Source organism: Xyrauchen texanus, chromosome 30 (genome assembly GCF_025860055.1).
Source record: "Xyrauchen texanus isolate HMW12.3.18 chromosome 30, RBS_HiC_50CHRs, whole genome shotgun sequence".
In the NCBI taxonomy this organism is placed as follows: domain Eukaryota; kingdom Metazoa; phylum Chordata; class Actinopteri; order Cypriniformes; family Catostomidae; genus Xyrauchen; species Xyrauchen texanus.
The window spans coordinates 18,396,811-18,622,838 of record NC_068305.1 but is presented as its reverse complement, the minus strand read 5'-3'; the positions used below and the strand labels follow the sequence as shown (position 1 = coordinate 18,622,838).

Below are 226,028 nucleotides of genomic sequence, written 5' to 3'. Positions count from 1 at the left end.
AAATAAAAATGATCTCACGTACAACAAATTAAGATTTTTAGAATATCTCAGATAACCCCTAAAAACAAAACATAAGAAGAATGATGACGTGAAAGTGGAGATTTATGGTAAAATGACTTAAATATAGGCTAGATATGTTTCTTACACATACATATCACATTGCTTCTGAACACATGGATTAAACTACACTGGAGTCATGTGAATTACTTATATGCTGCTTTTATGTCCTTTTTGGAGCTTCAAAGTTCCGGTCATCTTTTACTTGCACTGGATGGACCTAAAGAGCTAATAGACTATTTTTCTAAAAATCTTTGATTGTGTTCCCATGGTTCACACTCAAATGTTTATATTCCCTTAATTCAGTATAACCTTATAGCCTTATAACTTTTCATATTTGTAAAGTGCGCGAAATGGCACCATCTGTTGCATGTCACTATCTCCATGGCACCGGGCATCGCGCTCGAGATTCCTGTGCCAGTCAATTTTTAATATTAGAGCACGCAAGTGCGCAGGCGCATTCTTCCAGTAGAGCACTGATCCTGCATAACTGCGAGTGCTCCGTGGTACAAAGGACCCATACCAGTCAGGCACGGCGCAGCGTTACCATGATCTTCTCCATCCCACCGATAGATACCCAACCCGCCTGTTTCACTTTAACGACCAGCTTCCACCAAGTCCTCAAGCCTGACAGACGCTGCCCGACCGCAGAATGCACGGGGGAAAAAGAGGACTGGTGGCACCACAGAACACTTTTTTGGAAAACATTGTCCGTCGCTCAAGTGGTAAGATGATCTCTTTCTGTAGATTGCAGTACCCGATAAAGCAAATCGAAAGTGCGTATCGAATGATGAAACGTTTAAATGCGTAAATTCGCTCTCGGTTTCTTCTCTACTTATGTTTGAGTATAAATGGTCACGAGTTTGTTTTTAACTTTTTAAGTGCAAGTCAGAATTGTAGATATTGGTGTAAGATTAAACGTGATAGCATTTACCTCCAGAAAAGAGGAAATGACGGTGTTCATTGTCTTTAGGATGAAAAACGTAGGCTATTTAAACAAACGTGCCAAATATGATGGAATCTTTTTCCAATAATAATAATAGTTCATCACTGTTTATATTGCGAAATCACTTCTCAAAAATTCCCAAAGATTTTATTGCTGCTCAATCCCAATATCTAAGAACTGCAGAAGAATTTATAGGTACAAAATATGTGACATTTACAACCTACACTCAGGATGCATCGCACATGAGGAAACATTATTTGTCAAACTGACAGTTGATGTTCTATGTAAACTTATGGCTATTCAACGTCCAATAAACAACCACACCAGCTTAGTTGTGTTTAATTTTCAATAGTGGTAGGCCTACAATATTTTTATAGACAATTATAGCTTTGTAATAATTTTTTAACAGTCTATATTTTCAGTGTTCGTTCAGATTGGTTAATCGATGTTATCATTTAGTTAGTTATGCAGTTCAATTAATTAAACATGCATTATTATTATTATTATTATTATTATTATTGTCATTATTATTATTCAATTATGGTCACTTTGGAGAATGAGTACATGGCGACTGATATTGTCTCTAATTCAAATGGCCACATAGGGTCTTCAGCATCATCATGGATTAAATTACATGTTAATTTCTCCGATTTCTTTAATCATAAATAAAATAAAATACAAATAATAATAATACAAATAATATATATATATTTATATCATTAAACGTGGACATGAAGATAAACCAATGATGATGAATCTGCTAGGGGTTTGGGGTTTGTGGTTTGTTAAACAGGACCTCACCAGCAGAGGTCACACATGAGTACTGAAACTATTTATTCATTTTTACTTTTGCTCTCTCTCTCTCTCTCTCTCTCTCTCTCTCTCTCTCTCTCTCTCTCTCACACACACACTTCATGCATAAGGTTAAGCTTTATTAAGGTTTTTGTGTCTGGTATTTGAAACTAGAGAGTTCTATCTGAGCGATGTGTATGTGTGCTCTTTCTGGCGGTGGTCCTCTCTACTCATAAAACCATGCCATGACATTTGCCATGGGCAGCCCTCTGACCTCTTTGTGTCTCCTGATTTCCCACAAAACTCTTTGAAACTGAAAGAAATCTGATGAGTTCATATAGCTTTTGAAGGGAAAGGGATGCTGATCTCACCACACTATTTGTTTCAAATCCTAATAAAAGTAAATGTATTTTCAAGATGCTAATTTTTGTTTTTCACAAGCTGCTCTGTGATTGTGGTGATTCATATTCTAGTGCAAAATAAAAAAATATGCAAATACTTTTGCAAATAATGTATTTTTTTAAAGGCATACTTACCCTAAAATGAAAACTGTCATTATTTACTCACCCTTAGGTAGAATGTTGCACTTCGTCACCTTTCACATTCATTGTAACAGAATATTCCTTTGTGTTCCACGGAACACATCATATGGATTTGGAACAATGTAACCGTACGTTCACACCAGAGGCGGCGAGAGCGTCAAATCGACCGGAAGTCATTCATTTTCAATGACAGCCAGTGTCTCTTGGCGGCGAGAAGCGGCGAGTCGTGGGCGGCGTGGGCGTCAGATGGAAGTTGAAGTGCAGTCAACATTATGGTAATGAGCTGTGACGCGGTTCGGCGGCAACCTATTGGAATATAGAAGTGCTCCGCTCTAGCAAAGTCTAGAGAACACAACCGTGTAAACTTTGGTTCCCATCAAACATTCGTTCCGAAGATAAAATGGAGGAGAAACTAATTATTGCCGTGGCGGGTTTCCCAGTAATATATGATATGTCCCTGTTTGCTTACAGGGATATAAAACAACCAAGACCACAGTTATTATTACAAATGTATTTTATTTGTATAACAAACAACTATAATTTTAATTACGTTCTGCCATCGATCGATTTCTTATTTTCACATTTTAAAGAGTTCATGAGGATATACGCTACTTGTGATAGGTCGGCAAAAAGTAAATGGTCGACATGTCTGGATGTTTAAATTGCGGCCCCTTTAAATACAGTTCACAAAACAAAGCATTCTGAACAACCATTGCCGCCTATTTCAACTACGTCAGAGCGTCCACGAGCGTCCTTGAGCGTCGAAGGCAGGGCAGCCAGAGCGAATTGTGACGCTCTCGCCGCTTCTGGTGTGAACGTACAGTAAGGGTGAGTAAATGATGGCAGATTTTTCATTTCATATGAACTATCTCTTTAACAAGGTGGCAAACCTCTGGTTCCATTTTAGAGCAGATGATGATCTATTATCCAATTCTTGCAGCTATAAGAAGCCATTGGATGAAGCTGAAAGACATTCAGTATTTTTTTTTTGTAGTCAATTGGCAAATGGATGAAGTGAACACTGTGTGACTTTTGGAATAAATGCAGAGAGATTGAGTGGCAGTCATGGCAGTGAGGAAGAGGAGCTCAGTGTAGCTAGATTGTACTCACTGTGTCTGCAGAGGTAGTTGAGGTCTAAAAGTTGAGTTTTATTGTCTGTTTATGAAGTTGAATCTTGTATCTGAAGGATACAATGGGCCATGGAAAGATGAGACATAATTTGATGAATACCAAACCAGCTCTTTCATCAATTTAATAAGAAACCAGAACTAAGTTTTCCCCAGGATTTTAGAAGTGTTTGGCTCAATAGTTCAACAGGGCTATAAACACTAAAAACTATGTTGTGAATTATGTAATAGACAGAAATGATCCAATCTCTGAGCAGAATTCTGTTCAATTATCATTTATATATTTGGGGTGTAATGGTTCAAATTTCTCAAGGTTCTGTTTGAATCACGGTTTTAGGGTCATGTTTCAGTACGGTATTTTTTATGTTCAGAAAAAAAGAAATCCAAAGTAAAAATATTCTACAAACACTTCAAGAGATTTGCCCTCACTTCAAATCACCATGGTTTTACTATAGTAACCATAGTTTAAACATTGCATTTGTAGTAAAATCATAGTAACCCTTACAATACTATAGTAAACCATGGTTAATTTTTGTTAGTGTCCTTAACTTAAAAAACAAAAAAAACAAAAAAATATATATATTTGTTTTTTTTTCTTCTTCTAATTACTAACTTAACATTTAACTTTACCTGCATTTATGCTACATGCATCAACACAAAGTGCACCTCATACTCAACTCAACATATATTCAACATTTGGAAGCTGTATACCACTATAGAAGGAAAAACCTGGCTGTTAAAATGGATGCTAGAATGGATGTCCTAACACAACACAAGTGTTTTAATCATACGCGGAAATCCCACATCTTCATCAATGGAGTATGGCAACATAACTTTGGCAGTGAACACTCCAAGTGCTGTAGTTATTGTTATTTGTCTGTCCGAATTAGCACTGAGTTCCTTAAAGACTGAAGGGAGTTTGTCTGTTTGCAGTTTCGGGCTCACCTGCAGCTCTGTGCGCACCACATGATATATATTCCCAGGTGATGTATTAATCACTAATCATCAATATGTATTACCAGTATACATGCACTCCTCGAGCAATGTCTGCAAACAGTGCCTGTTTTGTGAATGTTTTATGATAATCGCTGTTGTGATTGACTGCAAAAAGAAAATGTTGAGAGACTTGAATGACACAGGGATTTCTTGTGCTTTTTCTTTCTTGTGGCTTGTTTTCTCAGCTTGCCATTTTCAACTTTACACTAACACATGCAGAATTGTGATGTCATCAACTGATTTATCATACTTACAATTAATAGGACAGCTTCTCTCTGTAGAAAGTTGACCCACATGAAACAGGCAGAGTGTGTCTACAGAGCCATAAAGGTGCATTAGCGGAGGTTAAAACTGAGCATGTCTATTTGTTGCTTTATTTTCTTTGCCAAACTGTATGATCCAGATGCGTCATTAAACTTGAGATGAACCGCGGTGCATATGCTTACCGAATCGTGGGTGGCGAACCATATGGTTTGTTTGTTTACTGAGAACCATTACACCCATAGTGTACAGTATATATATATATATATATATATATATATATATATATATATATATATATATATAGTTGAAGTCAGATGTTTACGTACACCTTAGCCAAATACATTAAACAAAAGTTTTCACAATTCCTGACATTTAATCGTAGAGAACATTCCCTTACTTAGGTCAGTTAGGTTCACTACTTTATTTTAAGAGTGTGAAATGTCAGAATAATAGTCGAGAGAATTATTTATTTTAGCTTTTATTTCTTTCATCACATTCCCAGTGGGTCAGAAGTTTACATACACTTTGTTAGTATTTGGTAGCATTGCCTTAAAATTGTTTAACTTGAGTCAAACCTTTTGGGTAGCCTTCCACAAGCTTCTCACAATAAGTTGCTGGAATTTTGTCCCATTCCTCCAGACAGAACTGGTGTAACTGAGTCAGGTTTGTAGGCCTCCTTGCTCGCACATGCTTTTTTCAGTTCTGCCCACAAATTTTCTATCTGTCACGGTCCTGTCACTCTGTCAGTCTGGATTGTGGTCTGACAGGGCCGTGGCATTATCTTCCCATGTCTGTCTTGTGTTTCGCTGTCCATCTTTGTGTGAGCACATATTTTTGGTTGTATTCCCTGCTGTGCGCCCTTCGGTCTGTCTTGTTTCATGTAGGGAGCATGGTGTCTGGATCCTGTCTTCCTGTCTGGTTTGGTTTCGGCCTGTGTCGGGATCCAGACACGCATGCTCCATGTCTGTCTGTTATTGACGTGGATGCGTTGCGCTGATGTCATCTTGGCAGCATGCACTTGTGTCAATAGTTTATGTATGTTTCTCACGAACACGGGTGCGCGTCGCAGTGCGAGCTGTCACGTTGCGCTGAGGTTCGGCCACGTCTGAGATTTCGGGTTTGTGTGTGGTCAAACTTTCGCACAGGTGTCCTGTCTTGTTTTTGTCTTGCATGGCGTTTGCCTCGAGATGTATGCTCAGGTTTCATTTAGTGTAAGAATGCGTGGCATTGCTTTGTTTGGCGTTGCTATGCATTCTCTTTACTTGTTGATCGGTTGGCATGGGCGTATATTGCCTTATTGTCTTGGCGATGTGCACTTATGCCATTTGGGTGTTTTTGTTGTCTTGTAAGAGCATGTGGCTTAGTTTTATTTCTGTATCGCCACGTGTCTCTCTGTCTTACATCATACCCTGCCTCCTTGTTTGTCCATTATTAATTTATTAGTCACATCTGCCCTGTCTTGTTAACCTGTCGATTTCTCTCTCTAATTTAGTCTCCTCGTGTTTGCTGTCCAGTGCCAGTTTGTCTTGTTTCCAGATTGTATGTTCCAGTCGGTCTTGTTTGTTGGTCTCATTCATGTCGGTCCTGTTTATCAGCCCTGTTGGGTCCGGTTGGTCCTGATTCCCTGTTACATTCTGGTCCAGCTCTGAATTATTTGTTTTAACCTATAGGGTTTGTTTATGCTTGTGGGATTTTTGTATTTAAAGAAATTCCTTGTGCTTGGGACCTGAGCCTCTGACGTTCTCTGCAAATTGTGATGGCCGCTCCAATACCTTGACTTTGTTTTCCTTAAGCCATTTTGCCACAACTTTGGAGGTATTCTTGAGGTCACTGTCCATTTTTAAGACCCATTTGCGACCTAGCTTTAACTACCTGTCTGATGTCTTGAGATGTTCCTTCAATATATCCACATAATTTCCTTCCTCTTGCAGCAAAGCACCCCCAAAACATGATACTGCCACCCCATGCTTCACGGTTGGGATGGTGTTCTTTGGATTTTGGCCTCACCCTTTTTACTCCAAACATAAAGATTTTGGCCAAACAGTTACATTTTTGTGTCATCAGACAAGAGGACATTTCTCTAAATAGTAAGATCTTTGTCCCCATGTGCACTTGTAAACTGTTGTCTGGCTTTTTTATGATGGTTTTGGAGCAGTGGCTTATTCCTTGATGAGCAGCCTTTAGGTTATGATGATAAATTACTTGTTTTACTGTGGATATAGATTAGAGGTCGACCGATTAATCGGCCGATTTTTTTCATTTTTTACATAATTGGCATCGGCCAATATCCACGCATATCAAGCCGATTATTAGGCAGGCGCATCTGTGGGCAGCCTAGTGTTGTTGTGGAACACGTGTTCGACGCACGCTGCCCCGAGAGTCATTTTCCAGCAGAGTGAGCTGACCTCATCCAGTGCCTAAGGAAGGAGCTAAGTTCCTTGGAGAAAACAGTAAGGGTAAAATTTTTATAACTTCTTTAGATTTAATTAAAAACTTTTGATATGTTACTGCCAACTTCAAGAAGAAAACGTGACAAACGCGATAGTTGACATGACGTTCGGCTACTTTGGATATTGATAGCGTAGTTGAATATATTAAAGCTGCATTTGGATCTCAACCTTCGTGTCTCGGAGCAGTTCGTAACACCTGCTTTGTTTATTTAATATATTTGTTATATATTATAATAAACCAAAAAAATAATTTAACTATTTATACAATATGTTTTTACATTATACATTTTTAATTTTAAGTGTACAAATGCAGATTGGTCAAGTGTTCAATAAATGTATTTGTTGAGAAACGTTGTCTATCTTAAGTAATTATTTGTGTTACATTTTATCTTTCAAATAAAAGGTTCAAATAAGAGGTTAAAAACAAGCACATATCGGCCAGATATCGGCCAAAATAAATCGGCAGCATTAATCGGCCATCGGCCGACCCGGATTTCAAAAGATCGGCATCGGCATCGGCCTGAAAAAACCAATATCGGCCGACCTCTAATATAGATACATGCTTCCTCCAGCATCTTCACAAGGTCCTTTGATGTTGTTCTGGGATTGTTTTGCAATTTTTTGCACCAAACTAAATTATCTCTAGGAGACAGAATGTGTCTCCTTCCTGAGCAGTAGGATGGCTGTGTGGTCCCATAGTGTTTATTCTTGGATACTATTGTTTGTACAGATGAACGAGGTTCCTTCAGGCATTTGGAAATTGCTCCCAAGGATGAAAGAGACATGTGGAAGTCTTGGTTGATTTCTTTTGATTTTCCCATGATGTCAAGCAAAGAGGCACTGAGTTTGAATGTAGGCCTTAAAATACATCCACAGGTACACCTCTAGGTAATTGACAAAAGGCTTGACATCATTTTATGGAATTTTCCAAGCTGTTTAAAGGCACAGTTAACTTCTGACCCACTGGAATTGTGATATAATCAATTAAAAATTAAACAATCTGTCTGTAAACAATTGTTGGAAAAATCACTCTTGTCATGCACAAAGTAGAAGTCCTAAACAACTTGCCAAAACCATAGTTTGCTAATACGAAATCTGTGAGAGAGTGGTTAAATAATTAGCCTAAGTGCATGGAAACTTCTGACTTCAATACCTATATCAAGGGTCTTCAACAGGGGGTCCGATACCCTCAGGGGGTCTGTGGTGGTACCACAGGTGTTTCACGAATTATTGTTTGATCCACCATTGGCACTTGCAATAATCACTCAGACGGGAGCGATAGCTAGACATAAGTTTTTGCATTTTAATCCATCGACATGTTGAAGTTCCTCACACCTGCATGACAAATCTCCCTCTTTCTTTTTAATCCTTGCTCATATTCGTGCATCCTGTTGCATTTAGTTATGAACTGATTGGAATGCTAGACACTATTAAAGTGTGATGAAACTGAGCTAGTCAGCAGAAGGACAAACCATTCATGTGCCCATGCTCATCACGAGCCGCTCAAAGCGCGACACGCATCAGTTTAAGCTGCGCTGCAGTAGAGGGTCCCGTAAGTAAATGTGTCTGCTTTGCGTTGGTCGCACTTTGCCGTTGAGCACATTACAGCCTACATTTTCTTTTATTAATAGTTGCGTTTTGCTCTCAGACCATTAGCCTATTGCCTGATGTAAATAAATAGTTACCACTGAGATTATCAAGATTGCATACACTTAACTTTCCACAAACACAAGATTGTTACTCTCAAATCAGTAAGTAAAGGTACACAGTTTTCCTCAATGCAAAGGTTTACTCTTAATGTCTGTCTGTCTGTCTGTCTGTCTGTCTGTCTGTCTGTCTGTCTATCTATCTATCTATCTATCTATCTATCTATGTTCAATATAAAAATCATAAAGTATGTACATACAATAATATGGCAGCCTACCATACACATTTTATAGATATAAAATGCAACACTCAATTATATACAATATGTAACAGGGATCCCTGCTCCGTCTCTCTACCCACAAGGGGTCCTTGGTGCAATATATATGAGAAAAATAAAAATTTTGAGAAAAAAAAAAATTGATAAACTCACCGGAGTCATGACACATACAAAGCATGTCAACCCCCAAGTTAATGAAGCCCTTTATGGGAACAGCTGTCAAAATTATGTAACTGTGTTTGTAAGGCTTTGTGTATGTTTGTTGTAAATGTCTTCTCTATTATCCCTTTGTTCGGGAACAGATCAATTTGTTTAAGTTTTGCCAGCTTACTTAAGGTAATAGGGACACACAGTTGGGGGTAAACAGTCAACTTTTTTAAGGCTTTTTACCTTTATCATTTTTGCAATAGCATAAAAGCAGTGCATATTTTCCTCCAGTTGTCTTATGCAAGCAAAACAACAGTAGGGAGTTTTAATGTGTTGGTGCAGAAGTTCATTTTAGTCAGATAGACTTTTGGCTAATTGATGACAACGGGGTTTTCAATAGCTGGGGAAATTAAATCACTTCAAAAGTACTTTTTGGCATTGAATACAGCTATGATGAATTGTAGATATACATTTGAATAGATGTGGCAGCATTGTTACAGTTATAATGAATTTTCTAATTAGATTTAATTTTGTTAGTAGTAGGTGACTTCTCTCTTCTACCTCCTTGGAACTGCTCATTTGCATTTGGGGCTTATGCAATGTACCACAGCTTGTCTGAGCATGATTGCCCTCGGCCATCCTCATCATGCTCTTTTGTAACGCTTGTCACAAGGTGTACATACACACTACACTATAAAAGAGAAAGAGACAGACATAGATGTGAGCATACACACAAAAGAGATGCTAAAATAATCATACAGATAATAAGAGATTTAAGGTGGGCTGGTTTGAGTATTTGTGTAACTGTTGATCTCCTGGGATTTTCATGCACAACAGTCTCTAGAATTTAATCTGAATGGTTCTAAAAACAAAAAAACATACAATGAGCGGCAGTTCTGTGGACAGACATTCCTTGTTCAAGAGAGGTCAACAGAGAATGGCCAGACTGGTTCAAATTGTCAAAGTCTACGGTAACTCCGATAACCCACCTGTACAATTGTGGTGAGAAGAATAGCATCTCAAAATGCTATTCTGAGATACGGGTTGGTGCTCTTTTGGAGGGGGACCTACACAAAATTAGGCATGTGGTTTTAATGTTGTGGCTGATTGGTGTAAATTAAGCCGGTTTTATAAAATGACTCCCAACATATGGCAAGAAGGTAACTGGTCCCACTGGTCAGATGATTTTTATAAAATACATGTGATATCATTCTTAATTGTTTTTTAATCATCTACTAAACCAAATTGTCCACGTATTTATGTATTTTCACAATTAAGTTAATATAATGACATAAATAATGACTGACAAATCATTAAAACAGAATCCCAGTGAAATCGACTTATCTGAAATAAAAAACGTATTTGAATTACGTACCAAATTAGGCCTTTAAATCCATATTTAGACACCCATGTATTTTATTACAACTTTTTTATAAGAAAAACAAATCACCCAATTTTTGGGTTTCCCCACTGTAACACGCACAAGAAGAGATAGTCACAATGTCGGGTAAACCTGCTTTATTGGCAGAATGGCAAAAGTACAAAGGGGCAAATCCAGAGAAGCGTAGTCAAGGGGAGCGTAAGGTCGAAGCCGGGAGATCAGAATATAACAAACAAACAAACACTGGAGTAGAAGAAACGGGGGAAAGCTAGCGAAACACTAGAGCTGGCAAAGCGAAGGGGTAAACTAAACAATAACCAACAACTGTGGGGAGAAAGGGCAGGCTATAAATAGAGGAATATAACAGTGCAGGTGAAACTAATATTCAGGTGATTGGGAGCGAGTGTGAGAGCTAGAGGGGGCGGGGTGAACTTGGGGATTAGCGTTCGTTACAGTACTTCCCCCTCTGCTACGGACGGCTCCGGACGGCCACGCTCGGTTACGAGGAGCGCGACCTCTGGGAAGTGGTGCGGGACGATCGGGATGCTGGCGATGGTAATCAAGCTTGAGAGCTTGGTCCAAGACATCCCTCGACCGTACCCACGACTGTTCCTCAGGTCCGTAGCCCTCCCAGTCTACCGGGTACTGCAACTCGCCACCCCGACGTCTGGAGTCTAACAAGGCCCGGACAGTATATGCGGGCTGACCCCCGACATCGAGTGGTGGAGGGGGTGTCTGGGATGCAGTGGGCGGGAACATGGGGCTGTAAAATACGGGCTTAAGAAGGGAAACATGAAACACAGGACAGATTTTGTAGCGGGGTGGCAAAAGTAATTTGTATGTGACAGGATTAATTCTTTGGACAATCTTAAAAGGGCCGACGTACTTAGGGCTCAGCTTCTTGGACGGGAGATGAAGACGGATGTCTCGGGTCGACAACCACACTCGCTGGCCCGGATGGAATAGAGGAGTGGGTCGGCGTCGGCGGTCAGCCTTGGATTTCTGGGTCTGAGTGGTGCGTCGCAGACGGTCATGGGTGGCTCTCCAGACCTGGGTGCACCCCTTGGCCCAGGCATCCACCGCCGGAACATCACTGGGATGAGCCTCCCAAGGAAAAAGGGGTGGCTGATAACCCAGGACGCATTGGAATGGGGTGAGGCGGGTGGAAGAGCTGACCAGGCTATTTTGGGCATATTCGGCCCAAGGAAGGTAGGTGTGCCAGTTACCCTGGTTCTGGGCACAGTAGGCTCTTAGGTATTTACCTATTTCCTGGTTGAGGCGCTCAGTCTGACCATTGGTTTGGGGGTGGTATCCCGAGGAGAAGTTGAGCTGGATGCTCAGTCTGTCGCTGAAGGCTCACCAGAATCGAGACGTGAATTGTGTCCCTCTATCGGACGTAATCTCCTCGGGGATGCCAAAGTTCCAGAAGACATGGTTGATTACGAGGTCGGCTAGTTGGGTCGCGTTGGGTAGTCCCGGTAGGGGAATCAAGCGGCACATCTTAGAGAACCTGTCTATCACCACCAGGATCTCCGTCTGACCGTCGGAAGGAGGCAAGTCGGTGATGAAGTCCATGGCGATGTGGGACCATGGCCGATCAGGTATGGGCAACGGTTGGAGGAGACCAGCGGGGAGGTGACGGGGAGTTTTGGACTGGGCACAGTCTGGACAGGAAAGGACATAGTCGTGGACGTCATCCTTGAGTGAGGGCCACCAAAACTTCTTGGTGAGCAGTTCGGTGGAACGGGTGATACCTGGATGGCGGAACAAAGGGAAGTATGGACCCACTGCATAAGCTGAGGGCGAATGACGGTAGGTACATACATCTTGTTGGGGGGTGGAGAGGATAGTCTCGGGCTCCGAAGGGTTCGAGCCGTAGCTGAAGAGTCGAGAGAGAGCATCCGCCTTGGTGTTTTTGGAGCCTGGGCGAAAGGTTACGGAAAAGTTCAAATGAGTGAAAAACATGGCCCACCTGGCTTGTCTGGGGTTTAACCTCTTGGCCGAACGAATGTACTCCAGGTTCTTGTGGTCTGTGAAGACAACGAAAGGGAACTTAGAACCCTCCAACCAATGACGCCACTCCTCAAGGGCAAGTTTAATGGCTAGCAACTCTCTATTCCCGACATCATAGTTTTGCTCGGGGGAGGACAGTTTATGGGAGTAGAAGGCACAAGGGTACAGCTTGGCGGGGGTACCATGTGGCTGTGAGAGTACCGTTCCCACCCCCACCTCCGAGGCGTCCACCTCCACCACGAACGGGAGAGGTGGTCGGGCTGCTGGAGAACAGGGGAAGTGGTAAACGCGTCCTTAAGAGCCTGGAAGGCCTGTTGTGCAGGAGTGTTCCAAGTGAGGGACTTCGGGTTACCTCGTGTCAGAGTCGTGAGGGGTGCGGCGATTTTACCGAAGTTTCGGATGAAGCGCCGATAATAGTTGGCGAAACCCAGAAACCGTTGGCGCTCCTTCAGCGTCCTAGGTTCGGGCCAGGACAGGACTGCGGCAACCTTGTCGGTCTTCATCTTCATCGTTCCTGCAGACAAGACATAGCCCAGAAAGGAGACGGAGGAATGATGAAAGGCGCACTTCTCTGCCTTAACGAACAATTGGTGCTCCCTGAGTCTCTGTAACACCCTTGAGACGTGGTTGTGTGTTCAGAGAGTGAGGAGGAGTAAATTAAAAGATCGTCTATGTAGACGATGAGGAATTGGTCCAGCACGTCTCGGAAGATCTTGTTCATAAACGACTGAAACACTGAAGGGGAGTTAGCGAGGCCGTACGGCATCACCAAGTATTTGTAGTGCCCCCTGGTGGTGATGAACGCAGTTTTCCACTCGTCCCCCTTGCGAATGCGCACGAGGTTGTATGCGCTCCTGAGGTCAAGTTTAGTGAAAATCTTGGCCTTGCTGACTTGCTCAAGGGCCGGCTGGATGAGAGGCAAGGGGTAGGCGAACTTGACCGTTACCTTGTTCAAGGCATGGTAATCGATGCATGGACGAAGTCCGCCATCATTCTTGTCCACGAAGAAGAAGCCAGATGCGACTGGGGAGATGGATGGTCGAATTATGCCGAGACTGAGCGCCTCGTCGATGTAGTCCTCCATGGCCTTGGTTTCAGGCAGCGTTAAGGGGTATACTCTGCTCTTAGGGAGCGGGGACCCCGGGAGGAGGTCGATGGCGCAGTCCACACTACGATGTGTAGGGAGGTTAACCTGGGTCGTTTCGAATACATCAGCATAAGAAGAATACTCCGAGGGAATGGAGACCGGAGATCTCACCTCGGGGCTCTCTACGGAGGTTGAGAAGACAGGAAGGGAGATACAGTGGGACAGACAATGGTCAGTCCAACGCAACAGCTCCCCCGTACGCCAGGAGATATGGGGGTCGTGAAGCGATAACCAGGGGTGACCCAGAACTACTGGGTCCCTGGGTGACTGAACAATAAAAAATGTAATATGTTCCTTGTGGAACAAGCCTACTTGGAGGGACAATGGCATGGTTCTGAAGGAAATGAACCCCGACCCGAGGGGTGCCCCATCCAAAGAATTAACCTTGAGAGGTGGCACGACCGGACTGAGTGGGATACCAAGTCTTTGGACCAAGCCATCGTCCAAAAAATTCCCCGCTGCCCCGGAATCAACTAGGGCTGGGGTAGAAAAGGAGACATCATTAAAATTCAAAACCACAGGGAGGCAGACTTGTTTCTGGGTAATGCTCAGAATGACGGACGTTCTAACCTGGCTTCTGGAGAGAGAAGGCTGAGGACAGGCCGGGCATGAGGCAATGCGATGACCCGGTTTGCTACAGTACAGACAGAGGCTCTGTGTTAAACGTCTAGTGTGCTCTGCAGGGGTTAATGGAGCTGCATGGGTTCCGGATTAGAAGAGCTTTCAAGAGGTGGGGGGTGAGATGAGTTGACACCCACTGTACGCTCTGAGATGACCGAAGAGCTTCGATAAGCGCGATCGCAAAGGAGATTATCAACGGTAATGGAGAGTTGAATATACTCCTCCAGCGACAGTGATTCTCCTCTACAGGCGAGCTCCATCTGCAGTTGGCTACTCAAACCCAGACGGTAGACTGTTAGAAGAGCGGGGTCGCTCCACCCGCTACCCGCGGCAAGGGTGCGGAAATCAAGTGCATAATCGGCGGTAGTGCGTGACCCCTGTTTGAGAAACACGAGGCGGCTGCCCACATCTCTACCAGCTGCAGGGTGATCAAACACCACGGCAATCTGGTGACAGAATTGGTCGTAAGACGCAAGCAGTGGGCTATCGGCCGTCCATAACGCGGTGGCCCATTGCCGTGCTTTGCCAGTGAAAAGTGAGATCAAATAGTGAATTCTCTCACTGTCATAGCGTAAAAGGGGGTGATACATCATGTAAACACTGCACTGCATTAAAAACCCTTGGCAAGCATCTGAAGAGCCATCAAACCTCTCGGGGGGTTGAAAACTCACGCCGCTCGGGAACACGTTGGGAGCATCAACGGGTTCAGGGACAGACACAGGTGGTTAAACTGATCAGAAAGCGCACGTACCGTCTGTAGTATCTCCTGTATCTGCTGCCCCTGGGTTGTGAGCACTTGGTCATGTCTCCCAACCGTAGATCCTTGGGCAGAAATCGCCGCACAAATCCGTTCTAGTGAGCCGTGGAGGTTTTCCACCGAATCCATTGTGACTAATTATTGTGTGGTTGGTTATTATGTAACACGCACAAGAAGAGATAGTTACAATGTCGGGTAAACCTGCTTTATGGCAGAATGGCAAAAGTACAAAGGGGCAAATCCAGAGAAGCATAGTCAAGGGGAGCGTAAGGTCGAAGCCGGGAGATCAGAATATAACAAACAAACAAACAAACAAACACTGGAGTAGAAGAAACGGGGGAAAGCTAGCGAAACACTAGAGCTGGCAAAGCGAAGGGGTAAACTAAACAATAACCAACAACTGTGTGGAGAAAGGGCAGGGTATAAATAGAGGAATATAACAGTGCAGGTGAAACTAATATTCAGGTTATTGGGAGCGAGTGTGAGAGCTAGAGGGGGCAGGGTGAACTTGGGGATTAGCATTTGTTACACCCACCTCTGAAATCCCAATTTAACCCCTGGCTACAACAGCTGTGTTTTTTATTAACTTTCACTGAAATCGTGACTTAAATGGCTGATAATGACTTTATAAACACTTATTTTTCTCTCTGTTACTCAGACACTACTATTTATGATATCGAAATTCTTTTACTCTAACACATCTTATTTCAGACTAACCTACATATATACACTTATTCCAACACATATAGCTTGTACGGCAGCTCACCTGATGGAGTGTTGGATCAAGTCCAGCCATGAACTCAAGCTGCCACGTGACATAACAGAGTCATAGAAGTGGCACAAAATGAGGTGGTTCTTCAGAAAGTGTGCTTTTTCATTTCGCTTCTGCATTTTAAAACACTATTGGTTAGGTTTAGGCAATGGGGCGGTAAGGATGTTTTTTTTTTATGTTTATGTCTCATATTTTAAAACACTAATGGTTAGATTTAGGCATTGCTAAGTTAAGAATGTCTTTTTTAACTTCTCATATACAGTATATTTTAAAACACTAATGGTTAGATTTAGGCATTGCTAAGTTAAGAATGTCTTTTTTAACTTCTCATATACAGTATATTTTAAAACACTAATGGTTAGATTTAGGCATTCCTAAGATAAAATATCTTTTTTAACTTCTCATATACAGTATATTTTAAAACACTAATGGTTAGATTTATGCATTGAATTGGTAAGGATGTCCTTTAAAAATTTCTCATTTATATTTAAAAAAACCTATTGGCTAGGTTCAGGCAAAAGTTTTAGGTTAGGGAGGTATCATTTAAATTTTTTAAATCTAAAATTCACCTTAAAATCATGTCTGAATATAAAAATATCTTTGCTATAGCTTTCAATTCTGATCCATGCTCACATGGAATTAGAATATGGAATGCTAATAGTGCCGATGGCTTCCCCTAAATTTTTACAAGAAATATGGCAATGATGAGTTAATATACAGTAGACAGTATGTAAAAATAATCTATACAAATTACATATTTCTTTTTGTACATTTCAATAGTTTAGCGAATAAAATTGCAAAACATCACTCACTGCGCTGTTCATTTAAAAGAGTGCAATCGTAGAGGTCTGCACGGGCCTTAAAATTAAACCCGAATCTGACCCGTACCCGAAACCTTTTGGCCCGACCGTAACCATCCCGAATGATATGCCAGATTTTAAGCCTGAATCTGACCCAAACCCGAAATCTCTTACTATCTAATTTCTTCTCCCAGCAAGTACTGTTGCAACAGGCAGTATTTTATGTAAGCATATAGGCAACATTCGTAACAGTACTGAAACAGTAAACATACACAGTTTTAACAAGGCACAGCAGCCGCTTAGTACATTAGAGCAGAAGGGGAAAAAAGCATTGCCTTATTGTTTATGCGCTGAAACTTCACCTGGTGCAGAACAATTTGGAATAAAATGTAACAATGCAACAGTCCCCTCTATGCAGCCTGAACTTGTTCAGATTGTTGAATCTTTGTGACAGTTGTGCTGCAAATAATCTAGGCACAACGCAAAGAATAAATCAGAGCACAGGTGTCTCAACATGCATTTTGAAAATGTTAAGTTCTTTTTAACTTGACATGGTGCTTAAATTGTTCCGGTCCTACATGAAGTCCTACTTGAAAAATTGACCCGAACCCGGCCCGAAACCCGTCGGGTTCTCGAGTCCCATCGAGCACGGGTCGGGTTGCAGACCTCTATGCAATCTGCTTTTTTCTACATAAATATGTCACAAGACAATGGACACATGTCCCATAAAGCCTAAAATAAGTCCCATAAAGAAGCCTATGTCATATAGGCTACCAGCTCCATTCGAGTCAGTGGCGCAAAAGATCAATGTTCATAGGTTAAGAGGCTCTAAACACATCATTTTGTGTCCCGCCCAAATGCTGTGCTTCTCTGGAAGTCTATGGGAGCTTCCTTAGCTCTAAAATTAGATCTGTGTAGATCAGCATCTGATTGCCTTTTGGAAATTAGGCTTTCAATAAATACATTTTTGTCCCACCTAGAAGCCCGGCTTCTCTTTAAAGCTCTATAATATGCAGGACTTCGCAACAAAGAGCAAAATAAAAAAAATAAAACATAAATATATATATATATATATATATATATATATATATATTTGTTTTACATTGATGGACAACATATGAAATGTAAACACCCCACTGTCTAGTGCACACTGTTTGGAGGCTCAGAAATACTCACTGAAGGCAGCAACGTTGCAGATACCAAAAATCATAGTCTCTGTCCCCCACTTTTGAAAAGCACCAGCAACCACTGATGCTAACCTTTTTAAGTTAAGGTAACAGGACAGTTCTCAGAGGTGTCCCAGTGCTGCTCACCATTATTTAAGACATACTGTCCTTTATGCTCAAAAAACTGCTACATGTTGGTAAGGCAGTGATTGATACTGTTGACTGTAGGGTTGTCCAGCTCTATTGCCCAGAGCTTGTTCCTCTCACCTTGTACCAACTTATTCAGGCAAGATTGTGTAACAGCATTTAATCAAAATAAAAAGGCACATTTTGAAGCTGGGGCAAACCTTATCAGTTTCAATCAATGGACAAATGTGTTTTTATTAAAGGTTACATGATAGCCCACAGGAAATATTTTACTTTGTCAGACCCTGTCAGAACCTTTGCTGTTGGAATTCCAAAGTGTAAGCTTGTGATTGAATTGGCAGCTATATTTGAAGCCGTTTGCTTAAGGCAGGACATGCGGCCGGAAATTGGAGGTGGTTATTTCCAAATGCACATGCTCTGGACAACTCTCCTCTTGCTGAAAGTAATGGAGTCAAATGCTGACACGCACAAAGTGTCACACTGTAATTGAATAGAGAATTATAGAGATATAAAGAAAGACAGCAAGAGGCAGTGAAGCTGGAGAAAAGGTCACAAATTGTCTGACAGTAGAGAGTATTATGCACAGGGGTTTTATAATCAATGCCATTTATAAATCCAAAGATGGATTTGGTCAAATCTTAAAGTTTTGAATCTGAATAATTACTTTCTATCTGACTTGTTAGGTCACCAGACCTGTAAAGCACTGGCATTGCTGTTTTTTTCTCTTCTGTTTGCATTTGTATGTTGTGTTAATGTGTTTTTATTGTACAGTGTCCGGTCCACTTTTTTGTTTTTTAAGGCAAATTACATTATTGGCATAACAATATCAACAAGTTGAATTTCAGCATTTCTTAGTATTTGGGATTCTGTATGATCCATGTTATCCAACATGATTTGAGAAAATTACAAAAGAGGGCCTTAAAAGAATAGTTAACCTAAAAATGACAATTTTCTCATTATTTACTTATACTCATACCATCACAGACGTGTATGGCTTTCTTTTTTTTTCTTTCTTCAACAGAAAACAAATACTTTAGAAGAATACCTCAGCTCTGTAGGTCCATTCAAAGTGAATGGTGGCCAGAACTTTGAAGGTCTTATAAGCACATAAAGGCTAATAAAGTAATCCATAATGTAATCCATTCAACTTCAGTAGTTAAACCCTTGTCTTCAGAAGTGATTTGATAGGTGTATGTGAGAAACAATATTTATAAATTTTTTAATAAAAATCTCCACTTTCACCTTCTTTTGTTTTTTTGACGATTCACATTTGTCGTGGTCTGTGCTGGTCAGAAGTGGAGATTTATAGTAAAAAATTCTGATCTGTTTCTCACCCACACCCATCATATTGCTTCAGAAGATATGGATTTAACCACTGGAGATTACTTCAATGCTGCCTTTATGTGCTTTTTGGAGCTTCAAAATTCAGGCCACCATTCACTTGCATTGAAAGGACCTACAAAGCTGAGATGTTGTTTTAAAAATCTTAATTTGTGCTCTGCAGAAGAAAGAAAGTCATACACATCTGGGTTGGCATATCTGAGTAAATGATGAGAGAATTTTCATCTTTGGGTGAACTATTCCTTTAACTGCTTCAATGGTAGCAAGGAAATCTGACATTTTGTTTATAAAGTAGTTTACAAGTTCAATGTCACAGATGTACTTATTTGATTCTAATTATCTTTACATCACAACATTTCTTTGTTTTACTGCTTCTAAATCATAAAACTTGCTTATATCCAGGTTTAAAGGGTTTGAACCCCACTGTATGAGTTCCAATGAAAGTGTGTGTTTGTGTTGGAATCAGAGTATGTGTATATGTAAATGTAAACGTGTGTCCATGTGTCTGTGTGCATAAAAGATGTATTTTCCAGTAAACACTGCTGTGCAATTGTGGAGAGCTGCCTAGCAGCTGTCTTGACAGACATCGTCAAGTCTTTCATCCCTGTCAATATGCCTTGTATTCACCATTTACATGATTAGCTTTGGCAGCATCCCATCATACACATAAAGCGCTGACTGACTGCCTTAGACTTCACGTGGAGCTGAAAGTGTTATGTGTGTGTTACAACCACCAGGGATATTTAAAGTCTGCATTAGCTGACATGAGCTGCTCTTTAAAGCAAGGCTAATTCAAGGAAGACACAGGTATAAACATGAGAATTAAAGGGATAGTTCACATTTAAACCAGGATGACTCTCTTTCTTTGGTGGAACACAAAAGGAGATGTTGGGCAGAGTGGATGCTCTTTTTACTTTGAGGTGGATCAGTACTGCCTGTGTCTTGCATTGCTTTATCTTATTGTGCTCTTAATAGCAAAGCTTTCTTTCATAGCTTACAGTGATCGCACTCCTTTGCAAAGGCTTAAAACTGTATTGCCATTGTGCTATGGAAGGGACCATGCTTAATGGGCCAGCTCTACTTGTCAGAATTCCTATTCCACATTAGTTGTTAATGCTTGACTTCTTGGCAGAGGCTTTATTAGTTTGAATGTACTCTCTTGTCTGAGGATGCAAAAGATTATCAGTGACAGAACATTATACGATTGTCATATCACTGAGCCCTGATCTGCAAACAGGGTCTAGGTCGCTTGCATCCTCAGGGAGAACTTCTTTGCAATTGGCCCCTGATCCGACGGCAGGGTATATGGCGTGGAGACCACTGTCCTTGAGACCTTGAGTCCTCAAGGGGACAGAACTTCAGTTTATCCCATCAGCTTCTTCTTTCAGCTTGTCCTGTAGAGGCAAATTGAAAGATGAGGATTGGAGAGAATGGAGACTATTCAGTAAAAGATAGAAGCAGCCACCTTTTTAATGGCTGTGTCAGATGCCACCTCTCTCTCTCTCTCTCTCTCTCTCTCTCTCTCTCTCTCTCTGTAGTTCTGCAGCAATATGAAAGCCACATGGCGGTGTGTGTGTGTGTGTGTGTGCGCGCAAAGATTATTCTATTTGTGGGTGTCTGTATGTGTGTAAGGATTTTTATTCCCACACTCACAGATATTTCTGTTACGAATTGTGCCCTAATTTGTTTTCTGTGCTGTAATGTTCTCTTTGTCTGACTATTTTTATATCTGTTTTGGGAGCCTGAAGTCAGCTGGCCTCACTGAAAACACTTAAAAAACTAGAGAGAGTGAATTAATGCCTCTTTAATGCAGTCTCACAGGAACAGTGGTCCTTAACCCCTACATCATTTCAATTATATTGATGTTAAGACTGCATTTCAATTAAATTTGTCAAATTATAAAATTAATTGATTAAGGCACTTTAGACAAATCTAAAGAGTCTAAAATAATACTAGAAACTCTGGAAAAGTTGTGATTTCATCAATGTGTCAGGGAAAGAGTTTCAGCCTCAGGTGATTGTTAAACTTAATGTTACATGTGTTGTTTTATTTTGTATTTATTTTATATGATGGTTTCAAGTTTGGCAAATTCATAAATGAATGATGCTTTAAATGTGTGTGTATTTGTCTGAAATTGTGTGCAATTCTAAACTTGAACCAGGGCCAAACACAGAATGAGATATTACATTTCATGTAAATGTTCTTTGTGAATATATTTATTTTATTTGATCATACACAGAAAAACTTAACTTTTTTCAAATTATCATTTGAAGCCCCCAAAACTTGTGTAATTAAGTTCACTTAACTTAGAGTTCATATAGACTGAACTTAACTATTTAAGTTTATGGAACTACTGTAGATGCAAGTAGACTTAACTCAGATTTGCCATTTAAATGTTGTTATACATTTAATGGCTCAAATAAAGAAGATTATTCTGATTATAGGTCACTAATTAAATAAAATTAATTCTCCACTGAAATTCATATATACCTGTACATATATATCTGACATCACACGAAACAACTATTTGCCCATAAGTCCCCTTTGACCAAGAAAACCTAATTAAATAATTGAAGTGTAAGGGATTATGGAATAATCTTATTATTATATTATGGGAATTCAACATAGCCTCAATTTGGTTGAGAATTTTGTCTGAATTATTAACACTTAAAAAGATAAATAAGTTCAAGGAACATAGATAATTGAGTCATAAGCCATTTCCCTATCTGTCACTCACTTGACATTTTGTCAATGAAGTTACACTCGGATGAGTGCGGTGGCTTGTCTCAGGGCAAGTTCGACCTCTTGTTCAGGGCCGGTGAAGGTGATGAGCTTTCGAGGGCGGCATCGGAGAGTGGGCTCGTCCAGTCGGATGTGGAAGCCTCGGCTGGGCTGCCCCATTGGGTACGGTCAGCCAGTCTCAGGCCAAAATGATGGACATACTTTCCCGGGCGGCCACAAGTGTCGGGCTAGAGTGGAACCCTCCGCTCTCTCCTGAAACCTTGCGGCTCGATGATTGGTTCCTGGGCACACGGCGCCACTCACAGCCATGCCCCACACTAGTTCCTTTCTTCATTGAAGTGCATGAGGAGCTGACATGGTCGTTGGTGGCACCTTTTACTGCCCGGTCCTTATCTTTCAGCTCCCCCGCCCTCACTACCCTCGATGGTGGGGTGGCCAAGGGCTACTCGGCGATGCTCCCAGTGGATAAAGTGCTCATGGTGCACCCATGCCCGCAGAGCACCGCCACAATGGGCACGCATCTGCCGGCTCCTGGATGGGCCCATGGCTACATTGGCACATCAACTGCCTCGCATTGTTGGCAATACTGCTCACCCTGCGGAGGTTCCGGCCCTTGATCCAGGGCAAGCATGTGTTGGCTCGGACAAACAACATGACGACGGTGGCATACAGCAACCTTCAAGGTAGTTTACGCTCCCATCGTATGTCACATCTCGCCCACCGTCTCCTCCTCTGGAGTCAGCAGCACCTCAAGTCGCTGCGAGCCACTCACATCCTGGGCGACATCAAAACTACAGCGGACACGCTCTCACGACAGGTTACCCACAAGGGAGAGTGGAGATTCTACCCTCAGGTGGTCTAGCTGATTTGGAGTCGATTCGGGCAGGCACAGGTAGACCTGTTCGCCTCGCCAGAATCCTCCCACTGTCCGCTTTGGTATGCCCTGACCGAGTCACCCCTCAGTATAGACACGCTGACACACAGCTGGCCCCCTGGACTGCGCAAATATGCTTTCCCCCAGTGAGCCTACTTGCACAGACCCTGTGCAAGGTCAGGGAGTACGAGGAGCAGGTCATCCTTGTAGCACCCTAATGGCCCACCCAGACTTGGTTCTCGGATCTCACGCTCCTCGTGTTAGCCCCCCCTGGCAAATTCCCCTGAAGCACCTCTCTAACAGAGATTTGCAGAGACGGGCTGGGCTACACCCAACACATTTGCGAGGTTCTACAATCACTGGGTTGAGCCGGTTTCATCCCACGTCTTAGCAGGAATGAACAGGTAAGTCTGTGACAGTTGGCCGGGTGTATCGCTTGCACATAGCACCTTTCACCTCCACTGAGCTGAAGACGTGCACTGTTGAATCCCAGTAGTGTTCACAAGATGTGTTCCCTGGAGGACTTCCTCCTAACCCTGTGGCAGACGAGTTTGAGGAGAAACTCGCTGTTGGCTCAGTACATGTGTTAACTAAGCCCTGTGCTGGGGAAAGTGCTCCGCATGTACTGGTTCTCCATAGGTAACCCCATGCAACGTATATCTTCCGCTAAATTTTTTCCCTGTTGGTAAACTGCGTTTTCCTTGGGCAGAGGCCCCTTTGCCCTAGTCACCATGTTTGTAGAAACTCCTCCCCCAATGGGTATTACCTACCATGGGACTTCTCCACATGACATACTTCCGACTAGAAAGAGTCGGCAAGACCATGTGACGTATTTCCACTCGAGACCCCCCCCCCCCCCTCTTGGGATGGTGTGGTCTCCGTGGTGTCTACCCCTTGGGAGTGACACTCCCCCAACGTGGACACTGGTGGTCCCAGTCGGTTGACAAAATTTCACTCTTTTTGGGGAGAAAAATAAAAAAGAGGGAAAAGGCATGACTGGGCTAGCCTGCCCCTATTCTTTTTTTGGACAGTCGACTTGTCCCCAAGGGCCGTTCAACGCTCATTACAGCGTTGGGGAAGGTTACGTGTTGGCATGGTGCACTTGCTACGAGGCACACACTAGCCTGCCCGTCTCGCACCGCCAGTTCACATAACACAGTTCAGCTAGTTGTGGCAGTTTTGTAGGGGATCCCCAGTGTCACTTCATCAACACAATATTGAGTGAGTGAAATATAGGGAATGTCCTGGTTACTTCCATAACCTCCATTCCCTGATAAAGGGAAAGAGGCGTTGTGTCCCTTCTGCCACAATGCTGGACTACCCGCTGAAATGACCGGGACCTTCTCTCTCGGCTCCTCAGCACAAAACCTGAATGAGCGGTTCGCATGCCAGCTCCTTTTATACCCGTATGTTCGGGGGAGTGGCTTGCAAATATCACTCGCCAATTCCCGTTGGCCTTTTATCAAAGATCAGTGGTGTCTAGGGCTCCCAAGTGTGACCCCTAGTGTCACTTCATGGACACAACGTCTTGTTCCCCCATCAAGGAACGGAGGTTACGGAAGTAACCAGGACGTTTTCCTGTAATGATTACAGTTCATAATGTAGTGCCTTAGCATACAGGGAGTGAAGTTTATCTAATAGTGATGACATTACCACATTGTCTCGTCTGAAGCAGTTGAATCTTAATTGTGCACATTTCATCTGTCCTCATGCTTTCTCTTTTGTCTGTGTGCAGAGACAAGTTTCTTGTTGGGGAATGCACAGATCGTGGAGTGGCCTATAGTTTACAGTAATGACGGATTCTGCAAGCTCTCTGGATACCACAGGGCAGAGGTCATGCAGAAGAGCAGCACCTGCAGGTAACAGCTTCTCCCATCTGTCTGTTTTTAACCTGCCCTTAATCTGTAATCAAATACAGACTTCATTACATGTGAAGTAACGTGATCCCAATACACATTTGAGGCTTTTCAAGATGTGCAAGATGCAAAAATGCATTAGTTCTAATTATAAATAAATTGTGTACTAATTGTGTTTTAATATTATTTTGAAAGCAAAAAATGCCCCATCAATCTTTTCCGAAGGCCCTGTTAAATTGGCCCAGCACATGTGTTTTGCATGCTGATGTGCTGGTGCCCCTTAACTAGATTAACCAACGAGACATCAACCAGTTTAATAGGAAATTCATGCTGGTATAAACTGATCTTTTAAGCGAATGGAAATATACTCTGATCGCTGCACCTATCAAACTGGTGCAGTGCAGGGAATTTGATCACAATTATTTTAATTATTTATTTTTTCAGGTGTGTTCTGACGAGTATCCCTGACCATCTAATCCTACTAGTTTTGGTGGAGTTCTAGAGACAGATGTTTCCGCAATTAGCAATGCATCTGAAGGTAGCTTATGTCAATGCAGTTGTGTGAAAGCAGCGTAGAATCTACCTGAATTATGTATCCCTTGCTATCCATTCAGAGAGCGAATTTCTCACTCTCCCCTCTCCCCAGAGCCATCACTGAACACCTTGTTAGCACTAAATATGCTCAGCAAGTTGCCAATCATGGAAGCAGAAATAGAAATATCAACTACAGTGATTTTGCTCTGCCTACATACAGGGATATGTATTTGCCTACAGCCTGTGTTATGACTCCAGACTGACTCAGGATTCTGGGGGAATTTTGGATGTAGAATTGGCACAGGCTTTTGTCAGCTAAAGCAATAAGAGCTGAAGATTTGATTCCGTACACCTCTGAGCAGCTTACAAAAACCTTATGCACCACAATTACCTCTGTATGTTTGGGTTTATCGAACCTGAAGTGATAAGAAGATCCAAAACAAATAAAACTGCTAAGAGGAAACTTTCAGATTCCATGCTGTGCTGAAGGGGGTGCAACATTGCCCAGTCCTGATATTAGTAATTTCCTAAAATTCCAGAATCCACAGGTAAAGAATTTTCCTCATGTGTCCACATGAGGATGTGAAGGACAACAGATGCCAATAGAGAGTGAGCTGAGCAAGAACAAGAAAAGATAAAGACAGATAGATAGATAAAAGAAGAAAATAAAGAGAGAGGTGAGTGAGACAGTCAAAGATAGAGAATGGGAGGAAAGGGGGTGCCTGTAATTTTACCTCGTGTTCTCGCTGAACTGTTGCAAACTGTCCTCAGCCTAAAATATCCCTTCTGCGGAATGAAAAAAAAGAAGATATTTTTAGCAAAATAGCTTGCAGATCTGATTATTGTCATGGGAAATGGAGCATTTCAGATTTACCATCTTTTAAAAGAATACTTATGCTTCAATTTTAAGCAACTAAATTTGATGCAAATCTGAGAGTTTGCCACAGCATGAGGCATGAGCACAGAAACACAAGGCTTGTGTAACAGTCTGATGCACATTGCATTAGAGAAAACCTCAAAATAAGAAAATGATCCAATAAACTATATAAAGGAAGGTACTGACCTGGAAGAACTTCACTTTTCAGAAAACAACAATTGCAACAAAAATAATTTAGATGAAAAATTCATAATGATGAATAATGCATTGAATGATGAATAATTTATCAGCCAGGCCAATTAATCGGTCAATATTTTGCCATTTAGAGATTATCAGCATCAATAACCGAGCAGTCTTGGCTAATTATCAGAAGCTTTAACTCTCTTTTGTGTCAATTCCAAAACCTATAGCTTTGTCAATGTGTAGCACTTTTTCTGTTCATATAATGACAGCTATTTTTGTGCATGTCTCACTTGTGTATTATATAGTATATTGGCATTACATCAGCAACTGGACACTCTGCTTTCTAAATATTGGCATTGGCCATTAAAAAGCCCATATTTGTCAGCCTTTACAATATATTTTTGTGGTAACACTTAACAATAAGGTTCCATTTGTTAACATTAGTTAACAGGAACTAACAATGAACAATACTTACTAAGCATTTATTTACCTTAGTTAATGTTAATTTCATCATCTACTAATACATTTTTTAAATCAAAAGTTGTTAACATTAGATAATGCACTATGAACTAACATGAACTAACAATGAACAATTATATTTGTATTAACTAACATAAACAAAGATTAATAAATGCTGCAAAAAATATATTGTTAATTGTTAGTTTATGATACCTAATGCATTAAATAAATTTAATGGATGGAACCTTATTGTAAATTGTTACAATGTTTGTATATTTTCTTGTATTGAAGACCATGAATATAATCACTATATCCACCAGATTGCCTTCTCCATGTAACTATTGCTTAAAATTTCCTTAAAATTTTAACACGATATCTTCTCTTCCTATTAAATAACAGTAAGTGTAGAACTTGTTGGAAGTTTGGCTCTATTTGGCTCTATTTCTACTGTTTGTCTAGCCTCCACTTTCTGCTGAAGTTAAATAGAGCATCTGCAGTAACTGACTGTCATCAGCCACTCCCCCCAGCACACACACACTATCTGAATTAATTGACAGTGAAAGACAAGCTAGAGTTTGCTGGGGTGATGTGTATGCCATACAGGTGTGCACGCTCACCTAACTCTCTTTTTTGCTCTCTTTGTTTGTCTCACTCCTTTTCCCACCTACTTCTCCCCCTCTCACAACATTTTTTTTAATTTTGTCTCTCTGTCCCCCTGGCAGTTTCATGTATGGAGAGCTGACAGACAAGAAGACAATAGACAAAGTCAGACAGACCTTTGATAACTATGAATCCAATTGCTTTGAAGTGCTGCTCTATAAGAAGAACAGTGAGTATTCACAGCAATCCAGGTTCTTTGCCGTGCCTGTTGCATCTACAGAAAGAGTGCAGGGATGCAGTTGTGCTCAACGTAAGAATCTGAAGAAAGAATAACCACTATAAAAATGCTGGTGTTTGAGAAAGTTCACTTTTCTCCATACCCAGTATAACCAGTGTGTTTTATTTAAACAATATCCCACAAGCAAGAGTGTTGTTCTGAATATCAGCATGATGATTCAGCCGCAGGTATTCAGACCAGCAGTACCATTACAAGTGTGATATTGTTTTCATGCAACTGTTCAACAAACAAGTAAATCATTCTGTATTATATAAATTACTAAAAAAATTGGCCAGTTGGTTTGTGCATCTCATTTCAACTATCAAAAATAGTTCCAACAGAAGCCAAAAGAAGAGTAATTTTGAACCAGTGATTGTTCATAAACAAATCTATGAATCGGTTAATGAAATAAAAATGAAGGATGAATCAAAATCCCCCAACACTATTTGGAAATCCACAACCAAACAAGTGTCCCAGTGCTTTTATATTAAATATCAGCACTCTTGGAATGCCACTTGCACCAAGTGAACAAGGGCAAGTGCTTCCTCTCAGCTCATGGATTTTACTCATATAGGTACTATAAAGATCAATATCCCCATGATGCCTCCATAAGATAAAGCTGTCAGGTTAAGCTCATAGTGACCCATTAGGCACACTGCTACACAGTATATTTCTTATACTGGTGAACTGTGGACTTTGGTCTCAATTATCTTCCTATTTACCTTGTCTTTCTAAATTTCTGTCTTGTCTGTCCTTCTCCTGTAATCGCTATTCTCCACCATAATCTCATCATCATTTATTCTCTTCTCTACGTTCCCCCCTTTGTTCACTTGACTTTAACCTGTCTGTCCCTTTCTCTTTCCTTCTCTATTGCCTTAATTTTCCTCCATGTCTTTTATCTCACTGCTCCTTAATTCACTTCCTTTTACGAACCACTTTTCACACTATACCTTCCTTTCAATGCCACCCTCTCTCCCCTCTCTCATTGCGTTCCTCTGGTGCTGTCAGGAACCGCTGTGTGGCTCTACATGCAAGTGGCCCCCATCAGGAATGAGAATGATAAGGTGGTCCTGTTCCTCTGCACTTTTAAGGATATCACTGTCTTCAAGCAGCCCATTGAAGATGAGACCACCAGAGGTAAGAACACTCTCATAACCTCATCTTGAGTGGATTTATTAGCTTTTGTATGGCAGAAATTGCATAAGCACACAAAAGAACATAGATATGATAGTGTATCATGGTTTGGTTTTACATGGCTGTGACATAACTAAAAACCTATTTGCATAAATATATATTTTTTTATGAATCCATTGATACACAGTATATTTCAATAGGAAACACGTCAGTACAGGAAGAAAACTGCAAAACATCTAGTGATTTTGAGGGATCTTTAAATGAAAAAGCTGCACCGATCAATAATAAGATTTTATTAGATCTTGCAAATATAGTGCACAGTTGTTCTCTTTGAATCTCTTTTAAATCCTCCCTTCGTAATTATCAATTGGTTTTTTTTCTACACAAAATGAAAAGACCATTACAAAGTCAATTGGCTGCTTTTTAACTTAGCATGTTTGTGTGAGCTCAGGATGTGTGAGCACAAGAGCACAAGGCAATATAATGAGACCGACAAGCTGTCACTTCATATTCTAAAGTGCTGTATATGTACTGTACTGAAGTGAGCTGTGGAGCATTCCGTGTATATCTGTGAATTTATGATTGATGGGTATTGTCATTTAATCTCTCTCAACTTTTTTTTAACTGGTGGAGATTTTTTTTGTTGGCTTGTGCCACTGCTAAACTGAAGAACTTGTCCTTTGCTATTGATCCTGGCCAAACCAACAAAAACATTTCTTAAAATATTTCCTAAGTTTAAGCCATAACCCAAAACCTAAATAAATATGGAATGAGTAACCATATTTGTTCACTAATTTTTCCTTTCTTAAAATAAAGTGTTGGATAGGTGGTTAGCTAAAATTTGATGGCTGTATTGTGTCAGTTTAAAATTATGTTTTTAGATTGTTTAGTCTCTATAGGAATAAAAAGTCAGATATTTTACATACAAATTATTATGAGTTGTCTTGTGGCAATGTTGGATCGAATTAGCTTTAATGACCAAATTAGACCAGCAACCAGCTACCATGTTGTCTGGCTTAAGATGGATTTTCCAACAGGTCTCACCCTCCAATGGACCAGTAATTTCACGGTCCGGTCATCTTGTCAGGTTTAGGTTCTTCCTGATGGTACCGTGGCAGTATCGGCCTGCCTTTTGTGTTTTGTGTTCGTGTTTTGTGGGGGGGCATGGTTCTGGTGGTGGGTTATCACTGTGCGCAATTTGCTGCCGTTTGCCCTCTGGTGATCTGGTGATGTCACGACAGCATTCCAGGTTGTGTGTGTGCCTGTGGAGGACTGTGGCATCATCGTACCTTGTCTGTTTTGTTAAAACATTTTTATGTTTTGCCCTTATGTGTTTCAGGTGTCATTGGCATGCTGAATCAGTGTGTCCATGGTAACCCTGATTGTTTCCATGGGAACGCTGATCATTACAACCTTCAGCTGTGAGCGACACCTGCCCCATGTTTGTTTCTCTTATGTAAACCCCTGCGTGTGTCATATCTGATGTTAGATCATTGTGACTGTTACTGTAGTGTTAGACACTGTCTAGGTGAAGGTATTGTCTGCTGACATTTATTAACTGTGCTCTTTGTGTAGTTGGAGCGGGCTCATGTGTTGTTTGCTGAACTGTCTCTAGAGGTGAGGTTTCCCTCTAGATCACCCTCCTCTGTGATTATTTGCCCAGTTTTCCTGTTGAGGAGGATTCCTCACTTCTGCTCGAGTGTCAGGGGAAACCGATCACCTGGGCTTGACTTTGTTTATAAAATAAATCTTTCTGTTGAATAACAAATCCAATTGAACTATTCCCGCTTTTGGGTCCTGTCTCTCTCACACTGTGACAGGTATGAGCCTGCAGTCTCATACCACCTCTGATGTCATGTCTTTCCTTCAGTGAATGATTGGGTTGCATGTTTACATGTTGTTTATAGGCTTATTTAAAACCAGAGGTGTTAAAACATTGATAATGATCCTTAATCCTCTTTAATAAATGATACCCTTATGAAAACGTCCCATGGATTTACTGTAGTAATATTTTATTAACCATGACTAGAAAACCACGACTGTAACCAAGGTTTTGATACAATTAACCATGGTTTTGCTCCATCATTACTGTAGTATTCATATTGTAACTTGGTTTTAGTAATAGTAGCCATGTAATAATATCTATGGTTAATTGTAGTTTAATATGTTGCTTATACTTACTAATTTTTAAAAGGTAAACAAAGAGGCCTAATAATTTTCTGCTTAAGCATATAAATATATAAAAAATGTAAGTAATAATTTAATCTACTTCAATTTATCCAAAGAATTAATAAAAAAAAAATTTCTTAGAGGTATTGGTATTAAAAGTACTTGGTATTGGATCGAAAAGAAAATAAGTGGTATCGCCCATCCCTAGTTAAGAGTTAATCCTTTGGCAATGATGTGCTTGTGCAGAAAATATGAACTGCTGAACACCACCATAGAACCACAAACTTAATTTGAACATCTATCAGATATTTAGATCACCTATAGTGATTATGTTGTAAATCAAGGACTATTTGCCCTTATTAAAATGTTAATCTATGCTGCTCCTGACACTTGTGATGCACAAATAAATACTGAATTAACATCACAATCAGATTATTCATTGCCTGGCACATGGCTTGAACTTGTTGTTAGGTAAATATGAGATCTGTAGTTCTAAAGGAGCATTTGTTAAATGTCACATACCAGGAGTGTCTTAAAGATTGCTTAATGAATAGCTCATGTTCATCAACGAATGAGCAAGTAATGTTGTTGTACCATGATATAGGGAACACCGGCATCAGGGGTTTTAAACATCAGCTGTATTTGCAATAAGTGACACGGTTCCCTCTATACTTTCTTAAAAAATATTCTTTAATAATTATTTGCAGCACCTTACATATGTTCAACAATGTTCTTGAGTTAGCTATATACTGTATGTTTTTTTTGTTAAAGATAAAAATGTTATTGATATACATTTTAATTAAGATCAGTGTATCAGTTCTTTAAAGCACAAAGTCCCTCCAAAATGATGATTTCTTTATAAATACCCATATATATATATACATACTAACTGGCAGCCAAAAGTTTGGTATAATGTACAGATTTCAGAAGGATATTGGCGCTTTAATTTACCAAAGCGCCATTCAACTGATCACAAAGTATAGTCAGGACATTACTGATGTAAAAAACAGCACCATCACTATTTGAAAAAAGTAATTTTTTATCAAATCTAGACAGGCCCCATTTCCAGCAGCCATCACTCCAACACCTTGTCCTCAAGTAATTATGCTAAATCATGGGTACTTGGCGATGCCCGCAAAACGCTGGCACCCTGCGGAACTGTCCGAGACTCCCATCCAGGGCCTGTAGGTTTACGTCGTCACTGGTGTAGGGCTCACATTTTAGGAGCGGGTTTGGTTATTTGCAATAATGAATAATTATCATAGATAATCATTAATTATTAAAATCAATAGAACATTGATTTGAATCAATGTTAGCTTTTTTAATCCTTTAAATCAACAATCATCAAATTTAACAGAATATGAATTATTATCAAAGATAATAATTAATTATTAAAATTAATAGAATATTAACTAGGATTAATGTAGAAGGGGCACCACCCTGGAATCAGGGACTAATAACCAGACCGTATAACAATCTCAATGTTAGATTGTTCTCTTAGGAAAATTGATGTCCGTAGATCATCAAGATTAAAAAGGGAACAACGAAGGGGTGACTTTGAGCACTGACATCCCCTGCCAGCCTTTGACATATGTGTATGCAAAATAAACCAAAATACTTCTCTTTTAATTATAGCAAAGTTTATTGAAAATATAATATCAATTAATAATCAATACAATGCAGTCAATAAACTTCCATCATTCAACGACAAACTAAACAGTGAGATGATTAGATATAGTAACCAAAATAAGCCTACAACATATGAGAGGACGGTATGTGTGTGTGAGAGGAGTGACGCGCACAAAATGGCGGACGTGACTCTCATGGAGTGTACGTCACGCGAGATTTCCGGCCAGAGAGTATGGCCGCGAATGTGGGCGGAGTGAAGCCGGTTAATGGCGTCTGCCCGTGTGCAGCGTGTCTTTCGCTTGTACGTCGTGTGTGTGTGTGTGTGTGTGTGTGTGTGTGTGTGGTTAGTACGCCACAGAGAGAGAGAGAAAGTGGCGGCGCCGAAGCCGGTTTCGCGATCGTGGGAGAGAAGGCAACTGTTATGGATAAACAGTTTGCCGGTCTCATCCGCGATGGTGTAAAAACACAACAGTCCAACACAGAAAACTATCTTTTGTGATAACAGTTTGTTACATCAATAGCTTGACTATTATTAGCAACAAATGAGCGGACTCCACGGTCCGTAAACTGTACAAACAATAAACTTGATCCACAAGAATAACACACCTAAATATCCTATCTCTGCCCAGACGTTAACCTCTTACTTGAATCACTTGAGGGCGCATGTAGAACGTGTGTTCATCCGTCGTTCGACTCCTTGTTCCTTGAAGCTTGAGTACTGACGGGAGACCGTTATCTCGCTCTGTCGGTGGGCGGCTGCTGATTCTCGACGGCTGGCTGAGAAATCAGCGACATTAACTTGACTGAAGAGGAAAGGGGATCCTTCTTTCTTCACTTCTGCAGGCAAACGGATGAAGGTGCGGATTGCTCTGCGGTTTTCTTCAGATCCGTTAAAGTGTTCGGTGGAACACAATGTAATCTCAACTCGTCCAGCGAGATGGAGATTGTATTGCCGCAGTTTCAAGTTGCACGTTACTTCCTTTTGCAACGAGGCAACACCTGGCAGTGAGGACTGCGTCTGTGCACGGCGGGCGAAGTCACTGGAAGCGAGGTACAGAACGACTTTCGTGGTATTTCTATTCCTGTTGACATCATAGTTGAGGTGCGTTCTTTTGAGTGCCTTATCCAATAGGAGTTGAGAGTTCGATCCTTTGGAAATTCACAGAGTTGTAAAGTGAGCAAGGCTTCTTGGGAGCTGTAGTCTGTTTTGTACTCCCTTTGTTTGATTTTGGCGCGGTTTTTATCAGTAAGATATATGACTTTGTTTTTGTGGGCCTCAGTCAGGCTTTACGACTGTGTTAGGCCTGCCTTTGTCTTGTATCTGAATACATGAGGCCCTACACTGGCAACTAAGGCTTACAGTGGCACTGGACAGGCCACCTCCGGCCTTACACTCCATGGCTCTCTTGCAGGTGCACAAAGCCAAGGCTCCACGAAGGTCACTCTCGTGCAGGTGATGTCCACCTTGGCGGTCCAGGAGTGCCACCTAGGGCTCAACTTGGTCGAGATGAGGGAGGCTGACCAGGTATGATTCCTTGATGCCCACATCTCCCAGGTTTTCTATTCGGTGACACTGTCAAGGACTTTGCCCAGCAGTTCTCAGTGGTTAAGAAGCAGACAGAGGCTATTCAGCATATCCTGCCCTGGTGCGGGTCAAGTTACTGCACTCCGTCTGCTCGTCGCCAGGGGCATCCCCCTGTGGCAACAACACCAGCTCCATCACAGCCCAGGCCAGTGGTCCGGTCCTGGCGTGGAGACACTCGCAGGAAGCAGACACCCCCATCTCACAGCCCACCTCCAAGAACCCCAGGAAGGCTTATAGGTGCCCCTGAGATGGGCGACCCAGGTACGTGGAGACCCGCAGGCCTGGAGGTGGTAAAAAGATCACTCCATCCCCCGGTTAAGGGCTGGGAGGAGAATCTTTTGTTGCCTTTTCTTTTAATTTCACCGCATGCCCGAGGGGCTGCAGTACCCACGTTCTCAGAAAAAAAAAATGGTTTCCTCACTCCTTGGGTCACACACCTGGTGTTTACGTCCATCGTTGTCATGATTGCCGGACACCGCACATTTAGGCAGGCACTGTGCGGTGGAGGTGGTCCCCCCGCCCCTGCGCGGCCAGCTGTGGTAAAAACACACCCACGCCGGGTGGTTGTGATGGATTACAAGGACGGTTATCCTCCTCCCCCATCGCAGACTGGTCCTATGCTGGATATCCAGAGCCAGACAAGTACTTTGATGTCTCCTAACTCAGCATTGCCACAAGCTTGGGGCTTGAGCCCCCTCAAAGTTGCGGCTCCACCCTGTCGTGAGGCCCCACGTGCCGGTACGTCCGACATGATTGTTTCCTTGGTCCCCCTCGCTTTGGAGGCATTGCTTGCGCTCCCCAACCCTTCATGATGGCTGACCAGGACCTTCCGACTCGGCTATGTGATCCAGTTTGCCAGGCATCCGTCCATGTTCAGCGTTTTACCTCAGTGAAGGGCGAGAACGCTACTCTTCTGCGAAAGGATGTGATAGAACCTGTCCTCCAGCTGAGATGAAGAAGGGGTTCTACAGCCCGTACTTTATCATACCCAAGAAAGGCAGTGGGCCGCGGCCAATCTTGGACCTGCGAGTACTGAACCGGGCCTTGCACAGACTACCGTTCAAGATGCTGATGCTGAAATGCAGAAATGTTAGCGAGTGTCTGACATCAAAATTGGTTCACAGCAGTAGACCTGAAGGACGCATACTTCCACATCTCGGTTTTACCTTGGCACAGGCCCTTTCTGCGGTTCGCCTTCGAGGGCCGGGCACACTAGTACAAGGTCCTCCCTTTCGGTCTGTCCCTGTCGCCTTGCCTCTTCACAGAAGTCACAGAGGCAGCCCTTGCCCCCCTAAGGGAAGTGAGCATCTGCATCCTCAACTGTCTTAACGACTGGTGGGCTCTTGCTCACTCTTGAGACTTGTTGTGTGCGTACAGGGACCTGGTGCTCAGGCACCTCAGCCAGTTGAGGCCTCTCGGCAGATGCGCGGTCACAACAGGTTACACTCAGGGGAGGGTCAATTCAGTCAAGTGCAGGTAGGCCTGTTCGCTTCCCAGGTATCCTCCCACTGCCCGCTCTGCTTCGTCCTGAACGAGGCTCCTCTCGGCACAGATGCACAAGCACACAGCTGGCCCCGGGGGCTGCGCAAGTATGCATCCCCCCAGTGAACCTACTTGCACAGACCCTATGCAGTGCTCCACATGCACTGGTTGTCTGTTTGTAACCCCGTGTGATGCATCTTCTGTGAGACCGTTTCCCCGTTAGTAAACCCGCGTCTTCCTTGAGCAGAGTTCCCCTCTACCACAGGTCCCTGTATTTGTAGAGCTTCATCCCCTCTGGATAGGACCTACCACGGGGACTTCTCCACATGCGACATTGCCAAAAAGACTCGGTAAGACCATGTGATGTATTTCCACACAATTGCCTCCCCTTTGGACAGGATGTGATCTCCACGGTGTCTTCCCCTTGTTAATAGCCCCCCCCCACCGACGTGGACACTTCACCAGCTGAACTATTTCCATTCTTTTTTGGGGAAAAAAGAAGAGAAGAGGCCATGGCTGGGGCGGCCTGTCCCCATTTTGGGCAGTCGACATGTCCCCAAGGTCCATTCGTCGATTTAGGAGCATTGGAGGAGGTTATGTGATGGTCAAGCAACAGTTTGGCCATCTCGCACCGCCAGTTCACGTAACAGTTCAGTTAGTTGTGGCGTTTTGTATAGGGACCCTAGTGTCACTGCATCGACACAACGTTGAGTGAGTGACAGATAGGGAACGTCCTGGTTACTTTCAGAGCCTCCGTTCCCTGATGGAGGGAACGAGACGTTGTATCCCTCCTGCCACAACACTGAACTACCTGCTGAATTGGACGGTACCTTGTTTAGGCTCCTCAGAACAAAACCTGAATCAGTGGATGCGAGACAGCTCCTTTTATACCCATATGTCCAGGGGAGTAGCATGGAAATTCCACTCGCCAATTCCCATTGGCCTTTTGTCAAATATCAGAGGTGTTTGGGGCTCCCAAGTGCGACCCCTAGTGTCACTACATTGACAACATCAGGGAATGGAGGTTTGAAAGTAACCAGGACGATTCTCCAAACATTATTACAGCAACCCGGCACAGATATCTATCCCAAATGGATCTACAAACTGCCCAGATTGAATACAATTTTCATAGAAAAATATCAAGATGATAAGAATTAGAATAGAATATATTCAGATATACATTATGTTGATGTTTTATTCTCATATATCATGGAGATGAGCATTCATTACTTCCACACTGAAATTTCATGAAATGCAACTGGCTGTCAAACACATACTGAGCTACACAGAACACATATGTATAGCAACACATGTATTTTCTCAGGCACATTTGAGTCTAAATAGATGCACAAATAACATAATTTAGGTAGTACACCCACAATGACAATAGTCAAAAAATACAAGTCAAGTTATTTTTATTTATCATTTGCCCAAAAGTAGTTGAGTTTGGTGGGGTTGGTAATTGCCCAAAAGTATTTGAGCCAGGTGCCCCATTTCACGGCCGGCCCAATGGGAAAAGTCCTAGTTCTCCCTGTGGCTGACCCTGTATGGAGCTCATCCAGCTGCTTTGCATGTGACTGTTTAACTCCCTCTGGGGAGTGAAGAGAGCTAAAGGCAGATGTGTATGTGTGTGTCCATGTGTGTTTTATGTTCATTGGTCTCAAAGGACAAAGGAATCCCATTAGAATAACATAATGAAATATGCAAAGCATCTGCATAGTAATAATAATAATAATAAAACATCAGGTGCCAATGCTTCCAGCTCTGTGTGTACTTTGATATTTTCGAGCATGTTTTGGTCCCCAGCGTTTAAATTATGTGTGAAAACTCTTAAACCGTAGGTGAGTATGTGTCCTCTCTCTGTGGTGTTTTCATTCCTTTGACCTATCAATATCATTAAGTGTGGCTTACCCAGAGGGCCACAAACTTCAAATAAAAGCAAATAGAGATGTAAAAAGAAGATTAATGTGGGCACCATGGCAACAATGAAACCCTTGGAAGTCCTTCCTGATGTTTCTGTATCGCTATGTTCAGACTGGAGGCAAATCTGATTCTTTCTCAAATCAGATCTTTTCAGGCAGACTGTCCACACTATTAATTGCAAGTGATCAAATCAGATTTGCGCGTTCAGACATAACCAAACTATCTGCATGGGCTGCTTTGGTAATGACATAGGCATGCACATGTGACGATGCTTTCAAAACAGATGTGGGAAAAATGGAGGTGCATCATCTCGCTCCAAATAAGCACCCTGTCCAGTCGCGGTGCAGAACTCCTCCATCTCACCAAAAAAACTCAGAGACAGAAGAGACTGGTAAATATTGTGATGTTCTGTGCTGCATTCATTTTTTGACATCATCGTTGTGTGTCCCTTTAAGAGTGATGCAAAAGAACATTTTAAATCCGAATTGAGCAGCCAGAGCATCCCGACTGAGACGCATCTTAAAAAATCATATTTCAATCGCATTTTAAACCACCTCCCGATATGGTTTGAATCAGATTTGGGAAAGTATTTGGGAAAATCTGATTTCATGTGGTGTTTTGCTGCCCAGACTATCAAAAACTCATCTGAATGCAATCTGGATATGCAAAAAATCTTATTTTTAGTGGCAATCTGAACAAGATCTAAGAATACCTGAAAATGATACCCAATCAAGCAAGCATATTGTGGGGGCGATGGCATGGCCGAGCGTTTGTCTGGGGAGAGAGGAAGCGGTAAGGGTTTTCACCTGAGATGAATTGCTGCTAATTGTTATTTCTATGTTCACAGTGAGAGGCGGGGAGATAAAATGCTGCCCAAAACTCCAGAGAGAGAGAGATAGAACCCAGCTGACAATTATATGCTGCCATGGTGTCATCGCCATTAGAGGAAGTCTTCAGGTCCCTTGCTAGCTTCCTCCAGGCCCAACACCAGGCCACTGTGGACCTACGCGTGGATTAGAAGCAACGTTTTAAGGTAATCCTTTGGGCTCAGGAAGAGGACTGGCGGGTGCTGCAGAGCTTAGTAACACAGGAGGTGGCCGGCGCCGCCCATACCCCGGCAACAGAGAACCCTCACATGCTGCTCACGAATATGGGACCTCAAGATGAACCGGAGGCCTATCTCGAGCTCTTTGAGCACACGGCTAAAGCCCTGAGATGGCCGCAGGAACAATGGGTGGTACATGTTCTGCCGCTGCTGACAGGGGAAGCCCAGATCGTGGCTCAACAACTTCCGGTCACCGACTTACTAGACTACGGGTGGTTGAAAAAGTCTATCCTGCAACTGGTTGGCCGCAGCCCAGAAGAACACCACCAGCGTTTCTGCTCCTTGACACTGAGTGAGGTCGGCCACCCATTTGCCTTTGCTCAGCAGTTCCGTGACACCTACCGGCGGTGGGTGCTGGCCAAGGAAGACAGCAACGGCAATGACTTCATCAGTTTAGATGACCATCTGATGGTGTATGCGGGGGCCGCCTTCCCCCCTGTTGTCTCTCCCCCTCCTTCCTTCCACCCTGTTCTATTTCCCCAGAAAGCTCCGTGGTCATGGGTGGTTCCCTGTTCTAACATACCCCGTCTCTCCCCTCTCTTCCTCTCAGGTGAAGGAGTCTGCTGCCACAAGTGTGGGCGGTGTCATCCTCCACCACTCATAGGGAATTCCCAGTAGAGAATTTCCCTCTAAAGCTGTTGCGAGACAAAGCCCTGAAACACACGTTTGAGCAAGTGATAGTGATTGATGGTCAGCGTCTTCAGCCAGATGACGTACTCACATATTTTTCAATCATAAAAGATTGGATGTATAGAGTGACACAGGACACTCACACAGAGGAAAATACAACCCAGTTGTTAGTACCAATGACCTGTCAGGAAATGGTATTCCAGGTGGCTCATTATAATCCGATGAGAAGTCACTTGTGACAGGGGAAAAAACTAAGTCGTCTAATGGCCTATTTCTATTGGCCGGGCATTCACAGGTATTCAATACGTTCTTGACCTGAGAGCAAAACTCCACACACTGGGCGTCTGTCACAGGAGAATTTTCTACAAGCAGAAGAGTGTGGGAGCGTGGGCTATAGGAGTTTGCACTGGGAGATAAAGTACTTCTATTCCTTCTCACATCGATCTCGAAATTATTAGCAAATTGGCAAGAGCCCTTTGAGGTCACACGGTGAGTTAGGAAGTCGATTATGAGGTAGCGCTTACGGATAGGGGCAGGGCACATCAGGTTTACCACCTCAACCTACTAAAACCATGGAGAGAGGTGGTCCCCGTATCCTTGGTGATGGTAGTTCCAGAGAGGGAGGAGCTCGGTCCGGAGGTGAGTCTAAAAGCCAATCAGTTTAACCCGATCCCTTGCGGAGACCACCTCTTGCCATCACAATGTACGGAGGTTGCCAGATTGCTAAATAATTTCTCTGATGTGTTCTCGCCTCTGCACTAATCTCATGTAACACCACAGTGAGACAACCCTCGGGATAGTCATACATAGTCGGACGTACTGGTTACCCGAATACAAAAAAACAAGCAATACTTGAAGAATTAAAGGCCATGCTCGATATGGGGATAATAGAAGAATCCCACAGCGATTGGGCCAGCGAAGGCTTGGTCTGTTTCTGTGTGGATTAAAGGAAAGTCAACTCGTTGTTGAAATTTGATGCGTATTCAATGCCTCATATTGATGAACTGCTTGATCGGTTGGGCATGGCTCGCTTTTATTTGACACGGGATTTAACAAAGGGATATTGGCAGATCCCCTTATCTCACGATGTCCTGTGAGAAAATGGCCTTCTCCACACCGTTTCGGTTTCACCAATTTGTGACCCTTCCGTTTGGTTTGTTTGGGGCCCAGGGTACGGTTCAGCGTGTTATGGACAGAATCCTCAGACAGCGAATGCCGCTGCTTATTTGGATGATATCGTTATTTACAGTAATGATTGGCAGTGGCACATGCAGCATCTGAGGCCAGTTCTGAGGTCGCTGCGGCGAGCTGGGCTTACAGCAAATCTAAAGTAGTACACGACTGGGCAGGAGGAGGTATGGTATCTGGGGTTCCACTTGGGTCATGGGCAAGTGCAGCCCCAAATTGATAAAATATCAACCCAAGACCAAAAAGGAGGTGAGACAGTTCCTGGGGCTGGCTGGCTATTATCGAAGGTATGCGCCTAATTATTCGTCTGTCATCAGCCCGCTGACTGATCTCACTAAAAAGGGAGCTCCAGACCCAGTCCAGTGGATGAAGCCGTGCCAACAGGCTTTCACACAGGTAAAAGCTGCACTTTGTGGCGGGCTGCCTCTACATTCCCCTAACTTTTCTCTCCCTTTTGTTTTTCAGACGGACTCATCGGACAGGGGGCTGGGTGCTCTAATGTACCAGGTGGTGGAGGGGGAGGAGCACCCGGTGCTGTACATTAGTAGGAAGACTAAGTACAGCACCTCAGAGAAGGAGTGCTTGGCCATCAAGTGGGTGGTCCTCACTCTCCGCTACTATTTTCTGGTATGAGCATTCCCCCTCCAGTGGCTCCACTGCATGAAGGATGCCAATGCCCAGATCACTCATTGGTATCTGGCACTCCAGCCATTTAAGTTTGAGGTGGTCCACAGGCCAGGGGCACAGATGGCTGTTGCGGACTTCCTCTCTATAAAGGGGAGGAGGGGTGGACTGGCAAAGCTGTTCCCCTGAACTTTGTCGGGTGGTGGGGGTATGTGGGGGCAAGGGCATGGGCGAGCGTTTGTCTGGGGAGTGAGGAAGCGGTAAGGGTTTCCCCCTGAGATGAAGTCAAAGTCAAAGTCATGTCAAGTGGTTTTTATTGTTGTTCAACCATATACAGTTAGTACAGTACACAGTGAAACAAGACAACGTTCCTCCAGGACAATGGTGCTACATAAAACAACATAGGACAAACACAGAACCACATGTGACTACACAGACTAAATAACATACCTATATAAAGTGCACGTGCAAACTTGTGCAAAAAGTATGGGACAGTACAATAAATTATTAAAATGAACAAGACAATAGGCACAGGGAGAGACAGTGCAGCGCCGACCAGTACACAGTAGTGCAAAAAGATGACAGTTTCTAAAAATGCCAAATGTAAACATAACATACTATAAGATGAGTGTTCTATGCACATAGCAGTTATTGAGGTAGCAGCCAGGTATAAAGTGACAATAATTAAAGTGCAACTCAGGACACGTGTGTGTGTGTGTCAGTCCAGTCTCTGAGTATTGAGGAGTCTGATGGCTTGGGGGATGAAGCTGTTACACAGTCTGGCCGTGAGGGCCCGAATGCTTCGGTACCTATTGCCAGACGGCGGGAGGGTGAAGAGTGTGTGTGAGGGGTGTGTGGGGATGCTGGTTGCTTTGCGGATGCAGTGTTTTTTGTAAATGTCTTTGACAGAGGGAAGAGAGACCCCAATGATCTTCTCAGCTGTCGTCACTATACTCTGCAGGGCTTTGCGGTCCGAAACGGTGCAAGTCCCAAACCAGGCAGTGATGCAGCTGCTCAGGATGCTCTCAATAGTCCCTCTATAGAATGTAGTGAGGATGGGGGGTGGGAGATGTGCTTTCCTCAGCCTTCGAAGAAAGTAGAGACGCTGCTGGGCTTTCTTGGCAATAGAGCTGGTGTTGAGTGACCAGGTGAGGTTCTCCACCAGGTGAACACCAAGGAATTTGGTGCTGTTGACAATCTCCACAGAGGAGCCGTTGATGTTCAGTGGAGAGCGGTCACTCTGTGCTCTCCTAAAGTCAACAACCATCTCTTTTGTTTTGTCCACATTCAGAGACAGGTTGTTGGCTCTTCACCAGTCCGTTAGACCCTGCACCTCCTCTCTGTATGCTGACTCGTCGTTCTTGCTGATGAGACCCACCACGGTCGTGTCATCGGCGAACTTAATGATGTGGTATGAGCTGTGCATTGCTGCACAGTCGTGAGTCAGCAGAGTGAACAGCAGTGGACTGAGCACACAGCCCTGGGGGGCCCCAGTCCTCAGTGTGGTGGTGGTGGAGATGCTGTTCCCGATCCGGACTGACTGAGGTCTCCCAGTCAGGAAGTCCAGGATCCAGTTGCAGAGGGAGGTGTCCAGGCCCAGTAGGTTCAGCTTTCCAATCAGGTGCTGAGGAATTATTGTGTTGAATGCTGAGCTGAAGTCTATGAACAGCATTCAAACCTATGAGTCCTTTTTATCAGGGTGGGTGAGGGCCAGATGGAGGGTGGTGGCGATGGCGTCATCTGTTGAATGGTTTGGACGATACGTGAATTGTGATTTCTATGTTCACAGTGCAAGGCAGGGAGATAAAAGGCTGCCCAAAACCCCAGAGAGGGAGAGAGAACCCAGCTGACAAGCTGTGTGTGTGTTGGCCGCTGTCGGCTGTTTTGAAAGCTTTACCATCACGCTTGAGGCAGATGTGTTTAATTTATAAAATAAAATTAATATACTTGAGATTGAATTGCCATTTCCCCCTTCCTCCTTTCATTGAACCATTACACATATACTACTTGATTTATCACCTTTGCATCTACACCAATGTAAATTGAGAGCTAGCAAGCAGAAGTCCCAAAGGGAAAATGTTTAGCAATCAAAGGCCCTCAACAGGAAAAAGGGAAGTGTGTTTATGCTCTGTCACATAAAGTGCTATAGGTCATCAAGTACTAAAACAACGCAGATAGAGTGTGCAAATAAACAACGCTATAAGCAGATGCAATTAATTCTTAGTTACTTCCTCCCTTAGGGGCCAGAACTAAATGCAGCAAAACCATTTACATGCATTTAAAAAAATGCTGTGCTGATGCACACGACACTGAAAAAACAGCAAGACGCAGAGCAAGATAAAAGACACCCATCTAGCGCATGTTTAGATCATGCAGGGGGTCAAAAATCTAGTTTGGTGTAAACAGACCCTGTCTTCTGTGCTTTTATAAACTGCTGCTGTCTGTTCTTACATCTGTGCAGGCATTGTGGTCTTGCAGAGCTAGTTTAGTTCTCCATTGCCAGATGTGGTGCATTTGGGCTAACAAATAACTTACATGTGATAGGATTGTGGCTGTTATGGCCAAACAGAGACTCCTCTGGGGCTTTGCCTTGTGGCTTCTTGTGGGAGGGCTAAATCTGGAAGAAGCCTCAGGGGTCGTGTGCAGTGATGCGACTTTCTGCCCTTAGAGAACCAGATGGCCTGAACCATCCATTGTTTTTCTCCTTGTCTTCCCTCTGTCTATAACACAGATCTTTTTTTCTTCCCTTCTTCTCTATCTGTCTCTTTAATTAGTAAATATTTTAATCAGGTTTATTACATTAAATGACAATTAATTATCAAAATTAAGCATGTATTAGTATTTGCTGACAAAAAGGCGGCATTGCTTCTGGGGGTGTTGCTTCAGCGGCTGTGTTGAGGGGGAGCTCAAAGCATTTACCTTGCTCTGCGAAACCGGCATAGGGAGGGTTAGCGACTGAGGAGGAGGGCCTATTGGGCCGTTCTCGAGACTCGTCACAACCGGCGGGCCGTAGGTGTGGCGCGGCCGTGTGCACAAAGGCGGGGAGGGAGGTGAACAGCAGTAGTATTCAGATCACTGATAGTACAACCTCTCGGCTCCGAAGAGAAAATCTGACTGGAATCGCATTCCAGCTCCATTTATACCCGTATGTCCAGGGGAGTGGCATGCCAATGTGGAATTGGTGAATTCCACTCACCAATGCTCATTAGCCTTTTCTCAAAGAATGGGAGCAACTCCTAGTGTCACTACATCGACACATCGTTGAGTGAGTGACAGAAGAGGAACTAAAATGAATAAATGCTGTAAAAAATACTGTATAATGTTAATTACTTGTTCATGATACCTAATGCATTACCTAATGTTAACAAATGGAACCTTATTGTAAAGTGTTACCAAACACACTTACACTTACTGTACACACTAAATTAAAAGCTTACATTGACAAACCTAATCAAAATCTGTCCTAGCTTTTTTCTACATATTTGCTCTTCATTCTAAAAATCATGGCATTTTATTTCAGATAAACAATAAATTCTTAAAAATAGCCAGTTTGTCCTTTCTGACATAGAGCTGTCCTCCTCTGAAAGGGCTCGAACAGACCAGCATGCTATTTTCATACACCCTACCAATAAATGCACACGGCTGATTTCCCCTCCTTATCCCTTCACTGAGTTAATTGTTCATGTGGAAAGACTTCTCTCTGTCCCTGATGTAATGAGGGAGACTGGTCACAGGAGACCCAGTGTGCTCAGACTTACTCTGGTCCATTATTGTTGGGCTTGAACATTCATGAGATGTGACTTAAATGGGGGAGCTGCAATGTTATTCATGTTTTACTTCTTTTCCCACTCTTTAAAAACGCTGCCTGTCATGACAGCAAAAAGGAGTGTGTTTGTGATTTAGAGAACATGCACTTGTTTTTAAAACGAGGAAACAGAGCCTGCACTTCAGTCAGTACATTTACATGCACTTTAAAATTTAGATTTCAGTCGGACTACAACAATAATCTTATAGTCTTTTTAAAATGTCACGTAAACACTTTAGTGTGACTGAAATCGCACCAATCAGATTTTTGCTAAATCGATCAAATAGACCTAGATAATGAGTTTTTTAAGCTTGGCTTCATCCAGCATGAATGTTAATTGAACCTCAATTGGCCTCGGCATTGGGCTCATGTCACGTGTCATAGACGAACACTCTTTAATGTAGAAAGACTACAATTATTTGGCAAAAAGTTAAACCAAGCAGGCTACTTTAAACAGATCTGCCTATGATGAAAGCACCTCAAACAGATCTATTACATGGCAAAAACAAAATATGAAAGGCAAAGGTGAAAACAATCTGGTAATATATCCACCCACAGAGATTTTGGAGGAGCTTCACTTCCTCAGCTGATGTCCTTTCTTCAAATATTTATTAGATCAGCTCGACTACGTGAAATCCCCTTGTAGCTCGATTATAACATGAGTTTTGCTGATCGGCACATCAGCTTTCTATAGTTGCTCAATTAAGATGTTTGCAAAGATCAGAATTTATCATATGTATGATTCTACCGGCACTGCTGACTTTGGGACATTGAGTTTAAAAGCAAAATTTCCTACCAGTTAAAGATTCACGAGGAAGCAATGACATCAAACGAGACTCCCAGCTGGACGCAGCTTCCCTTCCCTTCATGTTTCCACCATGTCATAATTATTTTTATTTTAAAGTCATAAAGACACATTATGCCTTAATGAAGAGCCCCAAAGTCCATGACAGTATCTGTTTTAAAAAGGAAAGTGAAAAGACTGGACGTGCAACACGTTGATGGCGCAAACCGTGGAAGAGGGGAGGTAGGCACACTTATATACTTCCCTTATATTCTGAGGGAATACTTGTTGGAATGTGATGAATGCCTTTGCAACCAATTTTTTGAGATACGTTTTGGAAGGAAGAAATGGAAAGAAAAGCTTGTGCAATTGAGGGTATAAGAGTTCATTCAATTTTGAATGGCTTCAGCAGACAAGGCTTTTGTACGTGCCTCAGTAGGAATCAGCATGGTCCGTTTCTTTTCAGGCTTCCGAGCACAATACCAGCAGCACTGCTAGTTGGGTGAAGAAGTGTTTATGTAAGATGAAGAGTTGCTGTAGAAAGGTAGAGAGGGTACAAAAGTGCGGTTAGTTGTTGATGCACCTTTTTGTTGCTTCTCCATATGTCAGGATGGACCAAGTTTGCCAGGCTGACCAGGGCATTAACCAATAACCGGGGTACACTGCAACAAATCACGCCTATGAACAAGACTGAGGTCAGCCACAAGCATTCACGACTGGCAGAGGTGAGTGTCACACATTGCTTTATAATGTTTTTATACTGAGAACATCCCTGCTGAAAAGACCAGCATTGCTAGCCACCTGCTTACGTTTTTGATGCTGATCCTCCAGCATGGGATGCTGGTGTACTGGTGTCTGCACAAGTATTTTAATTTTAATAAGCTTAATCAGAAAGACCATGCTGGTCAAGGTTTTGCTGATGAAAAGCATGGCCATGCTGGTCCACTAACTAAAACAGCAACAAACCAACACTAACCTGCATAAACCAGCATAGACCATCATGAAAATTGCATACTGGTTAAGCCGGTAGTGTTTTTTTTTTTTTTTAGCAGTTTGATATTTTCTAGCATCTAATGCTACCCCTGAAACTAACCCTCACAGAAAAGTTTATTCATTGTTTAGAGAGGAATTGGATTCTTCAGCTGTTTTCCCTGTTGATTGGTTGAACGTATGGGATTTCAGGTTTTATTATCCTCGCAGGGACATTTGGGCCCCACAATGTATGCACCTCACCTATACACGTGCATGCGCGTTTAAAAACGTTTGCTGTCTGAATCTCTTTTTTCTCAGTCCTTTAAAGCAGAAATTGTTAAGTCTGACTACATTCTCAGATAAATCATAGTTTAATCATCTTACCAATTACTGCTGATGTCAGCTTTATGTCTGTAAATGTCTTTGGTGTATTATTTCTCATAGTGCCCTCACAACATGAATGGCCTCTTCATTCTTGACATATATTGCTTACAGTGCATGATTTTGGCAGGGAAAAAGACAATTTTAGATCAGTATAAAATTCACTATTCCACAGCAGTGCTGAGTTGTAACAGATTGCTCGTAATCTAGATTTAATAATCAGATTACAAAAATCAAGTACTTGTAATTATATTAAATATCGTTTTAAAATACTCATATCAGATTACAGTTATTTTTAATGCATTACATTATAACATATTAATCAAGCAAAGGCAGTGTTCATAATTTATTGATCCCTCTTTCCTTCTAAATCAGCCTACAGCTGATATATGTTTGGTAAGTCTTCGAGTGTTTTCGAATGGAGGGGAGGGGTTGGGGCATGTGGAATTGCACGCACAGACCTGATACTAGCCACCAGCCATAATTACACTTAAGATTGAGCGGTAATCCACACATACATGCTGATCCAGTTGCATTAGTGCAGTAAAGTTAGTTTTAGTTTTGGGAATTGCTTTAGTTTCCGGCTTCAAAAATTTAAATTAATGCACTTGTGCTTTTGTTAGAACATTTGAGACTTTTCTTTTCTTTTTTTTTTAAAAATAAAAAAATTAAAAATAAAATTTTGATTAAAATATAACTGGTAAGATCTGTTACCACACATGGATGGCTTTGTAATGCCTAATTGCTGGAATAAGAACATTTAATGTGTCTTTTTTTATTTGACTTCAACAGACAACTAGTGAGTAAGACACACAAACACAAAATCATGTCAGTTCTCATATTTTGATCCATTAAGTATGTTTTCTTTAATGCATTTAGGCAACATTATGTCAAAATGGTACATGTTTATACTACTCAAATGCTTGTAATATCAAATAAACAAGAATTAGGTCTGAAGTAATCCAAAAGTAATCCAAAAGCAATCATATTAGAACATTAAACATGTAATCCAATAGATTGCGTTACTGACTATAATTTTAGTCATGTAATTTTTAATCAGAACCAGATTACAATTCAGAAATAATCTACCCAACACTGTTCACCAGTAAAATTCATTCAGCATGATCTGTTATTGTAAAACTACTTAAATCCCCTTGTTAAGCAGTTAAGAAACCTGGTCGAGAGATTAGGGTTACTCTGACTGGGTCTATAACAAACACAGAAGTACCCAAAACACACTGTAAATGCAACAACATAATGTTATGAAATGCAAAGGAATTCAGAATGCTTCATTTGCATACTTGTTCTATCAGAAAGACTCGAGATTATTGGAATAATTAGAAGGAAAAGATACGTATATATAATTTGGCATAAGCCCCGTCCTGCGGTTCAGCGCATCGGTGCTGCTTGAACCATCAGATCCTGCCGGAGGCGATGATGGCTGGGGGGGGGTGGAGCTTACCCCTGCCCAGGACGGGACCTAAACTTGTGGACATAGGATGGGATTGGGAGTGAAAACATGGAAGTATGCGACCAATGAGAGGCACCTGGCAGGCATATAAAGCTTAGGCTGTTTTGTGATTGGATGTGATGTCTGATGAATGAATCCCGAGATCTTCCTGCTAGAACTACACTTATATTTCTAGCACATTCCTAGTACCTATGTTTGTATCTCCATCTCTTTCTGTCTTCATCTCCATTCTTTTTTCTATATTCATTCATTGTCCTCTGTTTTCTAGGCTCTTCAGTTGGGCTCTGACATCCTTCCTCAATACAAGCAAGAGGCTCCCAAAACTCCGCCTCACATTATCCTGCACTACTGCACCTTTAAGACCACTTGGGACTGGGTCATTCTCATCCTCACCTTCTACACGGCCATCATGGTGCCCTACAATGTCTCCTTTAAGACTAAACAGAACAACCTGGTGTGGTTGGTGCTGGACAGCGTGGTGGATGTCATCTTCTTAGTGGATATTGTGTTGAACTTTCATACTACCTTTGTGGGACCTGGAGGAGAGGTCATATCAGACCCAAAGCTCATACGCATGAACTACTTGAAGACCTGGTTTGTCATAGACCTACTGTCTTGCCTGCCCTATGACATCATCAATGCCTTTGAAAATGTGGATGAGGTAAGCACAATGTTTAAGTGAAAGATAGAAAATAAAAAGTGACAAAGGGCCATGCCTGGCAACAGCACCAATCAGTTGAATCGTCAGTTGATCAAACAAATGAACGTGCAGTTAGTAAGTGGTCATCCTAATATGGCTAGTGCCCATTAACTTGTCTGAAAATTGGCTAGACAAACTACAGTATATCCTCTGATTCAACCTGTTTGGAGAGGTCTTTCTCACATTTTATATGCAAATAATTTAATCATCCTGTCAGCATAGAATCTTTTATTTGGGTGGCTCTGTTGTCATAATGAATGAAATTATTACTTCAGTGTCTTGGAAGGACGATTTAACTACAAAAGACCTCGAAACAATAAATTGTGTTCATTATATCTTCTATTCAAGTTATAGCTGAGCAAAACTCTTTTGGGTGACAATTGGTTTACAATCAATTTGATCAGATGTTACATACATATCTGATTGTTCCCCTTCTGTCGCTCTCTCCACGTTGTGTCGGAGAAGCGACACTAGGGGTCTCTCTTGAGCGCCGATATTCACCTCTGACCTATTGAAAAGTGCCAATGGGAGTTGGCAGTCAGTATTTGCATACCCCGCCCCCGGACATACGGGTATTTAAGCGGGGCAAATACGGAAGTTTAGTCCGAAAATTTCTTCGGAACCGATGGTCTGTCTGCAGTTTACTGCGAGTTACACACCACTCAAACGTTCCTGTTTTCCTCTGACGATCTGCATGCTGTTGGATCTTGACGGCGCACAACAGCGGCTTTCTCCTTCTCATTGCACGGCGTGCATTGTTGCCCCTGAGCGCTTCAACAGCGCAGACACATACACACACACACTGTGTATTAAAAGAGTTTTTACTAAAAGAGTAATTTCCTCTAAAAGAGCAAACACAGCGGCGTTGAACGTCCTTTTAAGGACGCGTCTTTTTCAAGATGCCTTTCCGCCCCTGTGTCGTTCCTGGATGCGGTAGAGTGCTCTCCGCTTCAGACGGCCACAGGTGTGTTTGGGCCGTGATCACACCGAGGCGGCGTTTGTGGATGGTTCATGTTCTCACTGCGAGAACATGACAATGACCACGTTGCGGTCGCGGCTTGCTTTCAACAGAAAGCAAGCCACCCCAGCTGCACCCCGCATTGCTCCTTCTTCCCACAGGATTGAGGACGGTGCGGTTGGCGCTGGGGGCGATTTGGGGGGCGGCAGCGGGTGCAGTTTCGCCGGGTAACCCCCCTCGAACCTCCCGTTCCCCGACACGCTCGCTGGTCTCCGTCCACGCTCGCAGCGATAGCAGCTCGCCTCACGGCCTGGCTGTCTATCCTCCCGAGTCGGAAGCAGATGAGCTCGCCGCTGAATCGGAGAGTGCGGTGTCTGATGCCGAGGACTCCCCTGGACTGCTGCCTTCGGGCCAGCAGGCCCAGGCTGAGGCCGACGCTCAGATGTCCGACATGCTTGCCCAGGCCGCCTTGAGCGTGGGGTTGGATTGGAACCCTCCATCCTCCCCACAGCCTTCTCGGTTGGAGGATTGGTTCCTGGGGGCAGCGCGCCATTCGCGGCCTCGCATCCCCCCGGTCCCTTTCTTCCCGGAGGTGCATGATGAGCTGACGTCTACGTGGAGAGCCCCGCTCTCCGCTCGTCTAGGTGCCACCCACTAGGACCTGATCCTGATGTGCTGCAGGAACTGCGCGTCAGCGACCGACCTCGCCCTGAGAGCGACCAAGGCCACAGCGCAGGCACTCGGACAGACGATGGCCACCCTAGTGGTCCAGGAACGCCATCTTTGGCTCAACCTGGTCGAGATGCGTGAGGCTGACAAGAACCGCTTCCTGGACGCACCTGTCTCCCAGATTGGCCTTTTCGGTGACACCGTCGAGGACTTCGCCCAACAGTTCTCTGCGGTGAAGAAGCAGACAGAGGCCATTTCGCACATCATGCCCCGCCGCAGACCTGCCGCTACGGGCCCTGCCCCGTCTGCCCGCCGAGGGCGTCCCCCTGCGAGGAAACCAGCTCCTGCTCCGCCTCAACCCGGGCCTAGCTCTCAGCCCCAGCGTCGAGCACTCCGCAGGCAGCGCACGCTCCCTGTCTCACGAACCCCCTCCAGGACCCGGAAGGCTCCCAAGCATTCCTGAGACAGCCGACCCAGAGCCGAAGACGTTAGCTCCGGAGGTGGTAAGACCGCTCCATCCCCCGGTGGAGGGCCGGGAGGAGAATCCTTTGTTTTTTCATTTGCCACACCCCTGACGGGGCTGTGGTACCCACATTCTCAATAAAAGAGCTATTTCCTTTGCCTCTGGGTCACCTGGCCCGCAAATGCCGTTTTCACGGCAATGTACTTTCAGATCACAACAGTCCCGGTACACCGGACGCGGCGATCCCGCCTTCCGCCTGCCCACGACTGTCCCCCGGCCGGCCGGTTCAGACGAGTCCAGAGGATGCCAACATCAGACCTCCTCCTCAGTCAAGAACCCGCCCCCTGCCGGGCGCGCGGAGCAAGGTAAGTGCTTTGAGTCTATTCTCAGCACCTCAGCCTCAGGCCGCAATGAAGCCGCCTGACGCGGCCTTACCTATTCCGCCCCGCTGCGAGGCCCTGCCGGGTACGTCCAAAATACTCGTCCCTTTGGTGCCCCTAGTGCAGAGCTGGGAAGCGTGGCTTTCGCTTCCCAACGCATCACGCTGGCTGCACCGGACCATTCGACTCAGTTACGCAATTCAGTTTGCCCGGCTCCCACCCCTCTTCGGGGGCGTCCGCTTTACCGCAGTACACGGAAATTGCGACCCTCTTAGCCAAGGGCGCAGTAGAGCCCGTCCCTCCAACCGAAATGAGGAAGGGTTTCTACAGCCCTTACTTCATTGTACCCAAGAAAGGCGGCGGCTTACGACCAATCCTGGACTTGCGAGTTTTCAATCGGGCCTTGTTAAAACTCCCGTTAAAAATGCTCACGCAGAGAAATATTCTGGCTGGCGTTCAGCATCTAGATTGGTTCGAAGCGGTAGACCTGAAGGACGCGTACTTCCACGTCTCAGTTCTGCCATGACACCGACCCTTCTTACGGTTCGCGTTCCACAGCCAGGCGTTTCAGTACAAAGTCCTCCCCTTCGGCCTGTCTCTGTCCCCTCGCATCATCACGAAAGTCGCAGAGGCGGCCCTTGCCCCGCTACGAGTAGCCGGCATCCGCATTCTCAACTACCTCGACGACTGGCTCATCCTAGCACACTCTCGAGAGTTACTATGCACACACAGAGACTAGGTGCTCCGGCACCTCAGCCGCTTGGGGCTTCAGGTCAACTGGGAAAAGAGCAAGCTCACTCCGGTTCAGAGCATCTCTTTTCTCGGGTTGGAGTTAGACTCAGTCTCAATGACAGCACGCCTCACGAGCGAGCGTGCTCAGTCGGTGCTGGACTGCCTCGCTTCCTTCAAGCCAGGCACAGTGGTCCCTTTAAAACTTTTCCAGAGGCTCCTGGGGCATATGGCGTCCTCCGTGGCGGTCGCGCCGTTGGGGTTGATGCATATGAGACCACTCCAGCACTGGCTCCAGACTCGAGTCCCGAGACAAGCATGGCACCACGGCACGCATCGGGTAAGGATCACCCCCGCCTGCCTCAAAACACTCCGACCCTGGACAGACCTCTGCTTTCTACGGGCAGGAGTGCCCCTGCAGCAGGTGTCCCGACGCGTTCTGGTCACAACCGACGCCTCCCGGTCCGGGTGGGGTGCCGTGTGCAGCGGGCACGCAGCAGCTGTTTGCCATTGGAAAGGGGCCCTGCTGCGTTGGCACATCAATTGCCTGGAGTTGTTGACCATCCTTCTTGCTCTCAGGAAGTTCCTCCCGTTAGTTCGGGACAAACATGTCCTCGTGAGATCGGACAGCACCATGGTGGTGGCGTACATAAATCGCCAAGGTGGCGTACGCTCCCGCCACATGTCACAACTCGCCCGCCGTCTCCTCCTATGGAGCCAGCAGCGACTCAAGTCGCTGCGTGCCACTCACATCCCCGGCAAGCTCAACGTCGTAGCGGACGCGCTATCACGACAACGCCTGCCCGGCGGGGAGTGGAGGCTTCACCCACAGTCGGTCCAGCTGATTTGGGAACGGTTTGGCAAGGCCCAGGTAGACCTGTTCGCTGCCCAGGAAACCTCCCACTGCCCGCTCTGGTACACCCTAACAGAGGCTCCCTCGGACAGACGCGCTGGCACACAGCTGGCCCTCGGGCTGCGCAAGCACGCATTTCCCCAGTGAGCCTTCTTGCACCGGTGCTGTGCAAGGTCAGGGAGGACGAGGAGCAAGTCACGTTGGTGACCCCCTACTGGCCCACTCGGACTTGGTTCTCGGAACTCAGGCTCCTCGCGACAGCTTCTCCCTGGCAGATTCCCCTGAGAAAGGACCTCCTCTCTCAGGGACGGGCACGCTCTGGCACCCGCGCCCAGACCTCTGGAACCTCCACGCCTGGTCCCTGGACGGACGCTGAAGAGCTAGCCGGCTTACCGGCGACCGCTATGAATACAATCAACCAAGCCAGAGCCCCTCTACCAGGCACCTTTACGCCCTAAAGTGGCGCTTTGTTCGCAGATTGGTGTTCTTCCCGAGCCGAAGACCCGCAGAGATGCGCGATTAGGGTCAGTGCTTCTGTTCCTACAGGAGAGGCTGAACAGGAGGCTGTCCCCGCCCACCCTCAAGGTGTATGTTGCCGCTATCGCCGCCCACCACGATCCTGTAGACGGCAAGTCTTTGGGTAAGCACCGACCTGATCCTCAGGTTCCTGAGAGGCTCGGAGGTTGAATCCCTCCCGGCCAGGCCTAGTTCCCTCCTGGGATCTCTCGGTAGTCTTGGCAGGACTCCAGAGACCTCCCTTCGAGCCGCTCGAATCAGTTGGACTCAGGGCCCTCTCTCTTAAGACGGCCCTGCTGATCGCGCCGCCTCCATCAAGAGGGTCAGGGACCTGCAAGCGTTCTCTGTCAGCTGACACTTGCCTGGAGTTCGGTCCGGCAGATACGCCTGTGATCCTAAGACCGCGACCAGGCTATGTGCCCAAGGTTCCTACCACACCATTCCGAGATCAGGTAGTGAACCTGCAAGCCTGCCCCGGAGGAGGCAGACCCAGCCCTTTCGTTGTTGTGCCCAGTGCGCCCCTAAGCATTTACCTGGACCGCACACAGAGCACCAGACGCTCTGAGCAGCTCTTTATCTGCTTTGGGGGACGGCAGAAAGGGAATGCCGTCTCCAAACAGAGGCTCGCCCACTGGGTTGTCGACGCCATCACACTGGCTTATCACACCCAACTCACTCAACAAGGGGTGTTGCGTCCTCGTGGGCACTGGCCAAGGGCACCTCCCTAGCAGACATCTGTAGAGCCGCGGGTTGGGCAACACCCAACACCTTCGCGAGGTTTTACAACCTCCGCGTTGAGTCGGTTGCATCTCGTGTTTTGTCAGGTCCGAGCCCATAGAACTCGGTAAAACGTAGACCGACCGGCCGGGTGGATGGCTTGCGCCCAGCGCCCTTTTCCTGACGTCAAGGTAAAGTAGTGCGCCTTCTTTCCAGGGCGCCCCACTCCGAGTCGGGCCCCTGGTCGATTCCTCCCCAGCCCTCCGGGTCCGCGGTTCAGCGGAGGAACTCGCCGACCCAGCCACTGCGGGTACCCTGATGGCTACCCTGTACTGGTATAGGTGCTCCACAGGTAAGGCCTCCTGCTCGGACTCCCCTGTGTGTAATTCCACGGTTCTGTCCCCTTACGAAGGACCCCGTGTCTCCCTTAGGCAGTTACAGCTGCCTCGGTCGCCGTGCTGTAGCAACTCCCCTTTCGAGGCTGGCTCTACCACCGCGACCATACTTTCCACACGAGCCCTAAGACGGCCGTGTGACGTGTCTACCACTTTTCCTCCCCAAGAAAAAAGGGCAGGTGTGGTCTCCGCGAGGGTCTGGGTAAGACCCCTTCCCTATATGCGTGTAAGGGCCCGGCCGTGATTGCTCTATGCGAGAAACATAGAGAGAAAAGAGGCCCAGCCAGGCTGGCCCGTTCCCATGTTGGCAAACATTGCCTTGTTCCCCTCCCTGGGTAACTAGAAGGACTCCGATGTTCTTATGGGGCATTGGGGAAGGGTACGTGCAGCTAGGTACAGACCATGCGCGGCACTGGATGAAATCCCTGCCCGCCTCTGTATCGGCGGTTCACGTACATGGTTCAGCACATGGCAAGATTGGAATGGGTCCCCTAGTGTCGCTTCTCCGACACAACGTGGAGAAAGCGACAGAAGGGGAACATTTGGTTACGTATGTAACCTCCGTTCCCCGAGGGAGGGAATGACACGTTGTGTCTTTCCTCCGCCATGTCACTGAACCGAGCCACTGTTGTGGCCGGACCATTCCGGCTCCTCAGAAAAATCCTGACTAAACTTCCGTGATTTGCCCCGCTTAAATACCCGTATGTCCGGGGCGGGTATGCAAATACTGACTGCCAACTCCCATTGGCCCTTTTCAATAGGTCAGAGGTGAATATCGGCGCTCAAGAGAGACCCCTAGTGTCGCTTCTCCGACACAACGTGTCGTTCCCTCCCTCGGGGAACGGAGGTTACATACGTAACCAAACGTTCCCAGATGACCCCCCCCCCCAATGAAATGGCATGAAAAAATAAACCTTTATCTTTTTTGCTTTTATTACCACTGATCTAATGTTTATGGAGTATTCCAATAAAAATATCCTCTGCTCAGCTCTTGAATTAGAATTGATCCTCCTTAATATTACCAAAGTTGGTGATTATTCATCTATGGATCTTGTTTGTGGTAATTACTTTTGCACAGGATTTCTCCAGCATATATTTCAATCTCTTACTGAAAGGACATAAATGCTGCTTGTGTGCATGTTTTTGTGTGTCAGTACCACTTTAATTTTCTATCTGAAAAGGAGTGTAATTTAACAAGACCCTCTGCCATTTCTATATCAGCTCTGCTTGCTGAAACTCTACTGATGTGAAAACTATATCCATTATTGTCATCTCTTTCCATATCAGTGGCTGCTTACAGCACTGGGTATTAGCTTAAACGATTTCAACACAGCCAGACAGTTCAATGATAAGTGGGCTGGTTGAATCTGAGAGCCTGTGTAGATTTGTTTTTGGACTGGTTCTCTCATCTGAAAAATGGTCCAGTGATATTAGTTGTGTTTGTTTTTAATGGCTGGCAACACTGAGAGCTGATGTGGTATATTGATACCACAGTTGGCAGCATTTGGAAAATGAGTAGATGTTCCTTTTACTCTAGCTGTGGTGGCTCAAAAATTAAATGCTTGGAGGAAAAGTGGTCTTGAATCTAAATATAGTATATTATTCAACTTGAGGCAATAGTACAACTAATAAGGAAATCAGAATGAGAAGTGCTAATCCCTAAAAACTTTTGATAGCCACAGACTGTCTTATAATTGTTGTGGCTCTGGACATTCAAAATAAAATACAAATTCCATGTAAGGAAAAGCCACCTTATACTGGCTTGCTTGACCATCACCGTTTTAATTCCTGTGTTGACTTTTTTCCTATTGACACAGGAAGTAGGGGCAAGGTGAAAGGCTTGTCCCCTTTTTCTTAAAGAAATGTAGGCTTTAGTTTACGTCACAGACATGAAAATGATTTGCTACTTGCTATCGCTAGTCAGAGGCTGGTGGTTTAAGGGGAAGGGACATTATTCTCATTCTAGAGAGCAAATGACTGGACGAAATTAGTATGTGCAGTATGAGTCACACACTGTAACTTTTAAATGTGTGTATATATGCTAAAAGCTTATTTGCTCAACTTTAAGGAGAACATTAGCATATATATGGCCTCAAACTAACAAGCATGGACTAAAAGCCACAAAACTCCATCTTGATTTAATTGGGACTCTATGCTTCTTAAAAAGTATAAATCCACATATGAATCTATGATATATTTATTCAATAATAATAATATAAAAAAACCTTTTCGGGTTCCTACCAGTGCCCATCAATTTACAGTCACCCTGACAACAGTAATTATCTCCCATTGTTGCAGTGTTGTAGGGGTATATTAGGCTTTGCATCACTGGAACAAAATAAAGCCCCAAAACTGCATTACGCTAGATCTTAAAAAGGAGTTTATTCTCTGATGCATCTAGAACTATGCAAGCACAGCTGTTTTAGTCCTGATGTCCTTAAAATGTGGTCAAAAAACAAGTGCTGCAGTCTGCATGTAAAGACTGAGTTCATCTGGGTTAAGTTTCAGATACTTGATATTGTAGTTAAAAGAGATGAGAGATGAAGAAACATGTTTGTGGGTTTGTTTTATCTACCATTCCTTGTGCTTGACTATAATTTCAGGAAAACAGTAGGTGACTGATAATTCTAAAAACAGTAGGTGACTGTTTTTAGTAAAAATGTAAAACTGTCTATCCATGTGGTATGAAGAAAGCCAGGAGAGAGCAACATCAGTTAAACCAACATCCGAGAGTTGGAAGTGAAGTAATTCATGGCAAACAGTAACAAAAGCAGAACTAAGATCAAGTAATAGAAGAATGGAGAGAGAACCATATTCACCAGTGAGTAGTAGGTCATTGACAACCCTTACAAGGGCGGTTTCAGTACTGTGAAGTGGGCGAAAGCCAGACTGAAAGGGGTCAAAAAGATAATTTTGAACAAGGAAAGATTGTAACTGGGAGGCAACAACACTTTCCAGTTTTTGGAAATGAATGGTAAGTTTCTAGATAGGGTGGAAATGATGAAGAACAGTAGGGTTCAAGTTAGGTTTTTTAAGTACTGGAGTTACTGCCGCAGTTTTAAGTGGTAAAGGGAGAGAAGCTGAAGCTAGAGATCTGTTTATGAAATGTGAGATAGGTGCAGAGATGACAGAATGAAAGAGTTTGAGGAGGGATGTGGGAGCAGGATCAGGTCGGTAAGATGAAGAATTGGACTTCAGTATTATGTCTGATAGAGGGTTTTGTAGGAGTAAAAACTAGACAAATATTGACAAGAGTGGTCTGGCAAAAAACTCAAATCTAAAGCCTCATCTATAATGCAATGGCGGACAGCATTCAACTTTTACTGGAAATAATTCAAGAAAGAAAAACAAAGCTTATCAGATACATGTACATTCATAGCATGCACTGCTATTTTAGCTTTCAGAGTGGCTTGCAATGTATAAGCATTAAACACGAACTCCATCTCAGAATTAGCTGCTCATAGTTCAGTTTGCTTGTAACACCGATTGAGAATGGCACCGGAGGAGTATTTGACCAGATTTTAAATGAAAAAAATTATTAAAGTACTGTGAATTAGCCTACAAACAAAAACACAGAAGTCTTTCTGAAATATTTAGTTTTTTATATTTCATTTTACAAGCTTTTATCTAGCCTAATTGTGTGTGTGTGTGTGTGTGTGTGTGTGTGTGTGTGTGTGTGTGTGTGTATTTTATAAATAAATAATGTGTAGTTAGAGGTTTGTTTCTTTACACATAAAGAGAACACCCAATCACTTCCACACTGTAATGAATATGATGTTATGTGTGAAATCTAATTTTGATAGGTCTGTTGAAATAACTCTTATTTTTAAGTTGTGTGTTTCCTGTTCCTGTTTCCTTTCTATTTTGCACAGGTGTGTCTCGATAGTTAATTAGTTCTTTGTATATATAGGAGGGCGTGGCCGGGCCGTGATGATGCACGACTTGTGCTGAATCAGCTGATCAGCGGGAGAGCAACTTAAAGGGGAGCCGGAGGCACCAGTTAGAGAGAGAGAGAGAGATGCATGTGGCTGTGTTGTCTGTCTGTCTGTCTGTCTGTCTGTCTGTCTGTCTGTCTGTCTGTCTGTCTGATGTTGAATTTCTTATTAAACTTGTTTAATGTTCAGCCTGTTCCTGGCTCCTCCTTGCCCATCCATATACTGTTACAGATAGGTTTTTCAAAGAACTCTTGTTTTAAGTGTGTGTGTGTGGAATTATTTGATGTCTTTATTGTTTGGCTTATTTTGCTTAGTTCTTGTTTTGCTCAGTTCTCATTAATTTTGCCCTTTATGGTTTTTGGTTTTCATTGAAATTAATAAATGTTCTGCATTTGGGTTCTAAAATCCTACTTGCCAGACCCTCGTCACACACAGAAGTATAGCTATTTTAAGAAAAACAGGCAACATCACTGGTATCATATCAGCTGATACCCAGAGTTCAGGTATTGAAATTGGATTGGGAGGAAAAAGAAAAAAACTGTGAATTGGTGTGCGAGAGAGCAGTGGACTATCTCATCTGACTGTTGTAATAACAGTCACTATACGACTGTGACGCAAAATTTGTGACTCTGCCAGAACTTCGTCGAAGGCTAAAGTTCATCCCAAAGGCTACTAATAGGCTGTCTGGTAGCATGTCATACTAAATGTTGTAAGATTGCCGATTTTGTCCTACGATGACAGAAATCCTTTAGAATTCCCGAAATTTGTCTCAGACAGCAAAACTGTAGCCAAAATCGTACAGAGTACATCGGGCTTAACCCGTGGTTCTGTTTGATTCTTGAGTTCAGAATAAACATTCAAAAAAGCAAGTTAATCCTGTTGTCTGCCTCCTGCATGAATGCTTACACCAGTAAACAGTAGTAAACACTACAGTATATACATACTTGTGTGTACATGTTTGTATGCATATATTGTATATTTATCAGCAGAGAGAGTTTTTGTAAAGCTGATGGCCTCTCTTCAACACCTGTTGTTGGCCCTCAGGGAATACGGTTTCTCTCCTGAACCTGACACTAACCACAACCTCAGTGGGACAATTGTTGAGGTGTTAAGGCGAATGTGCAATGTGCCAGATCTGCAATGAGCCATGTAATCCATAAAGGCTATTTATTTTTTAAAAGATAGCAAATATAAAAAAGCACTGCAAATATTCTGTTAAATACATTGTAAACCAAAAGCAAAAGAGTTTAAATTATTGTCACTGATGTGAATTTTTTTTAAGTCTGCACATGTTAAAAGGCTACAAAGTATGTTTGTAAAGGGATTAATGGAAAGGAGGAGGCGAGAACCGGCTTGACAATATAAATTATAGTTTAATATAAAACTTAACCAAAAAGACAAACACACAAAGGTGTCGGACTGTCCGTAAATCTCTCTCTCTCTCTCTCTCTCCCGCACTGCAGCTTTCAGTCGGCCTGTATCCCTCTCTGATGCTTGATTAGCCTGATTAGGGGCCGGGTGTTGCGGAATAACGACCCAGCCCCGACCCGCCTTCTGCCCTGCCACATTCCTCCCAAGTTCTCTCAGGCCGGCAGGTCTTCACCATCTACCTGGATGAGGGAGGGGACAAGGGGAGGGAAACCAAAAAAATGTGGCACCTACATGCTGTAACAGCGATCGTGCCAAATTAACAAAACATTTTAATAAAAAAAGAGAGAAAGGCCAACAAGGAGCTGAAGTGGGAGAGAGAGGAGGTAGAGAGAGAAAAAAAATCCCCGCCCCGCCCTCCACCTTGCCACAATGTTATAAATATTTAAAGACATTTTAAAGGCAGTTGGTAAGAGTGCAGCTGTCTGTCATTGGATTAAAATGCAGTTGTCAGATTCTGTCCAAGGGACTTGAGACTGTTCTGTTTTTGACTGCCCTATGGGCAGCCTACCTAGTCTCCTGACTTTTCTGGACTTGTGTTGTAACTACCTAGTCTTTTTCTGTACATTTTATAGGTGATGTGTATTTTTGAACGTTTAAATTTTTTCTCCTATCTCAGTCTAATATGCAAAGACATTTGGTTGATTCTCCTGAAAAGTCTAAACATTGTTGGCTGTTTCTTTGAGCATCCTGAGTAGCTCCATATGTTCAAGACCTCAATCAATGGTGTGAGTTTGGGGCGGGACTATTTCTTTCCTCAGACCAATGGAAGACAGGGAATGTATTAAGAAAGTCAATATTTTTGCGATTTCTGTTTGTGATGCTAGCAAGAAATTCACACTTCACCTTTAAATAGTTGGATGTACACCAAACTGAAAATTATGTCAAGAAAAAAGTTATACAATTTTGTAACAATTTGAAATTGTGGAAAGATAACAGAATACATTTTTTGGGTGAACAAATTTTTTTTTTAAAGGGTGCATATTAAGACAAAGAAAATGTAAATTGTTGCTATGGGACATTTAAATGTTTTTAAATTAGCATCTTGTTTTGACGTGTCCTGCCTGCATAGATTATGTTTTGTTGATACTAATTTCTTCATTGACATGTTCAGTGTACTGCTGTCCTGATCTAATAACTGTAAATGGGTTTCTTGAATCCTAATGTCCAGCTCGGTGATTATTACATACAAATGCAGTTTGCCATGATATTTTGATTTGAAACATATGCCTCTGTCTTTTTGACATAGGATCCCATTGTAGACCCTTCTGCTGTGGGACACTTGCCAGCTGCAGCCCACTCTTCGCGAAATGCCACGCGTGCAGAGGACTCAGTGTTGCCTGTAAGTTTGCTCTCTTTCTAACTGCCTCTCTCTGCCCTCTTTTCTTTTGTTGTTTATAGCTCCTTGGCCCCAATTTCTCATTTGTACAACAGCAGTAACATCTTCCCAATTTTGTGTTGAGCAAAAAACATAAGTGGCTCTCTAATTTATGCTAATGTTGCTTTGAATGCTGCACCCCTTAGTGTGTTTGTTTATCTGAAGATTTTAGATGTGAGTCAATTCAAATTAGACAGCACAAGCTTCATTCCCCTTGTCTTGACACAGGCCCACATTGCATGTTTCATGAATAGCCATTCAAATTTTGCTTTCATTATCCCTTGATACAACTCTGGGGTCATCACATCTAACTTGAGTTATGAGCACACATAACCTTCTAATGTTCACATCTAATAGTAAGGGAAATTGATTAATTTCACAGCTATTCATCTGTTTAGCTCAGGTTCACCTCACAGAAAACAATAAAAAACTTTATGGTTCGCTAAATGCTAAATAAGCACAGATGCAAATTAGATAGAAACCCCTAAAATGATAAATTACTTGGCAAAGTATCCGTTAGGAGCGGCACTGCCTGGAGAATTGACTGTGTTTGCAAAATTAGCATTGCTTCATTGCTAGCGCAATAAAAGCCTCAGGTTTTCATGCAATACTGCAGAATAAACACATCTATTTTTACCCTCCTTCCTCCTTGTCAGTGTCTAGGGAAAATTGCTCCTTTCAGGAACATAAAGCATGTTTGAGAAATTAGCCTTTTGATTACATGACAGCTGGAACAAAAAGCGGAAATCCTCAGCAGGAAAATGCTTATTAAACCTATAAGGTACACACTATTTATAAACAGTTTTGGGCTGACAGTCTGCCTCCAAAGCTGTTGTGGATGTAACAATTAGGTGTACTTACTTCTCATCCTCTCATTTTCACTGTGCCTTCCATAAAGTGTGTGCACAGAACATGTCATTCCATTTTGTCATCAATATTACCTCAAGTTGTCTTCTAGAGGCTCAGAAAGTATGTATTATTTGGCTATGAAAGATTTGGAACAAATCACTTTAAAATGAAATTTTATAACTAATACAAAAATGAAATGGGAGCCCAGAAGAAAGAATAATAGAAATGTTACGGCCATCATTCGCATTTAATCAAAAGTAAATAATAATATAAAAAATTGTGGTGCTCATGGTGCGAGATGCTAAAAAACAGCCAAAGACAATGGTCTAACGCATGTGAATATGGACCAGAAATGTAAAAATACTGTAAACGAAATGCAAGTATGTGTTCTGTGTGAATGTCAGTTAAGTCTTGAGAAACACTATTTCAGAATGGGTTGCTGTGAAATGTAGGGCAGTGATAGGCTTATGTTTACAGTGATTACGCTTATAATTTAAATAAACAATGTATTGACATATTTTGTAGTGTCTATTTAATGCTTTGCTGGTCTGCAGCTATAATGTATTATCTTGGAATTACCTTAATTTTGCGGCTTTTCTCAGCGAATATATCAAATGGGCGTGGTCCCAACACGGTTTGCGGTCTCTGTTAATTGTGTGCGTCTGGAGCTTATCAAGTGTAACATTAAGATACAACAACATATACACTTTCCATTTCTTGAAATGTCTATGTTAATGTATCACACCATTCACATGTGATTCTCATGTTTTCATTTATAGACTAAACCTGACATGGAATAAGATAATATAAATGTTATTATATGTTTATATGTATAAAATTATATATAATAGTATATTTAAAATATTATTATTTATTGTATGTGGGTTAATAATTTAAGCAGCAAAGACACATATTGCATGTCTAGTGGTAGTTTTTATTTTTATATATCACATTTCTTAGGCTTAAACATGTGAGGATGTGTATTCATCAACCTGTTACATGTCAGACATGATCATTAAATCTCATTGAAACTTGCTTTGCCGATAAATCTGAAAAGAACCCACATAATTTCTTCACTGTAAACCATAGATATTCCTTTATAATTACTTTTATTAACATTAACAGACATTATTACTAGGGATGGGCATTCATCGATCATTTTGTATTCTAATATTTAAGCTCATAAAAATGATTTCTCAAATATTCTATGATTTAAATGAAGGTAATTAATGAGAAAGGACATTGTAAAATGATTTATTTAGTCATAAAGATTGCGTCACCATTAAAAAAAATTATATCCAATTATCTAGCTTCTAATTACATCCAAAACAAGCTTATATCATGTCCTATGTTTTTTTGTTGAAAACATTTAAACAAGTAATGCATGAAAACCAAAAAGTATAGAATAAAAGCATTTAAGCTTACGCAAAGTGAAGAAAAAGAAACCGCTAATAGTGTAGACTGACACAATTAATGTACAGGACGATATAAACACTCTGCATATAATAGTTATGTTTATATTGTATCTCATGTTTTTGTTGATAAAAACAAGCATATCCACGTATTCTGTAAACTATACTCATTTATACACACCAGTTTAAATGATGGAATGTCCCTCAGCTAGCAAAGTCTTTCTCGGATGCCATGTTTGTTGTTTACAGAATTGTCACGGGGATTCGGTTTTTACAGGGATGCTGCTTTCTGATGAGCTGCACATATATGGGAGTAAAGAGTACACCGCTTATCCAGCATACATATACATTTAAACAGGAGCCCAGCTTTCTCACAGTAAGCCACATTCGGCAATAATCTGCTTTTTGGTGTCCATCTAAACATACTGACAGAACGGTTTGCTCAACAAATGTGATCCACACTCAACAGCGCCACCCAGTGCATTCTGTTATAACTGCCTGTTTTAGTTTGTGTGTTCAGGATTGAACATGCATCTCACTGTATATCTGGCCGGTAAAGCAAAACTTTGCGATATTCGAATAGTATTTTAATTTCTTTTTATTCTTATTGCAAAATGAATACAGGAGCATTCGACTATTCATGGACATCCCTAATTATTACATTCTATTAAGCTTAAAATATTATTAAAACTGCAGTTCTGCCTATTTCCACCATTGAAATCTGCTGCTCAAAAAAACCCAGAAGCGCAGTTTCCTGCAGTGTGATATCAGAATAATTTATTCGATAAATATTTTCAGGTCCTTCTGTGGCGAAGGCTGGCATACTGGGCTAACAGGTGCAATACTATGGCAAAAGTGTTCGCATGTTAGCGTTAGCATTAGCCCATGTAAACATTACAAATTACGCACAATCTATGCAAATATCTTACTTTCAATCCTTGGTGAGTTGTTATAACTGCTTTTACTCTTTTCATGTGGATTCCATTCATAGAATGAAGCAGAAAGCATAATATTTCTAGAATATGCAGCCTGAGTCCAGTACCAGATCCAGAACTGTTCAATAAACCTATAAAAATACCAGAGATCGCTTGGAAAATATTGACAAACCATACATTTTTGTAGTCATCTATATATTCAATCTTTCATCAGACTAAATATAATTTTTTCGCTTTCCATAGAGTTTATACATTTAGATCCGAATGAGGAAGTCATTGTTCATGTGGTCTGTGATGTGATACACTTTTTTCTTCATGTCCATATTTCGATCATTTCCACTGACGCGGCTTCTGGCTTCGTGGTTGAATGGATAGCATGCTATATTTAACAGACAACCAAGGATTTCAACATTATAAGAGACATGTATCATATTGTATGCAGTAAATGTAAACATATATAAACAAAGTGATGGAGCAACTGCCATCAGTACAGTTATCATCAACAGTTTAACAAGATTGCCTTTTTAACATTAATTTGAGTTTTTAAATTTATACTTTTGATTTGCTTTTTGTTTGGTTCTTTGTGACTTTGTTGAATCTCAAACAATTATGTTATTATGCACAAATATGCTAAGAGTCTAACTAAACTGTGCAAATATTTAACTGTTTCGTTTTGCTTTAAGTGTACTGTGTAAGTTTACCTTTGCTTAAATTCAAATGTCTTGCTTTGGTCAACATTCTGGAAGTGTTTTGTTAACTCTCAAAACTATAATTAGTAAAGACTAAAATGTATAAAAGTGAAATAGAAATGTGATTACAAAATAAAAACTAAACTAATCCTGACAAAATCATAAATTAAACTAACATTTATTATTAACTGAAATGTATAGTAAATTTGATACAGATACAAATACAGATAATGGCTTCGCTGCACATCCCTATTGACCAGCAGTGTTTAAGCTTTTGTTTAAAGAAAGACTGTGCATGTGTGTTGGCATAGCTGAATGAAAGCTTCTTCTCTTTAATGATATGCTTGACAATATACTGTACATCATACATTAATTATCTTCTTATACTTTAAAGAATTGTCCCTGTAAATAATAACCTTAGACTCTACTTCGATGTGCAGTGTACAGGTTTTATTATCAGCTGCCTGTCCCCTCCTCCTCATCTGACATGAAAGGTGTTAGATCAAAGTAGCTATAGGCTGAGAGAGCAGTTCTGTGGAACTATGACACCCATCGACCTGGAATTATTCATGTTGCAGTAGAAGAACATGGAAGATCTTACCTCGAAATCTTCACCTGAAAATTTCACTAAGCCATTCAAGTGCATCTTATGAATTATATATACAGTTTAATACAGTATATATATATATATATATATATATATATATATATATATATATATATACAATATACATTTCAACAGAAGTTACAATCTCAATAACAAGGGGGAAATAAAACATCAATCTGTAATAGACAGATAATGTGCTGAGAAAAGATGTGTTTTAAGCTGAGATTTAAAGATAGAAATAGACGAGATGTCACAGAGCGTTCTGAGATAGAGAGTTCCACAGTATAGGAGCAACTACACTGAAGGATCACCCACCAAAAGTGGATAAACAAAATCGATGGATAGACCACAATTTGGAATCAGAAGAATGAAGAATGCGTGCTGGTGTGTGTGGATGTAGCAGATCACATATGTAATGAGGTGCCAGATCATTGAGAGCTTTGTATATCAGGAGAAGAATTTTAAACTTAATGCAGCGTGAGACAGGCAGCCAGTGAAGACTAAACAAGATGGGATTAATGTGTGCAGAACGCTTGCCGTTAGTTAGAACTGTAGCCGCAGAGTTTTGGATGTAGTATTGTAATTTGGCAATAGTTTTAGCTGGTAGGCCAGTAAAGAGGCAGTTACAGTAGTCGAGATGTGATGAAATGAAAGCATGAACTTTTGATTCTGCATCCTTCAAAATGAGAATGGGGCGAAATCATGCAATGTGACGTAGATGGAAGAAAGCCGTTTTAGCGATGGTTCTGATGTGGGCTTCAAAAGTAAGAGATGGATCGAAAGTGATTCCCAGATTCTTAATGGTTTTAGAGGGTTTGGTCAGATTTCTATCAATATTGACACAAATGTAAATATTTCTTATAAGTGTTTCTTGCCCAGAAATCATGATCTCAGTTTTGTCAGCATTGAATTTGTGGAAATTACTGTTTACCCAGTTTTCTACATCATTGATACAGGCAGTTAATGAGCTGATGGCATGTGTTTTATCAAAACGTGCAGATGAATAAATCTGGGTGTCATCAGCATAACTGTGATGATCATGATGTCATGATGATGGATGATCTGACTTTGTGGGAGAACGTAAATTATGAACAGTAGTGGACCCAGTACAGAACCCTGGGGGATACCCTGAGTGAGAGGAGCAGTAGTGGATTTGTTTTTCTTAATCAAGATTAAAAATTGTTTGATAGTGAAATAGGATGAAAACCAGGATAGAGCAGTGCCAGTAATACCAATATCTGAAAGTCGGGAAAGGAGTGTTTTGTGGTAAACAGTGTCAAAAGCAGAGCTCAGGTCAAGCAAGATCAGAATACTGAGAAATCCAGAGTCAGCAGAGAGGAGGAGATCATTAATAACCTTCAAGAGAGCAGTTTCAGTGCTGTCGAATATGGGCGAAAGCCAGATTGGAAAGGGTCATAGAGATTATTAGCTGCAAGATGTGAATGTAACTGGAAGGCTACAACTTTTTCGAGACGTTTTGATATAAAAGGCAGTTTAGAAATAGGATGATAGTTGCAGAGGGAAGATGGTTCTAAGTTGGGACCTTTAACAGCGGCAATTTTAAGATCAGTTGGAACAATGGCAAATGCAAGATTTGTGCTTATCATATGTGAAAAAGGCGCCGAAATTACTGACTCACAGTGTTTAAGAAGGGAGGTTGGGGCAGTGTCCAACTGACAGGATGATTAGCTAGAATGTAAAATTAGATCACTGACTGATGATGGGCTAGTGGGAGTGAAGGAGGAGAAAGGGTGGATAGGTTGTTCAGACAGACATTCATGCAGAGAATCTTCAGAAATGTTTGACGTGAATGTTTGGTTAATGGAAACAATTTTTTTTGAAAGAAGTGAAAGAAGGATGATGTTTATGCTAGTATATGCTATTACTCTCTCTGATGATAGACTCTTTTTTTCTTCACCAGGGTCTAAGCAGCCTCTTCAGCTCACTGAAAGTGGTGCGATTGCTCCGTCTGGGTCGAGTGGCACGCAAACTGGACCATTATCTGGAATACGGTGCTGCTGTATTAGTTTTACTGGTGTGTGTCTTTGGCCTGGTGGCGCATTGGCTGGCCTGCATCTGGTACAGCATTGGTGATTGTGAGGTCATCGATGAGGCCACCAACAGCATCAAGACAGACAGCTGGCTTTATCAATTAGCTATCAGCATTGGCACACCATACCGGTACAATGCTAGTGGCTCTGGCCAGTGGGAAGGTGGTCCCAGAAAGTACACGCTTTACATATCTTCTCTCTATTTCACCATGACAAGTCTCACCACAATTGGATTTGGAAACATTGCTCCAACTACCGACGGGGAGAAGATATTCTCTGTGGCCATGATGATGGTGGGCTGTAAGTATCATTCATTAAGTAATTTCCCTGCTTCATGAACGCTCTATCTAGACTAGTGGTTTGCAATGAGGGGGCTGGGGCCCACAAGGGGGCCTCAGCAACTTTCTGAGAGGACTTTTAATAATTTACAGTAAGTTTAATTAAAATAATTGATTGAACATACCACATAAACTCACTAAATACTATTCATCAAGACTGCTTGGATCTCAGACAGTCGCTTTTGCAAAAATGTGTCCAATGCAACGCATGTTGAAGAAAACAGCGTTATTGGTTGCCAACATATGTTGCGTTTGGGATGCAGGTCCCCAAAATGAGATGTGCTCGTGTCCCAATAAGGCTTCTTACGTAGCTTAACTAGCTACTTCAGCAAGACCAGCAATATCAGCAAAGTTTTGCTAGTGAGCATGGCTATGTTGGTCGACCAATTAGACCAGCACCAAACCAGCATAAACCAGCTAAGCAGGTCTTTTAAACAGGGAATACATTCCAAAAAACATTAGAATAGTGCTAATTGCATTCTGACCAATCAAGACATGTCAGGAAAGTGCTATTCAAGAGCATTGCAGACACATTTATAGGTATCATATAACATTATATAATTTTATATATTTCAATTTTCTGCCCTAGCAGGCTTTACATCTGTAATAGAATTTGCATTATGTCCCAACAAGACCTCTGATGCATCTTTGAAAACATTTCCTGAGATATATCCTCTCTTTCTGAACTGCTACATTCAATCAATAATGAATAAGCATGCACAGGCTTTAAACCTTCTCATACAGTAACACCACTCTTTGCTCTTGGTTGCCTAATCACTTGCTGTTACATCATAGTACCTTCTCCAAAGATCCTTAAGTACTAGGATGAGCTGTTACTGGAAGCATTTGGTTAAACTGTAAACAGAGTGACCCAGGAGGCTGACAAACAGTTGTGTTAGTCAGAATGGAAGGATGGCACAGCTGATTCCATAACACAGGAGTTCATGAAAGACATATTGCGGAGCACTGTTGACAAATTAATTAGCAGTTAGATTACAATACTTCCTGCTATCCCAGTTTAATGTGACTATTAGAAGGGGCAGTTCAGACCAAATACGTTCATGTGCAAAAAAGAAATTACACACTTAATCTTTAAATTATTAATTGGAAATCTGGCAGCACTCAAGATTGTTTACACATTATATAATTTTGAGGCTGACTCTAGAGCACTTGCTGACTTCAGAACAGTTAGGTTATAGAGGATGGCAGCACTGAAAGTTTCCTGATGTGTAGTGGTGCAGCATTTGCTGTTGGTTTGCCGCTTGGTTGGTTTAAGCATACTGCTTTCTGTACACAAAAATGACATCAGATGGGGGGTAGACCTTGTTTTGTTTTCGTGGATACATTACACAGTGCTACGGCATGTTGGATTGTGTCATGTTCTATTGTAGCTACATTAGCCAAATCCAGCTATTACTAAATAATGATGACGTGTGCTTAGATATATTGCACTAATAAACCATAATAATTGCATTAGAAAGACTAGCTGATTAATGCAGAGTTGAATTGCCTGTTCACACTGTGCCATAACATACTGTAGGTATATATCTGTGTTAATCCTGCATCTATGCAAGCATACTGTACTTTTTGTGGGGTGCTGGTGAATCAAGGTTTAATGCATGATATGCATGGGACTGGATTTAGATTAGATCTGGGGAAATATTATTAGGATAATCACCATGTTAAAGCCAGCTGTACTCAGAAGTGGGTACAGTACAGTAGCCACAAACTGTACTCAAATAAAAGTCTGATTACTTAAAAACATTATTACTCAAGAAGAAGTAAAAGTACTAACATTAATAATTACTTGAGTAAGAGCAAGAAAGTATCCAAATAAAGAGTACTCAAGTAGTGAGTAACTTGTTACTTTCACAAATGACATTATATAGGTTAACTCCCCTATATTCCATTACATAATACATTTACATGTATTACAGAATTATTATTATTATTAATGGTAATTTTGTCATCGTTCACTATCATGTTTTTCCAAACCCTTATGAATTTCTTTCTTCCATGCAACGCAATAAGGAGATATTAGACAGAATGTTTGCCTGTGTCACTATTTACTTTTAGTGAATGTTTTTTTCTCTATATATTTTGAAAGTGAATGGTGAACGAGAATGTCAGTCTGTAACCATCTGTCTAACATAATTTGTGTTCCACAGAATACAGGTCACATGGGTTTGGAACAACACGAGAGTAGAGAAATTATGACAGAATATTAAATTATGGCTGAGCTATCACTTTAAAGGGAAAGTTCAACCAAAAATCTAAATTTACTCATCATTTACTCACCCTCATGCCATCCCAGATATGTATAATGTCCTTTCTTCTGCAGAACACAAATTCAGATTTATTTGAAGAATTTTTCAGCTCTGTAGGTCAGTAGAATGCAAGTGAATAGGTGCCAAAATTTTGATGCTCCAAAAAGCACATAAAGTCAGGATTCAAGTTAGCTATAAGACTCCAGTAGTTAAATCCATACCCAGGGTTGTGAGGCTTACTTTTTAAATGTATTCCACTACAGATTACAGAAAACATGCTGTAAAATGTAATTTGTAATGTATTCCATTAGATTTCTCAAGGTCAGTAACGTATCCTAAATACTTTGGATTACTTCTTCAGCACTGCTAGTTTTTTCACTTGTTTTGACTATAAAAACTCTGCCAGTACAGTAAGATAAAATACACATGTTAAAAATACATCTGAAAAACCTAAATATATAATGCAGTGTTGTTTCTAAAACAAGATAAATCAAATGTATCTTTTTTCGAATTGAAGGATTTTTAGATATTTTTACAGGAAAACAATACAAAAATGATCAAGAATACTACTTTTGCCCTAATATCAAAGGTCTTACTAGAAAAAAGAAATTATGATCCAACGTGAATTTTCATGATAAAAAAACATGATCGTGCCTGGTAACTTGTGCATGTAAAATGGCTAGAAATAGCATTTTATTTTAGCGTAAAGCTGACAATTTACACAAGGTTTATTTTTGTTTCTTCAGCTCCATATTTACATTCATACGAGCAGAGTATGAGCAGAGAAGAAAGTTTGAAGTAACTCATCTTAAGAAATTGGTTCACCGTTATTCAAATGTACTTTGGATTGCATAATTTATATATATAAATGTTTTTCATCTGAAAGGACTAAATATTAAATGAAACAAATGACAGTAAAATGCAAAGTAATCTCTTCAGTAATCAAAATACTTTTTGAATGTAACTGTATTCTAATTACCAATTATTTAAATTGTAACTGTAGGGGAATACAGTTACTTACATTTTGTATTTTAAATACTTAATCCTGTTACATTTATTTAGTTACTCCCCAACCCTGTCATTATCTTCAGATGTGAGATGATAGGTGTGGGTGAAAAACAGATCAATATTTGTCATTTTTTGCTAGACGAATCAGGAGTGGTGGTGGTGTAGTGGGCTAAAGCACATAACTGTTAATCAGAAGGTTGCTGGTTCGATCCCCACAATCACCACCATTGTGTCCTTGAGCAAGGCACTTAACTCCAGGTTGCTCCGGGGGATTGTCTCTGTAATAAGTGCACTGTAAGTCGCTTTGGATAAAAGCATCTGCCAAATGCATAAATGTAAATGTAATGTAAATGAATCACCAAAAACACAAGAAGAAGAATGTGAAAGTGATCTGTTTCTCATCCACACCTCTCACAATGCTTCTGAAGATATTGATTTAACCACTGGAGTCTTATGGATTACGTTTATGCTGATTTATGTGATAAAATTTTTTTTGCTTTAATATATTGCCAACCATTCATTTTGTATGGACTAAAAGAGTTGAGAAATTCTTCTAAAAAGCTTAATTTAAGTTAAGAAGAAATAAAGTCATTCACATCTGGCATGAGGGTCAGTAAATTATGAGAAAACTAGCATTTTTGGGTGAACTATTCCTTTAAATGCTCTTGTCAGATCTGGATTAATTTGTCAATAAGAAGAGAGGTTTGGAAATATTTAAACTCTGGTCCTGGAACACTCGCTGTGTCTGAAACCACCCCCATCCATTATATAGTGCATTATTTCGGGTGTCCCTATCCCTTCAATGGGCTCTTGTCAGATCTGGATGAATTTGTCAATAAGAAGAGAGGTTTGGAAACCTTTCTAGTAATTATTACAGTGAAAACATGAAAATGTCACACAGGGACAATATATATAAAGCTGAAATATAAACCAAAGCAAGATCATGCTTTATTAATAATACATGCTTTTTTTCATAGCTTTTATTTCTTATTCCTGTATAATTACAGTTTTCAGTTTTGAAATAATTTATATCATTAGTTCTGTACAGCAGAACCACCGCTCTCTAAATGCAGAGTATGCAGCCTGCATAGAGCACCAACCCTGATATAGTGCACTATTTCGGGTGTTCGCCATTTTGTAGGATTGTCTGAATTCTGAGTGAGCCAATCTTTCCCTACTTATATTCACTCATTCTTACCCACAATGCACTCTAATTTCAAGTGTGCATTTGATGTACACTCAACAATGGTTAATTGTCCATAATCCACCACTGGGAAGACGTACGTAGCTGAGAGCGGGAGCACGTGCTGGAGAGACATCAGTTTACTACTTGATTCACTCCTGCAAAGTTTTATTTCAGGCTGAATGTATTAAATTACTTTTTTTTTACAAATCATTACTTGATTAAAATAACATAATAACATAAAGAGAGGCAAAACATACAGATACTTTTAAAAATGTACTCTTTATTTGTATTTGTACAGAATTTTGCCATTAAGCTGAATTCTTTTTATATTAAATAATTCACTGAGGTGATGTTATTTTTAACTCAGGAGACTGCACACATGGAAATGATAATCCTGTGGATGATTTAAATATTCAGTTATAACATGTAGGTTATGATAACTTTGGTGCTGTTTATGGTCGGATGAGGGTGCGATGCACCCAGAAATGCTATCCAGCTAAAGTATAACAAATAAATACAATAATGTACATTTGATAAAATGTGTTTACTCTTTATATTAACATTGTATTAATATTAGGGCTGTCAATCGATTAACATTTTTAATCGAATTAATTACATGGTGTCCCGATTAATTAATCGCATTTAATCGCATATACAAACAAGCCCCTCATATAACAATAATTCAATATATAATGATGAAATAATTATACATAGTTATCTTTAAATATTTAAAAATTTTATATATATATATATATATATATATATATATATATATATATATATATATATATATATATATATATATATATATAATAAAACATATTCAGATAATTAAAATGCATTACATGTCTTATCATTGATAAGACAATACAAAAAGCGTCTTTAGAATACAATGTATTGTTTACTACCATATTATTGAACATAAGCCAATCATTGGCATACAGTTCACAGCAATGCATTTCACAAGTGAATTTGTCAATCAGTTAGAGATTTATTATGAGGGCTTATTTAAGGATCCGTCAATGAACAGCTGCGTCAGACATGCTTGTGTAGCGTCTAGGGTGCGTTGCGTTATAAACATCAATTTTTAGGTCACTGTGTCAAGTTAAATATAGTTTAATACTTTGAACACATATTGAGATCCCTTAGTTCGGATTTGCACTCCATCAAGTGTTTTGAACACAAGAACGTAACTCATGTTTGTATTGTAAAGTTGAATAAAGTTTCGTTTGCACGTGTACTTTATATAGGTATGTTATTTAGTCTGTGTAGTCTCATGTGGTTCTGTGTTTGTCCTATGTTGTTTTATGTAGCACCATGGCCTGGGAGGAACGTTGTCTTGTCTAATTTCACTGTGTACTGTACTAACTGTATATGGTTGAACGACAATAAAAACCACTTGACTTGACTTGACTTGTGCTGCCTGCTGAAGGGTTGTTTTGTTCACTGTATTAACTGTGCATTGCCCATACGGCCTAAGTTTCACTTACTGCCCTCTGGAGTAAACAAGTGGTACTACAAGCTTGCATTTCTCCAGAATCGTCCTTATTATAGTCCAGGGCATTGCGATTAATTGCGTACTTTTTTAACACTTTATTTTTCATAAAATTAATCGAACTGAATTAACGTGTTAAATCGATAGCCCTAATTAATATATTATTTAATAAGAGGTTTCACTTTGAATAGCATGATGCTGCAGCAGTGATGGGCTCACTGGGCTTGAGTGACAGTCTGTGACAGCACGTGCAGCTGTGTGAACTTCTGCTGTTATATATATATATCGCTCAATAAATGACACATTAATTAAAATGGAATCCAGTAATGTAACGACAGGAACACTGCCCATTGTAACGAAGTAAATGTAAATTTTTTTCATTCGAAATTTACTTGAGTGAGTGTAAAATGTACACACTTTTAAACCTACTCTATAAGTAAATTGTTTTCCCCAAAAAGTTACTCAAATAAATGTAACAGAGTAAATATAGGCTGTACTGATATGGGCTTTTTGTTGTAGAGCTTCTCTGTAGACTTCTTTTATCTCTTGTTCTTCTCCTTGTTTGTATAAATTAGCCTTTTTCCTCTTTTTTTTCTGCCCTTATCTTCCCAATTTGGCATGCCCAATTCCCAATGTGCTATAAGTCCTCATGGTGGCGTAGTGACTCAATCCAGGTGGCGGAGGTACGAATCTCAGTTTCCTCGACATCTGAGACATCAATCCGCACATCTTATAATGTGGCTTATTGCAAACCACATTATAGCAACCATGAGGAGATTAACCCAATGTGATTCTACCCACCCTAGCAACCGGGCCAATTGGTTGCTTAGAAAGCCTGAATGGAGTCACTTATACCCAGGCCCCAGCCTTTTTCCTATTTTTAACATAAATCCTGGGGATCCATGCTTGTAAAGCTCTCTTTAACTCGCACAGACTTACATTCTGTTGGGGTGTAAGACACATGTATGGACGTAGTTCAGATGAAGCTGTGCAGCATAGAGCAGTATATCATTTTAATGCGGTTTGGGGAAAGAGGGATGGCATGTGCTGAGTAAGGAAATTTATGAAATATGCCTCAGGACTGCTGGGGGCCACATTGTCATGTGACCACTGTCTCTTAGGGCCTGATTCTATCAATAAACATTCCATTCTTTGCCAGTAACAAGAGCGTTTTTGCAGCACAGTTCAGTCAGCAGTAATGGTATCATCTATGGGCTTTCCAAAGGTTTATGTGTTCCTGGTGCACCAATGTGATAGAGTCTCCACCTCATAGAACTCAGCAGTACACATAATGGCATTCTGCTGCTTGTTTCGAACTATGTTTGAGCCTCTGACTTTTGTAAGTGACTGTTACAGTCAGCACAGGGGAGGCATTTGGCTTTACTGGAGCAGACATTAATAGGAAAGGCAGATCTATGTCTAATATAATAGGGTCTTGTAAAGTGGCATTATACCCTGCTGAAATACCAGCTTAAAGGGATAGTTCCCACTAGGGCTGCACAACTTATCAAAATAAAATCAATATAATATTGATATTTAGGAAACAATTACAGTAATTTCATGGCCCTGTTCACTGCGAAGTCACAGTATACAGTTGTCTTTTAATTTTAATAAATTGTAGAAATACTACTGTAAAATATACTGTGAAAGTCCTGCAACTAGTAGTCAGGAATTTACTGTAAACTCACACTAAATCTCTGTCCAGTGTGCATAATTTATTCAAACGTCATCAGTTATTTGATGTTTGTCTCAAGGTGTTATAATTGGCACCCCATTGCGATACTGCTACGATTCAGCATTCCTACACCCCTCATATATTTTACAGGTACAATTTCAATATGAAAAAAGTTGTATTTCTTTATTTGTTTGTTTTTGGCTGAAGTGAAAAAAGTTTGGCTCTTAGTAGACTCAAGTATTAACCTTAAAAGAGGTGCCTTTAGGCTTCTTTTCTGACAGTAGAGCATAAGCAAAACATAACTTAATTTTGGTCAAAAGGAATCACTTAGCTACTAGGTTTTTTGTTTATGATATTGCAGTTCTTGGAATCGCAATAATTTTCGAAATAATCACAATATGAATTTCAGCTCTAGTTCCCACAAATAAGAATTTTCTGTCACTATTCACCATTACTCACAGTTGTTCCAGATACAGATAACATTTTTCTTCTTCCGTAGAACATAGAAGGAGATGGAATGCAGAATGTTATTATCAGTCACCATTCACTTTAATTGCGTTCTATGTGAACGACCCCTGGCTTAGATCAATAAGATCAGAAGGAATAAAACTGAACTCAGTTCATGATGGGCATATGATGTCAGACATTTCAAACGTCTTGTATGTACACCCCACAGAGAAAGTCATTTTTACTCACCAATTGAACAGTATTGTGTTGGAAGTCTTTTGATTCATGCTTTTTGTCAATAAGAATCTCCATTCACAAATAAAGGTGATGTGTTGGCTTGTTTATTCAGTGTGGTACAGTGATGCATTCCTGTGTTTGTGAAGTTATTGATCTGCCGTCTCTGACTAATTACTCACCCTTCTCTGAGTGACCAGACGTGCTTTTTACTATTGTTTCTCCTTGCATTTCTTAAAAAAAAAAAAAAAAAAAAGTGAGATCAAGCTTCCAAATTCTTTACTTTATTTCCTCTTTATTTTAGGTTTATATTTGTAGGGCTTAAAATGCTGAAATTGTATCCAAAAAATAAAAGGCAAGACTTTTCTTTGGAATTCACTGCCAAGAATCTCTTTCTACCATATGAAGGACAATTGAATTCAAATTAGATAAAAAATAACACTGTATCATGATGTGTATAATGACGCGAATAAGTATTCTCTACTGCCTGCTTGCACCTGATGATTATCTGTTGCTTTCTCTGCCAAGAAAATTTGGGTTTGCACCTATAATGCAAAACCTAATCTTTTTCTTGCTGCTGTCATGGAAAAGAGAAACTGCTTCCATCATTATTTCTTACAGCAAACAGGGAGAGTGAATGGCATGCACAATATTATGCAATGCATCATTAAGCACCAGCGATTTAAGTGGGATGTAGAATGTTACTGTCCAGAGATTAAGGTCTACAGGGTTTATGGATCTTGACTATATGTGGTTTAAACAGTCCATCCAGATGGCAGGTATATTGATCTTTCAATCAATATTTTACAGAAACAGTATAAATAGCTGGGGTTATTGCCAAATTGTGTCTAATTTAAGAACAGAATGGTGCAGAGCATGCTGAGTGACTCCAGCCAGGTCTCCTAAGCAACCAAATTGGTTGGTAACCTCCTCGTGGTCACTATAATGTTGTTCTCGCTCTCGGTGGGGTGCGTGGCAAGTTGTGCGTGGATGCTGCAGAGAATAGCGTGAAGCCTCCACACACGCTACGTCTCTGTGGTAACACGCTCAATAAGCCACATGATAAGATGCGCAGATTGACGGTCTCAGACGCGGAGGCAACTGAGATTCGTCCTCCGCCACCCAGATTGAGGACGAGTCACTATGCCACCACGAAGACTTAGAGCGCATTGGGAATTGGGCATTCCAAATTGGGGAGAAAAAAAAGATCATTTTCTCTATCATTTTAGAAATCATTTGAGATGATATACAGTACTGTGCAGAAGTTTTATGCACTTGTGAAAAATGCTGTATAGTGAGGATGTCTTCAAAAATAATGACATAAATAGTTTTCATTTATCACTTAATGTCATACAAAGTCAAGTAAACATAAAAAAGCTAAATCAATATTCAGTGTGACCACCTTTGCCTTTAAAACAGCACCAATTCTCCAAGGTACACCTGGACACAGATTTTCTTGGTTGTTGGCAGATAGGATGTTCTAAGCTTCTTGGAGAATTCGCCATAGTTCTTCTTATTTAGGCTGTCCCTTTATTTAATCTCAGACTGACACGATGTTCAGAAATGGCTCCTACCTGTGATAGATTGTGGCAATTTTGTTCTGCTGTTTCGAGAAGATTCCACTGCTCGAAAGTGCATATATATGTTCCACTTTATGTTAGGTGTCTTTAACTACTAGGTACTTAAATATTTGATAAAATGTACTTCTTACAGGTTGTAGCATTGTACTTACATTTAAAGTACCTGCATTATTTGAATTGCATTTGTAGTTCCAATGTTAACCTTACCCTGAACCTAACCCTAACTAACTAACTAACTAACTAACTAACCAACTAACTAACTCCAACCTAACATTGTTGGGAACAAACAAATGGCTGACGACTTGAATGTGTTTTAGTGTAGATTTGAAAGGCCCAGTCTCGCACCCCACGCCTGCTCTGACCTTCACTTAACACAAACATCAACACCTACTGCAACCACCCCCCGCCCCTCCTCCTTCTACTCAACCTGCACTTAACATCTGTGAAGAGGAGGTGTATCTTCCAGAAACAAAAGACAAGGAAATGCAGGGCCAAGACAGTGTTTCACCCACTTGTCTAAACTCCTGTGCTGACCAGCTGGATCCCATCTTCACACAGATCTGTGTGAAGTTCCCTGCTGCTTCAAATGTTCCACCATCGTTCCTGTCCTAAATAAACCCAAAATCACAGGACGTAACGACTACAGACCCATCGCTCTGATGTATGTTGTCATGAAGTCACTTGAGAGACTGGTGTTGGCCAAACTGAAGGACATCACTGGACCCTTTCTAGATCCCCTTCAATTCGCTAATTGATAAAAAGTGAATGGGTGCCATCATTTTTTTTTGTAAATAAATAAATAAATAAAATCACATAAGTCAGCATAAAAGTAATCCATAATGCTCCGATGGTTAAATAAATATCTTCAGAAGTTATGTGAAATGTGTGGAAGAGAAACGGAGAAACAGATCACTTTCACATTCTTATTTTGCTTTTGGTGATTCACATTCTTCTCTGCATATCACCGCCTGCTGGGCAGGGAGAAGAATGTCTAACATAAAATGACAAATATTGATCTGTTTCTCACCCACACATGTCATATCACTTCTGAAGATATGGATTTAACTACTGGACTGATATGGATTACTTTTATGATTCCTTAATGTGCTTTTTGGAGCACTACTGACCTACAAAAATCATAATTTTTTATCTGCAGAATAAAGAAGTCATACATATCTGGGATGGCATGAGGGTGAGTAAATGATGAGGTAATTTTCCTTTTTGGGTGAACTACCCCTTTAAAGTGATAGCTCAGCCATAATTTAATATTCTTTCATCAATCCCCAACCCTCAAATTGTTCCAAACCCATGTGACCTTCTGTATTCTGTGGAACACATATGATGTTAGACATAATTTTAGAGACTGGCAGTCTCAGTCACCATTCACTTTCAAAATATACATATATATATATATTAAAACATTCACTGAAAGTAAATGGTGACCAAGGCTGACATTCTGTCTAATATCTCCTTATTGCGTAAGAAAGAAAGTCATACAGGTTTGGAACAACATGATGGTAAATGATGACAAAAATACCATTAATAATAATAATAATAATTCTGTAATACATGTTAAATGTGTATTATGTAATTGAATATAGGGGAGTTAACGTCTATTATGTAATTTGTAAAAGTATCGAGATACTCACTACTTGAGTACTCTTTTAATTGGATACTTTCTTACTCTTACCAAGTTTTAATTAATTAAGTAATTATTTATGTTAGTACTTTTACTTCTACTTGAGTAGTAATTTTCTAAAGTAATTGTATTTATACTTGAGTATAGTTTTTGGTTACTCTATTCTACTCTGTTCCAATCCCATGCAAAAGGTGCTGAGTATTAATGCAGATGGGTGTTGTACTATCCAACCCATTCATTATATATTTAGATGTATTTATTTTTTCCACAGAAACTTTCATTTCTTGTATTTTAATCTAAAAAGGATTTTAAACACTTTCCCTTATAGACATATAAAGTCATAAATGAATTAACCTAAAATCTTAATACATTTCCAGCATTTTCAGTTTACAACTGGAAAGATGGAGCAGCCTTGTTTAAAGGCAGTTTAAAGTATACAGTTATGTCCCAAAAGTACCTTAAAAATCCCTTAAAAGTAATTCTGTTACCACAAAATGATTCTAAAAACCTTCACCACAGGAAATAAAGAGCATATAAAATGCTTTAGACAGAAATGTGACATGGAAAGTGACAAGCTTGCATTATGAGTTGACAGTGACCATACATTAAATACGTTTAGTACATTGGTCCTACTTTTACCTAATAAAGGATCATCGTGAGGTTTTGGTTTGTTTTGTCCTTTGGTGAAAATTTCCTTGGTGATTCTAGCAGTGGTGTTTCAAATGACTTGATCATATACTTGTTAACCTCTACCTTACAGATAGACCATCCTTTCTCCTTATATTCTTCATTACTTCAAAGGCTTAATTCAAATATATTTCAACCAAAAAATTGGATTTTAAAAAGTTCATGTACATGTTAAGCATCAACTACCCACGATGGATTTATTAAATATGTATTAATAGATTTGTAAATACCTTCTTATTTATCTACAATTTCATTCAGACACAACTGCAGTTTGAGAAGCAATCTTTATGTAAAAAACAAAACAAAAAAACAATACAAACAAAAAAACAGTAAGGTGTCTCACACCAGTAATCATGTTATTGAATGCCCTGTGTATTTTTGCCATATGGGTTATTTGCTTGTCTCCATTTATTAGTCAAAATATTCTAGTTTATAGCCTGACCCACGCTTAGCAGGAAACTCATAAGTCCCTCTTGATGGCTAACAAACATGTGTCAGGCCAGATAATAGACAGCAGTTTTGTGGACTGTTAAGTGTGGAGAGGCCAAGAGGCCTGTGTTTACTGCCTAATGGGCAAGCAAAAACATTTGCAACAAAGCTGGGGTTATTGCTACAAACAAGCAGGCACTACAGGGAGACAGATCTGATAAAATGTGAGGGATATATACTGTACACTATTGTGGTGCATCCACAGCCTTAGGGAACTGAGTGCCTCTCTGAGGTGCTATATTGATTCTTGTGTTGCAGAGAGAGGAGAAGGTTTCTTAATGTAGCAGGGGAAGGAGGGTTAGTTTGGGGAAAGATAGAGAGCACATTGTAAATCCCTCTGTTGTTGTAATGTGTGAGAGATCGCTGACCTCACTACTGACAAAGACAGTGAGTCCTCTGATACTGTAAATAAAAGAAATATAGAAACAGAACCTGTCGATAATTAGCTGGCCATTCCAGATGAAGTCAGAGGTGGGAAAAGTTCCTACTTTCGATCTCAAAGAGTTCCTGTTAAACACACACATGCCCAGATGGAATCTTTGTGCACAGACCTCTGCAGATATTTGCTGATGTTGTCTCATCTCCCATTCCTTGCATTTTATATATATATATATATATATATATATATATATATATATATATATATATATATATATATATATATATATATAGGACTGTCAATTTAACGCGTTAATTCAGTGCGATTAATTTGACTAAAAATAACGCGTAAAAAAAATTAACGGCATTAATCGCAATGCCCCGAGGAACGTAATATGGAAGATTCCTGAGAAATGCAAGCTTGTAGTACCACCTGTTTACTCCAGAGGGCAGAAAGTGAAACTTCAGGAAAGCATTGCGATTAATTGAGTACATTTTATTAACGTGTTATTTTTGTAAAATTATATATATAATTGATTACAATATTTAATCTAATTAATTACATGGTTATATATATATATATATTGGCTAATTTGGGTTTGTTTTCAGCTTCTAAAAAGATAGGGCTGTACAGTGCAACAATTTTCCTCGTATTTGCAATTAGATGCAAATGATATGATATGCGACGACAAATTTGAATCCATTGCATGTGCGAGAATTGTGATATCCGCCTATGATTAGTGTTGCAACAAAGAACATGCACAAGAAATCTAATCTCTGCATTGCTAATACCTAATCTTGAGCACTCGAATGTGTTAGGGTTGCAGTAATGTTCCATGCGGCACGTTCAAGACACTGAACACGGCCAAAAATTAGACCAGCGGAATAATTTGATCAATAAAAATGCGAGCTTTTATTCTATTTGTACTTGAAGTCTGTGAGCATCTTGTTGCCTGTGGTGCTTTTGACTCTGGTCTACTAAATTAAAAATATTAAAAATCATATTATTGTTTTAACTACATAGATGAAATTGAGAAAATGTGTATTCTGTGGGGCAAATGGCCAGCCAAGGGGTGTTAAAGCACCTTGATTTATCTTGTTATGAATATTTATAGTGATACAAATTTATTCTTATATAAAATAAGTCTTTAAAAGTATTACACTATCAACATTTTTATAGTTGTAGTAGTACATTGTAGATGTTGTAAATAATAAAAGTAATAAAAAACACTATAACATAGTCTTCACCATACTTTAGTGTAGGGGTTGGGAACCTATGGCTCGCGAGCCTCAAGTGGCTCTTTGTTAAAAATTAAGTGGCCTGCCTGGTGTCTCATCATTCACCAACACATGATAATTTTAAACTTTCTAGAGATCATTTTCCTGCAGAAAGTGTGGGTGCGATTGCAAAGCTTGAAGTCAGTGACACTGTTTTTATTTCCTTTCTTCCAAATTTGTCATACAGCCTACTCCTGGTGAACAAGGTTTGAAATGAACACCTGCCAAATACAGATTCTTCAAGCGCAATGGTGGGTAATTTTGCAGATGTGTCAGACACTGTGGAGGGTGATCTGTAAGACTTTTCGGAGTGGTATATGACAAGAAATTAAACAAAAAGACGTGCGTTTAATGAAACGTGTGATTATATTTTGAAGAACAGACGAAAGAAAAGCAGCCGATGGGCGTCTGATTTGATATGTGTGCGCAGCGAGCTCTGCTGTTCACGAGTGCAATAAAAGCGCTTCTCCAAAACATGCATATGCAAAGATTTCTGGGCCTAATTTGCCAATAACTATTGATCTTAGTGGATAAGAGCATTTTCATTGAGCAAATTTTACAAATCATTTTACAAATGTTTGTTATTTTTTATGTGTGCCCAGGGTGTAAAATAGCACCCACAAAATGCAACGAGGCTCAATCCAGTTCGTGAGCTCATCATCTGAATGCAGGTATTTCATGCTCGAGTAATTCAGATCATCTTCCCGCAACAGGTGGGTGACCTGTAAGATGTCTCGGAGTGCAGGGGCCTTTCTAGGCATAGGCAAACTAGGTGGTAGCCTAGGGCGCCACCTGCTGGGTGGGCGCCAAAGAGGAGGCCCTTTGAGTAGTCTATGGGCATAACAATACTTTTATTTTTCTGAAAAACTTAGTTTTATGAAAATAGTAAATTATTAGTTTGTTCTATGTTCGAAAAAATGCATCAACCAAACATAAAAAAATGGGTTCCTTAGTTTTTTATTTGTACTAATGAATGTTTTAGTTCACTTCCACCAGTGCAAACGCCTAAAAAAATTACGTGTACAGCCTTACATTAACAGTGTTAGTACTCTTAGCTCCATTTAATTTTTGTTTAAATTCCTTCTGCAGAATTTTCCCTCAAAATCAGCACTGAAAAATTCTGCATATACATATAGCCCTATTTCACAGTCAAATTTAAACAAAACAATATTTTCTTATGCTAAGTATGGCACATCCATGCACACCGTGAGCACAATAAATTATATCTTAATTACGTTCCACTTCTTTAAAGATCTATTTTATTAGTATATTATATCTATATTATAAGTATATTAAATGAAATGCTTTCTTAGAAATAGGCTTTATTTTCACATTCTGTTTCTGCATTTTGTAATGCCACTATCTTGGTAATTACGTCAAATGATGCTTCTAACTGAAGTCGGATTGATCGATCTGCCCCAGCTTTCTAAGTCAGATTTCCTCTGAGAGCTCTGATTTGTCTGGAACGCAACATATATATTGCATAAACTTTAGCTTCCATATTGGTGACACCTTACAGATTTGTGACTGTGAAAGTGGTGTTCACTGATCAGCAACCCTTGGACATCTCCACCAGGATGACAGGACACAGGAACCACAGGTTGTATGCTGTATGACAAGTGAGAAGGGATACACTGTCAAACACAGCTTTATTTTATTAAGTTATTTACTCTGATGTCATAGGCAGGTACCAAGAAGTTAGTGTAGGCAAGATTCAGGCTAATGATCATAGTCTTTGTTAATATCACGTAGATTCTACACAGATATTCAAATATGTTTGTCCCCCTCTTTAGAAGTTTTCAAAGAGCAGAGGGCAGATTTTAAAAGATATAGAAAAGAAAAATCCAATTCAGGGACAGAGAAATAGAATGATGGACATAAATGGTGTCTGTCTCCAGGCACTGCAGTAATTACTGGACTTGACCGGGTGTGTTAAGGCATCTATCACTGTTGGGCTGATGCTGGAACTGAGCTGACTGTATTCCTCTGAGCACACAAAGCATCACATTAACTTACAATTACTGACTCATCTGGGTCACTGCTTCTTAAAGGCTCCCAATAACTGAATCATATCAGTAAGACATCATAGTTCTAATATCATAGTTTTTTATGCTAACTGTGTGGTTAAGCTGGAAATTGATGGGGAAGTGCAACCACAGTTTTTCACTTTAATGGCTCTTATTTTTGAAAATGTGCTTGGGGCCTGTATGAGATTAATGCATATTTGCAAGCAACTAAATTGTTTTCTCTAAACTAAAATGTGTTTTGGGATGAATTTTGGAGCACAAATGGCAGTTTACAGCTGAAAAGCTGGAACAAGCTTGTTCAAAGAGAGCCAAAAGAATACAACAGAGCCCCACAAATAAATTTTTAAAGCTCCTTAAAATGAAATCTGGCACCACACTATTTTTTATTGAATCCATTGAGCTTTTCATGCATAATAGAATGTATTACAATGTTTTATGCTGTGATTACAAGAAAATACATTGAATCTTAAAAAAAAGAAAAGAAAAGGTAAATCAAACAATGGCCCCCAAAAGTGAATAGTTCACCCAAAAATGAAAAAACGTATAAGCTTGGCTCGCACTCTTTGTCATCCTGTTAGTCAGCACAAGTAGAAATGCACCAATAAAAAAAATTTTCAACAACGAGCTAAAAGAAGCCGATCCATTTCTTCGTGCAGCACGTGAATATGCAAGCGAGTATTTTTCTGTAATGTTAATTTCCCCATGGGCACGGAGGTAAATCAGATAATGTCACATTTAGACAGCTACACTGCACTTTTTATGTAGTACAAGCACTTATATGTTCAGATGTGGGGGTTATTTTGAATTTTTGGTTACAATGGTGTGAATTTTTGTGAAGTCATTTCATAATTACACATGCAAGATGACATCATATGGATAGGATAGGCTACGTGGAATTTGTACATTTAAAAAAAAAAAACTAAAATGTGGTTAAATCGTGAAAAAAACGAAACAAATAAAATAGCTTCTTCGGGGCAGTACTAAATAAAAATAAAATGCAATGTTTATGATCATTCGGTTAAAAAAATTAGGCATCACACACATTTTAATGTACGTATTTAAATAATTAAACTGAATGAAGACTAACCAATTTCTTGCAAGTTCTTTGAGGCAAAGTATCAAATATATATATTTATGATGATATTTTAATGTTTGTTGTGTACTGCAATGCAACATGTGGCATTATTTAATCACGTTTAATCATGATTAATCACATAAAACTGTGCAATTAATAAATACAAGTTTTTGGATCTAATCACAGCCCTAATTTAAATCAACTGAATCAGATTTTAGACACAGTAAATTGCAAAAATGTAAAATTTTTAAATTAAAGTTACTTCTGAGAAAAGGTCTAGCACCGTTTGTTTCAAAATGTGATTTGGTTTGAAAATGAAATTCATTACATACATATTTGTCAAATTATCCAAATACTTTTTGGGCCACTGTATCTGTTATTCACCATATAAAAAGTGTATATGAAAAAGGTTTTACAAAGAAATGTGGAACTGAAAGTGACAAGCCCGTGTTACCATGTTACCTCACTGTGACAGTACATTAAATAAGACTGAACTGTCTTTGAGGTTTTGGTTTGCTTTGTCCTTTTGGAATTTTTTTAAGTGATTCTAGCAGTTTCATGTAAATTGGTCAAATTCGTGTTAACCTCTATTTTACAGACAGTCCATCCTTACCTAATACTGATCATTACTGGAGAGGTGTAGGGAAAATATATCTCTCCTCTTGTCTAAAATTATGAATAATTCATAGTTCAATAATGCTCAGAGAGTTCTGTGGGTGATGACTCATCAATTTGATAGAATGCAAATATAAATCTAATTAGCAATGTGTCAGGAAATATATTGGTCGTTACTTTACCCATCACTTTATCTTCAGTCTAATATCTGTATATCTAGGGAGAGGCTCCCAGCACACTAGTCAGTCAAGGCTTTGCTGTCTTGCCCTCGTAACATCATACCATGTCCCAGTGATGATTTATGAACAGAGAGCAAGCGGAAAAGAGGATCTGTGTGTGTTTGTGTACTTCATACTTCATTAAGTACCAGAGAATGTGGTTTATTCTCATCTTCTTCCCCATTGTTAAATCTGCTTTTAATTTCCATCTATGCCTAGGTGCTCCCCTGCAGGTATTGCAGATATAAAGTGATTTTACAGTGGTTTGATGGGTATGAATGGCAGTTAGTACTCTCACTGAGGCTGTAACAACTGTTTGTATTTGTTTTTGCTAACGGCACACACATAATGATCAAAGGAATGTGTGTTTGGTGCTTGGCACAGCTATAAATACATTTAATGTGTGACTTTCTGTTTTTTAAGACCCCCAAAGAGCACTATTGAATAATATTACATCAATCAACTCTCTCTCACACTCTTTTCCCTCAATTATTTCTCTCTGTCTTTTTTCATGGATGGATGGATATTCACTCATATGTGTCACAAATATGAGTGAACATATCAGTCATCACCCCTTCTATACCTATATAGAGGTACTGATATATAAAAGTCAGAGACACTGGAAGATGGGTGTGCTTAAATTGGTCTGCTTCAGTCAGAATGATATGCTCATGACTGCCTAAAATGCAGCACATTTTACCACTATTACCATCATGTCCTTGAGGGAAGTGCTTAACCCCAGGTTGCTTCAGGGAGGCTGTCTCTGCATTTGTAATACTTTTAAGTCCATTATGCTGGAGCAAAAAGCTGTTGAAGGACACCATGTTAAATTTTACCTTTGATCTAACTGCATTAATGTTAATATAACACCTTCAAATTAGTGGAAATCATTATTTCTGATAGAGAGGGAGGTTTTCTACTCAACTACTGTTTGTTAAAAAAAATTGAATTTAAAGACAGCGTGAAATCATAACATGATTACATAGGAAGTCGACATGTTGCTATCAAATGTTCCAGTAGATATCGGCCCCATTCTGCCACAACATTTCAAGTGTGTTTACCTTCTCCTGTGGTGTGACCGATAGCGCATTATGTCAGCAGTGATAAAGACCAGTGCTGCGTCCAAAACAACATATTGTTACAGTACGTACTGTCTTTAATGATGGATGCAGTTATGGATGCTTACAGCTTCATGAATAGTGTGGATTCAGACATAATACTCCATTGGCATACTGTTTTGGGCATACTATATAGTAAGAATGTATGGATATTTGGTCACAGCGCAGGGTTCTTGTCCCATGTTGAAGCCAGACAGTAATCACATTTTTGCTCCACTGATGGTTATGCTAGGTTCACACATCCTCAGTGAGCGTTGCGTGAGCAAGGCGGTTGCATTGGACGTTCATATTGGCCGTGTGTCTTTCTTTAATAAGGTCATAATAAGCTGAGGGTATTGCTGCTTCAGGACAACAGTGGGCAGTCACGTGCACTCCATCCTTATCATCACACTTGGTTGTGATTGGCTAATGTTGTGTCTATACTGTACACCTATAAACACAGAATGGAAAAAGGACAGGCAGTTTATTAATTCTTTCTTTTATTAAGTTATTTTAACTTGCTTGCAGACATATAAATTATAGTGTCCTATAGGTTCAGTTTGAATAATTTAGATTTTCTTTAGTGTCTTCTATAATCTATTGATTATTTTGGTGTTGTACTGAACCCAGAGCTGCTGAGCTCAGTGTTAGCTGTGTGGCAGAAATAGGCTTAACGGTGAAACTATCCACTAACTGCCATGTCTGAGACTCATGTTTGCAATGGGATTGGTGTAATCTGTTAATATTGGCACTGTAACAAAAACGCGACGCTCACGCTCTGCTCCGCTTGCAAAGGATGTGTGAACCCGACGTTAGGGTTTAGGTTTGGGGGTAGAGTTAATAAAACATGCATTCCTCTTCACAGTGTTACATCATACTGTTCACTGGGGCAGTGCTTATAATTTTGGTAAGCAAAGGTTCAGTTTAGCTCCAGAAATGTCAACCTACTGTTTCCATATGTAACGTGAGATCAGTCTGGAAATTGAAATGGAACCATTTTACTTTCTCGATACATTCAGTATATCTAGTGTAATTTTGAATGATTCATCAGTGAAGGGTATTCAAAAGAAGGAAAAAATTAAACTTTAAACAAAGTGTAATAGCTAGCTCTTCCTCTAAAACTATTTTCTTTAGAGTCTGGACTCTAAGACCCCGTTTACACCTCATTGTTAAGATGCATTTCAGGTGATAAATACAGGTGTACAGAATACAAAACGTTTTGTGATCAGATCACAAACCACAACGGAGGTAGTCAAAAACGCATGTGACCACATTGCATTTGAGGTGTAAACGCTACTCTGTCTTGTGTGCATCCCAGACAGCAATGAAGCGACACCCCTCACCTGACAACCACTGCACTAAAACAAGGGATTTAAACGTTGAAGTTTACGTGCTACGTGCTACTTATGTGCTACACAGATGAGAAGTACACACATCTGAAGCTCAGCTAACAGAGGTACTCCACTAAATTATTGATAATTCTGCTGGAAATGTTGTGTCTGTGCTTAAATTAAATTACAACTGCATCTGTGAAAAACAGCACACCGATGTTCTCTGACTTTTTCACTTTTTATTATTTTGCAGTAACAAGCTGACATTGTGATTGATGTATGTCATCATGAAATCACAAAAATGTTGAGACCCCTCAAAATCTGAACAAAAAAGGTCACAGGAGACACATTTGAGATGCATGGGCTGTGTCCGCAAACTGGAAAATGCTGCCTTAGGAGGCTGTACACGGAGGTAGTATGAAAATAAGGCGCTTTTCAAACTGTTCTGAGACCAGTTTCCTTCAGAGTTCCACTCATTCAAAAACACTGTTGTTTAAGCCATAAACTGATTAGGCAGCAACACAACAAGTCAGTTGAACAGACCATGCTGAGTAAGGACTTGTTCCTCTTGTTCCTGCTCAGCTCTACAATAGAAAATACAACCAAGGCTTTAAAAGCATTGAACACTTTTACATGCGTTTTACACTTTGTACACTTCAACAAGCACTGTAAGAAATCCTATGCTTTAAGGTTTAGTTCAACCAAAAATGAAAATTCCCTTATCATTTACTCACCCTCATGCCATCCCAGATATGTATGACTTCCTTTCTTCTGCAGAACACAAAGACTTTTAGAAGAATATCTCAGCTCTTAGGGTCCATACAATGCAAGTGAATGGTGATCAGACCTTTGAAGCTCCAAAAAGCAGAGAAAGGCAACATGAAAGCAATCCATTCGTATTTTAATCAATGTCATCTGAAATGATACAGTTTTTGTTGAGAACAGACCACAATATAACTCCTTTTTCACCATACATCTTGCCAGTTCAGTCTCTAGGCACGATCATGATTTCAAGCTCTATTACACTTCCTAGTGATTGATGCATACTGATTGGATCACTTCAGATAACATTGATTAACGCTCTGGAGTCGCACGTAATACTTAAATGTTGCCTTATTCTGCTTTTCGGAGCTTCGAAGGTCTGGCCACCATTCACTTGCATTGTATGATCCCACAGATGTGAAATATTCTTCTAAAACTCTTTGTTTGTTTTCTGCAGAAGAAAGAAAGTTATACACATCTGGGACGGCATGAGGTTGAGGAAATGATAAGAGAATTTTCTTTTTTGGGTTAACTCTTTAATCAGTATCTTTATCTTGCTTTTCAGTAAACAGATCTAAAACAAGATAATGAACTTGAGGGGACCTGATTAAATATACTGTAGCCATTAAAAATAATTGCAAAAAGGGCTCAGAAAAATGAATTTGGTACTGACAAAAGGTTTAGCATAATTTGTTTTCAGATACCACTTGGTTTGATATCTGTTATCTAATGCAATGACATCCAAATACTTTTTCAGGCTGCTGTACATTATGTGGTCTTGTTTCAGAGGCAGACATTTTTCATTTGTTTCAAGCATAAACCTTAAAAAATGTCAACAATATCCAAAAAAGTTTTATGCTGTTATCCACTTATGTTTATTTATACATTTTTCCTTAGTACTAAAAAATATACAATGCGTCAAAACCTAATGGGCCAGCCTCATTACCCACAGCACATTTTAATATTGTAATACACCGCAAACATTGCAAAGAAAACACTTTTCTGTGCATGAAGGTTTTTGCCCAGAGGCTGGATTGAAGAGCAAGCTTGACTACACAGTAGGATTGAGTTCGTCGAAGTACAGTACATCTCAGTACATCTCGCTACATCTCGCTCATAATAAAATCAAGCCACTGTGGAACCCTGAGATTCAGCCCTGCAAAATCAAATATTCACATTTTGATTTAATCAGCGGTACGTATTAATTCATTGCCTTCTTAACTTTGTTACTATGACTACATTTTTCTGTTTATTATTTGAGGATACTTTCAATACAATTACTCGTGCTGGATTTGTGTGGACTCTGCATGGTTGCATCTCACGACTTTGTGCCACAGGGCAGCACAGCTCACTGGATCAGCCTATGAGTCAGTCCAGTAAATATTTAATAAGAGCTTGGATATTGAGCAGCAGAGCTATTACAAGGGATATACTTTGTAGTCGCTGTACAGTCATTGCTCTTAATATCGCTGTCACATCCTAGAAATTGTCACCTCTTCAATACGACAATGAATCATTAATTTTATACTTTTAGTAAAGGCTATCAGAAGGATCGTTTTGACACAGATATTTTTCAAAAGTTCAGTGTATAAAAGCTATGGATTTGAATAAGCCTGCTAGTGCTATTAACACCAGCCTGTTACCCAGACTCAAATGCCTTTTGGAATCACTGTGCTTAGTATAAACCCTCTCCCATTATAGTGAAAATAATTGACACTCAGCTGTCATATAGTCCAGAACTGTAACTTTTGATGGCACACTTGTATATTTTGTGCCTGTGTTTGATGCACAGAATTAATTGCTGAAGCAAAAAACAAAAAAAAACAAACAAAAAAAAAACATTACTTTTTAACTTTTTTTTCTGTCTGCTGAAATGTATGACCTAAATGAATGACCTATGGAAATTGTATTATTTATTTTCATTTGTAATATTCATCCCTTAAATATAATGACTATAAATTTAATTAGCATATTTATGATAACTTATTTTATATTTGTTTGTAATTTTTTGTATAATTATACTATTTTATCATTTATTTTTAAATTATGTGATTATTTTTTTCTTTTTTCTCGATTCCTTTTTTCCAGTTTAATATGCAAATACAGCTTTAAGTAAGCCATTTGTATGTTAATTCCTCCCAAAAGTCTAAACACCTTGAGGTGTTATCAAAACTTTCTTTGTTTGAGCATCCTGACCGGCCCAACATAGCAACATTTGCTCAACCAATAGGATGAGTTTTTGGCTGCAATGTCTGTTTGAACAACCTATGTTCAGACCCGGGGGTGGGGGTGGGGGGTGTTCAGGACATCTGTTTGAAAATAGCTATTATTGTTAGGTGACACTAGTGGCACAGATATTGCACACTTCTCCTTTAATGTATTAGAACAAAATCTTACAGAACCTTTGTGATTTCAACATGAAAAGGCATGGATTTTTTTACCTCCATTAGGGGACATGGCCTAAGACTATAAACCTTAATGTTCCAAAATACAATATCTTCTCACTCAGTCACATTCAAAACCATATACTGTATTCAGTACAGTCAAATGACAAAAGGCAAGCTTCTTCCATAGTGTATGCATCATTTTACTGTAACTGCAAAGGATGAGGTTGCCTATTTTCTTTTCCTGGATGCAGCGCATGAGCAATCCAGCCCATTCGAAAATCCTCTTCAGTCCGGTACCACTCTCTCGTATTTCATCAGCCACCATCAAAAGTGCATCTTCAAGGCTTTTGTTATTCCCATTACCACTCCGTAAAAAGGCATCACATTTGCTATAACCCTGACTTAATGAGGAAATATCTGCTTCAGTGAAGGAGAGAAGACATTTATGAAAACGATGGTGCCAGAAATGACAAATGTCTGACTAACAAACAAGCATTCATTTGCCTCCATCAATCAACATTTATCCAACATGCATAGGGGCATATATTACTTCCTCATGAGGGGACCACCCACTATCATGTCTTCAGTAGATTTGATTATGCTGTAAGTGTGAAGTAATGCAGAATTGATGGGGTTTGATGCTCGCTGAGAGTAAGACTTCAGAACCCGACAGATTTCCTTAGAATTCAAATGATGGTTATTCACAAAGCTATATGGCTATACATCCTTCACCCTTGCATGTTTGTTTATTAAGTAGTTTGGCTAATCTGATACTGCTTTCAGTTACCAATACATATGTAGTATGTATTGGTAAAAAAAAAGTGTGCCACTTTTTTATGTTAAAATAAATTATTTCAAAGCTAATAATGCAGATACTATTATAAGTGAGCCAGTGTGTTTTGTTTTGACTTCTAAATCTAGTTATTTTAGCAATTGTAGAGGCACAAAAATAGCATACGTTTGTAATACGATTGTAATAGAAACTTCTTTCTTTAAGGCATTATTCAATTTCTCTTATTTTCCTATATCCTTGTTTCTTTTACATCTATGAGATGCACTATGTTTGCCCCTATTTTGTTTGCTCAGCTTCTCTGCTCTTTGTGCCAGTGGCAGTTTCCTGGTATGTTTGCATGACTTTTATGTTAACAGTGGACTCAGCAAATGGAAAAAAATAAACAAAGAGTAAAGAAAAGAAAGACAAAAAAAAAAAAGCCACATCAATTAACACTGAGGACACTTAGTCCTGCTTAATTAATCATCAAAAGCATATGCTGTGTGCATTATATAAACCTACATTTTTGGGTGCTGCATCTGCCTCAGTGTGCAGCTGCTCTTATGGCTATGTGCAAATGACATAGTCTCTCTCTTTGCAGTGTTGGTTATTATCATTTAGGTATGTGCCATCATGTGGGTTGGCACGTAGTTGTCATTAGTTCATGCACATGTGTATTTCTAGACTGTCAGGCATATTCAGTGACAAGTTTGAAATATGTCTCTGTTGATAACTCTTTATTGCCCTCATACATATTGACTACACTAGTAAAACAGACAGCCTACTGACAAATGCATGAATCACTTGCCCAAAATTTATCTGCATCATAGTGCAGCACTGGAATCTTACCTAGAAATGAATTGCTGCACCAGAGCACAAAAGAAATTATCATTACTCATCCTGCTTTCGTTCTCATGGACAGTTAATTAATGTTTTGGTTTCCATAGTCTGTTAATGTTCATCAAACTTCTGCTGGTCTTTGGCTCAAGTGTTAAAAGAGGGTGAATTCGCATACAGTAAGAGTGGTTCAATTGACAAAATCCTGTCAGTCAATGATTTGATTTAAAGTGCATTTCCCAAATACTCACGCTTCTCAGCTTCCAAAGGAATCTTAACTCACTGGCTTTGCTGTTTCATCTGTTCTGTCCACCCTCTGAGAACATACTGGTAACAAAGTAACAATAGATTTCAGAAACTATTTTGGTCTGGGTTCCCATGGAAACGCTTGGGTGTAAGTTGGGATAGGATTAGGGGGGATATTGCCAATGTCTGCTGGTAAATATATACAGTATTTGGCAGACTAAAAAGCTGCAAAGCTGGCTGATGCTTAGATCAGATTTATTCTTTGAATAGAAACAAATATAAACATTATTTTAAATTGAGCTGATTTTATGAGCAGATTAGAACAAAGTTTGAAAATTCCCCTTGATTTAATTGAGTTTCTTAATTAGAATATAAATTTTGACATTGCATTTAATAATTTAGAAGATGCTTTTTATCCAAAGCCACTTACAAATAAGGATATGATACAGGAGCCAATTATATTCACAGTGCTGCAATGCTGAGTTTCATGAGTAAGCTGGAGTAGTGCAAATGTGCAAATGCAGAAAAGTAGAGAAAAAAGACAGATGGTTTTTTATGATATTTAAATATATATATATATATATATACATTATTTATAGGAAGTCCCAATATTTATGGTTATGGTTAAGTGCTCGTGGAAGAGGTGTGACTTCAGCCATATACTCTACTATGGCTCTAAAAAGTATTTTGGACACTTTAGTCATATTTAAATGTATAGTTCACCCAAAAATAATCATTCTGTTATCATTCACTCACTCTTTTGCCATTACAATCTCATATGACTTTCTTCTGGGGAACACAGACAAACCTATTTTGATGGATGTGATGTGTTCATTTCCATACAATGCAAGTCAATGAGGTCCAACACTTCCACGCTCAAAATAAAGGCAACATAAAGGTAATCCATAAGATTCTAGTGGCTAAATCAATGCATTCTGAAGAAATACGATTGGTTTTGGGTGAGAAACAGACCAAAATGTAACTCCTTTTTACCTATAAAGAGTACATGTACAGCACATGTTTATGGACAGAGCATGATAGAGCATCAAGCGTCAAGCATGAGAAAATGTGCTCCAGCTTCAAATCATGATTGCGTCATGTAGACTGCGGATATAAAGATTTACTTTATACTGAAAAAGTACTTACATATTATTTTGAGAAAAGCTCTAGCATCATTTGTTTGCAGATGTCACTTGGTGTGATAATTTGAGCAAAATATCTACTTTATAAATGTATAAACCTAACAAACTTCTTTTTGTGAGAATTGCGTGAAAAATTTCCCATGCTGCCTTTCTTTCAAATAAATGACACTTTGATATTTTGTTATCTAATGCAAGTGTGGCTTGAGCGTTCAAATACTTTTTGGACCCATGGTGTATAGGCTATGTTTTCTCCATGACATTGTACCAAGACTGTTCAGTTTGCATCATGTTGTTAACAGTTCTGCAGTTAAATAAAGTAACTGCATTGAACATTAAGATATTCCACTGAGAAGTAAACAGAGAAAGACAAAATTGCATCTGATCTCTATTTTGCCCACAGCATCCATATGAATCTCTCCTCTGCCAGCAATTCACCTCCGCCATATCTCTTCAAGACACTCTTTCATCGGTCTAGCCTTTGATTTTTCATGCCCCTCTAGTTTACACTCTCCCCTCTCTCTTGTTTGCAGCTCTTCTCTACGCCACCATCTTTGGAAACGTGACCACCATCTTTCAGCAGATGTACACTAACACTAACCGCTACCATGAGATGCTGAACAACGTGAGAGACTTCCTAAAGCTCTACCAAGTGCCTAAAGGACTGAGCGAAAGAGTTATGGACTACATTGTATCCACGTGGGCCATGACCAAAGGCATAGACACAGAGAAGGTGGGTGAACTGTTTTTGCACCTCTTTCTTATGTACTTAACCCTCATGTTCTTTTTGGGACATTATTGGACAAGACTGGTCATATACATATGAATGAGATGAATTATAACACTAAATATGGCAGCTGTAAAAATGACAGTTCCACCTTTCAGTAAAAAACAATCACCTCTTTGATAAAGACATTGGGCTCTATTTTGTGAGTGCGCAAAGCACAGCACTATGCACAACGACCATGTGCAACGACTTATCCAATTTTGTGAGAGTGCTAATTCTAAGTGCAATTTTCATGCCAGTGCAAAGTGCAAATTGCAAATGGGCATGGGTGGGAGTGTTTGCGCTATTGTGGGTGTATGCGTGCAAACTGTGGGTGTATTGTATGTTTATGAATTGGCACAATGTGCAATTGGCTATTTTCCTGAGAAATAGATCAATCGTTTCAATACCACCTCTTAACTAAGCGCAAAGTTCAAATTCAGTTCCTAAAATGTTGGATTAGGTATGATTTTTGTACCACTTCGTTATTTTGATTATATTTTTGTTTTGTTTAGTGTAATTTGAATCTAGAAATATTTTTGGTTTATTTTTTCATGGATTACATTTTTTTAAATCAAAATCAACCGGTAGAACTGAAATCCACGCGATACAATTTTTCACACTGTTAATACTAGCCATGATTTGTGTTTCAGTAGATGAAAATTATTGATAATACTTACATTATCTGTCATTTTACTGAGAGTACATCCTAATTCAGAAGAGAATCACATTTTCTATGCATATAAAAGGAGTGTGTCACTGTCATAGAAATATGCCTTCCATTATTCAAGGTTGCAGTTAATGTACATTTTCTATTCTTCAAATTCATTACATACAGACCATTTACACTACCAACTTCTTATGAATGTGCTGTCTTTGTTTATATGGATGGTGCTTGACAGGGTATGGGCTATATAATAGGATGCAGACAGTGACAACCTCAAAATTCAATTGCCCATTTGCACTTTGCGTGGGCGATTTCGCCAAACCTACTTGCGCATGCTTGCACAAAAATACCAAAAATGAATGCCCATGCCCACTGACTTTGTGCTTATGACTTATGGCATAGCGCTCAGCTTAGTGCTAGCGCTCTTAAAATAGGGCCTGTTGTTTGTCTGTTTACTTGAGAATCCGCATATACATTATCTGGACCCATTTCTTTTTTTTTTTTTTTTTTTTTGCCGTGATAGGAGCTTAAGATATTTGTTTTGATTTGAAATTTGTTGTTTCAATGTAATCTTGACCAACAGTTTTTGGTCTTTCCCCAGTCAAACTAGTTAGGAATCCCACTTGCTTGACTAGAAAAAGATTTGTTTTTTAAAATAGCTTTACAAATTACCTGACTTGTCTCAAAAGGACTTTGGTTTGGGTCAAAGACACCCGAGGGCCTTTTATAACTTGGAAAATGTACTTCAGATTGATTCTTCCTGATATGTTTATATATATACTACATTACTTGTACAAGATGACCCCAGATGAACTAATACTATCAATTTAACACCCTAAGACTCTCTGACTGGAACATTATTCTCCTGACCCCAAACAAAAGCATTGTTACTAGAATGAATTACAGTCACCTTTTAGTGCATGTCTACTTTATGGTAAAAAAAAAAAAGGATACAGCTTCAATAGTATCTGCCTACTGGTTTTTGATTATGTCAGAAGAACTCATAAACTTTCTTTAAGGGAGTTTAAGTTTGTTGAAATTGCTATTCTTATTTTTACTCATACTGTACATTATTGGGTTCTCTGGGACTCCAAACATAAAAAATAAGAACAAGAGGTTGTTGACACAGCTTGTGGAAAGAGCTGAGTATACTCATGATCTACATATTTTTTTTTTACAGAAATTTAAAGAAATATTTATTTACAGAAATTAGAGATAATTATTGAGACTTTGCTGTTTCAGTGCCAGCTTTAATCTTTTTAAACTCGGACAGACATGACTGCTTTGACCAGTGCTTATTAATGGTTGTTTGGGGTAGATACATGCATATTCGTTTTCCAAAGTTATTTCCAAAGAATTAAAGGTGCTTTAATTCAATTAACTCTTTATAGTGGAAAAGTTAATAATATAAGCATTTCTTATTTTGCTTTTTTTGTATTCTTTTATTTACATTTTTGAAACAATTCTGTGAATTTCCCAAATTTAAAAACGGGGAGAAGTGGAAAAAAGAGGGTAATTTTTCTTTCACTCTGTAAGTGTCCCTCCATCAAAACAACCTTTTTTTCATTCTAAGAAAAATGGAAGACCCAAGAGACATCAACCCTCTGGGAATGTAGTAGATATATTCAACCCTGGGCTCAAATCTAGACTTACAGTATAAAGGATCCTCATAACGTATTTTCGTGCAGTGCAGGGTGAGAAATTGTATCCATATATTGATGTATAGGAGTGGGCATAATGGGCAAATTTGTGAATTTTTAGTTGAAAATTGGTTGACATTTTACAATAAAGTTTTATATGTTAACATTTGTCAATGCATTAAATATGAACTGAGAGTCAACAATAATTTTATGCATGCATTTAATACTGTAATATTGTTTAAAGTTCATTTATAAATATGCAATTGTTCATTGTTCATGTTAGTTTATAATGCATTAACTAATGTCAAAATATACAACTTTTAATGTTAAAATGTATTATTATATGTATATGTAGAAATAAACATTAACCAAGATTATTAAATGCTGTAAAAGTATTGTTTATTGTTCGATAATGTTAACTAATACATTCAGTTATGGTATGTTTACAACCTTGTTTCTGCAAATGTTTACATTTGAAGAAAGTAGAATAGGCCTAACCAGAATGATTAGCCAAAAAGGTCTAGGTTACTAGTGTAACCCCCATTCCCTGATGGAGGGAACGAGACGTTGTGTCGATTGTAGTGACACAAGGGGCTTCTTTTGGGAGCCTCGGATACCTCTGAATATGAAAAAGGCCAAGGCCAAATTGCCGAACAGAATTTGCATGTCCCGCCCCCGGACTTTCGGGTATAAAAGGCGGGACGTGCCTCTGTTCAGTCAGGTTCTGCACTGAGGAGCCGAGATCAAGGTTCGGCCTTTACAGTGGCTTGGTACAGTGTTGTGGCAAGGTGGATACAACATCTCGTTCCCTCCATCAGGGAACAGGGGTTACACTAGTAACCTAGACATTCCCCTTCTGTCACTCAAGGAGGGAAGACGTTCTTTTCCAACTCCTATTCTTTCAGGGGGAAAAGACCCTGCGGTGACAACATTCTTCCCAGGCTGTGGGGAAGCCCAGTCAGTCGTCCTGTGTTACTGAGTTCTACATGCTCGGCCTGACAAAACACGGGAGGGCACAGGTGCACCGCAACCACTTTGTCCACCTGGGGAACCGCTGTGTACTCGTGGACCGCCCCGCCATCGAGAGTAGTGGGAGCGGATGAGTAATGAGGTCTATTCCGGGATTCCAGCGGAGCCCTGACCTGAAGAACCAATTGTCTAGCCGTGAGGGTTGAGGAGAGGACGGAGGGTTCCAGTCCAGCCCCATGCTCATGGCGGCCCGGGTAAGCATATCGAACATCTGAGCCTCGGCCTCGGACTGGGCGGGGAAGCCCGAAGTTGGCAGCCCAGCTGAGTCCTCTGCATCAGACGCCGCCATGCTTTCTGATGCAGCGGCGATGTCATCTTCCTGCTCCATGGCCCCAACGGAGACATCAGACTGGCTCTGAGGCACGCCGGTCTCACGTCGAGCCCGGACGGAAGCAATCAAGCATGCTGGGGATTTACCCGGCAAAACCGCACCTGCTGAACTCGTTCGACTGCGGAGGACTGTGCAGGAGAACCGGCTTTTCAATATAAATAATAGTTTTAATGATAAACTTAAAAGACAACATAAACACACACATGACGGACATGTCCGTAAACAATCTCTCTCTCCCGCACGATCCTCTGCAGTCGACCTTTATCCCTCACGGAGGCTTAATTAGCCTAATACGGGACCGGGTGTGTAGGATCATGACCCGGCCCCGCCCTCCACCCTGCCACATTCCTCCCTCGTTCTCTCAGGGTGGGGAGCCCCCGGGGAGGGCATGCTTTAAGTCTAGTCTGCCGGCAGGTCATCCCCATCTACCTGGACGAGGGAGGGGACAAGGGGAGAGAAACAGAAATAATTAAAATGGGGGGTTGTACTTCCTGTAACAGTGTAGTACCCCCCAAAAACACTGTAAAATTTAAAAGAGGGAAAAGGCCAACACAGAGCGACACTGAGAGAGAGAGAGAGGAGAGAGAGATGAAAAAAAAAAAACTCTTACTCAGCTTGTTCCTCGGCCACTCCTCCACCCTCTATCGGACGACAGCCGCGCCTCTCTGGGCAGATCAGAGGCAGTCCTCCAGCCCCTGGTGGACGGAACGCCCCGCCGCATTCTCGGGGAACAGAAGGGGTCTCCACCGCCCTTGGCTGCGGTTCTCCCGCTCCAGGCGGTCGGTTAGGAGCCCCTTCTCCCCTCGCGGTCGGTGGCCATCGTCCTCTTTCAGGCGGCTGGGCTCCTCGTCCCCCGGCAGATGGCCGCAGCTGCTCCGTTGGGGTGGACGGTAGTGGCGAGAACTCTACTACGGCGTATCCCTCCTCCTTCCCGGGTTTTGGCACCAGTATAAAGAGGTTAATGGAAAGGAGAAGGCGAGAACCGGCTTGTCAATATAAATAATAGTTTAATATAAAACTTAAACAAAAGACAAACACACACATATGACGGACATGTCCGTAAACTATCTCTCTCTCCCGCACGATCCTCCGCAGTCGACCGTTATCCCTCACGGAGGCTTGATTAGCCTAATACGGGACCGGGTGTGTAGGATCACGACCTGGCCCCGCCCTCCGCCCTGCCACAGTGACCTAAAGAAGAATGGCTAATTTCCAGGTATGGAGAGTTGCAGTAATGAGACCAAGTGGAAATTAAAGCATGAATCACCCTTTCAAAATTCTCAAATGAGAGAAAAGATTTCATTTTTGCCAAGGCCTGCAATTGATAAAAACTAGCTTTAACAACCTGGTTAACTTATCTATCAAGTTTTAGTGCACTGTCCAAAAGCACTCCCAGATTTTTTACATAGGGCTTAACTACGATGTGACTTTTCATATCATACTGAGTCATGTATTCAGCCATTTCGCTACTAGACTCTTTACTTTAGGTGTACTACACATGAATTCCACCACTCCACAAAATTATTTTGATCTGAATAGAAGCTAAGATACTGCATACTCAGTGGTATATTTGGTTATGTGTTATGCAAAAATACACATTACGCAAGGTTATAAAGCAATAATCCAGTGACTAAAACCACCTTAACAATGGTAAAATCACTGTAAAGCACAAACCTGAGTGGGTTATTGCTTTTATTAAACAGCAAAATGGCAATATGATAAAAAACACCATATTCAATAAATGTTTACTTTTGTTAATAATAATAATAATAATCATAATCATCGGAATTAGCAATTGTTCCATCAAGTAATATAGTTAATTATCCTAACTGTAGGCTGTTTAGGATTGCCAAGAAACATAGCAAATTGCACATTAATATACAGTACAACATGCAGAGAATGAAAGTAGTGAATCTAAACTATCTGTTTTATGAATGCTAGTTTTCATTGTACTTTAGGAGAGAGAGAGTAGGGGCATTTTTGGAAGATTCCTTAAAGGAATTTTTATTTGAAATCGTAATTTATTTAGCTGTCATAATGCCAGAAAGACTTGACTGCTGTCCATCAGATCAGTACTGGGGTCCTCTAGCTAGAAGAGACACTTCAGCTCTCTAATGGCCTGCTGTACTTAGGTTCCTATTGAAATAAATACAGAGTGAACACCAACAATCTTCACTCAGTGTTTGTTCAGCTGGCTTTGATTAAAAACGGAATCAGTTCCATTCATCCTTTTTTAATTTATGCATAAAAGTAAATTATTACCTGTTCTGTCAGAGTCAACTAATCATAGTATTATAATAACATTATAAGCACTTCATCATTTTTTTTTTTGTAATAACTTGTACTTCTTCAGCTCAGTGTTAATTTAATTCTCACCGTAGACAGCAAGCAAATGAAATATTCATGTGCTTGGAGAAATTGACATTTCCAAACAAGTTTCTATTTAAATTTTTTTTCTTTTCCTCAAGTAATGAAGTGCAATAAGTCAAGATAAACTGTTAAATGCAATCATGTGCAGTGTCTTCCCTTTACATAATTTTAATAACTGTCACTTTCTCACATTATACTGCACTAAAAAATGTTTTTGTTTGTAGTTAAAATTTCTCTTATATGTAATAGCAATACCAAAAGAAAAAAAAAATCCACTCAGCTACTGTGACAAGGAGTTTCAACAATTGGTCATTGGACCATGTACATACTTTTGAGACAATGGTTCAAATTCACTATTAATATACAGAATATAAGGCAGAGGCTATTTGCACAGAAATTAACCATGGTTTTAATACAGTATCACGGTGTATCATGGTATTTTGTAGTAAAATCATAGTAACCACAAAATTAAACATGGTTACTATATTAACAATAGGTTACTTACGTAACCCCGGTTCTATGAAGCATCGAGTGGAGAAATCCACCTATGGCAAGGGCATCCGTACCTGACCTCTGCAGAAGCATCTAATTGCACCAAGTCTGGTTAGACAGACAGAAGCGCGTGACCTATGCTTGGTAAGGACCCACCCCCCTTACCCGAGAGCATATAATGAACTGCACTCGCTCCAGTAAGTATATTCGCTTCTCGTGCAGCAAGCGGGGCAAGCTTGGTGGATCTCTCCACTCAATGCTTCAGAGAACCGGGGTCACGTAAGTAACCTAGTGTTCTCTTTCATTATTTCGTGATCGAGATCCACCTATGGGAGACATTGACAGCTCAACCAATTGCACAATACACTCACAGTGAGGTCCAGCAAGCCAGTTAAGGGAATGGTTGCCTCAAAGAGGTAGTGCTTGACATGTCCCATAATCACACACCTGGCAACCCTGAAGCACACAAGTGAGAACTGTGTACAGGTAGAGCATAAATAACATGTTAGTGGCACAAACATAAAAATCTGCCCAGCTGCATACAGTGAAGATAACACCCAGGCAGGAATATGAATGCATGCCTGGTGACATGAATGTGCACTGCCAACGGCCCATAACCCCTTTTTCTTACTTTATACATATATATATATATATATATATATATATATATATATATATATATATATATATATAAAAAGAAAAGGAGCTAATAGGGGAGGGGCTATGAAGAACCCACCCACAAGACAGAATGAGCTACCGGGGTCCTGGTAACATCCAGCTGGTAGTAATGTTCCAATGTATGGGGAGAAGCCCAGCTGGCAGCAGAACAGATGTCCTGCAATGAAACTCTCCTGAAGAGAGCCCAAGAGGCGGCCATGCCCCTCGTGGAGTGGGCTCTGATGCCTTCTGGAGGCAGCACTCCCCTAGGTGGAGTTGCTTAGAAATGGGATTCCCCGAGTGAGGGGGGCCCAAGAGATAAAGAGCTGATTACTCTTCCAAAAAGCACTGGTCCTAGCCAAGTAAGCCCACAAGGCACAGATCGGACACAGAGCATCCAGCCTCTGATCCTCTGCAGAGGAAAAAGGAGGAGGGTGAAAAGTGGAAAGCTCCATTACCTCATATGAGAATGCTGGGAAGCATTTTGCCATAAAGGCCAGGTTAGGCTTAAGGAAAACCTTATCTCCACTAAGAGAGAATTTAGTGCACGAGGAATGAACAGAGAGTGCATGCAGATCACTGACACGTTTAGCTGATGCTAAGGCCAGATGCAGCGCTCTCTTGAAAGACAGAAATTTTAGGGAAATGCTTCCCAGGGGCTCAAATGAGTGCTGAGATAAAGCCTCCAGCACCATAGAGCGGTCCCACTCAGGAACAGTTCTCTTAGTAACTGGGAGAGATCTATGAATGAGGGGGTGCTGCCCTGCCATTGAGCCGTCAAACCCAAAATGACAAGCAGAAATAGGGTAGACCTTAATAGTGGAAAAAGACCTGCCTTTATCCATAAGGTCTTGTAAAAAACACAAAATATCAGCGACTGAACACTGATATGATGTGGAACCACGCCCATCACACCACCCTTCAAACACTTGCCACTTACAGTCATATAAGGACATTGTGGAGGAGGCCCTAGTGTTCTGTATAGTGGTAACCACACATGGGGGGAGCCCCATCGAGCTTAAATTTGTCCTCTCATGTTCCAAGCCCAAAGAGCCACCCTGTCCGTGTGGGGGTGATATATCTCCCCGTTTGCTTGAGACAACAGGTCTGTGCGTAGAGGGCGGGGCCACGGCTGGGCATGCAGAAGAGGAATTATATTTGCCAGCCATGGTGCTTTGGGCCACCTGGGTGCTATCAAATTGAGGGACAGGCCCTGCTCTCTCACCCTGGCCAGGGTGGATATTAACAGGCACTGGGGAGGAAATCCTTAGAGCAGCACTTTGGGCCATGTGTGGGTTAGTTTTCCACGCCGAGGGGTGCGTCCTCATCCTTTAGCGAGAAGAACATAGGACAATGGGAGTTTTCGTGCGAGGCGAAGAAATCTATGGTCACCTTTTTTTTTTTTTTACTTCTTTATTGTTACAGGCAAGTCATTAAGAACAAGTTCTTATTTACAATGGCGGCCTGACAAGTGGAATAACGACTTAGGGAAAGGTAGTGGGGCTAAAATAAATACAGTACATTAGAAATACATACAGGTTAACAATTACATTATATACAATTTAAAACAACACAGTAGACAACACAAAATGATTATGTAGAGAAGCAACTGCATGTGTCCGTGAACAAGGATGATATAATAGTTTTAAAAGATGAAATTGAAATTAGTGTATCTAGTTTGAGAATATTTTGCAGAGCATTCCAGTCGTGAGCGGCAGCAGATTGAAAAGAAGCAAGACCAAAGGCAGAGTTAGTTTTGGGAATACGTAATTGAAGACGAAGTGAGGACCGGGTGTTGTATGTGACAGGCTTTGGCTGCAGCAGGTGACCCAAGTAAGGGGGTGAGCGGCCGAGAAGGGTCTTGTAAATGAAAGTGAACCAGTGAATTTTGGGGCGATTGTGAAGGGAGGGCCAGTTGACAGATGAATATAAAGTGCAGTGGTGTGTATTGAAAGGAGCATTTATGGCAAACCTGATAGGGGAATGGTAAAGAGTGTCAAGAGTTGATAGAGTGGACTTGCAAGCAACCCTTATACGTATAGTGTCTCCATGGGTAGAATGGTCATTTGAATTAGAGTAAATTTGGCAGAAGTGGTGAAGGAAGAGCGGTTTCTGTAAAGGAAACCAAGCTTGGCCTTGACCTTAGATTGCAGCTTTGATATGTGGATGGAGAAAGAAAGTGAAGTTTCCAACCAGATGCCCAAGTATTTATATGCAGTGACTTGTTGTAGAATAGCCCCCTTGCAAGTGGTGATTTTAAGGGCTGGAGGAGGCGTTGTACCCTTACGGTAAAACCACATGGTTTTTGTTTTGAAGGTATTAAGAGTGAGTTTGAGTTGTGTAAAGGATTGCTGTAGTTGGAAAAAGCTATCTTGCAAGGTAGCTTGAACAGCTTCAGGGGAGGAGCCCGTGGCATAAAGGATTGTATCATCAGCATATAAGTGAATGAGTGAATTACCAACTGCCTGGGGAATGTTATTAATATAAATTGAGAAAAGTGTAGGGCCAAGGATGGAGCCTTGGGGGACACCCCTGATGACCGGTAGAGAATTGGAAAAAAGGTTTTCAAATCTTACACGTTGAACCTGGTGAGAAAGATAATTTGAGAACCAAACCAGTGAGTGATCAGTGACACCAATGCTGCTAAGTCTGTGGATGAGTGTGTTGTGGTCCACGGAGTCAAAGGCTTTTGCAAGGTCAATAAATATAGCAGCGCAGTGTTGTTTGATATCTAACGCGGATGTAATGTCATTGAGCTCTTTAGTGGTAGCTGTAACACAACCATACCCTGATCGGAAGCCAGACTGTGCCCCGGAGATGATTCCGTTCACATTAAGATGATTGATTAGTTGTTTATTAACAAGTTTTTCCATAATTTTAGACACACAAGGCAAGATGGAGATTGGCTTGTAATTGTTTAAGTCAGCCTGATCACCTCCCTTATACAGAGGAAGCACAACCGCTTCTTTCCAAGCAGGTGGAATCTTGGCTGTATGGAAGGATAGATTAATAAGGGCTGTTAGGGGAGCCGCAATAACCGGGGCAGCAATTTTAATGAAAAAAGCGGCAAGATCATCTGATCCAGCCTTTTTATTGGGGTCCTGAGCAGTCAATTCCTTCAGGACTTCCCCCACTAAAACAGGCCGAATGAAAAACTGTGAGGAGGTGCTAAAAGGCTGCAGGTATTAGAGACTGCAGGGGCTGTAGCAATAGGGTTTAACGCCTTGGAAACAAAGCCAGAAGTTATGAAGTGGTGATTGAATGCTTCAGCCATGGAGTTTTAATTAGTAACATCTATATCATCTATATCATCCACTTTTAGGGACAATGGTATGGTCCGGGGTTTGTTTTCAAGTTTTTTTACCGTGTTCCAAAATGCTTTTGGATTCGCACCACAAAGTGTGAACTGTTCTTTAAAGAAGCCAGCTTTAGCCACCCTCACCGCTTGTGTGGCCTTGTTCCTGATTTGACGAAATAAACGCTTGTCTTTGGCAGAATGTGACTTGCATGCTGTCCGCCAGGCTGTATTTTTTTGCTGAAGCAGAACAGCTAGATCACGATTAATCCATGGGCTGTTGCGGTTTTTTATGCGTATCTTTTTGCTTGGGGCATGTTTATTGATCACAGCAGTAAGAAGATCTTTAAACAACAACCATGTATCATTCACGGTGCGACTCTATACCAACTTACTTGGGCCAGATCACGTAAAAAAGCTTGACCATCAAAATGTTTCAGAGTACGTTTAGTAGTGATTACAACAGGCTGTTTGACAGAAAGGTGTTTTCTAACACAAGCAATGAAACAGTGGTCGCTGAAGTCATTGCAAAAAACACCCGATAGGTACATGAGTGGGGCGTTTGTAAACAACATCTATCAATGTGGCCTTGTCACAACTTTTTGGGTTGTATCTGGTAGGTAGGTTTATGATTTGGTGAAGGTTTAGGCAGTCAAATTGTTGTACAACTTTCTCAGGGGGCTTAAGCATGTCACAGTTTAGGTCGCCAAGTATAATCAACTCGGACCTGGTAAAATCTCTCCCACAACATGCCTACTAACTGAGGGTGGAGGTGCCAGTCTCCTTAGAGCGGGTTCCCCCTCGACAGAAGGTCCACACCCCTGTTCAAAATGCCTGGAACATGGGTCACCTGAAACAACAGGAAGCCTTTGAGCCAGGGCATGAAGCCTGTGAGCGCATGCCAACCTGGCGAATGATATGTGACACTACTGTGGTATTGTCAGAGCGAACGAGCACATGATGCCCCTGCAAGCGGGGCAGAAATGTATTCAGAGCTTTCCATACAGTCAAGAGCTCCAAATAATTTATGTGGGCTGAACGAAGTTTGCTCGGCCACGAACCATTCACTGTCCTGCCCTCCTGAGTGGCTCCCCACACTGTTAAGGACGCTTCTGTCATTACCACTTTTCCCAACATAACAGCCCCGATTGGGGTCCCATGTGCATACAAGTCTGCGCTCCTCCAGTGGCGCAAGGCTGCTGTGCATAAGCACGTCACTGTAATAGAGCGACAGAGATCATGTAACGGGCTGAAGTGGAGGGATAAAACCCACTTCATGAATGCCCTCATTCGCAGAAGGCCCAAAGGCAAAACCTGAATAGCTAATGCCATAAGACCCTGTAATCTGAGAAGTGCAATATAGCACTTTCGTCCCTTCCTTGAATTATGATAGACAATTCATTAGAGAGTGAAAGTGTTCTTGCGAGAGGCGCGCACGCATAGAGATTTAATGCAGCAACAAAAAGTAATGTTTACCGCACTACTGGAACAACAACACAGCAACTTCAAAGGCTTTGTCAAACTAATAATGGAATCCACGAACACTAGACTAGAATCAATAACCAGGGAACTACAAGAAATAAAAACCAGTCTGCAATATACACAAAAAGAAGTGGATGACATTAAAACGGAGACAACAGATCTGAAAGAACTCAGTATCTCGATGCAAACAGATATTTTTAAAGTCTGCGAAAGCATGCTGGCTGTCGCGGACAAAATTGAGTATCTGGAGAGCCAATCCAGGCGAAATAACCTGGTATTTGATGGGATACAGGAGTCACAGGGAGAGACCTGGTCAGAGACGGAGGAGAAGGTAAAAAAACTTGTGAAGGAAAAATTACAGTTGCAACGCGAGGTGGAGAGGGCCCACTGCACAGGAAAAACTGGAAGAGACCGACCGCGGCCAATTGTCGTAAAATTCCTAAGGCATAAGGATAGAATGGAAATATTACAAAGATCTAGAAATCTGAAAGGTTCCAGAATGTACATCAATGAAGACTTCACAGAGGCAGTCAGAAGGAAAAGAAAAGAACTCATGCCGGATTTAAGAGCTGCGAGAGAAAAGGGGGACATTGCCTATTTACGACAGGACAAACTGATCATTTATCCCCGGTCCAACACACCAAAACAACCAAGGCCAGCTAACATTAATACATAAACAGGTAGGCCAATGATATGTTGATGATAAATTTTAATCTCACTATGTCACGAAATAAAATGCACACACATAACGGAGATAGTCACTCAATACAAAGAGTGGTTGAATACGAGCACTTAGAACTAAACACCTTTCAGTACACTGAACATCACTCACAAGACATGGAAAATGACATTGATCCTGTGAACAACTTCTTTGCTAACATCAACAATAACTGCCATTATTACACTGATGAACAGTTTAACAGTTCAATCAAGACCGAACAGCAATTATCCATTATCCACTTTAACAGCAGAAATCTGTATGCCAACTTTCACAGCATAAAACACTATCTAAATCAATTGAAACAGCACTTTAACATAATTGCAATAACAGAAACTTGGATAAATAGTGAAAAGGGATCAGATTTTGAAATTGAAGGATATGAAATGTCTTCTATTAACAGAGTAATTAAGAGCGGGGGTGGTGTGACACTGTATGTGGACAAGGATTTAAATTATAAGGTGGTGGAAAAAATGTCAATGGTGGTGGATAATTTGCTGGAATGTGTCACAATAGAAATATGTATGGAAAAAAAGAAACATATTATTGTAAGTTGCATATACAGGTCACCAGGTTCGAATATTGACATATTTAAGGACTGGATAGAAGAGACATTTACAAAAACTAGCCAAAAAGTCATGTTCATCTGTGGGGACTTCAATATCGATTTATTAAACCCAAATAATCATAAAATGACTGAGGATTTTATCAACACCGTGTTTAGTCTAGGCCTCTATCCACAAATTACCAGACCAAGCAGAATAACTTCTCATTGTGCAACACTAATAGATAATATATTTACAAATAGTATACAAAACAATATAGTGAGTGGATTACTGATAAACGATATCAGTGACCACCTACCAATTTTTAGTGTATGACAGTAACTACACTTTAAACAGACATGGGAATAAACCAATTTCCAAAACGGTCAGAACAGAAGAAACAATGGAGGCATTTAAAGCTGATCTGCTAGTACAAGACTGGGAGTTTATTAATAATGAAAAAGATGTTGACAAAGCATATGAAGAATTCCTAACTATATTTAAATTATTATATGATAAAAATTGCCCAATTAAAATATATAGTAGGAAACAAAAACAAAATGATAGACCGTGGATTTCCAAGGGATTACAAAACGCCTGTAAAAAGAAAAATACACTTTATAGAGAATTCATAAAACACAGAACTATAGAGACCGAAAATAGATATAAGAAATATAAGAATAAGTTAACCAGTATTATGAGAACTTGTAAGAAAGAATATTACACAAAACTATTAGATAAGAATAAAAACAATATTAAAGGTATGTGGAACATTTTAAATAATATTATTAAAAATAATACTAGACAGGCTACTTATCCCCATTACTTTATTGATAATGATAAAAATATCAATAACATGGAGGATGTGGTTAATGATTTCAATAATTTTTTTGCAAACGTGGGACCAAACTTAGCTAAACAAATCCCAGTTCCACAAACATTAGAAAGTAGACATAATAACTTAATAGAAAGAAATCCCAGTTCAATATTTCTGACAGCAGTTGATGAAAAAGAAATAATAGATATTGTTAAAGGATGTAAAAACAAACCATCCACTGATCATGATGGAATAGACATAAAAATTATACAAAAAGTAATAGAGGGGATCGCCAAACCACTAACGACTATCTGCAATTTATCATTACTAACCGGTCAATTTCCAACAAAAATGAAAATAGCAAAAGTCATTCCTCTATACAAAACTGGAAATAAACACCACTTCACAAATTACAGGCCTGTCTCTCTACTGCCACAATTTTCTAAAATTTTAGAAAAACTATTTAACAACAGATTAGAGATATTCATCGATACAAATAAACTACTCACTGACAGCCAATATGGATTTAGAAAAAAATTGTTCAACATCACTTGCACTAACGGAACTCATTGAAGAAATCACAAACTCTACAGACAAAAAGAAATATGCAGTTGGGGTATTTATTGATTTAAAAAAAGCATTTGATACAATAAATCATGAAATATTAATCAGGAAACTGGAACGAATTGGGATCAGGGGGGTAGTTCTAAACTGGGTAAGTAGTTATCTGAGAGACAGACAACAATTTGTGAAGATGGGAGATTATTCGTCTGAATGTCTGGGCATGACTTGTGGTGTCCCCAGGGGTCAGTGTTGGGACCAAAGTTGTTTTTATTGTACATCAATGATATTTGTAAAGTATCTGAAGTATTGAATTTTGTATTATTTGCTGATGATACAAATATTTTTGGTTCAGGGGACAGCTTACAGCAACTCTTGGAATTAATCACTTCAGAATTCAAGAAAATAAAACAATGGTTTGACATAAATAGGTTATCAATAAATTTGAGTAAAACTAAATTCATGGTATTCGGAGATAGTAAGTCAAATCATCAAGCACAGATACAGATAGAGGGTGTTAAAATAGAAAGAGTACATGAAAATAAATTCCTTGGAGTGATCATAGATGAGAAGATTTGCTGGAAGCCTCACATAAAATACATCAAAACCAAACTGTCCAAAACTACTGCAGTCCTAGCAAGAGCTAAGCACATACTGGAGCTTAAATCACTTTGCATTTTGTACTGTTCATTATTGTTACCTTATTTGAATTATTGTGTAGAGGTTTGGGGAAGCACTTATCAACATTCACTACAGCCACTAGTTATAATGCAAAAAAGAGTCATGAGAATCTTTCACAACGTTGGATTTCGTGATCACACAAATTTATTATTTTTGCAGTCTAAATTGTTAAAAATTGAAGATCTAATCGAATACCAAATTGCAGTGTTCATGTTCAAAGCAAGAAATAGTCTATTGCCTGGGAATATACAAAAGATGTTTTCTGAGAGGGAGGGAGAGTACAATTTAAGAGGAAGGGGAAATTTTAAGAATAATAGATTTAGAACAACAAGGAAAAGATTATGTTTATCAATTTGTGGGGTTAAATTGTGGAATAAACTAAATGATAAACTAAAGCAATGCTCAAACATATTCCTATTTAAAAAAATGTATAGAGAAATTATTTTCAAGAGGTATCAAGAAGCACTGTAGTGAAAGTAGGAGTGCTCCATTGTTTATGTTGTTTTTCTTTGTTTGCTTTGTTATTTTTGGGTGTTTTTTTTTTTTTTATGCTGCTTGAATAAGTACAAAATTGAGGTTAGAGAAATAAATACTTGTCAGTGGTCACAATGATGTGTATGTGGGTATGCATGTGTATGGATGTGTGTATGTGTATGTATTTATATGTGTATATGTGTATGTGTATGGATGTATATAGAACAATATGATAATAATAATATAAAAATTGTAAATTGAATGACTGTAAGAATTAAGGGGGTAGGAGTATATAAGTTTTACTTCTTCCTACTCCTTTTCGCACATGTAATAGAAGTATGTCAACAGGAAAGAAGTATATATATATATATATATATATTTTTTTTGCTGCTCATTTGTTTTGTTTTGTTCTCTTATGTTTTTAAACATTGTTTTATATTTTTATATACTTTCTTTTCCATGTTCGAAATAAAGATTTTAAATCAAATAAAAAAAAAATAAAAAAAAATTCAGCTCCAGACCCAGGAATATAACACTCTGGGCAGGTGTAAAATTGCTCTTGTTGACATTCACATTCACTGAGCACACGGTGAGTGTCTTGCACCACTTTCTCTTGGAATTGCCTATGATTAACCAATTGTGACCCCACCAAGTGAAAACTTTTTGAATGGTGAACTAGGAGGACAGGATAGGAGTCCGGGGGGCTGGTGGCCAAAGAATGTGGACTCAAAGCCCCCTGAGGCCATGCATCAGGCTGGCCCTTTATGTTTAGAGTCGGAGGGGGTAGATTTGGGGGGTTTCTTGGGCCTTAGCCGCGGCAAAAAACATTCTACCCTAGGGCTTAGCAGAGGGTGGGTTACTCTGCTGAGGAGGTGGTTTATTGCATGGCTTTGCCTTACCAGGGTGATGGAAAGGACGCCATGAGGCAGGAGGGTTGGGTGGTTGCGCGGGGTGCGCCTGCTGCAGTGCCACTCTCCTAGGAAGGCATAATTTAAGCGATTCCTCCTCCTTTTTCTTATCGTCGCAACGCTATTGCATTAAGGCGATAGCAGGGCCAAAGAGAGCCTGGCCAGGCTCTACAGGGGCACCCGCAATGCGTCGCTTCTCACTATCAGTGAGGCCTGAAAGATTAAGCTAAAGTGCACATTCTCTGGCCACTGAGAGAGCCATGGAACGTGATGGTGTTACGGAGGACATTGACTGTGACAATCTCCTTCCACAGAGAGGGTGTTGGGGTCCCTTTCTCTAGTTGCTGCCCCATGTGAACCAGGAGTTCAGCCTGGTATGCAGAGAGAAGGGAGGAGATGTTTAAGCCTCCTCGTCCTCCGAAACCTCCATAAGGCCCGCATCATCTTTGTCACCAGAACCAGCCTGCTCATTGGTGAATGAGGGGCCCCCTGAGAAAATTACCTCAGGGAACGCCGGGTTGCTTTGATTGGCCCAGCTAAGAGAGACCCCATCATCGTCATCACCATTTCCCCCATCATCAATTTGGTCAGTGCACTGGGTAGCGGCGACCTTGAGCCTCCGGTGCCAGAGTTTTTTTAGGCAGTACCAGGCAGTGGCTACAGTTCTCCAGAAATTCTAGAGCCTCCTCCGCGTGTTTGAGACCCATGTACACGACACAGAAAGGATGAGGGTCTCTGGCTGCGATCAGGTTTCCGCACGTGGCTGGGCAGGCACGCGATATGTTGTCCCTGGAGGAAGCCGTAGGTTTGGAAAATGCCATACTAGAGCAAAACTCCGTAAAATCCATGGCAAACAGCCGTGGAGCAGGGGAAGTAGTGTCAGAGAAAGGCGGGCAGCCTGCTTGTAGTTTAAGCGAGCGTGGGCGGCTTGCAACAAAAATAAACAGCTATCCTGGCTGAAGCAAGACAGTCACGGCTGGTGGAGGCTGATCTGAGCGATGTGTCCTCCTGTATACAAAATTAGTGAAAGTCCAATTCCAACCGAGCTGAGAGAAAACAGAAGTCACGAGAAGCGAATGTCAACTGAGGAACAGCAGCGTGTGCAGGTCCTTGTGTGCTCTGAAGTAAGGGGGTGGGTCCTTACTGAGCATAGGTCACGTGCTTCTGTCTGTCTAGACAGACTTGGTGCAAATAGATGCTTCTGCAGAGGTCAGGTACAGATGTCCTTCCCATAGGTGGATCTCGAACACGAGATGATGAAAGAGAACACAGTAGTTAATTGCAATAAAACTATGGCTTCCATCAAAAACTTGGTTACTACAATATTACTATAGTAGAATAAAAACTTTCTCTAACCTCTCCAACCTTCTCTGTGATGAAATCACTGCGATCAACCATTATATTTTTTTATTATAACAAGTAGTATTTAAGGAAATTTTAAGAGTGGTGAGAGGAAACAGGATGGGAAAAAGTGGGACAAAAGGTGGAATCGAACCCGGGTCGTCCACAGGAAATAGTACATCTACACGGTTGTTACACCCCATGCCACTACAGCAAGACTGAGAGTGCCGCAGTGCAGTTTGTCTTCAGTTTCTGTTCCACCAGACTATTGGATTGAAAATCACTGTGCTGTGTGGTAGGTGCTATTTACAACTTGTGTGAGTAGTCACACCGTAGACATAAACTACGGGCTGAAGTGAACATTCCATGTTTTTAAGGCCATCAGACATTTTTGTGTGTGCTTTTTTCCGCCTACATTTTAACAAAAATTTAGAAGAAGAAAAAAAGTGTTAGTGTGAACTTATTGATAAATCATGATTTCTGCATGATTTGCGCACAATAATATGTATATGCACAGCTAGTGAATGAGGCTCAATGTGTCATAAAAATGTTCCGTTCCTTTCTTTACTTGATAGGTTTTGTCCATCTGTCCTAAAGACATGCGTGCAGACATCTGTGTGCACCTGAACCGGCAGATATTCAATGAGCACCCTGCCTTCCGGTTGGCCAGTGATGGCTGTCTGCGTTCTTTGGCGGTGGAGTTCCAAACCACACACTGCGCTCCAGGAGACCTCATCTTCCACGCAGGGGAGAGCGTGGACACTCTTTGCTTTGTGGTATCTGGCTCATTGGAAGTCATTCAGGATGATGAGGTTACTGCCATTTTAGGTAAACATACTCACCCCAAGAAACACAGAGACACACACACACACACACACACACACACACACACACACACACACACACACACACACACACACACACACACACACACACACACACACACGTTGGTGCTACCCTTATGAGGACTCTCCATAGACATAATGATTTTTGTACTGTACGAACTATAGAGTCTATCCCCTAATCCTACCCCTAAACCTAACCCTCACAGAAAACTTTCTACATTTTTACATGTTCAAAAAGCATTATTTAGTATGTTTTTAAAGTAATTTGAATTAAGGGGACACTAGAAATGTCCTCATAAACCACATTTATAGCATATTACCCTTGTAATTACTAGTTTGTAACCTAAAAACATGTCCTCGTAAACCACCCAAACCTGTGCACACGCACATGTACGCACGCACGCACGCACGCACGCACGCACGCACGCACTCACACACACACACACACACACACATTAATCAAAATGAATGTAATAAATCTATTCTTATTTTAAACAAGGGTTAGGGTTAGGCTTAGACTTCTTATCAGTTTCAAAATAAAAGCTTTAGTTTTTCAGACTGATCACACTGTAAATCCAGGAAATAGAAGGTCAAAAGGCCTGCTGCTGAAATCGGTCTGTGCTTATTGAAATTGGAACCACTGCCCTCAGTGGCCGAAACTGGAAGTGTTGTTGAACATACAGGTCCAGGTGAACTCCAGTTTCTGGGTTAAATGTCCACAGAATGGAGCCAAAAGCGAGTTGTAGTTGTAGTTGTTAATGATGTTATACAGTCAACAGGAATGCATATTTTATCAACTCTTACCCAAACCCTATACCTAACTGTCAGTGGAGTAAGAATGTAATTTTCGATAGAAAATGTAACTTCCTAATTGCACTCACCATTGCTTATGTGAGCGTGATTACTTCCTGGTTTCCATGGGACCAGAACCCATGTTGAAGTTTGCTCAGATGGGGGTCAGCACTGGTCAGGCAAAAACGGATCGATTTCATGGTAGATGAACATTTGAAAGCAACATGTTGATTTCTTGTGTGATTATTGGGTGGTTTTTTAAAGCAATTTACAATTTAATTATAGAAATCACAAAAGCACTCAGGCTTATATCTAAATATAAATGAAGTTAAAGTTAAACGTAGTAATTTATGTGCCACCAAACGGAATTGCAAAAATAACGACAGATCGTCCCACCCTAAACTCACAGCATTGGTTGAGCTAATTTTGCTTGTTTTGAAATAGTTATTTTTTGTTATTTTTGGGGAAAATCGACCTATAATGCCTTATATTTAGTTGTGTCTGCACATTAAACTGTGATAAGGAGATAGTATTTTTCCATCTAAAATGCAAAGTCCAATTACATTTCTACACTTGGTTCTTATGTAGCCTAATTTACTACTGATGTATATATTTACTGGGTAACATTGAGAAACAGACTCAGAGCTTGTACATTAAATTCAAGAAATCTCTGAGGTGACATAAAAGCCCACACTCTTCTCCCAGCACTACTCTGTCCACGCAGTCTCCTTATCCTGCTTTAATGGAACTGTGGGGACCGATTCTCCATCCATTGGTTGTAGGGTCTTTTGTTTCACAGGTAAGTGCACTGATAGTTCACAGTCTCCAGTGAAGCCAGTTCTGTAACAATGTACAAATTTGTTGTGATAGAAATAGGTACAGTATATTGTTAAGCACAAATCCAGACCACTCTTGTGTCAGATAAGTAAGCCCAAGGTCATAAATGTCTTATTTTAATGCAAAATGCATTTTCATCTGTTTTCTCCCTCCTGGCATTGTTTGGGCATCTGAATTGCTTTTGTTTTATTTTTTGTTTTAACTTTTTGTTTAAGTTTCTTCACAACTATGAGACAGTTATGACCCCAGCTGAAGTGAGCAATTTTTTTCTGTGTAAAAATACCTCCTATTAATATACAGAGACAACTGTAAGTAAGTCATTTTTAGGATGATTTCCCCAAAAAGTGTAAACACTGTCGCTCTGTGGGGTATCAAAACATTGCTCAGTTTGTTTGAGCATCCTAACCAACTTGACAAGGCAACATTGGCTCAAACAATAATTCTGGATGTTCACCTGTCTGTGAACTTGCTGCAAATGAGTCAATACACTTTTAAATGTCCATCAATAAATCTATGATGACATTTGAGCAAGAGTACTGTTTTTTTTCCTATTTTCTAATGTATGCACTTAAATCACAAATTTGCGCTCTGAAACCCCGCTCCTTGAACTTCAGTGTTTACACAGGAAACTTTCCCATTGACTAACAATTAGGATTTATCTCAAAACACCAAGTTACCATTATTTTTTATTTACAGAATCTATCATTTTAAACACTTTAGAATGAAATAACATGAATTATGCAAAACCCAACATGTTTACATTTTTAAACAATTTCCATTTAGGAATTTTGTCTTCTTTCTTTTACATTACACTTTACATTATAAAGAGCTCATTTTAGCAGGGCTCAACACTCTAAACAATGAATACAGGATAGCTATTAGAGTTGTGATGAACACGTGCATAAACAGGCACGTTTAGTAAGAAAGAGCTTTCTGAGTTTTCTCAGTCTTTGAATGGAGTTAGTCATATCTGACATGCCCTTCGCTGACACACGGTTAACCGCAGATGACACCACATTAGACCTTATGAGACACTGTAGAGAGGAGCTTAAAGCCTCTTTGCTCTAATGGGGAATCAGATCACATGCTCTTTTGCTTTAATGATTATAAAGTGAAATAAGACACAAGCACGGAGTTAATTAGCCCCAAGGCATTTACTTGTACCCACCACTGTAAACCTGCTTGGCTATTAATGATGCACCTCATCAAAGGCCCTGAACACTGGTTACTTAAACTTTTTACAGATTCTCTCATGAGTGTGTTGTATGAGTTCTTAGTATCCAAATTCATTTTAATACCTATGTCAGACTCATAAGATCAAATTATTTACCTAGTCAGATTCAGAGCATACAAAAATCACCAAAAATGTAGTAGTATAGTACAAGGCCATAGCTAGAACTATCAATCAGGGGTGTCATGCACCATTTTTTTTTTTTCAGTGTACACCTGTGGCAGTCCTAGCTCACTTGGTACCATACAGTAGGTACTATAAGACATGACCAACCAAAAAAACAAACACTTGCAGTTTAGTAGTTCTGTATGTGTCTATGATAGATAGTGGTAAAATTTTCATTTAGCGTGAACCCAAATTCAAATTCCAAACAAAATGTATTAGATTTTCTTTTAATTAGCTAAGCAAAATTGCAACTGAACTTGACAGCCAGTGACAACCTTTTGTGATCCACTGGGCAAATAAGGGTTTTCAATTTAAAACAAGCTTGATTGGACTGACCAAATTAAGGCATTTGAATTTGAATGAAATGCTATTTCTGCCTATAACTTCTCTCATCTCATCCAGGTAAAGGCGATGTGTTTGGTGACGTGTTCTGGAAGGAAACCACTCTGGCTCATGCCTGTGCTAACGTTAGAGCTCTGACGTATTGTGATCTGCATGTGATCAGGAGAGAAGCCTTACTCAAAGTGCTGGAGTTCTACACAGCTTTTGCCAATTCTTTCTCTCGCAACCTCATCCTCACCTGCAACCTTCGCAAGCGGGTATGTACCACACACAGTACTCATATATGTGAACAGACCACATCACGTTCTAATGCCAACAGACTTTGGTGGTGTGTTTTTTTATATATACAATGGGGGTCCAAAAGTCTGGCCCACTTGAGAAAATGCTTATATTTAAATTTTACAGTTTACAGAGGTACAGTTGAACATTTTGAAAATGAAAATTTGCTCACAATTTACGTACCCGCATGCCATCCCTGATGTGTATTACATACTTTCTTCTGCAAAGAATATCTCAGCTATGTAGGTCCATACAATGCAAGTGAATAGTGGAAAACTCAAAAGATCCTATCATATTGCTTCAGAAGATATGGATTTCACCACTGGAGTCAGTGGTTACAGATTACTTTAAAGCTGCCTTTATGTCATTTTTGGACCTTTAAAGTTCTGGTCGCCATTCACTTGCATATTATGGACCTACAGAGCTGAGATATTCTTCTAAAAATCTTTGTTTGTGCTCTGCAGAAGAAAGTAATTCATATCTGGGATAGCATGAGGTTGTGTACATGAGAGAATTTCAATTTTTGGGTGAATTATCCCTTTAATTTTTTAAAATACCAACACTTTGTTTATTTACTGGTTTAATGGAATAAAATGCTTTCAATATTGCTTTCGAATTACGGACCCCACTGTATGTGTTTTTGTTGTATTACCGTAATTTCCGGACTATAAGCCACAACTTTTTTCCCACGCTTTGAACCTCGCGGCTTAACAACGACGCGGCTAATATATGGATTTTTCCCGCTTTCAAATTTTATTTAAAAAAAAACAAAAAAAAACATTCTGTGACGTGCTCAGTTTTTTGGCGGCATGAAGCTTTCATTAGACCAATGAAATTGCCGAACGGGTTAAGGTCAAACAACTTTTTTGGTTTCGTGGTCAAGCGCCCGTCCGGGAGAGAAAAGCGGTAAGGGCGCTTACACCTGAGCTAATGTCTAACACCTGTGTCTAATTTCAGTAAACGTGGGGAGAGCGGCATAAAAAGGCAGCAGAGAGAGTGTGAGAGAGTGAGTGAGTGACAGACAGACACACGTCAGTCTAGTGTTGGCGCATAGAAGTTGTTGAAATTGATTGTAGACATTGCTGTGGCCATTAAAAGCCTTACCTGGAATGTCAAGTGCCCTGCTTCACGTGTCCTTCTTGGGAAAACTGTCACACTTTCAGCACTTGATGTAAGCGCCTACCGCTTTTCTCTCCCAGATGGGCGCTTGACCACGCCCCCGCTGCCACACCGTGTTTCGTAAAAGCCTATTTATTTTTGTTACAAGCCGTGTTTCGTTAAAGCCTGTGTAAAGTTAATTTGTTTCAATGTACCGGTAGGCACCTGCGGCTTACAGACAGGTGCGGCTTATTTATGTTCAAAATAATATATATTTTTTAATTCAGTGGGTGCGGCTTATATTCAGGTGTGCTCAATAGTCCGGAAATTACGGTAGTCAGATTATCTGTATCATAGATTCAGACACATCCTGGTGCACTTTCACCTCACCTGAATGTGTGGCGTGCAACCCTACTGTGTTCAGGCTGTATGGGTTCAGAGCTCCATTGTGGCTTTCAAACCTGACCCCACATTCCTAAATACATAAATAATTCATTCTGACAGACTGCCCGTGGAAAGCATTAAGTCTCCTTGCTTAATAAAAACCTTCAGCACTCACATTTTATACACTGCCATTAAGAGTTACATAATTGCTGTGCATAGTGAAAGACTATATTTAGAAACAAAGATTCCCTCTGTTACCATATGCAAACAATGTGCTAAAAAGAGGTTTTCATTTCAGATTTACTTAACAATAGAAAAAGATCCTTCAATAATCCTACCAATTAAACAATTGGTAAGGAAGAGTAAACCATTTTTCGTCACATTCCTAATATATCTTTAGTTGAGCAGCATGTATAGTTGGAATGCTCTGGACTATACGAAAACACACAGAAGCCCCAAAATTATTATATTTTTCCTTCCGGCCAAGGCAAAAGGAGGATCTGCATAATGAGAAGATACTTTGCTAGGGGCACAAATTAATTGTTTTAAAGTTTCATGGTTCATCAAGGTCTCAGAGAAACTTTGAGTTGGTGTATTCATAAATTTAGCATGTGGTCGATTTGTGTAGCTCATTAGTAGATGAAATGTGCTCTTACTCAAAGCTTTTTGAATGCTTATGTTGCGATTTTCCTTTTTTCTTTATATACTATTTGGCAAAAAGTATGTGGACACCCAAACACCACACCCATATATGTTTGTTGAGCATAACCAAATCTGTTGATTAGAAAGGGGTGTCCAGATTGCCCATGTAGTGCATAAAGTATTTAACGTACAGTATTTTAGATAACAATGATTCTCATATGTTTTTTGAATAGTATTATTTGAATATGCCACACAAAGGTTATTGCTACGAAGCATCTTTTATACTTACCAAGTTGAGGTGAAAATAGCGTGAAGTGTTTTAAGGCAGAGTGTTGGTTTCTTTGCCAGTAAAGTGACAGAGGCTCCCCACTCGCCCCACTGTGCTCAGTCAACTGGGTAACACACCTGATGAGCACATTCTGAATAAAGCATGAGTCAAATCAGCAGGAATACACGCAAACATTTCAACATGCACGCACACACTTTGTGGGTTCTTGGGGGCACCTGGATTACTAACAGATCTTAGGGTCTCCTAAAGCAAAATCTCAATATAACCCCTGTAAATGCACATACAGTACCACACTTGCATAGTCACTCTCAAACACATTGTTTGTAATGTACTCTTTGTTACATTCCAAGGAGCCTATTTGTAGGAAATGTAGGCAATGCTTTTCAAGTTACTTTTGGTGCAATAAACAGTCTAAAGTAGTCTGTCTTTCTTTTTCTTGCCTAAAATAAATTAGGGGAAGTATTTTAGTGTGGTATATACCCTTTAAAATATATATAACAAACCTTTAAAGAGGTACTTTAAAGATATATCAATTAATTCCCATTCAAACGCATCAGAACACGGGAGACCAGAAATGCAAGCTCATACGAAGAAATTTCGTATAACGCTGTGAACCAAAGTTCAAACTTAGTGAACTCTAAACTGTGAATCTGCATGACAAGAGGAAGCATGATCAATAGTAGATACATTTAAAGGATACATATTTCAAAGCAGTGTGTTTTTATTGTTGCTGGAAAGGGAGTAGATGGTATATTTAAACATTTGTAATATAATTTTTTTGTATTTTAAGTGTTATTTACTAAAACCAGAAGCTTTCCCACGTGACATCATGTCCTGTTTCATTGCTTTGTCCAGAAAAAATTAATACCCTTAATACTGTAAATACCCCTGGGTGGGTGATTTTGACCTTGATCGTCAAAATTGGTGAAGTACCCTTGGGACTCTCAGCACTCTCTTACATATCATTTCACACTGAAACAGTGGTGTAGTGGTGTCTGAAAAGTTGGGCATGCTGTGAATTTATGAGACACCCAATCTGTGAGCCGTTGGAGCCACTCTGTATAATACGTTAGTGGGCATGCTCTCACGGAGTTGTTCATCACTCAAAATAAGCATATAAATACAACAATTTCCCACATAAATGAAGATTGTAAATACATCTGATGTAATCTTTTAGATATAATAACAATATTACTGAGGAAAACCCCAAGAAAATATACATAAAAACATGTTTAGACACTTATACAAGGTAATCACCTGTACTGGTGTTTTAAATCATTCCCGTAAACATTCACAATGTTACCAAACAGGGAATGAGCATAGCGTTCATGAGATATAAAACAACCGAATACATACTACTTACTTAATAGTCATGCACACAACTTTCATCAAATACAAATTATATTAGGAATAAATCTTGCATCCATCTGCATCCCGTTCGGCTCAGTCTAAGGGCGGAGCTGATCACAGCGCGCCACCTTCTGAACGCTGATTGCGTGATCTGGATGGTGCTGTATGCGGACCAGTGTAGAACTGTGAAAATAGGACTAATAAAAACATATTATTGAAATAATAACAATGGACTTTTTTACACCACCCATCTCATGGCCAGCCACCAAGAATCCAAGGAAGGCTTCAAAGGAGACCCGCTATTCCAGAGCTGGTGAACAGACCACTCCATCCCCTGGTGGAGGGCCAGGAGGAGAATCTTTTGTTCCCTTTTCATTTAATTAAAAAAAGTAGCTGTGGTACCCAAAAGTTCAACAAAAGAGCAGTTTCCTCATTCCCTGGGTCACATATCTGGTGTGCATCTGGTTCTACTAAAGTACCCCACAAACACGGCCACACCTGAGTGTTTTCGATGGACTGTGGGGTTGATGTACCTCCTCCCCTGTCCCCGACCGATCCTCTGATGGGTATCAGGAGCCAGGTAAGTGATTCGATGTCCCTCAACTCAGCACGGCCACAGGGCTTAAGCTCCTTTAACGTGGCGCCTCAGGCTCCGCCCCGCCACGAGGCCCCACCTGCAGGCATGTCCGACGAGATTGTCTCCTTGGTCCCCCTCGCTTGGAGCTTGAACGCATGGTTTGCGCTCTCCAACCTGTCGCGATGGCTGACCCGGACCGTCCAACTCGGCCACGTGATTCAGTTTGCCAGAAAGCCACTACCTTACGTGGGGAAATTGCTACCCTCCTACCGAAGGGTTCGATAGAGCCTGTCCCTCCGGCTGTGATGAAGAAGGGGTTTTACAGCCCCTACTTCATTGTACCAAAGAAAGGCAGTGGGTTGTGGCCAATCTTGGACTTGCGAGTACTGAACCAGGCTTTACACAGACTCCCGTTCAAGATGCTGATGCAAAAATTCACGATTCAACCTCGACACAGACCCTTCCTGCAGTTTGCATTCGAGGATTGGGTATACCAGTACAAGGTCCTCCCTTTCAACCTGTCCCTGTCCCCTCACGTCTTCACGAAGGTCGCAGAGGTAGCTCTTGCCCCGTTAAGGGAAGTGGGTATTCGCATCCTCAACTGTCTCGATGACTGTCTAATTCTAGCCCACTCTTGGGATGTGTTGTGTTTGCACAGGGACCTGTTGCTCACGCACCTCATCCGGCTAGGGCTAAACTGCATCTTCCTTGGGCAGAGGCCCCTCTGCCCCAGTCACCATGTTTGTAGAAACTCCTCCCCCATTGGGTAGGACCTATCAAGGGACTTCGACACATAACATACTTCTGACAAGGCTCGGCAAGACCATGTGATGTGTTTCCAGTCAAAAAACCTGGTTACTTTTGTAACCTCCGTTCCCTGATGGAGGGAACGAGACGTTGTGTCCCTCCTGCCACAACGCTGGACTACCCACTGAAATGGCCGGGCCCTTGTCTCGGCTCCTCAGCACAAAACCTGAATGAGCAGTTCACATGCCAGCTCCCTTTATACCCGTATATTTGGGGGAGTGGCATGCAAATATCACTTGCCAATTCCCACTGGCCTTTTATCAATTATCAGAGGCTCCCAAGAGTGACCCCTAGTTTTTGGACAACCAAGAGTGACCCCTAGTGTCACTACATCGACACAATGTCTCGTTCCCTCTATCAGAGAATGGATGTTACGAAAGTAACCATGACGTTTTACCTGCACTGTGTTTGGTCAAAAATGATCACAAACAGCAAAGTAAGCTGCTCTACTTGATCAGAACAGGAGGGTTAATAGACACCTTTGAGGTTAATTTTCCCCTTTGCTAGATCCGCAGAGATTCCAAACTAATCTTAGACAAAAACTCCATCCTCACCTGCTGGGATCACAGTTGTTTGTCTTTGTCTGCGTATTAGTGTCAGATTGGACTCTTTTTTTTTTTGCCTGAGCTGATTCATCTCAGTCAAATAGCAAAGAGGGAAGCAGAATCCTCCACAACTGCCATGCATCCCTTGTAATAAGATTTACAAGGCCTTCAGAAGCCTGCAAACCTCTGCCAATGAAGTGGGCGAAGCAATTTTATCATCCCCTCCAAAACCAGCAGTAAGGACAGGCAGAGATGCTCTCTCAGCAAAAAGGGAAAGATTCATAGAGAAATCAAGCACACAAAGTATCCATATATATAATAAGCCATGCTTAAATGAAAAACAAATTTGTTTGGTTTATTGATTGGTGTTGCTATGCCCACTGTATCTGTTAGTATGTAAAACATTTTTAAAAACAAATTTAATTTGCTTGACAGGCCGCTAAAACAAACAGTGTTTAATAGCGCTAATAGTGCTATACTGTACAAAGTGGTAACCTGAAATTGCTACCTTAATGAGCTATTTTACCTGATCTAACAATAAATGTATTCAAGTTGACTTAGTGATGTTAAATAGTGTTTTTGACATGATTAAAACCAGTTAATTTAATTTAAGATGCACAATATTTTAGGTTAACATTGTTTTTCAGTATCCAGGACAACAGGTTGTACACTTTTTGTGAAATAAACCTACAAATAACTTACTAATAGTTGTCTAACATTTGTCTCTGCATGTTAATCCGTGATAGGAGAAAATATTTTAACATCAATTAAATCACACACGTCAGTTTTAACTTGTCATAATAATCTCTGTTTTTCTAAATTTTTTATTTTTTTACCAGTAAGCAATTCAAAGTTTTTAGCCATTTTTCGAGCAATTCTAAGCACATAAAAAAAAAATTATGTGTGCAAGCATAGACATAAAAAAGTGAGACACAGAATATTCATGTAACAGCTTATTTTAAGAGATGTTTGAGAGATGTGATGCCCACATCTGTGGACATGAAGTAATGTTGTCAGTGGTCTCCCCAAGAAAGAAAAACACATTTTCTCCATTTCTCTTTGGTAAATAATAGATTGAAACAATGAGTGCTGACTCATATATTTGCCAGGGGTCAGAGCGTCTATGGTATGAGGAATCTGTACAAATGTTCCTGAAAAGAGGGCGGGACACAAGATCAAAAATGACATCAAAACAATGACGCTGGCTGTAGGCTTGTATGGTTCTTCGAGCTTTAATGACAAGTTTGGAAAGCTAAACACAAACAAATAGATCAATATGATATTTTTTTTTTAACAGTCACAGTAGAGTATGGGTTGTAAGGGCTATCAGACAGAATTACTTAAGGCATTGATCTAAAATTTAAAAGGGCGTTTTGAAATGTATCAAACTGACTTTAAAAGTATTATCCTTGATGCTACATTTTCCCTATCCTGAGTTAGAGTTCTAAATCCATGTTAAGACAGGTCAAAGATACATGGTATTTGAAACTTAACATGAATCCTAAAAGTAGAAGTTTGTTTCTCTTTGGAAATGATCGATAAATGTGAATTTTGCACTCACATTTATTGCTTGTTGTTTAAGCTGGTAAGGATTTGTCAGACAAATGTAATGCTTTTGAAGGATGACAAAAAAAAAACTTCCCCTTGAAAGAATGATGTTATACCTCCTTTCCATTTTTTGTTACTATCCTGTGACTTAATTCATTTGATTTTTATTAAATTTGTGCTGTTACGGAAATCATCCTTTTACATGTTGCAGTTTCTGTTTAAGGTGGCAGCCAGGTCTGTAGGTAGACTTAAATTGATTTTATCCAGATTTTTGGCTCATAGAGCAAAGGCCAAGATAAGTATTGATCCCCAAACAGAGACTCTTTTTAATTTTAAGGCTCACAAAAAGGCATAGGCTCTCTTTATTTTGAGAGGCATCATTACAAAGGAGTGAAAAGGAAATCTAATGCTTGCATGCAGAGAAATGGATGCGATCTTTTGAAGAGGGACTTTGACGGTCTTGACTTTGTAGTAGTAGGCAATAATTTGCTGATTGGCTTCCTGTTGATTGGAAATTGTTGAGCTGTGCGTTCCCAGGTTGGTGATGCCTCAGCATTGGGATATGGGAGTGGATACCGTCTCTGGCAGCTCTTCGGTCCTACTATACTTAAAGTAGAAAAGCATAGTGTGGGAGTGGAGGGGGCTAAGAGAATAGCAAAGGAAGGATAAATGCCTGCCAGATCCCATTAATCTACACTGTTGGATTTTGCTGTGCTGTAAATCTGAGTGCACTTTTGTTTCAATTCCCCATGTCTTATGCCCTTACTCCTGCTCTGCACTGCAGAAAACCATCAAAATCTTTAAAAACTCTGGGATACATTTTCTCAACCTTCCAAATATCCAAAAGTAATTATCACTATGTTGTTTTCCAAATCATAACCGCAATAGTGATAAAAACAATATAAATAAATACCCTTGTGGGTCTCAGTTTTCACAGTTTATTAGCCTCTTGATTCCTTTGCAGATATGGCTCATTGTCAGCTGATATACATTTATAGAATTAGTTTGTTTTTGTGTTGCTTCGAGCAGAGATGTTTACGCCTGTTTTTGGATATCCACCCTTTTCCAAAATGTAGTTCTAGCCCAGCTCTAACATCATTTTCTCATCATTTTCAAGTGAAGTCAAAGAAAAAAAACAAGTTACCTTTATAAAATAATCTACTCCTTCAGATACAGTTTTTGTCGAACAGCATGCACAATTGACCCTTCGCTAAACTCTGCCCCTCTTGGCTACCTTAGCTCGTTCTGACAAGCTTTGCAGATCTTCCCTTTGGAATGAATGGAAGTTTGTCATGAATGGCGTGTTTTTGGGCAAAATAATTTTATAAACGGAATTGACAATATTCTTACATGTGTTGAAATGAAGAGTGTCATTATAAAGCATATTTATCTTATGTTTTTTGTCAAATAAATTGTTTAATTACACAGCAATTTGATTCAAGACTGTGGAGACTGTGAATCAAACTGCAAACAACCATCACAGTCACATAAAAAGAGAAAAGGGTCATTTGATGGTGATTACACCTGATAACATTAGTGCAAGTGAACAGAACTGCTCATAACATCTCATAAAACATGTACTGTGATGCTGAGAACTCCTTATTTACTATTTTCTTCACTAAGAACTGAATCAATACATAAATTAATTAAAGTTAACTTGTTAGCTTTAATTTATCTTCGAGCAAATGTAGGTGCCCTTGCTGATGTTATATGTTCATTTGGGAATGAGGACTGACACAATTTAATCCATAGCATGCTCTCCTCAATATTTATAAAAACAATTAAAATAAAATAAAAAAAATCACTGTGTGTATCCTCTCTGAGTACCTATTACAATTAAAAGTGACCCAACAACAATGTTTTTCATTTTGTGGACCATTTATGTAAAATTCAGCTTTACTCAAACACACATTATGACTGTAGATGTCAGTTGCCAGAGAAATAACGTGTTATAGTGTGTGATAGGGAGCAAAGCAGTCATTAGAATCGCACCGGAGAGAAGGAATGGCATTCCAAAAATATGTTTTATTCCACCAGAGGTGCTAAATGTGCAAATTAATAGTTTAAAAGCATACTAAAAAAAAGTGTGCCTAGTGGTGGCTGTTTTAAATATATAATATTTCATGCCATTATCAATTGGATCATACCATTTTGTTTAACTTAAAATTAACACTCACCTCACCATTCTTAAATACAATATCACTGAATAAATGCATGCAGTTGAAAACATTCCCTGTCTTAGGTCAGTTAGGATCACTACTTTATTTTAAGAATGTGAAATGTCAGAATAATAGTAGAGAGAATTATATATTTTAGCTTTTATTTCTTTCATCACATTCCCAGTGGGTCAGAAGTTTACATACACTTTGTTAGTATTTGGTAGCATTGCCTTTAAATTGTTTAACTTGGGTCAAATGTTTTGGGTACCCTTCCACAAGCTTCTCACAATAAGTTGCTGGTATTTTGTCCCATTCCTCCAGACAGAACTGGTGTAACGAAGTCAGGTTTGTAGGCCTCCTTGCTCACACATGCTTTTTCAGTTCTGCCCACAAATGTTCTATTGCACTGAGGTCAGGGCTTTGTGATGCCCACTCCAGTACCTTGACTTTGTTGTCCTTTGGCCACAACTTGGAGGTATTTGTCCATTTGGAAGACCCATTTGTGACCAGACCTTCCTGGGTGATGTCTTGTGATGTTGCTTCAATATATACACATAATTTTCCTTCCTCGTGATGCCATCTATTTTGTGAAGTGCACCAGTTCCTCCGGCAGCAAAGCACGCCCACAGCATGATGCTGCCACCCCCATGCTTCACTGTTGGGATGGTGTTCTTTGGTTTGCAAGCCTCACCCTTTTTCCTCCAAACATAACGATGTTCATTATAGCCAAACAGCTCAATATGTGTTTCATTAGACCAGGGGACATTTCTCCAAAATGTAAGATCTTTGTTCCCATTTGCACTTGCAAACTGTAGTCTGGCTTTTTTATGGCGGTTTTGGAGCAGTGGATTCTTTCTCGCTGAGCAGCCATTTGTTTTATATCGATATAGGACTAGTTTTACTGTGGATGTAGATACTTGTCTACCTGTTTCCTCCAGCATCTTCACAAGCTCCTTTACTGTTGTTCTGAGATTTATTTGCACTTTTCACCCCAAACTACGTTCATGAATAGGAAACATAATGCGTTTCCTTTCTGAGAGGTATGATGGCTACGTGGTCCCATGGTGTTTATACTTGCGTACTATTGTTTGTACAGATGAACGTGGTTCCTTCAGGCATTTGGAAATTGCTCCCAAGGATGAACCAGAATTGTGGAGGTCCACAACTTTTTTCCTGAGGTCTTGTCTAATTTCTTTTTATTTTCCCATGATGTCAAGCAAAGAGGCACTGAGTTTGAATATAGGCCTTAAAATACATCCACAGGTACACCTCTAATTCAGTACACCTTCTTTCAGAAGCTAATTGTCTAAAAGCTTGACATAATTTTCTGGAATTTTCCAAGCTGCTTAAGGGCACAGTTAACTTGGTGTATGTAAACTTCTGACCCATTGGAATTGTGATTGTGTCTATTAAAAGTGAAAAATCTGTCTGTAAACAATTGTTGGAAAAATGACTTGTGTCATGTACAGAGTAGACGTTCTAAACAACTTGCACAAAACTATAGTTTGCTATTATTAAATCTGTGGAGTGTTTAAAAAATGTGTTTTTAATGACTTCAACCTAAGTGTATGTATCTTCTGACTTCAACTGTAAAGAGTTAAATGAGAGTTAAAAACTAAATCCAGTGATGGAAACTGACTTGCATCACAAGCACTGACACAGTTTAATCCATAGAATGCTCTCCTGAATATTTAGTACCCCATGTTACTATAACAAGTGACCCGGCAACAAAGTTTTTTAACCAAATAAATGGTAATACCTTTAAATACATTTCACCATGTTGATATCATCCACATCATTGCTCCCCTTTATCATATAAGTTATTTCTATGTTTTTCTTTTTGCATATTGACTCAGTGCTTAGTGCATAATTTTTTGGAAGATGGTTAGGTGTCTCAGTTTCCACATTGATCACATTTCATGTTCTATATTCTTGCCTCCTTTTTTATATGCCTCATATTGTCTCAACTCCTTTTCTGTATTAAAGTAATGCATTTTTCTCTTCAATATCAATTCCTACCATCCTTGGTGGGTACAGACAAGTTTTGATTTAAGGCTTATTAGTACATTTTATTTAATTTTGTATCAGTCACTGAAAGAGACTTTTTCTTTTTTCCTGTTTTTTTTGTTTTTTGTTGGTGTATGCACATTTCGGAGGGACTTGATTAAAGACTGACTAAATAAGGGCCAGGATTAGTGAGAAACCATACTGTATATCAGTTGCATTTTGCTCTGAGAATAGCTACAGCACAACTGTGACCACAATAACTAGCTATTTGATGCTCACTCCAATGCCTGATCAAATCACGCCTTCAAAACACTCTCCTAAGCTGGAATCCTTTCTCTGCTAGGATTACCACCAGTCCATACATTTCCACTGAAATACAGTGAACAGTTTTTATTTATTTATTTTATTATTCAGCTTTCGCTATGTTATTTTTTTTTTCTTCTTTCTATCAAATAAAATCTACACCAGCTGTATGAAAGAGACTGTAAGAGTTTCAACAGCTGCTGTTACTACACCTCAGCGGGGCTAATATGAGTAATTTAATTAATTTCAGACCAGCTACAGAAAAGAGTCGATTGTCATGTAATAAACAAAAATGAGCTCTACACCTGTGTATAATGACTTCTAACCTTTTTGAACACAGTGCAAACCAGAAAGCAAGGGGGAATGATTATACATATCAAGAGAAACAAAATTTCAGCTGTGCAATTGACTTTTTTGATAAATTGTTGGTTAATGCTTAACATAGATTGTTAAGCACCACACCACTGTGGGTTAATTTAGCTTTTTATGAAATAAGAATTTATCTTATTGCACACACACACACACACACACACACACATGTTGTGTTTCCATGTTTTATGGGGACTTTCCATAGACATAATGGTTTTTATACTGTACAAACTTTATATTCTATCCCCTAAACCTAACCCTACCCCTAAACCTAACCCTCACAGAAAACTTTCTGCATTTTTACATTTTCAAAAAACATAATTTAGTATGATTTATAAGCTGTTTTCCTCATGGGGACCGACAAAATGTCCCCACAAGGTCAAAAATTTCGGGTTTTACTATCCTTATGGGGACATTTGGTCCCCACAAAGTGATAAATACACGCCACACACACACACACACACACACACACACACACACACACACACACACACACACACACGTTGGGTTTCCAAGTTTTATGGGGACTTTCCATAGACATAATGTTTTTTATACTGTACAAACTTTATATTCTATCCCTTAACCCCTAAACCTAACCCTCACAGAAAACTTTCTGCATTTTTTACATTAAAAAAAAACTAGTATGATTAGTATGATTTCTAAGCTGTTTTCCTCATGGGGACTGACAAAATGTCCCCACAACGTCAACAATTTCGGGTTTTACTATCCTTATGCGGACATTTATTATTAATGACATAATGATTTTTATACAGTACAAACTATAGATTATATCCCCTTAACCTAACACAACCCCTAACCCTCACAGAAATAAACAATAAAACATTGTTTAAAATGTTTTTTCTTAGCTATTTAAATTGTGGGGACACTAGAAATGTCCTCATAAACCACATTTATAGCATAATACCCTTGCCCACACACACACACACACACACACGCACACACACACACCACACAAACTCTTCTAAGTGCCAATATATCACACTGTCTTCTCTTAGATCGGAATACCTCTGAGAGCATAAGTTTAATGAAAAAGCTCATATAATAGTCTGCAAGGCATATTTTAGCTAAAGAGCACTCTATAATTTTTCATTGTTAATCTTTTACCCACGGTTCCTTTTGTCCAGGTCCTTTAAGGTGCATTCAGTTAAATTTAATTACATTTCAATAAGAACAAAACTAAGACATTTTGGAACATGTTAGTCAAATAGTTTCTCAAGAGTAGACTCACTGTAGTTCCAATTTTCTTAACTCACTTTTGTGTTAGTTTTCATGTGTTCACAAATGTGATGATAACATGACAAAATTCTCTTCATGACAATCTTCAATCTTCTGAAATAATAATGAAAACCTTACCACCATCAGATTCAGCCAGGCCCCTGTAGAAAACTGATCTATTAATTTATTTTTTATTTTTTTAATGGACATCAATGTATTTTATACAGCAGAAGAAGCATTCATAAAAAACAACAACCTTACTGAGAAGAAAGTAATAGATTGAATATGTTGAGATCTTTTTTCTCATTATCCACCTCATCCTCAGGGAAAAGGTAGGGTGGTACAACTGTCACAATTCCTGCTGTCAGTCACTCAGTCACTGTCAGGGCATGTTATATTCCATGTGGCTCTTGTCATGAGTGATGAAAGTGTCATCTCATTCTCTTCATGTATTTATCAAAGCCAAAGTCCAAGGGGAATAAACAGGATTGTGAGAAAAATGTATTTGGAAAAACAAAACAAAAAACAAAGCCCTGGTTTATTATTTAACTAAACATATTTAATAAAGGAACACGTGTGCAAGAGTTTAATAATCAGATAGCACATTGCCCAGATAATTCATCACGGATAATACGTGTTGTCTTGCTATATACTACCAACTATGCAAGATAATGTATACATTGTTGGATCCAGAACACAAGTGTGAGTTGATCTTGTGTTAAGTAGGCATTATATTACAGTGTATATTCTTGACATTTTACTTAAATTATAATGAAATAAAAATTTAGTCCATTAAACTTTAAAATATATCTACTAAAATTGGAAAAAGGAATACTTTTGAAATAAAAAATGCATTTGAATACTGCGTTGTAGTTTTTTACCAGAAATTTAAAACACGTTAAAGAGCAAAGGCTATAAAGAGAGTCTCTCCGTGTCTATGGGAGTGGGACTGAGACAATCTGTTTGTTATGAGTTTCTTACAGTATTTCCCGGTGCTCACATTTTATCCACATAAATGAAAAACATTTAAGTTGGACAGCTCACGAGAGCAAATCCGACCAAATAGTCCAGCAAAATAATTGCCTTGTTTAAAGGTATTGTACATCAAGTGCATTCTCCAGATCTCATTAATCATTAATGTCTTTATCTTCTGTAACTGTGGTCTGGTTTTTATCTCATGGACACACTCTACTGTTTTAGTGGTTATGTGTGGTTCTTCTTGCAAACTTTCATTGAGTTTGCTCCACATGGTGTTGAATGTTGGTGTTTTATCTATTACATCAGGGGTTCTCAACGGGAGCGTTCAAAAGATGGCAGGGGGCGCTGAGAGCAAATTAGTAGAGAGGGGGTCGTTAGGTTACAAATGGGGGGCATTTATTAGTCAAAATAATCAAATTTATCGTCAAGTTCCTCTTTGCATTAAAAGTTTATCAAGACTTGGAGTATACCAGTTGGTTCTCAATTATTCGGGTTAGTATGCATTTGTACCACAGCTGATGCACCTGTATGTCTCTGTAGATGGATACGTCTCAATGGACAGAGCAGCGCGAGCACAAAGCTCTTAAAGCTCAAGCTCTTAAACGCGCAGCATATGCATCAGTGAGAAGCAAGGCGCGAGATGTGGAAACCATTTGAATTCAGCACAGAATACTTCATCACCACCCTTGAATTTACTATAGAAACACTAACTGTACTTTAGGCAGAAACAGATTGATAATAACTACTTCAGCTCTATTAAATTTTTCATAGGATAGAGTAGGGGAGTGAGGGAATATAATAAATTTTTGTTACAATTTAAAAATATATATATTTCGTATTTATTGTTTTTACGTGTGTTTAGAGTAGGACTATTGTTTATAATTACAAAAATGGCATAGTTTGTTACATCTAACCATGGTAGTGAAGAAGATCCATGCTTCCATGTGTTTACTATGGTCTTGTTACAAATACCACGGTTAAAACTATAAAAATTATTAATGAATTAATAAATTAAAATGTTCAGAAATGCAGTTGAAAAATATATAAACGAAATCACTTTTATTATTAGTATCTGTCTTCGCATTTTCATTTTATAGGTCCCAGGTATAGCCTCCATCTGCTTGAATTCAAGAAAGGTTTGGTCACACATTCATGACGTGTAAGCTTGCTGCATTTATTAACAAAACTTTAAAATTATGCAATGCATCGAAGTTGCATTGAGGAAATTATGCAAAAAACACAAATATTAAGTGAATGTTTTTTTTTTTTTTGGTACAACAAAGGGATAAGGTTAAGGGAATGAATTGGGGGATGAATTTGATAAAAAAAAAGGTTGAGAACCACTGTGTTACATGGACAATGACATTTTGTAAACTTTTTTCATAGATTTTATTTAGTTCCCTTTCTTTCACTCACTCGACGTTGTGTCGAATGAAGATGACACAAGGGGTCTTCCTGGTATGCCATACACACCTCTGAACCTGAGAAAAGGCCAATGTCAAGTTGGCAGACAGAATTTGCATGCCCCTCCTCGGACATACAGGTATAAAGGGAAGTGGGGCAGCGAGTGCCAGTCATAATTTTTCTTCGGAGCCGAACGGTTGTGCAACAGCAAGCTGAGTTCACCACTGTTTCACTCACCTCTACTGGCGATAAGCAATGCTGTTGGATCTACAGTGCGTTTACAGCGAGTGTTCTCTCTCTCTCTGCACGCTGTGCAGTCCACGCCCCTGGGTGCTTCGACAGTGCTTTCATTGCCCGAAAGAGTGTTTCTCCTCCTAAAAAGAGTTTATTTCCTCTATAAGAGTTTGAGTTCCCACTCATAAAAGAGCATTACAGAGCAGGCTTTGAATGTCCTTTTCAAGACCTCTGTGTTGTTCCTGGATGTGGTTGATTTCTCTCCACTTCTGATGGTCATAAAAGCTGCCTCGCGTTCCTGGGCTGCGATCACACGCAGGCAGCGTTTTTTGAGTGTTTCATGTTCTCAGTGCGAGAACATAGCCATGGCCACATTGTGGTCACGGCTTTCTTTTCTCAAGAGAGAAAGCCACTTCAGCCGCCACCTGCATCGTTCCTTCTTCCCAGGGGATTAAGGACGACCCGGTTGGCGATGGAGGAGATCCGGGTTTGGCGACGGGCTCGGTTTCGCCGGGTAAATCCCCACGAACCACCAGCCCCCCCGGCATACTTGCTTGCTTCCGTTCGAGCTCGGGATAAGTGCAGCTCGCCTCGCGGCCAGCCGGCATTCTCCCTTGAGCCCCCGGAATTGGATGACGATATCGCCGCAGCATTGTAGAGTGTCACAGCGGCGTCTGATGCTGATGACTTGTCTAGGCTGCCACCTTCTGGTCTGCTCGCCCAGTCTGAGGCTGACGCACAGATGTCTGCTATGCTTTCCCGGGCCGCCGTGAGCGCGAGGTGGTACTGGAAACCTCCGTCCCCCCTCATGACTACTCGATCGGTTCCTTGGGTCAGGGCGCTGCTCATAGCTACGCCACTTCTTCCCGGAAGTGCATGACGATTTCATGCGGTCGTGGAGGGCACCTTTTACTGCCCGGAACCGACCCCTCTGAGCCTGTAGAATGACGTCATCATTGACCTTGAAAGTCTACAGCGCCACCAGACAGGTCGGCTCCGGCCTGCATGCCATGGCTCCCCTGCAAGTTCACCAAGCTAAGGCACTCAAATATCTGCACCTGGGTAGTTCCGACCCCGACGGGCTGCTGGAACTGCGCTGCACAGCGCAGGTACTCGGGCAGGCGATGGCCACGCTTGTGGTCCAGGAGCATCACCTCTGGCTGAACATGGTCGAGATGCACGACGTTGACAAAGCGTGCTTTCTCAATGCCCCCGTCTCCCAGCTTCTTCACTGTCACCGTCGACGACTTCGCCCAGCAGTTTTCGCCGGTGAAGAAGCAGATGGCACATCATGGCAGATGGCCAAACCAGCCTGTCCCCTCGCATCTTTACGAAGGTCGCAGAGGCAGCCCTTGCCCCGCTCCGAGAAGCCGGCATTCGCACCCTCAACTACCTCGACAACTGGCTCATCTTGGCCCACTCCCGAGAGTTACTATGCGCCCACAGGGACCAGGTGCTCAGGCACCTCAGCCGTTTAGGGCTTTAGGTCAACTGGGAAAAGAGCAAGCTCGCCCTGGTTCAGAGCATGTCTTTTCTCGGCATGGACTAAGACTCAGTCTCATTGTTAGCGCGCCTAACAAATGATCGCACGCAGTCAGTGGTGAAATGCCTCGCCACCTTCAGGCCAGGCGCAACGGTCCCTTTAAAACTTTTCCAGAAGCTCCTGGGGCATATGGCATCCTCTGCGGCGGTCACGCTGCTGGGGTTGATGCAAATGAGACTGCTTCAGGACTGGCAACACACTCAAGTCCCGAGATGAGCATGGTGCTGTGGCACACACTTTGTGATGGTCACTCCTGCCTGCTGCAAAACATTCAAACCCTGGACAGACCGCTGCTTTCTGCGGGCAGGAGTCTCCTTGCAGCAGGTGTCCCGACTCATCCTGGTCACAACCGATGCGTCCAGATTGGGTTGGGGCACCTAGTGCAATGGGCACGCAGCTGCGTGCCATTGGAAAGGGGCCCCGCTGCGCTGGCACATCAACTGCCTGGAGTTGCTGACTATTTTCATTGCCCTGTGGAGGTTTCTCACGCTAGTTCAGGGCAAACACGTCTTGATCAAATCAGACAGCACCACAACTCGCCAGTCGCCTCAATGTGGTAGCGGACGCACTATCACAACAACGCTTGCCCAGTGGAGAGTGGAGGCTTCATCCCCAGTCAGTCCAGCTGATTTCGGAACGGTTCGGCATGGCAAAGGTAGACCTGTTCGCCTCCCAAGAGACCTCCCAATGCCCGCTCTGGTATGCCCAAACAGAGGCTTCCCTCGGGGCAGAAACACTGGCACACAGCTGGCCCACGGGGCTGCGCAAGTAAGCATCTCCCCCAGTGAGCCTTCTTGCACAGGTGCTGTGGAAGGTCAGGGAGGACGAGGAACAAGTCACTCTAGTGGCTCCCTATTGGCCCACCTGGGCTTGGTTCTCGGACCTCATACTCCTCGTGACAGCCCCTCCCTGGCAAATTTACCTGAAGAAAGACCTTCTTTCTCAGGGACGGGGCACGCTCTGGCATCCGCACCCAGATCTCTGGAACCTCCATGACTGGCCCCTGGACGGGACGCGGAAGATCTAGCTGATCTACCACCTGTTGTCGTAGACGTGATCAACCAAACCAGAGCCCTTTCTACCAGGCAACTTTACGCCCTAAAGTGGCACTTGTTCGCAAATTGGTGTTCTTCTCGGGGTGAAGACCCACAAAGCTGCGCAGTCAGGTCAGTGCTCTCATTTCTGCAGGAGAGGTTGGAGGGGAGGCTGTCCCCGTCCACCTTGAAGGTGTATGTAGCTGCTATCGCAGCCCACCACAACGCAGTAGACGGCAAGTCTTTGGGTAATTAAGACTTGATTATCAGGTTCCTAAGAGGTGCCCAGAGGTTAAATCCCTCCCGGCCAAGCATGTTCCCTTCCTGGGATCTCTCAGTGGTCCTCTCGGGCCGTCAGAGACCCCCCTTCGAGCCGCTAGAATCACTCAGGGCCCTCTCCTTAAAAACGGCCCTGCTGATCGCGCTCGCCTCCATCAGGAGTGTCGGGGACTTGCAAGCGTTCTCTGTCAGCGACACTTGCCTGGAGTTCGGTCTGGCAGACACACATGTGATCCTAAGACCGCTGCCGGGCTACGTGCCCAAGGTTCCTACCATGCCCTTCAGAGACCAGGTAGTGAACTTGCAAGCGCTGCCCCGGAGGAGGAAGACCCAGCCCCTTCGTTCCTGTGTCCAGTACGTGCTTTGCGTACCTACTTGAACCGCACACAGATATTTAGATGCTCTGAGCAGCTCTTTGTCTGATTCGGTGGACAGCGGAAAGGGAATGCGGTGGACGCCATTTCATTGGCCTATCGCACCCAGGCCGTGCCCCCCCCCCCTTGCGGGACTGAGCACACTCAACAAGGAGTGTTGCATCCTCATGGGCACTGGCCAGAGGCATCTCCTTGGGAGACATATGCAGAGCAGCGGGTTGGGCAACACCTAATACCTTTGCAAGATTCAGCTAGAGAAAAATTGCCACATACTTGCCGAATTTTTTGTGAGATCAGGCTGATTAGATTGGTCACATTGTCAAATCAAGTCAATATTATTTGTATAGCGCCTTTCACAACACACATCGTTTCAAAGCAGCTTTACAGAAGATCAGGCATTAACAGACGATAAAACTATAATGTCTATAATGTCGATGAAACATCATTGTGTAATTAGATAAAATAAGATTGTTAATCGTGTTTAAAAATAAGTAATTAAATAATAATTGTATTAATAACCCCAGTGAGCAAGCTTTGAATGAAAGCTGAAAGGATTATTTCACAGCTTTCTTTCAAAACTGCTTTGTGGGAATTCAGTGATTATTCTTTTTTTTTTTTTCAAATATTTTTTAACTCAAATGAACATGGGCTAAGTATAAAGACATTGTTCTGACTTAAGATATTATTAAGATTGTTTGATTAATGTTCAGTGCTCTTCATATCCATACCCTCTTAAAGGGATGGTTCACCGAGAAAAAAAAAAAAAAAAAAACATTCTGTCATCATTTACTCTACCTCATGTTGTTTTAAACTTGCACTTTTTTTTTATTTAGAACACAAAATATTTTAGGCAGATTTTCAGCCTCGGACACATTGCATAGAAAGTGAATGGTGACTGAGACTAACATTACTCGCATCTGTTTTCTAGGGAGAAGAGAGTGTCGAGTGGGTTTGGAACAACATGAGGGTGTTGTTCAAAGTGGAGATTTAAAGTGTAGAAGGACTTAAAATGTATCTGTATCTTACACACAGCAATAATAATGCTTCAAAAGACATGGATTAAACCACTAGAGTCATATGGATTAATTTTATACTGCCTTTGTGCTTTTTGGATCTTCAAAGTTCTGGCCACCATGTACTTGCATTGAATGGAGTTGAGAAAGTCTTACACATTTTGCATAGCATGAGGTTGAGTAACAGAATTGTTGTTTTCACTTTAAGAGAATTCACATGCATCTAATCATTACTATCTTTTTCCTTATAGCAGCTGTAGTGTGCAAAGTGTGCATGTGCACAATGTGTTTCTGTGTGTGCACAAAATTTAGAAGAAACAGTTCAGTTGAATTGTGGTTTAGACCATTTTTGGTGTTCAGACACTACTTTCTAATACCACAGCTCATTAGTCATTAGTGTTCTATCCTGGAGTGAACTCATGGGTGTGTTAAATAAAGTATGACTGACCGCCTGTGCAATTACTCCATTATAAAATCCATCTCTGCTAAAACAGAAAAAGTCTCTTTACACAGGTGAAGAATGTTAGAATAATAATGCTGCCTCCAGAGGGTGTAAATGAAATATTGGATTCTTCATTAAAATTCCCCATGGATGCTAAGAGATCATTATAAATCCTGAATCAGTTTTCCTCTGGAGGGATGCATGGATACTGGAGGTTGACACGTCTTTTTTCTTCCTGTCTCTGCTTTTATTCATCAGATTGCTTGAGCTTTTTGATAATTGTCATTATCCAATAAGGGGCTGCACAAAGAGAATAATTAAATAGTATGCATAATTGAGGCCGAAGAGTAAATCTTTACATTCTGAATGGCGCTCCACATACAGTAATCCACATGTGCTGGATTATCTGTTTTTCTTTAAAAAAAAAATGATTCCAAATGGCATATGCCTACAGTATAATAAACATTCCTTTACAACATATATTACAAACATCACTTCCATTTTCACACCTATATATTGTATTGCTGTTTCAAAGTGAGAAGAAAAGTTTACTGTGTTTATATACACTCAGCAGCTGATGACCTTTTAAAGGAGAAGGTCTGTTTTGAAAATCTGCGCAGTTACATGTTGGGTATTTGAACTGTTCTGCCAGTTGTTCTGTATAGACTGCATAGACTGTGAGAAAGAGACATATGTGCTTAAATTGATTTTGTAAGATGGTTCTTTACATGGATCTATACAGTACTGTAAAAAACTCAACACAATTTAAAACAATTGTTTAATTGCTGTCTTACATATTTAAATAATAGTAAAGTGGTGCCAAAGTCACAACCAGCAGTTATAAGTTTTTGGCACTTTTTGACCACTTTGAATTTAATTATAGATAAAGAAAATCGAGAACTGAGAGAAAGCATTGTTATGATTTAAATAGTAAAAAAAAGATGGCTTTTACAATGTAATGAATAATTATTATTAATATTTTGCTTATAATGTAAACTCAAGGTTTGTTAAGCTCAGAATGCCTATTAAATTTTACAAGAATTATTTAATGGCTAGTTAAGTAGGGCTGTTAATGTTATGTGGCGCTTGTTATTTTGAACAAGAACTGCCTACATTTTAGAGAGATTTCCTGTCATTTCCCAAACACAATTAGTGTCCATCACAGCATACACCTCCACTTTTTTCTTTTGTAGTATTCTCACTCAGCATCAAGCTAGTGCTTATTTTTCTACTGTATTTCTAGTTCATTCCATCACTCCCATCTCATTCTGCTCGTTTTAAGAGGCATTTATATAATATGAATCGGCAGAAGGGGGCTGGATTCATTATTTACCAGAGTCCTCCTGGGGGATGAGAAGTGACATGCGATGCAGCTCTTCAGGGTGCCGAAAGACTGCACAGGGATAACTAAAGGGCACGTGACACACTCTATTCTATTTTTAACACCACAGACCGATGTTTGCCCTGAGGAAAATTGTTTTTTTAAGTCATCACTGTCGCTGTTATGTTATCTCACACGACATAGTGTGATAGTGATTTAAAACGATGCAGTCATTTTTTAGTTTATGATACCATCTGTATATTATGTGTAAGATTAGACAATGCATAGAAGTGGAGTTTCAACTCTTTTGTTGAATGGCTGGCATGTTTTACACAAAGGACTTAAGTACAGCAAAAATAAAATGCTTTTTTTCAGGCTGATCTTTGAAAGTGTTATGAAATCCTATTAAAATTAATAAGCCACATGCCGGCAGGTCCTCTGCAGTATGTTGGGTGGGGCCATGCAGCCTCCCTAGGGTGCTCAGCAAGGGCCTTGGGTGGCTAATTAACACTCTCTAATTAACACATATGTGATCAAAGCTACTATACCCACAGCCAAAAAGATCCGATGAGGAGGGGAAGGAAGAGAGGGAGGCAGGTGCTGTTTTGCTGTTGGGTGCACTTTAAAACATTTTACAGATTTTAAGCCTGTTGTGTTAGCCTCTAGTTATTGGTGGTTTAAATGCTAAAAGGTTTGACACCAATGTCTGTTGTAGTTTCTGAACCCAAATGTTGACCCATCTGGCACAGCTCCAGTGCTGTTAGCTTCAATTGTGAACTCTGCTGTCCTGCTCAATACTACTATGCCACAGGAGGCCACTGCTTTGCCAAAATAGCATTTGACTCTAGAGTCCTCAAATATAAGTGTAAATATTTAACACTGATATGTATTTATTATACATACTGTAAGGGCTCTCACTGAATCAGAAACGTCTAGGTTATGGATGTAACCTCCATTCCCTGATGGAGGGAACGAGACGTTGTGTCAAAGAAACGACACTAGGGGTCTCTCTTGAGCGCCGATATTCACCTCTGATCTATGAGAAAAGGCCAATGAGAAAATAGCAGACAGAATTTGCATGTCCTGCCCCCGGACATACGGGTATAAAGGAAGGGAAATGCATCTGTTTCATTCAGGAATTTTCTGAGGAGCTGAAAATGGTTGGGCCGCAACAGTGGCTCGGTTCAGCGACGTGGCCGGGAGGACACAACATCTCGTTCCCTCCATCAGGGAACGGAGGTTACATCCGTAACCTAGACGTTCCCCGTCTGTCGCTCACTTCGATGTTGTGTCGAAGAAGCGCCACTAGGGGTCCAACTTAAATCACGCCATGTACTGAGCCGTGTACGTGTACTACTGACACAGGAGCGGGCAGGTAATTTACGTGCCAAAGCGACCAGCTGTGTCAGACTGCACGTACCCTTCCCCCACGCACCATAAATTCGTCACAGCCTTCTGGTTCTATACCCCCGACAGGGGGGAACAAGGGGACATGCCAAGCATGGGAGCAGGCCGCGCCACCCAACGCCTTTTCTCTCTCTATGTTTCTCGCATAGTGTTAAAGCGGCTGGGGCCATCTTAACGCTATCATACACATCAGGGAAGGTGATCTTACCCAGTTCCTATTCTTTCAGGGGGAAAAGACCCTGCGGAGACCACACCTGCCCAGACTGGGGGAGGTAAAGAGTGGTGAAATACATCACATGAGCTTTTAGGTCACATGTGGAGAATGGCGCAGTGGTAGATCCTACCTCATTGGGAGGGAGGAGCTGCTACAAACACAGCGACCGGGGGTCCGTGAGGACTGCCCAAGGGAGACGCAGGTCCCCTCGTAAGGTGACCGTACTGCGAAAATACACACAGGGGGATAAGTCCACATAGGGCTCCTGTGGAGCACCTATTCCAGTACAGGGTAGATTGAGTACCCGCATTGGATTCAGTCGGCGAATTCCTCAGCTGAATTCGTGGACCAGAGGGCTAGGGAGTCATCCAGGGAGCCGAGTTAGTGGGATCTCCTGGGATAAGAGCGCACAATTTTACCCCAACGGAGGGAAAGGGCGCTAGGAGCAAGCGATTCACCTGGTCAGTTGTCAGTGCGTTACCGAGTTGTACCTGCTCGGACTTGAGAAAACACGGGACGAAACCGACTCAACCCTGAGATTGTAAAATCTTGTAAAGGTATTGGGTGTTGCCCAACCCGCTGCTCTGCATATGTCTGCTAGGGAGGTGCCTCTGACCAGTGCCCACGAGGACGCAACAATTCTTGTTGAGTGTGCTCAGACCTGCAAGGGTGGGGGGGGGGGGGGTGGCATGGCCTGGGTGTGATAGGCCAATGTAATGGCATCATCAACCCAGTGGGAAAGCCTCTGTTTGGAGACAGCGTTCTCTTTCCGCTGTCCACCAAAGCAGACAAAGAGCTGCTCAGAACGTCTAAAGCTCTGCGTGCGGTCCAAGTAGGTACGCAAAGCACATACCGGACACAGTAACAAAGGGGCTGGGCCTGCCTACTCCCGGGGCAGTGCTTGCAGGTTCACTACCTGGTCCATGAAGGGAGTGGTAGGAACCTTGGGCACGTAGCCCGTTCGCGGTCTTAGGATCACATGAGTGTCTGCCAGACCGAACTCCAGGCAGGTGTAACTGACAGAGAACGCTTGCAGTTCCCCGACCCTCTTGATGGAAGCGAGCGCGATCAGGAGGGCCGTCTTCAGGGAGAGGGCCCTGAGTACGACTGATTATAGCGCCTCAAAGGGATGTCTCTGAAGGCCCGAGAGGACCACTGAGAGATATCAGGAGGTGAATAGGCTTGGCCGGGAGGGATTTATCCTCCGGGTGCCTCTTCGGAACCTGATAATTACGTCGTGCTTACCCAAAGACTTGCCGTCTACTGTGTCATGGTGGGCTGTGATAGCGGCTACCTACACCTTCAAGGTGGAGGGGGACAGCCTCCCACAAGCGGCACTTCAGGTAGAGGGGGCTCTGGCTTGGTTGATCGTGTCTAAGATGGCAGGTGGTAGACCAGCTAGATATTCCGCATCCCATCCAGGGGCCAGACATGGACATTCCAGAGGTCTGGGTGCGGATGCCAGAGCCTGCCCCGTCCCTGAGAAAGAAGGTCCTTCTTGAATTGCGTAACCGAGTCGAATGGTGCTGGCCAGCCAGCGTGATGGATTGGGATGTGATAGCCACGTGTCCAAACTCCGAGCAGGTAATGTGGCATCAGGAGGCAAGGATGTGTCCCGAGGTTCTGGTGCTGAGATAAGACTCGAAGCACTTACCTTGCTCCGCACACCTGGCATGGGGCGGGTTAATGACTGAGGAGGAGGTCACGTAGAGGCGTCCTCTGAACTCGTCAGAACCGGCCGGCCGGGGAACAGTGCTGGGGCTGAAGGCGAACGTTTGCGTCTCGCGTGCCGGGACTGTTGAGGTGTGGCGGCCGTGAGAACGGTATTTGCGGGCCAGGCGACCAAGAAACAAAGGAAATAGCTCTTTTATTGAGAATGTGTGTACCGCAGCCCAAAGGGGGTGTGGCAAATGAAATAAATTCAACAAAGGATTCTCCTCCCGGCCCTCCACCAGGGGACGGAGTGGTCTTCTTACCAGTTCTGGAGCGAACGTCTTGGTCTCTGGGTCGGGTGCCTCAGGACCTCTTTGGAGCCTTCCGAGTCTGAGCTGCATGCTTCTTAGCCGCAGGAGGATGCCCTCGGAGGACCCTCTTGATGGAGGTGAGCGCGATCAGGAGGGCCATCTTCAGGGAGGGTTCCAGTCCAGCCCCAAGCTGGCAGTGATCCGGGCAAGCATGTCGGACATCTGGGCATCAGCCTCAAACTGGGCATGCTGGGCCGAAGGACCGCTCCGATAGAGCGGCGAGCTCAATTCAGCTCGGGGGGCTCAAGAGGATAGGCAGGCTGGCCGTGAGGCGAGCCGCTGTTGCCTCGAGCCCGGACGGAAGTCAACGAGCGTGCCGGGGGGCAGGTGGTTCCCGGGGGCGTATCTTTATAAAGACACGTCCTGAAAATGAAATGAAACAGATGCATTTCCCCTGCTTTATACCTGTATGTCCGGGGGCAGAACATGCAAATTCTGTCTGCAAATTTCTTATTGGCCTTTCCTCATAGATCAGAGATGCAAAATGCACTCAAGAGAGACCCCTAGTGTCGCTTCTTCGACACAACGTCGAAGTGAGCGACAGATGTGGAACCAGGCTACACTACATGGAATTAAAATACATTTTCAATTAATACTTACTTAGTCTTATATTTAGGCCTTTAAATTGGTGCTTTTCAGTTTGTGAATTGTTCATTCAAAAGTAGAGGAAAAGGTGCAGTTGATGACAGAGCTTATAAACTACATTTAGCGTTTTTAGGGGTTTCAATTAAAGTTTGCTAACTGGTTAGTTTAGCTTAGCTGTACTCTGTTTACAATATGGCATCGGCTGGTTGCACATGCACGGTAAATTGCCCCGGAAGGGTCCCTTTAGGACTTCCCATGAACTTTCGTCACCATAGCAACCAACACCAATGATTGGTGATCTTGGTCAACCCTAATGAAAACAGTTTCATCGATGCATATGAACGTCAGTGCGTTCCACAGTGCACAAACAAACAGTAATCAGTCAAAGTGCCCAGAAGTGCGAATTTGGTATGATAAATGTTCACTGCACAGGTTAAAGTGCCATGTACATTACCATTATTTGTAAGGGAAATAGTATGTGTGAGATAGGAATTAAATTAAATGGTCCTATTTCTTCTTCCTCGGCACGAAGTTGAGTTCATTCCATGTGGGGGTTGGTCTCCGCCAAGGCTGCGCTTTGTCACCAATCCTGTTTGTGATATTCATGGACAGGATATCGCGTAGTCGGGGTGGGGAAGGTGTGCGGTTCAGTGGGCTGGGGATCTCATCACTGCTTTTTGCAGATGATGTTGTCTTCATGTCATCATCGGTCCATGACCTTCAGCTCTCACTGGATCGCTTGGCAGTCGAGTGTGAAGTGGCTGGGATGAGGATTAGCACCTCTAAATCTGAGGCCATGGTTCTCAGCAGGAAACCAATGGAGTGCGTACTCCAGGTAGGGAAGGAGGTATTGCCCCAAGTGAAGGAGTTCAAGTACCTCGGGGTCTTGTTCACGAGTGAGGGGACAATGGAGCAGGAGGTTGGCCGGAGAATCGGGGCAGTGGGGGCGGTATTGCACTTGCTCTATCGCACCGTTGTCACGACAAGAGAGCTGAGCCGGAAGGCAAAGCTCTCGATCTACCTGTCAATTTTTGTTCCTACCCTGATCTATGGTCATGAAGGCTGGGTCATGACTGAAAGAACTAGGTCGCGAGTACAAGCGGCCGAAACGGGCTTCTTCCTTAGAGATAGGGTGAGGAGCTCAGTCATCCGTGAGGAGCTTGGAGTAGAGCTGCTGCTCCTTTGCGTCGAAAGGAGTCAGTTGAGGTGGTTTGGGCATCTGGTAAGGATGCCCCCTGGCCACCTCCCTAGGGAGGTGTTTCAGGCACGTCCAGCTGGGAGGAGGCCTCGGAGAATACCCAGGATTAGGTGGAGAGATTACATCTCCACACTAGCCTGGGAACGCCTCAGGGTCCCCCAGTCAGAGCTGGTTAATGTGGCTCAGGATAGGGAAGTTTGGGGCCCCCTGCTGGAGCAGCTGCCCTCGCGACCTGACTTCGGATAAGTGGTTGAAGATGGATGGATGGATGGATGGGTCCTATTTCTACATTACTATGTAAGGAAATTTACAAGGGAATCAGTCGCGTTTGACAACCGTTATAATTTAGATAAATGATGAATAACTAGATTATATGTCTGAATAAAATTCTCCACCATTAAAATCGTAATACAATGTCTCGTTGTATCAGCTCACAATTTCTACTGTAGGGAATTAGCTTTAATAAGAGAATTATGATTAATTATCTTATTGTAGTAATATTATTCTCATGGCTTATTGACAATGTATGTAATGATATGTAATAATCTATGTTTTCTTTTTGTATCTGTCCCTATTCAAATAAACAACAAATAAAATAAAAATAAACATATAGGTATAGCTTTGAAGCTAAATCTTTTAGAAACTGTGATGAGATTATTTATCAAAATATACCACAGTCAACATATCATTAAAAGTGAACCATGAATAATTAATCATAACTCGTTATAATTAATTATGAACATTTGGATCGGTTAATTGAAATAACTTGAGGTAGCTGAATTAATATTACAATCAATTTATCTGTTCATCCAGCAAACACTCAGTATTGATCGTCTATCAATTCTCAGAAAGGATATTTTTCATGGCCACACAAAAGTAACTCTTTCTTAGCATGGAGCTGAGATCGAATCGTTAAATTTACATTGATTTACAAGCAGACCAGAATCAACTCACAAGAATGTACACAAAAGTTTATTTAACTAAAATACGAACACATAACTAATCTAAACAAAAACATACACACTAAACACTCATACATGGGAAAGGGAAAAGTGAAAATAAAATCAAACCGGAACAGAACAGGTGAAATGCAGTTATGAAAATAATAATTTGACCATTTGAGAGGACCATCAAGTTCTTAATTAAAAAGCACCATTTGTTACAAAGGGGTTTACCTCTTATACTAAACATAGGTTCAGTTAGTTACTGGTACGATACTTGCAATTTCCTTGGCTGTTGAGAGAGCACCTGGATGCAGAACAGCTTGATGGTTCCTTGGATCGATGGTGTGGAAGTTGCAACCAATTTCTTCTGTGTTGAATGAAGAAATTATGATTCCTTGGTCAAGGTAATTGCACATGGCTTGAGGTGTTGAGGCCTGCCAGCCTGCCACCTCATGCTCAGCACGACCAGCAGCAGAGGGAATAGAGAGTCAGGGCAAAAGAGAATGAGTAAGAGACGGGACATGTCTTTTAAATTCTGCTGGAGGTCCCTCCTCTCGAGTCTGGTTTGACCAATGAGAAAGGTGCAAAGTTCCTTTGTTCGGAAGCTGACTCATTTGCATTATTGGGGTTAGTTTAAGCCCCTTTATGCTCTGATTAATATAGCAAGCATACAATGCATGCTGTCAGAATTATATATGTACTATTATGCAGGGTGTCACACAAGGATTTATTTGGTAGGAAACATTATTCAAAATAATTTTACATTAGCTGGTAGTCCTGTCATAAGTCATGCATAAAACAGTATACAGTACAAAAATATACTTTACAAGACAATAATGATCCTATACACAATGTCCTGGGGATATACATTTTTAGACAGTTTGTCTATAATTTAGTGAAGAAAATCTGTAGTTCTGGGCTTTGAGTCCATTTCTAATTCTGCTTGGAATGTCACTGGGGGTCCACTATTTGCTAGTCCAGTGTCAACAAAGACAGTGTAAAGGCTTGATAATGATCAGTGGTGGAGCAGACATAATGGAGTCTGCTTGGGCCTACTTGGACCTTTGCTTGTTACAGTCTTGAGACATCTGTTGGCCTATTCATTAAATAATGAATAATTGTGTCTGATTGGTCCAGATGCTACATAAAGGTCAACCAATATTGTTTTTATAGCCTGATCTCATGACAATTACATGAATATGGCCTCGTTTTTGCTAAACAAAATTGGTGAATTACATGTTTGGCTGCAGTTTCCCCGTGAAATGTCCAGCGGGGGGTGCCAAAGTCATTTTTGTTGTAAGGTTTTAAAGTTATATTTTTGATGGAGGTTTTAATTAATAAAACGTGCTTCCCTAACCTAAAACTGTAATCTAAACCAAACCAATAGTGTTCCAAAAGCAAATGAGAGGTGAACGAAACACATCCTTACCCTTAACCAATGCCTAAACATATCCGATAGTGTTTTAAAAGCAAATGCGACATGAAAAGAAAATTTTCTGAAGCAATCACATAATTTTGTGTCACTTCTATGGCACATTCGTCTCATGTGTTACCTTGTGTTGGGTTTGAACCAATGTCTGCCGAGCCTGAAGTTCAACATTCTATCAGATGAGCTACCGTGCAAACTAACCAAATTGGAATAAGTGTGTAATTGTAGGTGGGTGTATAGACAGATAAAGAGTGAAAAATAAGTGTTAATAAAAATAAAGTCACATTAAACCATTGTACTCGTGATTTTTGTGACAGTGAATAAAAAACTGAAAAACGGCTCTTGTGTTCATTTCAACAGGAAACTATGACGGAACGTATAATGAGGCACGTAAAACTTCGTTTGGAAAAATGTTGTTATAGTGATGTTCGTTCTATGTGACTAGGTTGTTTTTTATGATTGTTGAGATTTAGATTTTGTTTTGTTTAAGTGTCTGATAACTAAATGCATAACTTCTTTTATTTATGCTTTTGGATGCAATATTAAATAATTAGCGATAACCACTAAAGGTGAATGGCCTCCTTCACTAAGTGAAGATGCTTTTCTCTTAAATAATGTAACTTACTATTTTGTTTTTTTTAAGTTACAGTAAGTCTTTTGGAATCTATGTGAGTTCATTTTAGTTTTAGGCTATGTGTAACTAATCAGTAAAGCTGATATTAAAGAACCTACAGTATAACATATTAAGTAGTAAAGTGTAAATATCGATTAAAAACAAAAAATAGATGTCTATAACAAAACCACTTTACAAAAAAGATTAACAATACTGAAGACACAATAAGCCTTGTACACTATCTGATCTGTTATGGAATTTGAAGTCTTATTATGAGTTATATGAAAGCAAATAAGCTTTATATTGTGACCTATGCCCCGTTATTTGAATGAAAAGGCCATGAGTGAAAGAATAGTTGATAAATGTACTCTCTGCAACATTAGCCATGACAAATTCTCTTGCTTGGATATAATTAAACCAGTGGTTGATTTAATCAGCATAACATTCCAAATGTCTTATCAGGTTCTTTTCTTCTTTAGAGTGCCTCTTTAGAGCTTAAATAAAGTCTGTGGTGCAGAGATGGAGCATAATCATGCTGATTTCTCACATATAGTTATGTCTCCATAGATTATTTTCCGCAAGATTGTTGATGTGAAGAAGGAGGAAGAGGAAAGGAGACACCTGAAGAACGAAGTGACGCTGTCCATCCCTGTGGACCATCCTGTCCGCAAGCTCTTCCAAAAATTCAAACAGCAGAAGGAGATGCGTACCCAAGGTCCATCGCAACCTGACCTGGAGAGGAACCAGTTTCAGGTGGAGCATCATCTCCATCCACTGTCCCACCAGCTCCATCAGCAGCAATATCAGACCCAATACCAGGGCCACCATCCCTTTCAACATCACCATGTGGTCCCCATACAAAACGGGGTCCCTGGCTCAGGCAATGGGAACAGTGGTTCTAGTGTTGTGACTGTCTCACAGATAACCCCAATTCAGAGTGCCCTAGCCTACGTTCAGACTGAGGAACCAAGCAGGAGCAATGACCATGAGGCTATGGAGCTTAAGCCTAGCTTTGGTGTAGAGGACCATAATTGTCTCAAGGTAACAAGTCCTGTGAGACCCAGAGGAGGAAAGGTACGAGGATGGATGCGTTTCCATAATTCTGCATCAGGAGCTTCTCCCATGCTTCCACTGGAACTAGAAAAGCAGCAGCAGAAGGAAGAGGAATGGGGGGATGTTGCCCAGCCCCTAAATGTGATCTCTGAGGATGGCAAGATCCAGGAAGCTGAGGGTGGGGGGTCTAGTGATAGGGGTCCAGGTGGAAATGGCAATGGAAACAGCAGTGATGGGACAGATGAGAATAGTGTCCTGCACAAGACTGATTCTTGTGACAGTGGAATCACAAAGAGTGACTTGCGTATCGACAGGGTTGGTGATTCGCGAAGCCCTTATGAAAGGTGCCTAATGGAGAGAAGTCCAATGGAAAGGAGCCCATATGATCAACCCGGGGTATGTGATGTGACTCTTCGTGGTATTCACTTTCAGCCTGTACCTGAACAGGTTATGCTTCATAACAGCCTGCATGAGGCTAAGCTGGAACTAAAGGGGGACATCCAGACACTAAATAGCCGGTTAGCGGCACTGGAGGACCAAGTGGGTGAGATTTTAAGATTACTCTCTGAGAATAGGAAACCTTCCCAATCTTCTCAGACCTCCTCACCAAAAACCCAACCTCAGTGCCAGGACATATTTGCTGTTTCTCAGCCTGTTTCTCCAGATACAGAGGGGGACGATGGACCCTTTTGAATTAGTAGAAATATGTTTGTTTATTTATTAGATATTGCTGGTTTTATTTATTAATTCCCTTCCTCTCACTCAGGAAGGAAAGATGAAAACTGACAAATAGAGGAAGAATTCTTGCTGTTGTAAATATTTTCTTGCATGTCCAGCTGGAATCTGGCCTGCCAATGAAAATCTTCTCTAAGGATAATAGTTGCTTGTACATGTAAGGAGTAAGCTGCATGCAGAGATGATTTAAAAAGGCACTTTTATTCAGACCTTGCACATGGGATCTCCTAACTAATGTAAGTGATATTTCAGGGCATTTTCTCTTTGGGAGATGGCTTGATGTTCCAGACCTGTGTTTTTGGGTTGCTGTAAGGCAGAATCAGGCTTGGTTTAGTACCTCCATCATTGTTTGAGCAGAGCACTCTTCATAGTGACCTGCTGTGAATGGCTACAGTCACTCAATACAGCTTGCTCAAATAACCCAATATTACTTCCCCCTCCAGTATGCAGAGTTCTCCTTTATAAGCATAGTGATTGGAAATGGAAGCTTGCAAGATTGTTTGCCTACATGATTCTTGGATGTTATTAAGAAGTTAATCCAATAACTAAACACCTTTTGATATGAGAAACTAATTTCATTATCACACATTGTTTCAAATTCCTTAAATCATTATGCCCTGTATATTATTTATTTTTATTTTTTTGTGGAACATTGTAGTAGATAAGAGAGAAATTACATGTTTTCAAAAGATATACATGCATGTTGGATGGATATGTGGTAAGCTCTGGCATGGTAGGACTAGGGATTTATTGTTTTTACAATTTTCAATTATGCAATACGAAAAGTTCAAGTCTCAATGGGGGCATGCATTTTGGTGGAAAGTTCACTCTTTTGGCATTATTTGAAGCATGAACACATTCAGGCCATTTGGAAATTATAAAAGCATGCCCTGAACTTTTTGCATGACATCAGCATTGTGTGTTACATTAATAGACATAGTATAAAAATTCATGGTTTTCGGGTATAGTTTCCAGACACTGAAATAGATATGAAAATATACTACCCATTAGTCATTTAAATCCAGATAAATTTGTCATAACTCTCACAGTTTAATCTGGCTTTCATGTATAGTGCTCCACAGGTACCCAAACGAATGCCATATCACTTGACCACACCCACAGCCTCATGAAATAAATTAACCAAAAATTAAAATTCTGTCATCAATTAATTTTGTTTTGGGAAAATATGAGAGTGAGTAAATGATGAGAGAACTTTAATTTTTGGGTGAACTAACACTTTAAGTGTTTAATTTGGAAGGTGAAATTTCGAAAATAACTTTATGTTGGTCATTTGATCCTGCTGTTAGAAACTTTCTAAATTATTATTATTACATTAACTAACAGTAGCTCATCACATATCAGCATACACATGGGTACTTTAGAGGGTTTATAGCATAATGACTAATGCTCCTACACCTCTTATTTCCCATCAGATCTATTGTACTGCAATCTTACCAAACACAAGTGATGTTACATTGTGAACAGGGTTCTAAAGAGAGCATGCTATGAAGATTAATATTACAATTACAGTGTATGGTTGTATTAATTTTACTGTTACTGCCTATAGATCCTTTAACATAAAAATACTCTACCATAAAGCAATCCACAAACAAACAACAAACTTAAAGTTATATATATTCTTTACCGTTTATCCCTCCACTTATACATTAATTAGATTCCCAAAACACATACTTATCAATGTAAAGGCTCTGATAATAATATTAATTCACTACTCTTCTTTTGTTATCACTTCAAGCATTTAGGATGTTCCTATGGACCAAAGACATTTACTAATGACTAATTACAGTTGGACTTGTACATTCAGTCTTTTGCTCTAATCCTCAACCCCATTATAACCTGTCACCAGTGTATGGTGAGAAAGCCTTATTGGGTTACACTGATATGCAAATGACTCCAAATAATTGTTTGGCTTTTCAAGCTAAAATCAATGGAAAGATGACAACATTCAGATAAATATTTACTGGGCATATTGCCACGATTTGACAGTGATAATTATATATAAACATGACTACAGTTCACTTTTCATCTGACAAAAATGTTGTGGCATATACATATTAATATTAATGACAATAATAAAAGCCTCTAACAATAACTTACTTTGAGCATCATAAAAATAAAGCACCCTTAATAAACTTTAATATGCTTTTGCAATTCAAATGTTCATGTCTCTGGCTTTCCTTGTCCTGCATATCCTTATTCTGTTGCACTTATTTTGTCTACCATTCAGCCCAGAGAAGAGCACAGATAGTGAAAGGAATATTTTTTGAGTCTGCCATGAAATTGAAGAGACGGATATAATAGATGACAAAAGCTGTAATACTGTTGGAGATGGTGTTAGTCTTCATAATCAAATGGAGCTGACTCACTGCGTGGTCCACAGGGTGCCTGTTCAGGGGATTAGGCAGAGCTTTCAGAAAGCTATGAGGGCATTTAACTCCACTGAAAGTGGGAACTTATCAAAGTGGGGAGGGATTGACATGTCATGCCCAATCCTTATACACACTAGAGCCAACAGTGAGCCACAACAAGCCCAGAGGTGTTGGACTCTGGGATTTGACTGCATGCTGCATTTTACTGTATAAACTTGATGCCAATTAGAATGATGTTTGCCTGCCAAAGCAATGTTTTTCTGCAACTTTTCATGCACACACACTAACAAAATGTGCAGAGGTCTGGGCATTCACAAAAACCATACAATTCACGAAATTAAATCATTTAATTCAGTTGTGTGAAAGAAGACATGCCATGTCAATACATGAAGCCACTAATGACTACCAAAATATGCTCTGAGTTGCATGATAATCAGCTAATTCGTAGTAATTGGTATTATTTATGCATTTATTACATCTCCAAAGTCTATAAGAAAAGGTCAAGTTGTTAATTACCTATCGAGTAAAAGATTAAAAAGTGTGATATTAATTAAAAAAGTATCCATAATGAGGAATCTCTTGCACTAGAATGATTACTTTTGAATGACACAGAAAAGGGGATTGTCTTGTACCAATTAGTTGCCAAAAGGAAACACAGAGAGAAATCTGAGAAAATTTGAAGGAATAGGAGGATTTTTAAATAATAATAAAATAAAACAAATCTCTAAATAATGGGGCACATTTGTCATTGGAATTGTTTTTAAAATATGATCCAAATGTCTACATCAATGCTATTCCATAGATTAGGGTGAACGTAATGCTGATTTTAGCATACAAATAATGATTATTAAATGTCCCACTCTACCAGTTGTTCCGCTTTACCTGTGCTCACTCTACATCTGATAGTTTCTATTTATATTGGTCTGGAGCACTACGATATAAATAGGTTTTAGACCAAATCAGAATACACACAATGTACATCATGGTTGGTCTTCACTTTCTCTCAGACCTGCGTTTGTCAAAAGTGAGATTGGTAGAGTGAAACTCTAGCTGCATATGGCATTGTTCTCATAACTGAAGTGCTGCCCAGGCTCCTCTTACCCTTTTGTGGTATAAGTGGCCACTGAGTTTATTAAGCTCTTTTTCCACTGTAAATGAGACTGCCTTTTTATCAGTGTAAAAATAATATAATATTTCTGAGGGATGTCGGGCAAAGTGTTTATTTTTACCACACTGGCATGAATATTAATAATTTGTTATATACAGTGTATTACACTGATGTTATAAAATAAAATATTTTATTGTGCTACTTTACTCATCTTGTCATTCTTTCATTTAACTGTGTCTTGTAAGTAATGCATATGCACATTTGTGTTACTCAAAGACTCATATTATGTTAGCATTCTCTTTAAGTTCAATTCTTCTCTAAACATCTCATAAATAATTTAAAGAAATTGATTCCTATTTGCCATTATAGCTATTTTTTTTTTATAGTAGACCTGAATGAAATGACATACTGATTCATGCTCTAACATAACCTAGTTCCCCAACCCCCTGATATCTACATTTTTATGATTAAGTTTCCTTGACAACTTTAGGCTTTAAACTCCATGGAAATCTCTAACATTGCCACCACTGACATGATAATTTTTGTTCCCCAGTTCAGTTCTCGATGATCAGTTAATTTAAGAACCAGATGCCGGAGTGGAGAGTTTACACTGTAAGAGGAATTTTTAACCTTTAAAAACTCGGGCACCCCTATCCAGACTCTCAGCCAACCCAGGGACCTCCACTAATATATTTTTTAATTTGTATTTTTTATTACAAATTAAGATACACAGGCAGATGTCTAAACCTGCTGAGCATTTCTGCCTTCCGCTCCTCCGCCAGTGCCTATCATGGATGTTTCACCCCATTAATCCCAGAACATTTCCTGGTGGTAGGGCAGCGGTCAGGGACATCTCCCTTTATGTTTTTTATAGTGATTTTTACTTTTTAATTGCTGTTGTTACTGAAAAATCTAAAGCACTGTTGACTCTGTTCTCTATTTTATAATTTTTTTCATAGCTGGCTTTTAAATAATTACTTTAACAATGTTTACTTAAGAAATACTTGAAGGCTATAATTTATTATTTAATATGTTAATATTAATAACTTCATACTTTTTTAAATAGAACAGTGATTTCCAAAGCATTATTATTGTTCAGTGGTTGAGGTGCGGTGGGAAAAACTCTATAAAGGGGTGCCGTAGTTTAAAAAAGTTAAAATTAAACTTCTTGAGTGTTAAGGATTATCTTTATCTGGCTTTTTGGACCTTAAAATTTTTGTCACCATTCACTTGCATTGTATGGACCTACAGAGCTGAGATATTCTTAAAAAAATCTTTGTTCTGCAAAATCTTCTTAATGCTTCATCAGATGTCCTGTCTAGCTGATGCAGCTTCCTGCATGTCGAGATATGGCATCAACCAAACAGTTGAGAGTCAATGTAGTGAGTCATTTGTCAAAATAATTTGACAGAACTTTGTCTACATGATATGTGCACTCGGTTTGGGAGGGAAGAAATGTCATCAAGGTTTTGTATGTTACAATTACTGTATATTGCATCATGATACCAGCATTGTTAAAGAGGGTTTTGAATGCTAGAAAAGTGGAAAGAAATTTGGTTTGGTCTGGAGATGCACATTTTTGTTGAACTTGAGAATATTATTGCCCAGGTGCTTATTGAAACAACCTTTAGAGCCAGGAAGTAATTAAACAAAGCTACTATGCATGTGTTTGCCTTATACTTTGCCTTTTATATGCCAATTTGTTTTATATCAGTAATCTCCAAACACCATACCCGACCAAAACTATTCATAGCTATCATCTCTTCATATTACGACACACTCCAACAAGAATGTCAAATAATTATAATAATAATTGTGCAGAACTGCTATGCTGACCACAATGTCTTCCGGAAAAGCTGAGAGTACCACCCACACAATTAAAATAGTATCAGGAAGAGACGTGCGGTTTTTATATTGAATTATATTTGTATTTTTTCCAATCAGGGAGAATCTATTTTTCAGAATACCATCATCTGTCTTTATGTTTCGACACAGTGTGATGTCTCACCAAGTAACACCATCTTTGAAAGAAGACATGAGGCTGCTCTAAATTCTGACTGGACTGAAATCAAAGTCTGCCTGCCAGCTTTCCACGGGCAGATGGCCAATGTTTTATTTTAATCTAATTAACACTCTACACTGGGCGAGTCGTTGACGTGACATGACACAACGGCTTGAGGCTGTTTGCACTGGACGTGTTGACACAGACTTTCTAAAACATTTAATTGTTATGTCGGTAGTAGCACAAGCACAAAATGGAATGGGACACCTGTTTACTGTTGACGTGACATGCTGCATCTGAAGCTTCCATGGTAGACAGCATCATTAAATATAATGGGTTCTATTGCTTTTGGTGTGATGCGCCTCTCGTGTCCAGTGTAGACAGGGTGTGAGTGTTAACAGATGTGCTTGAGATGAACAGTTTAATATATTTGGATGCAATGTGTTGGATGTGCGTTATGTGTAAACCCTGAAATGTAGTTTTATAATATTGTGGTGTTGTTCATTCTCAGCAGATTGAATGTCAAATATTACTGTATTTGAGGGGCTGCACAATGTTAGCTAATCAAAACAGTGGACGTTTACATTGACATTTAAAGGAGGAGCTGAGGCCAAAACAGAGCGTTTAGACAGAGAGCCAGAAAGAGAGTGGGAAATTATAATATATTACTAAATTATGACTGTTTTGGTGAAAAAAAAAACTTCATTAATATGAAGTGAAGATAATAAAACTATTTATTTTTTTTAAACAACAAAAAAAAGCATTTCATGACCCCTTTAATAAGTTTTGTGACTTTTAGTCTGTCTATTAACTTTTGAAGCCATTTATGTGCTAGTGTATTGCTAAATGTTGACGAAATTACCTTTTGAACAAGAGGTGTTAACAGAGGATTAAATTATGATTTAAACAACATAACTGCTCAAACACTACAGGAGTTTAACAGAAAAATGAATGTGCAATAGATGCTTTTATAAAAATATAAGCTTCAGATTTCTGCATTTAAGCCCTCCAAAGTTGACCCATTCACTTTTATTGTTTACGCCTCAATCTAACCTTGATTTATTTCATAAAAAAAGGAGAAACAAGTTGATGTACCGCCTTACAGGTAAAAGAGTCAATCGCCTTTTAGGTACAGACATACAGGTAGCCTGTAAATCAATTTGAGAATGTCCAGCTAGACAAGCTGGGAACTCTTTTGTAATGAAAACAGAATATTCTGTAACACTTTGCAATAAGGTTCCATTTGTTAACATTATTTATGCATTAGGTATCATGAACAAACAATGAGCAAATTGTAAAAACAGTAGTTGTTTGTCAGTGTTGATAAAAATACAATTGTTCATGGCTATTTTAGGTTAGTTCAGAGTCTATTAACTAAAGTTATCAAATACAACCTTTGATTTAAAAAAAATGTATTAGTATACAGTATGTTGAAATTAACATTGACCAAGATTATTCAATGCTGTAAAAGCATTGTTACTTCATGTTAACTAATATTGTTACTTGATTTAATAAAATGGAACCTCATTGTAAAGTTTAATCAAACATTCTTTTGTCACTATCCCTTCACCTTAACCCTAACCCTAAACTTAAAGTCAGTGCTGTACAAATGCAACCACTGAATCGTGGTCATGTTTATGTGAATACGATTACTTCCTGGTTTCCTGATGGATGAAGAAAGCCAGGATTGGATGTTCTTTCATACAACTATATTCCATGGTATAACCACAGGCCTGAACCATAGCAATTATTCTTGATAGGGCCACATTGTATCCATGGCAACAGTAGCCAAGTCCCATTCTACTAGCTCTGAACCACCCGAGACTCATTCTTGCAAGACAAGACAATTTATTAAAGTTAAAGTACAGTACAGTATGTGTTACTGTATGCCATGGAAGGCACAGCTTTGAGTAAGCTTTAATGTATAGAAAAATTCAGGGTTACTGTACTTTAACCCTAATCCTGACCATAAATGTATTATTACAGTTACTGTTTTAAATGTTTGACCATCCTTGAATATCATTTTGACATTAATTCTTAATTCCCTAAACAGTAACAGAATCACAAATATGTTTTTGATTAAGCTAGTCGCATAAAAATATATAGATGGCAACTGGTATAACAGAAGCATGTCAACGCAAAGCAGAGCTTCATAATTATCAATATATGACTGGTGTCACTGGAGATCTGTTGTTGATTGAAGATTTTGGTCTTGTTTTACTATGATAAACAACCCTCAACAGCATCCTTTACAAAACCCCCTTTTAAGTTTCAGAGAATACTTTTGAAGAGAAATTTAAAGCCCCTTTTTTACGTCATTTACCCTTTAGCATGTTTTCTGCCTTGTGATGGATTCTGGTGGTATTATATTTTAAACCAAGACATAATTCAACTATCATCTAATCCTCTGAAAGTCATTCTCAGGCCTGGTTATGCTGGGACACCAGTGAAACCAATCATGGTAGCAGTGGAGGTGTAATTAATTTGTTGTTTAACACTGTGTCATACTGCCAAGGCCTGCATTTAGTCTTTTTATTTTATTTATTTTTTTATCCCCTTTTCTCCCTAATTAGGAATGCCCAATTCCAACTACTTAGTCCTCATGGTGGCGCAGTTACTCACCTCAATCCAGGTGGTGGAGGACAAGTCTCAGTTGCCTCCTCTTCTGAGACAGTCAATCTTTTATCACGTGGCTCGTTGTGCATGACACCATGTAGACTCCCAGCATGTGGAGGTTCATGCTACTCCCACGCACAAATTAACATGCACCCCATTGAGAGCGAGAACCACTAATGAAGTCCACGAGGAGGTTACCCTATGTGACTCTACCCTCCCAAGCAACCGGGCCAATTTGTTTGCTAAGGAGACCTGGCTGGAGTCCCTCAGCACACCCTGGATTTGAACTCATGACTCCAGGGGTGGTAATCAGTGTCAATACTCATTGAGCTACCCAGGTCCCCTCCTGTCATATAGTCTTATGTAAGAATGACATCTCAAAAATACATATTTGTGTTTATACAGCAGCACTCGTGTGAAGCGTGAAGAATAGATTTATTGTTAATATTTAAGAATCGTAAATATAATTCCCATTCAAGTGTATAAATGCAGCAATAAAGGAGGTCTTCAATGTGGAAATTTTGAGAGAACAATTTTTTTTCAACAGAAAAATGCACATTTCATATTTACAACAGGGGCACAAGCCCTTTCCTCTTTCGTTCACAAATCTAAAGGTGCCCTTTTGCTGAGCTGCTATTATAATACCCAGTGTGTAACAGAGGCTGTCTCAGATTGCATGAGCTCTCTCTTGCAACAGATGCCGGGTGCGTGACGTAACACACACACACACACACACAAACTTAAAATAAAAAAGTTTTACATTTGTGCTCCACTTTTACTTGCTTTCATTATTTGTCCTTAGCACTTTAAATGTCATTAAGTTTTTAATTCTGTGAGCCAGCTTGGTTTAAAGATCAGACTTATCTGGCTGCATAGATTTTATTTAAATTGAAATGATTTGTTCAGTAAATGTTCCCGTGATGATATGCAAATCTACCATTTGTATATCATATCACACACAATATAATATACCTTCTTTTCTGTATGTAACTCATTGTTGCTGAGAGGTAAAACAGGAAGACATGAATTAAGCTTGTGAGCTTCCCAGTAGCCCAGTATTGCTCCAACAAGCCTTATTTATTTATTTATTGCTTTTAAATGGCCACTGCCCTATGTCAATGCAGCTATTAAAACGTGCTTTTTATAGTAAGAGTGTTTATGTGAAAAGGCTTTTTTAAACCATTTTCAAGATGCATAACAAAGCTCTTAAACACGTTAACAATGTTAATGAAATATTCTACAAAAAATACTGTTCACAATTCATAGTGAACAACAGACAAGATAGCATTTCAGAGACCCCAATTTATGGCAAGGCTCCTCTTTAACTGTCATAAGGAAGAGTGGTTGCTACATTTTGAATGGATCATGGTGGGCAAACACAAACAAATGCTAAGCATCCATCAGATAAAGCTGCTCAGTTTTGTACTACAAACAATGCCAAAAACCCCAAAACTGATTTTTCTTTTTGCAACAAATAGCAGAAATAGAAGCCTAAAGAAAAGCACTGTGACTGCAGTTGACCATATGCTGGATACGTGCTTTAATTAATTTTGGGAAACATCCAAGCGGATTCAAGACTAAATCGATTATCATATCATAACAACAGTGGCTCCAGTACAAACAATGATGAATTAACACCAGAAAACAAGTCAAGATACATGAGAAAACTTGTCATGATCGGCGTGGAGAGCTGTTTTTGTTTTTTCATGCTTTAATCAATTAAACATTTCTAAGGGGATGTATTTCTCTGTAAGTTCGGTTTAGCAAAGTATGTAGTAAATGAGGTTTATGGTAAAGTTGCTATAATATGTGAGCTATTTTATGTGTACAGTCATTTCATTAAACATCAATCATAATAAAAGATATAAATAAAAAAAATTAAGATACCAATCAAATGACAAAATATTAACGTGACTGTCATAAACGTAAACTTCTGTCTTGGGGTGCCTGACATTGCTTGAAGAGTTGATGTCAAATGGCGGCAATACAAATACTTTTTTTTGGCATTGTTTGAAGTGCAATCAACTACATAACATCTATCAATCAGATATTTCTCCCCATTTTCCTCATAGGAATGTATGAGTAACCATGGTAAAAGCACTTTGCTTTCCCACATGAGTGGACGGGGCCTGCTTGTCGACTGTATCTCTATGGCAGCATGACTGAAACAAAGAGAGGCCACAAAGAAAGAAAAAATCATCCATATGCTTGAAATCCTTAAAATGGACATTACTGCAACACATCCACTCCATGTTCATTCACAGAACTGTTGCAGTTGTGTGATCAACACTATAGTTCATATAAATTGAACTATTATGACATAAATTAATTAATGGCTAACATGTAACCCTTCAGCATCATATTTGGATTCTATGCATTCAGAACAATGCCAAGAGTATTTTGGAAGTAATTTGGAAAGGGAACAATGCCAAGAGTATTTTGGAAGTAATTTGGAAAGGGAACAATGCATAGGCAAAACCAGTAGTGGATAGAGTACTGATTTTTTTACTTAAGTAAGTAAAATTACTGCTGTTGTAGAAATAATAAGAGTACAAGTAGAAGTACTGATAAATGTTATGATTCAAGTAAGATATTTTATTAGTAGTACTAGTAATTACTTTTCAAGCTACTTTATGAAAATTATAAAAATTGAAGTAACGAGTTACTCACTACTTGAGTACACTTTTAAATTGATACTTTCTTATTCTTAAGTAATTATGTTAGTACTTTTACTTGTACTTGAGTATTTATTTATTTAAGTAATTGCACTGTTACTTGAGTACAGTTTTTGGCTACTCACGTTGTCTGCTTTCACCAGAACAGATTTGCTGAATCAAAATTGGGACTGTGTCATGTGAGCACAAGCAAATGGTATTTTTTTTTAAATGTATTGCTTTTGAGTTAGTTCTGCCCACTGCCGAAGCAACCAGCTGGGTCTTAAAGGGTTGTTTTAGGCTAACAGGTGAACTTTTTCCCTTGCACAACAACTGAGCAAAATACATTTAATAAAATTGAATTATTATTTCTCAGAAGTATGGGGGAATGAATTTAGTCATTTCTGAAAGTGAGGGGACATGTCCCCCCACCAGTTATAATGGTTTCTATACCCCCTGCTGAGAAGGAATGGTGGACCACACTGTGTGGGCCACCTCTGGAGTGAACAACCAATCAGAATACTGGAACAGAAAGGAGCCAAACTGCAATCTCCTCCTCATAAGAAAGGAACAAATGTACCCTTTCAATGGTCACACCCTTTTAAGAGTTTCCAGTCTTGAATGGAAGGAGACAAAACAGAGCAACTCCTAGTTCTGAGTCTTCGGCTGCGAGGTAAGAGACAGAAATAGATACAACAAAGTTATGTCTAGAGAGGAAAGAAGACAACATTAACATTCCACATTCTGTGTGCCCAGTCCGGCAAGGAAGTCGGTACTAACAGAATAACACTCCAGGTTCTAAGTCTTCTAAGAGAGTAACAGATAACCCAAGTTCTTGGTCTCAAGTCGCAAAGTTCTGAGTCTCCAGCCCGGAAGAGTGAGAGACACTAAAGCCCAAAGTATACTTCGATTTTGATGCGAACGCTTAGCATCTGCATACAGTCAAATGCGAGCTTGTCAAAGTATACTCTTTAGACACTTAATGTTGTCTTTATATTCCTTCAGACTCTAGTTATACAAATGCAGGTATCCTGACCTTCTCACACACGCACTCTTGACATGGATGTCTATTCTTGTTGCTTTTACCATAGTCTCCTGTTATTTACCGGTGATTACGTCTTCTTTTAGAGTGTCTTCATGACAGCAATGTCTCAAATGTGAGTATTGCCACCTTCTGGACCCACTAATTTGTGAAAATAATTCCAGGCACATGTGCATTGCGCGCGTTCAATGGCACGTGGTTACAAAAATTGGGCTACACTTGTTCAGTGCTCAAGCACTCTGCTGATGACAAGATTTGTGTCACACGTCCTGTACGCGAACGCAAATTAAACTTTGGGTTTACCTGTAACAGCCAATGTTCTGGGTCTCCCATCCAGAGAGACAGTAAAAGATTGACCAGGTAGCAACTCTTACTACAAGAGACAATAGCAAAGCAAAGTTTGGATTCCCCACACCAGGAAGACATCTAAAGAAACACCAGTGACAAGGTTAAGCTCTTAAAAACAAACCATCTCTTCAAGTTTCCTTTATCTGCACGTTCACGATTAAGGAACTTTTGCGCCAACATCAGGGTTTCATCTGCGTGTTCCAGATTGCAAGGACCCTTTCGGAGCTCCTGGAGATCAGCATTCCTCAGTGCTTCATGTTCAAGACTGTTAAAATGGAATCCAGCTCCTTCCCCACTGTAACGGGGCCCAGCACAACCAGTGGACATTGCCTTTAATGAGCTCATCACTCGATCAAGCAACTCGATCATCTTTCCATAAGCTAATAGCTTAAACTCCACCATAGCAACATCCAACTCAACCACTTGCATCTTTCTACTTTATGCACTTTATTTTCTTCTCCAATCATAGTATTCTTTAGCATATAGTACCATTTTGTAGTTGTTGTTAGCTATTCTTGTTTTTCTTTTTATAAATAAAATTCATTTTGAAAAATAAATGTCTTCCTTGTTGTAACGTTTCAAAGGGAAACACAAGAGCAGGATCTAGGTAAAGAAGTTTAATTAAGAAACACAGTGTGGTATAAATTAACATAGAAAACTCAGGCAGAACTGGGTAATAAAACAAACAAAATATCCATGATGGGATCTAGTAAAATGAATGGCAAATAAACACATAACAACTGACAAAGACTGAGCAGACATCATGGGATTATATACACAAGGATAAATTAGGTAATGGAAGACAGATGGAAACAATTGGGAACAGCTGGTAGTGATGAGGGCAGTGAATTATAGGGGGATGCCGTCTGGGAAAACAGATGACATGGGCAAAACACAAGGCAAACATGGGTGGCTCCTGATGCCCAATGAAGGCTGGTAAGGGAGGCAGGGCCAAGATGGAGCCGGAGACCAAAGAGACCAGAGCATATCAGGCGGATGGCCATGAGACCAAGGACACCAGAGTAGATCAGGTGGATAGCCAGGAGACCAATGACACCAGATTAGATCAGGCAGACCATCAGGAGACCAATGAGACCAGGGCAGATCAGGCAGACCGCCAGGAGACCAATGAGACCAGGACAGATCAGGCAGATGGCCAGGAGACCAAAGCAGATTAGGTGGACAGCCAGGAGACCCAGGAGACCAGAGCAGATCAGGCAGATGGCCAAGAGACCCTGAAGACCAGAGCAGATCAGGGGGATGGCCATGAGACCAAGTAGACAAGAGCAGATCATGTGGATGGTCAGGAGACCAAGGAGACCAGAGCAGGTCAGGCGGATGGCCAGGAGACCAAGGAGACCAGAGCAGATTAGGCAGATGGCCAAGAGACCCAGAAGACCAGAGCAGATCAGGGGCACGGCCATGAGACCAAGTAGACCAGAGCAGATCAGGTGGATGGCCAGGAGACAGGGGACACAAGAGTATATCAGGTGGATAGCCAGTAGACCAATGACAACAGAGTAGATCAGGCAGACCGCCAGGAGACTAATGAGACCAGGGCAGATCAGGCAGATGGCCAGGAGACCAAAGCAGATTAGTCGGACAGCCAGGAGACCAGAGCAGGTCAGGCGGATGGCCAGAAGACCAAGGAGACCAGAGCAGATTAGGCAGATGGCCAAGAGACCCAGAAGACCAGAGCAGATCAGGGGCACGGTCATGAGACCAAGTAGACCAGAGCAGATCAGGCGGATGGCCAGGAGACAGGGGACACAAGAGTATATCAGGTGGATAGCCAGTAGACCAATGACAACAGAGTAGATCAGGCAGACCACCAGGAGACTAATGAGACCAGGGCAGATCAGGCAGATGGCCAGGAGACCAAAGCAGATTAGTCGGACAGCCAGGAGACCAGAGCAGGTCAGGCGGATGGCCAGGAGACCAAGGAGACCAGAGCAGATTAGGCAGATGGCCAAGAGACCCAGAAGACCAGAGCAGATCAGGGGCACGGCCATGAGACCAAGTAGACCAGAGCAGATCAGGGGGATGGCCAGGAGACAGGGGACACAAGAGTATATCAGGTGGATAGCCAGTAGACCAATGACAACAGAGTAGATCAGGCAGACCGCCAGGAGACTAATGAGACCAAGGCAGATCAGGCAGATGGCCAGGAGACCAAAGCAGACTAGGCAGAAAGCCAGGAGACCAGAACAGATCAGGCGGATGGCCAGGAGACCCAGGAGACCAGAGCAGATCAGGCGAATGGCCAAGAGACCCTGAAGACCAGAGCAGATCAGGGGGATGGCCATGAGACCAAGTAGACAAGAGCAGATCAGGTGGATGGCCAGGAGACCAAGGAGACCAGAGCAGGTCAGGTGGATGGCCAGGAGACCAGAGCAGATCAGGTGGATGGCCAGAAGACCCAGAAGACCAGAGCAGATCAGGACAATGACCAGGAGAACCAGTAGACCAAAGTAGTTCAGGCGGATGGCCAGGGAATCCAGGAGACCAGAGTAGATCAAGTGGTCGGCAAAGGGACCCAGAAGATCAGAGTAGATCAGGCAGATGGCCAGGAGACCCAAAAGCCCCCCTCAGGATAGGGACTGGATCAGGAGGACTAGTTGGTGGCAACAGGGCTGAAACAGGGTCAAGATAGGGTCAGGAGACTTGGGAGGCAGCCACAGACTAGAGACTGTAGCTGAGGAAGACTCTGAGGGTGGAACCATGGAAGGTGGCGCCGTAGGAGGCTCGAGGGGCGAAGCCGTGGCAGGCAAAGATGTGGGAGGCTCCAGGGACGAAGCTGTGGCAGCCAAAGTAGTGGGAGGCTCGAGGGGCAAAGCCGTGGCAGGTGGAGTTTTGGGAGGCTCGAGAGGCGGAGCCGTGGAAGGCAGAGCCGGAGCAGGATCTTGGTGCGGCTTGAGAAGTTTAATTAAGAAACAATGCGTGGTATAAAATAACATTGAAAACTCAGGAACACGGCAGAACAAAGAACTGGGGAATAAAACAAACAAAACATCCACGATGGGAACTCGGTAAATGAACAGGAGAGAAACACATAACAACTGACAAAGACAGAGCAGACATCAGGGGATTATATACACAAGGATTAATGAGGTAATGGAAGAGAGGTGGAAACAGATGGGAACAGCTGGTAGTGATGAGGGCAGTGAATTATGGGTATGTAGTTTGGGGAAACAGATGACAGGGGCAAAACACAAGGCAAACAATAGTGAATCATGACACTTGTGTTGATAATACAGTAAGGGATTTAAAGTTTTGGCAGTATCTCAAAAATCTGATTATTTAGATGACCAAATCCCTCCATTTTACTTATTCATAATATATTGAATGGTCTTTTTTTATAATTTTTTATACTGTTTAGGTAAATGAGGGAGGGGACATCTGACATTCATACATACACACACACACACACACACACACACACACACACACACACACACACACACACACACACACACACACACACACACACACACATTAAGTTACATTAGATCAATAGTCACCACATATATTGATGTCTTGTGTGAGACCCACTACATTTTAATTAGTGCCCCATGTGAGGATCACTACAATAACTATATTTGTGACATTAACCATGTTGACTCATTTGTATATTAAACTAGATTTACTTTCTTCTATTGAAGCACACAAGATGCTGTTTGGAACACTCAAATAATGCTGGATAACGTCTAGGTTACTGATGTAACCTCCGTTGCCTGATGGAGGGAACAAGACAATGTGTCAAAGAAGTGACACTAGGGGTCTCTCTTGAGCACCTTTTGCATCTCTGATCTATGAGAAAAGGCCAATGAGAAATTGGCAGACAGAATTTGCATGTCCCGCTCCCGGATATACGGGTATAAAGGGAGGGAAATGCGTCTGATTATTCAGGATTTTTCTGAGGAGCCGGTAATGAGGTTTGGCCGCAACATTGGCTCGGTTCAGCGACGTGGCCGGGAGGACACAATATCTCGTTCCCTGCATCAGGGAACGGAGATTACATCCATAACCTAGACGTTCCCCATCTGTCGCTCACTTCGAGCAACACTAGGGGTCCAATTTGTATCACGCCATGCACTGAGCCATGTACGTGACTGTTGATTTTACATGCCAAAGCGACCGGCTGTGTCAGGCTGCACGTACCCTTCCCCTTTTGCAAATTGAATTGCATAACCGAGTCGAATGGTCCTGGCCAGCCAGCGTGATGGATTGGGAAGTGAAAGCCACGCATCCAAACTCCGAGCTAGGGGCACTAAGGAGATGGTTATTTTTGACGTACCCGGCGGGGCGGAGCAGCGGGGCGGAGCAGGTAATGTGGCGTCGGGAGGCAAAGGTGCGTCCCGAGGCTCTGGTGCTGAGAGAACACTCAAAGCACTTATCCTGCTTTGCACACCCGACAGGGGGCGGGTTAGTGACTGAGGATGAGGTCCCGTGGAGGTGTCCTCTGGACTCGTCAGAACTGGCCGGCCGGGGAACAGTCGTGGGGCTGAAGGAGAGAGGTCTGCATCCAGCGAGCCAGGACTGTTGATATGTGGCGACAGAGTGCCGTTTGAATGGCATTTGCGGGACAGGTGACCCAGAGACAAAGCTCTTTTACTGAGAATGTGGGCAAATTAAATAAATTCAACAAAGGATTCTCCTCCCAGCCCTTTACCGTGGGACAGAGTGGTCTTCTTACCAGCTCTGGAGCGAACGTCTTGGTCTCTGGGTCGGGTGTCTGAGCACAGCTTGGGAGCCTTCCGGGTCCTCGAAAGGGTCCGTGAGACGGTTGGCGTGCGCTTCCTGCGGGGCTCTCGATGCAGGGTCTGAGAGCTTGGCCCGGGTTGAGGCGGAGATGCACGTTTCTTAGCCGCAGGAGGACGTGTCGGCAGGTTTGCGGTGGAGCAGGATGTGTGATATGGCCTCCGTCTGCTTCTTCACCATGGAGAACTGCTGGGCAAAGTCCTCGACGGTGTCGCCGAAAAGACCGAACTGGGAGACAGGCGCGTCGAGGAAGTGTGTCTTGTCCACTTTGCGCATCTTGACCAAGTTCAGCCACAGATGACGTTCCTGAACCACGAGAGTGGTCATCGCCTGCCCGAGTGACCGCGCTGTGACCTTCGTGGCCCTGAGGGCGAGGTCGGTCGCTGAGCGCAGTTCCGGCAACACGTCGGGTCAGGGACGTACCCGGCGAAACCAAGCCCGCTGCCATCCCATTTAACTGCGCTGTCGAAGTGCCCAGGGGCAAAGCTGCAGTGCCGTGCAGAGAAGGGAGAAAGCCTCTGATATGCGCCATAGATCCAACAGTAATCGCACTCAGAGATGGGAGGAAACAGTGTGTGACTCGCAGCTCGCTGCATACATAATTAGTCGGCTCCGAAGATAATTTCGGAATGAAACAGACGGATTTCCCTCCCTTTATACCCGTATGTCCGGGGGCGGAACATGCAAATATTTCTGCCAATTTCTCATTGGCCTTTTCTCATAGATCAGAAATGCAAAAGGCACTCAAGTGAGACCCCTAGTGTCGTTTCTTCGACACAACGTTGAAGTGAGCGACAGCCGGGGAACATAGATCCTCGGGTTTGTCTGGTGTTTTTTTAGTCCATGTCAGCATGTGCAGTCAAGTGCATGCTGTCATTAAAGCAATGAGGCATACCAATACTAAGAAATTATTAAAATGCATATACATTTTTCAATTCAACTTTTCACTTTCATTATAATGCTGATAATACACATCGTTGTGTCAATTCGTGGTTACAAGTTGTACTGAGCACTCTAAGCCTATATTCAGGTCACTCCCAGAACACTCCCAAACTGCAGGGGGCAACCATGCAACAAAAGTTGGTGGAACCAACTTTTGGGAAGTGCTCTTGGGACCATATTTGCCTGCCCACAGGAAGTGCATGGCATTGAAATGTTTGTGGAGAGCTCAGTTGGCTCACTCTCTCTCACTTGTTCCTGGGAAAAGCTACTATGACCACAGCTCCTGATCATCTCAAAGATGCAATTGGTAGGACAGTATAAGATCAAAATGTGTTGAGTTCAGGCTTCTCTGTTCATATGTTTGCTTTTGCTTGGTTGTAACATACAATTTAAATTAAATAAGGAAGACTTTATTATTGTAACGCTACTCTAAGCATTTGTATAAGTTTAATTACGGGATTGGTATTTTATTATTAGAGATCCTAGGTTGATCTGAATGACTTTGTTTGGTTTGAGGATTCAGTAGCATTTATTACTTTGAGAAAGTTGTATTGAGATTGATTTGTGACTAATTCATGCTTTTGGTTTGTGTATTTTAAAGGTTATCAACCTATTCTGTCTCATCCCTAATCTATCAAACCATCTTGAAGAAATAAAAAAATCATAAAGTGAACAGATTTGAGTTGTCCTTTGCGTTCATCAGAGATAAAGCAGTTTTCAAGTTTGGGCAGAGCTGTGGTCAGTTAAAAAACACACACAAATTGACACACATTGATGGAGGTGTTACATTTATTTAAAAAATGCTAAATAGAATCATTTTCACTACCTTTGGATCAGACAGCAGCTCATAGTTAAAACCTTGTAGATTTGTTTCCAGGAGTATTTAGCAGTTAATACTTTTTATATTCGTGAATGACTGAAAGGAATACCTTTACTCATACAGTATTGGCCACCTGAATGCCTTTACATGCAAGACTGACTTAATTATGCCCAAAGGGAAAATGTGGGAGCTGCTGAGGACAATCTTAGCAGCTTCACTTCTGACGAGCTAGAGATAGAATTCATCTCTCAACTTCTTTAGCCACTCAAGCATGTCTTGTATTTTTTGTGTGTTTTGAGATACGCAAGAAATGGTGATCTGGAGGGGAATGTGAATTGAAAGATTGAAGTTGGGTTTGCTGGTTTCATTTTCATTCATGTGGGCTGTTACCATCCCTGCCTTATTACCCTCGGGGCCAAAAAATCCAATAATAAGCCTTCCTCCATTGCACAGAGAAAAATTCTTTACTCTAGGAGAGGAGCTGAAGTCCTCCATGCAGGTATTCTAACGACCTGTAGAGCAGTGGATGTGTCACTGCAGTGGTCTTGTTACATATAAGAACCACAATTCTAGATGCTTCAAGAATTTTGAAGATTAGAAGCCTGGGTTGTTTGGGGGGTGGGGTTGTTCACTGTCTGCATATTGCGGCGCCGTTTTGTGGTCCGTTCTGCATAACGCGGTGGCTCATTTATGCTTATCGCGGCCATTCAGGCTTAATACAAATATTGTATATTTTCGTATGTATAAACAGTACATTATGCAGTCAAAGTAAGCCATTAACATTCATCCAGCCTGTTGTTATAGCAAAATAACTCTAATTGGGTGACAAGGATCCTGACGTAAAGCAGAAAGACTGGATGATCATGCATTATTCCACTTCATACAAGGCTAATTACCAAATTAATAACTATCTGAAAATAAAATACTGAATTGAGTTTCAATTATTTATTATTTTACTGATTAGATAAGCTTAAAGCTTCCGCTTAGACTCTGTTAAAATGCAGAAAACAATCAGCCAAGCAGAAAGACACACAAAGCAACAATATTAATATTAATTCAGATAATATTATTACTGTAATCGCACATTACATTTTCTTTATATTAGTTAGCTAACATATTTAACATTGTCTTCCTTGTTTCTCTTACCAGTTCCTATGTTTTAGTTTCCTTAACTGTAGACTCCTGAGCTTAGCCATCTATCAAAGCTTTTAGAATCATCATATACTGCTTTATTAGTAGCTAACTGACAATTTTGAGTTGCAAGATGGCGCCAGTGAGCTATTCTAACTTGTGTTAGAAGCTATATGAGAGACATTAAAGTAATTCCTGTAAGTTGCCATGGACAACGGTCAAATTTAAATGTTTACCGGTCATTATACAATAAATGTTAACTGCTCAATTCTCTGATTGACTATTTAGAACAGTTTTCCATTTAAAACTGATTAATGGTTTCCTTAAGTCTTTTTTTCTAAAGCATTGATAATACTCATATTCTGTTGTGCTGTTGTTGCAATTAAACAACTGCAAATAATCATTAGTAATTAGATTCATTTGGACCTCAAAAAGGAAATGCTTGGTTGGCTTTAAAAAGTCATTACACTGCACATATAATAGACAGCTGAGAGACCAGCTCCTTGAGAGTATACCATCTGCTCATGTAAATCAAAACGTCATGTTGTATAAATGTTCATAGAGAAAAAATAACTAAAGAATTCTATTCAAAGATAAATTATATGTTCAAAACCAGCTAAGCTCAATCAACAGTATTTGTGGCATAATGTTGATGACCACAAAAATCTATTTCAACTCATCCCTCCTTTTCTTAAAAAAAAAAAATAAAAAAAAATCTGGGTTTAAGTGAGGCACTGACAATGGATAATTTCAAAAGTATAGCCTTAAAAGGTGTTGATTGAGCTTGTATTGAACCCAGAATATTCCTGTAAATAAATGTTTTGATCCTTTGAGTGCTGTCCTACCTTAATAATGTCTATCAGATTTCCAGGGCTCTTGGATAGGACATTTAGCTAAATCTTTAAAATTCCATGGCAATTTGTATTGCTGTGAGGCACTTTTTGATTCTGCTGAACAGAAACTCTCTCTTTGTGGAGAGGATTGGAGAAAGAGACGTGCCTGGTTTAGATGTGATTACCCCAGATTCCAATCACAGAAAGCAGAGCTGTCATGAGTAATCATTCTATGAGACTGGGCATGTGTATTAAGTGTGTGTGTGCATGGATCCATAAACATACTGTAGTATGTGTGTGTGGAGGAATGTGCCTGGAGTGTGAGAACACAACCATGTTGAGAAAAGTTTAACTTGATGCAAATTAGCAGTGACTTTCAGGAGTGACAACCAATAGGAATGAAGGGGGTGGTTTCTGGAGCTCACGTCATCCATCTCCTTCGAGTCAAGTGCAGGCAAGACAGGAGAAGTTTCTATGAAAGATTTCACTGTTCTGTATGACTTCTAAATGACTTCCACATACATGGATAATAAAAAAAGTTATGCATGGCAAGGAAAATGTCAGTAGTATGAGTGAGTTTGATTCATATAGGGACAGCTTGTTCAACTTTTTAATATGATGCAATAATTACTTGAGCACTGCTACAGTTCATTTTAAAACACTCTCCCCTAAAGAACGTTAATATTTAGGGACAATTTATAGCGACATCAAGCGATAAAGTCACTGCATGTGTGTACAGGGCTTTAGAGTTGTCTCTGTACATTAAGCAATGATAGGACTGTGACATATTATTTTATCATTCCAAAAGTTAGGCACTTCACCATTAAAGAATACTGGCAGTAATTTTATTTTATTCTTTTCCGCTGGCTGATATGACAGTCATCTAGGATATACACCGACACTTAGCGGTATGGATGAACATCAAGTAAGAGCAAATTTTTTCAGTTACTGATGCCTGTAGAAATGCCCAGTCGCAGTCATTCATTCTGCGATCGGAAAATATGCAATAACCTATTGGGTATACAGAGATACTGTATACCCAATAGTAAGGTAAACAGTAATCGGCTAGTCATATGGTCAAACATATCTCAACATGTCGGCTCCCATGAGGTGAACCATCCCTTATGAACTTTAACACCTTGAAGGCTACTGATGTGACTGGAGTCTTCATCTCATGTACATCATTTAAAAGTTTACATCATTTAAATGTTTTTTTTTTTTATTTTTTTTTATTTTTTTATGATGACAAATTATTAATAAAATTTGTTAAATGTTATGATATCACCAGTCAAAAATGTGACCCTTTTCAGAGTTATGTGAGAGAGGTAGTTAAGAGGAGCCAATCTATGGGCAGGGGTGTAAAGTAGCGTATTACAAATACTTAATGTTAATGTAATTAACTACTTTTTCCCAAGAATTGTACTTTTTAAAATAGTTTAACAATTGTATACTTTTACTTTTAATTGAGTAAATTTTAAGTGCTGTAACTGTACTTTTACTGTGCTATTTCCCCACGATCTGTGTTCGCTACTTCCCTGTCCTGATTTTGTTTTTAATCTATCAACATGATTGGCTAGGGAGAGTCTCGTGACTCCCATCAAATCAAATCACATGTAAAAAAACTTGAACGGCAGTTGCAGATCTGGCGCCCATTGTTTTGGATCTGGAGAATGCCTCAAGCACAGTTTACAGCTGAACATCTGAAGGGCGTGGTAGGAACCTTGGGCACATAACCCGGTCGCGGTCTTGGGATCACATGCGTGTCTGCCGGACCGAACTCCATGCAAGTGTCGCTAACAGAGAACAGAGAATCTCTTGCTTTAGAGAGAGGGCGTACGCAACCTTGCTGATTTATGTAGGCTACCGCAGTGGTGCTGTCTGACCTGATTAGGACATGTTTATCTCGAACTAACGGGAGAAACTTCCGCAGGGCAAAGAAAACAGTCAGCAACTCTAGGCAATTGATGTGCCAGTGCAGCGGAACCCCTTTTTAACGGCCCGCGGCTGCGTGCCCGTTGCACACGGCACCCCAACCCGATCGGTCGTGACCAGGACGCGTCGGGACACCTGCTACAGGTGCACTCCTGCCCGTAAAAAGCAGAGGTCTGTCCATGGTTTGAATGTTTGGCAGCATGCGGGGGTTACATTTCTGAATGAACTTTATGTATTTCTCCGCTTTTATACCTGTATGCGGGGTATGCAAATACTGTCTGCCTAATTCCCATTGGCCTTTTTTCATAGATCAGAGGCATATACGGCGCTCAAGAGAGACCCCTAGTGTCGCTTCTTCGACACAACATCGAAGTGAGTGACAGACGGGGAACTGTACTTCTACTTGAGTATGATTTTTCAGTACTCTTTCCACCCCCGTCTTTTGGTGAATATACAGCCAGGAGGGAGAATTTATTTTTTCTAACTTTAACAAGCTCTAAGACGTATGTCTGTGCTCCCTTTACTTCATGCAGGTTTAATGTAGCTGAACAATTATCTAAATTCCCCCAATCCTCATGAAAGTTTGATACACACAGTTACTGTATGAGTTAATGAGAAACCACAATCCACTGTACTGCATTTTACATTTCAGCACAATTACCCTGAGCCAATTTCTGATGATACTATGCAAGTCACTTACAGGCAGTTCACTCTGATAAATTATGTACATCCTCCAGTCACAGTATGTTTTTTGAGTTAGTGCTGAATCGTGTGATATATTCTCTTGGTAACAAACAGTGGTGACATCCAGAAGGCTAACTGAATGAAGATGGATGGCTCATTATATGCTGTTTTCTCAGATTTTCATTCTTCTCAAGTCATTGTTTTGCTTAAAGTTGCTAAGTTTTGAGTTGGCAACAATTTGTTCCATTTTTAACATGCGTATAATATACAGTGGGTACGGAAAGTATTCAGACCCCCTTAAATTTTTCACTCTTTGTTATATTGCAGCCATTTGCTAAAATCATATAAGTTCATTTTTTTTCCTCATTATTGTACACACAGCACCCCATATTGACAGAAAAACACAGAATTGTTGACATTTTTGCACATTTATTAAAAAAGAAAAACTGAAATATCACATGGTCCTAAGTATTCAGACCCTTTGTTCAGTATTTAGTAGAAGCACCCTTTTGATCTAATACAGCCATGAGTCTTTTTGGGAAAGATGCAACAAGTTTTTCACATCTGAATTTGGGTATCCTCTGCCATTCCTCCTTCCAGATCCTCTCCAGCTGTCAGGTTGGATGGTAAACGTTGGTGGACAGCCATTTTCAGGTCTCTCCAGAGATGCTCAATTGGGTTTAAGTCAGGGCTCTGGCTGGGCCATTCAAGAACTGTCACAGAGTTGTTGTGAAGCCACTCCTTCGTTATTTTAGCGGTGTGCTTAGGGTCATTGTCTTGTTGGAAGGTGAACCTTCGGCCCAGTCTGAGGTCCAGAGCACTCTGGAGAAGGTTTTCCTCCAGGATATCCCTGTACTTGGCCGCATTCATCTTTCCCTCGATTGCAACCAGTCGTCCTGTCCCTGCAGCTGAAGAACACCCCCACATGCTTGATGCTGCCACCACCATGCTTCACTGTTGAGACCGTATTGGACAGGTGATGAGCAGTGCCTGGTTTTCTCCACACATACCGCTTAGAATTAAGGCCAAAAAGTTCTATCTTGGACTCATCAGACCAGAGAATCTTATTTATCACCATCTTGGAGTCCTTCAGGTGTTTTTTAGGAAACTCCATGCGGGCATTCATGTGTCTTGCACTGAGGAGAGGCTTCCGTCGGGCCACTCTGCCATAAAGCCCTGACTGGTGGATGGCTGCAGTGATGGTTGACTTACTACAACTTTCTCCCATCTCCCGACTGCATCTCTGGAGCTCAGCCACAGAGATCTTTGGGTTCTTCTTTACCTCTCTCACCAAGGCTCTTCTCCCCCGATAGCTCAGTTTGGCCGGACGGCCAGCTCTAGGAAGGGTTCTGGTCATCCCAAACGTCTTCCATTTAAGGATTATGGAGGCCACTGTGCTCTTATGAACCTTAAGGGCAGCAGAAAATTTTTGGCCAGATCTGTGCCTTGCCACAATTCTGTCTCTGAGCTCTTAAGGCAGTTCCTTTGACCTCATGATTTTCATTTGCTCTGACATGCACTGTGAGCTGTAAGGTCTTATATAGACAGGTGTGTGGCTTTCCTAATCAAGTCCAATCAGTATAATCAAACACAGCTGGACTCAAATGAAGGTGTAGAACCATCTCAAGGATGATCAGAAGAAATGGAGAGCACAAATAAAATATAAATATTTTTAGTGTCACAGCAAAGGGTCTGAATACATAGGACCATGTGATATTTCAGTTTTTCTTTTTTAATAAATGTGCAAAAATGTCAACAATTCTGTGTTTTTCTGTGAATATGGGGTACTGTGTGTACAATAATGAGGAAAAAAAATGAACTTAAATGATTTTAGCAAGTGGCTGCAATATAACAAAGAGTGAAAAATTTAAGGGGGTCTGAATACTTTCCGTACCCACTGTATATTAAATGAACTTCCTGCATTTGTTGTAATTTTTACATTCATGTGTATGACTTGTGGAGACAGGGCCAGCCCTGACAAATTTGGTGCCCTAGGCAAGATTTTTAAAACAGATTTAAAACATTTAAAACAGATGGCCAGTCAGCAGGATCTATTGGTGCAGCCTTTTTGTAGATGTGTGATGTTGTGTTAAGGTAGAGGGGACAGGTGCAGTTGATGCTGCATCACTGGGCTGTGCTAAGGTAGAGGGTAGAGGTGCAGTTGATGCTGCATTACCGGACTGTGCTAAGGTAGAGGGGACAGGTGCAGTTGATGCTGCATCACTGGGCTGAGCTAATGTAGAGGGGACAGGTGCAGTTGATGCTGCATTACCGGGCTGTGCTAATGTAGAGGGGACAGGTGCAGTTGATGCTGCATTACCGGGCTGTGCTAAGGTAGAGAGGACCGGTGCAGTTGATGTTGCATTACTGGGCTGTACTAAGGTAGAGAGGACAGGTGCAGTTGATGTTACATTACTGGGCTGTGCTAAGGTAGAGAGGACAGGTGCAGTTGATGCTGCATCACTGGGCTGTGCTAATGTAGAGGGGACAGGTGCAGTTGATGCTGCATTACCGGGCTGTGCTAATGTAGAGGGGACAGGTGCAGTTGATGCTGCATTACCGGGCTGTGCTAAGGTAGAGAGGACAGGTGCAGTTGATGCTGCATTACTGGGATGTGCTAAGGTAGAGGGGACAGGTGCAGTTGATGCTGCATTACTGGGCTGTGCTAAGGTAGAGGGGACAGGTGCAGTTGATGCTGCATTACTGGGATGTGCTAAGGTAGAGGGGAGAGGTGCAGTTGATGCTGCATTACCGGACTGTGCTAAGGTAGAGGGGACAGGTGCAGTTGATGCTGCATTACTGGGATGTGCTAAGGTAGAGGGGACAGGTGCAGTTGATGCTGCGTTACTGGGCTGTGCTAAGGTAGAGAGGACCGGTGCAGTTGATGCTGAATCACTGGGCTGAGCTAAGGTAGAGGGGACAGGTGCAGTTGATGCTGCATTACTGGGCTGTGCTGAGGTAGAAGGGGCAGGTGCAGTTGATGCTGTATCACTGGGCTGTGCTAAGGTAGGTGGGACAGGTGCAGTTGATGCTGCATTACTGGGCTGTGCTAAGGTAGAGGGGACAGGAGCAGTTGATGCTGCATCGCTGGGCTGTGCTGAGGTAGAGAAGGTGTCTGCAGGTGGCCCAGGATTTGCAGGGGTGGGATTCAAATATTTCAACATCTGAAGAGAGAACAGGTGTACATGGTTGTTGTATTATATTAATAAAAGCTGCTGATTGTGAAACAATATACAATAATAGCACTTAAGCCACATTATAGCCTAAATACTTACACCTAGAATTCATGAACAAAACATGTATTCAATGAGCACTTCTCTAGTATGTATTTATTATTTATTTTTTTAAAAGAAGTGGGGCAGCTGGGGTACTCCCTCACTTGGGGTAAAACGCCCCCAGGGGTTTTATAGTGATATCGTGTTGACACCTGGGCAATAGGTGTAGGGCACAATTTGTCAACTTATGAAAATACCTTTTGAGACAGCAAGATGCTTGTTTTAGTAACAAATTAAGAATGCATATTTAAAATAACAACTTGAGAAAATTATGCATAATTTCTTGTTCATTTCGATCACATTTGACTTTTCATTACATCAAAAATATTCTATAAACAAAAACTCCATTGTGATTGGATAAGTCAATGTGAGCCCACTTTGTTTTTTTATATATTTAACAAAGCTATTCCCACCATCATTTACAGAAAACAATGTGTTATATAGGGGCCTTTAGCCCCTGCATCAACTGGGATTTTTACCCAAAATGCTATCCTTTCACCTATTGGACAGTTATTGAATTGATATGTATGTAACCATAAATTTTATTCTATTCCAAAAATGCACAGATTTAATATAACGCAAATTGGTTGGGATGAGAGTATTAGAGTAGAATTTTATAAATTAAAATAAAAAATAGAAAGAAGTTGTTTTTCTTTTTTCTGAGTTTTAAATCAAGACAATGCCTCAGTAAGTGGGTTCCAATTACATTAGGCATCATAATTTCATAGCAAACATACAAAGACAGCCTGAAAAAGTGGGAAAAATCACATTTAAACAGGTTGACTAAAGTGCATTAAGAATTAAATATTGAATGGCCTGTTTATGTGAGTGGAAATGTTTGTGTGCTCATAATGTTGATTTGGGTGACAACTTGCAAAAACATGCAAAAGAGGCCCAATTAAATTGTATGTGCGTACTCGCATATAACTGTGTGTTCCAAAAAACAAAGTATAAAAAGTGATGAAAATACAGTAAACAAAAATTATTAAATAAATTAATAATAATAAAAAAAAGCACCCTCTGGAACACAACATATTCCAAAACATTTTGTGTGTCACACAGTGCCTTTGTGCTCTTCCACCACTGTCGAAACGAGGCTTATTAACTATGCACCTCTTCTCACTCTCCAGCCCACTCTCCTTGTGGGCCTGGCTGAAATCTGACCGCTCATACTCTGGAAACTCCACAGACATTGAGAATCATTCACATAGTTTGAGATCACATAGTTTGAGACACAGCAGAGCACTAACGCCGGGTTCACACATCCTCTGTAGCGGGGCGTATAACAGATTACACTGCTCCCACTGCAAGCGTGTGGTCCTAGAAGCATCCCAGACATGGCTGTGAGCAGATAGTTTCGGCGTTGAGCCTGTTTTTGCCGCGCGGCTCATGCTAAGCTTAGTGGCTCTGGGTGCAGTAGGCTACAACACTAAAATAATCAGGAGAGTATAGAAAAGATAAAAGCAAAATTATTCAATTTGAAGCTATAGTACACTACAATTTATATCTACATGCAAGTAAACATAATAAAATATCTTAATAAAGAAAATAATTAATAAACTGCTGGACCTTTTGCCATTCTGTGTATATAGGTGTACAGTATAGACACAACATTAACCAATCACAAATAAGTGTGCTGATAAAGATGAAGTGGCCATGACTGGCCGCTGTTGACACCTGAAGCAGCAATAACCTCAGCTTGTTATGACCTAATTAAAGCAAAAAATTGGCATAGGATCCCATAGATACCTTTATTTTCTGGACAGAGGTTCTGCTGTTTCTCACAGAAAAGACACGGGCAGGCACGTGCACATTTAGACATCAAAGGGGGCTTGAGCACCTGCCCTTTTTCTTCCTCGAGAGAAAGTGCCCTTTTTTCTGGGGTACTTTTTAAAAAATTTTATAAATTAATATACACATATATTCCTGTTTGCGCACAGCTTCCCTGTGCACCAAATATATTTATTGAATTAAAAAATCTAAATCGGGAGATCCCCTCCCTCCCTCAGTTTATCTTGTTCATGTAGTAAACGCCCTAGGGTAAAAACTGTTCTTGTGCCTGGTTGTCCTAGTGCTGAGTGCTAATTAAATCACAGCATTTGCGCTTTAATCTCAACTCAACTTTATTTATATAGCATTTAAAATGCTAAGTTGTTGACCAAAGTGTTTCACAGTAATACATTATTTAAAATTTTAAAACATCAAAATTACCACATATACAAACACCGTCTAAAATAGGAACACTCCAAAACTGTGCCCTGCATTTCATTTGTCAGACTCAAAAGTCAGTAAACATGAGATTTCAGACATGACTTGAAAGTCTTCAATGATCACACTTGGCCATGTCGCAAACTGTTTATCTAGAAAACTGAAGTTTCCATAAATAACACACATCATAATAAAACCACGATTCTAAATAAAAGCTAGCTGCTTGAAATTGAAGAAATTAAATAAAAAATAATAATAAAATACATTACAACTCTATAGTAAAATGTAATTTTCTCTGTAATGATAATAATAATAACAATAATTATTTGATTTATCACAAGCAAGATAGCTGTTGAATAAATGTTTTGCATTCAGTGACATGTTAAAAAGCTTATTATTTTCACTATTAAAAGTTTATTAATTGATTAGACACTATTTTGATGATTAAATTACATTTTACTTTAAAACAAATCAAAATTATTATTAAATTATTAAAAATGTATCATCATATTAGCATATTTTTGCTGTGGTATCGAAATTGGTATCGAGAACTGTGAAATTTCACTACTATTGGTATCAATTACTGAATTTTTGGTACCATGACAACACTAGTCTGTACTGTCACTGATAAAGCAGTGGAAGTGTGCTAGAGAGCTGGATGGCTTGCTTTGTTGCATTGTGGATGATCAACATTTTGGTGAATGTCAACAGCTACTCTATGTCTAAATGAACAGGTCCTTGAAAGCGTTCATGACAGTATGGGACATCAAGGCATTGAGCGCACGCTAAACCTGTTGAGGCAATGATGCTTCTGGGTTGGCATGTACTGTATATTGATGTGGAGCAGTGGATCAATAAGTGTAAAAGATGCATCTCAACCAAGATGCTACAACCAAGGATACCTCCTCCTATGAAGCCATTTCTGGCTACAAGGCACCTTGAATTAGTGGCAGTAGATTTTACTGTGCTTGAACCTGCCTCTGATGGCCGTGAGAACATGTAAATTGTGACTGATGTTTTCACAAATTTCAAAAAGGTGTTTCCAATCAAGGATCAGAGGGCTGACCAGTGCAAGCTCTTTATCAGAAAGCTCCATGATCTATTATGTACACTTACCCTGAAAAGAAAAAGCATTGGCTAGAACACCTTCCTGAGGAGGAGTATGCTTATAATGTAACATGCCACCACTGGATACTCACCACATTACTTGCTGTTTGGAGTCAACCCGCGTCTTCCAGTAGATGCACTACTAGGTCAAAAGCAAACTGTGGACAGAAAATGTGACTGGTTAGTGATCACAAAGACAGATTGAAAAAAGCTCATGAAAAAGCCAGGAAATTTGCCAAACACATGGCTGAAGAAAGACCTGCCCCTTTCAATGACAAGGTCTATTGCCCTGGAATTGATATGGGTCAGCAGGTATACTTGCGTCACAGACCTTTGGTTAGAAACAAAATACAGGATTCATGGGGTCCTACTGTATTTATGGTCATAGATGTGCAGGGTACCACACGTATTATTGAACCCCTTGAGGGTGGCCCTATAAAGAGAGTCCATATATTTGAGTTAAATCATTCAGAAGTGACTGAAACCCATTCTCCCATAACACCACAGTCGAGTGGAGAATCTGTTTCTGAGCAGGTTGAGGTTGTGCATTCTGATTTGGTTTGTTAGAAGAGGTCACATATCCTAGTCTGCATGAGACACCCTATGTCACCTGTTGAAGACTTATTGTTAAATCTGTACTGATTTCAAGGAACATTGTTACATTAATGTTGTAGAAATGAAGGACTCAAATGCAGAGATGGGAAAAAAAATTGCTTTATTAAACAAAGGCAAAATACAAACAAAAACTCTCTCGATGGAGAAAAAGGGGAACTAAAAACAGAATTAGTAATAATACTAGAACCGACCGAACAATCTCATAGCAGATACATAGATAGAGGGAACAGACCGGCAGCACACGAAGACAAACAATATAATTCAGCAAAGACAAGACACACAAGGGGATTAAAAAAAGGAGATAAATAATGAGGGAAAAGGTGCCGTCGGCCCACTGATGAGCAAGGTATTCAGTGTTCTCATGGAAACACAGATCATCGATAAGCTGAGCGCTCAGTGTTCCCACGGAAATCCCAGTCACCCACGGGCAGCACCTGAAACACATGAGGGAAAACACAGACACACACAGACATGACACTCAGATGAGACAGACTGACAGTCAGGTGAGGCACAGTCAGGCCCGACTGTGACAAACATTGAACAGCAAGTTTTGGTACCAGAGAAAGTTGAGTCTAGCAATGACACAGCTTCTAGAGTGTCTGGTCCAGAGATGAAAAAGCCTGTACCAGCACCAAGAAGAACCAGCCAATGCTGGCATACACTCAAACCCAATAAATGAGCCAAAATCACTCCTGAACATCTGGTCTTTTCTCAGGTGTTAACAAGCTTGGGTAGTGTGTTCTTTAGAGAAGCTGTTATAGAAGTGAAAAAATATGTAATAAGTCATTGGGGACAGTGACTTTTAGCGGGGTAGAATGTAGCCGAGTGGAGAAATTTCATGTAATTAAACTCTGGTTGTGATTTGGACATGGCCCCTTTAATGATAGGAGTTTTGTGACACCGGAGTTTTGCGACACTGGATATTTGTGACACCTGTTTCCGGCACACTCTTGTGTTAGAAATGTGAAAGCATACATTGTGCAAGAAAGCTCCTGGTTTTGTACATCAGTTGAAAATTCGTTGGGTAAATATAATATTTCACACAAAATGCTTATAAATTACATGAAATATTTGTTCTGAAGAGTTGTATATTAAAATTGAGTGTTTGTTATGGATAATTTTTGAAGGATGCATAAGGAATGCGTGTGTGAATTTTGACCATGCGAGTACTGGGTATGTACTTTTAGAATTTATCATATTTTATTTGATGATTGTAGCCCAGAGTGTTCTCCAATTAAGTGAGCATGAGTAATGAGAATTATATTGTTTTAAACTGCAATACATGTCCTTAAAACCTGGCTAATATAATAAGTAAAATGTTTTGAGTGACTTAAGCATGTGTTAAATGCTTTGAATGATTTAAGCAATTACTTAAATGTATAAAATGCTGTGAATTATGTAAGCATGTATTAAGTATGTGTTGAGGCATGTGGGCAAGCTAATGACCTGTTTGTGTTTTCATGTAACATTAGCCTCTACTGTGTATTCTTTGTACCTTATTTCATGACCATATTTTGTTGAATCATACTTAATTTTTGTATTTCATTTCCATTTTCCATTTTACAATTTTTTATTTATATTTTTTAAATGCAATGCATCGGCCACTGTTTTTTTTTATTTAAACAGCCATCAGAAAATAACTAAAAATTACATTTTGTTTCCTTTGTTGTTTCTTTAAAACCATCAGCTACACAGTGAAAGAAGGGGTGAAGAGGAAAGCGAGGATGACGTCAAGATGGGCAGGAAATAAGTAGCAAGAAAGCAGACTGATATGTAATACACATAGGAAGACCAGATGTGAAACAGTTAGGGATCTTAGTGTGTTTTGTCAACTATTTTATAAAAATACAAATTTAAGTATTGACACCAGCACCACCAAAAATAAGCACTAATAGAGCTTTTGAGCAGTAACCTCAAAAGTTACGTCTTCTCACAGAGAAATGCACTTTTGTGAGATAAATGTTTCCATGCTCCCACACATACTTGGGCCATTGTGTTTTGGAAGGGGGTGCATTTCAAGCTGATACACATTAATGCATCTCAGGTTCCCTGTGTATGTATGTATGTCTCCTAAGGTATGAGTGTGACGGGAGAGTCACTGAGTCTCTCAGCCATATTCCCTCTGCAGTCTCTGTCTCTTCGTCCCCTGTCCCCTGAGTTCCAGCACTGTCTAATCCGTCCAGACAACGAGAAACGGTAGCACCATTTTTCTACACTGGAGAGATGACAATTTAAAGTATAAATAAATCAATGTTATGCCTACTGTAGGAAAACATTTGTATGGTCAATGTTTGGTCAAACTTTATATTAGGTGTCTTTAACTACTATGTACTAACATTAAAATACACACAATAACAAGTATTTATTGTGTAATATGTTATGTTCTGCAAAATTCTCACAAGATTCATAATTGCTGCTATTGAGGTTGAGGTATGGGTAGGTTTTATGAACAGGATTAGGGTTTGAGTTAGGGATAGGGTTTAGGATAAGGGTTAGGGTAAGGTTAGGTTTAGGGGTAAGTTTAACAGTGTCCAAGTTTAAGTAAAGGACTGTGTCTCTCTATTTCAGATATTACTATTTTGAATACTTTCTACATATAAAATACTTGCAAAGAAACTTTTCACCCTCACTCTCTTACTGTCCCTGTCTATCACTCTCACTCTCTCTTTCTCTTACCTCTGTCATTTGTCTTTTCTTGCACTCTTCCGAGGTCCCACTAGATGCTGTGCCAGGTGCAGTTGTGTGTCTGTACTGAAGCATGCAGTTGGTAGTTGCTAGAATTAGTTGAAATGTGCAAATCAGTCAAACAAAAAAATCTACCATGTCAACATTTCAACAGAAGTACAGGGAAATAAGGGGTTTCCACCGGTCCGAGAAAAACTATAAAATCTATTTAGTGTTTTAGGGTGTGCTTCACTCAAAGCTCAAGCTCTGCACTCAGACTTCAGGCCTGTATCTCAACTCTACAAAGAGCGTGTGTGTGTGTGTGTGTGTGTGTGTGTGTGTGTGTGTGTGTGTGTGTGTGTGTGTGTGAGTCTGTTTGGGCGGGTTCAGCTGGTTTATGAGGATGATTTTTTTAAGTTACAAACTAGTAATTACAAGGGTATTATGCTTTAAATGTGGTTTATGAGGACATTTCTAGTGTCCCCATAATTCAAATGACTTAAACATACTAAACAATGTTTTATTGAAAATGTAAAAATGCTAAAAGTTTTTTGTGAGGGTTAGGCTTAGTGGTAGTGTAAGGGTTAAGGGATATAATCTATAGATTGTACGGCATAAAAATCCTTATGTCTATGGAGAGTCCTCATAAGGACCGACCAACGTGTGTACGTGTGTACTGTCTGTCCAATGCTTTGAGCAAAAATGTAAGTGGATATTATGCAGCCAATCCAGCAGCTAAAATGATATACAGTATCATCATCACAAACCACAGCTCTTCCTCACAAACCAATTTTAGACACTTTGCTTTTGTACCAACGGTCGTTTTTTTCCACACATTTTCCTGTCTGGTAATTAAGCTACTGTAGTTGTAATGTTGCATCTATATCACACTGTTATCCCAAATTGTGATTACGTGGAGGATTACTGGCGAAACAAAGTAGGCCTATGCCAAAGTATGTTAATATAATGTCAGGACATTTCCACAAATGGATTTTAATAAAAGCTCTGCCTGCATACAGTGACTAAATTAAGTTAACATTAAAAAACATTAAAAGTTCCTTTACCTGAGAACGATGCTGTTTCCTGCTGAGCTCACAGTACTCTATCTGTGTTTTAAGCGCTCAGTCATTATTTTTTACATAGCCACCAGATGACCCCCATTTACTGATTGATTGTATATATATATATATAAAAAAATTATAACCTCTTACAAAGAAAAGTGTAAATATCGGTTAAAAACATTGGTCAATCTCTACAAAAGTTTCCAAATTATTTATGATGCCACTGTAATTCTGTGAAGCTTTGGGTGCGTGGGTCATTTCTACTATGCTACAACACAAATGGCAGTTGTGATTATGTAGCTCTCATTAGTACATAGATAGGCCTACTTGGCATTTAAGTTCATGTGCATGTGTGTGTGCTCACAATCTAATTTTCACTATAATAAAGTCTAGTTTTTATGATGTAAGAGATACAGCACAACCCACTTTGCTCTAGTTCAGTGGGAAGCAGCAGTAATAGCCGGAGTGGACACTGATAAATAACAAGGCAGTAATTGGGGTGTCAAGAGCTACAGGTGTGATGTCCTCCCACATGTTTCTCTGAGGAATATAGGATGAATCTGTGTAGCGATGATCTTGAGCATCTGTAAATGGAATACCCACGCAAATCTGGTGAAGCGTGGATATGTGCATGTGTGACTGTTGGACATTTATGTTATTAGACATAGTGAAACATCCTTTTGCTGATCCTAATGCTATAATTACAAAGTTTTCCTTGAGAAAAAACTTTTTTGCATAGTTAAAAGATGGCTCAACCAGTTTCTGTCAATGTGGAGACAGAATGACAACTAAAAAGAGCAATAGGTGTGACCATCAATATAATGAGCATTTAAATTTGTCCCATTAAAACGTCACAGTTGGCGTTCTTCTTGATTGGGTTAACTCAGAAGAAGCCAACAATCTTTTAAAATTCAATTCAAATATAGTTTGGAGTAGGACACTGATTAAGGAGTAACCAGAAACATTATGCACTTTACTGCACCGAGCACTTTTTGGCAATTTTGATCTCTGAATAAATATTTTGTTGGACTTTTTCCTTGGCAATAATTTGCGAGCGCTATTTTTCCTTTTATTTGATTGCTCTTGAGTTTACACACATAATTAACCTTCTGATGCATGAATATTAAAATCATAAAGGAATAATTGTCTCGTTCTTTTTACTTCAGAATGAGAATTTTTTTCAGTATTGGCCAAAAATATTGGCACCCTTTGTAAATATGTGTATAGAAGGCTGTGAAAAAGATGTCTTTGTTGTTTATCCTTTTGATATTTCATTCAGAATATTTACAAAAATCTAACCTTTAATTGAAGTAAAGTAAGTGAAAGCTGGGAAAAATCTCATAGGTAAATAAATATTTTTCTTCAAAACATGTTTGCCACAATTATTGGCACCCTTAGAAATTCTTATGAGTAAAATATATCTGAAGTATATTCCCATTCATATTTTTTCATTTTTAGTACACCTGGGTGACAAGGAACATGAGAGTGTCCAGCCATGACTTTCTGTTTCACATGGGTATAAATATGAGGTAATCATGGCAATAATTAAGAAGTGGCAATCAACTGGAGATGTTCTGAATCGGCCTGAAAGAGGACGCGTGTCTATATTGTCTCCACGCATGGTGAGGAGGATGGTTCGAGTGGCCAAAAATTCTCCAAGGATCACATCTGGAGAATTGCAGGAATTTGTTGGGTCAGAAAGTCTCCAAAACTACAATCAGACGTCATCTACTTCACAATACGTTGTTTGGGAGGGTTTCAAGATAAAAGCCTCTGCTCTCATCCAAAACAAACTCAAACATCTTCAATTTGCCAGAAACTACTGGAACTTCAAATGGGAAAAAAAACAGAGCTTTTTGGCAGAGAGTTTGGTGAGTTTTCCTCGCTGGCCACAAAATCAAGGTACTGCTATGGCCATCCCAGTCCCCTGACCTGATCCCCATAGAAAACCTGTGGAGTAAACTAAAGAGGAGAGTCCACCAGCATGGACCTCTGAATTTGAAGGATCTGGAGAGATTCTGTATGGAGGAATGGTCTCAGATCACTTGCCAGGTGTCCTTCAACCTCATTAGGCATTATAGGAGAAGACTCAGAGCTATTATCTTGGCAAAGAGAGATTGCACACAGTATTGAATACAAGGGTGCCAAGAAGTGTCACACATATATTTGAAAAAAGAAATTTTGTTGATAAAACTTGTGTTGTGTTTGAAATTGTTTGATATCTATTTGAGGATAGATTTTTTTTTTGAATATTTTGAATTAAAGACCAAAATTATAAACATTAAGGGTATATTTTTTCACAGCCTTCTTTTCTCATATTTACCAAGGGTACATTTTCGAGATTTACTTGGATCACCACATTCATCAATATTTTGAATTTATGCTGTCAAAAAATAAAATTAAATAACCATAAAAAACATATAAAGAGGAAAGGTCAAAGGTAGTCACCCATGGTTGTTTGGATGTAATAACTTGTATGGTTAAAAATGGCTCTAAAATATCTAGGTTCAGATGCGAGAAACTCCTTAAGTTAAGAAAACCAAGAGTTATCATTAAAGTTTATTGTCACTAAGGGTTTTAATAACCAATGAGGGGGTTGCAACCAACCAGTCCTTGTTCACTAATCTGTATAATGGATACCAGAGAGTTAATATGAATTTTTATGTTTCAGTGTTTAGTGCGGACCTATCGGCTATTTATATATTTACTATGTCTACCGTAGGCATCAATACTTTTTCAGAGTCTTTCATGGTAGTCTAAATGAAGCAGTAAACTGTGTATGGGTCATTCAGCTCAAACAGTGTGATATCTTGGTGTGTGTCTATGGAGTAATTTTGTGCGATGTTCTTGTACAAAACATTGCACAAATTTATGTTAATTTTTTTTTCATGTTTTGCACAGTGAACATTCTGATTATTAACGACTGATTGGAGTGAACTACATCTGCCAACAGCACTTGAGCATTGAGTCTATACCGTACTAGTCCCTCACACATTGTTCATTCATCCTTAAGGGATCAAGCTGTCAGTTTAATGTCCATGCAGTGTCTCTGACCAAGAAAATCAACCATATTGTTATTTTCCAGACACTGCAATCATGTTGCAAATAGCAATGGTAATGTTTTATTATTTTATTATACTTTACTGTGAAAATACTGCCATCTACTGTACGTCTGATTTCTGAGTTTCTATACCAAACTATAAAACCCTGTCTGGCTAGAGTTAAACTGATGGTATACTATGATTTTGTGCGCATGCTAGGAACAGTCTAAAAAGGTTGCTTCTTCCCTTGGCCACAAGATGTCAGTCGTGTCTAACTTTAAACGCATTAATTCAGGCTCAAGTTAAAGGTGTTTAAATTCAAAGTTTTTCCATAAATGTCCATTAATTGAAAGGATAGTATTTAGGGTAATTTGCAGTGGCACTAACCCGTGTGTATTCAGCAGAAGCAGTGGGATGTGTCCGAAGGTGTTTAGTAAGGTTGCTGGTGTTTCCCCCTTTGGATTGAAATCTTTGTAGACCTTCACAACTTATGGGTTTTCTCTGTCTCATTCTGTGCATTGTGGTTTTTAAAAAGCTTCTCCCACTGCAAAGTTTTATTTAAATCCATATTATCCATCAGGAGACCGTCAAATTAACATGCTGGGATTCATACGTGTGTTTAAAGCATGTTAAAACAACACATTGAAAAATAAACAATATAAGGGGCAAATTCTAAACAGCATTATGCGCTCTTAAAGGGCAATGCTTAAAATGGATGCCACTCGAAAAGACTATTTTTAAAGTTATTGCTGACATAGGTCTGATTCAAATGAAGGTTTTAGCAAAAATTATATTTACTACCGCACATACAACATAACTTACTGTACTACCGTATTAATGGTACTACTGTTTCAAAACTAATGTTGCACCGGTCATTTGCCCCAGAGGAATTCGTCAACATATAAAAGCTGTATAAATATTTTAATTAAAACATCGTTCCATTCACAGGCTCTCTCTATCAGTGTGACTTTTCTGGCCATTGCAGTGAATATGGCTGATCTGATTGATGGCTACAGTCCGTTGATAAGCAATGGATCAACTTGGATAGTTGAACCATATAAAAGTAATTCACAAGGTTATTACGTCATCAAGTATCAATAACTGTCTAGCAAAGTTAAAGGGATTGTTCACCCAAATATTGAAATAATTTTCTCATGTTGTACCTCACTACGACATAAAACACATGACTTATCTTACATAATGTCCAAGCTGTTCTTTTCCATACAATGAAAGTGAATGGTGACCATGGCTATTAAGCAAGATTTTCAGTGAATAACAACATACATTTCTGTTTGCTCTTCACACAAAATTGTTATTTGGCTTCAGAAGACTTGGAATTTACTACAAGAGTCATATGGGATACTTTTGTAGTGTTTATTTTGGGGGGGACACAGCCCTGGTCTACTTTCATTGTATGGAAAAGAGCAGACAGGATACTCTACTAAATATCTCCACAGAAGGAAAGTCTTTTGTGTTTGGAACAACATGAGGGTAAATAAATGATGACAGAATTTCCATTTTTATGTGAATTATCCCTTTAAAAGGAGTTTATGTGAGCTAGTTCCAGAAACATTGAGCATTTTTCATCTGGAGAAATCTGAGATAAATCCTTTCCTTTCAGTGTGCTGAATCCTGTGAATTTTGAATAATGTCTTTTATGATTAATGTGAGTTTGGGAATTGCAACATTTCTCAGTTTTAGAAGCTTAGATTTATCTTTGCTGTCTTAGGTGTGTAGTTGTGCAACTCTCTTCCTGAAATTCCTTCAGGGTAAGTACATTAACATTCTTTTATTTTTGTTTGCCTCTCCTCAGGCCAACAACATATAAAGAATATTGATTAACTTTAAATTGAGCTCATCTATTTCTGAAATAATTTACATGGCAGACATTTGTTTCCAATAACTGAAATGGATCTGGAAATGCAGAGCATAATGCATTGCAGGTTCTTTTTATTTTATATTCCTTAATGATGTGCACTGTCTTACCCACTGTTAGAAAGCAGACAGAAAACTTAAGATACAGCAGTGAGTATTAGATTATTCTTTACTTACAGTCATACAAAGATCATATTCTAGAGCTCAGCTGGATATTTTTCATTTAAACAATCTTCAGAATATGAATAAATCAACAATATATTTCAGATTCAGAAATATACTGTGAAATCCCAGACAAAATCCACCTGGTACGTAAGGGATTTGTCTTTGTATGTGTTCATGGTCATTATCACAGTAAAACATAAAAATGAAGGGGGGCTAGAGACAAAAATACCACCAAAATTCTAAATGTGGGTGCAAAAAAATCTTCTGTTTTTTATTTGTAAGTTCTGATATACTTCTTAACATTCTATTGTAATCCACTTCTATATACTGTAAATAATCAAACACACACACGCACACAAACAAATACAGAGTTGATGCTGATTACATTTTAAAATAAGGGTGAAGTGTAATAAATTCTCAATCTTAAGTGAATCAATAAATTGATTAAATCAAAATATTTTACACAAAAGGATGAGACACAATTTATGTTTTAAATGTGTAAAATATCCTCAAAAAGGGAAGAAAATGCCACTGAAATCTAAAATCCAGCAGCAAATATTGCCCCTTAATGTAGAAAAGAATTTCTGACACTGAAAATAGAACATTCACTCATTAATAATTGTATTGTTTGATGTGCAAGTAGTTCTCTCATTGTTTTCACATGTGTTTAACAGTAAAGGTTGAACTCTCCAGGAAATAAATAGTCTTGAAACGTATGCTGGGTGAAAGTTTTTTTTGGGGATGTCCATGAAGGGGTTTACCAGAAAAAGAAAGCATTTCTTCAAATCACTTTAATCATGTAATGTTGTAATGAAAACTAAACCATTTTGTAACCTCCGTTCCCTGATGGAGGGAACGAGACGTTGTGTCGAAGAAGCGACACTAGGGGTCTCTATTGAGCACCGAATATATCTCTGATCTATGAAAAAGGGCCAATGAGAAGTTGGCAGACTGAATTTGCATGTCCCGTCCCCGGACATACAGGTATAAAGGCGGTGAAATACAGTTTCATTCAGGATTTTTCTGAGGAGCCGGAAATGGTCCAGACACAATAGTGGCTCGGCTCAGCGACATGGCCGGGAGGACACATCCCTCCATCAGGGAACAGAGGTTACATCCGTAACCTAGATGTTCTCTGTCTGTCGCTCAATTTGACGTTGTGTCGAAGAAGTGACACTAGGGGTCCATTTTAAATCACGCCATGCGCTGAGCTGTGTACGTGTACTTCTGACACAGGAGCGGGCAGGTACTTGACGTGCCAAAATAACCAGCTCATCTGACTGCACGTACACTTCCCCCACGCACCATAAAGTCATCGGAATCCTTATAGTTACCCTAGACAGGGGAACAAGGCGACGCTTGCCAACCTGGGAACGGGCCGAGCCTCTTTTCTCTCTATGTTTCTCACATAGAGAAGGGGGTCTTACCCAGTTTCCTATACTTTCAGGGGGAAAAGACCCTGGGGAGACCACACCTGCCCAGAGAGGGGGAGGTAAGAGTGGTGACATACACCACATCGGCTTTTAGGTCACATGTGGGAAGTGCCGTGGTGGTAGATCCCACCTCTTCGGAGGGAGGAGTTGCTACAGACACTGCGACTGGGGGGCAGTGGGAACTGCCCAAGGGAGACGCCGGTTCCGCTTGTAAGGGGACCGTACCGCGGAAAATACACACAGAGCGGAAGTCCACGTAGGAGCCCTGACCTGTGGAGCATCTATTCCAGTACAGGGTAGATCTGAGTACACAAAGTGGATTGGGTCAGCGAATTCCTCCGGTGAATTGTGGATCCAGAGGGCTAGGGAGGAATCATCCAGGGAGCCAAGTGAGTGGGATCACCTGGGAGAAAAAGCACATGGTTTTATCTCAATCGAGGGAAAGGAGCTAGGTGCAAACGATCCACCCGGTCAGTCCGTCAGCGTGTTACCGTTCGGACCTGAGAAAACACGGGACGAAACTGACTCTACCCTGAGATTGTAAAAGCTCGCAAAGGTACTAGGTGTTTTCTAACCCGCTGCTCTGCATATGTTTGCCAGGGAGGTGCCTCTGGCCAGTTCCCATGAGGACGCAACACTCCTTGTTGAGTGTGCTCGGACCCGCAAGGGGGGGGCACGGCCTGGGTGCGATAGGCCATTTAAATGGCATCCACCACCCGGTGAGAGAGCCTCTGTTTGGAGACAGCGTTCCCTTTCCGCTGTCCACCAAAGCAGACAAAGAGCTGCTCAGAACGTCTAAAGCTCTGCATGTGGTTCAAATAGGTACGCAAAGCACGTACCGGACACAGCAATGAAGGTGCTGGGTCTGCCTCCTCCCGGGTCTTAGGATCACATGTGTGTCTGCCAGACCGAACTCCAAGCAAGTGTCGTTGACAGAGAACGCTCGCAGGTCCCCGACCCTCTTGATGGAGGCGAGCGCGATCAGCAGGGCCATCTTTAGGGAGAAGGTCCTGAGTCAAACTGATTCTAGCGGCTCGAAGGGAGGTCTCTGAAGGCCCGAGAGGACCACTGAGAGATCCCAGGAGGGGAACAGGCTTGGCCGGGAGGGATTTAACCTCTGGCGCCTCTTAGGAACCTGATAAACAAGTTGTGCTTACCCAAAGACTTGCCGTCTACTGCGTTGTGGTGGGCTGCAATAGCAGCTACATACACCTTCAAGGTGGATTAAGTCCAATTAACCAATTAAGTAAATCCTATAAAAAAAAAAAGAAGAAAAAAGATCATCCTTCTAACATAACATTTTGTGTCTAAATGTTCTATCTAGTTATCATGAAGAACCTGGACCATGCACACATAGTGAGTCTAATAGGAGTAATTGAGGAAGACCCTGTGTGGATTGTCATGGAGCTGTGTCAACATGGGGAGATAAGAAAACAGCCTTGATGAATGCTGGATGTTATAACACTTAACTTCATAGATAAACACTATATATCAAAATACAAATTTAGGGAAATTGCAGTGCCAATATTGTTGTCACAATGAGTAATTATTTTGGGAAGTGTGGTATTATTTTATATAGTATAAGAAGGGTTTACTTGTAAATTAAATCAATAAATTCTGATTCTGATTCTAAAATCCAAATGGTTTAGATAGGAGTGTAATTCTATTTGCCAGAACTGCTGTGATTTATCTAGCAAACTCAATTAAGAGAATTATATAGATGGCTCTATTAACATTTACAGGATCCATAAAAGCAGTCATAATCAAACACTTTAAAAGCTCACAGGAAGTACAGTACTGAATGAATCAACACAACTGAGTCTTTTCAAACACTGAAGGACCTGCCTGACCTGTCAAAATTATTTAATAAAGTAACAAAATATTTGAGAAACCATTGGGGCCTGACATCTTCTATATTTTAAGAGAGCCTGTATTTTAAAATTATGTGTAATGCTCCACCTTAATAATGTGGAAATTCAAAGAAATATTCCAACTTCAAAGCCTTTATTTTACCACACTAGTCCTTCTGTGATAAAATTAGTCTGACCAGCGTGACCCTAGTTCTCTTCAGCCTGCAGATTTGCAAAGCGCTGGTCTACCTGCAGTGAATGAACATGGTCCATCGGTGCCACACAGTGTTTTATATTTTTAAAGTCTAGAAAATTGTCTGGTATGCTGTATGTACTTTTTATGCTCAAAGCATTCAGCACAACAGTATAAAACAGTGGGAGATAAGTTATTGATATATTTCCAAACAAAAATATTTTCTTTGTTGTTTATGCTTGTGTATGTGTGTGTAATGAAACTTCATGAGAGTGAGGATCCATTTGCAGTTTTATTTCAATCGTGGTCGTACAGTCAGGGTCAGTAACCAGCAAACACAACAATAGAGAAAAGGCAGTTCGTAATCCAGAAACGGGCATAAGATCAGGGCAGGCAGAAAAGAATCAAGACAAAAGAAAACACGGAAAGAAACGCTCAGAATGATCACCAAGGTAGATACAAAACTTTGCATTGATTGAGAGTCTGAGAGCACCTTAAATAGTTCACTGATAAAGATCAGCTGCAAGGTAATCAGTGCCAGGTATGTGGGGAATGTAGTTCAAACGATCTAATATTCAGGAGAGTGTTCCCTCTGGTGGTGAGCAGGAGGAATTGCGGGAGTCTCGTTGTTACAGAACGACAATAGAGAACAACAATAGAGAAAAGGCAGTTCGTAATCCAGAAATGGGCATAAGATCAGGGCAGGCAGAAAAGAATCAAGACAAAAGAAAACACGGAAAGAAACGCTCAGAATGATCACCAAGGTAGATACAAAACTTCGCAGTGATTGAGAGTCTGAGAGCACCTTAAATAGTTCACTGATAAAGATCAGCTGCAAGGTAATAAGTGCCAGGTATGTGGGGAATGTAGTTCAAACTATCTAATATTCAGGAGAGGGTTCCCTCTGGTGGTGAGCAGGAGGAATTGCGGGAGTCTCGTTGTTACACACACGTTGTGTGTGTGTGTGTGTGTGTGTGTGTGTGTGTGTGTGTGTGTGTGTGATTTTGTTGACAGAGACATAACTGTACGGAATGTGCTTGTTGCCACACCTGAGTGTGTGGCAGATACATAGATGAAGAATATTACAAAGTCTCAAAATCTCAACTGTTTTACACACTCATAAAAGTAATAGTTTGTTTAATCACTGTAATTAGCAGCAGTGTTTTCATAGGGCATTTTTTTTATATATATTCTTCCCTCTTTAAGCTATAATCATCTAAACTCCTCTAATGTCACATTATGTAAATCTTTAAAAATTATGTTTATTATTATCAGCTTTGTAACATATACATTTCTCATTACCTTGCATTATGTCTGCAGCATCTGTCACTCGTTTACCGATCAAATGGATGGCTCCGGAATCCATTAACTTCAGACACGTTACTGCGGCCTGTGATGTGTGGATGTATGGTGAGTGAATAGAAGTTAATCATCAGAATTGAAGACATGGCCAATGTTCCATCTAATGACATTAGTGCTACAATAATTTGTACATGCATTCCCTTGTTGAGTAAATCAGTATTGCCACTGTGTAGAATACAGTTAGTACTTTGATAGTTAGATAGCCTTAGATAGTATTTTGACACTTTTACACAATTAAGTCACTTAAGTTTTGTGATATTTTGTTATCTAATGCAATGACATTCAGACATGTTATTCTGAATGTCATTGCATTAGATAACAAAATATCAAAACAAGACGCATCTGCAAACAAATCATGCTAGAGTTGCTCAGAGCAAACATATCTTTTGTTATCTATTACAATGGCATCAATTCATTTTAAGTGCTTTTTAATCTTGTTGTTCATTACAACTGCACAATAAGGACTTTAACGGAATAGTTCGCCCAAAAATAAAAGTTCTCTCATCATTTACTCACCCTCATGCCATCCCAGATGTGTATGACTTCCTTTCTTCAGCAGAACACAAATGAAGATTTTAGAAGAATATCTCCACTCTGTAGGTCCATACATTGGAAGAGAATGGTGATCAGACATTTGTAGCTCCAAAAATCACATAAAAGAAACATAAATGTAAACCATATGATCTATTGTTTAGATCCATATCTTCAGAAGTAATGTAATAGGTGTGGGTGAGAAACAAAACAATATTTAAGTACTTTTTTTACTTCTAATCTCCACTTTCACTTTAAGAAAACTAAACAGGCACCACATGTTACTGTCAGAAGTGAAAGTGAAAGTGGAGAATTATATTTACGTTCGTTCTTTCATAGGGATAATCATACACCCACAGATCGCGCTAAAACTCTCACGCCCACTTGCGCTTTGTGCCGGCATGGAAATTGTGCTTCGATTTAGAACTCTCACGAAAATTGGATAATACGTAGCGAACAGTTGTTTTCATAATGCTACACTTTGCAAGCTCACGGAAATAGGGTGCACGGCTGGGTCAGTGTGTTATTAAAACACAGAGGCCCCTCTGTTTTTGGACCCCAGCTCAGCTGTCATTTTCTTTAAATCATAAGCTTGCACTCAGTCTTTCTAATGGAAGTTTTTACATAAGAATGCTGCTCTTTTAGATGTGCCATCAGTTTTGGAGTACGGAGAAAGTGCTGGACAGCTGATCACAGAATAGTCCAACACAGTTACTCGAGCTTTGACCTTAACTGTTCTGTCACTTTTAATGTTAAGTGGATGTTAATATTTCCTTCTCTTAAAGGGGTCATATAAGGAATAAAATTGTTCTTGATCTTTTGAAAAGAGATCAATGCGCTAAAAAAGTACACTATATATTTTAGAACTCAAAACTTCCAAAGCTCAAGAAGAACTAATGAATGTGTAAACCCAAAATTAGGAAAAATGTGCTGGAGTTTTTTTTATTGGGGCATTTCACCCCAAATGTTTAATACTACCACCATTTACTTATCCATTCATTTTCAAATATTCAGTCAAAACCCATATTACTTTCATTGTTTCTGCATGAGACAAAATGGGAGGTTAGGCAGAATATTAGGGACTGACAGCCTCTGTTCACTTTTGCTGTATGAAGAATTCATAAGATTTCAACATTTTTCACAAATTTTCCACAGAAGAAAGTCATACATGTTTGGAACAACATGAGTGTGAGTAAATGATGACTTTGAATTTAGATTTTCTTTTTTTTTTGGTGAACTAACCTTTAACAAGTTGTCTTATCATTTCAGTAGAACCTTCAGCACATTTCAGCATGGATAGTTTTGTGACCCTGTCACAATATAATGCAGGTCTTGCAAAGTTATTAGAGGATGGGGCAGATAAGAATTACATCGGACTTGACAGCAGACGTGCAGTAAATACTTGTATACCTAGAACTCTAAAGTCAAAGCTTAAAAACATGGCCAATTAAAAGGACCAGTTAGTCTTTAAAACTACATTATAATTAAATTATAAGATTATTTCTGGTGCAAAAGACTTTGGAGATGGACCCCAAACTTCACCTTATGCTAGATATATGATATGACCTTTAAATATCTGCAAACATGTTGTTGAGTGATGCTTTGTACTACCAAGGCTCTTGGGTGGATATATGCAACTTAAATGACTGTCAGAATTTTCAAAGAACAAACACAAAAACAGCTTGATTTGACATTTTTGTTGTTTTGATAAATATTGTTTATTTCTGACATTTCAAAGCAGAAATACTTCTGAAATAGACATGAAATGTATTTTGTAACTCATATTTGCCAGAGATTGAACTTCAATGTAATTCAGTGTGAATTCCCTTCACGTCCATTTCATCATCTTGTGTTAATCCTGTCCAGTTGTGTGTGTGTAGGAGATTATGAGCCAAGGTAAGCAGCCGTTCCACTGGCTTGACAACCGTGATGTGATTAACCAGCTGGAGCAGGGCAACAGGCTGCCCAAACCTGAGCAGTGCCCTCCTGCCCTGTACTCTCTCATGACCCGCTGCTGGAGCTATGACCCCCGGAAGAGACCCACCTTCACTGAACTAGCCAGCAACATCAGGATTTTCCTGTCATGCTTTGTAATAATCACTGTATTGATTTGGGGATCTTGTTAGAGTATATTACAGCTACTGCTGATAACAATGCAGATATTCCATGCATTGGGCCTCATTCATAAAACACAAGAATACATTTCTGTGTATAGATTTCATAAATTAATTCTTATGTAAATTTTGCATTAAAGGTTTCACACAGAAATGCGTTCACCAGCAGCCTTCAAGAGTCAATACCACCCGTTTCGGAAATACTGTTGGTGTGGGCCTACAACTTCAGGTATTGTGTTTCTCAGGACATTTGCAAGTCTAGTGTGGCATTTTATTTTTATTGTACATTAGATCATAGTTAGATAAGTATTGTTTATTTAATGTACATTTTATTACCTTTTATAGACAAATAAATAGACCATCCACTCTTCTTTTGACTGGTTTCTGTATCCACTTAAAACCGAACTGCATCAGCCTCCTTCAAAACCACCCAGAATTGCTATGCAGGTAAGGACTCGCTGTGATCAACTGTAACATGTTTAAACCTGTACATACACACGAAAATGCAGTATTTGTATCAAACATACTACTTTCCCAATACAAGGATCAGAACCAGAAATCTGTTTCTCTTTTCTTTTCTCCTTCCTCTGGTTTTTAGCCAGCGCCTTCAGCAGAGATGGACCGCTCAGAGGACACTTTGTATCAGCGCATTATGGATGTGGTAATAGTGGTGGTACAAATGAAAAATTACATCAACACACAACACATATTCTGAGTACATCTCTGCTGTCAAGATGACAGTGTGATAAAACAAGAACCTAGATTTTAAAACTGATAAAACTTTTGGGCTGAGATTTATAATGTATGTGTAATTGGAGATTCATACCTACATGGTTTCATATACCATAAATAATTAGTAGTATATACATTGTCACAAAATATGTACTTCTATTGCTTTAAAACAGTTTTGTATTTTCTTTTGCAGACTGTTGGACTCAGATTACGAAATCTGACCAACAGTGTGGATGATATACTCAATTCTGTACTCATAACATTCTTGTATGTTGATTTTCGAGTCAATTCTTTTATGACTCATAACATAAAAGATGCTTATTTGTCTCCACCTACTGGCATAAATATGCAATGTCCAGAGCAAATCGTTGAATGAAATTAAAATTTACGATGAATCACAAAATCCGCCACTATATAGAAAGCCACGGACATGGAGAGGCGGAATGATTCAATTAGTTAAGTGTCTAGTTCTATTGGACTGTATATGTACATGTATGTACATGAAGCACTCTAGGAACGCCGCATGTCCAATCAGATTCAAGGACCTGATCTAACTGTTGTATAATAAAATGTAATCTATGGTTACATGATTTGTTTCCAGTCTAGTAATATCTTATAACAGCCTAATATTGACAGCTTAATCATTGTGACTGAGAACAAAAGGGATAGCAAGAGATTTTAAGATGTTTTAGAGGGTGATTAACTAATTGAGTAAATTACATAAAACCTAATAAGAATTTAAATGTGAACTTTCAATCTCTTTCTATTTCTTTCCCACTCTCAGTTTGAGGGCACACAGAAGTTGTTGAATAAAGACAAATAAGTAAAATGCATCTAGCCCAGCAGAACACCATCACTTCTCTGAAAGAAGAGTTCAAGAAACAGATGCTGGCAGCCGCACACTCTTTGGCCATGGATGCCAAGAACCTGTTAGATGCTGTAGACCAGCTTGAGTGCACTCTAACCTGGCAAACCTGAGGATGATGGCTCAGCAGAGACAGCCTAGAGACTGATCCTAAACAAACATTCTGTGGACTGACAGCTGCTTCAATTGTTCCTCAATGATTCTGAGCAAAGACTTGCAAGGACAGACTGTATAATCTGTTTGTATAAGATGCAGTTGTACTGCAATAAAAGAGCAATGTAAACAATGCTATGGGGTATGTATTGTTTTACATTCATATGTTAGGCTATCCCTGTAAGGTTTTATGATTTAACAAACCATGCCAAACATAGTCTGTGACATCACTTTGTTTCTAGATTTATTTATTTTTTACATCTTCTATGTACTTAATAAAATTTATGACATGCTCATTGTAGACCATAATATTTGAGAATCACATAATCCAGCAAATATGCTTTCTTTAACATTGCATGTTTGCAAATGTCATTAAAATATTTTTCATTTCAGATGGTAAATGTCAAATATGACCTTCAAAGCACCATATAATATTAATGCCTCTTCAGGATTAAAAACTTAGATAACTGATGAATGTGTACATACTGCACATCAATGAGATTAATCAGTGAGACAAATGCACTGAAAACATAATGTAGCAAGGAATATGAAAGCAAATTTAAAAACATACAATAAGCGTTCACCGGAGCGACTTTATGCCCTGCAAATCAGTGGCTCTCAAGTGGTCTTGCTTCACAAAGGAAGATGTTAGGCTTAATGCTAGGGATAGCCTCAGTCACCATTCACTTTCATAGTATGGAAAAAGATGCAGTGAGAGTGCCTAGTGACTGAGAATTACACTCAGTGACCACTTTATTAGGTATACATCAATAATACTGACTCAATGTCATGTTCCTTCAACCAGTTTGAAATGATATATGCTTTGTGGCATTGCGCATTATCTTGCTGGAAGTAGCCATTAGCAGATGGGTAGACCGTGGTAAGAAACAATACTCAGGTAGGCTTTGGCAATTAAACTATGCTCAATTGGTATTAAGGTGCCTAATGTGTGCCAAGAAGACATTCCCCACACCAATAAACCACCTCCTCTGCCTAAACCTTTGACACAAGGCAGGATACATCCATGGATTCATGTAGTTTATGAAAATTCTGACCATACTATCTGCATGTTGCAGCAGATATTGAGATTTGTCAGACTAGGCAATGTTTTTCCAATTGTCTACTGTCCAGTTTTGGTGAGCCCACTGCAGCCTCATTTTCCTGAAAACGACTTGTTAATGACAGAAGTCAGAGGAGAATAGCCAGACTGATCCAAGCTGACTGGAAGGTGACTATAACCCAAATAGACCTTATTCACACTAGCACCATCTTTGATTTTAATGGGAATGGCAACATGAGGGATAAACTTACCATCCCTTCAATGGGTTGTACTGCAGATTAAAGTGTTTTTGAATTGCTCTGCAGACATTTAGTATACAAAGAACTCCAGAAAACACGAGTTGTGGAAAATCAGATGTGATCTAAGAGCTTTATACCATTTGTGCCATTGAAGAGATGCTAAGTCTATCCCTCACAGCCTCGTTGTAATTCTCATTAAAAATCAAAGATGGCACTAGCATGAATAAGGTCTATTTGGGTTACTGTTACCCTCCTGTCAGCTTGGACCAGTCTGGCTATTATCCTCTGACCTCTGTCATTAACAAGCCGTATTCATCAACAGGTCCTCGTGGTGGCATAGTGACTCACCTCAAACCGGTAGGCGGAGGAGGAATCTTAGTTGCCTCTACTTCTGAGACAGTCAATCCACAAATCTTATCATGTGGCTTGTTGAGCACATTACCGCGGAGACCTAGTGTGTGTGGAGGCTCACTCTTTTCTACGCGGCATACAGGAACAACTCACCACGCACCCCACCGAGAGTAAGAACCACATTATTGCGACCACGAGGAGGTTAACCCAACGTGACTTTACCCACCCTAGCAACCGGGCCAATTGGTTGCTTAGGAAGACTAACCGGAGTCACTCAGTATGCCCTAGATTCTAACTAGTTGTGTGGAATCTTAAATATTTCTTATATTTTGTCATACTACATTTTACAAAATCACGCTGATCAACAAAAAGCTAATTTTTTGCAAATAGTGCAAATAGTGGCAGATACTCATGCACCCCTGTTTATATACTAACATACAGTATAGTATTTTTTATCACAATTTTTATTGTGTTTATTTGGAGTCCCACAGACACCCTACACCAACCCCTACCTTAAAAAGAAAATCATTATTTTACTACAGTAACCATAGCATCACCATTGTATTTTTCTAGTAAAATTATAGTAACCACAAAATTAAACATAGTTAATATCAACTACTATTAACAACATGTTACTGTAGTAACACCATGGTTAGTACATCAGAACTATATCGTTTCCACCAGAAGACATGGTTAATACAATATCACTTCAGTAAAACCATGGTTAATTTTATCTGGATCAAATCCTTCTCTTAACGCCCTAACCTTCCCTGTGACCAAATCACGGTGAGGAATCTCTTTTATTTATTACTATAAGTAGTATTATAGGAAATATTAAGAGCAGAGACATGGGGAAAAGTATGTCAATGGATGGGCTTCAAACCCAGATCTCAAGCATGTCAACACATCACATACTGTTGTTACACCCAGAGCTACTACAGCTGTACATGGGGTGCAGTTTGTCGCCTGTGTTTCCACCAGACTACTGGAGTGCAAATAGTCGCTTAGTTATCCAATCTCTTAATCCACTAACTGTCTAACCCGTTAACCAGTTTAATGTCTCTGCCCCATCGTGAAAAATTTAAATATGCCTGCCTTCATTTGATAGCAGTTGATCCCAAACAAATCTGTCAAGTCTTGAGTTTGGTCTGAGCAGTGATAAGTAGAGTTAGTGTAATAGCCTCTGCCAACAAGATAACTGAATGTGAAGTGCTGCTGGCTTGTGATTCGTGAATGGTTTACATGCGCTGCACAAGTCTGTTTGGTATACTGCAGTCTTGTCACATTTGAACTTTCAATTTAGCCTCTTATTCAGCTCATGAAAACACTTTTGGCACTTTTCCACTGCACGCCTCAACTCTACTCACTTTACTTTTCTGAGCTTGCATTTCCATTGCAGTTTAGTGCCACCTCAACGTCATAGTTGCGCTGCCTCTACTGACATCATCTGAAACACGACAAACTGACCAAAACAATAACACAACCGCTAGCTGTTAGCTACTAGCTCATTGTGCTGAATAAAGCAGTTGTTGCATGGTGATTTTGCACAAGTGTAACAGATAATTGGCCTGGTTGTTTTAGAAGCAAGCTTCCAGTAGCTGAATAAAGTGAAGCTTTCAAGCAGAGTATAGAGTAAACATAACAAAACATACCATCCATCCTGTCCAGGGCACTCTCCCTACCATTGCTCATCAGTTTAGATAGTGTCCATTTGGTCGAACCGCTTCCACTTTTCCTTGATGGTTCTGTAGTCACTTTTACAATTTTTTTTACTTTTCCCTACACTGTTGGTAGGTCCGGTAGTAGCCGTGTGCGGCCAACAGCTGAGACACTTCCTGAGTGCCTTTTTCGTTTCGCTCATCGCTAACGAGTGGACTGTCTGCACCTCGTTCATTGACCATGGCGTGGTTTAGGGCACAGCCATTTATTTTTTCACAATTCGAAAGTCACGTGAACAAATGATACCATTATCGCTGTTGCTAACTTTAAAACTAGCGGGTTGATGTTGCATGTTGGAAATCCAGTGACACTGGTAGTGACGATTCTCCCTGACCAATCAGTGATCTGCAGAATTTTGATGTCACATTTAGTATCGGCTCGGCACACTTGGAACCTTGACCGAGGTGGTACTAAAAATGTATCAGGTACCAGGTACTATCCACAGTGGAAAACCCCAAAAAAGCGAGCAGAGTCGAGTTGAGTCGAGATGTACCGTGCAGTGGAAGAGCCCCATTTGTGTGATCATGAGGATGGATTACATGAAGATGTATATTATAATGCCGGTGCGGAATTTATATAAATAAAACAATCAACTCCCCCTCTGCTGCCAATGCTGGCATGCATGCCATAGGTTGCCGACCCCTGCTCTAGAGGCTGTTGCATGTGAAAATCCCAGGAGATAACATTTTTGTCCATTCTGATGGTTAATGTGAACATTAACTGAAGCTCCTGACCCATATCTGCATGATTTTATTCATCGCACTGCTGCCACACAATTGGCTGATTAGATAATCACATGAATAAGTAGGTGTACAGGTGTTCCTAATAAAATGGTCAGTGAGTGTACATTCTGCATAAAATCTCCTTTTGTGTTCAACAGAAGAATGTCTTGTATGTTTGGAACAACGTCAGAGTGAGTAAATAATGACATAATTGTAATTTTTTGAGTGAACTATCTTAAGTTTGCTCAATATGATGTGAACAGTAACAAGAAAAGAGAAATACCGACCTAAGTAATTTTACTATTTATTAGTTGTTTCTTTTTCATTTGGCACTTTTAATGTTGATAGAATAATTTTGACAGAATTTAAAGGTTATACATTCATAAACAAGCATTTACACATTCAAGCTTCACCTCAAAGGCGAGATGGCAGATGATACATTTCTCTGAATTTCAGTCCTACGAATAATATCAGGCCTTTGGTGTGACATTCCTGATATCAAACATGCACCTTATCCAAGGGCATAGATTCCAGGTGGGTAAACCCCCATTAATCACAACAAGCAAGTAGTACAACATCCCCCACCCCCACCCCCACCACTCAATATTTCAACCACAATCAATGGAAACATGTACCCATGCTGGATCTGTCAGTGGAAGCACAAAAGTTACGTAGAAGTCCTTATTGTCCAAAGATACCATTTGTTGGAATGTTTTCTAGATCATGCCTGCGAGCCAAGGTGGGAGAAAGAGCCCGATTGTGCCCAGTAAACAAACTATGATGAACATCCACAGGAAGATCCTGTCTATTACCATAGCAACATACTTCCAATCTTCCTTAACCTGTATGAAAAGATAAGCCAGACAAATTAGTGTGACTGCACATCAGAGGTGTTCTAGTCATTGACATTAAGACAAAAATCATATAAATGGTTGTTACACATTATATGAGTGTCCATGTTAGGCATGTTATAATTAAGTATAATATCAGTATGACAACATGCAAGTACAGGTAGCACTATAATAAATAGGATATACACTGGCCCCAAAAAGTATTTGGACAATTATGAAGTCACACTTATATGAATTTTATTGCATTAGATACAAAATATTAAAACAAGCAGCACACATATATGCATACTAATTCTGCTAAACATTTTCTCAGAATGTATTTGACTTTTCTTAGGACTTTTTTTGCAATTACTTTTAAGCTGCTGGTCTCAAGGTGAGTTTTAGTGGTTTTTATTTAGTATGAAGTCAGTTCCGCTCAAGTTAACACCTTGTGTCACCTTTTGTTAGCACTAAATGTCCTACTGTAGCAAAGTAAACACAGGTGTAGTTCTGCACATTAACTATGGACATGTTCCACTAAGTTTGATAACCAGAAAGTGCCAAAATATTTTTGTTTTGATTTTTAACAATACACAGTTTCATAATTTGAAACCTAACGAACTTATTTTTACAAAATGTTTTGCTTGAAATGTTGCTTGAGTTATCTTTCTTTTAAATAAATGCCACTTGCTTTAAATTTAGTTTTATAATGCAAAGGCATTCATGCAATTTAAAAGTAAGTGTGGTTTAATGTTCATCCAAAAATCTAAATTCTGTCATAATTCTTTTGGAGCAATTTCTCATTCATTAAAACTGCAAAACTGTTAAACGGGATACCCCGTAGCACAGAGAGCAAAATGTGATCTGGATGATGTGGATATCTACCTACAATCACATGAAAAAAATTATACTTTTTTGAAAATTAATTGAGAAACTTAAACTAGTGTTTAAGCATGTTAATAAGTTGTTTAATGTGTTAGCCAATAGTTACATAAATGGTACACCTAGGCAAGAAAAGTTCAAATGTATCTCTCAAAGATACACTTTGGTGTTGTTTATGCAAAAACAAAAAGTAGGGCTGTGAATCAATACATTTTTAAAACAAACGAATCTCTCAGTTTTCTGTGATTATTCGCAATTAATCGCTATTTAATTATAGTACACAATACATTACAACAAACATTAAAACAATTATCATAAATATATTTACTTTGTAGGCCTACTTTGTCTGCTTTGTCACCATAAATTTTGATCAAAATGGTCATCAATGAATAATTTTTTTTATTTGTATTTCTTTAAGTGTACTGTTCTCTACTTGATCAGGTTTCTGTGTATACACACTGTATATACTGTGTATACCAAACATGTGATTTTCTTTCTTCCGTGAAGCACAAAAGGACCTGTTAGGCACAATGTTAAGGACTGACAGTCTCAGTCACCTTTCCCTTTCATTGCATCTCCTTTTGCGAACAACATGAGCATAAGTAAATGATGACATTATTTTTATTTTGTCACCCAGCTATACCTTGAAATACTAAAATACACTTTGGGGTCACAGTATATTGAGTACACATTGTTCATTAGTATTGCTCATGCACTGTAAGAAGCGTGACCACAATTGCCAATGATTATTACATTTGCACAGAGAAACTTACACTGACGTCAGCATCTTCTGCTCTCAGGTGGTCTGCTATGTAGTGAACCCCCTCCAGAGCTTGTAGGACACTGGGGGAGAGTGGGAACCCTGGGTTGTCTGATGTCATGTTGTCAAGCCTCTTTGTGACATTAGCTCTACAACCAGGTGACCTGGAAGCCATGCCCATCTCCAGTCTAGGGTAGGGGCCATATTTCTGTAAAGGTGGTGGAGTTGAGCCAAGAGGACATGGTGAAGGGGAGTGGAACGAAAGAGAGATAGCTGAAGAGAGCGTTCCAAGTTCTAGATGCTTATAACAGCAGTGCCTGCGAGACACTTCCTCCCCAGAGCTAACCCCCCTGAACCAGCTAGTAGATGTGCTGAGGGGCATGGTTGTCGGTCCAATTACTTGTGACATCGTACCACACCCCTGCCGCTGCAGGAGGAGAAGTTTCTGTCTGTGTCGGCTGTCAGGTGCAGGCCTGCGCATGAACAGCCACCGAGGGATCAAATCCAAGAAGACCGAGTGCACCCAACTGGGCATCTTATGAGTACTGGGTGATCTGTGGTGCACGTTAAGCACAAAGACGGTGATAACAATGGACAGGGTGACGAAGATCATGGTGAAGAGCAGATATTCGCCAATAAGTGGGATAACCAGCGAGGTGGATGGGATAATTTCTGTTATGAGCAGCAGGAAGACGGTTAGAGAGAGGAGGACGGAGATACACAGTGTGATCTTCTCCCCACAGTCTGATGGCAGGTAAAAGACCAGCACGGTCAGGCAGGAGATGAGAAGGCAGGGGATGATGAGGTTGATGGTGTAGAAGAGAGGAAGACGACGAATGATGAAGAAGTAGGTGATGTCAGGGTAGATCTCATAGCAGCAGTCATACTTCTTGGTGTTGTAGGTTCCTACAGCATTGATGATGGCCCACTCACCGCTCTCCCAGTAATCTTTTAGATCGACAGTGTTCTCAATACGCTCCAGGTCGATCTTGGCTTTGTCATAAGTCCACGAGCCGAACTTCATCTTGCAGTTCTGCTGGTCAAATGGGAAGAAGGTGACGTCAATGCTGCACGAGCTCTTGTAGATGGCAGGTGGGACCCATCGCACTTTACCTGTGTGGAAGAGGTGAGCTTTGGTCATGTGCGTCACCGCAAACTCCCCATCTGCACTGAAGAGGACAACAAGCAATATATGTGATGAACTTTATTAAATTCTGTAATTTCATTTCATGCATCTTACAATTGAGCAAAATTTAGAAATAATTACTTTGATCGTTATTCTTATTCTTTGCTGAGCTTGACTACCAAATTACACATTCAAATCTTTGCTTTGAAGCAGTTAAAAAAATGTAAGCATGTTTGTCATTATTTGATTGAATTAGAGGCGGTCTTAGAGGCAGTGCTGCAATCAGGGTCAGAAATTAATGGAGGACAACGAAAATGTCTAAATATGTTCCAGAATTTAAAATGTACAGTAGGGTTAAAATAAATAATAATTAAATTAAAATAATAATAAAAATTCCCCTTTAATAAATTTATCTTTGTAAAATCTGATATATTTCTTTATATTTTACTTTGAGCCTAGTTATACACAATTCGTTCAGACTGAGAACCTTTTTATAATTATCTTATTAATTGAATGTATTAATTCAACATAAAAGGATGATACACAGTATATCTTTGTATGGTTAGAAACAGCCCTCAAAACAGTAAAGAAATTAAATAAAATAAATGCCAGGGAGCCACTAATCAACCTTAATAATGAAAATAAATTTCTGACACTGGCTGCAGTCCATGCAGTTACAATTATGAGTGATGGACATAGTTAAATTGCCTTTGGAGATTTGAAAAGCTTGAAATCTTCTCTGGCATAATCTGTATTGGTGTGCAGCTGTATTACCATATTCAAACACAAGGTGGAAGTCTAAGGATGTGAGTGAGATCTACACAGCATTTACAGCTAATAACTTGGATTAATTTTATGTGCATTATTTAACTTGTGGTAATATATGCAAATGTACAAAACAAGTTAAGTGTTTTTTGTTTAAAACATTTTTTAACATTTATTTTTTTAAATAAGCTGTTACTCACTTGTTGTACAAGACTATGTCCGGAACCCAGATAAGTTCAGACGGAACCCTGATAGAAGTCACGTTGTCGTAGTCTGAAGGTTTCCATCGTAGTTTATAGTCATTCCACTCCTGAGTGAGAGGCCACAAAGATTTAAGAAAGTAAAAAAAAAGGATACACTACAATATGGCTACCATCACATTTGTCTTGTTTATTTTATTATATTATCAACATTTTTACCTGTTTAACCAACTGTGCTCTTATTCAGTAAACAGATTTAACAGTTCTATGGATTCGAGGATTATAAATAAGTAATGACTTCAGTTTCAGTCTGTTCCTCACATAATGCTACTGTATGGCTTCAAAAGAGTTGTGTATGCATCGTACAGAAGAGTTTTATGACACTTTAATGGTTCCTTTGCATTCTTTGAAAGCTTTAGTCACCGTTCTTTGTAATTGCATGTAAAAATGACAATATGTTCTACAAAGTTTTCATTTTTGGGTTTAGTTCCTTGCTGAAAAGACCAGCATTGCTGGTCACCATGTTATGTTTTGGTTGCTGGTCCCATAGCATGGAACCAGGCTTTTAAACTAGCTTAACCAGCTTCATAAGCTAGGATTTGCTGATAAAAAAATAAAATAACTTTACTATGCTGGTCCACCAGCTTAACCAACACCAAACCAGCACTAACCAGCACAACCTAGCCTAGACCAGGAATAAATTGCATGCTGGTTATACGAATTTTCAGCAGGGTCAACTATTCCTTAACTTTCTTGCTGCACACACCTGCTTTAGCCAGACGTTTGTGGTCATCATCTGATTCTTTTCGTCCTGTGGAGGGAAGAGGGGGAGAGATAGAAGATATAATTTTAATCTCCTGATGGACCTGGAACCTTCATGGAGCATATATCATAATTTATCAATGGCAATGTAGAAGGGTTGGCATAACACCTTTATGAAATGAATGCTTAGAATAGAATAGTCTGTAAAGCTAAAATTTCTGTCTTTGTGGAGGCAAATTATTTACTTGATATTTTTACAACACCAATAGCATTACTGGTTGATCTTTTAGAGAATGAGAGAGAATGGCTTGCATTTTGCAATCTTTTGTAATTGGGAGTATTCTAAGCTCTGGGCTGCTTTGGGCCAAGACAGACTTGTGTTCTACTAGACAATGATCAAGGATGCACTTGAAGTATAGGCTATACCTTCATACTGCATATAATTTTTCAGAGTTTTAAAATTAATGGCAGGCTAAAGTGAAAACCTCACATGTCAAAGGGACTTAATTAATCTCGCTTTACTCAGAGGTTCAATTTATTTCCATTATAATCAGACATAGTATATTAGTGATTAGTTGTTTTGAAACATTCTTTTTTTTCTCCACATTTTTAAGTTAAACCATAAAAGAAGCAATTTTCAGTTTCTAACTTGCTAAAATTATTATGAAATAATGACAATTAGCATGCTACTGATCCTCTCACACACTCTTTATGTATTAACTTTTGATGGGTTCACTCCAAGCTATAACAGAAACTTACCACATCAATCAGCTGGGCGATAGATAAACCAAACTTGACAATAACGACATCAGACGTGTTTGGCACAGGTCTTGACCACTTGTTGTAGCCATCAAAGAGCTTTTTGAAGAGCTCATCTTCAGCATGTGAGTGAGTCCTCTCACAACAAGAAACTGCCAGTGGAAAAAAAGACATAAAACATAAACAGCTTGTATTTTTTCCCTACAATTGCCAACTGAACACACAAAAATAAATTGGACGAGATTCTATGTGTTTTTATCAAACAGTGCCATGTTCCTACTGTTCCTACAAATTTGTCCAGCCATGGTAAATGAATTGGTGAGACCATAACACAGAGCTTTTTTTTATTTATCAAATAAAAGCCAATTAATCAGCAACAATGCAACACACACACACACACACACACACACACACACACACACACACACACAAACAAACAAAGAAATTAATGAGTGAGAGTAAAACAGCATTTTATTATTTTGTCAAATAAAAATCAATCATCCACAATGCAGAACACACACAGACACACACTTTAAGGTCAGATCAAACACTTAGTCTGAACCCACCGTTAGAATGTTTAGGTTTGGTGTGGGAGCTGTACACCAGCTATAAGCATATGGTGGCATCATTGGAAAATCTCACCCTTCAACAGAAGTGGTTTGAAAAATTTCTAAATATACAGTGCATTCATAAAGTATTCAGACCCCTTCATTGAGTGGTGGTGGAAGCATCATGCTATGGGGGTGTTTTTCAGTGGCAGGGAATGGAGGACTGGTCAGGTTTGAAGGAAAGCTGAATGCAGCAACATATAGAGAAATCCTTTAAGAAAACTAGGTTAACCTTCCAACGGGACAACCCTAAAAACACAGCCAAGACAATGCAAGAGTGGCTTAGGAGCAACTCTGTGATTGTCCTTGAGTGGCCCAGCCAGAGTCCGGACTTGAACCCAATCGAACATCTCTGGAGAGACCTGAAAATGGCTATCCACTGATGGTCCCCATCTAACCTGACAGAGCTTGAGAGGATCTGCAGAGAAGAACGGCAGAAAATCCCCAAATCCAAATGTGCAAAGCTTGCCGCATCAAACCCAAAAAGACTTGAGGCTGTAATCGCTGCCAAAGTTGCATCAACTAAGTACTGAGTTAAAGGTTTGAATAGTTATGTCAATGTGATATACATTTTTTTTTTATTTTTAATAAATTTGCACAGCTATCAAAAATCCTTTTTTTTGCTTTGTCATTATAGGGTATGGAGTGTAGATTGATGTGGACATTTTTTTAAAGCCTTTTAGAATAAGGCTGCAACATAACAAAACGTGAAAAAAGTGAAGCGGCCTGAATACTTTATGAAAGCACTGTATATCAAAAGTTCTTTCACATATAACAGCATGAAAGAGTGGAGTCATTTTAAGAGTTATTGTTCTTTTGTCCTATGCACAACTTGGCATACAATGTCAGTGCATGCACAGACTTCAAGTAAATTACATAATGTTCGAATCTGATGTAGTCTCTAAATTCTTTCACATGCCTTTTTTTCTTAGAGGGATGGTTCAACAACAACAACAACAAAATGCAAATTTGTCATTATTAATTTTTCCTCATGTTGTTTTAAATCTGTATGACTTTCTTCTGTAAAACACAAAAGAGATTTTAAGCAGAATGTTGGCATCAGTCACCATTCACTTTCATTCTGTTCTTTTCCCATACAATGAAAGTGAATGATGATTGGTGACTGAAGATGTCATATGGGTTTAGTCCATGAGGGTAGGTAAATGATGACAGAATTAAAATATTTGGTTGAACTATCCATTTAAGAATGTAAGGGGTGAAATCGCGAGTTCACAGACTTAATTAAACTGATGCAAAGACCGCTAGAGTCTATTATTATATCTAAGGACATGCTCTCTCGCCACACATTTTGCATGTTAAATAACTAAAGCAGTATTAGAGAGCTTCTCCATCAAGGGATTAACTCTCATTCATTTTATTTCTCTAATCACGATTAAATAATTACATGCATCCACACTCTCTGCCCGTCGGCTGGCAGTAATTGATTTGCTCTCAAGACACAAAAGTTTCCAGACAAATTATTCTACACACTTATACCGGATGTCACAGGAACAGATTTAAGCTTATTTATTTTAGGACTGTACTTTAAAAGAAAGCATGCTATCTGAAGGACATGGCTAGATTCCACAAACACCTGGCATGCAAAAAGTCTATACGTTTTCATGATATTGGGGCCAGTGTGGCTAGCTCTTCCTTTTGATGGAAGATAATTTCTGCACCTTTGGTTGACAACTCTGCAGGACAGAGCCTGGATGCTATTAAGCTGGCCAATTCAGGTCTCATCTCTGAGCTGGAGTGGCATTAACACAGAACCCTAAGGAGAGTGTTTGCACAGTATATGTCAGGCCAGCTATTTGAGTGCTGGAGTTGCTCTCCAGGCTCAGTGATTTGCTGTGTGGATCAGCGAGCTCCCTGGAGATATGCTGCACAATGAGTCACACTCTGGGGAATGACAACATATCATTAATAAGTCAGATTTAGGGTCTGCACCAGAGGGTATTACCACAGTAGGACATGATGTGAAAACCAAGCACTGCAATGGGGGAAAAAACTAAAAAACTTAAAACCAGTGAGCCTGTTTCTGGCATTACATTTTGTCATTTTAATGCCTGTATATTTTAAAGTTCACTATCGTGTATATTGTTACATTATGAAAATATAATATACAAACCTTCTCGGACAAAAAAATCTGCTTTTCACAGGCCATTATTGTTAAACACAAACTGATAACAGAAGGTCATATGTTGACTTAATCAACATCAAGCATGGCTGTCCCAGGACCAGTTAACAGTTCACATGCAGAAATAGTGTACTGTGGTACTCACACAAACTCAAAACACCATCAGGGTAACATGTCACACAAAAACAACTAATCTACATAAAATATAACATAGAACACTCCAATGCACATTACTGATATCAAAAGAAACAAATACTTCCATCAAAAATTATAAGATGTGATGGGTCACAGCCAGTAATTGTTTTTCACAGTAATTTTAACAATAGTTTACCTTAAAAGATACCTTTTCAAACATAATATATAATATATATATATATATATATATATAAAAAATAATAAAAGCACAATATAAATAGTAAACATAATATACATTTTAACAGATAACTATACAGCAAAATCATACTTTTTACATTTTAAAACTATTTTTTTCCCCAATATTTTACTCTAAAATGATATGTATAGTTAAACATATTTTCAGTTTTATTATATATTTCATATGTTTAAGGAAACTAACTACCGGTCAACCAATTAACTTTTTTTATTTTTAGGGTTACATTTTGGCTATTTCTGTACAGCAGGCATTTAAAGATGATTTTTTGAAACAAAAATCAACAAAATACAAACAAAAATCTCAAGACATAGAAATGAAAGATAAAGACAAAATAGAACTGAAAAAAAAAAAAAAACGGACTAGGAAAACAAAACAACAAGACAAAAGGGACTGAGAATGAACCAACAGGACAGGACGGGATGGGACGGGACGGGACGTGGAGACTGAACAAAACACAATGCATCTGACGGTGAAGACAAGACAAAAGGAAAAAATATAAAGAGGGAGGGAAGACTGAACACAGGTGCTGCCAATAATCACAACCATTATAATCAGAGCTGACAACTGACTGCACTGCTGAGCAGCACATGTAGGAAACAGGAGGGAAAGAGGAAAACACATAAAGTACATGGACAACCTGAGAGAGAGGTGGAGGAAACTGTCACAATTCTGCCAGATCACCAATTAAAACCAGACCAAAATGGCAGGATCATGACAATGACAGAATTTTTTTTATGATGAGAACTATTTCTTTTTATAATATTTTCTCCTTTAATTAAAACAACATTTTACAATACACAATGTAAATACAGTGTGGGCATAACCATTTACAACTTCCCTCTTAAAAAATAAAATAAAAAAAATAATGTAAAACTTGGTATTACCCACATTTGTCAATCGTAACAACAAATGTAACTATGATTTAGGAGGAAACTACAACCATGTGGAAACAAAAGAATCGTGCCCTCCTTTACAATTCTTATTTGATGACCACGATGAACCCTGCCACAGTTGTGAAACCTCCCCAACAGCGCATGCAGCGGTCACAGCGCATCTGTTGCCCAGAGCAGAGCAGGTGGAGGATTGACTTCAGTCTTCCAGTTGCTTAGATCAAAGCCTCGGACCTGAAAAAGGAAGACGACCTCCTCGTGTATATTCATGTTCAACTCTGGAGACATTCCAGAGCGCTGTTTCAAATCCAATGCAAATATTGGGCGTAACGAGAATCTTTAAACGCGGCCAGTGCCAGTCTTCTCCGATGCCTGCAGTGTTATTCATTCATCACGGAGTCAAGCGGCTGCTGACAGCGAGCGTTAACATAAATGAAGAGGCGCTCGTGGAGAGTGCTGGTGTAAACGCAGGCTGATGAGCAAGACCAATACATTTGCCCTGATTTAAGCACCAACTTGGCCGTGGAGAGGATGTTTTCATTTTACTGTCAATCGTGCATGCCATTTTAATGCATACTCTTATCTCCGAGGGTGTATTTCAACGTGAAACCCCAATTTTCAAGCTCGCAGTTTGTTCCCATCCTCCAAATGAATAAACCAAACACATAACGCACATTGGTAACACACCTGCACTGAAAATAAAATAATAAGAATATCCTAAAAATGTTCTTCACGTGGAAACATCTAAATTATCTGGTTTAAGTGAAGTAAATAAAAATAATAATAATTTTAAAAAAACTTGAATGACTTAATTAACCTGAATATATTAGTACAGGCTAATATTTTTAGTTGAATCAGGTGGAACTATCTCCTTAACCTGTAACGCCTACAAGTTACTTCTTTTTACAGTGTAGTAAACAAATGTAAAATGTTTGTTTTATATTTGTGATTTGATTAACTGGAATTGCGCAGATTCATACAACCACATTCCAATGGAATTTTAGTAAATAAGGTACAAATCAGAAATGAAACTTACTTGACTCACATAGGATCAGACAGAGAAGAGTCATCCTCAGAAACAACCAGTGATTCCCAAATCGCTCCATCATACAGTCAATTACACTCCTATACTTTATTTTCCCCACTTTGTCCCACAAGTCATTTTCCATATACTTCAGTGCTTTTCGTGGTTTCTATGTTTTCTGATTTGGCACCATAGGCTACTCTAGATCTTGGGCTATAGTACGAAGCAGCAATAGAGTGTGATGTTCTTCAGATCTTGGGTCAAAAATATCCTTGCTACTTAAGTTATCACATTGATTTGAAATGCAAAGAGAATCGGAGCAAAACGTCTAAAACGTCGCAAAAAATCCAGTGTTTATCCATATTTATCCAAGCCCTAACTTTTCTTCTGTTGCCGTAGATAAGTATAGGCTTTGCGCGAGTTCAGGAACCTGGGTTCCGTACTGCAATAGTATTCTTTGTTTCCATATGCATGCCTATAAACGATTTTTAAAAGCAGATATATCCGAGAGTAACTCCATATGTGTTATAAAATTATGATTTTTGCACTCACGGCTCCTGGTGTGTCCAGTACGTGTTTACTCCACACTGAGCATCCTCGCTCTCGATCCGCATATTCACTTTCATGTTTGACAGAAAGGGAGGGATCTCAGCACAAGTTCACGAGCTCGACTGTGTTCCCCAATTGCCATTAGTAACAAAATCCCACAAAAAAATAGAATATAGTTTTTTTTTCATTCGTAAGAACACTATAATGAGCGCATATTTAACGGATATGTGAACACTTTTAGTACAAACCATTTAACAAACCTTTCTGATCCAAACCTGATAGGCTGCATTTTGTTTTAAAATTCCTTAAATTGTTATTGCAACCAATCACCGCTAGAGGTCATGCTAGCTGAATAAATGCTGATGGGAAACGAAGAGGGAGGTTAAAGCGATGAGCAATTTCACATGTTGAGACTGAAAAAAATAGGTTATAATAATCACTTTTTTTTTTCTTTTAGGGCAAGAAATAATTTGTGGTTTTATTATATTTGTGGGTCATACTAGTGGGGGCATTAATTAGGCCTAATACATATTTTAGTATGACCAGTCATTTTTAAATGAATATGACTAAAACAAGTAGCCTAAATGTTACAACTCATTATTGAAAACGTAATTATTTTGCACACAATTCACTATATGTGAATATAGTGTTAAACTATAGCTAACATTAACATTTCCACAATGTATACCCTACTATAAGATAGGCCTATCACATCACGAATAACTAGCATTGCAATATTGATTTATTATTTCACGTCATTAAAATACATTTACACAGGCTTTATGGACATACAGCTTCTTCAAAGATACACATACAGCAAAAGTGATTACAACTGACTGGGATACACCTAAAAATATTTTCAAAATAACATTTGGTCACAATGAGTTTAGCTTCTAGTGTTCTCCTCTTGATTCTGGCTTCAAGTTTTCATTTATTCCTCAGTGGCATCACTGCCATGTCCCTTTTTCAGTTTTTTTTTCCCTTTCTTCATCTTGCTTTCTTTATTTGAGTTCATGTGTGCTGATTTTCAGACCCTCACTTTTCACCATCAGCTCCCTAGCACCAAGACTGCCAGACCATAGCTGTATAGCGTGTGTAGTGGTCAACTGATATATCGCAGACCAATATATCTGACGATATTCTGACTTTTTTCATATTCGGCATCGGCCGATAAGTTTTCCCGTTTGGCCGATTTGTTTCTTGAGGGTGCCAAGAATCATCTGCTTGCATGTGAAGCGACAGAGACATGTAAACGACCAGTCATGGTTCGTTTTCTTGTTACGTGCCATCGTGTTACTACGATAATAGACCGGTGTGCAACACAGTCTCATTTAAACTATCCGCATATCAGAGCTGCAGCAGACGCGTTTGAGCACATAATGTTAAAGTGCTCGCTGACGTTTCATTCTCCTTATCTCTCCTCAACAGTTCCTTGTAACTTTTAACTTTCTTTTCTAATGAAAAAGGTAAATAAGAATAAAACTTTTATTATATACCATTTGCAAATATGCAGATATCTCGTTTTAACAGATGTAATTCACAAACCTCACGAAAATACAGCGTTTTCTTCCTGTGGAGTGCTCATCTCATATCTTCTTCTGAAGCGCATATTCCATCAGCCAGAAACAAAAACTTCAGGATCAGGATAAAAAGTTCCTCTGATTCACAAATCATGATGGTCAGTCCATGACAATCCAAGCAGGCGGTCCAGGCCGTTAAAATTGTCATGAGTTTGAGGCTCCAGCTGGATCCAGGCCATATATCAGTTGACCACTACACACAACTCTACAGCTATGTATAGTCTAATTAATTGGTGAGCAGTTGATTCCATATTACATGATTTCTATGAATCAGAGATCGGACCACGGCATGGTACAAAAGCGAAACATGCGTTATGCAGGGGTCCGCTTTCGAATATGCTTTCTCTTCCAGTATCCATAACTGACTAGAGCAAAGCATAATGATCTTGAAATATTTTTGAAAATGATAAGAACCAATGACGTCCGTTTCTTTAAAAGTTTGCATCCTTGGAGCATATCTGTATGTGCTTCAGTCCATGCTCATGAAAGCATGATGACTCTGGTCCCATCCTGATAGCAAAGCAAAGTGTGATTTCTTTAAGATAGAATGTGTTACGATTGGTCTAAGTAATGTGACCATTATCCGATTGGCTTGAGTAGACAATGGGTGGAGTCCACCTATTTGTAGATTTGTGTGCACATCTTGACACTAGATTTGTTTCAAAATCAACAAATGTGTGTAGCGATCTGCAAATGCACAGGAAGCTATCCACAAATGAATCTGTGCGATTTACCAATGAATGCTGGAAAGTGTTGTTTTTTTTAGTTAAAATATATATTTGTAAATATTTTTTTTTATTTGCAATTCTCATTATATTTATTTGTGAATTCATTTCATTTTTGTGAAACTCCTTGCATTTATTTGTGGATCTGATTCAATTTATTTGTGAACCAACTTTTTATTTGTAAATCTCTTTCCATTTGTATGTTAATATGACACAAAAATAACACCATACATTCATGGTTGCTGGAATACTCTGTTTTCTGTTATTTCTTCCTTCCTAATATATTAACAATTTCTTCATGTGCAAATAAATGACTGAAATTTGATGACTAAACAGAAATCTGTAGATTTCTGTTTTGTCATCTACCATTTAAAATATAATATATATTTTTTGTTTTTTTGTGAAATTCAGTAAATGGAAAAGGAATATTCTTTTTAAGATGCAACTTCACTGCCAAGATTATTTCTTCAATTTTCTTGTACACAAAGCCATAATATTTTATTATGGCTCACATATAAACAGAAAGAAAAATATTATTTGATTTTCAATCCATCCTCTGACAATAGTGCTGCTTCACAGAAGAAATATATATGTAAGGACAGATGTCTTGTCACACAAGCACCCATTATATCAAATGCAGGACATACAACTGTAAAAAAGTAAGTTAAAAGAAAAGACCATTTAGATTGGACCTCTGTTTATGCATGTCATGTGAATTGCTGAAGATGGTGTTAATGTAGATAACTGTAATGAAAGCCTTATGAATTAATATGGATTTGAGTTTTTAAATACAGTAACAGTATGTATTTTTCCAGATTGGGTGATTTACCATTGAGTCATTTAGTTTAGTGGGGATGTCTTATGTTCTTCCTCAGCTGTTCCATCAACTCCACATGCAGGGCTCGAGAGGAGCTCTCCAGTCGAGTGGCAACGTCTGCTGTGGTACGAAGCATTTCTTCAAAGATGAGGGACTCCTCTTTTATTCTTAGATAAACACATAAAGCAGATACAGCAAGACAGACAGAGAGCAGAATAGAGGAGATCAGAGGAAAGAAACGGGATGAGGAGGCCTCAGATTTAGTTTTGTTTGAAACAGGGGCCTTAAAGGGGGCTGAAATCCATATTCCTTCCAAATATCCAGGCTGGCGATGGAAAACCCAGAAACCAGACTCAATGCAACATTAAAGTTGTTATTCCTGGGCTCTATGTTTTTAACTCATAACTGTGTTTATTAGCTTGTAAATTTTGTTTATGATCATTTTAAACATTTCCTTGAAGGTTTTCTTTGGCTATCATTTATTTACTCTCCTTTACCTTAAAAGTGTTGCTTAATGCGCAGTATACAGCCTTGAAAGACATTTAGGATGTAATATTCAGGTGAGTTAGCTGAGCAATACTATTTTAGTGATTTGAGTTGTCCCTACATTTTTTTCAATAAAAGATCAAATCATATGATTTTGAAACAAAATATTCTTTTTCATTTAAACTTTTATTTTCTTCTTAAACATTTAGACATTGAGCATGTTAAATATTTCAAATACCTTTTGATCAATTTTACCTTTGATTGATCTTTTAGCCTGTCGCTTATACACATTACATATAAAGCCAATCGGGTCGCATAGTGTAAGCTGATTGGTCCTTTGATATTTAATCGTGTAGCCAATCAACTTGCATCTCTCTTTTTGTGGAACATTTAAATTGCTCAGATTTGCAGACAAGCTGGTTTCACTGCAACATGCTGCAAGAGTAATTTCTCTGAAAATGCTATTTGCTCGGGTGGTTGCTGGGGCTTTTTTCTATCAGCTTGCATAGTAAGGTCTGCTTTTGGCCAGGGCACATAGAAGCACGTCTTTAACAAGGTAAGCCCTAGCTAATTCTGGCTGGCACACATCACTATCTTAGGTCATTAGATTAAATAAATCCACACATAGCTAGTCTAGATCACTATTTAAAAAAAAGCTCTGGGCTCGTTCAGGTACAAATGACGAGTTAGGTCACTAGACGTTTCGGTCCAGCAGGTCAAGGCACTCATAGTAATTTAGCTAATTACCATTATGACATTCGGCCAGTGGCTAGAGGCACACCTTGCTAGCATACATTCTGTGCACATGGCTCTTCAGAGCAGCAGCAGTGCATAAATCTTGGTTATACATCTGCTTGGTTGGGGGGTTGTGTTTTGTGTTTGTGTTGTGAGTTTTGAGCAGATTCCCTGCTTTGTTTGTGGGTTGTTTGTTAAATCTATTTGTGCAGCAGCATGTCTTGCATTTTGTCTAATTGTGCAGATAAGGCAGCATGTCCTCATGCTTAACGCAGTATGTCTGTCCAATTTCTACCAGTAGTTAGTCTCCGTACTTGCTCAGAAGCAGCACCAGCATAGCAGATCTAGTCTGCCAAGACCAATATCATATCAATATGTAATGTACCAACATTCACATGCTAAATCTTTCAGAGAGGTGTCATATTAAGATTTAACTCACTTTTTAATTCCAGCCAAAATGGCTTGACCATCTCCATCCAGCTGATGCTCAATCTCCTCAGTTGCTTTTGTCACCACACTCTCACATCTGACATGGTCCTCCCTGATCCCCTCAATATTTTCTTGGATCACATCCTCATAGAATTGATCTCCCTTTTCTGCACCTACAAACTGGACCAGGTTCTCCATCACCGCCTGGTTCCCATGTTGAAGGGCTTTAGATAAGCCACACCCTCTTTGAAAGCTTGTAAACGCCTTGACATGACTTGACTGGTGTGGAAGCTGACAGAGCAGTCACCACCTTCTGTCTTTGGAAGAGCTTGGAAATGTGGTTTGCTTTAGGCTATTGTATCTACAACTGCATGGAACACTGTAGCAGAAGCATTGCCAATGAACACAGCCCCAGGGATGTCACCTGATCCCCACTGTCCATCATCACCACTCTGGCAGAAGACTGGCATCACAAGGAGTGTGAAGAGTAATGTGCCCATTGTTGAGTGCAGCCCCATCATGAACCAGAAAATTGAATAACTTTTCTGTCAGTGACCTCTATGACCTGAGACTTGAGAGAGTGATGAATGACAACCAAGCATTGAAGGATCTGAGATCCCTCCAGAGCTCCTCAAAGCTGGACAGATTTTTTCCAAATAATCACCACTGTTGCAAAGCTCTCATCTCACCTGAGATACAATGAATAAACAGAAACTTAAATGTTTTACTTTGTGATGAACAGATGAAAACCATATTCAAAATTTTCCACAAGTGTATCACAAAGTGGAATTTGCATGCCACTCCCCCAGACATACGGGAATAAAATGAGAAGGACTGCCCACTAACATTCAGATTTTGTGATGAAGAGCCAAGACAAAGCGTGGAAGCGTCAGCTTCCTGTGGGGGGCTCTACGCAGTGGCCGAGAACTGGGCACGAGTTGTTGCGGAGCTGCCTGGGCTTTCACCGCAGCAGGTGGACGCCCTTGGCGAGCAGACGGGTTACAGGATCTTGAGCTGCGCCGGGCAAGATGTGCTGTATAGCGTCCGTCTGCTTCTTCACCGCTGAGAACTGCTGGGAAATGTCCTCAATGGTGTCGCCGAATAGGCTGATCTTGGAGATGGACATGTTGAGAAAGAAAGCTGTGTCGGTATCCTTCATCTCGACCATATTCAACCAAAGGTGGTGCTCCTGGACCACAAAATGGACATCGCCTGCCCGAGTGCTCGCGCCATGACCTTTGTCGCCCAGAGGGCAAGGTCAGTCGCCGAGTGTAGCTCCTGCAGCACATCAGGATCAGGACTACCCATGTGCAGCTCTTTCAATGCCTTGGCCTGGTCTACTTGCAGGAGACCCATGGCATGCCGGGCGGATGTGGCCTGTCCAGCAGCACTGTAGGCTTTGGTCGCCAGAGATGACTTAGTCATACAGGCCATGTAGGGGAGCACTAGACAATCAAGCCAGGTGGCAGCGTTTTGCGTACATAGGTGTACTGCATCCGCCTTGTCCATAAGAGGGGCCTCCATGTACTCGTGGGCCGTACCGCCGTCGAGGGTAGTTAGAGTAGACGAACCTGGAATTCAGTTTCGGGCAACAAAAGGTGCCGTCCACATGGCCTTGAGCTGCATTCTGAACCCAGAAACCAATCATCTAGCCACGAGGGTTCAGGGGAGGACGGAGGGTTCCAGTCCAGCCCGATACATGCGACAGCCTGGGAAAAAATAGCGGTCAGCTCTGCGTCTGCCTCAGCGTCTTACATTGCCAGTGCGCTCTACAATTCATCGATCGAGAATTCATCCTGCTCTTGAGCCTCGAAAGAGACATTAAGTTGGCCATGAAGTGAACCAGTCTCATCTCGGAACTCAACGGGGACAAATGAGTGTGCTGGGGAACGGGAGGTCCGCGGGGATTTACCCGGTGAGACCGCGACCATTGAACTTCCTAAATTGCCTCCAGCACCAGCCAGGCCGACCTCGTACCCGTGGGTTTTCGCCCAGGTGCATAATCTAATATGAAGGAGAGAAAGCTGCTGGAATGCGCCGTGTATCCAACAGCATATGCTTCTTTCAGAGGTGAATGGAACAGCAGTAGTATTCAGCTCACTGATACACAACCGCTCGGCTCTGAAGAAAAAATCTGAATTAGAGTGGGCATTCCTTCTCCTTTTATACCTGTATGTCCAGGGGATTGGCATGCAAATTTCACTCGCCAATTCCCATTTGTCTTTTTTCAAAAAATGTGAAGGTGTTTTGGGGCTCCCAAGAGCGACCCCTAGTGTCACTGCATCAACACAACTTCGAGTGAGTGAAGAAGGGGAACATGTTTTTCTTAAAATTGTGCTTCATGTGGCAACATTCAATATAAATGAACTCTGATCATTCAAGTCAAAAATTTTATTTGATGTGGCGAATCATCATTACAGCAAGGAAAGTAATTTTTACTTACTTCTTTAGACTCGGTGCAATTGCACGTCATTACATTTTACAGTTTGGTTTTAAATGGATATGGATACACCTTGTCACCTAGAAAAGTACAGTACATTTGCATACCTTCTCAAAATTTCCTCAAAGATCTGATGAGAACACTTGTGGCTTATGTTAAAATATGAGAGGTTATGAATGGTCAAAGGCTGAACAGAGGGTTGCTTTATTTGTGAAACTAGACACAGTGTTATGTATGCCAGCTGCACTGTGAAAAGTAAATGAACCAGTACACCTTAGAAGGTTTTCCAGAGCATCTGGAGGGGGCTTCCTGCTTGTCTGTGTAGTAAATTGATTAATTTACGTGAGGACACTGAGGTATAGCACATGACCCCTTTGAGGAAGGGGAGGCTGTTTTGTTAAGTCCTACAAGGGTGATTAATCTTTTTTTCTTTCAAGGAAAAAGTATATACCCCATCTTGGATAATATAAACAAAGCAGCTCAAATTCTGGCGCAGGCTTTTTTTTTTTCACAGAGCCTATGCTACATAGTGCATTTGAAGCCAAAAGCATAATCTTTATAAACTTGATGGTTACAGTTCCTTTATGCAAGATGTCATAATATGTATAATACACTTATATCCATGGGTGTTTTTAATGGTATTTTGGTTGTATAAACTAAGCAAAGGTCTCGTATTATTTTTTATGAGCCAAAGTTATAATATTTTATCTCCCGTCTTGTAATCATGTTGAAACACAAAAGCTCTGTGCTAAAGAGCCCATCACCTCATACCACAATGCCTCCAGATTTGACTGAACTGACAACTTGCACACTCCATTTCAGTGTCCTGTGTACTCTAGGGAACCCCAACACTCCTATCAATATCTGGAAACTTGAAATGTGATAGCTGTCTGTGAGGGAAGATGCATGCTCGATAGTAGCACTTTTCCACTGTGTGAGCACTTCAGGGTATGTAGTAGAGCATATGTTTTCTTGCTTTGCCTTAGAAAAACCTTCCAGTACAGAACACTATAAAAACATTTATGTGTGAATACAACACCACTGGTCAGGCCTTAAAAAAAGAGGACTGTATAAGATAAAAAACTCCACAGATTAATTATTTTTAAATCAATGCAAAAAAAGAGATGACACAAAATGGAAATTTGCTCTGTCTGGCATGAAAATTTCCATTTTGTGTCATCTCTTTTTTGCATTGATTTAAAAATAAATATTCTGTGTTTTTTACACATCATACTGTTTGCAATTGGGCTTTAGCTATTATCTAAGTGTTTGCATATTTATATAGTAAAAACAGGCAACTTGGTCTCATAATCATAATCTCATCACTGAATTGTCCAGGTGAAATGAACACTAGAGGCACTACAACAACTGTGTTTTATACACTTTCACACAAATCACAAGTACAACGGCTGATTATGACTTTATAAACACATATTTTTTTGCTCTGTTTCTCAGACCCTATGTTATGGTATCAACATACTTTTTAATGCTTGTATTATAAACTCACCTACATATACATTACAATGTGGTAAATTTGCACAGAAGCTGTCCTCATAGAGCGTTGGAATTGAACTTGTATATTTTATTGGGAACCTGCAGCTAAATGTGTAATACAGGATGTCATTTTGAAATGCAAAAATGTTGCCATGATCACGTAAATTTCATGAGATCGGGCTGAAAACAGCAAAGACACAATGTTTATCAGAATCTTTTCTGTAAAACGAAAATACTGGTTTCAACTAGTACTGTACCATCAAGAGCATCTTTCCCTCTCCACAGAGGTAATTTGTTGTTCATGCTTGTTGATTGACATTTGTGCTCCATGGATGACAGATAATATCTGTAACTCAGCAAACCGACACAGCCTGTAATGAACTTCTGCTCTGCTGTGCATGCAATGATGAAAGCAGTGATTTATTTCTCATTTAGTCCTGGCTAGAAAATGAAGCTTTTTTAGAAAATAAATGAATCTTCCTCCATCATATTTCACTGACGACATTAAACACTGAAATTTATTTTTCATAAAAATGTCTAAATGTGTAGAGCCATGTATTTAAATGAGATTAGGAAATAGTGGAAGTTGCAAATGTATATATGTTTGTTTTGTAATGTACTGAATGCTGAATATGAAGTGAAGAACTGAGCAGTGTTGAATGCTGTTGGGTCTGATTTAGTCACGGGATTATGAAATGACAAACTTAATTATTCCTAAACCAAGCACAGAGCTTTTCGGTTGTCATATGTAGAAATGATTAAGATTTACCAATCAACATTGTGAATGTCCAACACACACACACACACTACTGCTCACTGTACAAAGCTATAATTGTAATGTTTTACAACAGAGAAAAATAATTAAACCTTTTAGACACTTAAATTATATGATCAAAACCATAAAGAGCCATTCAAATTGTGCTTTTCTAAGGAGCATTGTCATTTCTAAAAACAAGCCTAAATGCTACATTAGAACAATTAAAAGTTGAGGAAATGCAGTATCATTCTATAGATAACTGAAAGTCTAATACTCAGTCCAAATAAAACTCTTGCAACTCATGAAAACTGACAGAACTCACCAGAATCTTCTGACCCGTCACAAGGTAAACCCATGCATCCAGTCAAAATATTCAAAGCTCTGTTTTGTGCATTACCAATTAGAAACAAATAAATGAAACATAAATAGTCTGCCTTAAACTTCTTTTCACTTCTTCCAACAAAGGTTGTTGGGATGGGTCCTGAAAGTCTGTGCCCCTATTTAGTGACTACTGGAAGGGGAAGTAGTGTTTAAAAAAGGGGAAACACACAATGATTTCTTTCTTTTGTCATTAGAAAAGTGAGTGCAAAAGACAGAGAGAGAGAGAGAGAGAGAGAGAGAGAGAGAGAGAGAGAGAGAGAGAGAGAGAGAGAGAGAGAGAAAAAACAGGAAAAAAATATGAGAGGGGTGATCTAGTTCACATCTAAGGTTTGCTGTCTGATCAAGAGTAAAAAACATTTCTTGACCATACTGGATTTTAACTCAACACTCCATTCAATTTATTGTAGTTCATTTTGACAAAGAACTAATGAAGAATGAATGCAGCTACAAAAAGAGAACCAGAATTCAAAATAAATCTCTACAGTGCTCTGATGAAGTTGGAAAACATCACTAGTACCAAAATGACAGTGATTTAAAAAAAAAAAAAAAGTAAACAGTGAGCACATGGCCAGAACGGAGAACTATTAAAAGGAAAAGACACAAAGCCCTTTCCAAAGCGCTAAACTCCAAAATAGATTGGCCATTTTTTTTCCAGCTTGACAAGGGTAAAAACCAGTTATAAAAATAGCACATGAGCTTCTTAAACACAAAGCTTATCAATCATTATCTGTCAAAAGATAAGAACATAAACCTCTCTTTGAAACAAGACATATCATGAATACACTGAAGGGATTTAACGCTTATTCTTTAGGGCAATTTACAAAAGGCCATCCTGAATTGTCATTAAATCCATTTGAACTTCAGAGGTCATGTCAATCACTTTGTTGCAGTTGTGTATTTATAGGCCTATGAGCATGTTTTTTCTTCTCTAACATAACTCTGGCTGGCAATA

At 40.2% G+C, this 226,028-nt stretch overlaps 2 protein-coding genes across 5 annotated transcripts; one reads left to right on the top strand and one right to left on the bottom strand.

Moving 5' to 3' along the window:
* The first annotated feature begins 655 nt into the window (after positions 1-655).
* LOC127624452 (potassium voltage-gated channel subfamily H member 5-like) lies at positions 656-154,571 on the top strand. Of its 2 annotated transcripts, XM_052099280.1 has the most exons (14): positions 656-782; positions 24,742-24,865; positions 27,638-27,744; positions 28,801-28,929; positions 46,460-46,575; positions 48,943-49,335; positions 68,209-68,638; positions 96,079-96,278; positions 114,895-115,147; positions 118,592-118,788; positions 149,728-149,950; positions 150,020-150,273; positions 150,307-150,375; positions 150,439-154,571. In XM_052099280.1, exons 1-14 carry the CDS (start codon positions 710-712, stop codon positions 150,904-150,906), a joined length of 3,036 nt encoding a protein of 1,011 aa, XP_051955240.1. In that variant the 5' UTR covers positions 656-709; the 3' UTR covers positions 150,907-154,571. The 2 variants fall into 2 exon arrangements, with proteins under 2 accessions (XP_051955240.1, XP_051955239.1); XM_052099279.1 differs by having other exon boundaries at positions 149,728-154,571.
* Positions 154,572-203,880: 49,309 nt separating this feature from the next.
* Positions 203,881-225,150, bottom strand: LOC127624058 (neuronal acetylcholine receptor subunit alpha-2-like). 3 transcript variants are annotated; one of them, XM_052098687.1, is made up of 6 exons: positions 225,018-225,150; positions 209,631-209,782; positions 208,876-208,920; positions 208,110-208,219; positions 206,032-207,187; positions 203,881-204,388 (listed from the first exon to the last, which is right to left on the bottom strand). In XM_052098687.1, the coding sequence occupies exons 1-6, from the start codon at positions 225,049-225,051 to the stop codon at positions 204,263-204,265; spliced, it is 1,623 nt and encodes a 540-aa protein (XP_051954647.1). In that variant the 5' UTR covers positions 225,052-225,150; the 3' UTR covers positions 203,881-204,262. The 3 variants fall into 3 exon arrangements, with proteins under 3 accessions (XP_051954647.1, XP_051954648.1, XP_051954646.1); XM_052098688.1 differs by lacking the exon at positions 225,018-225,150 and adding an exon at positions 218,367-218,479; XM_052098686.1 differs by lacking the exon at positions 225,018-225,150 and adding an exon at positions 214,705-214,840.
* Between the last annotated feature and the right edge of the window lie 878 nt (positions 225,151-226,028).

Bases quoted from the DNA above. Each gene is read 5' to 3' on its own strand.
- LOC127624058 (XM_052098686.1), bottom strand. From the start codon at position 214,828: ATGGAAAATGACTTGTGGGACAAAGTGGGGAAAATAAAGTATAGGAGT. The intron at 209,783-214,704 runs GTGAGTCAAGTA...TTCCACTGGCAG, and splicing joins TCTTCTCTGTCTGATCCTAT to TTTCTTGTTGTGAGAGGACT. The intron at 204,389-206,031 runs GTAAGTTTCTCT...CTTTTCATACAG, and splicing joins CAGAAGATGCTGACGTCAGT to GTTAAGGAAGATTGGAAGTA.
- LOC127624452 (XM_052099279.1), top strand. From the start codon at position 710: ATGCACGGGGGAAAAAGAGGACTGGTGGCACCACAGAACACTTTTTTG. The intron at 68,639-96,078 runs GTAAGTATCATT...TCTTGTTTGCAG, and splicing joins GGCCATGATGATGGTGGGCT to CTCTTCTCTACGCCACCATC. The intron at 115,148-118,591 runs GTAAACATACTC...CATCTCATCCAG, and splicing joins TGAGGTTACTGCCATTTTAG to GTAAAGGCGATGTGTTTGGT.